The sequence below is a fragment of the Pipistrellus kuhlii genome, unplaced genomic scaffold, assembly GCF_014108245.1.
Source record: "Pipistrellus kuhlii isolate mPipKuh1 unplaced genomic scaffold, mPipKuh1.p scaffold_m20_p_4, whole genome shotgun sequence".
Lineage (NCBI taxonomy): Eukaryota > Metazoa > Chordata > Mammalia > Chiroptera > Vespertilionidae > Pipistrellus > Pipistrellus kuhlii.
Window position 1 is genome coordinate 56,941,694 of NW_023425540.1, and position 288,358 is coordinate 57,230,051.

General features: G+C 37.9%; 1 protein-coding gene, 1 long non-coding RNA gene and 1 pseudogene across 8 annotated transcripts; 2 read left to right on the forward strand and 1 right to left on the reverse strand.

Annotated features, from left to right (window-relative positions):
- Nucleotides 1–1,287: 1,287 nt before the first annotated feature.
- MAN2A1 (mannosidase alpha class 2A member 1) lies at nucleotides 1,288–144,057 on the forward strand. 7 transcript variants are annotated; one of them, XM_036411391.2, is made up of 22 exons: nucleotides 1,288–1,987; nucleotides 20,212–20,466; nucleotides 23,524–23,668; nucleotides 39,579–39,750; nucleotides 52,790–52,917; nucleotides 58,086–58,259; nucleotides 60,881–61,067; nucleotides 64,994–65,171; nucleotides 70,653–70,855; nucleotides 73,571–73,753; nucleotides 77,579–77,693; nucleotides 78,926–78,993; nucleotides 97,192–97,357; nucleotides 98,617–98,832; nucleotides 99,541–99,663; nucleotides 102,818–102,932; nucleotides 116,524–116,657; nucleotides 119,637–119,778; nucleotides 122,189–122,322; nucleotides 130,893–131,087; nucleotides 139,207–139,317; nucleotides 141,372–144,057. In XM_036411391.2, exons 1-22 carry the CDS (start codon nucleotides 1,853–1,855, stop codon nucleotides 141,522–141,524), a joined length of 3,432 nt encoding a protein of 1,143 aa, XP_036267284.1. In that variant the 5' UTR covers nucleotides 1,288–1,852; the 3' UTR covers nucleotides 141,525–144,057. The 7 variants fall into 7 exon arrangements, with proteins under 7 accessions (XP_036267284.1, XP_045427790.1, XP_036267287.1 ...); XM_045571834.1 differs by lacking the exon at nucleotides 141,372–144,057 and adding an exon at nucleotides 139,434–139,605; XM_045571836.1 differs by lacking the exon at nucleotides 1,288–1,987 and adding an exon at nucleotides 5,515–5,520.
- On the reverse strand, nucleotides 11,665–12,004 carry LOC118703964 (annotated as a pseudogene).
- Nucleotides 85,372–87,641, forward strand: LOC123651234. Its single transcript, XR_006739800.1, has 2 exons — nucleotides 85,372–87,467; nucleotides 87,499–87,641. It is a non-coding gene; the product is annotated as an uncharacterized LOC123651234 (long non-coding RNA).
- Nucleotides 144,058–288,358: the final 144,301 nt, after the last annotated feature.

Genomic DNA, 288,358 nt, shown 5'->3' on the forward strand with positions numbered 1-288,358 from the left:
GGGGACATGGGAGAACACTGGTGGCTTGGCTGTAGAGACAGTCTGGTGTGCTGCAAGAGTTTGCCTACCCATACACCAAACACCCGCCTCCCAGCACTTCTTTTCTGTGTTGGCTCTTCAGCACCCTCTACTGACACCGCTTCCGCCCTTGCTGGCAGAGGGAAACTTACTTTAAAAGGCCCAGATGCACTTTCACAGCACAGTCAAGAAAGGGTGAATTGGGAGTTGAAGGCAATAAATCAATAGCTGGCCTAGGCGTCACTTCTCTGGGTCCCCTCATCGGTTCTGAGGCCAGAGACCCACACCCGCCGGGAGGGGGCGTGCTTTGGGGCATGCTGCTTTCCCTCAGGTCTCACCAGGAGGTCACCAAAAGCGAAGGGAAGAAAAGATGAGTCTGAACAAAATCGAAACTCATTTCTCTCCCTTTTCCTACAGTTCCCGTCCCAGGCACGCCAAGGCCCGGTCTTCAAGGACGGGAAACCTGAACAGCGAAGGGGGGCTGGGGAGGAATGTCAGCCCCTTTAGAACGTGGGCGGCGGGGGCCTGGAGGCCTCCGAGGGCTCGAACTCCCCACAGCTGCCTCCCCTGGAAGATAGCTGCCCGAGGTCCCCCTACCAGCCGGGGCGCCGGGGCGGTTGGCGCGGGGCGGGCCCGGCGGGAGGCGCGCTGTGATTGGACGCCTGTGGCCCCGCCCCCTTATCCCGGCGCGTCGCTGAGGGGCGGGGCCGGCCGTCGCTCAGGCTCTCGGGCAGCGGGCGCCTATTGACCCAGCGGCAGCCGCGCCGCCGCCGCCGTCTCGTCCTGCTCCGTGGCGGGCTGTTAGGAACGCCGGGTGGCGCTGGGAAAACCCGCGCTTCCTTTTCGCAGCTGCTGCTGCCGCCGCCGCCGCCGCCATCTCCACGTTTGCGGAGCGGGAAGCAAGGAGGGGACTTGCGGCTGCAGCTGGAGCGGGATCGTGCTTCTCTCCGGGGATAGTCCTCTCCTTGCTCTCCTTTTCCTCCTCCGCCTCCGCCGCCGCCGCCGCCCGCCCCCGACGCCCTCTCCTCGCAGCCCTTCGTTGGGGAGCGGAGAGGAAGGGGCGGCGGGGGGCGGGATAGGCAGGCGGGTGGGCGCCCGTTGGGGATCGGGGGGCAACTCCTGCCCGATTCTTGCGTCCTCTCACCCCGTGGCTTCCCCGACCCGACCCGACCCGACCTCAGCTGCGGCGGCGGCGGCGGCGGCGGCTGCAGCAGGAAGGGGCTCCGTGTAGGGCGGCGGGGGCGGTGCCGCGGAGGCGGGACCGGTTGTCCCGGTGCCTAAGTTGTGGGGCCGGGCTCTCCTCCCGGCCCGAAGCTTTACCCCCTCGGCTCAGGGGATCCAGCTCCGCGCCATCGGCCCCCGGGACAGCCGAACCCACACCTTCGGGGCGAGGAGGACACGCCTGCCCTTTGCAGAGAAAACTTTTTTCCTGCGGACTCGGCGGGCGGGCGGGCGGGCGAGGCAGGAAGTCCGAGCGGCGACCTCTCTCTCTCTCTCTCCAGCGCCTGCTCCGCTCGGCCTGCCAGGCGCCCCGGGCCACGGAGCTCGCGACTTAAGTTTTCCGGGGCCGGAGGCGGGTCCCGCGTGGGGGAGCAACGCCCTAGGGAGGGCGGCGGGGCCAGGGCAAAGGCCGAGGGCGCGTGGCGGCGCCGGAGAGAAAGAAGGTGCGGAGCGCGGTGGGGACCCGCATCGGCGGCGATAGAGAGCGAGGGGAGCGCAGCTTGGCAAGTGGGGGACCTCCCTCCGGCGGCGGCCGCTTCCTAGAGCCCCCAGAGTCCGGCTCTTTGGGGGCGAAGACGGTGTCCCGGCCCCGAGCCCGTCGTCGGGGGAAAAGATGAAGTTGAGCCGCCAGTTCACCGTGTTCGGCAGCGCGATCTTCTGTGTGGTCATCTTCTCGCTCTACCTGATGCTGGACCGGGGTCACTTGGACTACCCCAAGGGCCAGCGCCGCGAGGGCTCCTTCCCGCAGGTAAGCCAGCTCCGTCCGGGGGTGCCCAGCTCCAGATGGCAGGCGGGAGAGGGGGGCGTCGTTCGTTACCCGCTGCTCCCGGCCCCTCTCCCTCTGCCTCTCTCCCGGAGGACCCCGAGCCCCCCATCCCCATCCCCCACGCCCCCGGGGGCTGGGCGAGCCCGGCCGGGAGGAAGACTCCGCCAGCCCGCCCTGGCCGCGTGGGGATGGCGGAGAGCCTGCTCTCCCCGCCGGCTGCGCCGAGTTCACAAAGTGGCGGGCGGCGCGCCCTGGCCAGGATCGCGCGCCGGGGAAGTGGCCGGGTCCCAGCCTGGCACCCTGGCCGGTGAGGCTGGCCGCGGGCACCTGCTGCCCGGGGGACGGGCGCGGCGCTGCGGGGCAGCCCCTCGGCCCACACCGGGTTAAAGCTGCACAGGCCCAGTCGCGGAAATGGATCAGACAGACCCCATCTGCGAGGCGGTTGTGTTTTTTTTTTGTTTTTTTTTTAACCCCACTCTGGAAATAAACAAAAGTTTATTTGGTGTTGCAAGTCCTCCTAGAGGTGAAATCTGCAGGGTGGATGTGAGTGTCGTCATGCTTCAGTTGTTACCCGGGTTGGTGTGGAGCTGACAGTGGGAGCCTTAGTGGGGAAGCGCGTGTCATACTGCAGCCGGAAGCTGTGGGGCGCTCAGCCCTGTGCCCGGTGGTCGGGTTGTCAAAACGAATGGGGCGGGGGGGGGGGGGGGGGGGACGGTGCTTCTTCAGTCTCTTATTTAAAAAGTTGCTAAGAATAAGCAAACGGAGGCAGACAGCTGTATTTGGAAAGGATGCCGCGCCGCCGCGTGTGTTTTCATTTCTGGTTAATTGCCAATGACTGGTACACTAAGGAAGTTTTCGTTGAACTGGGTATTGTGTGGTGTCCCCTGTAATGAATGAACCCGAGAAACTGATATGACAACTACTTAGGGATAGAGAGAAACTGATCTGACAACTACTTAGGGATAGAGAAACGTAGAAGAGCAAGTTGATGTGTTAGTGTGTGCGTGTGTGTGTGAGTGAAACAATTTAAAGGACCAAAGAATCTTGTCATTTGTTCTCTTGATATGTTAGAGCAAAAGGCTTGACATAATTTGAAATTAAACTACTGACTTTACCTGATTTATTATAGAAGTGAAAGGAGACCTCCATGTGGATGCTACCATCGGTTTAGAACACTCAAAATATTTTGCAGGTGGGAGGTAGTGAAAACCTTGTTATAAACAGATGTATCAAATACTGTTAAAGCTTCTGTTTCTTCTAAGTACAGTTGTCTGGTAGGGAAAAACACAGTGAGATATCATGGGGTATCTTTAAATCTTGAGTTTAGAGTTTGTTTAGTGCTTGTTAAGATTGGAAAAAAAGTTTTAAAAAGGATACACCCTGTGAAGCAAGAGCAAAAAAGAGGAATTTTAGGCCTTGTATAATATTCTGTTTAATAATTTTGGGGCTCATTTTACTGTAATTTCTTCCCACCCCTACTCCCAGTAACATTATTTTCAAAATTGTCTTCATTACAGGAAAAACCATAAAAACTGATATATTTAACTTAAAGTGTTATCTTGAATAAGGTATTTGGGGTTGATCACTTGGAAATGATTTATGCAAACATCTGGGGCTGCAGTTGACAACCTTGACATTTTACTGTTGCTGAAGAAGTGAATGACTCATTCAGTTACTGGGACATCTCAGGCAAAGTTAATCCAGCATACAGCCCGAATCCTTGTCAAGGGGCTGCATTTCTGCTCGGAGTGTAAAGCATTTCATGGAAAGTGTCTGGCTGCTAGAAGAGAAGGCCCTGTGTGTTTTCTGTTTTGTGTGCAAGAGGAGAGGATTTGGTAGGTGGAGCTTTTTGTATTTAAGGGTATGCTTCTCAGGTTTTCAGTACTGAATTTCTGTGTAGGAAGAAGGCACTCTTTGCTGATTTAGTTTCGGAGAGCCACTAAATCCCCAAGCAGGTGGACAGTATAAACCTGCTGTAAGCCTAACTCATGTGTCTGATATCAGTCTTCCATGATAAACTCTATTTCGACAATCATCACCCAGTAGGTAAGGAAACTGAGGCACAGGAAAACGAACTTCTCCAAAGTCACACAGCTAAAAGCTGAGATTTGAATAGGTGGCCTTTGGGGGATGGGATGTCTATGCAGTCAGCTGCTAGCTGTACTGCCTCTTAGTAATCCTTTATCTACTCTTAGGCCCCAGGCCTACTTGCGGAAAGACCTGATGGGGAAGCCAGAGGACATGTTTCTCCTTAGCTTATGACTGTTACTTTTTAAAATATAAGTTTTATTATGAAGCCCTAATGAATATGCTCCTTTTACTGAAACACTTAATGTTTAAGATGTATACCTCCCCCAGAATGTCTTTTAGCTCTCTTCAGAGCTAAACATTGAAACATCGAAATGAAAATAATTATGTAGCCGAAACCAGTTTGGCTCAGTGGTAGAGCGTTGTTCTGCAGACTGAAAGGTCCCAGGTTCGATTCTTGTTAAGGGCATGTACATTGGTTGCGGGCACATCCCCGGTAGGGGGTGTGCAAGAGGCAGCTGGTAGATGTTTCTCTCTCATTGATGTTTCTAGCTTTCTATCTCTCTCTCCCTTCCTCTCTGTAAAAAATCAATAAAATATATTTAAAAAAAAAAAGAAAGAAAAAGAAAATCATTATGTAGCCCAGTGTCCAGCATTTGACTTGATTATTTGTTTGTTTGTTTATTTATTTATTTATTTTTACTGCTGTCAGGTAAACCTTAATTTGATGAGAACACCAAACAGTAAAACTTAGGTTGCAGTGTATCATAGCACTTTGTTGTGGTTGGCTACAGAATTCCTTAGTTATATTAGAGCCAAGGTAGGCAGTCACTGTATGTCATTGATGCAGGTGGAATGATTTATCTAGGAAGGGATTGAACTTCTCTGATTTGTCCATTTTAGTTTCTGCCAGTTAATATGGAACCTTCAGGAAGATATATAGTCCATTTTACATTTTACAAGATATGTTTTAAAAACTTCCTAGATTAAGAGCAATCTATTTTGCTGTTATTCTGGCTTTCACTCCTTCCTTCCTCCCATAACTGTGTTTCCCACCACTTGGCCAGACTCTGGGGCAAAAGTGGGCCCAACTCAGGGTACTTTAGTTTCTCCCAACCTAGAGCAGCTGCCTGCCTCTAAGATAGTCTTTGGAAGGCTTTGTGCTCCTGGGAGGAATTTCTTTGAGGCCTGGAGGCAACAGGTGGACTGTCTTTTTAGCATTTGTATATTTCAGGGTTAATAAATCTCAGCTAGAAAAATTAATAAAAATTCAGCTCTGAATGAAAGGCTGGCAAGGGCCTAATGCCCTAAAGATAATGTTTTGAGGTATTGTAAGAATTGCAGCAACTAGAAAGGAAAAACATTGTCAAGGTCTTTCTGAAATGCTTTCTATCACTTCTTACAAGCATATTTCTCAAGTTACTTAGGATCAACTGTATAATATGATGTCTGTTGTTTGGATCTGGAGAATTAAATTAATGAGCCAGGTTTTGTATAATAAATGATCAATCTTTAAATAACGAATATATCATAGGACCATAGGGATTAATACTAACTTTTGGTACTGATGGGGAATATGAAAATGAAGCTTCAGACTTTATTATTGTACCCAGATAACATTTATAAAGTGAGAATGTCTTTATATAAGTATTCAATTGAAAGAAACTGGAAAGTGGGAACTATTATGCCTTTTGGTTTTTTAACTTTTATTGTAAAATACACATATAAAAATAAGCTTAAATGCTTTACTTCTCTAGTACTTTTTAAAGAGTCCAACATAGATGATGTTTAATAAAATTTTACCTCTATTCTCCAGTTGTTTTATCTTGTTTTAAGAAATTTGTGAATCTTTAATGATACATAGAAAAACATGATCTTCCCTGCTTCTTCACACTTCAGTGCACTCTATCTAAACTGCTTGTTGCTCGTATTTGGGCAGGCATATATATGGGAGTTTGTTTCATTTTGGGAGGTATAATGTTTGAGATCTGTGATTTTTGGGAAGGGGTGAAACTTTGACAGTGGTGGCAACTAGACTTTTTAGGAGGAATGCAGTAACTTGAAAGCCTCTGGTGAGGCTGGTGTCCTCTACCCCATCCTGTGTCTAACAATCCTGCAGGACTCCTGCCCAGCACAGCACGTTTCACTAACACTCAACGAACTTCCTCTACACCCCGGGGACAAAAACTCGTGACTGCATCTGGTCTGAAGGTTTCAGTTTATTCTTTCATGTATTGCATGTGTTGTTCCCAGATCAGCACTGTTTTCAGGGCCTAAACAAGCCCGTTTATTTGGGGATGTTGCAATCCTGTTTTTTAGGGGCTTATCTGTTATTCTTTAGCATTATGGGATTTCTGGGTTGTGGAAAAAAAACATTGACTAAAATTACCAATTTTATTTGTTGTTTTCACTTTGAGTCAGCTATTGCTTTTTGTGATGGCTGTTAAAGCTTTGGCCTTTTTTGACAGGTGGCATAAGTATTGAGATTTTCCTAGGAGTAGTTCAGTAGCTGCTCCTGATCCCCTGCTTAATTATTAGCTATTTTTATTCCAACAGTCTTTTTGCTTGTTGTTCCCTCCCTTCCATAGAGATCTTTAAGAAAATGGGAGGATATTCAGCAGCTGTACATGATCTCTGGTTGCTGGATTTTGACCCAGCCTGTCTTGGTGGTCAAGTTCATAGTAGTACCTGCTTTTCCAGTACATGTAGAACTAAGAAGGCGAGGAGGAACTCTAAAAGAGTGAATTTTGTTTTTGTTTTTTTTTTTTCCATAGTTGTCAAGAGGAAGCAAACTACTTTAGCTAAAAGGGGTTTCTCTTTCAGTAACAGATTGCAAGCCATGTTGCTAATTTTAAGGTTGAAATCATGCTTAGGATCATAAGTGTGAGGATTAATTGTATTGAAATGGAGTTCAAACCTAGTGTTTGAGTATTGCTAAATTTGCCTTATGATAGGAGGAAGTAAATCCTTTGCTTTAAATGAATTCAGTTTCTTGAGGTCATAACATAGTTTTTCCTGTGAGATGCTTTAATGTTATTAGTACTTTTATGCCAAAAAGCATATAGTAGCTATCCATTACATAGTTTTTTTATTTTGTTACCCCTCACCTGAGGATATTATTTCTTTTTTCAATTGTTTTGAGAAAGGGGTGGGAGGGAGAGAGAGAAGGAGAGAGAGAAAGAGAGAGAGAGAGAGAGAGAGAGAGAGAGAGAGAGTGTGTGTGTGTGTGTGTGTGTGTGGGTGTTGGAGAGAGGTAGAGAGAAATACCCATGTGAGAGACAGATTGGTTGCTTCCTGCCCCTGCCCCTGCCCCAACTGGTGTAGGGAGCAAACCTGCAACCCAGGTAAGAGCCCTTGACCTGGGCTTACATTCAACCACTGAACCACACCAACCCAGTAAATATTTTACGTTACATTTTTAACTTTCACATGCTGTTTTCTAAAGAAAATTTGAAGCACTTCAGCTTAAAATTATACAAATTCTATCTTTGGCTGCCTTACATCATCATTGCTATTGTAACATTTTGGTGTGGGGGGGCTATCCTATGTGTTGTAGCAGCACCCCTGGTCTCTACTCAACATATGCCAAAAACACCTTTTTCTCCCTTTTCCCTCAGGTGTAGCAACCAAAAATGTCCCCAGACATTGTTGAATGTCCTATGGAGAAAAAATCAACCCTGTTGAAAATGAGTTTGGCTACAGTCTAGCCAAAAGCCTATTCTTTATACACTGCTCTTTGTTAGCATTTTATGTTTTCGGAAGGAGTGATCAAAAGGCTTAATTTTAATACTCAAAAAGATATCTAGCATTTTTGGATGATTGAATGTATCCTTTGTCTGGATGCATAAAATTCACTTACATTTTTGGGATTTTAAATTGTAATATGTCACAGAAAATATAAGGGTAGATTATATTCATATGCAAGTTAAGGAAAAAATGGAAGATTATTATAATGAAATTTAATTTTTTAAAAATTGGATATATTTATTCTGAGAAAAGCATTATGGAGACAAGGTGATGGTAGTTAGGTCATCTTTTACTTTCTGCAAGCTGAATTAGTGGTTGGCAGTAGTCCAGGTTGTATTTCCTCTACCTTTTAGCACAGGAAGATAAGATATATTGATTAATAACAAGGTAGTATGAAAATCATATGTAAAAATAATTGGAGATATCTGAAATTTTCTTAGCAAAGCTATTTCCTTTCTTCAATGAATCATTGTTTTATTTATGTTAATTCTAATGATTCTGGTTATTGCATTTTGTATCCTTTCTTGAGATGAGAAAAAACAGGGAAAGTGGAAAATAAAGTGTATGGAGACTCTATTCATTTTATTTTGTTCTAAATAGCCTTCTTTAAAGAAAGGGGGATGGAGATAGGGTTAGGAAAAGAACAAAGTTCTTGGTAAATATCTTCCTTCCTTCCCTTTTGTCTTAAGGCCTCTCTCTGGTCTTAAACCCTGACTAAGCCAGCTGCCAAATCTAGACTGTCACCTGCTTTTGTAGGGCCACAAAACCATTTAAAAACATAAAAATGCTTTTTATGTTTTTAAATGGTTAAATATTTCATGTCATATCCTCAACTCATTTTTTTATGAATTGTGCTAAAAGGTCAGATGGCCCACAAAGGCAAAAATATTTTTAAAATGGCTCTTTACAGAAAATAATTCTCTAATTATTGATTTACTTGTATTTCTCTATTATTAATATAGGAGGCTTGTAGTATAGTTTGACCTTGAGATAGAGATAGGTTAATTAAAAATAAATAAAATTCTCATAAACTGGTTGTTATATAAGCATTTGTCAAATTTAGTTTTTTTGGGTTTTTTTGAAAGTATGGTTTAAAACTGTTATCATCTACATGTTCATACGTTTTTAGATATACTCACGAGAACTTTCATGCTGGAATACAGATGTGTTTGACATGTTTGTTTTCTTCCTGTCACCTGAAGGTTTCTCACTGCAGGACTGCTCTTGGATACAGAGTTTTAGGGCATGAATAATACAAGCTTAATAGAGTCTCAAGATTGAAAACCATAACTTTATAATATTTGAATTTATAATAATTTACAGATAGGCTGAATTGTGAACCTAATCTGATTACTGGGATGATTAGTAAGCTATAGAATGAGAGCCAGGGTCTAGTTATCTTCCTCATAAACCAAAGATCTGGACCAGAATTTAGCAGTCTTCTCTGGAACCCCGAGGGCTGCTCAGCTTGGAGGCAGAGAACTACAAGGATGTCTGAAAGGGCACTGGACTACTATCCTACTTACCGAAGAGTAATTAATTTCTGCTCATTTTAATCCTTCTTCATGCTTCTTAAAGATAATGTGTGACTTCCTTCATTCCTTGAGGCAGAGGCCAGCATCCCTTTCTGTCCACAGAGATTTTGCTGTCGTCATTAATTTGCTGTAGAGTTGGTATGAACAGAGTAGTTGTGCTACAACTTTTAAGTATATTTTTCCCATTTTTAAATGTATGCATTTGTGCATTTTTCACATGTAAATGAGTTTCTCCACTGGCTTCCTTTTCAAGTAGGTACCTTAAGAAGTCCAGAGAAATTAAATGCTTTTTCCAAGGCAGAGCAGGCCCCAGAATATGTTTCATTTCCACCAGTGAGCTCATTGTTCTGAATCTGGAGTCTGAAGATTCAGGGAATTTGCTGATTTTTTTTTCTTTTTTCTTTTAAACACCTTTCCTCTAGCATAGCTAGTGTTCAGTTTTGTGGTGGGAAGCTCTTTTCCTTCAGAGGGAGGCTGTACTTTGGGGCTAAAGATGTCCTTTGAGCAGTTCCCCTAAGTTGTTTCATATCAAAGATCTGGAGAAATGTGGAATTTTGGGGTTATGCCTTGTGGTAAAGTTTTTTTTTTTTGTGTGTGTGTGTGTGTGTGTTTTTTATCCAGTAGAGCATTAGAGAATGGAAGGCTGAGAGTATGAATCATTCTCAGAATTATTTTCTACACAAAAAATCCTGAATTTGCATTTTTAGAACCCAGTGAGGTAGTTATTCTTTTTAATACTTACTAGAACCCCAGAAAAGTGGTAATATATTGTATATTAAAAAAAAAATCAAACATAGAATTTTAGAGTAGGGAGGGTGCTTCCAGGTCTGGTAATTTAGTCTTTGGCTTTTCAGGTAAGGACACTGAGACATGTATTATAAAATGGACTTTAGAATTTTGCACCAGATTTCAGAACCAGTCATAGCATACCAAAGATATTGTAATATAGCGGCTCTTTTCTTGTACTGTAACCAGTATATATTTGAAAACTTCCCATGAATTCAGCACTATGGAGATTACGATAGACATACTAGTTACATACTAGTTACTTGCTTTGAAAAGGCTCCTTGGTTATTTGAGGAGATCTAACTGCCATTTGTGAAATAATAAGAGACAAGTGTCATTTACTGGTTCACTAAGAGTTAAAGAAGTTAAAACAGTGCCTATAGGCATACAGTAAATGCTCAGTAAATGTCAATTATTACCAATGAACACATATTTATGAACGGAGGTTTACCTATTCTGTATCAGGTACTGTTGTAGGTTCTGGTTTTACAGGAGCAAAAAATAAGACTGATCTTCAAATTCATATCCTTATTTTTGTTTTTGTTAATCCTCACCCAAGGATATTTTTCAGTTGGTTTTTAGAGAGAGAGTGGAAGGAAGTGAAGGAGGGGAAGAAAGAATAGAAGTGAGAGAGACATGTTAATTGATTGCCTCCTTGCACTATCCCTGATCCCAGATTAGTGATTGAACCTTATAACTCAAGTATGTGCCCTTGACTGGGAATTGAGCCCACTGCCCTTTGGTGCATAGGGGATGCTCCAAACACTGAGAAACACTAGCCAGGGATTAATTAATACTCTTGATATAAGGGCAAAGGTTTTAAAGGGAATTTAGAAACAAAGTTATGGTTATGGCCCAGGCCAAGCTGACCAAAGCACATGGGAAAGAAGCTAGGCTTTTCTGATTGGGTAAGACTTTGAAGGGACAAAGACATTCTGAATGTAAATACAATGTTTTCAAAGGCTTGGAGTCATGAAGGAATCCTGATTCACAAGAAGTGAGGAGATTGACTTGGAATCTTTGTTGCCTGTTAAAGAGTATTTGGGAAAACAGGGGAGGTAGTTTGTGATCTGATTGTGAATTATCCTGAGAACCAGTCTGAAGAGTTATGAGTTAGATAGAAGTGAACCATTTGAAGTTACTAAGTATACCAGAAAGCTGCTTGAGAAAAGCAGGGCTAGAAAATTAATTTCATAGAAAATTTTAGACCTGGAAGAGAGCTAAGAGAATATTCAATCTAGATTATTCTGGTAGCAGTGTGTAGGAAGACTCAGAAGCAGAAAGGAGCTGAGAATCCTTTTGAATTTGTATAGACATAAGACAGAAAATCCCTATACTAGTACTGAATTGGCTAGACAGTCAAGAGGAAGAGGAAGAGGAAATAGGTGGCGACATTCTGTAAAAAGAAGCAGAAAGGCTTTCTATCATAATAGGTTTGATAAAGGGTTGGTTTGAGTTAAAAATTTCTTCCACCTTTTTCCTTTGGGGTATTAGGAGATTGCCTATATTGTTTTTAGAAAAGGATAGTTTGAAAGATAAGCTGGTTTAGAAGCCAAGTTCAGGTTTTTGTTTTTGTTTTGTTTTTATTGTGTACCCAACATGTGTTTATTGGAATTGTTTCCTACTCATTGATTTGAGGTGCTTTTAATAGTGCTGCTTCCTTCTGAAGGAGCATCCTTCTGTAAGCCTTGCTTTTCCCCCTGTTGTTGACTGACAGAGTACAGCGGAGCAACCAACACACAAAACTACCTTTTGTGCATGGCTAAAGATGGTGGTGATTTATAGCATCCTGGCCATTTTACATGCATGAAGTAGGAATTGGGGCTCTGCACCAGGCGCTGCTTCTTGTGTTTCATCTTCTTCTTTTCTGGAGAAGGATGGAGGAATCCTTAGCGAGAGGCATATTATTGTGAGGAGGTCATCACTACCAGAAAGGCTTCAGTTTCATTTCTGATGATGTGGATTTTAGTAGAAATAGCCAAGTGGGTTGGAATGCCAGAGTGAGAGATCAGGGAAGAGATGCTGATCTGGTAGTCATCAGTATATGAGAGTGAATGAGCTCACTCGGGACTTGTGAGAAGAGAGCAGAGAGCCAAGTACATTTCTTATAGCATTTGCACAAATGAGAGAGAGAGAGAGAGAGAGAGAGAGAGAGAGAGAGAGAGAGAGAGAGAGAGAGAAAGAGAAAGGAGGAGGATAGGGGAGGGGAGGGGAGGGGAGGGAAATAGTTATTTAATTAAATATTAAAAGGCAGTACTCCAAGAAAGGACCTCAAAGTTCAAGGTTATTCTGAAGACAGATTTCTGAGAATACCAGAAATTCAATTGCTTCTTGTTTATAGTAAAGAGCCCCTACTCTTTGATTGGTTGCTGACCCCTCACAAACTGAAGAAGTAAGAACTGTATTTGTGTCCAGGCTACCTCTTGAAAATTGTAGGGCCAATTGAGGACAACACTGGAGATTCAAGATATTTCTTGTGACTTTTATGGAGAAGATCTAACCAATAATTTCTTAAAAGAAGAAGAATAAAAAGATTTAACTACCCAAGAAATTTATATCCTTAACTCTTCTTTGAATCTGATGGTATGACATTTAGATGTTTGCTATTATTATAATTTTATACATTATATTGTACCTTACTATTGCATTCTTGCTTCTGGGATATTTACGAGGTTCCCACCTCACCCTTGGAGAACAATTGCTTCAGATGAATTTTTATAAAGAAAAGTCAGTAGGGAACGACTTGTAAAACTATAGAATCCTTGGTGCTTGTAAAGAGTTAGTTAGGAATTTCAGAATTTAGAAAGGGGTAGAGGAGCTTACTGAGGAAATGATTGCTAAAATAAGCTAATTATTTACTGAATACAACTCTATTTTCAGAGACTCCCCCAAACTATTTCTGTATGAAAAACCATCTTAGACATGTCAGTTGCATTTATTTAACAGCAGATCCTAAAATACAATATGTGCCATTCATCCATGGGAGTTCAGAGAGTATAAATGGACAGTGCATAATAACACCTCTATAAAAAGACAGGCATATGTCAAAAAATATAAGAAAGATTACCAACATAGACCAACAATCATTGGCCAGATGACATATGACAGTATGACTGTGGTTCCCTGGGAATTGTTGTGGTATAAAAGTACATCTCAAACTTCATGAGTAGTCTTGGGTAAAGTATACTGTTGACATATCTCAGAAGAGAAATACAGTAAAAATACATTTGAGGAAAAATCAGTGGTTTTAAAACTTTTTTTGGCAAAAAGTATAAAGAAAATAATGTTCCATAGAACTGTATAAGTATTGAATTAAAGAAAAATATTTATTAGACAACACTTAATTTGCTTAGAATAATGTTGGATTGTATGAAAATATTTTATAATTCAAACATTTTGCCCTATTTACAGGTTCTTCTAATAATAGTTATTAAAAAGATAACCTGTTTGGCAGAATCTCATTTATATAGCAGCTTAGTGCCTAAAATGTTGCCTCAACAGATGGTCATTTCTGAGATGTTGCATTGGGCTAATTAACCATTAGTGCAGGTGAGTTCATAGGGTTTTAATATAAATATACATCTGGAAGCCCACAGAGTGGAGATGGAGCTGTGTCCTGGAGCAGAAGAAAGTGCCAGCAACTGGAATCATGACTATGGTTTTGGAGGTGGTTAGAGGGTGGGGATGACAAAGGTAGGGAAAACCTGAGTGGCCTATTGATATTTTAGGTGTGAGTTGAGCATCTTCTATAGTGATTCTGGCAGCTGCAGAGTGGTTTGCTCAGGTGCATCCACGAGTCCTTTGAGTACCCCACCGAGGCAAGGTGGTGAGCTGCTAGTCCCAGCTCTTCCCTTCACAACCCCAGTGCAGGGACTCTTGCCATATACCTGTATTCTGCATCTAGCAGCCTCTATTACTATCATATTGAGGCATGTGTGGGGTTATGAATATGATTTACAAGGGCTAAGAATGCATTGCGTTTATGTTTTAGCAAGGTATTATGTAAGTAAGTATTCTTTATGTTCACATAGTGAGGGCATTTATTTCTTTGAATGAACAAGTGGCAATGTAAAGATAATAATGTGGAAGAGATTCAGGCATGATAAGCCCTAGATCTGAAAAATATCATTAAAAAGTCATTTGCAACTGTGATTTGTGCCTTGTTGATGTAGAAGTAGAGTTAGATACCTACTAGCCACAGCCCCAGTTTGTACTCTTTTTGGCATTAACACTACACATCTTAAGGGGTTAGAGTGGTAACTTGAGGGTTTACTTGTCATTCTATCATATCAAACTAAAATACTTTCTTGTTAAGTGCTTGAAATCTAACTGAAAAGCAGGATTTTCTTGTATATAGTTGAATAGCTTCTGACTGACTTAGAAATACTGCACTAATGGTAAAAACCCCTATTGGAAAGCATCTGCTCTTTTACCAAATCACAGTCCCTATATTTAGCTTTAATGCAGTGGTTCTTAACTGCAGATGTGTGAGAATCGCCTGGTGAGCCTTTTACAATTATAAAAAGCAGCTCTGTGCACTCTCTCTTAGGTAATGCCATTCATCCCCACTGCTTTAAATTCATGTTTATATTGGCCACTCAAGTTTATCTATTTTCCTGATTTTCAGACTTGCATATCTATCTCATAACACCTCTGAACTATCTAGTAGCTCCAGAACAGAACCTTTGCCTCTCACTCTGCTCCTTCCCCAGCATTTATTTTCCTGAAATGCTACCTATCATCTTCCCAATTGCCTTAGCAAGAAAAAGGCCATTTTTCTTGCCCTCTCCTTTGCTAGTTCATCAATGCCAAATGCTTTCACATTTCTCCACCTCTACCATCCTGGCCCAAGGCACGAAGGTGTTTACCTAGATAACTTCAGTAGCCTTTTACTCCACTTGTCCTTCCATTGCTCCAGAACAGCTAAATACACTTTTTATTTATTAGCTCCCAAACTGTTCAAAATGAGTTGTTGCTGTTTATTTCTCTGAAAAATATTTTTAACCATAAAGTTTTCTCCTGCCTCCTTTATTCTATTGCCTTGTTGGAACAAAATATGTTCTTGGAGAAACAGCATAAAAAGTGGCATGGTCTCATCCTCCATTGCTCCAACGCCTAGGGTCCTAGCTCCTCAGACTCAAAGCTCTCCACTTTGCATGGGGATTGGGCAGCTTCCTCTGACAGGGACTCTAAGTGTAAGAATACTTCCTAAACTTTATATTGGTTCAACTCTTTGCCAGGTGTATTAATTTTCTATTGCTGTAATAAGTCACAACAAACAACGGCTTAAATGTCCTGAACTAGACTTCAGGAAGCTTTTCATTTGTGGGTGAGGGATGCTGGAGCATGCTGTGACCCTATGTTTTGCCTGCAGGGCACCCAGTGCAGGGATGCATTACGGTACCAATTTCGGGGGTGGTTTTTTTTTTTTTTGTGTGTGTGTGTGTGTGTGTGTGTTTGTTTTTTTTTTTTTCAGTCCGCAGGCCGCAGCATTGACAACTGTGTAGTATTATACTTGGCAAGTGTTGCAGAGTATATGCAGTGATTGCAAGGGTCCTCAGTGGCACCTCCAAGTCCAGGGGCTAGGGATGAAGGCCAGGCAGCTCTGGTGGCTAGAACAGGTAGTGTGCACACATTCAGCTCGGGGGTTATCCTTATTGATTGTGTTGCAAGGTATTTTCAATATATTGATAAATGAACACTGGAATGTAAGAAAAGTATTAAATCTTATTAGGACATGGTTAAAGGATGTGGATATGAGAAATCAGTTAAGAGACTGCTTTACTAGGCCTGAAGAGAATGTCTGTGGCTTGGACCAGTGTGGTGGCATTTGAGAGGGAGGGAGGTTAACTGATTCAGTAAATATCCTATATAATAAAGAGGCGATATGCAAATTGGTCCTCATGCCCTCAAACAAGATGGCTGCCCCCATGTGGTCAAAGATGGCTGGCAGGGGAGCACAGTTGGGTCAGGCCAAGCCTGCATGGGGAGGGAGGGGGACATTTAGGGGCTACCAGGCTGGCAGGGGAAGGTAGTTGGGGGTTACCAGGCCAGCAGGGGAGGGTGCTGTCCCAGATTGGAGAGGGTGCAGGCTGGCCTGAGGGTCACTCCCCCTCCCCCCTCAGTGCATGAATTTCATGCACCGGGCCTCTAATTTTGGAGATAAGATGAAAAGAGCATGTAGGATGTGTGAGCAGGGTTGAATGTGTGAGCAGGATTAGGGAGGGAAAATCATTTATGCCAACAAGATTTTGGGAGTGCGTTAACCGACCAGGTGGAAATTCTTACCGAAGACTTAAAGACTATAGAAGACTTTTTTTTGGTGTGTGTGTGAAGATTTCTTTTGGACTTAAGTGTCAAACCCAAGTTGAGAAGTCAGTCATTTGTTAATCAGCTTAACAATAACCCACAACCTTCAGACCAACTAGAGAAGTCAGTCATTTGGACAGATGGGTCGGTTTTTCCTTCCTTCCTTCCTTCCTTCCTTCCTTCCTTCCTTCCTTCCTTCCTTCCGTCCTTCCTCCCTCCCTCCCTCCCTCCCTCCCTCCCTCCCTCCCTCCCTCCCTCCCTCCTTCCCTCCTTCCTTCCTTTTTTTCAGAGAAGAGGTTTCAGATAAAGATATAAATGTGGGAAACATCAATACAAAAATATGGAATTTAAGTCATAGAATAGATGAGATAATTTAAGATAGCATAGAGCAGACAGAGAGCTCAAGGGCTAACCTTGAGAACTTCACAATTTAGATACTGCGGAGAGAGGGAGATTGATAAACAGTTGGCAGGAGGAAAACCAAGAGTATGTTGTGCTGGGAGCCAGTGAAGAAACGGTTTCTAGGAAGGAGGAGTGCCAAGTGCTTCTTGCGATTATGAATAAGGTGAAGACTGCTCATCAGGCTTGGCAACATGGAAGCCTTTGGATACTTTTTCATGAAACATCCATCTCATATAATGTTTATTTTTAATAATACTCTCCTTCATTGGTTATGGGACCAGGAAGGAGCCCTGTTCTTTCTCGGTGTGTGTTAGTTGAGTTAAAGGCAGTTTTGCTGAGTGCATGGCTCCAGAATTATCTTTTTCTGAAAGTACAGGAAGATTTGGAGAAAGTTGGTGCTCATATTCTTTTATACACTATTAAGTGTCTGATAAAACATGTGGCATCTTTCAAAACTCTAAGGTGGTAGTATTTACTTATTTTTAGCCTTTCCAGCACAACTTTTAATTTTCATTGCAATAAATTTCTTTTTCCCTTTACTATTTTCAAAAATTTATTTTGAATTATAGTTGACATATTATATTAGTTTCAGGCATACAGCATAGTAATTTAACATTTATAAACCTTACAAAGTGATCACCACAAGTCTAGTAAGCTTCTGTCACTGTACATACTTATGACAATATTATTGGGGTGATATTTTAGACTAAGCTAAGGCTTTATTTATGGAGATGTGTAGGTTTACTATAGGCAGAACAAGTCATTATGTTCTAATTCTGCTTGCAATCAGAAAGAAGACCTTGATTTACTGTTGTTACCTGCTGTGGTAGAAATTGCAAGCATCACTGAAGTAGACTTGCATCTTCAGCATTGGAAATATTCAGTTCATCAGGAGTGGTTTCAAAAAGCCACAGTCTGTGGTGGTATGATAAATGCGAGAAGAAAAGTTTTTCTCTTATTTCAGATAGCCTTTGATAGTATGTCTGTTTAGGAAAATAGGCACAGATTAGTCAGCTGTGTACCTGCCTCTCAAATATTTTTACCTTCTTTGGGTAAACTTTGGGTTATGTCAAGAGTCCTCTATGGCCTTTCTTCGGAGAAACGCTCAACCAACATCGTTGTGAGCTTATAAAAAAGGGCTTGTAGTATATATAACACTGCTCAACAGCTTTGCTGACCTGAAGTCTACATGGTTCAACTAGTTTTTCTTTGAACCCTGAACTAGTAATGTACTGATCATCAGGTTTCCTTTGCTTTGCCATTTCTAGTCATGAACTGATATATATTCTCTGTCTTGGTTTTCACTAGGGACTTGTCTTGCAGGATGAGTTCTGTGCTAAAATGTTGCACTTCCTGCTTCTGTATACGTACACTGATGAACAGGCTTCAGATTTCTACCTTGTGGAGACATGCCACCCCACTTAGAGATGACAGATATCTTAAAGGACTGCAGTTTTGATATGTGTGGGGCTATTCCTGTCTCTATTAAGTAGCGAGGTTTATGAGAGCATCTTTGAAGTCTGAGGAGGTACATGTCTGTCTTGTGCTCCTTGTTTCTCTTGGTCAGGGCTTTGAGTATTCATCTCCAATGTTATCTCTCCTACTCACCTCCCAAGGTAATTTGCTTCTAATTTTGGCTACTTTTTTTCCTTCCTTATTCTAAAATGTCTTCCCTTGTCCCTTCAGACGTCTGTCAGTTTTCAGTTTGCTGAAAGGCTTTCTTTTGGTAGACAGCAGTCTGTTGACTTCTCTCCCTTATTGAGCTAGCTAGTAACCTGGGAGTAAAAACCTTGTTTCTCTCAGCCTCCCCATTGCAAAAGCAACAACTGTTCATAACAAGACAAAAAAGGAAGCCTCACTGTTGTGTCTCAGTTGGTTGAGCATCATTCCATGCCCTGAGAGTTCGCCAGTTCTATTCCCTGCTAGGGCACATGCCTGGGTTATGGGCTCAATTGCCAGTAGGAGGTGTGCAGGAGGCAGGCAGTTGATGTTTCTCTCCTTCCCTTCCCTTGCTTTCTTTCTAATATCGACAACATTTTTTTTTTAAAGAATGGAAATGCTCATAACTAGTTTTTACCATCTCAATTATGGCCTTCCATATGTATTATTTTTCAAAAGGGGAATCATCATGTCATATATACTATTTTATTAATACATACTATTTTAAAACTGCTTTTCCCCCCCACTGTATATCCTGAAAGTACATTCTCATATATTTTTATTTAAAAAATATATTTCTAACTTTTCAGTCCCTAAAAACTGTCTTGTGATATTAGATATTGACTAGTCCTTCATTTTTGGACATTTAAGTGTTTTAGCTTCTTTTCTCTTTCCCCTTCCTCCTTTTTGTCTTTCTGTTACTTGTACTGTGATATAATTTTTGTTTTTGGGTATCTAGAGTTGTTTGCTCACTATCCATATAGTTATTTTATTAAACTCTAATGTGAACTTTTGGGGGTAAAGGGTAGGCTATTTCTAGTTACAGTGTCACCTTTTGTGTGTGTTTAGATAGGGACTCATCTTATGCATTCCTGCTTTCCCAGCATGTATCATTATACCTGGCCCAGTGGATGTTCACTAAAGAATTATAGTTGCTTTCCAGAAATATGAGGTAATTTGGCAAATTCATAACTATCTACTCTGTATTTGGGACCCGTGGTATAGGAGTGAGCAAGACAGAGATTGTCCTTGCTCTCATAAATTGAGGTGTTATTCTATATAGCAAGGTTTATGTTATAGAGAGAGCAAGCCTCTATAATTAATGTGAGGATAATTAAAAACCTAAAGTTATACAATGTAGTGTAACCAATTTAAATGACTTAATAATGTGAGGTTACTTGGGGGAAGGGGAATAGTTCATGTCAGTTAGTTGTTGTTCCCCTCCCCCCCCACCCCAAGCTTCTGGCTAAATTTACAATTGACTAAATGATTTTTCTGTAGATCATAGCTCTTATTTAGGATTGTCCACTAGTGTTACTTATTGAGATGGTTTAAAGGTCACTCTTTGACTTTTGGCAATAACTGGAATAATTTTTAGTTAAATTTAAAATTTTATACCTGAATATAGTAAGTTACTATACTTAGTGATTTTAGAGACCAAAATATATTTTAGGGCTGAGTGTGGGATAATAGGAAATATATCCCCAAATATTTTTTGTCCCTCTGTTGTTCTTTTTAAAATATGATTAGACAAAGATTGCAGCCATGAAGAACATTTTATGCTATAAATTGTATTTCAACCATCCAGCTTTTAATGCTTTCTATAATCCCACTTATAAAAGTGAAAAGTGAAGGGTGAGTGGCTGCCCTCTTGAACAGGCACATAACTTAAAAAAAAATATGGGTATCTCAGAGCTATGTTAGAGTTTCATATAGCTGCCTCTTTCTTTTTTATTATAGGGCCAGCTCTCAATGTTACAAGAAAAAATAGACCATTTGGAGCGTTTGCTAGCTGAGAATAATGAGATCATCTCAAATATTAGAGATTCGGTCATCAATTTGAGTGAGTCTGTGGAGGATGGGCCAAAAAGTTCACAAGGCAATTTCAGCCAACGTGCTGGCTCACCTTTTCTGCCATCGAAAAAGTCCCTCACAGTTGACCCTGAAGACTGTCTATTTGCTTCACAAAGCAGAAGTCATAATGCAGATGTGCAGGTAATGTATGCATTTGTTAATGATCAGTAGGTTTGTTTTTGCTTTTTTAGATTTGATCTGGTATCTGTTCTTACTTAGTAAGTTACTTAAATTCTCTGGATTCTAGTTTCTGTGATTTGATTAATTACATGATCATTAATATTCTTTTTTAGTGATAAAATTCAGTAATTCTGTGCTTCTAATTTTTTTATTTTATACTTTGTGAATGTGGCCATTTTGCATACCTCTTCAGTCTTGTTTTTTGTTGTTGTTGTTTTTTTTTTTTTTTTTTTTTTTTTTTTTTTAGCAGGTATAGACCTTTAAAGGTTTAAATTTGGCCAAAGAAATTTTCCTACCTTCCTTCGGAGAGTACAAGAAGAGCCTTCCTCTTACTATATCAATGTTATACATTATAGGTTTCGCATAGGGTAGGTTTAGATTGTTTTTTTTTTGTTGTTGAATATGCCTTTATGAGAAGGAAGATAAATATTCTAGAGTTGTTCTGTCCATTATGGCAGCCATATGTGGCTACTAAATTTGGAATGTGGCTAGTTTGAATTGAAATGTGCTTGAAATATAATTTACACACAAAATGTTGAAGATTTAGTATGAAAAAATAATCTATAAAGTATCTTGTTCATTTTCATATTGATTACATATTGAGATAGTAATATTTTGAATGTATTGGTCTAAAATAAAATATATCATTAAAGTTAATTTTGCCTATTCCATTTTACTACAAAATTTAAAATCACATATTTGGCTTGCATTATTCTTTTTGATTACACTGTTCTAGAGGACAGTCGAGTTGAAGACTAGGTAAGAAAGAACTTTTGCCTTTCTTAGGCTTTGAATATGTACTCATATTTTTTAGTTCTGCAAAATAGCAGAGAGCTATAGATTTAACCTTATGCCTTAGACCAGAAATTGGAACTTTGTGACAGGACCCTATGAAGTGAATATTTTAAAGTTGGATTAAATGAGTTGGCTGTGTCCTGGCTTCTAAGTAGGAATTTTTACTAACTTCTAGGGACAGATAATATGATATAATCTCGAGGACATGGCTCCCAGGCCAAGCTGGAAACTGGGAAGTTTGGCTGGCCAGGCCTTATGCCTGCAGCCTCATCATGTAATGGGTGGCCAGGTTCAGTTAGGATTAGGATCCTATCCTGGGCTTTGAAGGGATATATCTATTTCTGTGAGGCTTGGCTTTGTTCAGGTTTTAATTCACTCCTTTTAAAGAGGAACAAAAAACTTTTTGGTAGGGGTGGGTCTAAATCTGGGATGGACAGAAAGAAGGTAGGAGCAACCATGGAATGCAGGCAGAGGGAGGCAGCACATCTGGGAAATCTGCAGACTAAAGAAAGAACTGGGAGAAATAGCAGAGACTGCTAACACATCCTCCCTGGGCCAGCTGGTTGACTTATCCTTAGTGCATTGTATTTTATTTTATTAAAGTCAGAAATTCTGAAGTGAGAAATATATTATTGCTTTAAAATACTTGTATTCACTTTTATGTAATTTGATATCTTAAAAAAGTTTTCTAATTCATTTACATATTAACTATTGGCCCAGTACACAAATTCATGCACACTGAAAGGAAATGAATTAGAAGAAATATTTTAATATTGCTATTCGCCCTTTCTCTATACCAAATTCACAATTGACAATGACAGATCAAAACACACTTGTATGATTGTCGCCAGCAAAAGTTTTATATGTATTGTGCATGTACAAGTCACCTTAGTCTTTTATAGATATAGAATAAACTTACTTAATTAGACCTGCTTTTTGATTTAGCTAATCTTTTTCAGCCCAGTGAAGGACCCCAACTTCTCTTTCAGGTAATTGTTAGCACCACAGCAGTAAATATCAACACGAAGAAGATTATTATTGTAGATCATGCAGGGAGAACAAAGGGTAAAATATTTAACTGCAGCAGTGTTTGACTATATTCTGTGCAGTGAGAAAACCTGAAGTCATTTTCAAGGTCCACCACTTTTTACTTCTTTTTAGTTGGGTCAAGTTTCTAAGCTTTCTAAATCTCTGTTTTCCGGCTAATGAAAAGAAAAAGGGATTCCACTGAGTCTCCTATCTGCCTACTCCAGGACTTCATTGAGGATCAAATGAGATGAGGCATAGGAAAATGCTTCACAGATATTTGGTTACAGAGTGAAATCTTTCCAACTGGCTATAAAGCAAGTCAAGTTCCTGGGCTGAAGAACTGCAAGGAGGCTAGTTGCTAGGGAGAGGAAGCTGGGCATTGCTATGTGATGTCATTACCCAGCTGGTCGGACACTTAGCATATTAGCCATATATATATGGATTTAACTTTTACATAGTTGAAATTTTACCAAAGGGTTTTTGTGTTGTCATATTAGTAGCATAGAGTATGGAAAATAAAAGTTTTTAAGGTTTTTTTTTGGGGGGGGGGGGCAATAATTTTTCCTTTGTGTTCAAAATATATTTTATGTAGAAGGAATGCTGCATTGGAAACTTAGAAAGCATCTGAACACTTAAAAGCTAAATCTCAATTTAAAAATATTCTTCCATTTTTAACCTAGTCAACCTTGTAGTTTTGTTTTTAGAACAGAAAAAGGTAAACATAACTTATGCTAAATGAAAGAATAGAAATAGATGCATTTTCATTAAGATACAGATTTTAAAATATAAGAGATTGAGTATAAAATAATGACAACTCGTAGTAAAAAGTTATTTTCAGTAAATCATTTTTTTGTTTTGCTGTTTAGTTATTATCTATTCCTATTAAATTGTATTGGAAATAAAGCAGGAGAGGAGGAATTGAATGAAATTTTTTTTTATTAGAAGCAGATGGGGAAGAGGGTTACTAATCAAATCAGAATAGTTATGTAATCCAAGTATCATTTTAAGCCTTTGAATAGTGATTAAATGTTTTCTGCCTTGAACCCTTCATGTCTACAGAAATAGTTTTATCTTATAAAATATATACTTGAAGTACAACAATAAGTACTTTTGAACAAATATTTTTTAGCATTAAGTTTAAATAAATAATGGTTATACATAATTAAACCTTTTATTTGTCTTTTATATTTTTAGATGTTGGATGTTTACAGTTTAATTCCTTTTGACAATCCAGATGGTGGTGTTTGGAAACAAGGATTTGACATTACCTATAAACTTAATGACTGGGACACTAAGCCCCTTCAAGTCTTTGTGGTGCCTCATTCCCATAATGATCCAGGTAAAATTTACACTTCAAAAACACTAGAAGTTATTAAACCCCCTGTAGGCACAGACTAGTTTAATGAGAATCTGGTAGCACCCACTTCTCAAATTTTTGAGAAATGTTCCCTGACTTTAAACAATATCATATTTCTTTTATATGTCATTGTATTTTGAGTTCTTACTTGCTTAATTTATGTACCATTTAAAGATAAAAGTTGTGCAGTATGAAATAGTAGTAACACAAAGAAGGGGGGCAAAAGTTGCACTCATTTAAGGCACTGATCATTCGTTTTAGTTACTTAGTGTCGCATCCTACATGGGAGAATTATTTCGTGCCCATAAATTCTACATTTAAAAAGTCAGAATGCACATGGGAAAGTTTGAGTCTTTAAAATGGAGTAGTACTACAAAATGATTAAGAGACAGACATGGGTGAGACCCAGCCTCATCATGTCCAAAATGTTAGGTCTTTAGGTAAATTACCTAATCTAAGAGTAAGTTTTTTTGCAGGTAGAATCAGGATAAAGTACTTCATAGGGTGAAATCTAAAGGCATGGTACAGGACCAAAAATTAACTGTTATCATTATCATTATTGTAATTGTTCCATATGATGACTTTTGATTTTTATTGGGGCCAGGGATTATTTTCCCCTAAGGTAAGTGGAAATCCTAAAATTACAATGGGAAATATGATTTAATGTTTTTATGATTTGCATGTATCTGTCCAATTTTCCCAACACCATTCATTGAAGGGACTCTCTTGACTTCATTGTATGCTCTTCTCTACTTTGCCAAAGGTACTTGTTAGTGTGAATACACAGACACAGAGTAAATGCCCAATGAATGTATTTGGAAATACATTTTTGGAATGTACTTTCAAAGACACTTTTTTGTTTGAAAGGACTTACTGATACTTCTATTTGTTCTTTTTTACAGTTTTTCAATTTCATTACTATCAAAGGAAACACTTTTCTTTTAGTACTTTGAAAGTTTTATCTTTACTCCCAACATTCATTTCCTACTTGTATTCTTTTCCACTCATTTACTGTCATGTATTCTTTTCTCTTTCTAAGATAACAGAACTAACAGGTTAGTGTCTAGACTAGACTCATGATTTGGAATATGTGTGTGTGTGTGTACACGTATATGCGCATGTATACATCTTTGCTTGGGAGAGGTAGTTAGGGAGATAGAAATTGGATACTGAAATGTTTGAATTGCCAGCATACTTGAGTTTTAGTAAGCACAGTGGTATAAAACATGAAATCTGTATTGTTTTTTGGAAATTTGTGATGAGTGTTACTATCCATTAGTTTCTGGTTTCTCTGTCTTCGGTCATAATGTCTTTATCTTTTTCTTTTCTTTTCTCTTCTCTTCTCTTCTCTTCTCTTCTCTTCTCTTCTCTTCTCTTCTCTTCTCTTCTCTTCTCTTCTCTTCTCTTTCTTTCTTTCCTTCCCCCCCCCCCCCCCCAGATACCTATTAGTTTTATTAACTTTTCCCTTACATGTTTTGCATCATCTTGCTCCTTAATCTTAGCCTGTTCCCTTAAATCCAAACTTAGGGATGGCTGGGCATCATGGAAAGACTATACAGATTTTGAGTCAGGAAGAAAGAGGCAGGCATCATAGACTCCACTATGTATTGCTCAGGTATCCGTGGGGACATGCTTATTTGCATATCTGTAAAATGGAGATCATACAGGTGGAGTAGCATTTTAAGCAGGAGTTGGTTATGAATTAAGTGCAAAAGGTGATGAAAATCACATCTAATCAAAATAGCACTAGGTTAAATAGTAAATTTGCATTGGAAAAATATTGGCTATTTTATTGATGAATAGTGCCATCCTGGAGAAGAGGAAGCTAGTGCTCAAAAGCCTGAACTCATCAATGGCATGTGGGTTAGGAGTTTGGTGTCATGCTGGAAGCCAATTCTGTTAGAGGTGAGGCAAGGGTGATCATTTTTACAAAGCCACTGTTCTCAAAACTGCCTGGTACTGCACAAGAAAAGAAATACAGACCAATGGAACAGAACAAAAACCCCAGAAATCAACCCAATCCATTATGCTCAACTCATATTTGACAAAGGAGGCAAGAGCATACAATGTAGTCAAGACAGTCTCTTCAATAAATGGTGCTGGGAAAATTGAATAGATACATGCAAAAGAAATTAAACTAGACTACCAGCTTACACCATACACAAAAATAAACTCCAAATGGATAAAGGACTTAAATGTAAGACGGGAAATCATAAAAATCTTAGAAGCACCCATAGGCAGCAAAATATCAGATTATGTCGTAGCACTGTCTTGACTGATACAGCTCCTAAGGCAATGGAAACTAAGGAGAAAATAAACAAATGGGACTATATCAAAATAAAAAGCTACTGCACAGAAAAGAAACGATCAACAAAACAACAAGATAGTCCTCTGAAATGGAGAACATATTTGCCAATGCTATATGTGATTAGGGTTTAATCTCCAAAATTACAGGGAACTCATACAACTTAACAAAAGGAAGATAACTAATTTAATCACAAATGGAAAAAGGACCTCAATAGACACTTTTTGAAAGAGGACATACAGAAGGCCAAGAGATGTAGGAAAACATGCTCAAAATTACTAATCATCAGAGAGACGCAAATCAAAATGACAATGGGGTACCATCTCATACCTGTCAAATAGCTGTCTTCAACAAATCAGCAAATGACAAGTGCTGGCGAGAATGTGGAGAACATGAACCCTCTTGCACTGTTGGTAGGAATGGAGACTGGTGCAACCATTGTGGAAAACAATATGGAGTTTCATCAAAAAATTAAAAATGGTGCTCCCATTTGACCCAGTAATCCCTCTTCTAGGAATATATCCCCAAAAATCAGAAACAACAATCAGAAAGGTTATATGTACCCCTATGTTTGTAGCAGTACAGTTTACAATTGCTAAGATTTGGAAAAGCCTAAGTGCCATCAGCAGATGAGTGGATTAAAAAGTTGTGGTACATCTATATAATGGAATACCACACTGCTATAAAAAAAAAGGAACTTTTAACATTTGCAACATCATGGATGGACCTAGAGGGCATTATGATAAGCAAAACAAGGCAGTTGGAGAAAGAAATATCACACGATGTCACTTATTTGTGGAATATAATGAACATCATAAAGTGATGAACAAAAAAGAGCCAAAAGAAAAAAATATTTTAGAATATAATAGAAATAATCCATTATTTGCAGATTTTTAATATTCCCTACAACTTTTGTGATATTATACTGTTAGTATAGTTTTGGTAATACTATATTTATTTATTTATTTATTTTTGGTAATACTATATTTAAAATATTTTTTTTCTTGGAATATTAAGGTTCATTGCATGTACCATATATATATATATATATATATACATATATATATATATATATATATTACATTTTATTGATTTTTTTACAGAGAGTAAGGGAGAGGGATAGAGAGCTAGAAACATCGATGAGAGAGAAACATCAACCAGCTGCCTCCTGCACACCCCCTACCGGGGATGTGCCTACAACCAATATACATGCCCTTGACCAGAATTGAACCTGGGACCTTTCAGTCCACAGACCAACACTCTTATCTACTGAGCCAAACCAGTTTCGGAAATTATTTTATTTAAAATCGTTTTTCCTGAGGGGAAATAAAGAGTGATTATTTCTTCAGGTCTTGGGGAATTTTGGGGTCTTTTCTGGTGTTTTTTTTGTCTGGTCTCATGAGCAAGTTGCCAGATGTTCCAACTCAGGGCTCAGGAACTGAAACAAAACTTAGGTAAAATGTTGTCTTTAGTCTTCCAGAGATCCAGATCGTGTGACTAATAGTCAGGTCCAGGCTTCTGCTGCCTCAGAGGTTGCTGATTGATGGGGAGGAAAGGCTAGGTCTGGGAGGTGGGGGGAGAGAGGGAGAGGGAGAGGGAAAGGGAGAGAATTTCTGTAGCTAAGTTTTAAAACTCAATTAAAAAAAAAATATATATATATATATATATTATTGATTTTTTACAGATAGGAGGGGAAAGAGATAGAGAGCTAGAAACGTCAATGAGAGAGAAACATTGACCAGCTGCCTCTTATACACCCCCCACCGGGGATGTACCCGCAACCAATGTACATGCCCTTGACTGGAATCGAACCCTTCAGTCCACAGACCAACACTCTACCATTGAGCCAAACTGGTTTTGGCTTAAAGCTCAATTTAATCAAAGTCACAAGGACCCTTGGCTGTCTTTTTGTTTGTTTGTTTTGTTTTCTATATCAGACACTCAGTGAGGTGATGTGTTTAAATTTCACGTATGGGATCTGAGACTACCTGTAGACTATAGATATTTTTTCTACAATATAAACCTCATTCACTCTGAAATATTCTCTTGGTGAGTGAAATAGCAGCAGAGCCACTTGTAGTAAATTGATTATTCTTTCATCTTTTCTCTGTCAATCATGTATAGTTAATTCTTGCCACTTAATTGGGTGTGTGTTGTGATTCCATTGTCTATTTTCTGTAGTTTTATAAATACAATTTGCAGTGTACCTTGTAGGTCCTCATGTGAACTCAACTTTCTTCCCTTTTTTATTTTTATTTTTAAAGGCCTTTATTATCATTTCCCCCTTGCTGCTATCTTCAATTTCCATAAATCTCATTCTTGTTATCTACAACATGGGCACTTAATATAATAAAATTAGCAGTTTACTAGGCACTATACCAAATATTTTATTAGTATAAATGTCTAATGCCTCCAATAACCCTGGAAAGTTGGTGCCACTGTTCATGATGAGGGTGTTACCAATCTTCCAGGCTTATATAGGTAGTGGCAATAGAATAGTTTCCTGTTAGTTTATCTGGATCTCCCACATGAGTATACTATAATGGCAGATATGTGTCTTCTATTATATTCTATCCTCATTGCCTAGCTTACAGTTGGCATGTCATAATTGCTACATATATGTGTGGCCTTTTCTGACCTACCTCCATGCCCCTGAACAGCTTTCTCATACTGTACACACACACACACACACACACACACACACACACACACACAGGTTTCCATATAGATATATGTAAATATATTTTTTTAAATACTTCTTTATTTTATTTTTTTTAATTTTTTTTTAAAATATATTTTTATTGATTTTGTACAGAGAGGAAGGGAGAGAGATAGAGAGTTAGAAACATCGATGAGAGAGAGTCATCAATCAGTTGCCTCTTGCACACCCCCTACTGGGGATATGCCCACAACCAAGGTACACGCCCTTGACCGGAATCGAACCCAGGTCCTTCAGTCCCCAAGCCGACGCTCTATCCATTGAGCTAAACCGGTCCCAGCGATATATGTAAATATTTATAGCATTTTTTTCTGGGTCTCCTCAATAGAATGTAAGTTCAATGAGGACTCAGACTTTGTTTTATTAACCACTGCGTGGCTAATGCCTAGAACAGTAACCAGCACACAGGAGAGCTCATTTAGTTACATAAGATAACGAATTAAGGAATCTGACTCTGAAATATTTAACCTTGGTTCACGATTTTAACTCCCTTCTTCACATTGTCTACATTTTTCTGTTTAAAAAATATCTTTAGAACAAATGTTGTAATTTTAAATACTAGAAACAGATGATGTCAACCTCATCAAGGGCAAGGATTGCTTCTGCCTTCTAGATTTGTTTAATTTGCACTGTAGTGAGTATGTTGTTCTGTGAGAAGACATCCTTAATAACTATTCCTAACTGTAATAACAATTGAATCTTTTTGTCTTAGTAAAAGATAGTAAAAGATGTTAATGACCTTTATCCTTTACCTGAGGTGAGAAACAGATCTTGAAATCTAATGTTATTAATCAATGTCATCCCAATAAATCCAATTAAAAATTTTTAGAATAAGTCTGGGGGGGGGGGCATGAGGGCATTTGCTGAGGGTTGGGGGTGGGCAGGAAGAGTTCAAGAGTGGGGGGAAGGAGAATTCTGTAAGACTTTAAACAATAGAGAATTTAAATTAAAAATAAAATTAAAAAATATTTTAGAATAAAACACCTCTTTAAAAACAAAAAGCAAACAGTAAAGTGATTTTTGATACTGAGCAAAATTCTAGAGAAAAAGAACTGCTGACTTTTCTTAATAATTTTCACTTCTTAACAAATGTAGAATTTAGATAAACTAAAGTATGAATCATTCAGATAATGAAAAACCACTTTTTCAGTGAAGGACAGAAGATAAGTGTACTTGCATCACAAGTCAAATGTTACTGTGTAATGGGCAAGTTTTTGTGAAATATTCCTAAATAGAAGTGCAATTAGGCAGCTTACTTCCTAAATGAGATTTATAGAGATTTTTATTTTTTGCAGCAACAATTTAAAACAAACTAGCTCAGTAGTTTGTTTCATCAGTGAAGTTTTATCTGTTGGGGATAGAAATATTTGAAATAGGTATTTTAAAGATTCATGTATTTAGTTCCCCAACTTAAAGAATTACGTTGCTGTGTTTTTATACATGTAGATACTTTTCTGTTTGGTTCACCTTGGCAATACCTCACAAGAAAGATAAATTTCAGTTATATTTGTATTTTAATATAATTTCTAATTATGTCTTCTTTTGGGCCATAAGAACATGTAACAATTGTCATACAATATTTTGTATAGTTTACATTATAGTTAAAAGAAAATTGGAAAGGAATTGTTAAGTAAATGCTGATAACTTCTTACTGTTGCACTTTTGACAGTTTTGAATCATGGACCATGAAATTGAAATGTTAGTTGATTGATACATGTTCATGTTGTATTTAATGAGCTGATTAAAACACAATTATAGCACCTTTGTATCTATAATCTTAATTCTTTGCTTCCCATTAAATTGCTGAAATATTTAGGCAAATTTTCTTCAGAGAAATCATAGTGTGTAGAGAGAAGATAAGGTATACTAAATGGAAAGTTGGACAGCATGTTGTTAGTTAAGCAGTTTGTAAAAATGAACATGGAAAAATAATCCCTCATGTGGTATGACTCCAAAATAGAAGGAAGGTCTAGGTTCAGGAGTCATACCTCAAAATAATTTTCTTCTGTGCATTTGTAGATTTTTTAAAAATATGTGTCTTTATTGATTTCAGAGGGAGGAAGGGGAAGGGATACTCTCTCACTGATGAGAGAGTATCATGGATTGGCTGCCTCCTGCATGGCTCCTACTGGGGATCAAGCCTGCAACTTGGAAATTCAACCATAACCTCCCAGTTCATGTGTTGATGTTCAACCACTGAGCTATACCGGCCAGGCTATTTGCAGAATTTTATTGACTGAAATGATTTAGGATTTTTCAGCTTTTTTTTTTTTTTTTAAGTTAAGAAAACAGATATTTGCATTTAATATAAGATAATTTGAAATGAGTTTATATATCCTTAAACTTTAAAAAGTTCATGAAAAAGAACAAAAACATCTGAGGATTTCACAGGGTAATGCTGTTTTAAGTGTTTTCTGTTCAAATATTGTTAGGCACAGTTGGAAGAAAACAATTCTGGTCAGCCACAGTGGATGGAGATCTAGAATTCTGGCTGCCAAGGCCCTGCTGAGTGAAATATAGTGATCAGGAGAGGGAGAGATTTGTATGTGAGCACAGTTTGGGGCGTACTTTGTTTTGTTTCACTATTGTGGGATAATGTGAGCTCTTTGGTTTTGGCTACTGTTGACGGGGACTTTGAATATCTGGAGCTGAGATATTTTGAGGGAGAACTGAAATCATTGCCTGTTCTGCATCTGGAAAATGTTGGGTATGTAACTTCATGTCATCCATTCTGCAACCCTGAAAAGTGGTAAAGTAAACCTACCCCATTTATCAGGTGAAGGCATTGAGGCTAAAGTAGATAAAGTCATTTCTTCTTTCAGGGTCAGTTAGTTATAAATTGACAGGATGGTGAACTGCAGCTCAGATTTGCCTGATTCTGAGATGCATGTTTTTTCTGTTTACCATGCCACCTCTTTTTTAGCTTAAATAATTTCATTTTTTTTTTTTATGGGCATTCACTAATTCAGTGCATTTATTTGAACTTTGTTATTAATAGGGTTGCCAAATTAAAAAAAAAAGTCTGCTCAGTTAAATTTGAATTTAAACAATGAAATTTTTTTTAGTATACACACATACACACACACACACACCAAATATCATGAGATCTATTTGTACTAAACATTTATTCATTATTTAGCTGAAATTAAAATTTAACTGGCAACCTGTATTTTATCGAGTGATCTTAAATGTTAAGAAAATTTGTCATTTAAGATGAATATTTACATAGCTCTAGGGAATTGTCTTTTTAAGAGATTTCTAGAATTGATATAATGAGGTTCTCTTTTTAGAGGGGGAAAATATATTTGGGCTCTGACTGGGCCACATTCCTTAGGAGCAGATATGTCAAGTAGCCCTTAGGAGATGTAGATGGTCATTAAACACCTCTTATCCCCCCCCCCCCCCCCCCCCCCCATTTCACTTACCCTTGTCTGTCTTTGGAGCCTGGATGCTTCAGAGCTCACCAGCACCCTGGTTATACAAATAATCGCTAGTACTTGTGGGAATTTACTGTTTTGGGCACTGTCGTAAATATTTTTACATGTGTTAAACCCACTACTGCTCTCTGCAACTTTATGACAAAAGTAATACTGTTAAAACTGATAACAACAGATACTACATTTGATCCTAGTCAAAAGGCTGAGAAGTGATAAAAAAAAAAAAAAAGACTGTTACCCTCATTTCATAGATGAGAAAACTTAGGCAGAAGAGAGGATAGGTAATGTGTCTAAGGAAGGGTTGGGTTTGAACCAGGACTTGTAACATTTATTTAACATTGCCTCTTTTTAGGTAATGCTTCTGAAACAACAGGCAGAGCTTCTAGGAGGAAAATCTTTTCAAACCAGATGTCATCTATGTTATGTTATTAATCATATAAGACATTTTATTAACTACTAGAGGCCGAGTGCACAAAATTTGTGCAAGGGGACTTGGCCTTTGCAGCCCAGCTGCCTGGACCCTCGCAGCCCCTGCTTCCGGAAGGTCATCTGGACGGTTGTTCAGAAGGTCATTCTGCTGTTCAGTCTAAGTAGCATATTAGCTCTTTATTATATAGGATCTTGCAAAGGGAGGCATCTCTTGCACTGTTTCTTATTCATTTTTCCCCCTGGTTTATCCCTATTGAAATGAATGTTTCTGCCTTTAAGTATTGCATTAGTACGTGAGATAGTGAGTGGTTTTCCTCATTGCTACATATTTTACAATTAAGTTATTTAGAAGCAGTATTTTCCAGCTTTTAAAATAGCTTCTTCCAGAAACTTTGATAATTTGCCCATGTTTTGCCCAATCACGAGGCTAAGTAGCCTCTTCACATATCTAAGTGTAACTCCTCAAAGGAGATCAGTTTTTCTTGTCTCATAGACACACTGCATGATTTCAAATAACCAAGCTCTATTTGGGGAAGACTTATTAAGACTGAAGTGTCCTCATTAGGTGTGAGTCCTTAAAAAGGAAGGAAAATTACTTTAGCACAGATTTAGAAATTATTTTGTAGATTGATCTCACAATTGTAGATATCAGTATCAGCATATGCAGGTCGTTTAAAGGGCATTTAGAAAAGCAAAATAGTAATGGATTACAGTTGGATATTACACACATCCAGCTGCAGGTTGAACAAAACCCCAGCTGTGCTAACAGCAATGCAATGGGTTCTTGTGGTGTGAGATAGAATTTCCAGTGACAGCATCTTACCAAGGTTCAGAATGTGCTGTATGGAACTTAATGGGAGTGAAACTGATATGCTTTGAAAACTATTAGATGACATTGAATCACCTCTGGAAAAAAAAAAAAAAAAGTTTAGCTTATTTTGGAAACCCGAGTCCAAAAGCATTTAGAGGAATCAGCAGATTTATAGGTTTCCAAACATCTATGGGTCTTTAGAAAACCTGAGGTTAATCCTGTACTTTCCTCCTCCTCAATCTTGGAAACTTTAGTCAGTTACCTCGTTCTCTTCTTTTTGCCTCCTTGGCCTCTGATTTATCTCTGTCTCTTTCCATTGCAATTCACTAACCATTTTTTTAGCAGAATTATTGTAATGACTTCGTATCCTGTTTCTCTTCTACTTCGTTTTTATTCTATTTTTTGCACTTACATAACAGTTATTTTCCAAAGCACAAATCAGAAAACTTTAACTTTATTTCTCAGTTTTCAGTAAGAAAGAAAAATGGTTCAGAAGGTTTGCAGTGATCTGACCCCCACTTCTGTTTTTATTTCTCAACATGCTCCCTCCATGTGAGCCGCAGTGTAGCCATACCTAGTTGCCTTCTGCTCCCTGAAATCGACATGTGCCTTTTTGCCTTAGTGCCTTTCTCATATGCTCTTGCCTCAATTTGGAAATACCACCTTTTTCCTCCATCCAGATGATGACTAATATAAGAATCTCTCTTCTTCTTTCCTTCTAATAGGAATTTACCATTTCTTTATGCTCACAGCATTTATTCATGTTTTCGCTATAGAATCTGTTTTCCTTTAGCTTAGCTTTATTGCTTTGCTCTTATTTAGATGCTTGTTTGAATGAATAAGCCAGATCAGAACATTAATTAAAACTCCTTCACAGTTTATTGATTGGGGGAAAACAAGCTTAATTTATAAGAGAAATGTTGGAATTAAAATTATCAGCAACATATGTGAGTCACGGTAATCACAATTAAGATTGTCTGTGACCCCTTAAGTGTAAGACTGGTTGTTGCAGTCAAATATTGAGGGATTTAACAAGTGATGGAAGAAACCTGTTTATAGAGAATAATTTAATTACTAAAATTAAGAAGCTTTCTTTTTTATGAGGCCTATTGTATTTATGTTTAGATTTGATAATATCACATTAAAATGGAGATAAATTATAGCTTAAGTTGCATTTTTAAAATGTTTACTTACATATAATTATTTTTGACTCAATCTTTTTGTTTCCTTAACAGTTGGTACCTATTTAACGTTTGAGTAGAATTAATGTAATCATTAAAAATTATTATTGTAATAGTTAAAACTATAATAGTGTAACAGTGATTTGAAGGACATGCCTTTTTCGAGATGTGTGTTTTAAATCATTTTAGGGCTGACAGAGCCTTTTCGAATATTACATATAAACCTATAGATAATGGTCAAAGATTATTAGGTTAGGATCATAACAGTCTGTGAATATATTAAAGCTAGTAATGTATGATATCTTTTAATTTTGATTTCCTTTCTAGTTATAGTAATAAATTTGCATTCATATTCCACATACCTTTTTTTCAATCCCTTTGGCTAAATGTCATCATTCATTTTTCAAGTGCTTATTGAACTCTTGCTATTGTAGGCTTCGAACCAGGTGCTAGATTCATGAGAATTAACTAGTTTGAAGTTTAGGGTGGCATGTTTCCAAGACCTGCATTTAATATTTGCAAGTCCAGAGGCAAAATGACATGGAGACCCTCAGACTTTATGTCTAAACATTTAATAAGTCAAACTAATACATTGCTAAATTAAATAGGCCCTTTCCTCCTGCCTTGGGAAGTAGCTCAGTGATCTGGAAGGCCAAGTGCGGGTTTAGATTGCTGGGGTTCCAGTTCCCCACAGGAATGTGGTAGTGTATGGGGGAGTCAAACCTGTGGGGCAGCCCAAACCCTGTCCCCCTCAACTAGTCCTCTTGTAAACTATAATAGAAGGGCCCTTCTTGCAGACATACTAACACTCTTTCCACACCCTACAAATGGCAGCCTCTTGGCCACTGTTCAGGCTGGGGAAGTTATTACCTGTAAGGTTAACTGCCCTGACAGTGGGAACGCTAGAAGCCTGCTTAGGGTTGTTTTGACACAGATTCTTTGGCCTTGGTACTCATCAGGGCAGAGGATGATGGCAGGCTCTGAATCGGCACGTTCTTTGCCCTGTGGATTTATCTTGTGGAAAAAGATGTTTTTAGAGGATGAATTGGGAGATCCCTCTAAAGTCCAGAACTCAGAGTGGGGCACTCTTGCCTAGATCCTAAGGGTGATACTGAGTATGCCCATGAACCAAATAAAACTAAGTGTTCCTTAAGAGGATCAGATCTCTACACAGTCTCTAGACTTTGAAGCTAGATCACGAATCCAATTTTTAAAAATATATTTATTGATTTTTTACAGAGAGGAATTGAGAGGGATAGAGAGTTAGAAACATCGATGAGAGAGAAACATCGATCAGCTGCCTCCTGCAAACCTCCCCCCCCCCCCCCCAACTGGGGATGCGCTCGCAACCAAGGCAAGTGTCCTTGACTGGAACCAAACCTGGTACCCTTCAGTCTGCAGGCCCACGCTCTATCCACTGAGCAATTAGTAGGTGTTTGTTTATTCATATTAAAAGCAAGCAATAGAGTTTTCAACTTAATTAGTTATATATTTTAGAACTTAAATTTTTTGTGATAATGTAATATTAAATTTGGAATTATGCCTGCTTTATAGAACTTATAATTATGTGTTCTTTGTTTTAAATATTTACCCATTAATTTAAAATAGCAATAAGCTGTTTTACAGATGATAGTGTTGTTAGAGTGCAAAAGACTAAATGGGAAGGTATTCATGCTGTGCTAGCCATGGTTAAATTTTAAAGTACATTCAAGGGAAAGAAAAAGGCTATGAATTGACCACTTAAGTAAATCAGTTTGCAACTTCATTGTCCTAAAATGATTAAATCTAGAGGTAAAACTATAATGTTATGTGTCACAAAAATTTACCCCATAGAACTTTTTATAAAATACTATCTTTCTGATTGGGCACATGATAATATACAATTGTAGTTTCACAGTAATTTTGAAAAAGAAAGAGCCAATTTAGTGTAAAAGGGAATACTTGATTACTCTATTGTATAAGAGCACTAAAAACTAATCTACTGTTATATTACTCAATATTGAATGCTGTAAGAGGCTATCTTTCAGTTCTATCTTCATTAATTGTGCTATATTGTTGTGATATTAGTCTCTGTTATAGATGAGTTTTATGGAAGGCTTTTAATTTGACATCTCCGAGCTTTTATTTTGGCTCACTTAAGTGTCTCAGACGCATTTTTGGAATGATTGTTGAAGGGGAAATGAAGTGTTGAAGGCAAAATGGATTAATCAGTCACTGTGATTCTTTTGTGAAAACTCATGATAAACTATTCTTTGAAATGGTCTTAGTTCATAAAGTATAACTGATGAAAATAAGTATTTGTACTTTAAAAACATTTTACTTATTAATCTTTATAAAGACTATTCTAAATTTGCCTTTTATGCTAGAATACTAGAATTTTCTTACTAAATTAATTTTGGAGGCATTCCACTGTTCATCATAGCACTTTTCTTTAATTGAGTTAATAACCAAATAATTAAGAGATTAGTTTTTACCTTTGTTAAAATTTAGGTGAAAGGTATGTGTGATGTTTTAAAAAAATAATTCTAAAAGAACCTGTTAAATAATTTGCATGTTATAATAGTAAGGTACAGAAGTAGATGTTACCTACATAATTTGCTTTTGGCTCAGTCTTACAGTATGGAAATAGATGTATATTAAATATTATTATATAATGGTATTTGCTAAAATAAATTCTCCCCACATTGTAATTTTATTTTTTGGTTGATAATAACTTTTTTTCTAGTGCTGTATTAGTTTGTTAGGACTGCCATTCATAAAATACTACTGACTGGAAGATTTAAACAACTGAAACTTATTTCCTAACATTTCTGGATGCTGGAAGTCCAAAATCAAGGCAGTGTTGGTTTCTTCTGAGGGGCTTTCATCTTGGCTTGTAGATGGCCTTTTCCCCCCAGTGCCTTCATGTGGCTTTCCTTCCCTCTGTGTGTGTCTGTGTTATATCAACTTTCCTTATAAGGACATATTGGATTAGGGTCCACTCACATGAACTCATTTTACCATAATTATATCTTTAAAGGCTCTATCTCCAAATAGTTACATTCTGAAGTACACTGGGTGTTAGGACATCATCATACGAATATTGAGGGGACATAATTCAGCCCCTAACAAGGGCATAGAATGCAAATCATAATTTTGGGCAACCAATATGTTTAAGATATGAAGCAGCTTATTTAAATGTTTCAAATAAAGTGCATATTTAAAAAAACTAGATGTTAGAAATATTATTTAGTATTTTTAATTGCTTTGATTATAGACAGGGAAGGGACAATTAAAGACTTAAGATGATAATTAAGCTAATAATAATAGCAGCTAGTATTTATATTATATCCAGGCTCAGGTTTGAACATATTGAGGGTTTTTTTTGTTGTTGTTTTTTTTAATAGAGAAAGACTTTTAAACATGGAGAAGTTGAATTATCCAGGTAGCATTATTTGTTGATAAACCAGCTTAAAAGTGCCCTAAGTTAAGAAAGTCTTATAAAGAATTGTTTATACTGTATTTCTCATTGGCTCCTAGCTTCAGACCTATCATTTTGTAGGTGTTCAGTAAATAACCATATAATGAATGGATTTCAGTTAAAACAAAAAGAAAAAATATAGTCACCTTGGCTGTGCCTTTTTCAAAAGCTCATATTTGCATTGTCAAAACAGTTGTATTGTCTTCTCTGCCATAGCAGGCTTTTATTTTAGTATAGTATCTATTGAATATTAACTTAAATAGAGATACAAGAAACAGTCCTTATGCCTTAGTTTCCCCACATGTTTGAGACTTGGAAGTATAAAGGAGTAGCTCAACCTGGATATATAGACACCTAAACCCTCCCCATAAGATTTTCTAGATAAGTTGTTATTTTCCAGAGTGTCCATTTTGCCAATGGGTGGAATTTGTGGCTCTGTACATTTTTGCCTCAGTCACTCATCATGTTGCTTTAGTACTTTGCCAGGTGGGGCTATGTTGGGACCTATGAGTCTTATTAAAAATGTTTCTTTATACTCAAACTAGAGGCCCAGTGAATGAAATTTGTGCACTTGGGCCGGTGGTGTCCCTCAGCCCAGCCTGCGCCCTCATGCAATCTGGGACTGCTGGCTCCTAACCTTAGCCTGCCTACCTGCTTGCTTCATTGCCCCTAACCACTCACCTGCCTGCCTGATCGCCCCTAACTGCTTCTGACTGCCTCATTTCTCTTAACCACTCTGCTAACATGCCTGATTACCCCTAACTGCTTGCCTGCTTGCCTGCCTGCCCGATTGCCCCTAACTACTCTGCCCACCTGCCTGCCTGCCTAATTGCCCCTAACTGCTTGCCTGCCTGCCTGCCTGCCTGACTGCAACCCAACCACTTCTGCCTCAGCCCCGCCACTGTGGCTTCATCTAGATCTAGAAGGATGTTCAGAAGATTGTTTGGCTGTCTGGTCTAATTAGCATATTAAGCTTTATTATTATAGTTTGCACATGTTTTTAGGTAAAATTCTCTGGATATATGGGAAATAGTAGGAAAAGGCAGAGAAATAAGTTATCAACATTTATAATTCTCATTTGAGAATACATAGATGTGTACACATTTGTTATTTGATTAATGTCAATTTGTTCTACCACAAATGGAAGAGAGGATAAAAATTTTATCCCATACTATGAGAACAATAATGCCAACTTAACACTGTTCTGATTTTTAAAATAAGAAAAACCCCTTCAATTAAAGGTAAATTATAAATAATTAGATACTATAATTGTTAAGTTTAAACAAATGTTTTTTGGCCTTAGGTCATTTTTCTCATTTGTATCTGAATTTGTGCAGTTTTCAGAGTATTTTTACAATTTAAACTTTAATGATTGTTTGAGTCATGTGTCCATTTAAATGTAATTTCATTAATTCAGAACATTTCTTGAATTATTATATATGTCTTTATTTGACTGAAACATCCAAGGGTATCCAGAGGTAGTGCAATAGAATATTACTGAGTTGTAATCAAACATAAAACATTTATGGTATATTTGTATCTTGATTTAGGTTGGTTGAAGACTTTTGATGACTACTTTAGAGAGAAGACTCAGTATATTTTTAATAACATGGTCATCAAGCTGAAGGAAGACTCACGGAGGAAATTTATATGGGCTGAGATCTCTTACCTTTCAAAGTGGTGGGATACTATAGATAGTCAAAAGAAGGATGCTGTTAAAAGGTTTGTTTTTATTTTTTTTATTTTGGTAATATTAAACAATTGTATAGTGAGTGTGCAATGAGTGTTGAATTTTTAGACAGTGAACATTCTTAGCTTTATATCTGAAACTTAAAATATTTTTTCATATGTTTTTTCCTTGATTCTGGTTCATCTCTTAAAAAGTGACTTGAAACTTTTTCATTGAAATTCTTATGTTCCAACTTTGTCCTAGAAATGGAATTACTAGGTTAAAGGGACTTGGTATTTTAAAGATTTTTTTAAAAAACATATAATCATAGGGGCCCCAGAAAGGTTGTTTCAATGTATTCTTTATTCTTCAATCTTCTATATCATAGTGTACCAATTTCTCTGCTTGTTCACCAACAATACAACTTTCCCCTAATACCTTGACAAATTTGATAGTTGAAAATATAATTTTAATTTGTATTTTTAAAAATATATTTTATTGATTTTTTACAGAGAGGAAGAGAGAGGGATAGAGAGTTAGAAACATCGATGAGAGAGAATCATCGATCAGCTGCCTCTTGCACATCCCCTACTGGGGATGTGCCCGCAACCAAGGTACATGCCCTTGACTAGAATCAAATCTGGGACCTTTCATTCCACAGGCTGACACTCTATCCACTGAGCCAAACCGGTTTCGGCTTAATTTGTATTTTTGATGACTGATAATATTGCATATTTCTTATATATATAGGCAAAGTATTATAAATTGCTTGATTGTGTAATTTTTCTTACTGATTTATAATTATGCTCATATATATATATATGCACATATAGACATACCGATCTTTATTTATCCTCAAGTGTTTCTTAATTCTATTTTTTAAATTATTGAAAGTATTACATAGGTCCACCTTTCCCCCGATTAACCTCTTCTAGCCCGCTCCCGCTTCCGCTCCCATTCCCACCCTCCACCCTCCACAACTAGGCCCTCACCATCCCATTGTCTGTGTTCATAGGTTATGCATACACATGCATGCAAGTAATATATAGACTTTAGCATTTTTAAATAGTCAAATTGATTAACCTGTTTTCTTGATATTTACTTTGCCTGTCATATCTTAAAAGGTATTCTTTAGTCTAGAAGTAAGATAGATCCTCTTTTCTCTAGTTTCATTTTTTACCATTCACTTTTTAAAATCCTGAAATTTATTTATGTGGTATGATGGGAGGTTCTGTTCACCATATTTTCCTCTCCTTTGCTCCCTAGAGTTTAAGGATTATTTTAGTATGTATTGCTTTCTTTTATCTATTTACTATCACATTACAGTACTTACTGTATTAGTCCCTGTTAAAGGTAGTTTACAAATGGTGATTGATAATCCTCACAACAATCCTGTGAATATAGGTACAGTGACCTCCTACATTTTAGAGAGAAAGCACTCACTGGTCTCTCATGGTTACAGGCTGGGATGTGCTGCACTCATATGCTGTTCCATCCAGCCTGTCCAGTCCTACAGGCTGTTCCCTTTCATGCTGTGCTGCTTCTCAAAGATTTAAATAGTTCATTCTTTTTACTGATTTGAAGTGCTATCTTTTATTGTATTTCAATATGCATTGATTTCTGGAAATTTCTGACCTGTTTCCTGGACTTTTCTGTTTGACTGTAATAGTTGCAGTATTATGATGTTTCATTAACTGATAGTCTTTCTACCCTATTAAAAAAAGAATCTTGATGAAAATTGATATAAACATTTAAAGGTAATTTGGGAAGAACTGTTTATCCATCACTAGCCATTGGAGCTCTCTCTCCTCTGAATAGAACAGTTAAAATGCTTATAAGATTGGCCAGAAAGGTGGCATAAATGAAGACTATAGGCTTTGGGGGTGATGGGATGAACCAAGAGTAGCTGCCCCACTCAGAAGGGCTAGCCACTCTTCTACTCCAGCCACATTGTTAGTCCATGGGAGCCAGAGTGATCAGGATACTCCTCCAATTATTCAAGACAACTTAGAATTCCAAAATGCTACGTAAAATATCTTGACTTTTTAAATTGAAATGTTAGCGGAAATTTAGATTCTCTCCTCTCTCTCTCTCTCTCTCTCTCTCTCTCTCTCTCTCTCTCTCTCTCTCTCTCTCTCTCTCTCTCTCCCACACACACACACACATACACACACATACAAACACACACACACAGAGTAAAACAGAATCCTTAGTTTAATTTGAGCCACCTACTAGTTTTTAAACTTTTATATTAAGAACTGCACTATAAAACTCAAACTGGTGTTTGTTTTACAAGTAATTCTATTGAATTTTAAGATTAGAAGTATTTTTTGTTTGTTTAGGTCTAACATTACTCCATGAATACATTTAATACTTCATATTTTCTTAGATTGCAAGATTTTATTTATCACATCTGTAATTTTTAAGTACTTGTGGGAAACTGAATATTTTCTTCATCTTGAGTAGATTTGGCTAAAGCTTTTACTTTTTTGAGTTGGTTTTTGCACTCCCTCTCACTCCCAAAGAACTGTGTATACCTTGCTGGTTTTTACTCTTGACTTTTCTGCTTCTATTTTTTACTGATTCATTCTACCTGCTTTTACTAATGCTAAATGTAATTTCATTTATTTTAATAAGGATTTGCCTTTTAGCACTGCTCTAACTAGCTTTTAATTTTTTATTACACCCTATAAAATAAAAAGCTAATATGCAAATTGGCCAAACAGCAAAATGACCGGTCTCTGTGACACACACTGACCACCAGGAGGCAGACGCTTAATGAAGGAGCTGCCCCCTGGTGGTCAGTGTGCTCCCACAGGGAGAGTGCCAGTCAGCCAGAAGCCAGGCTCACTGCTGGGGAGCACAGTGGTAGTGGTGGGAACCTTTCCTGCCTCGGTGACAGTCATACATCCCCTGAGGGCTCCTGGACTGCGAGAGGGCATAGGCCTGGCTGAGGAGACCTTCCCTTCCTCCTCTCTCCCCTTCACCCTCCCCACCCACACACTGAGTGGACGAATTTTGTGCACCTGGCCTTTAGTATTTTAATAAAATGTTATATAACTGTATTTATTGTTTTTCCTAATCTGAGTATGTTAGGATAATAATTTTTAATTTCCAAGTTCAATTTTCCCCCCATTTATACTTTAAATTTAAAAACTAATTTTCATGTCTTATGGTCAGAAAGTGCAGACTATACAATTTTTATTCTTTTTTGTTTGGATTTGCCTAACCTGTGCTGCTCTTTTTACTTTTAAGGACAATCTAGAGAGGTGGTTTGAATGGTTGGGCCCTGGAGCTAGGCTGCACTTGTTGAAATAGGGCAGGCTTCCATCTACAGTGTGACTTTGGGAAAGTTAATGTCTCTATGCCTCATTTTATGTTTTCTATCTTTAAAAAAGGCTTTCTTATGTAATGTTTCTTTGAAAATCACCTTTACCCCTCTGGCCAGATATTTTTAGGATTTAAAAAACTTTATCCATAAATTTCTAAATTTCCATCAGGTATATAAAAATAAATAACATTAAATTTGCCGTCTACCAGTTCAAACATTTCTCCAGCTTACGTTTTCTGCTCTTGCTAATTAATTAATGTTTTTATTTTATTTGTTTTAGAATTCAGTTATCTAGTATTGAGTCTCTAGTCTCTTTTATGCACATGTATTTTTTTTTTTTTAATTTGTTATATTCACTGCTTTTGGCAGTTTTGGTTTGTTTTTTTTCCTTAAGGGTTTCCCTCCACCTCTCTCAAGCTCACTTCTCTATGGTATAGAGTCTGCTTTGTTCTGGCTTTAAATGCTTGGTTTTAACTATATTTTTATTACCCTTTAGTTCTTTGTTCTTTTTATTGTTGTTTGTAAGTTCAAGTGTATTCCCCCTTTTTATTCATCTTTGAACAATAACTGGTGTATCCATACTTGGAATTTGTTCCAAAACAGAGTGTAACTCTCCTAAAGCCTCTTTCTTTTCTAACAAAATACTTTGTTTCTTTGCAATGGATTTAGTTAATACTGGCCGGCCAACATCCATTTCACCAGATTTCTTTTTTGGGAAACTGTCTCTCACAGAAATCAGGTCCTCTACCTTTCCTGCCTCTGGTCAGATGGGCCAGCTATGACCTGAGCTCAGTTAATCCAATATATTATTTTTTCAGGGTTTTAAATCTTTACAGAGTGGAGTGAAAGGATAGACAGATGGAAAGAAGGGAAACACATGGAGGGAAGGTTGCAGGTCATTCCTCACAACACTGGTGTGATTGCAAGACTTCCTGTCCTGTGGAATGGTCCCTGTGCTCCCCATAGCACAATAGCACATGACCTCTTGTTTTCTTCCAGCCCTTTATTAAGCCTCTGCTTTTAGCCTGTCCTCAGTAGTCTGTGTCCAGGACAGTCTCTCATACATTTCTCCTTCAGCATTGGTTTGTGTTGCTTGCAAACAAGAAACCTAACTTGATAAATTATTCCTCAAATCTTTGTTGGAGAGCTGGGTTATGGAAGATGAGTGTTAGGGACCCAGCAGCCAGGAAAGAAATAAGGGTTATGAATAGGACTGGTGGAAGGAAAGAGAGGAGCTGGGGCAGTGGGAAGACTGGGAGAACCATGAAGTGTTTGTTTGTTAGGTGAGGTACCTATGGCTGGCTTTCTGTATCTAGCTTCCTTTTGGGTGGCCTGTAGGCCAAGTAGGAGCAGTGGCTTAGATCAATGACTGTAGGAAAGAGTCTGCCACCTCAGAAGGAAATTTGGCTAGCTGTTTGCTGCTTTTGGTGAAGTGAGGCCAGGCCTGGCTCTGTCTCAGTGTAGCTGCCTCAGGGAGCCATCCTCTGCAGCAGTCAGGGCCTAGGAGTGGAGAGGCCTCTGCAAGATGGGTCTCACAAAACTCCCTGAGGATGAAGGATAGAGACTGTGATTAGTGTTTGTTCCAAGATCTAGCTTTGTTTCAGCCATTAGCCCTCCAGATTAGGGGCTGTTGCCAGAATATCTTAGATTCTTCTCTCCTTACTACTTGGGACTCCATGCTTATTTTTCATGCCAGAGGGTTGAGGTCAATACTTGTTGAATTCTTTTAGTTTCACCTGCATAGTTTCTGTTTCAAATGCACCAATTTTCTGACATGAGGATGGCCCCCTTCTGATTCTCATGGACACAAGTTTCTCTCTCTCTTTTTCTGTACTGTTGGCCATTTGACTTATGTTGGACCATACAAAATTACTAATGTTTGACTGCTTTTGATGTACAAAAATGGCAGTTTTATGTGATTCAACCCAATATTAGGGTAGAAAACAGTAAGATGTTAGGCGTAGGAATGCAAATTAGATTCTAGTGCTTTAGCAATTTTATTCATACTTCTTTAGAGAACTCTTATTTTGACAATGGGAAATATAGGCCTGGTCCTCAATGATAACATTTTGCTTGAAGAACAAATTGTTTTATCGTCACATTAGAGCCTATGATTTTGTTTTTGGTCAGGCTTAGCTCAAGTTCCCTCCCTTCTAGCTATAACCATCACTTTATTGATTTACTATGGTAATAACATTTTTTATTACTTAAATATTTTTAGTGGTTCTTACCTAAATGTATGTTTTGGGGAAAAGCATAATAGCTATCTAGGTTTGTCCCCATTATTTAAAATTCTGAGCTTGTAGTAAGTGACATTACTGATACAATTTTTATGACTACAATTATAATGCTCATACAATGTCTTGCATTGGCTTGTTTTTCCTCAGATGAGTCTATGGATTAAATGTCTGTACCTAAATTTTCAAGCTTGCTGTTGCCAAGCAGAACCTGTTAATTCCTGCAGAGTTTCATGTGAGCTTTTACATCCCTGAAGAATACCAATTGATTGTGGGAATTTAACAGAAACATAACTCAAATGATCCCATAATCTATCCTAGCAGTGACTTATTTGATTCTTTCCCCTGTGGCAGCAGTAGTCTTCTCTGTAGACTTTCAAAAATGAAAATCTAGCCGAAACCGGTTTGGCTCAGTGGTAGAGCCTCGGTTTGTGGACTGAAGAGGCATGCACGTTGGTTGTGGGCACATCCCCGGTAGGGGGTGTGCCAGAGGCAGCTGGTCGATGTTTCTCTCTCATTGACGTTTCTAGCTCTTTAGCTCTCTCCCTTCCTCTCTGTAAAAAATCAATAAAATATATTTTTAAAAAAAATGTAGTTAACCAAAGGGATCCATGCAAACAGCTAGTCTTTTCATTGTTTTGTGATTCCAACTAATCAATTGTAGTCATGGTGCCTGCCTGTAGCATATCCAGTGGATTTAAAAGAAATTGCTTTAGCTGATTTAGCTTAATGTTTAGAGCATCAACCCTCTGACTGAAGGGTCATGGGTTCAATTCTGGTTGCAGACTCAATCACGGCCCTGGTTGAGGGGTGAGCAGGAGGTATCCAATTGATGTATCTCTCTCATATCGACCTCTCTGTCTCTGTCTCTCCCCCTTCCTTCCAATTGATGTATCTCTCTCATATCGACCTCTCTGTCTCTGTCTCTCCCCCTTCCTTCAGCAAGCTTGAAATATCCTTGGGTGAGGATTAGCAAAAAAGTAATAAATAAATAAATAAATAAATAAACAAACAAACAAACTGCCTCATGGTAAGTAATCAGAACATTTTTCGTTTATGTTTATTTTGAAAATGACGATATTCTTTTTTCTTTCTAGATTTCCTCTTTTAATTTTTTCCCCCTTCTAAATGCAGTTAAATACTGCATGATGTTTTATAAAAAAAAATACATCAACATGTGTATCCTGACTCAGAGTCAGCCAGCTGAAATATTAGCCTTAGTGTTTCCTTTGAATTGTACCCAGTGTATCACATATTCACCTTTCCTCTCTGGACTCTGAGGCATTGAAATAGCTTTTACGTTGCATCTGTTCTTGGTATTGAAACAAGTGTTCAGTAGAAAAGTCCACCAAACTGTTAGAACTTAGAATAGTTTGTGTGTTTGCCAAGTCTTGACAGACTTCTCTGTGTGGACCTTTAGGTGTGAAATAGGTTCTGAATATGTACTGGGGGGAAAGGTACCATTAGTATAGATACTATATCTTCACCACATTGCTGAGTTTTATCACTTTGCAAGAAGGCAAAGTCTTTCTCTAATCTTTATACCATCCTCTTATATATTTCCTGAATTTATATTTAAGTCAGCCTTCTGTTTTCTCAGCTATCTCTGTTTGTGTATTAAAATCAAAGAAATGTTTGAGGTTTACTTTCTTAATAATACAAGTCCAAACTTACTGATGTGAATTTTGAGTTTCACTAAAAAAAGTACCTCTAAAGTACCTATACATTTTATATAGGTACTAGTTAATGGTATTTAACCAAAAGCTGCTATAAAATTTACATAGCAATGAGAAGACACAGTGTATCTTGTGATGTTTAGGGAAAATTACAGATTTGGATGAGTTTAGAGCCTAAATATATAATAAACCCTTTCACAAAGGAATTAAAGCAGTGCATCACTATCTAAAATAACTTCAGTTCTAATCACTGAGGCGGTGATATACATTAATTTTATAATGTATTAGAGGCCGAGTGCATGAAATTCGTGCACGGAGGAAGGGGTGTCCCTCAGCGCAGCCTGCACCCTCTCCAATCTGGAACCCCTCAAGGGATGTCCGACTGCCAGACATCCCTCCCACAATCCAAGACTGCTGGCTCCCAACTGCTCACCTGCCTGCCTTCCTGATTGCCTGCCTGCCTGCCTGCCTGCCTTCCTGATTGCCCCTAACTGCTTCTGCCTGCCAGCCTCATCATCCCCTGCCAGCCTGGTTGATGCCTAACTGCTTTCCTGCCAGCCTGTTTGCCCCTAACTGCCCTCCCCTGCAGGCCTGGTCCCCCAAAACTGCCCTTCCCTGGAGGCTTCTCTCCTCTGCCCTCCTGGTCACCTCTAACTGCCCTCTTCTGCAGGCTTGATCACCCCCAACTGCCCTCCCTTGCAGGCCTGGTCCTTCCCAACTGCCCTCCCATGCTGGTCATCTTGTGTCCACATGGGGGCAGGATCTTTGACCACATGGGACAGCCATCTTGTGTGTGGGAGTGATGGTCAATCTGCATATTACTCTTTTATTAGATAGGATAGAGGCTTGTTGCATGGGTGGGGGCTAGCTGGTTTGCCCTGAAGGGTGTCTCTGATCAGGGTGGGGGTTCCCTTGGGGCGTGCAGCGACCTCGGCAAGGGGCCTGTGGTTGTTTGCAGGCTGGCCACACTCCCCGGCCACCCAAGTGGAGCCCGGGTATCTGGGATTTATTTACCTTCTATAATTGAAACTTTGTAGCCTGGAGTGGAGCCAAGTCTCCTGCTCGCTCAGTGGTGGCAACCATTTCTGTTGGAATTTATGTATCTTCTACAATTGAAACTTTGTAGCCTGGAGCAGAGGCCAAGACAGTCCAGGGCTTTAGAAGTTTGGCTTCCACCATTGCCGGGGGCAACCCTAGCCTCCTGCTCTTTCTAGCTCCATGGTTACCGCCACTACTGTTTGGATTTATTTATCTTCTATCATTGAAATTTGTAGCCTTGAGTGGAGGTGTAGGCCAGCAAAGGCAGGTGGAAAGCTTGGCTTCCTCCATTGCTGGGGAAACCCAAGCCTCCCTCCTGCTCTCTGTGGCTACAGCCATCTTGTTTGGATTTATTTACATATTCGCTCCTGATTGGATGGTGGGTGGCTTGTGGGTGTAGCAATATGGTCAATTTGCATATCACTCTTTTATTAGGATAGAATATGTTCCATCCCATTCTCTTCAATCCTGGTTCATCTCCAGTTAGGCAGTTTTGTTCTCATTCCCATCAACTGCTGGCTTCTATTTGCTTCACGGAATCTGGCAAAAACCATGAGGACCTTCCCCATCACCTCGTCCATGGGTTACTTCCCCAGTCCTCCAGGAGAATTTCTTTGCAGTATTGAAACTGACCACTTGATTCTCCTTGAAATTATTTTGTGGGTTTGTTTTTTTGTCTCTTTTGACCCAGAGCTCTTTGTCTCCTGGTTCTCTTCCTGCATTGCTGAGCATTCCTTTCTCATCACCTCTGATTTCCTCCTCTGCTCACTTTCTAAAAGTCCTCATTCTGGCCTGTGGTATAGCACCCTTTGGTTCTTCACTTTAATGTGTGCTCATCCATTAATTCATGCTGCTTCTAGACCTACATTTCCAACCTTAATTTCTTTCTTCTTCCTTAGTTAATGGTAATAGTAACAGCTAACATTATTGGGTGCTTACTGTGCATAGCCATATTCTAAGCACTTATATGTATTTATTCAGACAGTCCTGTAGCATTCCCTTGAGTTAAGATTCTTTATAATTCTTATCTACTGTTGAAGAAACTGAAGAAGAGGTGTTAAGGAATGTGCTGAAGGTCCCCCCACCTAGTAAGTATGGCATGAGGGTCAGAGCCAGGCAGCCTAACCCCAGAAACCACTGTGTGCTCTGCCATTTGGGCCACATCCACTCAGGTCCTAATCCTTGTCAGTATCTCTGTGTGAAACCCTCAGCTCAATCCCTGTTGCTCATTTCCTTCACCCTGGTCTTCCTGTGTCCAGCTGTGCCACTTCTAGGTATCCACCAACCAAGTTAGGTTTCTAATAGGTGAGTCTGCTCATCCTGCTTCTGTGACACTTCAGTGTCAGAAAGTATAACCCAATCTTTTTTGCCTGGCACATACTGGTGTTTTTTCTCTGATTCCTCCTTACTTGTCAACCCTTACCTTTTATCACTTCCTGCCTTGCTGAGCTATGTGGGTGTCCTCAGGCACATGCTTTTTCCTGCTTCTTAGAAATTTGTCCATGAGTTCAGCTTAGATTTCCCCCCCTTCTAGACATTAGATAATATCAATCCTATTAATTTTTCAGATGAAATACTACCTCATCTCTAAAGCCTTCCCTTATTTACTCCATTATTCATTCAACAAATATCTACTGTGCTAGACTCCAGGGATACAGGAGATAAGCAACTGACCTGGTCCCAAACATCAGGGCAGAGCATAGAAAATGTAACTAAACACAGTATCACAATAAAGTGCTATCTTCTATAAAAGTAAGAAGGAGGTTATGGCAGGTTACCTGAAGCAGGTGGTATTCAGGTTGAAATCTGAAAGGTTATTAGAACTAACCAGTTAAGCAGAAGGTAACAGAGGGTGGTGAAGGAATTCTAGGTTATGAGAGGGACCAACAAAGATGGGGAAGATAGACAGAAAAAAATCTATATGTAAGAAAATTCTGCAAAACATTTTAATGAGTGGGAGGCTTTTTATGCCTCCCAAAAAACAATAGACAGGATAATCCTAAAGTGATTATTATGTGTAGAAAAACATTCAATACATGATTACAGCAGCATTTCAGGCATCATGTTGGGACAAGAACTAGATTATTGACGAAACAGAAGACCAGCACGCAAAATCACATGGCCCCATTCACGCCCTGCCTGAGCTGCTGCCACAGGTCTTGTGAGCTCCTTTGTTTCTGTCTGGTCCCCATTCCTCTCTCTCCAGTGTTGAATGTCTGGGCCATTGGCTGCTCCAAACCTTTTGGCTCTTTCTCTTAGTAACAGCTTTTACCTTCTGCTTTAATTCCTCTCCCAGCTCACACCGTTCCCCTGAGTGCTGCCTCCCCTTCTGCCACAGGCGCGTGCACCCTCATCCTTCCCTCCACTCGCCACCTGGGGACCTGTGCCATGCTTCCCACCTACCTGGCACCCATCCCCTGCACCTTCTTCACCACGTGGCCTCTGGAGAGTTGGCACTGCAGGATTCCCCTGAGTCCTGGAGTCCTGTCCCACGGGGCTGGTGCCTCAGAACTTCCTCTATGCACCTGGTCAAGTCCCTGCTGGCACCTGCAGGGACTTAGCGCCAAGTCCCTGCCCACTTGCACATGCCTCACAGCACACGCAGCCCTGCCCATCTGCCCGCACGCAGCCTCCTGCTGATCAGTCATAATGGTGTGATGGCGTGATGACCACAGCCTTTTTATAATATAGCATGGAGCTTAGGAATTTAGTTGCTGTATATAGTATGTGTTATTCATTGCTTGTTTGGCTGTTCTTTGGAGCATGTTCATGCCTGTTTGACTGGAATTAGGTAGCAAAATTGATATAGATGAAAAATTACACCATTGGAATGATTTTTCATTTTAGTTCTTATTTTTCTATTTAATAGTAGTAAATTATTTCTGAAATTTTCCAAAAGATATGTTTATGGGGATACTGAGGTAAGGAAGTCAAATTTCTATATTTGATGGCTAGAGATTACCGTATTTTTCGGACCATAAGACGCACTTTTTCCCCCCCAGAAGTAGGGGGAAAAAGTCCCTGCGTCTTATGGTCCAAATATAGCCTACACATATACTTTAAAAAAAAAGTTTTTTTACTTGCCCTGCTCTGTGTGGTCTCTGTGTGCTTGCCCGGCTCTAAAATGGTTCTAAATGCTGCTGTTTACTTTACAGGGTTGATTACATGTGTTTATGACTGTGATGTTGGGTTTTAATGCACATAAAATATTTTAGGACACTATTTGTTTCAGAAGCTTTTTTTCTTCATTTCCCTTCTCTAAAAACTGGTGCGTCTTATGGTCCGGAGCGTCTTATGGTCCGAAAAATACGGTAAATCCCAAATCCGTCCAACATCTCAGGCATCCAGATACTGGGTATAAAATGTAATAAGTGGGAGTCTGGTCAGTGGCATCTCAAGTATGGCGAAATCAGGCTTCACCAGGAAGATGACGAAAAGAACTAATTAGAGGCTAAGACCACTGTAAGCGCAGGACAAAATAGTCTTGAATTTAATTTGTATTCTTGAAGAAACACAGTTTTTAGAAATTTCCAGCTTTTTAAATATAAGTTCTTGATTTGGGCCTGTGAAGACCTGAGGTTTGACTGAACATTTGATCTTCTTTAGACAATATAATGACTTATCTTGTTCTCCATGCAAAATTGTATTAATCATTGGTGATTTCTATGGCAATACAGATTTAATTAACATTTTTAAATTTTATACAAGGAATTATTTTTTCATTCATTTTTATAAATTGTGTCCATTATTCACTCTGTTGCTGGTATATGATTATGCATATGTTTGAATGAATCAGATGTCGTGTTAATGCTGTGGCTTCTGTTAAACGCTTTGTAGGAAAATACTTCTCTATATTTTATGGCTCTACTCTGCTTCAGCTAAATTTGACTTGGTACTTGGCTGCTATTGGTGGGTATCCAGTGATGTATATCCTTATTAAAGTTGCTTTTCTTTATGAAACTTTATACCATTTTCCAAACCATCTTGTTGAAAATTGACAAGTCTGTGGCACTTAACATTGTTTGCTTAAGTTCTTGACTTTTATATTTCCTCAGTTACTTCATCAAATTTTAATAGTTTGATTTCTTTTTTTCCTTATCAAAGAAAGGTATCTTCTTATAATAATTGAGTATTTCTAGGACCAGTGACCTAGTTACCTTCTATGGTATTGAGGCAACGAAAGGAGTATCCAATGGACAGATAATGACAATGTTAGAACTCTTCACTCAATAATGAAATATAAACTATGTAGCCTACATTTTAACTGAATCCTGAGCAAAGTGCTTTAGAATGTTTCCTGTATTCTCAGAGGCATGTGCTATTTACTAGCTTCACCTTCTGTGTAGCTTGTATGATTAACTTACCAGTGTCAGTAGGACCAAAATAAATATTGATTTTTCAATATAGGGGTATTGAAACAAATGCCATGCTTAAAGTGACAGTCCTCCAATAAATACTCACCAAGCATATACTCTTGAGTAAAGCATTTTGCTAAGTTCTTGTAAGATTTAGAAATAAATCAGATATGGCTCCTGCTATCAGGAACCTTTGAAGTTGTGAGGGAGATTATACCCTGATGAACAGGAACTTCCAAAGTGCTCTGCAGGCCTGGGGTGGAGGGTGGTCACCTCAGACACTCAAGGGTCCTAAAATTGAAATTCATTCACTAGTTTATAAAAAATGTTTTAACAATTAGTATAATTAATACCAATTTATTCAAAGGCTGTTCCTGATATTTATGTTGACTTTAATTTTTTACTTGAACTTTTCTTATATATTAATGTAAATTCTTACATTATTTTATTTCTAGCTTAATAGATAATGGTCAGTTAGAAATTGTGACAGGTGGCTGGGTTATGCCTGATGAAGCTGCTGCACATTATTTTGCCATAATTGACCAACTAATTGAAGGACATCAGTGGCTGGAAAAGAATTTAGGTATGTATCTATGTCTTTCCCTTCATTTAGACTACTTTGGGCAGTAAATGTGGGGGATTTTGAGATGAGGCTGTATTTTGTTATTTTAAATAATGAATTTTCCCAATACTGATTATTTTTGAATAATTTATTGTTTATTAATTTATGTTTCTTTGTTCATGAGTAATATGATATATATTAGGTCTAGTAATAATTAATGTCGTTTTCTAATACTTTTTTAAATCGAATTTATTTAAACAATACAACAAAATTTAATCAACAATATAGTTGCCATTGTTTTCTACTACTTGTGCCCAACGCTCAGGAAGCATTTTAATCCCTCTGTTGTAAAATTCTTGTGATTTTGATGCAAAAAATTCGGTCAATGCATTTTTGAGGCATTCTTCATTATTAAATTTTTTTCCAAGAAGAAAGTTTTGCAAAGAACGAAACAAATGGTAATCGGAAGGGGCAATATCAGGAGAATATGCAGGTTGAGGGAGAGCTTCCCATTCCAACTGGCGCAGTTTTTCAGCAGTGATTCTTGCAGTATGCAGTTGTGCGCTATCGTGGTGAAGAATTACGCCCTTCCGATTAATCAGCGCAGGTTCTCTTAAAGCTTGGGCTAACCTTTCCAATTGGGCACTATACACTGCACTTGTAATGGTTTGGTTAGATGGTAAAAGTTCATAATGAAGAATTCCTTTAAAATTCCACCAAACACACAACATCACTTTTTTCGCATGCAAGTCAGGTTTTGGCGTGGGCTGCGGAGCCTCATTTTTGTCCAACCATTGAGGCCGCCTTTTCAAATTAACATACAGCACCCATTGTTCATCTCCGGTAACAATTTGCTCTAAAAACGGCAAACGGTTTTGACGAGAGAGGAGCGAACTGCAAATTGTGACTCTTTGATTACGGTTGTTGTCGGTCAACTCATGAGGAACCCATTTTCCAAACTTTTGGACTTTGCCAAGTGCACGCAATTGATTGGAAATTGTTTTTTGTGAACAATTTAAAGTTGTCGCAAGCTCTTGTTGGGTAATTTGAGGATTTTGCACCAAAAGAACTTGAAGAGCTTCTTGATCAAAATTGGACACACGGCCTCGACCGCTCTTGTCATCTAACGAAAAATTTCCCTCGCAAAATTTCTCAAACCAACGCTGGCATTTTCTGGCGCTAACTGCATCTTGACCAAGAGCACTACAGATGTTTTTTGCAGCCTCACTTGCTTTTCTTCCTAATTGGAACTCATAAAGCATGCAGTGCCAAATATGCTCTTCATCCGCCATCTTCTTAGCCCTAGTTTTGCAACAAAAACCAAACCAAACACAAACTTTTTCAAGCAAAACTTGTTAATTGCACTTCACACTTTCTGTAGATACCACGTGTTTGAAGGTTATGTCAATACAAGTCAACGCCAAGCAAGATTTTAAACGAATGTTTAAAAACGACATTAATTATTACTAGACCCGATAGTCTTTTAGGGTCATCTACCTTGTTTAATCTACTACTTTATTTTTTACCTATTATTTTTAATAGTTAGAAAAACTTTTTTGCAAAAGTATCCCATTGGGGTTTTAATTATATTCTACTAACACACTTGATCAAAAACCTTAATTTACTAGCTAAGGATATATATAAAAAAAGGGTATTAATTTTGTCATTGAGAATTCCAGATATACGGTAGCTTAGGAAAGGTTAGATCCAGGGGATTCAAAGTATGTTGTCTGAGCACTGTCTCTGGCTCTGCTCATTTTTGCATGGTTTCTCTCCTCTCCTGGCTCTGACCCCAGGGTAAGATGGCCATAGACAGTTAGGACTCACCTTCACAGTCTAACAACCAGGAGGAGTTTTTCCTAATACCTTATGTAATTGGTCCAATTGAGTCAGGTGCTTATTTCTGAGCCAGTTACTGTGGCCAGAGTATAGCAGCTGAAATCACCAAGGCCTAGTCCGTTTGCTGGAAATGGTCACGGAACAATGGGTTTGTGGGGTCAGCCTCACCCGAAGCATGTGAATAGATGGGTTCTCCATGGGGAAGAAAGGATCCTGTTATTATAAGAACTGGGAAAGGATGCTTCACTAATAAAATCACATGTTCATTACAACTCATAAGGACATGGGACTAACTGGAATTTTTATGATATTTAATATTTGCATTCTGTAACATGATATATAATATTTTAAACATTTAATATCCCTCAATATAACTTTGTAGTTCCTGTAGTGTAAGTATACATGTTTTATTGATATTATTTTCTAGATATTACTTACATTTTTTCTATGAAGAGATAAAATCTCCATTAATTTTTTCTTTGTTTTTTTATTTTGAATAATTTCAAACTTAAAGAAAAGTTGTAAGAATACTATAAAGAACTCCCATAAACCCCCTAACCATGTTCACCAGTTATTAACATTTCAGCATATTTGCATTATTTTTCTTCTTTCCATATTGTAGTTGTTATTGTTAGAGTAAGTTGAAAATACCATACCTGTGCATAAAAGAGATAACTTAGTAGGTCGGAAACTGCTATCCTTAGAAAGGTCTTATCTACAAGGTTGGCCCTTGGTTGACGTCTGGGGCTTGGATTTCCTAAATGCTAAGAGTGGCTTGCTGTGTTTAAGTTGTTTGTAGAAACCAATGTACAATAGTTTATGCTAAATGTTTTTCTTCTGGGAGACTAGAATCTCAATATATACTAGGCAGAGGGTGCCTACCTGACCAACCCCAATGAAAACCTTGGCCACTGAGTCTCTCAAGAGCATCCTTAGTTTACAGCATTTCAGGTGTTTACACAGTTTGGTGCTGGAGGGATTAAATGTGTCCTGTTTGAGTGCACAGGGACAGGATTTGTAGAAGCTTGTGCCCCGTTTCCTGTGGACTGTGCCCTTGCCTTTCCTTTTGCTGATTTAGCTTTGTATTCTTTCACAGTAATAAATCATAGCTGTGTGCCAAGTCCTGTAAATTTTCTTATCAAGTCACTAACTGGGAAGTAGACCTGAATACCCCTTGATTTTCCAAGCCAAGAGTATTGTAAGCTAAGAATATTCATTTTTTTTAAATTCCGTTTTTATGGATTTTTTTATGTTTAGCTTTTATTGACATAATTTATATGCAGCACAACATATAAGTCTTAACTGTAGAGTTTCATTTTTGACAAATGTACATACCCATTTAATCCACATCTTCATCACTCCAGAAAGTTCTTCATTCTGCTCAGCTCTCCCCTTCAGCCAGCTGCTCTCTGATTTCTATCACTATAGTTTACTTTTGCCTATTTTAAGAACTTTATATATATGGACTAACTCTTTTAGATCTGGCTTCTTGTGCTCAGCATACATTTTTTTCTTATATGTGTATTGTTTACCCTATAAAATTCACCCATTTAAAGTGCATAGTTCAGTAGTTTTAGTATACTCACAGAATTGTGCAACCATCTATTTTTAGGATTTTTTCAACATCCTGAAGAGAAAACACTTACTCTTTAATAGTCACACCACTTTCTTACTCTCCTACCTTCCTTGCCTCAGGCCCAGTCAACTAGTGATCTCCTTTTACATGTATGGATTTGACTATTCTGGACATTTCACATAAATGGAATAATACATTATAGCCTTTATGACTGGCTTCTGTCACTGGGCATTATGTTTTCAGGGATCACCCATGCTGTAGCAAATATTGTGATTCATTCTTTTTCATAGCAAAATATTCTGTTGTTTGAATACACCACATTTATTTATCTCTTCAGTTGAACATTTTGATTGTTATGATAATGCTGCTGTTATACAATTGTGTTCAGTTTTTGTGAGGACATATGTTTTCATTTCTTTTGGGTATACACCTAGGAGTGGATTTACTGGGTCATATAACTTTGTTTAGCATTTTGAAGAGCTGCCTAATTGCTTTTCAAAATGGTTGCACCATTTTACATTCTCACCAGTAATAAGGGTTTTAATTTCTCCACATTTTCAACAACATTGGCTCGTCTTTTTTTATTTTTATTTTATTTTAGCCATATTAGTGTGTGTGTGAAATGCTATTTTATTATGACTCTGATTTGCATTTTCCTAAAGACTAAAGGTATTAAGCATCTTGACAAGTATACTAGTACATTAACTATTTGCATACCTTCTTCAGAGAAATGCCAGTTCAAATAATTTGCCTGTTTAAAAACAAATTTTTTTAATAGTCTGAGGAAGATAGATTTTAGTTCTTCTTTCTGAAGCAATTTGGCCTTGCAGTCAGTGTTGATGGTTGACCTGGATCAACCCATGATTTTGTGCATTTGGGATTCTCAAAATAAATCCACTTTTCATCACCAGTCACAATTCCATGCAAAAAAGACTTTCTTTCATGCCGTTGAAGCAACATTTTACTGATGGCTTTTTGGTTTTCCATTTGTCTTTCATTCAGTTGATGTGACACCCATTTCCTTTCTTTAAAATCTGTTCCATTGCTTGTAAATTGTTTGCTGAGCAACATTTAATCTTTCTGCAAGTAGTTTTTGAGTTTTACACACATCTTCATTCAATAATGCCTTTAATTGTTGGTCTTCAAACTTTTTCAGTGACCTGGACATTTTTTGGCTTTCACATCAAAATCATCACTTTTAAAACGTTTAAACCAGTGTTCACAAGTATCTTGAGATGGAGCATATTCACCATAAGCTTCCCAATAACTTTAAGCAGCACTTTATTCAAAATAAAGTAATGAATTAAAACTTATGCAAATGCTCTTTTTTTGGCACAAAATTTGACATTTTTAAATGTAAAAATATTTATGATGTTAACACCTTCAGAAAATTTGACATATGAAGTTTTGAAGCTTGCTGTCAATATAATAGCAGATTGTTGTATTATCCAGCTTCACAAAGACAGGAATGTGAGATCCTAGAGAGAGGACTTAATTCTGTTTGTTTCTCTAGCTTCATTGAATGGCAATAGTTCTCTACCTATTAGACAACAGAGTGCTTATTTCTGCTCCAAGTGATTAATTTCCAGTTTGCTTCCCCAGCCTGAGAGGGCATGGCAGTGGCAGAATCCTCCCTTCAGAGAAACCTGTTGGGAATGTTGGGCAGTTCCTTTGTCTTAGCATCCAGGAGACCACAGAACTCTGGGTCTTAATGTGTTGTGATCTCTTTTTATTTTATTAACTTAAAAATAATGCTTGTTTTCTTTTTCAACAGGAGTGAAACCTCGGTCTGGTTGGTCTATTGATCCTTTCGGAAACTCACCAACAATGGCTTATCTTTTAAAACGTGCTGGATTTTCTCACATGCTTATCCAGAGAGTTCATTATGCAGTTAAGAAGCATTTTGCTCTGCAGAAAACACTGGAGTTTTTTTGGAGACAGAATTGGGGTATGTAGGGTTTGATGGAAGTTAAAGAGCTCACTTGACCTAGATGTTATTTCACAAGGGTTATGAACTCATGCCATAATGGATTTTATTCAGAGTGCCAATCTTGAAAATCAGGTTGCCTAAGATACACATTCTTATTTTTACAGAGTACTTGTGTGGAAATTCTTTTAGGCAATGGTGGAGATATTTATCTATAGAACATTGTAGGTTCTTTTTTATGCATAAAGAAAATAAATAAATAGAAGGAATTTGATTTTCAAATCATGTTTTCACTTCTGTTTTAAAAAGTATCTGTTTTCATCACAATTGAACATACATTACAACCAATACTGAGGCACTTATCTCACATTCAGCTAGCATTTTTCTTTCTCTCTCTCCTGTCTCTGCATCTAGTAAAGACCTACCTTTTAAAACCTTAATCCTATCCTCCTAGATCAGCTGTCATATTACCTATTGCTTGTTTTCTTACTGTGTTTTATGGGAACTCACAATCCAGGGACATACTTTTGCAGCTCTTTGTTGGGTGAAAGGAGATAAGGTTTAGGTCTCTTTGTAGGCTTTTGCCTTTCCCACCCCTATTTAAAATTCAGAACATCTTATTTTTAAGTTTATTTTTATTTATTGAGTCTTTTTTAGTAGTCATGCATTGTGTCGTGTGCATTATATTAACTCTTTCATTAGGTCTTCAAAGTAATTCTTTAAATTAGGGTATATTATTATCCCTTTTGTATAGTGAAGACCTGGTGGCTTAGAGATGTGAAGTCATTTTCCAAAAGTCAACAGGTATTAGAAAGGGAGACAAGATTTGAATCAGTTCTGAGCCTAAACTCCTAACCCTCAGAGTATATTGCCTTCCCACTACAGAGTTCTCAGTCAGATTTCATATGAAAAAGGATTTAGTTGCTAAAGCAATGTTCAGAAATGACTGCATTGCAGCATACTTGCTTCCCTGTGTAATATAGACCCCTCCTCTTAAGTGTTTCAGAAAAATCATTTGTAAATCTAGATAGTAACTTTCATGTATGTACTGCTTTGTTTCAATAAGGAAAGGATTAACTATACATTTTTTTATTTTTATTTTGGAAAATTAAATCTAGGGAAAACAAGAACTTGTAGAGGGTTTGGAGCATATTCATTTTTTTTAAAGGATTGTTAATTTTAGGAGCCCTACTTAAACTATTGCGTACATGCCAATTGCCTGTAAATATTAGTCAATAGGAAATTAGCACTATTATGTAATTAATAATTTGCTTGGAAGAAGTTTAGAAAACATGCTTGTCTATAAGGAAATTAGGGTCTCATTTGATAAAAACAAACAACACCAAATGCAGCAGATAAATGAAAATGTGTAAATAGGCTGCTAATTAGTATGGTGTGAAAAGAAAGAGAGGGGTGAGTATATCCTTGATCCTAGAAGAAAGAAGGAAGTTACATCACATCAGTTCTGAGACTTGGGACAACCTCTGTGTAGATAGCAAGCATTAGTGACCAACATCCATGGTGTCATAAGATGTGATTCAGTGAAAGGACTGACAACACAGAATTAATACAGATAACAGCTTTGAAGTTTGGAAAATAGCAATTATTTAAGCTAAATGGAATGTGAGGTAAAACTGAAATATTTTAGGACTTATCTGGTAGAGTTGAATTTGCTGCTTTAAAATTATATTTTGGAATTGAGCTTATTTGTGTGTGCTGGTTCTTAATGAAGTAGTTGTTTTCTTTTTTTAAATGTAAATGTTGCTTTCTTTTGTCTATATTATGGAAGCAACATATACCCATTTCTGAAAATTGGAAATCCATACCTAACTAAAGGCGAACTAGCTACCCATCAGGATCATGCAAATATAACCACTTTTAACTCCTAGTTAAATCCTCAATCTCACTGGGTGGGCTTCGGAACTCAAGGGCAATTATATCAACACCTTGCTGGCACTAACATTTTAATTATAAACAATTCTGCATCAGGAATCAGTGTGTGTTCTCCATATCTTTTTTGTTTGTTTTGTTTTTGAAAATTACTGCTCCTTTTCCTATGCACCCTTCTGGGTGAAAAGTCCCATTGGCTCTTTATTGGTGAGTGTTGGAAGGACTTCTTGAATTCTCCTGGTTGAGCTTCCTTCTTACTAGGAGAAGTGGATAGGAATTTGTCACACACGCACCCTTCTTTGTTCTTTCTGTTCCCCCTTTTACTTCCTTCCTCTCTCCACATCCAGCCTCTGCATCTAATGATCTCTCTCAGTGTATCCTATTACCTGAGTGGGAAGAGATGTGTCAGGAACTGGCAGCCAGGGATGGACATGGCCATAATGTTGGATGAGCTGGTTATAAATTTTGCTTCTGCTTAGTTTGTATCATCCAGGTCACCAGATGTTGATTTGGGATGGGAATCTTCTATATCTGTTAGTGTAGATATAAGAGGTAGATTAGAGACAGGTGTGAGTCTCTTCCTTCAGGCTGGTGGTCATTCAGTACTGCTGGGGTATATGTACAAGTAGTTAAAGGAGTTGTTGATTTAGGGCAGAGCTTGCATTATATAAGTATAAAGTACTGGCATTTTAAACAGTTTTGGGAAAACGAAATTTATAAATGCAGGTTTGTCTGTTGACTCTTTATTTTAGATCTGGGATCTGTCACAGATATTTTTTGCCACATGATGCCCTTCTACAGCTATGACATCCCTCACACTTGTGGACCTGATCCTAAAATATGCTGCCAGTTTGATTTTAAACGGCTTCCTGGAGGCAGACTTGGTTGTCCCTGGGGAGTGCCCCCAGAAACAATAAATCTTGGAAATGTCCAAAACAGGTATGAAAATAATACATTTCATAAGACAACATCTTGAACAAGCAAGCATTAGTTGCTTGTTGCTGAAGGGTTGAGTAAATGGGCTTCAGAAGCCAACGTTATCCTCGTTCGATATTCATTCAAACCAGATCTAAAGCAACTAAAAAATGCCAGAGCCTTGACGATGCCTGTTATGTATTACAACTTAATGGAAAATGAACAATAGTAGATCAATATACAATAGATAAACTATAATGAACTGTTATTACTCCTTTGCCCTCATTATAAAAGCCTTCTACTGTGTTTGATTGATTTCATATACTTTTGTTGATAATAAAAATTCTGGTCCCTATTGTGTAAATTGGTAAGAAAAGCAACCCAATTGCAAAAGCACATTTATTGAAATGGAACACATAAAAGTGTAATTATTTGTTCACTTAATAACAATTCCAATACTAGTGAATACTGCCCAGCCCTGATGAATATACATCTCTGCACCTTTGTGATGTTTTTGAATCATAGAAAACTTAATTTGAAATATTTATATTTAAATATACTTAAATAAGAATCAAAGGAATGAACATTTTTAAAGAAAAATTGCTAATGACAGAATTATTAAATAACTTCTTTATAGGTCTTATTTTGGTGCTTTTGAAATTTAATTTCTCCACTAAAAATTAGTGGCATATAATAAATTAAAATGAAATGTTGTGTTATAATACAATATAAACCACTCAACTCTGCTAAAAAATAATACAGCTTTTTAAATAAAGTAAGATCTTTGTACTGTGCTCTGGAAAATGTTTAAAAATTACATTTTAAATAATGTGTGTGAGAAGGAAGGTGAGATTGCATCTCTTTGCCTTGAGCAAGTCCTAGTGGTCATAAAGAAATTACTCTAGTGTGAACCTCTCTCTCTGACAAACATAAAAGTATTTAGCATGACAGCCTCTTTCAAGCCATGGATCCTTTCCATCAAAATCTGACTTTCATAATTGTTTTGAAAACCAATCCAAGATTAGAGATTAGCCTTGATTCATTTTCTTGGTTCCAACAGCAGTGAGAACCATTGAACAGTCTACTTTCAGGGGTTAGGCTGATTAGGCATGAAAAAATAGTTCAGTATATTATGTAGGGAAAGGAGGTGGGGCCAGAGGTGGCTTGCATGTCTGTCTACTTGAGAAACAGCTGTGTGCCATTGAAACAGGTAGTTCTCTCAGCTCAGGTGGTCAGGGATGGGGAATTGCTTGAAGGGTAATAAGCAATTGTAGAGTCCAAGTGCACCCATAGCTATTATGAACCCTTCTTTTTCTTTTTTGGGTGGTGCTGAGAACATCGAGAGGCATTTTGTGTAATCCTTTTATTGTGTTATCTAACCCTTCAGGAACATACCTTGTGCTCAATTAGTTCAGTGATTCTGAAAGTGGTATCCAGGTACCCTGGGTCAAATAGATGAATGAATCTATATATTTAGGTAGATTTAAAAATTCTTATAAATTTTGAGATCTTAACCCTGCTGGTTATTTCACATCAAATATTACTTTCCTTTTGATGTTGTGATGGAGATCAAGCACAGACATCCTGGTTTAGTGGCACTTGACTTTCTAATACCCTAAATAAAATGAAGTTTAATTATAATATACAGGTGACACATTTGATGCATTCAGTTGAGCAGGTTCCTTTACTTTGAAAATAAAGAAATGCCATTCTTCATCAAGTTCAGTTTTTGGTTTAGTACCATGTATTTTACATATGATAATGATTTATATGTCAGATGATTTGATGTTTCAGGATTTTTTTTCCCCTCAATTCTATTTTACTTGACATTTCATACCTGGTAGAAAAAGTGAGGAGCAAATTTCAGCTGCACATCTTGAAATGTGATGTTGGTCAATTCATTCGTCATTAGTTTACCATATATTTAGTGAGTATCCACTCTGCCAGGTGGTATAGTCTGGTCCCTGGGCTTTCTTATTGTTGACACTTTCTGAACAGAAGCTTGAAAGTTAGAATAGTTGCTTAATGGAAAAGACAACATCATTAATGTTCCTGATTCTTTTATATACACCTACGGTAGTAAACCTTGAATGCATTAAAAATCACATATTCTTTCTTATGCTGAGCCTGAAGGATCTGGTTAAATGGTCAATCATAGTATATCATATATTTGTAAGTTATGTATTTGTTTTAGTCTCATTTCTTTCAATGTGATTAATCTTGGATGCATTTTTTATTTCTTATTTTATTTTATTGAAATTTAAACAGTAACAACTACTATAATTTATTGGTGCTGGGCATTTAAATACATTCTCATTTAATCTTCATGACAACTCTGCAAATCAAGTATTATTATTTCCGTTTTTTAAAAATAAATCTTTATTGCTCAGATTATTACAATTGTTTCTCCTACTCCCCCCCCCCCCCATGTATTTTTTAATTGTAAGTAATCTAAAATGGTTTTTGGTAAATTTGGAATATTAGTAAATTACTAGTAAAAATTATTCAAGTAATGCTAATCTCAGAAAACTAAGCATTATTTTATTTATGAACATTATTATGGTTATATTTTATCAAGTTATTAAAATTTGATTAATAATTTAATTCTTATAAAGTAATTTCTGAGTATCAATATAAAGAAATCATTTGAGATCCTCAATTTAGTTAAATGTTTTTTCACAATTTCTATAAAATGCTTCTTTCCATCATTGTTGTTTATTTCATAAACTTTTATATTGTGAATTGGAATTCACTTCTCAGTAATTCTTTTTTTTTCTTTTAAAAAGTATTTTATTGACTTTTTACAGAGAGGAAGGAAGAGAGCTAGAGAGTTAGAAACACTGATGAGAGAAAAACATCAATCAGCTGCCTTCTGCACACCCCCTACCGGGGATGTGCCTGCAACCAAGATACATGCCCTTGACCGGAATCGAACCTGGGACCTTTCAGTTTGGCTCTATCTACTGAGCCAAACCAGTTTCGACATACTTCTCAATAATTCTTGAAGTAAAAATTGAAATACTGAGTAAAAAAGCATATTTGTAATTTATCATTAATTTCTTGAGCTTTATTATAAACATGGAGAGCTACCCTAGTTCATCTGCTTGTTCAGTTTCCTTTTCATAAGCTCTTGACTTAATTTGTATTTTTAATCTTCCTCAAATGGTACCAGTTCATCATTTTCCAAAGGGTTTTCTGCAGAATACTAGAATATGAAATATAAAACATAGTGAATTGTGGTTAACTGATCTTTTGGGTCATGGGCTAGAGCCCAGGGAGGTAGAAACCAAAACAGCTCACTCAAGTCTTAAGCTTTATCTGTTGTTGGGAATTGAAGGTGGCATGGAAAATACTCAGGTTATTGATGACAGGGGTTAACTGAATTGATTTTTTTCCTTTAGAAAGAAAATATGGCTCTATAATTGGTTTCATTCAAAATATACTTTTTAATATTTAACCAGGCAATTTTTGGATAAATTAGAGAAAGGGATATTAAGTCAAAGCAAACTTCAATGTTTATATAGATAAGAAATCTTTATTGTCTTCCTAGACTACATAATTTTATTTTTTATTTTTTCCTGATATTTGTTATGTGATTTTATTTATTTTTTAAATCTTTATTGTCCCCTTTGGACTACATTATTTTAAAACACAGCTATCTGGGATCTCTCTAGTTGACCTTTACAGGGTATCGATGCCCCAGTAATTATATGCCAATATAAGTATATAAAAATAAGTATTTATTTTTCTGAGGAGTTTTTGCATCTGATAAGAACATATTAATACTTTAAATGGATAATGAAAATTAGTTTGGTAAACAAATCTGCCCCCTAAATCATACCTAGGAGATAGGTAAAATAGACCATTTCTTTGATATAATACTTTTTAATGTGTTGCCTCTTTGTACCTTTCTTAATACTATTCATATTTTCCCTTTTTTTGTTCTGTAGGGCTGAGATGCTTCTGGATCAGTACCGAAAGAAGTCAAAACTTTTCCGCACCACAGTGCTCCTGGCTCCACTAGGAGATGATTTCCGCTATGTTGAACGCACAGAATGGGATCATCAGTTCAAGAATTACCAGATGCTTTTTGATTATATGAATTCACAACCTCAGTATAATGTTAAGGTAATGAGAAAAAATTTACTTATGATACTGTCTTTGAAGTTGAGCCTTCATTATTAAACGAAGCTAAAACACAATAGCTTCAGTTTTTATCCTGCATCATAGTATTTCTTACAGTATGTATTTTATGTAAATTGTAATTCATGAAGAGGAAAATTACCTGATACTCCAGTGCCATTTCCAGAGTTTTCCATTTTCTATCACTCCATGAAGATTAGAGGGGCATTACTTTTATGTGGTTGAAAACATATACCTACCAAGTTGTGATGTTCATTTTTCAATGATCTTTTTTCTACCAGCATTGACAGGATATTGTTTTTCTCTGACAATGGCATCCTTATGATTTAGTGGTGTGACTGGCAGGTGCAGGTGAACATGTCATGATTTTGCAAATAAATGTCTTGTGTCCAGAGAATACATTAGTGTTTTTCTTAGATGAAAAAATTTCCAAAATTAATCATTTGATTATAGTCCTTGCTCCTTTTTTTGGAGGGGGTGGTGTATCCTAAAGTTTTGAGAATAATACAAATACATTTCCACCATTCTGCAAATCCATTCATTAGCTACAACATTCATCAACTCAACATCACTTTCATTTCAGCTATGACCCACTGTCATCTCCCTGTCCGTAGGATTATTTTGGAGCAAATTTCAGATGTCTTATAGTTTCATCTATAACCATTTCATCTCTAAATGATGTGTGTATCTCTAAATGATAAGGACTCTGTTTAACAATAGAATCATTCTCCTAGTTGGTTTGGCTCAGTAGATAGAGCAAGAGTCCCGGATTTGATTTTGGTCAAAGGTACATGCCCAGGTTGTGGGCTCGATCCTCAGAAGGGGGTGTGCAGCAGGCAGCCAATCAATGATTCTCTCCCATCATTGATGTTTCTGTCTCTCTCTCCCTCTCCCCTCTAAAATCAATAAAAATATTTTTAAAAAATAAAATAAAAATAGAAAAATAAAACTGATCACATTTAAAAATTTGCAATAATTCAATAATAGAGTCAAGTTTTCCTGATTTCATAAAAACATTTAACAGATGCTTTGTGTGAGTCAAGATTAAAACTGGAGTCAAATAACAGACCCTTTATGAGGAAATTATCCAACATGATTATTATATTCACATATTAACTTTTTAGACAATAGAAAATCTGAAAATATTGTACAAGGGAAGTGATGTTACTGTATAGGAAATTTAAAGGCTGATAATGGACCACAATTTATGTAGTGAGAATTCAGGTTTATTAAGAAAATTCATTTCTGTAATATTCTCAAAGATTAAGCTCACATATGTACATTTGATTCAAGGGCCATGTATTTATGTTGGTATCTTATTTCTAAATACATTTTCTTGGGGAATGGTTTTGAACTCCATATAGCAGTAGTTCATTCATTATTAATGCTGTATAATGCTGTATAATCCCTATCCATTTGATAACTATACTATAATATACCAATTCTATTGTTAATGGATATTTGGGTTATTTCTGGTTTTCTTCTATTACATATAAAACTACTTTGAACATTTTGTGGGTGTTTTAGTGTACAAGTATATGAGTTTCTGTGGGTATAAAATGGGATGGAACTTTTTGGTGATTAATTAAGTATATGTTCAGCTTTAATTAGATATTGCCAAACAATATTACAAAATAGATATATGAGTTGTTGCCATGCATGATAATTTCAGTTATTCTACTTCCGTATTCAGACTTTATATTGTCAGGATTTATTTTTCATTTTTATCCTTTATGGCAAATGTAATTATTTTATTTTGTATTTCCCTGTGGTTAATGAGGTTAGCTGAGCCTCTTTCTCATAATTTATTGTCACTTGGGTACCTTCTCTTATAAAATGTCTATTTAACTCTTTTTTCCCCTCTTAAATTGGTTTGCTTGTCTATTTCTAATCACTTATAGTTCCTTTATGTATTTTGGATTGTCTTTTTTCAGATAAGTTATGCCAGTATTACCTCCTCCTATGTTGTCTGCATTTAATTAGTGCTGTCTTTTGATTCACAGAATTTTTTAATTTTAATTAAATCTAATATTACAGTATTTTCTTTTATAGTTAGTGCTTATTCTGTTTAAGAAATTTTTGTTGACTCAATGGTCCTCAATGGTCATGAAAATACATTTCCTTTATTGGTTTTCCTTCCACTTTTAGTTCTGTGTCCATTTGGAATTGATTGTTGTGAGTAGTGTGAGGATAGGGATCAAGAAACAAATTTCCCATATGGATATCCAGCATTATTTATTGAAAAAACTATAATTTGCTGACTGTACTGCAGCATCATTTTTGACATGAATGATGATCCTGACTGCATTCCTATGGGTCTGCATCTAAACTCTATTCATATAGTATGCAATTTTATCTATCTGACTAATCTCATACTAGTTACTACAGCTTTATGGATCTTAATATTTGCTGGGAAAAGTCTTCTAGTTTTGTTCTCCTTCTCAAGATTGCATTGGTTATCCTCAGTTCTTTGTAGTTTTATGTTGGCTAAGGATCAACTGTTAAATTTTTATATAAAAAAGTTCAGACTTTGATTAGGATTGCATTCAATCTATGGATCAATTTGAATGCAGTTAACTTCTTTACAAATATTAGGACATCTAATCTATGAACATGGTATATTTCATATATAAAAAAGTGATTGACTTGACTTTTAACCTTGTATGCAATAACCTTGATGCACTTTCTTTCATTCCAGAATTTTTGTCCTTTAAGTCCTGACTGCTTTGACTGCCCTTCTACTAGCATATCTTTGAACAAATTTTTTTGCTATATAATTTATGAAGCTATGTCTATTTTTGGTGGGATATTTAAAATTACTTTGTCAAAGCTAAAAACTGATGTTTATTATTTTCTTTTAATGAAAGGAAAAACAGGAGTATTGAATAGTTAAAAAATTGACATTATACTAGCCAAGAGAGTTAGTTTGCCATCCATCAACACTTATTTAAGAATTTATGTAATTTTCCCTATATGATGTCCTGATATAGGAGTTAAGGTTATGTTTAAGATTTAAATTTTGCTTTTTTATTTAAAAACTATTTAATTATATTTCCTGTTATATTTTTAGTTGTCCCAGTGTTTATAATACTTTATTTGAGCTGCCAAAAGACTCTATAGAAAAACTTACTTTAAATATTTTCTTTTGAAACTACTCTAGCATAAATAGAGGCTTATATTTCAGCTCTTTAAGGCTGAATTAGGTTTGTGAGAAAGCCTACTAGACCACTTACTTAAAATTTTCTCTGGGAAAATACAAAGTAGCAAGTATTTTCATCCTGGCTAATAAAATTAAATATTTTTAAAAGGTATAGTCAGTTGTTACTAGTACGTAATTCTATAGTATGCCATAGTTTCTTAAAATTTGAAACAGGAAGGGATTTTTGTTATCTAATAGAAATCCCTTATTATTTAGATGAGCAAGGTATGGCTTAGAAATATTTAGATCATTTAATATTTTGCCATTGTATACTTCCCTTATGTCATCTGTACCTTTGGGTCTGAATACAATGCTATATTTCCTTATATTTGTGGCCCTCATTTCTTGTATGGTTTTACACACACACACACACACACACACACACACACACACACACTTATATTCTGCTTCCTAGTAATTAAAGGAAGAAGTAATACAATATTAGTAAAACATATTGAGTACTTATTATTTGCTATTAGCTTTTTAAAGTGCTTCACATTATTTGACTTACATAATTCTCTAAACATTTTCCAGTAGGTACTATAATTATCCCCATTATAGATGAGGAAATCAAGACCTAAAAGATTCACATGCTTAAGACACTAAATTTGGTGAAGCCAAAATAAAAGTGGAAAAAATAGTTGAAAATTGATTTTCTTTAATGTAAACATAAGGATTTAGAAATAATTATCTGATTTGCTATTAAAAAATTTACTGTATCACAATAAAATCACAATAACTTATTCTTGACTTACTCATATCACTGTTGTGTTTTCAGTTGAAATTTTGCATTTGCAGTGGAGAAATAATAGCTAAAACTCACACCATTATTCCCTAATATTTGTAAGCATTTTACTTAGAATTCCATTCGCTGTAACACAGAGAGACACACAGATAAAATATAGTATGGTCAAAGCCACATGTTAACTGTTTGAGGTAGAATTCAAACCCATGCCTTCAGATCCAGGTTCCTTGCTGCTCTTAATCACTCTACTCATGTGCTATACACTGTTTAGAACTACTTTTTAAAAAATATATATTTTATTGATTTTTTATAGAGAGGAAGGGAGAGAGATAGAGAGCTAGAAATGCCGATGAGAGAGAAACATCGACTAGCTGCCTCTTGCACACCCCCCGCCGGGGATGTGCCCGCAACCAATGTACATGCCCTTGACCGGAATCGAACCCGGGACCTCTCAGTCCGCAGACCGATGCTCTACCGCTGAGCCAAATCGGTTTCGGCTAGAACTACTTTTAATTCTTTTTCTGCCACACTGAATCAAAATAGCATTTAATCCACCCATAGGAAACAACAAAATTAGCATCTTTCTATTATAAGGATAGCATTCATTCCCTGTTGAATTCTCTGTTTATTTCTAAAATATACTGTGTTTGTTTACAAGGTCTGGTATAATGTTTGTCTTTTCTTTTGATTTATAGAATAGTTTGTCCTTGTAAAAATGGATTTATGTATTGGAAATTTGAATCATTTGTCAGAAAGACCTATTTGTCTGAGCAGTCAGCTTGACACTCTGTGTTGTACTTCTCTATTCAGTGTTGTGTTACCTGCTGATAAAGTCCACTTTTAAAATATGACCTGCTATTCCTGAAGTCCTCCCTTATAGGAACTCAAACTGAGGGGAAGGGGAGAGCAGGGGAGGGTTTGTGTACATGACATAATAAAGTACTTAATGACTAACAAAAGTTACTATTCTAGACTTTTGGAATATTTTGCTCAAAATATGTCTTTTATTTATAACTAGAGGCCCAGTGCATAAAATTCATGTAAGGGGCTTGGTCTTTGCAGCCCCAGCTCCCTCTGCTGGCCCTTGCAGCCCTGGCTTTGTTGTCTGGGAGATCGTCCAGATGGTTGTTCTACTGTTCGGTCTAGTTAGCATATTAGCTCTATATTATATACTAGAGGCCTTTTGCTTTTGAGTTTTGTAAAATCTGAGCTACATTTTTAAAAATTTATTTTTATTATTGGAAGTATTACAGATATCTTCCTTTTCCCCCCTTTACCTCCTCCAACCTGTACCCTCTCTTCCCAGGCCTTCATCACACTACTGTTGATGAGCTTTGCATATATGAATATAAATTTCCAGGTTAATCTCTCCCACCCATCCACCTCCATCCCCACCTTCCTCTCAGACTATGTATCTTTACTTAGAAGCTTACCTTAAATATTTATTAGAAACTTTTCATTTTAGTGCAATAGCAATTTTAATGTAACTATGAATAATTGAAGTATAATTTATTTTTACTAGATACAGTTTGGAACTTTATCAGATTACTTTGATGCCCTGGATAAAGAAGATGCAACTAGTAGAACAAATAGCCAGTCACTGTTCCCTATTCTAAGTGGAGATTTTTTCACTTATGCTGACCGAGATGATCATTACTGGAGTGGCTACTTTACATCCAGACCTTTTTACAAACGAATGGATAGAATATTGGAATCCCACCTAAGGTACGTATACCTTTAGATAGATGCATTTAGTTATTCTTTTATGTTATCATAGCCTTCTGTAGAATTTTGTGTAATATCAAATGTTTATGGAGTGTCAGGATGTATTTAATGTAATTGTGAAGTTTTAATGAAATCAGAGATAAGTCTCCAAAGCATAATCAAATTATTACATGAGTTTTTGTTCCGGAAGGAAAAGCAGTTTATGTAATTATTTTTTCTGGAGGTTGTATTATGTGTTTTATATTTTTTAATTAATTGCCTGTGTTGGCACATGATGATAATATTCAGTGACATTGTCATATTTGTTTACAGGTCAGTAATCTGGCTAAATTATTGGAAATAGGCCTGAATCAAAAGTAGCAAATAGGGCCTCTCAGTAGCCAAAATGTGGGCCTCAAAATACATACTCTAAAATGAATGTATTTTGTTGGTAGGAGAACTTTAGAGGCTTCATCTCAGTTCTTAATTTATTTGAAACACATTTCAGTAGGTACACTTTTCTGCTTAGAAGAACAAAACTTGTAAGAGATGAGAACTAATGGTGGCAGAGTGAAAAAAATAAACTGACAAGAAGACCAACATCAGTAGAAAACATGCAAATACTCTATACCAGCCTTGTCCAGTAGAACTTTTAGTTACTGTCCAATAGAACATTCGGCAGTGATAGAAATACTGTCTCTGTACTGTTTAGTGTCGTAGCCACACTGTCAAGGGCTTGCAATGTGACCAGTGAGACTGAGGAACTGAAATCTTAATTTTATTTAATTTTAATAAATTCAAATGCAAATGCTACATGTAGCCAGTGGCTATCATATTGGAGAAGGACAGTTTTAACTGAGCCTTGTTTTTGATAAAAAATAAATCATCCCAGGGATTCGTATGTATGTGTAGCCCAGGAGAGTAATTAATTTTCATGATGAGTTCATTTTCAGTTTGGTTCAAATCATGAATTGATGATTAATTTTCATGATGAATTTCAGTATTAAAAATGAAAAAACTATATCATATCTATGTTCTTTTATATACTAGTGGGAACAATACATTTTAGGAAGCTTTTATATAAAAAACATGAATTTCTTAAAGAGTTGTAATTTGGTATAATAATGTGTTTTTATTATTTTACTGTTGTGCTACTCTTATTATTACAAAAGCTTAATGTTTTTTGACTGGATATTCACAAGTTTGCAAGATGAATACATTATTTCTGTATTTGTAATAAAACAATATATTTCATATAGATTTATGCATTTTACTGTATAGACTGTTAGTTCTCTGTTATGGTATTCTGAACTATCTGTGACAAAAACAGAGCCTGATTATGAATGATTTTTAAGTGTCAAGTGTTTGTTAGTGGCAAAGAGTTATGAATGTTGGATCAATCTTGATTTATTGAACATATTTAAGGTGAAGTAGTAACTATGGGTAATATAATTTGAAAATTCTGCTGCTTTAAAATGAACAACAAAATCTAATTGTGAATTTCATAATTTAACTTATTTGAAAATAAGTTTATATATTTCATTCTAATGCTCATTTGTAAACACACAATGTTTACTAATTAAAATTTGAATAAAATAGTAAAGTATAAAGAATAAATATTCTTAAAGTTCACTTTCTTAAATTTTGCATATATTCTTTTCAAAATCAGTAGTTTCTGAGGATATGTTCAAACACATATACACAAATTATTAATACAAGTTCAGTGATTCTTCTATGAATTTCAGAAGGGTTAGAATTTAAAAGTAGAGATTATTTAATATCTTTTATTATTTCAACAATTTAAAGAAATTTATTTTTTCAGAAAGCACTGAAAATCCCCCCTTTTTCCTGATATCTTAATACATTTGCAAGCCACCTTGATTTTCTTCCCATCATCCTTAACATATTTTGTTTAGAGAACCTTCTTATATTTTTTTACTCCATCAAGCCATGGCTCTTTTTAAAGAACTTTTAAACCTATCTTGAATCATATCCTCTGATGATAAAAAAAAAAGGTGAAAATTATAAACTCCCATATTCTTGTTCAAAAGCTATTCTTAAAGCTAAAGTGTTTTATTCTTTAAAATAAACAAGAAAAGCCAGAGTATGTTTATCATCTTTCAGTTTTTATTGTTAAATTATCTATAATTGCATGTTATTATTCAACATTCAGAGTAGCTCTTGTCACTGAACCATCAGACCATCATTTTCTGCTTCTCTGTTACTGTTCGTCTTCCATTCCTGTAATGTGCGTTTTCCCACCACCTCTCCTCTTAATGTACATTTGGGAGAGTAAATGGCTTTTTGGTGATGAAGTTCATGGCATATGTCTTCACTGCTCTTGGAGAGAAGAAAGGAAAAAAACATTTATCATGCTCTTACTGCTGAGCTGAGATACTTTTTCCCGATGTTATTCATAAATAAGCCTATCTTGCTGCCAGTGTGTACTGGCTTCTTTCCAGATCCATCTAGAATGAGAGCCATTTGTATCAACAGGGAAATGATATTTTTTGATTATTGAGGATATAGATTTATTAGATAGATACCTTGATGGTATAATAGAAATGTTTATTATCAATATCTTTCTTATAAATTGTTTGTACTGAAATTGTGGATTTTCAAGTCACATTTGAAAATGTGTCAATTCAACATATTTTAGGTAGCAAACTAAAATTGTTTTGATTGTTTTGAAATAAATGAAATTAAAGAAAATTAATGACTATTTTATGCATTTAGGGCTGCTGAAATTCTTTACTATTTCGCCCTAAAACAAGCTCAGATATACAAGATCAGTGCATTTCTTTCATCATCCTCTTATACGACGCTTACAGAAGCCAGAAGGAACTTGGGACTGTTTCAACATCATGATGCTATCACAGGAACCGCAAAAGATTGGGTGGTTGTGGATTATGGTACCAGGTAATATAATTATTCAAAAGTGAGCATAAAACAAAATTTTTTAAAACTTGGGGTCATGAGCTTATATCTTTTAAAGAGGTTTCTTTGTTGTGTGTGTGTGTGTGTGTGTGTGTGTGTGTGTGTGTGAGTGTGTATGTAATTTCAGAGAGGAAAGGAGAGAGAGAGAGAGAGAGAGAAACATCAATGATGAGAGAGAATCATTGATTGGCTGCCTCCTGTATGTCCCCTATTGGGGATCGAGCCCGCAACCCAGGCATATGCACTTGGCCAGAATCGAACCCAGGACCCTTAAGTCCGCAGGCTGATGCTCTATCCACTGAGCCAAACCAACTAGGGCTTGATGAAGTTTTTAATGTATATCCCTTGTAATATTTCTGTACAAAAGCAACACCAATTTTTAAAGCATTTTTTTCAAGAAATCTGTTTACAGTGTACTCGCTTTCTCAATGTTTTTTGCAGTGCATTTCTACAAATGGAATAGTAAAACATTATAAAGTGGATCCGATTCCTCCGAAGTATGGTATGGTACTTGGAGTACCTTCATAACTAAGGATTTGGTATCTAAATCATGTTTATAACTCAGGGAGATAAAGAACTTCACTTCATTGTATTAAAATTTAATTTCATCCTATTTTATATCCTGTTGTTCTTGGATACCTTATATTTCTAGAAGGATATTGATAAGAGGAAGCCTAGAAGCATAGCCAGCAAGTAGATGAACCTAGAAACCCAGTCAGATATGGATTATATAAGGAATTGGGATGAGAAAAGAAGGCCTGGGTATTAATATCAAAGTCATTCTCAACATTTTGGAGCATTTAACATCAGAAAGTTGTTAGATGAGTCAGTGGAGAGAACCTCGGTTATTTTCATATTGTGCAGGATTAGAAACAATGAGTATAGGCCTTTAGCTTAGAAAAGCAGGTTTTTGTAAACAGTGCTTCCCAATAATGGAAAGGCTTATCTTTTGTAATGGTGAGATTTCCATCAACATGCTGGAGTGTAAGCTACCTACCATTCATTAGAATCAGTGCAGAGGAGATTCTTACTGGAAGGAGTATTGGTGGTTGCTTCACTATAGTTCACATTATTTCTTCCAGATATTTTTTTCTATCAACCGTGGTATGCTGTGATAATATTTTAAAATTATTAAAGATATGTTCTGATTTTCTTACAATATAGATTTAAAAAGTGAATTTCTGATTTATATAAACAATTGACCCACAACTAATGTTACAAATTGAAATGAATGTTAATTAAGTTTTGTTAAGAATATTTTGACTGCCTTTATAAAAATTTTGGGGAAAATATCATTGAGGTTTTATTAGTTGATTTGAGTCCTTAAAAAATATATTCAAGGTAGTATCTTGAATATCTTCTCAATTTTCTTGAGGCATATGTATTTGGAATCCATCTATTGAGGTTTAAGATGAATTTAAAGTGGAATACACGCACTGGATGATAATGATGCTGGTATTTTTCCCACAAGAAGCAACTTTTTTCTTCTTTTTTGAAAGTAAGGTCAGATCTTCAGTTTTTCTTTTCACTTGTCTTTTTGGTTTATTGAAAGTTTAAACATGAGGCTGCTTAGAATCAGACCTGAGTTTCTAAGATGAAAAAGAAAAGTCATTCTTCTGCACTGCCTCCTTGCTCTCTGGCTGCCATGTTGAAAGAGATTTAGGTACAGGTTATTGAGCTTTTGCTACAGGATATTTTCTGTCTCATCAACTTTCCAGATACCTGTCATATCTTCCAAGTGTTTGGTATTACTTTTAGCTTATAAAAACATCCCTGTACAAATTACATCTTACAGAAAAGCACATATTAATTCTCAGATTGTATTGACATTTGTGAATTTGTTTTGTGAGCAGTTCACACTTCTCCGAAACATCATAAACAATTATCAAGTCATTATCACAGACATTTACATTTGGAAATTTCAAAACACAAGTATGAGAATTATAAACAAAGAGGCAGCATTGGGTGTCCTTGTTTTTGGACTATTGACCAATTTTTATTCAAATATCAGCAGATATGTATGAGTTAGGGATGGCATTTGGCTACTAATAATAGCAACTCAAAACAGAATAAACCTGATCCTACTTATTTTTATGCTATGTAAGGAGTCTGCAAGTCCCTGTTCAGGTATGACAGCTTCTTATAGCTTTCTCTTCTGCCATCTCATGGTGACTTTTAAGAGTTATGCTATTAACAACAGATTGAATGTTTATCCTATATAATAAAAGGCTAATATGCAAATCAACCAAACAGTGGAACTATCAGTCGCTGTGATGCACACTGATGACCACCAGGGGGCAGGAGTGCAGTGCACTACCACAGGGGGAGTGCGGTTCAGCCAGAAGTCAGGCTCACCGCTGGTGAGTGCAGCGGGGGTGGCAGGAACTTCTCCCACCTCCATTGCAGGTGGGCAATAAGGAGTATGGGATCTCGGACTGCAAGAGCCCCTGACTCTGAGAGCGATGTCTGACTGCTGGCTTAGGCCCAATTCCCCTGCTAGTTGGACATCTTTTAAGGGGTACCAAACTGAAAGAGGCCACATGCCAGATTGAGATCCCCCCCACCCCCAAGTACACAAATCTCGTGCACCAGGCCTCTAGTATAATTATAAACTGGAGAGAAAGATAACATTATGACATATTTTTGGAGATTAATTCTAAACATGGCATAAAAATGAATTAGACTGGGACAGTGTTTATAATAGATGTTAAGCTTAAAAGTAGATAGAGGGGCTATATGGAAGAGAAGAAGAAATTGTAATAAGGTCAATTACAGAAAGGTTTAGAATTTGCCAAGTTATGATCAAGTTGTGATTACAGGAGGTAGGAGGAAAAAATGAACAAAGGGCTAAGTGTGAAGGTTTTAACATATACATCAAACTTGGTATTACAAACAAGATGACATCTCTTTGAAATAGCAGCAATGATAACAGATTAGAAAATTGTGACTTCTAAGTGATATTGCATGAACTGTTCTATAATAATAGGATAAGGGCATGTAATAGGAAGTTAGAGGCTGTGAGAAATCCCACATTGATTTTAAATGTTGAAATATTTAAAATTTTGTTGTATCCAGTGTTTTCCAAACTTATTTACTGTTTAGTTTTCGTTTGTTTTAAACAAAGCTATTGACATCCTGAGAAAGTATTTTGCAAATTGTGCTAGTCTTCAGTACTCATTTCATTAGAAGATTGCTTTTTTCTATGTCTTGACCACTATAAATAATGCCACATATAGGGGTGCATATACATTACGAATAACGTTTTCGAATTTTTTTAGTAGATGCTCAGAAGAGGGATTGCTAGGTCCTATGATAACTCTATTCTTCATTTTTTGAATAAATTTATGTGTTTTAGGTATGTCTAGAAAGTTTTCTATTTCAAGTGAGTACTTGTCAGTGTTATCTTTTGATTTATCATTTTTCTTCTTAGTATTTAGTTGGGGGCATATCAAAAAGATTCTTTCTAGCCCTAGCAGGTTTGGCTCAGTGGATATAGCATCTGCCTGCAGACTAAAGGGTCCCAGGTTTGATTCCTGTCAAGAGTACATGCCCAGGTTGCAGGCTCGATCCCCAGTGGGGTGCGTGCAGGAGATAGTCAATGAGTCTCTTTCAACATTGTTGCTTCTCTCTCTCCCTCTTCCTTCCTCTGAAATCAATAAAAATATATATATAAAAGGTTCTTTCTAGGTTTCTCTTTGTGCCTAAAGGAATGAGATAATGGTGCTTCAACCAATATGAAAGAAATTGAAAATATTGTATACTGATTTTTAAGTTATTTCTCAAACTTATAAAATTTTTGATTCACAGACTCTTTCATTCATTAATGAATTTGAAGAAGATAATTGGATCTTCCACACTACTACTTCTTTTGAAGGACAAACACTCATATGAATCATACTCTTTTGATTCCCTCCTAGACATGGTTAGTTGATATCTCTTCTATCCATTATAAAAATGTGATTTTTTTGTTCTTTGATTGGAAAAAGGGAGTGAGAAGCTTAGTGAAAAGACATTGAAAAAATAATTATTTTTGTACATTATGTGAAATAATTTGCATTACTTTATATAAATTACTTGTGTGTTCTTTCCTATAAGTGCTTGTGTTTGATTTATGGTATGTATTTTGTTCTGAGTAAATTTAAGTGTGAAAAATAAAATAACTTATTTCAAGGAATGTGAAACATACACTCTTTTAAAACACTATTAAGATGATACTGGAAGGTAACTAGACATTATAAATAGCTATTTTGCTGGGCATTAATTAGAATCCCCTTGATATTTGATCTTCTGTAAATCCTTAATTTGTTCTTGGTAAATTTCAATTTGAATACTCCTAATTTGTCTTCTGGTTTCAAGATGAGTCCTTGAGAGCTATGGTCAGTACTGGGATGTGTAACAGTAGAGCAGTGATTGAGGATTTAAGAGATTAGCTGTTAGCCTCAACCTCTGTACCTGATTGCATGGGCCTTGAAAAAATTATAACATCTTTGAGCCCTCATTTATTTAACATAAAGTGGGATGATAATACCTACCTTGTCTAGTGTTGTTATTAGGATCAGAGGATCTAATAAAACAGCATACATTGAAAGGAAGAACAGTTGAAGAAATGTTTGATCATAGCCCTCTTTATACTTCCACTTGGGCACTCAGATATTTAAAAATTATAATTTATGAGCCATTAGAATCTTGTCAATGATAGACTTTCACATTTTATATGTAATTTAAATTTACACTTGTGGGATCAGTTATTTTCATATAGTGATGCTTATAATCAGATCATGATTATGCATTTTCATACTAACGTTAAAAATTTCAATAAACGGACATACATTTTTTTAATGTGACACATAATGATACAAAAGTAAAGTAGTAAAACTTTGTGCAAAATTATCTTTAGAACTAGATTTATTTTGTTCCTAATTGGAGTTATATGGACTATAGTCCCAAGTAATATACACTGTACTAGATGTCTAAATACATTCACATACACAATACACACAAGACTTATTTATTTTGAACTTTGTTGGGCAGTATGTAGCTGCAAAGAGGATTTCTTCTTATTTTGCCTTTTTAAAGATTTTTGCAAGGTAATAGTGCATAGATAATTTCAAACCCTGTTTTAAAAGTAAAATTTTTTTTTTTTCATTTTTATAGGATTTGAAACAAAAATCACAAGGTTCCCTGCCACAAAAAAATGTAATAAAGCTGAGTGCTGAGCCACGGTAAAATACATTTCTCATATACTTTTACTACTATTCTGGTTTGACTCTTGGTTTTTATGTTTCTGTTTTCTATTTGGCAGGTAGTATTTTGTTTAATCGTTTTATTAATTTTAAAATATTTTCTGAAGAATAGGTTTTCTCTCATGACTGTCATGTTCATTGCTAATAGTTAACACATATTTGGCATGAGATGGTAAATATATAGCTGTGATAAAATATTCAATATATAGCTTATTTTTGTAATGTTATTTTCCCAGTATGTTCTTTCTTAATTAACTTTTTGTTTACTTTATTTTGATGAATCCCTATTTATTTTAAATGAAGAAAGAAAATTAGTTGACCTAATAATTGTTTATTTAATAGGTGGCTACCTCTGATTTACAAAGAAATGCTTTATGTTTTTTTTGGAAATTATTCAAAAAAGTCATATGTTTTTAATTACCACATATTCATCAGTCAGTACCCAGTATACCCAGATACACAGTGTATTTTTGTAATATAACTTTTTTACTATTTAAAATGAGAAATTTAATATCACCTCTTACAAATTATAGGATAAAGGAATAACTATAAAGAGTAATTCATGATTTTAACTAGGTATACTTTATTAAAATTATTAAAAATAAATGGAATCAAAGTATTATAGAAAATTTATAATTGATCTTAGGAAGTGTCCATTCAAGGACATTATTTTTTTAAAAATTTAATTAATTTATTTATTTTAATACATTTTATTGATTTTTTACAGAGAGTAAGGGAGAGAGATAGAGAGCTAGAAACGTTGATGAGAGAGAAACATCAACCAGCTGCCTCTTGCACACCCCCTACCAGGCATGTGCCCGCAACCAATGTACATGCCCTTGCCTGGAATCGAACCTGGGACCTTTCAGTCCACAGACCGACACTCTACCACTGAGCCAAACCGGCTTCGGCCATTTAAGGACATTATTATTGACAGTAGCATGGGCCAGGAGAATACCATACTATTCTTTGTTAAAGAAAAAAGCCCCTCATATGTGTAGGGCACCAGGGCTGAATAGAAGACTGAATATCACAGCACAGCCACCTTAGAGTGTAGCCTTTTGGAAACTTGCAGTCAGGCATTGAATGTATTATTTACTCACACTTTTCTCCATTTCTGCATCTTTTTTACATCGTTCAGGCATTATTAACAATCTGGTTATTTTATTTATTTTTTTGTTGTCCATTACCCTTACTAAAAATGGGCTCTGTGAGGTCAGGGAACTTGTTTGCTTTTGAATCCCTTGGCAAATATCTGCCATAATAAATATTTGTCAAATTAACTAACTCAAGACAAGAGAGACTTGAGCCAATATCAACATGAAGATCAAGGGTAACTTTAACATTCATGGTGTGGATGTTACTTCTATGAGAGTAAATAAATGGAAAAGTTACCATCAGAAACCTATGACAAAGTTCTACAAAATGACAAAAATGGGAATAGTGTGAAGACTCAGAAGAACAACTTACCCCATAAAAATGATTTATTACAGAGACCAGAAAAAATTTTTTTAATGAAACCTCTTTGGAATTCTCAAAATGGTTGAGTTGTGATCTCTAAGCAAAATATGAAACAGGAAGCAAAAGGCTGAAATGAAAGAACAAGATATGAAAATGGGAGGAGTGCTGTAGATCAGTGGGAGGCTAGAACATCATTAGTGATTCTGAAGAGTAAAGCAGACATTGTGAAAGGGTGTATCACTGACATGAATTTAAAAAATTAAAACTCTTGAGATACTTTTTAAGAATGCAGAGAAAAGGAAGATGAATGGTAATGAGAAAGACAATTATAGATACATAGCTATAAACAACAGGATTTCAACAACAACAAAAACCCTACAGATATTTTAAAAATTTTCAATTGCAGTTGACATACAATATTATATTAGTTTGAGGTATACAACATAGTGGTATTTAATGAAGTTTAAACATGGGGTGTGGAGAGTGGATCTCCCCCTTGCCAGTTCTTGCCTCACAATATTTGAAGAATAAAATTTGTGGGCTTTTATAAAAGGACTTGTTAGTAAAAGGGTGGAAATTTATTGGAAGCAAATACAGACTCCCATGTAGGGAGGGATTCCCAAGGGGGTGACCCACTAAGCCCCCTTTTTCTAAGGTTTATGAAGGCTATAGTTCTCTCTCTCTCTCTCTTTTAATTTCTTTATTAAGGTGTTACATATGTGTCCTTATTACCACATTACTCCCCCATTTTCCCCCACTCATGCCCTCACCCCCCTGTTGTCTGTAGCCATTGGTTAGGCTTATATGCATGCATAGAAGTTCTTTGGTTGCTCTCTTCCTCTTACTCCCACCCTCCCCTACCTTCCCTCTGAGGTTTGATGGTCTAATTGATGTTTCTCTGTCTCTGGATCTGTTTTTGCTCATCAGTTTATGTTGTTCATTATATTCCATAAATGAGTGAGAACATGTGATATTTATCTTTCTCTGCCTGGCTTATTTTACTTAGCATAATGCTCTCCAGTTCCATCTATGTTGTTGCAAATGGTAAGAACTCCTTTTTTACTGCAACTTAGTATTCCATTGTGTAGATGTACCACAGTTTTTTAATCCACTCATCTGCTGATGGGCACTTAGGCTGTTTCCAAATCTCAGCTATTGTAAATTGTGCTGCTATGAACATAGGGGTGCATATATCCTTTCTAATTGGTGTTTCTAGTTTCTTTGTATATTTTTCTAAAAGTGGAATCATTGGGTCAAATGGGAGTTCCATTTTTAGTTTTTTGAGGAAACTCCATACTGTTCTCCACTGCATTCCCACCAGCAGTGCATGAGGGTTCCTTTTTCTCTGCATCCCCTCCAACACTTGTCATTTGTTGATTTGTTGATGATAGCCATTCTGACAGGTGTGAGATGGTATTACATTGTCTTTTTGATTTGCAACTTAATGCTCTCTTTTAATTGGACCCTTCCCTATTTTATGACCTTGAGCTTTTCTAATTGGTCACTCTTTTGCAGAGTATCATCTTCAAAGTCCAAAACCTATGTTGCCTCCCTCTTTTTCCCCCCCTTATCTTGCAACATCCCTTTATCTCCTGAGAACATATGTTTTCCTCTTTCCAGCATCTGTTGACATTTCTCTATCCTCTGTGAAAGTATGTTTTCTTTTTCCCCATACTCTGATTTTTCTTTATACTCTGTGAAATTGTTTTCCTCTTCCCTGTGGCATCTTTCTATTCTCTGTGAATGTGTGTCTTCTGGTGGCTCCAAGTTCTCACCTATGCTTTCCTCTCTCATGGGCCCTCTTTATTCCTAAGACTCCCTAAACTTCCCTATTTTATCCCTAAAATTCCTTCCAAAGTGATCAACTCAATGTTTATATAGTACCCATCTGACACCATACAAAGTTATTACAATATTATTGACTGTAATCCCTACTCTGTACTTTACATCCTTGTGATTATTTTTATAACTTTCAACGTGTACTTTTTAATCTCTTTCACCTTTTTCATTCATCCCTGAGACCCCTTCTTATTGTTCTTGGGAACATAAGTTTGTTAAAAGAGTTATAGATTTTTCTTTAGGGAAAAAAATGGAGCAGAGGCAATGATCAAAGATATAATTGATAAAAAGTTTCTGAGCTGAAAAGATCTCTCTTTATAGATGAAAAGAGCTTATTTCTGGGTAGTATAAATGAAAAGAGAGTCATCCATAGCACATCTTGGTAACTCAATTCAATTAAAAAGAAAAAGATATATTGTCAAATATCCAGGCATTAAAACAAATATCATATAATATGGAACAAAAGCTAGACTGCCTTATGTTTCTTCTCTGTGATGAGAACAATATGAAGTATTGAAATCATTTTATACTTAGTTATGTTTCATATGTGAAGGCATCAAAAAGACATTTGAAAATATGTAATTCCTTATAAAACACACAGAATTCACCCTTCTTTTAAAAAATTGTCTTGATAAAGTCTAACCTCAGCTCACAGGTATATGGACCAAAATTGAGAAGACGTTAGAAATAGATATTGCAAAATCCAAATAATTGTTGTAACACCAAACTGAAAGGAGAAATGCCAATCTAGTTAGGGCAGAACTTTTATAATGTAAAGGTAGTTTACTCATAGTAATGTAGATCTATAGCTTTAGGTAATATCATTTGAAAGAGGTAGAGAGGCAGGAGCTTCTAGATCTTAAATAAATAATTGTTTTGCTTAAGTAAGATTTAAAAGATAAATGCTCCTGGTGAGAGTGTTATTTCCTACTTGGTTGCCTTTATTTATTTTCAAGGTACTATTGATTCCCTCAATATGTATTTGTAAGAAAAGTATCCAGAGTTCCAGACCCACATACCCATAGGCCAGTTGCATAGCTCCATTTAGAAGACCTCCTCAGTGTGTTTACAACTGAACTCCTCTCCACGCAAACCTATTCTGTGGTCCCAAGCTCTTTAATAAAACTTTGCCATTGTCAGCAGGCTTATCAGGCCAGAAACCTGGGCCTTGATTTTACAGTGATCATATGTTCCAGTTTGTCACCAGTGTCCCCACTCACTCTCAAAAGTGTATTCATTTAGATAATGAATTATAGAATTTACCCTGATCATTTTCATCACTTTTTTTCAACTTGTATCCAAACAAACTCCAGGTCTTTCATTCTATTTCTTACATTGACTTGTATCTCAGTTTTATTTTTGACCTTCAATGCCACTACTCTACTTCTGTGATGGCCACAACCTTGTCACAGATGTCTCTCCCTCATTCATTTGTTGAGAAAATTAAATAATGTTTATTTATATGAATTTAATACTTTGGAATTTAGCAGTTGGTAGGCACTCAACAAAATAAATAACTCCTTAGCTCAAAACCCATTTATTATCCCTTGACCTGTGAGTAAATTTCTAGATGCTAACTTGGCTTATGTGTCTGCATTTTGGTTTCTCTAGCAGCACCTTTCATACCACCCCAGCCTGTACTGTGTGCTTCACACCTCACCTATCAATTCCATGGCATACCAAGTTCTCTCTTCTAGACTTCTGCTGCTTGGGGAAAAACAAAACAAAAAAACTACCACCATCTCCCCCAAATCCCCCCAATTTGTCTGATTGATTCCTGGTTATTTTTTAGGACTCAGCTTAGATGTTACATTCTGTGGAACCTTCCCCTAATATCTTTGAGTCAGGGCTAGGTGTCACTTTTATAAGCTCCCACAGGACTTAAGTTTTCCCACTTCCTACATGTATAATGTTCCTTTGAATAGATGTCCTATTAACCCAGTGAAGTCATGACCTGCATCTTGTTAAGCATTCTACCATCACACATGGAGCAGTCTTCCAGGAAAGTGGTCTAGTAATATGGGCCAGGAGCATTCAAACTGGGCAGTGCCCTGGAAGATATTTCTCTCAGCCTTATCATGTGAACAGATATTTTAAAATACTTTACAATTTGGACAACAATAACCATCAGTGGATTAGCCAAATATTCTGTGTTCACAAAATTCTAAGTTTATAAAAAATATCAAATTAGCATTTCTTTTTGTAATAACAGCATTGTAGGATTGGTAAATACTGAGGTTTTAGCTTAAGTCTTAATGAAATATGGCTTTCAATTTCTGTGGAGAAAATGCAGAGGACCGGTTTGAATTGAAGAAGTTGTGGATAGTTGAGTAAAATAAGGAAAGAGTGTTTGGCACATATGAGGTGTTTGCTGAATTGATAGCTAATTGAGATGGTTAGATGAACAGTATGAGAAAGAAGTTACATGTAATATTTGATGGGCTGTTAAGAAAAACACATTTAAAAATAAACAGCCCTTTAAGGAAAAGTTTGTTTATAGTGATGAATCTTTATGAGAAAATTTTTGCTTTAGCAGAATTGTCTTGCATTTAATGTTACCTTCTTTTAAGATCAATATTAAGTCTTTGGTACTTGTTGGCTTCCCTATGTTATCCAATATCATTTGTGTGTATTGCATTTGACTACCTATAACAGATCTCATTGGCTTTATAAGAAAGCATAATTTTTCTTATGAACAAGTTTTAAGATAGGTAGTTTAAGACTTATGATTTGTTTCACAGGGTCATTGAAGGACCTGGCCCCTTTACCTTTCAGGTCTGCCATCCTTTGCCTGTGACAAGATTATGCCTGCTTCTCCACACATTACTCCTGTGTTCCAACCAGGAAGGAGAAATAGCATGGATAAAAGTTATGCCAGTAGAGTTTGCTGACTTTTATTAAATTAGGGATACAATTTTCTGAGAAACTCTGCTTATTGAATTCTAATTACATTTCATTGGCCAGAACTGTGTCACATGACTACCCAAAGCATGCAGAGTCTCTTGGTGGTTGTTGTTGTTGTTGTTGTTGTGTTTGTGTGTTTTGTTTTGTTTTTGCGGGGATTGGGGGTTCCTTTTTTCTTTTCTTTTTAGCTAGAATTGTCATCCTGAGTAAAATTGGTTTTATCAGTAAATGAGAATATAAGAATGGCTCTTGGGTAGGCCACTACCAGCATCTACTCTTAGGCTCATTAATGAGTAATACCCTATGTCCCAGGACATCTACCATGTTTTCTGATCATTGCCTTCTCTTCCCTGCCTGCTTCAGCTCAAACTGGAGTTATGTTCTATACACTTTTTGTGTTAAATAAATTAGCACTGGGTGTTACAAATTTTTAAAAACCTTATTCTCAAGCATTCCTATCAGGTAGAAAAATATTAAAGAAACAGATTTTTTTATTTATTTCAAAACCAAAATATAATTGAGTATTGCAGAATTAAGAATTGGAGAGAGATAAAATAAAAGCTCATAAAATAAGAACATATATATGCTATTGGGATTTGGGATGTTCACATATTAAGAAAATACAGTATTCTTAAATGTTTGTTATTTCTTAGTGCCCTATTTAAGACCATGTTAGCATTTACTAATTCCTTGGCTCTGTCAGCCATTCATTCAATGGCAGATCTATTTGTGTTCCTGACTTGTGTAGCACTGTGCTGGGATTTCTTCATAGAGTTGTTCCCCTTTTATTTCTTGGTTCTTTCTTGCTCAAAACCCATACAGGAAGAGTGTCTCCTGTAAGTGGTCTGTGACTTACATTCTGCTATATAATTAGCCTCAAAATACAAGTTCTTAACCCTTTACCTGAAATATTCAGGGTTAGATATATTATTTAATTCAAAATTTTAAGAAAATGCCATATGTACACATTACATAATAATTCAGAATCTGACGCAGGACTCACTCATCAAATACTTTTAAATATCTGTATAGTCAGATCCAGTGGGATAAATAATTAAATGTAGTTTCATGTCAGCTCTTTTTTGCCACCAAATGTTTTTGTAAAATCTTTATTTTCAAACTTCTTGGATTTTGAAGATGGATATTGTAGAATAGACCTGTAGAGTAACAATTTGGAAGAATTATGAATTTATTTAAATGATTATCAAGATCCCTAATGAAGATGCATTATAGCAGATACCAACTTGATTCTTCTGACTGGTGTTAGATTATTAGCATTTATACTTGAGTGCTTTAACTTTTCCTCTATGTCCTGATTTTCATCCTTTTTAACAGACTATTGGAAATGTCTCTAAAGAAATGCTTGCTAGTTGTGCAGTGCTGAATCTTCACCCTTCTGAATCACATTCCCTAAGCATGGATATCTTTAAGTGTTGACTTTTTTCTTTGTAGGAGTCCTTTCCTTAACTCAATCAAGTGTCCTAGCTTTCTGACTCTACTTCAAGAGTCATTATCAGAATTTGCCTTTTCATAAAATTACTTATTCTATTCTTGTGCCTCCTGAAATAATATTTTTTTAATAATTTTTGAATAAGGCAGTTTAATATTTATGATCAGCAACTTTAAGTAATATAATTGTATATTAGTTACTTATACATTTTTAATGTCATTTAGAAGTTTCAGGAGAATGTAAGTAGGCTACTATACTAGTAAATCTAACACACTGACTTTTAAGTGATTAATAATGCGGAGCTTATCTTCTTAGTACTTTCAGGTTGTTCTTTTTTATAAATTTTATGTGAATTTCATAAAAGTCTTTCTTCCTAGGCCCCTTGTTATTAGTCTGCTGTGATTTTGTTCCTAGGTCAAATTTATTTTAGATTTTATTAAAGTTAGATTTTATTTGTGGAAGTTATGAAACAGATTGAATTTTAAATGATAGTTTTAAGGTTTCTTAAAAAGCAGTGACACAATAGTTATATGTTTGGTGAGTGCCTGCTAAATTTCTTGGAAGGCCAAATATTTCAATTGACAGTTTGCTGTTTATACTTCAAATCAAACTTTCTTATCTAGCCATGAGGTTCTAGTTTATTGTTCACATATTATTATATTGAATTGAGTTGTGTGGTTTGTCTAATGAAATTAAACTGATCTTGCTTGTTAATGACAACATCTTGCAATTATCCCATCAACGACTATAATCAGGAAAGTCCTGATTATAGGAAGATGGGAAAGAAAAATATGGTGAGGTATTTTGATGGGAAGGAAAAATATGGTGAGGTATTTTGATGCCTTGTAATATCACGGCTGGGTTAGCATGGGGACTACCACCTTTAGTCTAGGAATGAATAATTTCCAGTTCAGATATCTAGAAATATGTCACTTGTAGAATTTAAGAAAAACTTTGGAAAGAAGATAAGATAGTGTTAGTGAAGAGCTGGAATTAGTTTATGTGTGTCTGCCAGATAATGCAAATTTTGAATGATTCTGTTCTATTATTGCTGTAGTGCCAAAGGTTCTTCCCCATTGTTGGAGTTACATAATACACTATGACTGTGTTAAAGTAAATTAAATATCTGACTTGAGAGTAATTTTTTTAAGTGGTTTGTACAGGGAGGGGGGTGCATAAATTGACGATTATAGATTTCCTTGGTTGTTTATTTTTTCTAGTTTCTTGCAAACTTAATCCTCCTTGCTCTTCATAAATTCTGTGTACAATTGGTTATTTTTTACACTGAGACATGTCTGGGTATAAGATTTTTTTTTTGTATTTAATATATACTCATAGTATTTTAGGTAATTTGACAACTTGTGTGTTTTTTTTCTTCGAAATGTGTTCTTTATCTCTTGTAACATTATGTTTGTATTCTCTAGGGTTTTGTATCTTCTTCAATCATTTTATTAGATTGTAGAGTAGAATGTCTTTCCCAGGACCAATATTATGTCTTCAAGTATTTTCAAAGTAGAAAGTGACTTTGTGTTTTTTTGTTTTTCTGTTTTTGCCTCTTATATGATGCTTCACTAGCATGAAGAGATGTAGCACCAATAAAAAGTTGTTTTCTCTTCTTTTCACCTAAGAATCTTATACAAGATATATTTCAGTCGTTGACAAAGTGAATATTTGGCAGTTCTGTCTTTACCAACAAAACAACCTTATTTTACTACATTAACTTCGAAGGTCTTTTCATTTGTGAAAATCAGCCTGTTTATGTACTGTGTGTTCCTCCAAAGTTACAGTGTTTTATCATTGGAGAAATGAAATTTTCTTTCAGTAGATGAAAATTACATTTTGATTGAACATCATTCCTTATGCAGTCACCCATAAATATAATGTGTTTTGCTGTCTTTTCAGAAAATGGCTACAGATGTGATTTCTGAATTGACAAGAAAATAAAACATCTTTAATGTTTTAGGTAAAACAGATGGTATTTTTGTTTTAGGCAAAGCTATCTGAAATTGAAAGCAACTTAATTGGTGGCAAGACTCTTTGGGTCAGCCAAATTATGTACAATTTGTGTGTCTATTTCTTTTATTGCCTTAGTATCAAAAGTTTTAGAATAGTTGGAAAGCAATATTTATCTTTTATTGACTTGCTATTTTTTGTTATGTACTGGAAATTCTTAAGAGTTTTTAATTCTATTTTGTTTATAAATATTATAAAATTACATGTTGATTCTACTCTGGTTTCTTGTGCCTTGGAAATGCTTTTCCCATTAGGAAAAAGTTTTGAAGTGTATAGTTATACTTTTGAGGATTAGCACTTTATAGTATTGAATTGCATTTGCAGCTATAAATCCTGATAACATTGATTATATTCTTTTGTTTCCACATCATTGAGTGTTGGGCAGATATCACTGTCAGATGCCTGGAGAGGCACATACTGTGAAGTGAGCCCTGGACTGAGAGTCAGGGAGGTCATTCTAGTCCCACCTCATCACTAACCAGCCTCATGTTTTTGAAACTTCGATTTCATTTGCTATATATCTTGGGAGAGAGGAGGTTAAAGTAGCTGGTGCCCAGGGTCATGTCCAAGTGACATTTTATTTTCTTACTAGTTAAAACATAAATCATTTATAATTCATTAATCTGGGTAAAAAAACAGGAAAGGAACTTTTGGGGTAGAAAACTCAACTCTGGCAAACAACCAAATTTGTCCAATAACTGGAACATAGGAAACTATTTTTCAAAATATCAGCGCTATTGCAAGAGGAAGACTTGTTGTATAGCAATTTACCTTCTACCACCTCTTATAAAAAGTTCCTTTTGCCAGCTAAGGTTATACATTTATAGGTTCTGGGAATTAGTATGTAAACATCTTGGATGGATAATTATTCTGCTATCATACCTGGAAACCTAACGTTTATATTTCTAGTGGGTAAGTGGGTAATTAATTGAGAAACATCAGGATAGATCTATATAGATGTTCCTTGAGCACCTCAAATTAAAGAAGTCTCAACATGGATTTATCACCTTCATCTTGAAACCTCCTCTCACTGCCCTCAATCTTGATAAGTGCACCACCGTCACTTTCCCACTCCAACTGGAAACCAGAACTTACAGAAGACTTTTCTTTTCTAGTTTACCCTAGCCAGTCTTTTCTAAGGAATTAAAAATTCTACTGATAAGATACTATTCCTGTTTCTCAAATTCTTTTGTATTTCTTCCACTCTCTAATTTAGATCTTAATTTTACTTACCTGAGCTGTTGTAGCTATCTACTTAGTTTTTCTACTTTGAGTCTTGACTCCTTAAATTCATCCTCTACCTGGCAACTAGATAAATGTATTAAAAATGAAAAAATGGTCATATTAAACCCCACTCCCCATAATCTATATAAGGTCTAAGTTCCTTGCAGTAATTTAAACTATCTTTATTACATGAGATTTATTCTTTTCTCTTTTTATCCTTTCTGGTTCCATATATTGGCATCTTGTTCTTTTCTCTTTTTATCCTTTCTGGTTCCATATATTGGCATTTTAGAGGTGTACTTCACTATGTAGATTCTAGTGGTTTTGGATAGTCTGTATGTTCTATACATAACATAATTTTTCTAAAAATCTGCCATTTGTTCCTGTAAGCACTGTACCTAAAGTATCCTCCTACTTTTCCCCCAGATTATCTCCAACACCCACCATACTTTTAAAAAGTTGCACATTTTTGTTATAGTATTTTTCTTATTTAAAAAATACATATATACTCTTTGTAAATAGTGTTTTACATCCAGAAATATAAAAAGTAGTTGCATTATGTTCAGATTGTTTACTTAGAATCTAGAGGAAGTATACATCTTAATAGTTTAATTTCTCATCTGCTAATTCTACTGTTATTAAACATACCTGCTGAATTGTTAATTTTTAATATTCATCCTTTTGGAATTTTTAATTTTAGTATTTAATTTTTAATTTTAGTATTTAATTTTTGTGGTAAAATTCTTTCTTTTTATTTTCTTTGCTCATGTTTCCCTCTTTTCTCAGAAAGGACTGAACTAAATTGAGGCTAATTCACTCAACTTCTTGTTTACCTAGCCCATCACTTTTTCATCTGTTAGTCTGGTATATCATGAAGGCCCTACTCCCTGAAATCACATAAGCTGTCTCTGAGATTAAGGGATCTCAGAAGCTTTCTGTTTAGATTTAAAATCCCCCTTCTGAATAGCCCCCAGTATATGGCACATGTTCTGATGAGAAAGTCATATGTGTGCTTGGAACCTCCTAAGTCCCCACCAAATGCTCTTTTGGGTCTTTCTGTCCTCACAGTGATCTTCATGTAGTCTTCACACTGGCTTTTCATGGAACTCAGCCTCTCCCATGCTGAGAACTGGCACGCCCCAGGATGAAATGGCCACCGTGACAGCTCACTTCTCTGATGTTCTTTCTTCCCCTCAGTAATGATCTATTATAGTGATTTTTAACTTTTTTTCATCTCATGGTGCATGGAAACTAATTACTAAAACTCAGTGGCACACCAAAAAATATATTTTTGCCAATCTGACAAAATAGGTATAATTTTTATTTAGTCCTATCAGACAGGTATCTTTGTGTTACTATTGTCATTTTTTTATTTGTCAATCTAAGGGAAATGAGGTCAGTGCTCCTGACTAAATAGTCAAGTTTTTCATATTTTAAAATTCTTGTAGCACATTGGTTGAAAATTGCTGCTGTATTGCCTTCAAGCAGATGATTACTTGTATTTTATCTGGCTTTTCTAATTGGCCAGTAGAAGTAAGCATTCTTGTTTGTCATCAGCTGCTCCATCTCTCCTGAAAATGGAAGTATAATATATCTTTCAACTTTAATTTGGTAAAAGAAAAATGCTCACTTTTTTTTTTCTACTCCAGTGTTTATATTTCTATTGATTTGTAAGAGCACTCTACAAATTTCCTTAATTTGATTTCTTTTTTTATTCTTTAATCTTATTGTTTAAGATGGGAAAAGTTTTAAGCTTTTATTACCTTTTACTTTGCTATATTTTTTATATTATAATTAGAAAGACCTTTTGTATTCTAATTACTAATTTTGTATATTTTTTGTTTTTAAACTTTTAAATTCATCTGGAATCAATTTGGGCATATTGTTTTAATGTATCCATTTAATCATTTACTTGGCCTCATCTGTTATAGATATATATAGAACTAGAGACCTGGTGCATGGATTCCTGCACATTGAAAGGAAAATAATCAGAAGGTGGCCTGAGCAGGACTGGGCAAGACGGGCTGGACACACCCTGGAGCCAACCTCCCATTGTCCCTTCTGGCCATGTCTGGGTTAGTGCCTTGCCTCAAAGGGCATATGTGGAGTGAGCGGGGGGGTAGGTCTGCAGGAATCAGGCCAAAACTGGCAATCCAACATCCTCTGAGAGGTCCCGAAGTGCGAAATGGCACTCTGCAAAGTTGCTTCTCAACAGCTCCTGTGTTAAGCATCTGCCTCGTGGTAGTCATTGCATGTCATAGCTACTGGCCAGTTGGCCGATCACTTAGGCTTTTTTATATACAGATTTTTTTATCTCATTAATAATCCCTTTCTTTTCTCATCTTTCTCCCAACAAAAGTATTTCAATGGGAATTTTTTTTTTTTGTAATCCTTACCCAAGGATATGCTTATTTATTTTTAGAGAGAGAAAGAGATGAGAGAGAAACATCAATTGTTGTCCCTGTTGGTGCATGGGACAATGCTCCAACCAACTGAACCACTTGGCCAAGGCTCAATGGGATTTGATTGGCATTGTGTGAGATTCTATGGACCTGTGCTTCTACCCTCTCACCCTCAGTCCTATTGTTTAAAGATATCTGTGTTATCATGTGTGGTTTTGTTAATGCCCTTTATTTAGACTTATATATCTTTTACAAAAACAAACAAAAAACACTTAAGGCAATTCAGTGTTCTAGGTTAATTAAAACATTCACTACACTATCCTGTATGATTCATGTATCATGTTCCCTGGTGAGGGTGCCAGGAGGTTTTTTAAAGAACAGGAGAGAAATTAATTGCTATTGAGATTCTACTTAGTGCCAGGCTGGGCTATGTGATTTTTCCAAACATTTTATTATTTAACCCTAATAACAATTTTGTCTCCTGATAGTGAGAATATTAGGTTTGGAAAAATAAAATAACTTGTCCAAAGCCTCTCAAATTCTAAGTGCCATGCTGGGGTTTTGAGCTTGAATATGTCTGACTTCAGAGTCTAAGAGTCACAGAGCTAAGTGTGATTGTTGAAAATCTAATATATCTCAAAGAGGCCCCTTTGTTCTCATATCTTGATTCCCTAATGGCTAATATGATAAGGATTATGTTTTAAACCTAGAAAAATAGATGGGCTGTATTAAAAGAACATATTTAGAAATTGCAATTTTTGTAAACATATAACTTCAAATATATAGCCATATTCAGAATACTATACAAAGGTTATTAATAGTTTTATTTTTTAAATATGTTTTATTGGTTTTTAGAGAGAGGAAAAGAGAGGGAGAGAGAGAGAAACATCCATCTGCTGCCTCCCGTATGCCCCCACTAGGGCATGTGCCCTGACCAGGAATTGAACCTGCGACCCCTTGGTACATGGGGCTATGCTCAACCAACTGAAAAACACCAGCCAGGGCCACAGTTGTCTTTCTTAATATTATCTGAATTATTTCTACAAATGAGGGATTTCTGAATGTGAGCATCTTGATAGAATCTTCAAGGATAGAACAATGTGAACAGTGGAATTCTTGCTACTTCTTTCAAAAAGTGATTCCCAGCTTGACATGACCATACAGATGGCCTTTTATTTTTCTTCATTCCTTTTTTCCTAATCAAAAGTAGATCATTTTATGCCCTCTAATTCGATGGACAGGTAACACATGAGTGCTTTGTCTTCATGTGGTGAGAGTTGTTCTTTGATATAGGGAATTGAGATAATGACTGGTAACCGCAAGTGATTGGAACTTAGGGTCATAATGAAAACTAGGAGTTTGGATGTGATTGGTGACAGTTGAGAAGTAGGAAGCTAATGCAAATGGAGGATTTGGGGGGAGAGTTCTGAGCTCCTATACAGTTACTTCCAAGGTAAAATAGAAATTATTCTTATTACTTTGAAGCATAGATGCATAGAACAGAATAACATCTCAGTATATGGGAGGAGAACTTAGTCTAAGATTATATATGCATAAACCATGGACACAGACAATTGGGTTGGGAAGGCCTGGGGTGGTGCAGAATTTGGGGGGAAGAAGGGGAAAATGGGGACAACTGTAATACCGACAATAAAAAAAAATAATCATTTTTAGGGTATAGATATGACTCTTGTTAGTGTGGATCAAACATTAATACATTAATTTTCAGCAAATGAGCATGATATACGATATTAAAACCATCCGAAATCGGTTTGGCTCAATGGATAGAGCATTGGCCTGCAGACTGAAAGGTCCCAGGTTCGATTCCGATCAAGGGCATGTACCTTGGTTGCTGGCACATCCCCAGTAAGGGGTGTGCAAGAGGCAGCTAATCGATGATTCTCTCTCATGGATGTTTCTAATTCTCTATCCCTCTCTCTTCCTCTCTGTAAAAAAAAAAAAAAAAAAAAAAAAATCAATAAAATATATTTTAAAAAAGATATTAAAACCATTGGTTTTATTCACAACTAAAGAGCTTTAAAAGGCTCATGTTTGGACATATTGATGGTATAACAAATGTTTGGTTACCAAACATAATAATGACAGTGAAGTTTAATTGTTTTATGATGCTGTACTTATTTCCAAAGGAAATATAATTCATATATAATCATGCTTCTATACTCTACTCAAAATGTACATAGAAGTTTGTGTGTAAAAGATAAACTTGTTCTGTACTGCACTTGAAAACCATGCTGTGAATCTCCAATTATGTTAAAAAATTATTTCCTTAGTGCAGCATTATGCTCATTATATACTCTACACATTTAGCTTTTGAATAGATTCCTGGCATGATAATTACATAATCATTCAGTACAGTAGAAACATCATTATGGTCAAATACTAATTAGCTACTAAAATGAAACAAAACAGAACCCAGTTCTCAGCTTATTATAAAAAATGATTTAATATTATACAAAACCAAATGAATGGTTAAAGTTATTATTTGCTTTAAATATGAGTCATTTCTTTTTTTTCCCATGGGAAGGAATCAGTGTTCTGGATGCTTGTTACCTAATTTATTTCTTGGACACATATTACATTTTATTTTCAGAATCTTTATGACCAATTCTGTGTATTAGAACATCCAAAGAACTTGCCAGGGAATTCTAGGCTTAGTACCAGCGTGTGCCTGAGGGCTTCTGCACAATTAGGAGTCTGGCTGGAGTCTGGGAACATGGGGTTCAGTAGTAAATTACTCCTTTCTAGGATGCTGATTTGAACATCTTTGTTGATGAGGATGAGTGATCCTCAACTATCTTTTCTTCCCCAGTGCACCTTAGGAACAGAGTATCATCCTCTTAGTAACAGTGAATCTTGGCCATTGTGATTCTCCAGTGTATTCATGATAGAATAGCCAGGTGCAATGTTAACTCTGGTACAGAACAATGGGAGGGTGCAAAGAGGTTGATAGATCCCTTAGGTAAGTCAGTTAAACATACCCTTCAAGGGGATATTACCCTCACTCTCTTTGAAAATTGCTTCTGTGGATAAAACAGGATTTATCTAATATTAGGAGGCTGCAGTGGTCTCTGTAAATATGTTTCAACTGCATGGCTTCTACTGCTCTTCTATTTATGCATATATATAATCCTCATATATGTAAGGGTTCTCAATTATTTCAGAATATTATTTTAATCATATGTGCTTCTCTTAACAAACACTTTATAAGTCAAACACTTTACAGATTTTCTTTATCTTCATGTTTTCCTGTTGCCTTCACTTTAGTTTTGGCCTCTATAGGTATTAATTTTATTTCTTAATGAACTGTTTGTAATGCAGTTGAAACATACAGGACACATATGTAAGAAAAAGGAATATTGCTAGACTGATTAAATGATGCTAGCTTTATCCTACCAACTTCATTGTAGCAGCTAAGACTCGGGGAGAAAAGCAGTGCTATCTAATTTTAGTTCTATGTTCTTGCAATTAAAAAATTGTATAGGGATACAATATTTCAGATCATGAAAATAATCACTAATGAATCAGTGAGTTATAGTATTGGTCAGACATGGTCTTCGTAATATCCTTTTTTTTAATTGAAGATAATATGCTACAAATTGGTTAAAGTTAAAATCAGATCTTGCAAATGCTTTAGAATTCATGAAGTCTGTAATAGTATGGTCTAGAACATTTCTACTCAGAGGAAAAGCCATAAAACAGTGAAATATCTGGCCGAGTCATGCTACTGAGAAAACTAAAGATGTTAGATTCTTCAACTGAGAATCACTGGAATATCAAAGAATAGAGAGAGGACTTTAGGGAAAATGATGAAGTCGACGTTTTAAAAAACAAATATAACTATATTTAAGACCATCCTGTAAAAACAAATGTTACAGGAAGGATGTCATAACGTACTAGTATAAAAACTGTTGGAAAATGTCTGACCAAAACCCCACTCAGTTTTGTTTCTCCTCCCCACCCCCAATCTAAAAATAACACTAGTGGCAAATATTGCCTAAAATTATTTAATAGTTTTTTTTAATATTTTATTTATTTTTGCACAGAGAAGAAGGGAGAGGGACAGAGAGTTAGAAACATCAATGAGAGAGAAACATCGACCAGCTGCCTCCTGCACTCCCCCCACTGGGGATGTGCCCACAACCTAGGTACATGCCCATGACCGGAATCGAACCCGGGACCTTTCAGTCTGCAGGCCAATGCTCTATCCACTGAGCCAAACCGGTTTCGGCTATTTAATAGTTTTTATTTTCCTTTCTCTAGATAAGTCCCAATCAAATATTTGCATTATTTATTATAAAATGTTATTCTCTATTTTAAGTGAATTAACTTCAAATGTCTTTTTTTTTCAGAACTGAGTCTCTTGGATTTAAAATATATGTGTGAATTATGTGATTCCACATGTATAGTCATAAATTTTTTCTGTTTTAATGGTCTAAAATGAATGTCAGAATTTTCATTGAAATTAATTATGGTTAAATTGCAAATAATTTATATATTTCTTTAATTCTGCTAGATTAGACAAGGATCAAGATATTAGATGTATAGAGCTAATTCTTTGAGACAGATCATATGTATATCAGTCATTTTCTGGGACATGAAAATAACTTTATTACAATCCTGTTAATGGCTTCTATTTGTATATCATTTTATTCTGAGAAAGTGAACCATTGTTTCATTACCCTTTGTATTGTGCAGTATTTGTTGTGATGAAATTGCATGTTCTCCAAAAGTTTCACCAAAATATTCCATGTAATTTCTCCACATGTTGACTCTATGACTATCTATGAGCTGGGGATCTCACAAATAGCATTAAAGAACTGCAAGTATTTTGAGTCCACAATAGTGAAGCAGCTGTTTTTGCAGGTATCTTGTGGTCTATAATCCTTCAGAGCAAGAACGAACCTCACTGGTTTCAGTTTATGTGAGTTCCCCCACAGTAAAAGTGTCCTCTGCTTCGGGGAAGCCTGTGAAAATTCAAATGAGTGCGGTTTGGAATACAGCCAGTACTATTTCACAAACAGCTTATGAGGTATGTTTCTGCCACAGAACTTAGAAGCATCATTAAAAAGGTATGGCCAGTTTATATATGTATACATGACTCCTAGAGCTGTCCAGTCATTGTGTGTGAAGTGGTTAAAGAAGTACTTACCAGGGGATTTAACTGACCAATTAAATGACACAAGGAAAATAAATTCTGTGTTTCCCAAAATATTAATACATTTGTTAGTATGTATATTCTATGTTACTGTTAGTACATATTAACATGTATATTGTATATCTTTGTAAGTATATATATTGTAACTTTTTCCTGAAGAAATCATTACTTACAGAATATGGATTTTTTGTTGTGGTCTAACTCAGTTTAATGACAATTACGCATATCGATATTGAGATAAATACCACCCTTCTACATAATTTTGGGTACGTTCAATTTTTTATTGCAAAGGAGAGACATATATCATGAAAGAGTTATTTCCTAAAATAAGTAAGATGCTTCTTCTCCAAGATATAATTAGGGAAAATCTGGACCAGGTAACAAGGAGGGGGATTTCTTAAAATAAGCAATATGAAACTGAACCCCAACATCATTAGTAAGATTGAAATTTTAGAATCTGGAGTACAGTTTTAACTGTTACTTCTGAAGACACAGATATAAGTGAGGAACTGTAAAAGAGATTTACTTCCGTTTGTCAAAAGCCGTTGTTGGTTGCTCTAATAAACAGAATCTTTTAAGTAGAAATGAAAAGTTTTATACCAGTTTTGGTAAGATGTTATAGGAAACACCCCATTTAGAAAATAGAACAGTATAGTTCCTAGAAGGTCTTGTCTTACAGTATGTGCATCCTCTAAACATTGTTTTGTGTCTGTTAGATCCCAGGCATTGGGTGGCTGGTGTTGACTGAACTAATATGCTTAATATTTATATTATTACACTGCCAGTTTTTCTGTTTAATTTACTGAAATATAGTATTGCAAAAAGATTACTAGTAATTAGGGGGGAAATCATTGTTTGTAGTAAGGCCTTATTGTTATGGGAAATTTCTCCCTCTGAACATTTATGAGCACTATAAGACAGTTGAGAATAGTCGCATGATTTCATTTATTCAAGGAAAACAATGTCTTTGATAATCCTACTAATTTAAAGTTATTAGGGTACCTGGATAAACTGAGATGTTGACACTCTACCCTTGGGTTATAAAAACATATTTATAGAATTAGTTTGTTCTTTTCACAAGTATAAATGTGTTGTTGTTTTTTTAAATAAATTTTGTCTTCTGTCTTTTAAAGATCTCTTTTCTAGCACAGATGCCACCATTGGGACTGCAAGTGTACACACTTTTGGAATCATCGAATTCATATCCACATGTAGCTGAATATGCCCTGTATAATGGTAACATAGAAAATAAAAGCATTTTCAATGTGAAGAATATGAAAAACGCTGAAGAAATAACTTTGGAGAACTCTTTTATTAAGCTTCAGTTTGGTCAATCTGGGCTTATGGAGGTATGTTCTGAATAGTTCTGAAATACATAGAAGGCTTATTTTATTATAATGTGTAGAAATTACTTATGCAAAGGGGAAACAGTCTTTGCAAATACTCTGAGAGAAAAGGTGAATGAGCTCTGTGAAACTTCTTCTTGTGGTCTTAGTGACCACTTGCTCCTCACAAGTATCGTTTGTGGCTGGTGCTCCTTTGTGAACTACTTGTAACTGGTCCACAAAAGTGTAGAAGCAGTGACTGTTTAGAAACGTTTATGGAAAATTTGAAAACAATTTGACAGTCAGTTTATGCCTACTGAGTCTATAAAAGATTTGAGTATGTGTTTGGTATACTACCTTAAATTTAATTTTCTAGTAATTCACTTTTATTGTACCTTACAAAAATATTGGTTCATGCATATTGGAAATAAAAAATACACCTGCTCCTCCACTACAAAGGATTGGAGAAGCACTGGTCTCAGTGCTTTTAATTTATGTATCTCTTTCGTTACAAAAGCGTGTTCTGACTTTTTGTTCCTATTGTGAAGGTTTTTAATTCTAAGGTTAAGTATAACATTTTGAGTGTTTATCCAAGAATTGTGAGTATTAGAGACTATTAGCATTTTTTAATCTATCCTGAGATAACTTATTAAATTGACATATATGTGGAACCAGATGCAACATTAATATTTTATTGATATATTGAGTTGCCTTTAAATTTTTTCTCTTTAGGAAATGATAAATAAAGAAGATGGTGAAACTCGTAAGGTAAAAGTACAATTTTCATGGTATGGAACCACAAGTAAAAAGGACAAGAGTGGTGCCTACCTCTTCTTGCCTGATGGGGAAGCCAAAGTAAGTGCTGGTGAGCTGAGTTATTCTAGAAAATAGTTTGGCCACTGGGTCATATTTCTTCATAACTTTTAGTACCTTAAAAAAAATAATACCCTTTTTCCCACCCTTCACTGAAAAGGTAGTATATGCAAATTTTGGCACATTTTTAAAATACAGAAAACAATAAAATTTATCAACTATTTCATAAAAGCCCATGGAAACCAGCGCCAATATTTTGTTGTATTATTGTCTTTTATACATACCTCTTTTCCACCATTTGTAAGTTTTGTCTTATTGTATTTCAGGTTTGTTTGTTTTTTTAAATATATTTTATTGATTTTGTACAGAGAGGAAGGGAGAGAGATAGAGAGATAGAGAGTTAGAAACATCGATGAGAGAGTCATCGATCAGCTGCCTCTTGCACACCCCCTACTGGGGATATGCCTGCAACCAAGGTACATGCCCTTGACCGAAATCGAACCCGGGACCTTTCAGTCCCCAAGCCGACGCTCTATCCATTGAGCCAAACCGGTTTCGGCTGTATAACATGTTTTTCATTGCAACAATGCTCACAATCTGATGGTATAGGTCAGCGTTTTTCAACCGCTGTTCCGCGGCACACTAGTGTGCCGCGAGATGTTGCCTGGTGTGCCGTAGGTGCAGACAAGACAAGAATTTTATAATTTTTCACTATTTTGTTTAATTAATATTTCATAATAAAGTAATTATAAAATACTTTCTTTGTGTTTATTTGATTCCTATTCAAGCGAATTACTTTATATATAGTCAATATAGGCACAGAGTTAAATTTTTTAACATTTTCTAATGGTGGTGTGCCTCGTGATTTTTTTCATGAAACAAGTGTGCCTTTGCCCAAAAAAGGTTGAAAAACACTGGTATAGGTTTCAAAAAAAATTTAATGTGCACTGTTGTGTTTGAGAAGTTTTAGTTATAAGATGAATAGGTTTGAAGGTCTGATGTAAACCGTGGTGATAGCTATATTGTATAATTGAAATTTGCTGAAAGTAGAGTTTCATTGTTCTCACCAAAAAAGAAAAAAATATGTCTATGTATATGTAATAAAAAAATTCCTATTGTATATGTACATTTTCCACCAATACTTCTTTACTGTAACATTGTGATAATCTTTCCCTGAAGCATTATTTTTATGCAATGCTGATTATTTCCTGAGAATAACTTTCCAGAAGAGTCCTTTTGTGTTAGTAGATGAGACATTGTAAGGCCTTTGATACATACTACTTTTCTCTCTGGAAAGAGTGCATGTTCACTCCCATCAGTGTTTTTTAAGAATAGCTTTCAAATACTATACCATTTCATGCATTGAGAATTAGCCATTTTAAAAGCTTTACCTATAATAATAGGTGAAAAATATTTTAATGTTAACATTTTTATGAATATTAGATTAAATTTTCTACATATTTATTTACCTTTCATATTTCTTTTGCGAGTTTTTACTTAACTCTTTGATCATTTTTCTATTGATATAACTTGTAGATCTGTAAGTGTTCTTCATATAGGATAAAAATTCTTTTTCATATATATTGCACAATTTTCTCAATGTGCTATTTAATTGGTTAATTTTTATTTTATTTTTTGATTAAGGTACTTTTAAATTTTTGTGTAGTCCTGTATTCTTATTTTTTTAAGATTTCCTTTCTTTGCTTTTATACTTATAAGGCTTTCTCCACTTCAAGATAAGATAAATATTCTCCATATTTTGTTGCCTAGGAACCTATCTCCTGAAAATGTCACTTTTGTTCCACAATTTAGAAAAGCCTGCTAACTGAAATCAAATATAAATTTTAAAGGATTGTGTAGGTCATGCTTAAGAATTCTAGTTTTTTTGTTTGTTTTTAGTTTTTTAAATTAGTGAGGAATTAAGGGAAGGTACAGCTTATAGCAGGCATTCCAGGATGTGCAGTGGGGCCATGTTTCCTCATCAGTTTTTGTCATTGAATAGCATTTTGCTTTGTCTTGTACTTAAAAAATAAATATATAAACATGTATACACATACATTTTTGATAGCTCAATTGATGCTTCTTTCTTTTCAGATGAAACCCACTAAATTAATAATTATTCAAAGTGTGTATTCACTGTATAGTCATATATCTGTGCTATGAAATATTATGCATGGACCATAGTAACTAATTTATTTAAAATCATTTTATTTTTAAATAACTCAAATGTTAGATAGAAAGATAAAGAAAACTATCATGTGGTTAGAAGAAAAAATAAAAGCATATCGGGGAAAGAGGTAGCTGGGTATATCAGACAAAAAGCAGGGGCCCAGAAATCACTGTTCCAGGTTTTAGCCCCTCTATTACTTTCTAGCTGTGTGTTCATTAGGTAAAGCATTATATTACTTTCAGAACATTTTTCCGTAGCCAAAGAGGTAAATTTGGAAGAAAATTACATAGTTCTGAAAATCGTATGCTACTTTAGTAGTTCATATTGCAAGCCTATCTTCTTATACTATTGTTGAACTTTCTAAGGTGTGTAATACTTAAGAAAATATAACTCTTTATGAATGCTTTAAATTTGTTCACATAAGTTATGCGTATTAGTCCCATTTTTCTTGAATGTAAATTCTAAGTAATAAAAACTAAATTAGTGGGGCTTTCTCAGGTTTATAAGTTTGCTTTATAATCAGCTAGCTCTTTCAAGTAAAAGGGCAGTGTATTTTTAGGGTAGTAAACCTAACTGTGATTAAACTGTGTTTCTGAATCTTGCTTCCTGTTTGTTTAGATGACTCCCTGTGGTCATCTTTGCCACCTGCCTGACCCTGGAACATTAGGGGGCCATGGTTATAATAAACATTTGCCTGGGAAAATGTCACTGCTGCAGAACGAGCACTTTATCTAATAAGTAACATATGGACAAGAGAGAAGGACTTTAATCAGAAATGTTTATGGCTGGGAGGAATGTTTGTAAATCTAGACCAATCAAGTAGTAACATTTTTATTTTCTATTTTCAGTAATTATTGTATAATGAAAATTAATTTTATAGCAAATGCATGTTACACTTTGTAAGGTTTTCACTTAAAATTGCAAATATCAGGTGATATGAATTTGCCATTTTGGAAATTATTATAAATATTTCTTAGAAAAGTTAAAAGCCAAAATATTTTTCTAAAAATGTCATTTTCTCTTCAGCCTTATGTTTATACAACCCAACCCCTTGTCAGAGTACAACGTGGAAGGTTTTATTCGGACGTAACTTGCTTTTTTGAACATGTTACCCATAGTGTCCGACTGTACAACATACAGGGTAAGAAAACAGAGAAATGCAGTTGTGATATATGTGTAATGGTTCTTGAATCCTTGCTTTCCTTGTGTTGTATTTAATAAATTAGAAGTTGGGTTTTAGAAATGGTCTAAACATCATCTTGACATCATACTTACTGTATGATTTAAAATATAATATTTACCCTTTGATAATAAAAAATGGTAAAACATTTAACTTACCCTACATATACATGTTCTTTTTTTCTGTATGTCTTCTCTTTCCTACCATCACATTTGTCTTAGTTATGAGCTTAATTTTATTAAGATCTAAAAATAGTGTAGCTTATTTTATTTATTTTATTTTATAGAAGGGAAATTATGTCAGCTAAGGCTTTCAATTAGTGGGTCCCTGATACACACACACACACACACACACACACACACACACACACTGCCTTAAATGTAGAATATATTGTAATAGCATGCATCACTGGAATTTAATTTTAAAATAATGTTCTAAACTAATTCTCTTTGTTCACTACTCTTCAGCTATTAGAGTATAACATTAGGCAATTATTTATTACTTTTAGGACAGTGTTAAGAAGCATATTTATTAACTAAGTGATAGAAATAGCCTTTGATCTTTTTAGGAACTTAACTGTGGGCATTAGCATTAATCCTTCATAGGATCTAGATGGAGTTGTGGTTCCCAAACGCTCTCAGAATTATATTATATGATATCATGTCAATTGATTTTTAATTCAGTTTTTTATTAAGATAGAGTACTTTTCCAACCATAGATTTCATCCTAGTAGCCAGGCCATTTACAATTTATCAACTTGTTTAAAAAAAAGACCTCATGAAAATGCCACTTTAAATTTTTCTTTGCTGTTAGCTAAGCTGAAAAAAAAATAGAAAGGAAAAATACTTTCCCCTGAGTCTTCATATGGGTAGACAATAAAGCATTATACACAATAGTGGTATAGGTAGTTTTTAAGTATTGTGGGGAAGCAGAAAGGCATTCAGTATTCAGGAACTCTCTTAGCTGAAGTTTAATTTTCTAAGTTCAGTGTCTAAATTTATTTTTGCTTTTTAAACAGATTTTTTAATACATATTTTATTTTTTCCATCACCATTTATCCCCTCTATGCCTTCTCCCAACCCCTGCCCCCTGCAATCACCACACTAATGTCCATGTTCCTGAGTTCTCTCTTTTTTTTCTTTTTTGCTCAATCCTCCACCTCCCTAACACCTCCACCCCCATCATCAGAGGGCTTGCCTTTTATTAGAATTTCAGGTATTAACAAAGTTTCCCATGTGATATAATGATATATGTTCTCAGAATAACTCATGCTTCATAGATTACATCAAGAATTAATAAGTCTTCTAGAAGGTGGGAAAATGTTTTATACAGTTATCTGCACTTAACTTTGCTACGTACAAAAAAGTCTGTAGTTCTGAAATAATCTATTCCTAAAACCTCTAGTAAATCAGAAATAATATTCGTAACCATCCCTTTGTACTTTCATATAAGCCATTATTTAACATCTTCTAGAGCTCTAAAACTACATTTTCAGCTACAGTACAAAAGTTTAGCTTCCTGAGTATAAATTATCATACAGGAGATATACTTACTTGATTTTAAATTTGCTTAAATCTTTTTTTTAATGGAAAAGTCTTTTTTTAGCCTGGTGCACACTGATGCAGACTGTGTCATTAAGCTTGGTTTACCACTGTTTTGCAACAGTTCTGTTTAGAGATAGGCTGCATCTCAGAGTGAGTGCTGAAGCCACAAATCAGAAAATTCCAACTTCTTAATCAAGTGAATTTGCTTACTTGCTTTGCTTTTATTTGTTTCTGTGATCTTCACTGCAACATATTAGTTTTTTTGAGTTGTGCAGGGGATCTGGATCTCAAATAGAGGGTTGTTTCTGTATGTTAGAGGGCCTGCTTCTGCTGCTATGGTCACTTGCTATCTTGCGTCAGTGGTCACTTTGGAAGTTAATAGGCTCTGATTTGTCTGTGTACTTATTTCAAGGACAAATCCTTAGAACTGAGTGCTTGTATTTTCTCATCTCCCCATCTCTCCCTGTTCCCCAGCTGGGCAGCTGGAAATGTCCAGCAGCTGAGTAGCAGGGAAGGGATTTTAACTGACTCCTGGCTGTCCATGGTGTCAGTGCTGGCTCTCTGAATAAGGCACTTAAAGTTTTAGCATAACAAAAATAACAATAAATAAATACGCAGACCTCAGTTTACCTCTGGATGTCTCAATGGTTGCAATAAATTTGAACTGAAACATTTCCTCCCCTGATACTTTATTTTTGTGGCTTGAAAGCAAAAAGCTTCCAACGTTTGCAGGAAATGACAAATAAGTACGTTACTATAATTTGAAGTTAATGTAGCTATGCCTCTCTAGATCAGTTTCACTGTATTTGCCTGAATTGAAATCTGAAACTGGCATATCTGTCAAACCCTGAGCATTTTTTCCCAACATGAAGATCATTGGTGGGAGATGGAGCTACCAGATCACTAAAATACTTTCTTGCAAATTGTATAACCCTCCATATTTGTATTTGAACTTGTCTCTTACAAGTCTCCCTTCTGGGAAAAATAACCCCAATCGTGGAAACATAATACCTTTTCTCAGTAGCTCTTGTGACCCACTTCCATCTGTCCTTTTCTTTCATATGTCTTTGCAAGAGAGCTTAAGTGATCTGATCCTGACTCATTGAGGTTTTAATCAGATCACTAATTAAAGACCTAGAACAGAGATGTGAAGTCTTCAGGGTGGGTGACTCTGTAGGTGTTCAAACTACCTAAAAGAGGTTTGATTATGCTGTTCCAAAGCAAATGTATGAACAAATACTTGAAAGCACTTCTATGTTTTAAACTTTGGCCTCATGTAAACCAGGCAGCTGGGTGATTGATCAAAATGCATAGACAGACTAAGGCTTTTCATCGTGGGTACAAAGAAAACTTCAGCCAACTTCCATGCTTTCATAGATTGGTTTTTACTTAATATTTTTTTCAATTAACAAAAGTACATAACCTCACATTTAACTTATTTAACTATTTCTGAATATATGTTAATTGTATATCCTTTAAACTGAACAGATACAGTTATTTGGGTAAATATTAATGAGTATTTTTTTAGTACCAAATTTATGATCCAGAAAGAAATGGGGGTTGGGATAGAGAGTGTCTCTTAATGTAATTGTATTAGTTCACTAAACCAGTTACACACAGAAAATGAGTTACAATTATGGGTTTTCTGTCTTTATTGAGTGTCAAATTCAGCTTAATGAAGTATTCTTTTAAAAGACTAAAGTAATGAAAACCTGACTAAATATCCTTAAGTTTCTTAATCTCTTTTTTAGTTATTCTTTGGCTCTTCTCTTCCCAAAGTAACTTTTGTCCAAAATAAGCTTTAGGAGAAAACAAAATCAAACAATCTTTTCCAAATTATATAAACTACTAGAAGCCCGGTGCATGAAATTCATGCGCAGGGGGAGATGTGTCCCTCAGCCCAGCCTGCATCCTCTCCAATCTGGGACCCCTCAAGCGATGTCTGACTGCCCATTTAGGCCCGATCCCTCTCACAATCCAGGACTGCTGGCTCCCAATGGCTCGCCTGCCTGATTGCCCCTAACAGCTTCTGCTTGCCAGCCTGATCACCCCTTAACCACTCCTCTGCCAGCCTTATTGACGCCTAACTGCTCCCCTTCCCTGCAGCCTGGGGTCCCTCCAACTGTCCTCCCCTGCAGGCCTGGTCCCTCCCAACTGTCCTCCCCTGGTGGCCATCTTGTATCCACATGGGGGCAGCCATCTTTGACCAGATAGGGGCAGCCATTTTGTATGTTAGAGTGATGGTCAGTTTGCATATCACTCTTTTATTAGCTAGGACTAGAGGCCCAGTGCATGAAATTCATGCACTGGTAGGGTCCCTAGGCCTGGCCAACGATCAGGGCCCATCTGTGGGGCAACCGGCGGAGAGATAGGGTAGCCCTGCTGGCACCTGCCATGGCTGGCCTGGGGCCTGCAGCTGGGGGCAACTCTTGCGTTGAGCATCTGCCCCCTGGTGGCCAGCGTGCATCATAGTGACCATTGTTCCACCAGTCATTCCACTGTTCAGTTGATTTGCATATTAGGCTTTTATTATATAGGATATAAAACTTACTTTCTTTAACTGTAGGAAGACGAGGGCGTCAATTAGATATAGCCATCAGAGAACTATTACTAATTTTGAAATAAACTGAGGTGAGAGGGGCCTGAGTTCAACAAGCCTGCTGATTTTATTTTAGTTTGTTATTTAACTTTAGTTTTTCTATTTATGTTCTCTCTGGATGATGGAAATAATAAGAGGCACCATTTAAAGTCCTTTTCTTAACATCACCTAAGTTATAAAAAGCGCTGTGTTTTTCTTTTCATTATCATTTAGACATTACATTCAAATGGTTTCTAGAAATAGTAAATTAGAGGAAATCTACTAGCTTTTAAAGCTCCAAAGGATCAGAGTGGTTTTAGAGGTTTCTAATGAAACATAATGCTTTGCCTATGTCAGGTTAAATAATAAATCTACTTCACAGAGACCACAATTTAATGAATATCCTTTTGGAACTATTTCTTGATTTCTAAAAGTTTATTTAGTTTGTAGCAAATAACGTTTTTCTAGAGGAAAATATGAGAGGTGGAGGTTCATTTTTCTTGTAGTGTAATCATCTTCCAGTGAAGCTTTAAATGTTACCAAATAGGATACTTTAGTTTTTGTTGTTAATCATGGATTGGAAGGTAGAAAATGATACAAGCAGAAGCCCCTGTATCACTTTGTGTTATATTTGATATTTTACCATCGCAAAAAGTACATGCCTTGTGGTGACACAGTGATCAGTAAGTGACATTTGCTAGCTATGGCTTCATTTGTCTTCAGAGCTGTAATTACTAGACTTTGGTGCCCTAGTTTTCTGACATCAGCAGCCACTTTGAAGAATTATGTTGTTATGGGTTACCAATGTGTCATGTACATTTTCAGTGGCACAAAGTTTAGGTTCTAGATTTGTTATAATATGTACCTTCAGGGTTTATTTTCTCCCCCCCCAGGACTGTGTTCTCTTTTGTAGGTGTGTGTTTGTGAGGGAGTAAGTGAGTCTGTATGTTTCACCCCTTATGAGAAATATCTTAAATAACAATACTTTTGCCTACTTTCCTCCAACATATTATAAGGGTACTATATATAATGGATCTTGCTAAAAGAAAGCAAATAGCCTGAAGATAAAATGTAATGAACTGCCATCAAAAAGTATGGAAGAAAAAACTTTCCTTTAGCTGAAATTATATGGGCATATTTAGCAAAAAGAGGTTGCTTAGTTTTTTTTCTATTTTGAATCTATAACCAAAATGAATTCTAATATGACCCTTGAATTTTAGAGAATCAAAATGAACTTTATCTAGTTAATCAAATAAGAGAATCATATGGGAATTAGAGATCTAAATCCTTAGTTTCACCACTAAGCAAACTATAGACCTTGTTCCTTAAACTGTAGAAAGACTAGATGACCAATTAGGTAGAACCATCTAAGACTCTTCACAAAACTTAGTGTCATATAAAGACTCTCTGGTATTTGACCCCTGTTAAATTTGTCTTCTGGGTTCCCATCCCTTGGGTCCTCCAACTTGTACACAAGGCCTCAGAGCTTCACTGAAGTTTTTATTTCCATAAAAAGATTCATGAGGATATTAAAATGGTTTGTAATCAGTCTCTCATTTTCCCCCTGGATTAAATTCCATATTTAGTTTGATTTAAGAATAAAAAGCCTTCAGTAAGTTATGGCTAGGCAGGCTTAGGTAATTAAGACATTTTTGGAATATCATGCAATTGACTGCTAAGGATTTTTTTTTTCCTGTTAATTGGAACTTTTAAAAATTGAAATAAGTTGCTATGTGTTGAATCTGATTATTCCCTACAAGCATGAAAGAGAAGGTTATTTTAAGGAACTAGAAGCACTTTCTAGTTACACAAATTCAGAACTCAGAGGTTATCTTGAGGGCTGTTTGACAGCAACTGCTGCATTGAAGACACATCCTTTTAGCAAGGAAATAGCATCCACCACAAATGTATACTAACTCAGAAGGGCCCAGGGAAGGGAAATCCCGTGGAAGTACGGGTTATTATTTCAGGCTCTGGAGTCAGCCCATCTGCAATTCAATTCCAGTTCTCATCCCATGGGGATGCTTACCAGCTGTATGGTCTAGTACAGATTATTAACTAGCCTTAATTTCATTATTCTGACAATAACCAAGTCTATGTCATAGGAGTGTTGGAGGAATAACTGAATTAACATAAAGTTTGGTACTCACTAAGTGTTGTATCTCTTTAAGAGGATGTGTGATCAGATGAGTTAGACAACAAGTGTTACAAGTGAGTCATTATTGAGGGTTGGGAGAGTTGAAGACTTTTGATAAGGAATTAAATTGTTAAGATGCTAGGTATTAGAGAAATGTCATTTGAATGGGCAAAAAAGAGGAAGACTATCATGAAGCATGGGTTGGTTAGATGAAATTCCCTTGTCCCTATAAGAATTTGAAGAACTCTGTCATTATGTAATTTTTAAGTTGACACCTAGTTTTTCTTTATACTTCAATATTTTTCAAAATGTCTTTTTCAATCTTCACTGAAGTTAATTAAGGTGGATGAGAGGTATGCTATTGCTGCCTTTTTTTTTTTTTTTTTTTTTTTTTTTTTTTTTTTTTCTTCCCTCCCCCCGTAAAAAGTGTGGTAACAAGAAAGGAAGAACCCATGCCTCCCTGACAGGCCCATTTCAAACAGATCATCTGGGAATATATGGAAGCCACACTTTTTGACAAAGTACCTTGGAAAGGACCTTGTTTGGGAGAATAGGAAGTAGGCAAGTTCAGAATTACTCTGTGAGTGTGTGAGGACATACTATACTGATTATTTCAGTATTCTTCTCTCCCTTGTCCTAGGCCAGCCCAAGTCTGGATTGTGGGGAAGGTATAGAAATCTTTGGGATTGTGAGCTGTTTTATTTACCTCCCAAGAAAAGGCTTTAGTTAGACCTGTCTCTTGAATTTAAAGAAATGTAACCAATATTTCCTCTAAATCAGAGCTTCCAAAACCCCTGTTGTTTCTTAAAATCAGTGTTTACTAGAAAAAAACAAAGGTAGCTTTCCAGTTTTGTAGTGTATTTCTTAATTATTAGGCCTTCAAGTATGTCATACCTAATTCTTATAACCTTTCACTAAAATTTGCAAAATATGATGAAAATTCTATACCTTTCCTATTAAGTACTTACTTTTATATGATAGTTGGAATTATTGAAATGAAAAGCTTAAAATGTGTTGACTAGTGTCTAGCTATTGCAAGTAGATCAATAAGTAGTGATGATTATTTATCCAGGGCTTTATGAATAAAACAAACTGATCCATCATAATTTTCTTAAACTTGAGACTAGGAATGAAATTTGCTAAAATTTGTATTCATGAAAGCAGATGTTGAAATTTTCACTTGTGGAGAAATAATCAATGTGAATATTTACAGACTTGGAAATCAGTAGGTACCTCAGAGGATAAATTAGATCTTATAATGGATAATAAGTTGACTAAGTCAACATGGAGAAAAAGGTCATCTAATTGTGGGAATTATTATCATTTTTATTCTTGGTACTTTCAGATATGAGTACAATATTTTAAAATACATTCATGATAATATTTGATTTTTAGAAACATTTTTATGTTGACCTACTTAATTTATCATTTTTGTGGGAATTGTTATTCAAGTATATGTGCTGAACTAAGCATTAATAACATAAGTGTCAACTCCCAGTTAAGTGAGATAAGTTCACAAAACTGTCACAAAAGCAAATACATGGTGGGGAAAATATTTTTATATTTTTGATGATTTAAATAAAAAACAGTATTCTCTTAAAGTTGAAGGGAGGATATTTAAAATTAGAGCACCTATTTTTTTTTGCTACCTATTGTCCTATTTCTGCTTTAAAGTGATGATGGCTCAGTCACCTCTGTTCAGACTCAGGTTTGAAGAAAAGCGATTATGAAAACAATTAGATAGATAACAAGGTTCCATTTTTCCCAAGAGCCCACATTTCTTTTTTATCCTCACCCAAGGGCATGCTTGGAGAGAGGAAAAGAGAAAAAGAGTGAGAGAGAGACACACACATTAGAGAGAGAAAAATGTCGATCAGCTGCCTCCTGCACATGCCCCATCTGGGGATCAAACCCAAATCCAAGCGTGTGCGCTGACCAGGAATTAAACCCGCAACTCTTCAGTGCACAGCATGATGCTCAACCAACTGAGCCACTCTCGCCAGACCCAAGAGGCCACATTTTAAGAACACTTACTAAAGATCTTATTTTCAATCTTAGTTTTTTCTAAGAACTTATTTTATATCTTAATGTCGAATTCCTGTTGAACTTTTGTTTGAAGATTTAAACACCTCTCTTATAGTTGTTTCTCATCATTACTTTTCATTTTATTAGATGGGTGTTGGCCACTTGCTGTTATAATTCCATCTTGATCTAATGACTTGTCCCAGTTACACTTTTAGTGCCACTAAAATCGTATTTGATTCTTGTTTGGGTGTGAGTGAGGCTCTCTTTTGCTCTGTGCTTTCCCCAAACTGCTGCCTTTCACTGTTATAACCCTTTGAGTGTAGTGAAGAGTCTGATTTATCAAGTATATTCCTTGGTAAGTGTACTTTGTATTTCAAATTGCTAGAGTAAGATAATCTGGAGAGGTAGAGAGGGTTGGATCAACTGAGATTCTACAGTTGTGCGTTGAATTAGGCTCTTCAGGTAGATTTTATAATAATATGACAGTGAATAGAGTAGATTGGGCAGAGGAAATGACACCTAGGATTCTCCAAAGGCCATCATTTGCAGCGCAGAGCCCTCACCTCAGACTTTCCATCTGCATTCCTTTCCCAAGTCATTTTCACCCTCACTGATGTTTGCTCCGCCTCTTCTTTCAAGTATAGGGTATATATCTGAGTTGTTCTCCAGTTGTTTTTTTTTTTGCTAGCAGAATACCCTTCTTGGTTTCCTTAACACTGCTGCTAAGCAACCAAGTCAGGAAGGTGATGGTCTTTCTTTTCTGTCTGCCCCTTCCTGAGCCACCCAGTAGGAGATGTCTCTAAAGGGACCAAGATCATTTTGAGAGTAACTCAAAGGTCCTGAGGCCGTTGCCTCCTAAAGGATGTTCCCTATGATAGGGCCTAGCCTGACCCTGACCCAACCCCTTGTCTACTTAGTTTCATTTCTTTCCCCCCCCCTCTCCCCCCCACTTCTTAGAAAATATTCTTTTAAAAATGCTTCAGAATTATTTTTATGTATATAAATAAAAATAATATATATGTACTGGAGGCCTGGTACACGAAATTCATGCACTGGGGGGGGGGGGGGGGGGGAATACCTCAGCCTGGCCTGCACCCTCTCCAATCTGGGATCCCTCTCACAATCCAGGACTGCTCTCCTGCCAGACAGCCTGATCACTCCCTAACCACTCCCCTGCCAGCCTGATCGATGCCTAATTACTCCCCTGCTGGCCCAGTGGCCCCCAAGTGCCCTCCCCTGCCAGCCTGATTGCCCCCAACTGCCCTCCCTGCCTTCCTGGTTACCCCCAACTGCCTTCCCCTGTAGGCCTGGTCCCCCACAACTGCCCTACCCTGTCAGCATCTTGTGGTGGCCATCTTGTGTCTACATGGGGGTGGCCATCTTGTGTGAGGGTCAATTTGTATTACCTCTTTATTATATAGACAAAAATTTCACACATTATTGATCTAAGGTAAAATTTCTCTGGAATCTGTGCCTGGCTTCTGTCCACTGCTCAGGAGAGATAATACCTGTCCTATCCTGTGTTTTTTCTCTCTCTCACACATACACATACCTGTAAAAAATATAGTATAGTAAACTCAATTTTGCAGACCTTGATTTAATGGACAAAATTTCGAGTCTATATATCATATGTGAAAATTAACACCATGTTTATTTTAAAATGCTTTTAATCAAGGTTTGCTTTTAATTAAATTAACAGGTTATTTTGCTGTTGTTATTATTCACTGTTATTTTTAGCAAATTTTAGTGAGTAGGCCATATGTTGAAAAAAACGCTGTGGTAATTTCACTGACGTAAATAAATATTACATAAATATTTATGTAAATAAAAACCTACTTTATTAACACATGATCACACTGCATCTTGAGAGGTAATTGGTTTATGTTGTTATGTGGCATGACTTTCTGCAGCATTTTTAATGTGTGCCCATCATGCTCTAAGCCTAGCCCCAGCCGTGTGCATTTGTTTACTCATGGTAACTGGTGAATGCATGCATTTACTAGACCTATTCAGTATAAACTTAAAATTACAGTAATACAGGATAAGAAACTTTTCTGTGAAGTTAAACTTTCCAAACATACTTAATTTTTATTACACAAACATGTCTACATAAGTAAAAACATGTAAACTAACTAATTTGTCAATTTTTAAACATAGGTATTTGGAAAACCTACTTTATTATATAATGGACTTCAGCCTTAATAGACATGCCCTTGCCTAAAATAGTCTGTTATATGGAGGTTTTACTATATTGTGTTTTTCTGTCTGTTTTCAGCATAAAGTTTATCATACTCTATAAGTACTGCATTAGTCTTTTTCATTAGATCTTTCTTAGAACAGAGCTACCTCATTCTTTTCATTTCCAAGTTAGCTAATTTCTGCATGACAAGTGAGTGAGCACCTACCACATTCCCTAAACCTTCTTAAAAACTGAATGCAAAGGTGGTGTGTAGGACAGTCTGTGTTTGTGAGAAGCCAGCAGGCTCTAGTGGGGAGGGAAAAAGTTGAGAAAAGACTTTTGGCATCTCTGTTATAGCTGTTCACCCGTGGACTGATTCTGTTCTTACTTGGCATTGTTTGTGTTAGTAAGGATAAACAATCTTCATTCTCTCTTGTCTAAGGCATAATGGGAGGCATTAACAGTAAGAGAGAACTTTTTTTTTTTTTTTTGGCCTGGAAATGGCACCTTTCTGTCACCCCCATGGACTACTTTATAAAGTAGTTACCGTTTCCTTTCCCAGGATTGAAGCCCTAGCCATTTATGCTCAGGTAGAACTACTTTGCTTAAAATACCTTTTGCTGCCACATTCTGCAAAGACTCAGAAGGTCACTGGAACCACTAGGTCTGTACCCCAGCTTCCCAGGGAGTTCTCCCCTCAGTCATCTGAGCTGCTTTTGGAATAGCATGGTACATACTTTTTTTTAGGGAATTCTTGATACAATAAGAAAAGTTGGCAACCCTCTCCCTCACACATATTTAAAAAAATAAATAAATAAATAAATTACCTTTGAAAACTCAGGGTACCTCTTTGCTTTCATTTCTATGACAGGTTTTATTTGGTTTATTCATATACATATAATAAGTTTGATCTTATTTTAAAAGTCTGTTCGGGCATAGAATTTAAATTAATGTCTTGCTGTATTTTGAATGGATAGAGATGCTCCTTTTAAAGGAGCTTTAAGGACTTGTTGCTACAACAGGATGAGCATAATACTGAGCTTGAGAAAGATGATTTTCTCAACAGAAATAATTTATTATTGCTAGAGGTGATGTGAAACTATTAATTTTTTTCTGAAGCGTGTTTTCTGTAATTTTTTCCAGAGGTACATGACTTCAAATTAATGACACTCTCCTTTGTTAAGACTTTATCTCATTTTTTTGTATTCTGTTGGTCCCTGAGAGAATGTCCAGTCTAGAGAGGAGAACACATAAAACAGTGCTAAAAGCCCTACAAATGTGCCTAGTATATAGAGTTTACTTGCCACCTTCTGTTTCCCCAGTGCTACATGAGTACTATCCTCCCTGATGTTGCATTTTATGTTTAGATCATTTTTGGTTCATTTATAGAAGCTTGCCTATTAAAATTCAATATACAATTCATTTGGTTTTTGAACAATATTATGGCTAATCTAAGCATACTGAAATGAAATTTGCATTTACAGTAATACATTTCCAAGTTCAAAGAAGATACTGTTATTCTATCATCACTGTATGTGGTTTTATTTAACTTCCTAATAGTAGTGGAGTTATATTTGGGACAACTGTCTTGGCAGTTCTTCTAGTAATCTCAGAAGGAAATACATATGTATATTTAACTGGCAGAGGTTAGTGGGTCAGACTGTGTCCATAAAGCAGGAGAAAAAGGCACTCCTTACCCCCACTCATTTAGACCATACTCCTAATAGCTTTATGATCATGGTAAGGAACTGAAGTTAGCGCTCACTGAGATTATTGACTTGGAAGAGCAGTATCTACCAAAAAAGAACTTTAGTGGGCATTCTGAAAATCCTTAGCCCATTTAGGATTTTCACCACATTATTTATGCTTTATAATTTCCAGTTTATTTTCACATAAATCTATAATTCCTGGACCAGCTGCATTTTATTCTTTCCTACAAATCTCACAGATTTAAAAAAAAAATTTTTTGTTCAATATTCCCTGTCACCTTCTATAAGCTCTGGAGATTCTTCTTGGCTCCTAGAAAAAGTCTTTCTTATCCCTTCTCCTCCTCCCCATTTTTTCTTACACAGCCTTCTTTGTCGAGTGCTGGCTGTCAGCAGAGTGGCAGATTGTGTGAGGAGTAGAGAGAAGCAGATAACAACTACAGGCAGTAAGTGCCTTGGAATCTCAAAAAACTTCAGCTGTATGAAATAAGATAGGGTCAGTCTTCTTTTGATCGCTTTCCTTCTTTGAAGATCCTGTAATATCTTACACACACTAAGTTCTGTATTAAGAGTGTTGTGTTTCTTCGTAACTCCTCCCTGCATCTCTGAAATAGACCCAAGGCTTCACTGAGGACCTAACAAGCAGTTAGGGCAGCGTGATAAAAAATAATAAACACTGTAGGCTTAATAAAAAGAAAGTCTGACACATCTGGGACTTCTTCAAGCTGTCCTCTGCTTTGTATAACGAAGTGCACAATGAATCACTCAAAAACAAGGGGTCCTAAGATACCAAACTCAATTAAAATTGCTTTAACTTCTGGGGAGTTCTCCAGATTATACCCTAAAGTAGTAATATGGAAATATCAGTTTTAGCTATAAATTATGTCTCTCTTCCTTGATATGATCATGGGCACTAATACACTGTCCCTTGAACCAACAGAGTATAAATTTCAGAGTTCATAATTTTCAGTATGTGAAGAGAGAATGGTAAAGAAGTAGGCTCGAATGACTCTATTGGGGAACAGTGGTACAGACAAAAGGTGGACTGCCCTGGAATGGAGCTGACCTTTCTTATTTAATGTCCTCTTTTCCCTCTAGAACTCATTGGAGAACAATTCGTATGTTATATTTCATCTGCATTTATCTCTACTAACCTCGTCATCTTTCTGTTAAGTTGTGTGTGCCTCTGAATGAATGTTATCTACCAGGCGATAATTTAAAAAAAGAAAAGGTGAATTGTGACACTGTCTAGCATATGAGAGCTGGTAGATAGGATATAAAAAACAGGAAAATATATGCAACTTTGGAAGCAGATCTGGAGAGTATATTTAAAAATAGTGGGCAATAAATTTCTTTCTATTGTGTATATTCTTTTAAATTTAGGGATAGAAGGACAGTCTGTGGAAGTTTCCAATATTGTGGACATCCGAAAAGAATATAACCGTGAGATTGCAATGAGAATTTCTTCTAACATAAACAGCCAAAATAGATTTTATACAGACCTAAATGGATACCAGGTAATTTTGCTTTAAAATGTCTATGTAATGGTTATGTGCGTGCGTAACTTATATATGTGGTAACGACCAGTTAATTTTGTATCCTTTCAAAAATAGGCTTAAGGTCACAAATTATTTTTGAAACAAAACATTTTTAACAGATACTTGTAGGTTCTTTATAAACTAGATTTCCAAAATTTCAACAACTAACTGATAGAGTATTTTGTAAATAATCTATTTGTAAGAATTGATTTTTTTCAAAGGAAGATTTGGTAACAATTATGCATGTTCAATAACATGGTGCCAAAGTATATATGAATTTATCTAATATAAAGGAAACATCAGTAGGGATTAATGGATTACATTTTTTTTCTCATAAGAAATTGGCCTATGCATATTTAGGTTATTCTATATATATTTTTTAAATGTATAGCCTACTAAAAAAAGAAAGTTTTCTTTCAGGAAGACTTGTTCCTTTCTCTTTATTGGAGAGGAGGGTATGTACCTTAATACACATACGTATGTGCACACAGACATATGAATACAAACATATCTACTTAGAAATGTGAGTAGATATGTATTTAATAAAAATTTTTTTGAAACAGTAATGTGAAAATTGATTCATAACATTTTTCAGATTGTCAGTTCTCTAACTTAATAAAACTCTTTTGATTATTACCTGAATCTCTGTACTCAGAGTTAATGGGTATGACATATATCTTTGAAATAATACTTTTAAAAACATTAGCATGTTTTTGAGATATTAACATTTTAGAAATTTCTGACTATGAATAGAAATAATTCCACAACAAATGCTTTTATTTTGTCTGATTTTCAATTCAAATGAGTGGACAGAATTGTGATAATTTTCTCTTTTACAATTTCCTACAAAAGTTAAATTTAAACCTTTTCCAAAGCATAAAAATTGCAACATACATTTTGAAATAGCTTGTTAATTTTACTACAGCTGTTTGGTTTTCAAATGAAGCCCCTACTTTATGGTGATTCATTTTCTTTTATGCAAAAGAAAGGCTTTTCTTAAAATCTTCAGAAGCAATTATTTGTATGTGTGGGTATATACATGAATGAAAAAAACTTAGTAAAAATGGATAAAATTTTTCTTTTTAAAGATTGAGCATTTGAATAAATAGGAAAATACCATTTTTAAGTATATAACCTCAATATTTCTGCTTTAAAAATAAGCTCTTTTTTAACCTTTGGAAAGACTGATACTTGGGCAAGACTAGAAATTTATATCTATAGCTGGGGAATGAAGGTAACAGCGACACAGTTGTGAGTTTTAAATGTCCTTTTTATTAAAAGTATATGTTAGAGTGATTGAGCATCTATCTATGAACCAGGAGGTCATGATTTGATTCCCAGTTGGGACACATGTTGCCTGGTTGTGGGCTCAGTCCCCAGTGGAGGGGTGCAGGAGGCAGCAAATCAGTGATTCTCTCTTGTCATTGATGCTTCTATATCACTCTTCCTCTCCTTTACTCTCTGAAATCAATGAAAGTATATATATTTTTAAAAAGTATATGAGTCATTTGAAATGGAAGATCAAGATTGGGAAGGAGAAATGGAGAATTCTTTTGAGGTAGCTTTTTATTTTACCTTTTTATAGTTGTTTCTCTATTAGTGTACGAATTTCTTGAGACTGTGATAAATATTATCCCAAGCTGGATGGCTTAAAACAATAGAAATTATTCCCTCACAGTTTGGGACACTAGTGATAAATCAAGGTGTCAGCAGGGCCACCTCCCTCCAGATGCTCTAGGGAAATAGCCTTCCTTGCTTCTTCTAGCTTCTGGTAAGTTCAGGTCACCTTTGGTACACTATGCCTTGTAAGCACATCACTTCAATCTGTGTCTTCACTGTCACATGCTGTCTCCTTGTGTTTCTATACATGTCCTTCTGTGTCCTGATTTTCCTCTATTTATAAAAATACCAATCAATGGATTAGAACCTACCCTAATCCAGTGCAACTTGATTATATCAACAGGGAACCTATTTCAAAATAAAATCACAATCATAGGTTCTGGGTAAACATGAAATTGTGAAGGCACTGTTCAATACAACCAGTAAACTGAAAGATACATTGCAGAGTTATGGAGATTAAAGGTTTTATTTGTGAAATTCCCAGCAGTGTGCCTGGCATTAATGGGTTCTTAATATATGTTCACTTTTACATTAACTTCTCTGCTTTAGTTTCATGTCAAATTTTTATGAGTTTAAAAAAGAGATGACATTTTATGTGGTGTGAATAAGTTTCCCGATAAGAGTCTCTGTTTGATGTCTCCACCTGATGTTTGAGTCTCCTTGCCCCAGACTGGCTTAGTGCACTGTCAGTCTCTCTCAGAAACTAAAATTGAGGTTGTATTTCACCTATTCAGATACTAGACCAAGAAAAATTAGAATTTGGAACTATCTACATTGAAACTAAACAAGAAGAGTATGCATTGAAGAGTTTATAACCATAAATATGCATTTGACTATTATAATGTAATATGTTAGAGGATTTGATGAGGTGGTCTGGGATACTTATTAAAACTGATTTTAAAAGAATTACAATATATTTCTTGAAAGGAGATAAAGAGCTATTATGCTTAGCATTCATTACAAATGCAGTATGTTAGATTTAGATTAAAAATGAATGCTTAATACCCTTATAATTTGTATGCAAATATTGGAGAGCTAGAAGACTTTTGTTAAGGATATTTATCCTGAATTTAAATAGGAATGCCTATTTTAAAAATCTGGACAAGTTCTAAGTCTCTTAAAAATGTTTTCTGAAATCCTTGTGATTTTTTTTTTATATTGTTTTGAAGAATGTTTCAAGTTTTAAATTAGCTCTAACCTTGAACAAGAAAGGAAGCTGTTCCTTTTTCTCTTTGGAAGAAAAGTCATCTTCCAAAGTCAATGCTAATTTTTAAAAGTTCCTATGTAAATATCACTCAATTAAAAAAAAAAAAAAAAGATAATTGTATGGTCTTATAGATTCAACCTAGAATGACAATGAACAAGTTGCCTCTTCAAGCAAATGTGTATCCAATGACCACAATGGCTTATATCCAGGACACCCAGCACCGCTTGACCCTGCTCTCTGCTCAGTCTTTAGGTGTATCGAGTTTGGAAAATGGTATGTATTGTTTAGATTCTTTTTGCTCTTGTAAGTTTCAGTTCCAAGTGTATGTATGACTTTTTTGCCAATCACATGTATTATCATCTCCACTTACCAGTTTTCTTTGGAGAATTAGACTCTTAGTTCATTTTGGGTTTTGTGAGAATAACATAAAATGATGGATTTCCTCAATCTTAGGTGAAGAACAAGGACCTAAACTTCTGTGAAACTGTTTTTCAAGATAATTTACCTCACTTGATAGCCCATTGTTTGCAGAATGGGTGTTGTGATTAAATGGATGCAGAAACTCCAACTGTAGATAACTTAGTTCCAAAGCTGGAAGGTTATAGTTCAAATTTAGGTCCTCCTCTGAATCACATTCTTCTGCACAACCACCCAAAAAAAAGGAAGGGAGTAGAGATGATACAGATAGGGGGATATAGCGGTAACAACCATGACTTTAATGATTCCAAAGGAGAGAATGAGATGGAGAAAGAAAACAGTAGTAGATACTAATTTTTGAAAAGTTTCTATTGAGACGCTTTTGTTTTTTAAGATACACTTTTTAATTATCATTTATAGATCATCAGTTGCTCTTCCTTCATTACATACAAAGAGTTGCTAAGTGTCTTAAAGAACTAGGCAAATAAATGCGTTCAGATGCCCCGGGGTATTCTTTGACACTTTTTATATTAGGCATATACATACATTCTGTACTTCCACATACACACAAAAAATACTACTTCTCATTTTTCTTGTTGCCTGTACTTGACAAAATCATGTGATCATCCCATAAAGACGACATGAAATTATAAAAATAATAAATGCCTCACGTCAGGGATTCGGTCTGGATGGTGAGACATGAGCAACCTGAAGCAACCCTGTGTACAGTCAGGTGGCCACTGCATAGTGCTAGTACATTGTCTCCATGGGGAAAGGGACCCAGTGTTGCCAAATGCTTCAGTTTTTAAAGAGCCCAGAAATCTGGAATTTTATGTGAAGACTAGAGGCCTGGTACATGGGTAGAGTGCCTAGGCCTGGCCATTGATCAGGGCCTATCAGGTTTCCCTCCTCTTTTCTTCACCACCTACCTCCCCACCTCCTCCTTCCCTTGCTCCCTCAGTGCCCTGCTGCCACTATTGGTTGGCTGTCATGTTTCGCGCCATCCCCTGTTGATCAGCACACATCATAGTGAGCAATCGAACTCCTGGTCTCCCAGTCAAACTCCTGAGGAAAAACTTGGCACATTAGCCTTTTATACATGTAGCTGCCCAATCTATAAATGTTGACTTAATTTTTTCCAGTATCAGAACATAAGACATCTTTGTACCAGATGTGACTCTTGACCCACCCATTTTTAAACCTGCCTCAAATTCTCAAAGGTGGGCTCTAAACAGGATCCAGTCATTAAGACTCAAGCAATCATGAGCCATGAGTCTTCTCTCACTTCCCTCCTCTGCACCTGCCATAGATACCCTACTGCTTGAATAGTAACAGACATGAAAACTATTTAGATTAGTGTCACTTATTATATGGACTAGCATTTCCTGGCAGAGAGAAGAGTTAGTAATTGCCAAGAGATTGATGTACTAATTTGTGTGTGAAATGATCAAACTATAATTGTAAGAGTAATAGTTATTAAAATATTTTATGCATATTCAGCTTTTTTATGCTAAATAATCATTTAATAAGTAACATGTGAATGAATGGATGAATAAATTTTAGGATTTTTCTTTTTTTAATGTAATCTCAGATATATAATATGAGTGGATTTCTTTCTTTGTCTTTAATTTTTATACTCATAACCTAATCATTAGCTTACAATTTAAATTAGAAGAAATGTGAAATTATTTCACAGCAAATGAAGGAACCACTGGGACCCCTCTTGGAGCTAGAGGAGATAGGACAGTGGTGAAGCGGCTAACATAATCTCAGAGGGAAGAGAGTTCATGGTAGGAGTTACCAAATCCCAGGGCTTCTTCAGGGATCAACACATATCAAGTAACCTAAATATTTCAAGTCCTAGTTAGATCCTCCCCATCTGTATTTGTTTTGTCACTCCCTGTGTGCTGTGCATTTCGAAATAAGCCCCATAAACATTTTTAAATTCCAGATGGTGTCACCAAAAATTTTGAAGGCTTAATTTACTCTTTAATTTTTGAATTTTAGATTAATACTTAAAGTTTTAATTTTATCTGCTTTTAAATTTCTTATCAGATTTTACTAGACATCAATGAATAAAAGTAGAAATATAATCATGTTTTTATACTGGCTACCTTAAGCCATTATTGAGAAAAAGTTGTATAAATTTATCTCCTTAACTAAAGAAGAAACTTGAATCAAAACTGTGCCTGAACTTCATTGTTCCTCATTGTATGTTTGTATTAAATAACCCTGATCAATTTTTTTGTTTTGTTTTTTTTCGTAGGTCAGATTGAAGTTATCATGGATCGGAGACTCATGCAAGATGATAATCGTGGGCTTGAGCAAGGTGTCCATGACAACAAGATTACAGCTAATTTATTTCGAATACTACTAGAAAAAAGAACTGTTGTGAATATGGTAGGGGAAAAAAATAACATATTATTCACAATTTGAAATTGTGACTTTCTCCTTTTTTATTTTTTACAATTTTCAATATAGTGACATGTTTAAAATAGATTTAGCCTATATTCACAAGAAAGAGAATTTCAGTTTTATACACATACACACATATAATGTAAGATTTGCATTTACATCATATGAATTTTTTTCTTATTATGAAGATATAAAGTAAGGTTAAGAAATCAATTTGGGTGAAATTTCCTGAAATTATTTTGAAAGTGTGTGTTGAAGAATAGAGCTTAGTAACATATTTAGGAGATTAAATTTGATTAGTAAAATGGATTTGAAACCTAGTGTACTTATTTTAGTCTTAAACTTATCAATTGAAAAATGAATTTACTTGTCTGTCTTCTTGTTCAGTTTTCATTCTTTGAAGTCAAAGTCCAACATTCCATGTCTGGCCATAGATCAGTTGGACATAAACCAAACTGACAGAATGCTTCTTCAAGTGCCAATAAAGTACCTCAGAGTCCTTCATAAATTACTAATGAATAGCTCAAGTGGCCCTTGAGATGGTCTTTTTACTCCTCTTTCTCTCTTTCTGCACTCACAAGTCCAAATCGTTTCTACTGTTTCAGCCATGTATACTTTATAAAGAGCCATTCGACAATGCTTATTCTAGATACCAAGCATCAACTCCCACCCTTTCTTTCTTTCCTCATGTAACAGTAGAGACATTTACCTTCCTTTCTTCTTAAACCAGTGCCTCTGTTTGTCCTTGGAACTTGGTTTAATCTCCCTCCTGGAGATCCTGTTATTAGGTATTCTCCCTCCTTACCTTCCTTCACCCCTCAAAGGAAATCCTTTTTGTTTGCTTTTAAACACTCTTTATTTTTTCCCATTAAAACTTAAAACAGAAAACAGCTCTCACTCAGATTCTCATTTCCAAATCTCATTTTTCTTTCTTTCTTTCTTTTTTTTTAATTGTCTTTTTTTTTTAATTTTAACAGTAATTGTGTGCAGGAATTTTTCCTTTATTTTTTTTTTAAATAAATTTTTATTGTTCATATTATTACAGATGTTCCTTCCCCCCCCATCCCACCATTGCTCTCCACCAGGTTCTCACCCCACCCTCTGCCCTTTCCCCACTTCCCATTGTCCTCATCCATAGGTGCACAGTTTATGTTCAGTCTCTTCCCACATCCCCCTCTCCCCTTTTCCCCAAGAATCGTCAGTCACTCCCCTTCCATACCTCTGATTCTATTATATTCAACAGTTAATATTGTTCATCAGATTTTTTTTTTAATTTCCTTGGTTTTTAGATTCACTTGTTGATAGTTACGTATTTGTTGTTCATAATTTTTATCTTTATTTACTTTCTCTTCTGAAAGAACCCCCTTCAGCAATTCATATAATTCTGGTTTGGTGTTGATGAACTCCTTTAGCTTTTTTTTTATTAGTGAAGCTCTTTATCTGACCTTCGATTCTGAGTGATAGCTTTGCTGGATAGATTATCTTTGGCTGTAGGTTCTTACTATTAATCACCTTGAATATTTCTTGCCATTCCCGTCTGGCCTGCATAGTTTCTGTTGAAAAATCAGCTGACAATCGTATAGGTGCTCCTTTATAGGTAACTACCTTCTTTGCTCTTGCTGCTTTTAATATTCTCTCTTTGTCTTTTGCTCTTGGAATTTTAATTATGATTTGTCTTGGTGTGGTCCTCTTTGGATTCCTTTTGTTTGGAGTTCTGTGCACTTCCTGGACTTGTAAGTCTAATTCTTTCACCAGGTGGGGGAAGTTTTCTGTCACTATTTCTTTCAGTATGTTTTCGATATCTTGCTCTCTCTCATCTTCTGGGACCCCCATAATTCTTATGTTGGTTCGTTTGAAGTTGTCCCAGAGGTTTCTTACATTAACTTCAATTTTCTGGATTCTCTTGCCTTCTAGCTTCTGCGGAGGAGTGTCTTTTGGCTCTTTATGTTCCAAATCTTTGACTTGATTCTTGTGATCTTCCATTCTGTTTTTAGGACTCTGTATAATGTTTTTTATTTCAGAGAATGTATTCTTTATTTCTTGTTGATCCCTTATCATTTCTTGTTGATCCCTTATCAGTTCTTGTTGATTCCTTATTAATTCTAGTTGATCCCTTTTCAAATCCTCATAGGTCTTATCCATCTTTTCTAGGAAATTCTTGAAAAACCTTATAAGCGTAGATTTGAACTCTATATCCAGTCTCTTTTTGTCCTCCATTTCTTTTGTTTGTGATCTATTTTGTCTCGGCATTTTCGCAGCTTTCCTGAGTTGGTAGCCTCAAAAGTCTCTGTGTTCTGCTTGGATGGGGCAGGGTTTCAGGGTGGAGCCTGCAGCTTTGGCTTCCATCAGCCCAGCCCTATGCGGATCCTTCAGTACTTGCTGCCAGCACCTCTGAGAGAAAGGTGCCCTCGATTTTCGCCTGCTGCTAAACAGTCTATACTCTCCCCCAATGAGCCCGGTATTGGGGTTCAGTTCAGTTGGAAGTGGAATTGGAGGTGGCGTTCAGAGCAGTCTGGAGCCCCTGTCTCCTTCCCGCCAGGGCAATTCCGCGGCACAGCCAACCGTCCCTTCTCTGCGCGCATTGTGCGCGCCGCCGGGACCTCCTTTTGCTGCTTCCCTGGGGTTCCGCCTTGCAGCCCAGCTCCCTCTGTGTGAGCCTGGGTCCCTGGGGTCTGGCCTAGAACTGGGGCTCAGAGCAGTCGGACTGGGGCCCAGCACAGTCGGAGCATTTATCTCCTTCCCGCTAGGGGATGCCCGCCAGGCACTCAGCCTCCCTCCTCTCCGGCTCTGTCCTCTCCGCGCGCTGCATGTCTCCGTACCTTAGGCTTTTACAGCTCCTCCGCGCTTCTTTCTGGTTTTCTCCTTGCTTCTCGTACAATTTCCAGTCAGTCGACTTTCCTGTAGTTCTGGGTAATGTCCATTTTATATTTTAGTTGTATTTTATTGAAATTGTTGTGTGCTGCTGCGGCTAGGTGTTTACCTGTCAGCCATCTTGGAACCTCTCCCAAATCTCATTTTCTATCTCCCCTACCATCTTGAGTCAGAGTTAATAAGATAGGATTATTTTATCACTTTCTTCTCACAACTTATTTGAATCTTGCATTAGCCTCCATCATACACTCTTGCCAATGTCACTAGATATAGCAGAGTCTATCTAGATGATGCACTAAATCAATGGTGGGCAAACCGCGGCTCACAGGCCACATGCGGCTCTTTCCATGCACCCTACCCCCACAGCATCTTGTATGTGTTTCATCCTCTTTGCCCAGGGGATTCTTAGTTCTATTTCAGATCTGAGCTCATCTTCTGCTTGATTAGGTCCAATCCCCTTCTGTGCTCCCTCAGATCTGGGCATGACTCCTTCATGTATGTATGTCATTGTTGGATTGTTGTTTTTCTTTACTTTTGGACATTACACTCCCTAAAAGTAGAGGCTATGTCTCTCTTTGCTTCTAGGCTGTTCCTAGCAGAGGAAACACCCAGTATATGTTACATGAATGAGTGAGCTGTGACAGTACATTCTGCCACTGTGTTTATCGCAGTTACTGCTTGCTTCCTGTCACTGTATGCATGTTCTACTCCCCCTACTAGATTGCAGGAGCTTCATGTGTCCCATAGGGCCTCTGCCTTAGGTAAGCATTCTGTCAGTAAAATCCTAGTCCACTGAATGAAATATCAACATCTAATCAAAGCAAAGAATTCTTCCAATATCTAGAATTTTTCAGGAAAAATACTTTAATATCCATTTTAGATGTCAAGATTAATATCAGTTCTTGGGTCTCAAGGTTTAAATCAATTACTGACAATAGCTTAGTTTTAAGACTAAAACTGCATAGGAAATATGTTGGAGTACTGGCAACTATTATCTTTTCCTCCTGAAAATGTTTCTGGCTTTTATGATTTTTCTTTTTATATAGACACTAATTTGTAAAACTGTTAACTAAGGCAATAAGAATTTTCATGCCAGACCTATAAAGCTTTCACTTAGAAGTTAAATAATTTGTTTATTCTCATTCAGAACTCCTTAGAGACTAATTGATTTAAATTTGATCCAATGTTTTTGTAATCCTGTGTTGGTTAAATTTTTCTTTTGCTCAGCTATAAGTTCTCAGGCTTAAATCAATAGATTCTTTTAAATAAAAAAATGAACTAGAGAAAAGAAAATACATTTTAATTTCTAGTGAGATTGATTAAAAAGACGTTTGATTAAAAAAAGGTTACATATACATAAATTTTCTAAAAAGTGTTATTATTTTCTCAGGTCTTAAATTCTAAAAAGTTGATGGTAAAAACGGAGATAGGGAGACAGTCTGGGCAGGAAGGCATTTTAATGGGAAGTCTGACCCTGTCGGAGCCTCACTGGAATAATTCCAAAGAAAGGTGGTGAGAGTAAGGACTGGAGCAGTCCTCTCTGCAGAACCCTGGCGAACAGGACTCACTTCTATTTAGTCATCCAGGGTTACTCCAATGGTATGATGCTTAATGGTTGCAGAAGTGAAATATGGCAATTGTCTCTTTGGCACTGACCATGTCTGATTTGATTATTTGACCCTTACTCCCACCATGGTCCTGCTAGCAACTGATATAGTAAAGGGAGCATTGAGCTGGACTTAGAAGTACTGAAGGTGTTCAAGGATTACAGTTGTATCATTTAGCCTCTGGATGTCAATTCTTTGCATATAAGGAAAGGGAGTTAGGAGAGATCCGATGAAAAACTCAAATACTTACAGGGCTCAGGAGAGTGATGGCATGAGAGAGGTTAGTTAGGTTTAAGGGCAAGGGCATAAGTTAGGTAGCCAGCTGATCTGTGGGGAACATGACACATAACCCACCTGGGAGCCACAACTCGGCTCTAATTGAAGGTTTTCACGTGGGAACCTGAAGCCCAGTATGACTTGAAGTTCCTGTGTTTGGAGTTTAAAAAAAAGTTAATAATTTTAGGGAAGTTTTTGTTACTATCGTTTTTGACTATTTTAATGTGAAATCTCCTGGATTATTGAGAGTTGCCTGAAAAATAAACAATTTTTTAATACCATGCTGACCTCCCAAAACATTTCTATAGGCAAATTAGACCCCACAAACTACTAACCTTCAGCTCTGCTATATGATACTTATCTCTAAATCTTTAGATTCCATATATTTTCATTCTTCTCTTTCCCTCTTCTCTTTTTATTTCCTCCCCCCTAATATTTTTCTCTGATTTATTTATATTGGCATTTGCTTATTAAATTAACAAATGAAGTTCAACAAACATGAAGTTCTCACTGTTAGGTCATACTGAATAATCAAAGGCAACTAAAAAAAATCTCACTATCATATATAATTTAGCAAGTTTGGACGTAAGTGGAATGGAAACCTTTGGTGTTTAGGGATCAGGTAACATGAGTGGGATTAATGAAAGGCACTGAGGAGCCTGACAAGAAGTTTGGCTTAGGAAATAAGAGCTAGAACCCAGTGGAGATTATCTCAATTTGGTGTGGTTTGGATCAGAATGTGCTAAAAACTATTTTAATTTCATGCATGTTGCAAGGAGAAAACTAGACTTGTATAGCCTGAAGCCTTCCAACCAACAAGAAAACAAATCTATATATATAAAACCCTAATATGCAAATAGATTGGCCGAACAACCAGTCGCTATGACATGCGCTGACCACCAGAGGGTGCGCACAGAGCATGGCGTGTCGGCAGTGGTGGGATGGTGGAGCAGGTGAGTGGGGGGGTGGGGGGTGCCAGACGAAGATAGAGTGCTGGTCGCTGTCATTGGGGCAAGGCTCTAGTGATTACTGAAAAAACTTTGCTCTAGCATGCTGCAGTCCCACCTGGTGCTCTCACCTGCTGCCAGCACCTGGTGCTGGGGCTGTCATCAGGTGCGAGTGGAAGCTGCCAGGGCTTTCCCACCTCCCCCTGCTCCTGAGGGGCAATTGGGGCAGCAGCCACTGCTCACACCCTCTGAAGGCACTGGCTTCAATTGCTTCATGTATGGGAGGGGCAGCAGAGAGGGTGGAGCTGCTGGCAGACTGAATCAGGGTCCATGGTGGGAGTAGTGGGGAGGGGGTGCAGAGGATGGGCCAAGACCCACCCCTGTGCCTACAGCAGTCTCATAGCCCACAGGTCCTTTCAAGGTGCACGAATTTGTATACCTACTAATGTTTATAATAGGGTATTAGTTACTACATACAGGGCTGAGGAATTTATTTATAGCACAAACACTTGAACATGTTTTATAAACTTTGGTTTTATTATAAGCATTACTATGAAAAGATTGCCTGTCTAGGAAATGATTCCAAATAGTGGTAGTTCAATAGTTAAATATCTTTGTGAGCCCCCTGAGGTTGTGAGTATGTTACAAGAGTGTGTGGATGGTGGAGCCTTCTGTGAGAAGGCCCCACCCAACTGGCTTCCAGCTGTGTCATTGTCTATGGTGCTCTTCCCTCACTTCTCTAAACTCTCCTGCCTTATCTTGGTACAGTTCTTGAATTTTCAGAGTACTTAAATTCATGACTTCTTTCTTTGACAAGATTTTTCATGAACATGTTTTTGAGTCTGAATCCTGTTTTTTGTTTTGTTTTGTTTTGTTTTGTTTTTAATTCAAAACTAGTTTAAAAGGTGAGGCTTATACTTTTGATTCCAAGTGGCATTCTATTTCTTCTAGAAAGTTGTAAGGGTGTCTGTCTGGGGCAGCAGTTCTCCGCACAGGTCTCCTCACAGGTCCACAGAGCAGTGTGGGACTGACTAGATGAGATTCACCTGGAAAGTTTCATTAAGTTTCATCTTTCCAGGCCCCAACCCTGCCTGGGGATCGATGCTTTTTAAAAGCTCCCCAGGCCATTCCTCTGTATGATCAATTTGAGGGGGAAACACTGAGGGTTAGGTGAACTGATTTGGTGTTAATGTGCACACCAAAGGGAAGGTAAATATGCACATTACTGTGTGTACAGATAATCCATCAAGAAGTCCCGCATCCTCTCACCATGGTGTCCAGGGATTTTTCAAAGTGCATAGAACAAAGTCAGAGAGCTTTTTCGGAATGTTTCTTGACCTAAAATGAACTTAATGCCTCCTGAATCTGATAAGGCAGGTGTTTTTCTTTCTGTCAGAATCTTTTATCTCTATTACTCAAAGGTGATTTTGTCAGCAATTCTGACCTACATTGTGGAATTCTTTGATCTTGGACCACATTTAAAATGTCTTATTGAAAATGTTTCTTCTCTGTTCATATTATTTTACAAGCTGCATTAAACTTCATTATTGTTGGAGAATAATATTTTATATGCTTTATTTAATCTTTCCTTAAAAAGTGTGGAATGGATACATTTTTTATAACTCTTTCGGACCTCATATTTTTTGTCAGTATCTTAATATTGTGTGTCTCTCTGCTGCCTTTAAAAATCTTTTTTTCACTCTCCCTGGTCTAAATTGTAATGACATCTACAGCTTGCTACAGACATGATGCTTGTCACTCTTCACTAACACCCTCTGTTCAATGCTAATCTGACATTCTGAATTTTAAGCTCTGTATCTTCTATAAATCCTATCTTTTCACGCAAATAAGTAGCCAAGCCTTTCATTTGAAAAAGGGTTGTAACATCAGAATATATCAGTGAAACAGCCATTTTAGAAATAAGATACAAATTTAAATTTACCTCCAATGTCACTGGTAAACAAAAGACCTTTCTGCATAAATTTTCTCTTTTTAGTGTGTTTCTGTCTGCTTTTACACCTTATGCATCATTGGTGATGGTTCTGCTTAGTCATTGATTTAATTGTGTGTCATCTACCATATGTATGGCTCCAATCCTGGCAGACTTATGTAATGTTAGAACATGCTGAAATGATTGTCAACAAGTCTATACCATAGCAAAGACCAAAGTATTTTTAAATTATACTGAATAATTATGTATCATATAAATGAGTGATCTGTTACATAACATATGTAACTGTTCCAATTTTGGGAATAGAGTGAAGCAATTGTCAGTGATTTACCCAATTTAAAGAAAACATGATCTAGATGTGCCACCTGTGTTATTTAAAAACCTTATTTATTTTGAGTTTTTTTAAGTCCTATCACTGGGTAACATTTGTGAAACATAGCTTTGGATCAACACATGACTTTTGATCTAGTTAAGTGTACAAATGAAATCATGAGAATATGATGAGTAAACCTCAGGGGAAAGAGATAACATTTGATGACATGTAAGATTTATGAGCATCCCAGTCCATTTACTTTAAGAGTTTTATGGTAGATTGGGAGAGTTTCTGTAAAATGTTATATCTATCCTAAAATGTTTGTGGAAAATGTTTTCAGTGCTTTTAGTATTAAAGCAACAGAAAAAATAGATTTCTACCATATAAGTTAAGTGAACAATTCTTTTATATTGCTTAGAACTGAACTTGGTAATCTGCTATGCATTTTCTATAACTGTTATTAATAAAATTAAAGTATTTATGTATTTTTGTATTTTTTTTCTATTTAAATCCTATCAGGTAATTCAGTTAACAACTTGAAAACTGCAAAATATGTAACTCTTAAGAATATTTTGGTTTTTTCTTGATAGGAAGAAGAAAAGAAGGCAGTCAGTTATCCTTCCCTTCTTAGCCACATAACTTCTTCTTTCCTGAATCACCCTGTCTTTACAATGACAGAGAAGAGCCCCGTGCCCAACCTTCAGCTGCTGGGTGAATTCTCCCCGCTACTGTCATCTCTGCCTTGTGACATTCATCTGGTTAATCTGAGGACAATACAATCAAAGGTATGTCCCAAAATCTGTCAAAATCTTACATTAGGCATCATATTTGTAATATACCTGATATAAGGGGAAGAGAAGAAGAAAAATTATTCTTAAGTTTTACTGTGCTTCAAGAAATGATTCAGAGGGCTTCACCTTTAGGCAAAATTATTATACCTTTCATTTGCGTATTACTCTATAGTGTCAATTTCAACCAGTGTGTACCTCAAGAATTTTTAAAACATGCAATATCTAACTATTTAGTCAGGGACATTGACTTCTTATCTCTTAGGTTGTCAAAAAATTGACACCAACTGATACAATAGTCATGAAAAATCAAAATTACGCCTATTTTTTTTTTTGTCAGATTGGCAAAAATAAATTTTTTGCTATGCTGCAGAATTTTAGTAATTTATGTGTTCCATGAGATGAAAAGGGCTAACAATTCCTGTTCTATTGTTTGAAGCATACTGCAATACTAATTTATTCCATTATCAGAAAAATTCTTTGTGGTGAGTAGGTCAAGGAATAACATCTTTTTCTTCTTTTTTATGGATAGGAAGCTAAAGCTGTCTTGATGTCACATAATTTGTAGGTGGAAGAACCAAGCGTTAAAATCAGCTGTCCTGGCATTTTTCCATTCATTTCTCATTGTTAGCCAGTGTTTCTGGGGAGTTAGAGAAGTAAAGAGCATAGTGTTTAATTAATTCTGTATCAGAGGCTTTGTACCTTTTGTATCTTTTTCCTGAAAATCATTGCAACCCAAACCTTTGCATTGAGAAACCAACTATTAAGGAGAAATAGAGAAATAAAATGAGACATTGCATTTGAAAAGAATAAAGCTTAGACATTTGACATCACTTTTATGTTTTGTGAAGCTAGGCTGATATTGTGAATTGACATATACTTAGCTGAAAATAGTAATGGCCTGAATATGAAAAGAAGAGAATGTTCATGTTTGAAGACAACTTAAGAGGCAGAAAATGTTTAGTTTCAGAACAAACCACTAAAACCAAATATAGTAAGGACAGTTATGGCTTTTAAAAATGTATGCTCCAGATAAAGAACTTATGCCTGACTATGTAGGAAAGTACATATAGTTTGTAATAATGAATACAAGTGGATGCATGCCTCAGCCTGCCACAGGCTGTTTGATCCCTGAGTGAACTTGTAGAACATGCCTGCCAGGTGCCAGTTACTGCTAAAGGAATAAGGGATATTGTCATGATCAAAAAAGACAAAATCCCCTGCCAACTGGAATTTAGATTCTAATGGGAGAAGAAAAAAATTTCCAATATTTGGTTAAGCTCTCTAGTAACCCAAAGGGATTGATTTGTCCATTCTCACTTCTTTAAAGACTTGTTCTCTGTCCCCTAAATTATCATAATAGGAAGATAATCATTGAAGAAAGCTGATGGTAGGAATTGGCTTAAAGAAAGCTTGGTACTTAAAATATGTCAAGGGTAATTCCATGGTTATACTAAAAGTAAAACACAAATGACTTAATAAATTCAGAAACTTGACCTATACCTTTGGGATTGTGTTCCTGTTTCTGTGTGCTATCAGCTCCAAACATATAATAGTGAATTGTTCATTTGGAGATTACAGTGTATTCTTCCTACTGAAATAAAAATACAATTAACCGGTAAACAACACAGGGCTAGGGGCGCTAACCTTGACCCATCCAGTGGAAAATACCCATGTAACTACATCAGCCTTCCAAATACAGATTCCCAACTGTCAGTTGATCCTTTAATAATGTGAGTGTGATCGTGCAAGTAAGTTGGATTGAGTAGCTCAGTTGAACAAAATCTGTGTATAAGTGGACCCATGCAGTTCATAGCCACATTGTTGAAGGATCAGCCTACGGGTTGGGTTCCAAGCAAGACCAGAGGTCTATATAGCTTGTATCTGAGTAAGCATTTTCTTTACCACCACCTCATAGTATTGGATATTTCCATGATAAATCCATCTGAGGACCACCTTAGATCAGTAAGGGCATGTCTCTATTCCTGCCTTCTCTCCTTCATCAGAAAGGTGATAAGGACATACTTGCTTCCCCATTCCCTAGGCCACTGTCTCAAGGTTCTTTAGTTCTACGCTTCAGTTGGTTTCCCTTACTCCTCATGAAAAAAGAAGTTATGGGCTCCAGCAAGAGTCAAAGAGGTGTGGTGGGGGCTGGAGATGTGCTGACCCATCGAGGTGGTTCAGTTCCTATTACCTCAGAGTCGCTGTGTTCAGATCACACTAGGGAAATTTTAGAAACAGAAACTTTTACAAACGTGCCCTATAAAATTAGGCTAGGGTAGAGATCCTAGGACTTAGTAATTCTTTAAAACTCTCAGATTGGGAAACTAAAGACCAGAGAGATTAAATGATTGATGGTTAAATGATTCAAATAAAGCTACCTTCTCAGCCGAAACCGGTTTGGCTCAGTGGATAGAACGTCGACCTACGGACTGAAAGGTCCCAGGTTCGATTTCGGTCAAGGGCATATACCTTGGTTAAGGGCACGAGAGGCAGCTGATCGATGATTCTCTCTCATCGATGTTTCTAACTCTCTATCCCTCTCCCGCTGTGTAAAAAAATCAATAATATATATATATATATATATATATATATATATACACACACACACACACACACACACACACACACATATATATATATATATATATATATATATATATATATATATATTTTTTTTTTTTTTTTAACTACCTCCTCAGTAAGTGTTAGAATCCAGAGACACCCCCTTTCTGAATCCAAATGCTGGATGTTGCCACAGACGTAGTATTTGACTTTTTAGTTTCTTTATCTTTTCCTCCAAGTTATTGGTAATGAGTTTTTGGTTTTATATAAGCCTATCTTGCTTTTCTAAGTTATATATGTGTTCCTAACCTGATCTAGCCACTGTCTAGGAACTTAACTGTTAGTCTTCTCATCTGGTAGGTCTTACCTCGAACTCTCTTCTCTTTGTCACCTCCTTTTCTTGCACTATTAGGAGCTTCAAATACTAAAGTTTCTGTACAAGTTGGAAAACTGGGTAACAGGAGCGCCACTCAAGTACACTGAACAGGAAAGCCCTGTCATCAGGAAAGGGTCATGATGAAGGGAGAAATAAGTCTTGGGCAAGAATATGCTGGAGGAAGGATCATCATAGGAGGAAAGATCATGGGTCAGGGTTCTGTAGGCTAGAATTACAGGCGCTGACATCCCGGGGACAAGAGATGGCTGAGCTGTTGAGCTAGGCTTCACAGGGCCAGTCTGCCATGAACGATATGTGAATCCACTGTTATTTTTCCAGATTATTCCCACTGCTTTCATGTTTAACTATATTTTATATCTCTAACTACATATACACTGTCATATGCATGTGTAACTTGCTCTCTGTGGAATTTCTTTTGATTTGTGCTTAACTGTTTCTTGCAAATAGTTAACCAGTCATTTCAACATCAACATCACCTATTAAATAAGATTTTCTCTCCTAACTTATTTACACCACCCCCTTCTTATAAGAAGCATTTGTACAATAAGTTCTTACTTTATTATTTTGCCTTTCTTATAAGCATTGATTGGTGCTTTATTGATCTCCCTAGCTTCTGGAAAGGTGAAAATTGTAGGGGAAAATTCTCTTTGTTGTACATATCTAAGAACTGCCATTCACCTTCCCCTTTCTGTCATGTTATCTTGTTCATCAAAATAGGATAACTGTTATTGGACATTTTAATAAATACCCTGGAAAATGAATTTCTACTAGTTATTTCCTGTCTCGGGACATATAACACAGTGTACAGGTTTCTAACCTTTCCAGCTGTCAGAATGCACTGAAATTAGAGTGCTGTTAGGCATTTTCAAAGTGTGTGAGTAGGTTGGATAAACTTTTTCACCAGGTGTTTAGGTATCCTTTAATCTATGCACACCTTATACATTCCTCCTGGAGAATAGGTCAAATTTATAGGCCCTCTCATCCTCAGAAAAAAAGTACACACATGTATTTACTATGGTTTCCAGGAATTTACTGATTTGTGAACCTCACACATCTATATATATAAAAGCCTAAGTGACCAAAAGACTGGTTGACCAGTCTCTATTACACACACTGACCACCAGGGGACAGATGCTCAATATACAGGATTGGGCTCCCTCCTGTCTGAATGCAGGGATCAGGCTCCCTCCTGTCTGGATTGAGCCTGTGAGAATCAGGCCACAACCAGCTATCTGACATCCCCCAAGGGGGGGATTGCAAGAGGGCACAGGCCAGGCCAAGGAACCTCACAAGTGTACAAATGTGTGCACTGGCCTCTAGTTACTAATAAGCAAATTAAGTTTCTTTTGGTGTGAGCCAGGAATAGCATAACTCTCACATTTTGAGCTCTTAACCACTTCAGTAGAGGAATATTTGCCTATATTCTTATGCAATACTATAATATGCATGTGTAATTTTCAGAATGGCTTTAAATTCTGCTTAACATAGGATGAATGGATGGATGGGTACACTGAAGATGGGTAGAAATTATAATTTCTAAAGTTTACTTTCTAAATTGATAAGTTTTGATAAATCATGGTTTTATTTCTGCTGGGTCTATTAATTAAATCCTCTCTGCTAGCAGCCTCAAATCAGAGGGCGATCCCCTTTAGTTTAAAGCCTTATGTTATGTTATGTTATGTTATGTTATGTTATGTTATGTTATGTTAAAGGTGGTTCTCCCTTTCTCCTTGCTGGCATCTGTGAGCACCACTTCACAGCAAGAGTAGAGGCAGGAGAATGAAGCTGTTAGAAGCACAGACTTTGGAGTCACCATCTGGGTGACATAGAGCAAGTCATTTCATTCTCTGCATCTCAGTTTTCTCATTCATAGTGTGGCAGTATAGAGCCCACCTTAGAGATGTTCTGAGGATTAAATGAATTGATGTTTGTAGAGCATTTAGAAGAGCAACAGGTACAAGGAAGCACTGAATGTTTGACAAATGAAGGTTCTTAATTGTGATAGTTATGAGCAGTTGTGATTGTTACTAATAATGAAGTGAAAATGCTGGCATATTTTTTATAAATTAGAGAAAAACTGAAATTTATCACCAAAGTAAATTTTGATGCTATTTTACTTGTATTCCTTGTACATTTTATTTAATAATTCCTCAGATTCTTCAAAACAACATACCTAACCTTGTCTCTATGCCAAGCATTATGCTGAGCATTTACTTGAATGTTATTAGCTCTCACAGTGCTGTGAAGGTAGCAGTATTGTACCTCATCTTATAGGGAGGAAACTGGCCTGGAGATGGTGGGTAATTTTTTGAGGTCACACCATCCATCAGTAGTTGGTGGTGCTGTGAGGCATGTCTCTGCATCTCTGATTCCAGTTCCCTACCCAGAACCTTATCCTGCCTCTTGCATGGGGCCAGACAGGGAGTGATAATGCGGAGTATGTTGGGGAGTATGCTGACTTATTTATCTTGTTTACTCAATAAAATGGAACACCCACCAACTATATATGGGGAAAGATCATGAATGTCCAATGTAGAGTCATTAGAGATAATTACTATTAAATATAGAGAGGATGCTTTGTGATTAGGGATATTCCTGTACATTTAAATCTTAATGCAAACTTGTTTACCACCTCAACTACTTCAAAGGTTGTAAGATGAAATAATCCATGAAAAGCTTTCTGCAGAGTCTGACACAGCAGCAGTTCCTGTTGTTGTTACTATGGTTGGCCCTTGATCTTCAAAGGGACTCTTCACAAGTGTAACTAGTTCTTGGAATTTCAGAGGTTAGATGATATATGCACACTCATAACTGATGCATGTTAGAACCAACACTTGCTTCTGGTCCAGCTTTCTCTAAGCCTGATGGCTTCATTCTGCAAGCAGACCTCCTACCCCCAAACTCCATCCTGTTTCTGGAGAAGCTCACAAGCCCCACTTAGTCTAGGAGCCTTGTGTTGGTTTATCCCCTGAATAAGTTCTGTAATGGATTTTCCCCTTTGTAACTCAATCATCCAAGCCTTCCAGGATGGATTCAGCTGCCGTTGTAATCAGAACTGTTTTTATGAAGACATTTAGTTTGTAGCTCACCCAACACAGTGCATGGAGCTGTTTCAAAAATTAGTGAATTTTCTTCCCCTCACTCTTTCCTGAGGTCCAGATATTACTTACATGTTAATGAATTAAATACGGGTCTTTAAAAATCTGTTTTCTCTTCTGGCACACACATTGTGACTACATGGTATTTTTTAATGGGTTAACCCACACTGTGACTTCGTGAAGGAGGAAGACATACGTGAGCTCCATTTTATTGGAGATGAGGAACTGATGTGACTACTCCAAGGTTTCACATTGGCATGTGACAGAGATCTCTTAGTTTTTCTCCTGCAGCTCTTAACGTTTATTATAAATGGTGTGTTTTCATGCTATTTTGAGACTGTGAAATTTATAGAAATTTTATTAGAAATCTTTATCTTGTGATTTAAACTTTCTATATGTATTATGTGGTCTTGCAATGACTCAGAATTCCTTAAGTGTCTTTTTTCTCTCCTTCAAACAAAATCTTAGCAGTACCACTGCAAAATACCAGTGTGAAATGTCATAAAACAGGTTATTCCAGCCAAGAATCTGAGGTGAAGACAGCTTTAAATTGTTCAGGCACATTAAAATCAAATCAGTGGTGGGAATGCTGGCGCTAGTTAGAAAATATGTCTCTATAGCATATTAAAAATCTTATCCCCTAGTGAGGATGATCAAGAACTTGGGCATATGTGTATATGTGGCCACAGAAGGAAAAAAGGGATCGTTTTCATCACAGTGTCAGAGGTAGGCAGCCACAACTCTATTTGAATCACTGCACAGTTCTTCATTTTTCAAAGGAATTTTAATTCATTTTATTTATTATCATGAATACATTTCCACTTAAGAAAAAATAAAATTTATTAAGATAAGTGTAATTTAAAATATTCAAAAACCTGAACCACTTATGGCATTATTATTTAAATGGATGCAAGACATTTTACTTCAGGGATATTGCGGGTTTGGTTGCAGGCCACCACAGTAAAGTGAATATCACAATAAAGAAAATCACATGAAATTTTTGGTTTCCCAGTGAATACAAAAATTATGCTTACACTATACTGTAGTCTATTAAATGTGCAGTAGCTTGTGTCTAAAAAATGTACAAAGCTGAATTAGAAAAATACTTTACACTGAAAACTGCTAACCAATATCTGAGCCTTCAGCGAGTCATAATCTTTCTGTTGGTGGAAGGTCTTGCCCTAGAGACATCAAAGATCATAGATCACCACAAGAAAAAAGTTTGAAATATTGTGAGGATTACCAAAATGTAACAGACACGAAGTGAGCAAAGGCTGTCGGGAAAATTACATCAATAGACTTGCTCAACACAGGGTAGCCACAAACCTTCAATTTGTTAAACACAGTATCTGTGAAGCAGAGTAAAAGCAAAACCCAATAAAAAGAGGTGTGCCTGTGGCTGACTTGTCATGTTTCGTATTTCTCTGTTTGCCTGCATAGAAAGAATAGCTTCTGTAATGTGAATTTAAGTGATACAGCAACCTAATAAATGTGGCTGCTGGCCTAGCAAGTGATAAGCATAACTAATTCAAGTGTCTCTTATATAAAAATAATGAACCAATACATTAGATTTAAAATATTTTAATGCAATTAGTATTCAGTAATGAAGCCTGTTTCAGTTTTAAGACGGAGTTTATATCATCATTCAGTGACCAGAAAAGGACTAAATTCAGGTATACGTTAAAATTTTATCAAGAACTTTATTCAGCTGATGTATACGTTAAAAATAAATAAAAGTGAGTGCTTTAAGAAAAACTGATAAAACAGTGTATAATAAGTGCACAAAAGGAAACCAAAGTCTTCAAAGCCTGTGAGGAAACCAAGGCATGAGATGACTTAATAAGGAACCAAGAACATAATACCACCTGACTCCTTGGAGGAGGTGGACAGGCTCAGTGCACGTGGAACCTGAGGGGAAATGCACTTGCCTGGCTTCACTGCTACACAAAGTGAGCCTTTGTGTTTGGGGATGCTAACAAAAAGGCAGTGAGTGTGCGGTAGTGACAGTGTTTGTTTTAATAACACGGTGGCATGTTGGCCCTCTGCTCCTTTGCAGGTGGACGGCAAGCATTCCGATGAGGCGGCCTTGATCCTCCACAGGAAGGGCTTTGATTGCCGCTTCTCCAGCAGAGACACGGGGCTGCTTTGTTCCACTACCCAGGGAAAGGTGAGCTGAAAGGTTTTTGTTTGTCAAGTTAGTGTGCTTTTAAATCCTTACTTTCTGCAATAATCCTAACAATAAGATAATGTTTCATTGCTTCTTCATTGATTTGTTACCCTCAGCTACAAATTAGCTCAAGTCTCCACATCTTAAGACAGCATTTTCTCAACTTTTCAGTCTCCTCGACAACATCAAAATGCACAGCTGGAACATGTGTATATTTGAATGTTCACATTGATTCTTAGGCTCTCCATTTTTTACCTAAAAAACATCTTTAAATTACCTCACCACCATATTTTCTGCTTTCTTGGATATACCCATGCATGATCTAGTTCAGCGGTCACCAACCAGTGATCCATGGACCACTGGTGGTCCTTGAGTCTGAAAGGTTGGCGACCGCTGATCTAGTTCAGAGATGGCAAACCCAAGTCCTGTGGTGGCCGACACAAGTTTTATAATAACTTAAGTGAATTTGGGGAGCAATAGGAAAGCAATAAGAAGCAAAGAGAGTATAGTCAGTGGGAGAATTCAGCCACTGACCCCAAGGCAACTATCCTGAGCTCTTATCAGTTGTTTCCCCTTGGAAACATGCTGGTCTAGATCTTCTGATGAAGCCAGATTGGCATGCAGGTTCCCACTGTGAAGGCCAAACATCCTCAGGCTGACCACTGCTGGATTTTTTTATTTCTCTTCAAGTTGGTTTTGCTCCCAGTTCCATCAGGCCTCTCCCTGGAAGAAAGCAAAACTTCAGTCTTCTACTTGTTTCTCTGAGCAGGTTGTAACTCTGAGGGATTTACAGTTGGGGTAGTTCTAGAACACAGACAGGTCTGCCCCACCCAGCACCTCAGCCAAACGAGCTCTTCTCTAAAACCTCACACATATACTGTAGACCTGACTCAACAGATTTGGTTTCAAACCTTACAAATTAGCATGTACATAGTGAGAAGAAGAGAGATGCGATAGGGGACCTAAATATTTCTCCATTTCATTTACCTCATCCTTCGTGGAGTTGGCACTAAGAAAGCACTGATAACTCTATTTCCCTTTATTATATTTTTACCTCTACCTACATTATTGTTGATAGGAGTATACTTGGTTGTGAGCATTTGTATTCTAACATTAAGGCTATGAGTCTTTTAAAAAAATATATATTTTTTTTATTTTTTTTATAGAGAGGAAAGGATAGGGATAGAAAGTTAGAAACATTGATGAAAGGAAACATCGATCAGCTGCCTCCTGCACACCCCCCACTGGGGATGTGCCTGCAACCAAGGTACATACCCTTGACTGAATCAAACCTGGGGACCCTTGAGTCTTCAGGCGGACACTCCATCTACTGAGCCAAACCAGTTAGGGCAAGGCTATGAGTCCTATGGGAGCTGTAGGACCCAGACATATTCATGCAACCTCTCCACCTTATAAACGGGACTCTGGTATGAGCCGTCCTTGTGGCAGGTTCGTCTCGGGAAAAGTGGTTGAGAACCATTTGTGTTAAGGTATTTTTAAAGCTTCTTGGTTCATTGATGTCCCTGATTTTTATTGAAAAGGGCCTCTCACATAGTAAGTTCTCAGGCTGTACAATAAAGGAATATAGCCCAGGTTGACCTCTCCTGGTTCCCACTTTCCTGTGTTTCTCCCAGGATGGTCTGTATGTTCAAGCCTGCAGATGTATATTTAATCTCCCTTTTTCCCTCATTATTGTACTTAAAGGGAACTTCAAACATATTGTTTTAGCCTGGCCCGGTGTGGCTCTGGTTGATTGACCCATGAATCAAGAGGTCACTGGTTCAATTTCTGGTCAGGGCACATGGCTGGGTTTCAGTCTCGGTCCCTAGTGAGGGATGTGCAGGAGGCAGCCGATAAATGATTCTCATCATTGATGTTTCTCTCTATCCCTCTTCCCCTTCCTCTCACTCTGAAATAAATAAATAAACTGTTTTACTCAGTCTCATACTATTTTTCACTGATTATAGAGCTGTGTTGCTAATATTTCTTCAAAGTTGATCTTTGCACCTTTTATTATTTATTTAAATATGCACCTTTTATCATTTACTTTTTAGATCTTGATACAGAAACTTTTTAATAAGTTTACTGTTGCAAATCTCGTACCTTCATCATTATCCTTGATGCATTCACCTTCAGACGTCCGAAATATAAGTGAGATCAACTTGAGGCCCATGGAAATCAGCACATTTCGAATCCAGTTGAGGTGAATCTGGCTTTCAAATTTGGACTGTGAAGCATTGGCTTATACATTTCTTAATTTAACGTGCAATAAGAAGCACATTATTTAAGCTTCTGGCTACTGTGAGAACATGAATTCTGTGTTTTGTTTTTAACCATTACATAAGAAAAAAAAAAAGCCATGCTACAACCAGTTTGGTTTTTGTTTTGTTTTTTATGTTTCTTTCATCAACTACTACCATCTGTATGAATTGATGCAACAAACAAAGAAATGTCTAAAGACAACCTCTCACCAGATTGTATCTCAGGTTAAATGCTAACTAATTATATCTGTGTTGGGGGTTGTGAAGAGATTGTTATGAGTCTTCATGTTGCCGGTCCTTTGATAATTTTACAAAAATGCCCACTTTTATTAAAATGGAATAAGAAGCTAGTGGGTAATAGCTAATGGCCAAAATGGTTGTAAACATTCATATGCATTAGAAAATGTTCTTGTGTTGAAATATGTGGAAAAGTGCAATCCATCAACCCTTATGGTATATGTAGTTGATTTTCACACCTTTTTCTAATGTACCACTTAACCCTTCCCTGCCTATCCTTTGTAAAGTATTTCCAAAAATATCCGATTTTAAATCATTCAGTAGTAGAAAAAGAGACATATTTTCATTACTTGACAATGTGGGATAGGTGCAATTTATTACATTGTCATTAAAATAGAAGAAGCAATTCCATAGGTACCATAACCTATTTTAGGTACCACAAGGTGTCTTTTTACACAGCTCATTTGAATACAGATGTTCTGAGAAGGGGTTTTCTATTTTAAAAATACCATATCAAAATAAATGTGCCTTATTTTTGTATAAGTCTTGTTAAATCTTTTAGTGTCCATATTACCGTTTAGGGAAGGGGGGAGGTTGGGGCAGGAGAGAGCGTGGGTACTTTCTATGACACATAAATTGTAAAATTTTTGCCTGACAATGCTGGCCACATTCTGATCTGTTTCATTAAATTTGTGGTGATATTACTCTAAACATTTTGACTATTTGAATGTACTGAAATCTTAGAAAACAAAACATGGGGAAAATATAGTTAATTAAAATATGCTGCTGCCAAGGAGACTGCAACTTGAAGCAAGATTCTGTAATGTGCAAGTCCACACCCTGTTTCCACTTCATAGGAGTTAACCACATTGAAGAGAATGCTTTAAAATAGACCTCGTTTGGAAATCCAATTATATGTAGCTCACCATGACTTCCATATTCAAGAATATGTCTGTTCACTGAATTCCACACTTTGGTATGAGTGCACTAACCTCCAAGTGAAGTTCTGAGCCCATGAGCTACTACAATACTTTTTATAAAATTTATTTGAGATCATTGTTAAGTTGACATTAAAATAAAAGCAACATTTAGACTATTCAGTTTTGAGTATGTTCATTTCTGAAAGTTCTCTTTGTGTTAATGAATAGATAATTGTCTGACCTTACACTTCCATTTACCTCCTATTATTCCATCATCTTTTTAGAGAAATTAAAACCTAATTTCTGTTTCACCAGGTAATCTAATTATAATCTGGATTTTTCATCAAGATAGAGCTCCTAAGATTATTGTTATGTTAAATTCATAGGTTTCTTTCACCTTTAATAATTAAGGAAACATACTGGTGGTGATAAAGATATTAAAAAGTAGTAGTTTTCATGCAATAAACATGTACTGTAAGTTTCCTTCCTGGTTTGGGAGGGATAGACAATTAAAAAAGAAACAAAAACTTCCCTTTTGTGGACGGCTACAGACCTTAAAATTGTCAGAAGCAATTTCCAGGAATAAGATCGATATTTTCATTGCATATTAAATGTAAAATCTTCCTATGGGAGTTCACTGGGTTCTGTGGTTAATCGATCTGGGAATTCTGATCAGTTGAAATAACGTATCTTGATGCAATAACAGTGGTTTTACCACTTCTGGTTGTTTAAGGATGGTATGTCCCATGTCAGTTTGGTCTTATTCAGTGTGTATTGCCACTAACTGTTCACAGGTAAAGCAGAAATTTTATTTAATGAGAAAGTTATCAGGGAAATGAAGAGGGGATGCGTTTGCTTTGGGCTGTGATCAAGAAAATTTCATCAGTGTCTCCAGCACATACTAAAAACTGTACACTTCAGTTGTAATTTTGGTGGCATATTTGTGTGCCTAGATTTTATTACAGTTATAACATGTTCAGTTGACCGAGTAGTTCATTACTTTCTCCTATTTTTTTTGAAATTTTTAATTTGGGACTTCAACTGCAGTGTTTGAGAACTCAGCATCCTTGTTTTCTACAAATACTGGCTAAAATAAAATGCTGTAAAGTGTGTTGTAAAACATTGTAATTACTTTCCCATGTATTTGTTGTACTTGTGCCGAAATGTTTTCACATCCTTTTGTCTGGAAGGAAATCTTTGCTTTCATTTTATGTTGCTTACCTTGGAATCAATAGGTTTTGGTATTTTCTCTTGGAAGATTTTATATCTTTTTGGGAACATGTAATATAAGATCTCTAATAAAAGATAAATCTTATCATGCACATGGCCCTCTAGAGTGTTCTTAAATCTTATTTTGTACCCCAAATATATTAAGACATTTTGAGTGGTAGGGTGGAGTAGTGAGGGCCTTTGTGAATGAATTGCTCCTCCTTTAGCCCAGTTCTAGTTAGAAAAGATAGTTTTCAAGGGCAAGTGGCAGATGGGATGAAGGTGGGTTTCACATCTGGGTGAGGGATCACCTTTGAGATTAGAATCTAGGAACCTTTTGAACAACATGGTGCCCATGGGTCCTAGGTCAATGAAGAGGAGCAGATTGTGATAAGATTCCACACACTCCAGGACGAAGGTGAAGAGGAAAGTAACCCAAGACACGAAGCTGAGAAGGTCCGTGTGAGCTGATCCACAAGGTGAGGTGGGTTGGAAGACTGGGATCCGGAGGCGCTCTGCCAGCCTGCTGGCCCTGACGAGCACACAGCACGCACCTAGTGGCTTTGGGGGAGAGTGCAGGATAAGTATCCAAGAGGTGGTATGTATGGATAAGCCAGGCAAATGATACATGACATGCTAACTAGGAACTTTCAACTTGTTTTGAGTGACATTATAGAGATTAATCAATTTGTATATGCCAAATTGTGAAAACCTTGAAAAATATTAATATAACTTGCATAAACAACGAAAATTACCTTCAGCTCCATAATACTTGATTACCAATATGTCAAAATAATTTGAATATTAAAACCAGTAAAGAAAAAAATTAATATAGGTGGGCATATGTTCACATGCCTAACCTGTGATAAGAAACCAGCTATGGGGTTTGTGAGACTTATTAAAGGGGTGGCTGGGAGTGGCATGGAGGGAGATCATGCAAGGCCCTGCTGCTGCCCTAATCAAAGCACAGAAGCCTGAAGAGGTTGTAACTGATGAGACACCTTCAGCACGCACTGGCTTACACAAGCACAAATAGGAAATTTATGGTCCCCAACAACAAATGTTCCAAGGGTAGCCGGAGAGCACTTCAGATACAGCTGTAGCCAAGTCTGAGATGATGTCATGCAGGCCCTGTCTTGCTCTCTTGGTTTTGCTTTTCCTCTGAGCTATTCTAATTCTCAGACAAAGACTGCATATTTGATGGCAGGATGGCCACCAGCGACCCATATTTGCATCCAGCCAGCTTAACCTCAGTGGGAAAAGCACCTTTATCTAATTTTTCAGAAAATGTCCTGGGATTAATGTCTCTGGCTGTCATCTGGTTTATAGTTAATTGACTGGCTAAGGGTAGAGTTGGATTCGACTAAACCACATGGACAAAATGAGTGATAAATTGCCCTCCCCTCATACCACCTCCCCCAATAGAAAAGGGAATTAAGTACTAATGTACTTTGGATGCTAGGCAGGCAAAATACAGTAGAAATACATTGCAGATAAAAACTAAATGTGCAGATTTAAAGAAAGCAAGCATACCCAGTTTCAGTTTCAGTTTCAGGAAAGGTTTTACAGAAGAGGACTTGAAATAGCTCTTAGAAGATGCATTTGATTTTCGCAGATACCGACAATATGTGTGTTCCCTGTAAAAAGACCAGGACACCTTACATCCCCATAATGGCAAGGTTCTTCACACATGCACTGGCCAAGATGGTAGCCACCAGCCACAAGATAGCTCTTGAACATTTGAAATGTGGTTTGTGAAACTAGGGGATTATCTTATTCTAGTTTAATTAACTTTAAATAGCAACATGTGGCTGCAGTATTAGTACTGGTCTGGAGCACACAATATGTATAAGATACTAACTAGTAGGAAATACAACTAAAAATGTTAAGTTAAAATCACATTGTGTTGGAATCTTGCTAGTTGGGGTGGTCCTCATGCCAGAAGCACGGGAATTACCTGAAAACTTGTTAGGAAGGCAGAACCTCAGGCCCCACTCCAAACAGCTGTTCATAACCTACGTTTTAGCAAGATCCCCAGGATTCACTGATCTGAAACACGTTTCAAGAGTCTTATCTCCTTATTAAACTTTCCTAAGAAACCCTGAATCCTCTGCTACCAGAAAGCATCCCCTAAAATCTGTCTACTTGTCCCACCACCCCCAATTCTAAGCTTCCACCTATACATGGCCTGCTGCCTTTGCCTCCTAACAGTTTCTCTGCCTAATTCCAGTCCTGCCCCTTTTGGTTTCTTTTTATCATATAGAATCCAAAAAGTGAAATTTAATAAGCTTCTTTCCTGTTGAAAATTGTTTCTCATTACACATGAAATAATAAAATAATATACAAACATTCACCATGGCCAAAAGCCCTACATGGCCTGGTCTCTATCCCTTCCACCAACCTCAGCTTTAGGAGATTGTGTGTGTGTGTGTGTGTGTGTGTGTGTGTGTGTGAGAGAGAGAGAGAGAGAGAGAGAGAGTGTGTGTGTGCAGAAATCCTTTCCTGACCCAAATCCATGTCATGCTATACCACTTACTCTCATACTGTTTTCTAGGGTTTTTATGGGTTTCTAACACACTAAGGTTTCCTCTTAAGGGCTTTGCTCTTGTTCCTCTGCTTCCAAGATCCTGCTTTCAGATCTTCTAAGACAGGCTCTTTGTTCCTCAGTTTAGTTCAGGTATCATCTCCAGAATCTCTCTTGATCAGCTAGTTTAGCCAGCCCTGCCTCCCCTCCTTCACTGGGTATTTTATTTCCCTCTTCTTTTCTTCTTGACAGAGCCAAACTTGAAATTATGTAGGTTTGCCTTCCCCACTAGAATATAAGCTCCAGCTATTATATTTGTTCAGCATTGTATCCCCACAGTGGGAAAAGTAGGTTTTCAGTAAACATATGTTTAATAAGTAAATGAAAGTATGTGTATCACCAGTAAATGTTGAGGAAAAATTACATTTTTCAGAATTGAAGGCTAGAAAGTCTTACATCTTCCATTGCATTTTTCTGTTCATGCTATTTTCTTGCTTAAAACCCCCAGGAAGGTCTCATTACCGGAAATTAAAGTATAAATGTTTCAAGCTGCAATCCTAGTCTCCTAAAAGTTGTGACCTCATGGAAGATACTGTAGTTGCTTATCAAGCAGCGTCTGCCGCTATGCCTTCTTTGCTAATAAACCCGCAATTTACTCATGCATCAGACAGTGAGGAGCCTCTGGAGATGAATTGTGATTGGTCTAAATTAGTCATAAGTTCTTTCTGTAGGCTGGGTGACTGATTTAGGGATTGACATGTGTCACAATCTTAGCCAATGAACTACCATAGGAGGTTGGTTGGGGGGCTTCTGGGAGAGGTCTCCTCCCTCTTCAAAAGAGGAGAGCATGTCACATTTGAGAGTGTCAAAGGCAGTGTTGTGTTGTGTTGTGTTGTGTTGTATTGTGTGGAGGCTGGAGCTGAGGCTGGTGCAACTGCAGCCATTTGCAACCCTACAAAGAGACAAGCCTAGGACAAAAGTCAAGTGGATGATCAAGTAGAGCTTGGGTCCTGTTCATGATCTACTGAATGACCAGCTCTAACTTGGTCATCTATAATAATAGAAGCATAATATGCTAATTAGAGCCGATGGCCAAACAGCAAGACAACCTTCCAGACAACCTTCCAGATGAAGCTGGAGCTGCGAGGGCCACGCTCCATGCACAAATTTCATGCACAGGACCTCCAGGATGAAATAATTGGTCATTTTACTGTTCAAACCACTTTGGGTTGAGGGTTATATTACAATCTCCTGAAAGCATTTAAACCCATGCTCTTCACCACTGCCTCAGCCCTGGGCTCTCTTGTTTGGATACTTTGCTGAATGGGAGCCTGTGTACAGCCTGATTAAAGCTTAGCTGTGACATTAGTTTACCGGTATCAGAATGCAAACTCTGTGTCCCTACTGCTCCTACCACCTTCCATATTTTGGTTAATAACACTGCACTGAATTATAAAGAGTGTTTCAAATGTAAGGTGAGAATGGTTTTTAAAAATGCAAAGTGAATCAAGGATATGTATACTAGCCTTAAGGTTAAAAATGCCTTAGTTTGCAGCATTCCTTTAGCATATATGCTAGGAGAGTGTTTCCATTCAAACAGGGAATTGGGCTGGCTCCCATGTATCAAGATGAGACTTCCCAGCATCAAGCAAAATCTGGAGGCTGAGGGGAAGGGAATCCAAGAGTAAAGGTGGGAGCAATGAGTCAGAGTGGCAAACTTCTTTGGAGTATGTCACCACACTCATTAAATATTTTAAGATTTTTCCCAAATAGATTTATATGACTGACTATAAGTGAATTTTTAAATCTCCAAACAGGTAAAGGTGGGAAATTGGAACAGTGCTATTTAAGACCGGTTTGGCTCAGTGGATAGAGCGTCAGCCTTGGGACTGAAGGGTCCCGGGTTTGATTCCGGTCAAGGGCATGTACCTTAGTTGCAGGCACATCCCCAGTAGAGGGTGTGCAGGAGGCAGCTAATCTATGATTCTCTCTCATTGATGCTTCTAACTCTCTATCCCTCTCTCTTCCTCTCTGTAAAAAATCAATAATAAAAGGCCATATTTTAAGGGCCTTTTACATAGAATCTAGTGTTCTTGGCTCCCATGTGCTACATAGCTTTCCAATTTTTTATTCACAAGCTTAGCCTTAGGGCTCATTTTCTGGTCCCAGATCTGAATGGTAATGCCAGCAAGCAAGATATGTTTTCAGGGCCTGTAAGTGTGCAATTTTTTCACTAAACCAAACAAAGCCCTCATTGGTTGGCTTTCAAAACATAATCTGCAGTTGGGGGGAGACCTTTGTTTTGGCCCATTATTTATTTATTTATTTATTTATTTATTTATTTATTTTATTTTGCCAATGCAAAAACTAAACCACATACATATTATTTTCAAAACTTGAATGTCAAGAGCAAAACTCTGGCTATTAAATAATAACAACAATGCCAATGCAAAACAACAAAATGAGAAATCAGAATTACGGACATATTATTATTTTTAGCTACTAAATGAGTCTCTTTTATTGCTGGTGTAGATTTACTGAGAGTCCTTGGATTTGCTGTACAAGACTTTGCAGAAGACTGGAAGCTAACAGAAGCTAGCATGGGCAGGAACATGATTAAAGAAGTAGCTTCCATTTCAGTCTTTAATTTCTTCAGATGACTCCATGTTGGCACCTCAGTCCCTTGTGTAGCCTTCAGTTTTCTTCTCCCACTTTGCTGTCGTCTGGGCAACTCTCAGTCCTTTGGGTGAAGGGACACAGGAGCTTCTCTGAGTCCATTGTGATGATGGACCTAACACTCTGGCACCTGAATTGGCTGCATTGCTTCTTCTTTTCTTTTATTTTGAACCCAGGGTTCGACCCCACAACACTCCGGGCCTGGCTGTTCCGGGCCTGGATGCTGCTCTGGACCTGGCTGCTCCGGGCCTGGATGCTGCTGCTCTTGAGCCTGGCTGCTACTGCTCCGGTTGGCCCATAAATGTTCCCTGAAACCAAAAATCAGAGCACTTGCCTGCCTTGGGATGGATTTCCTTGCCTCGTGCAGGACTGAAATAACTTCCGGCTTGTTGTATAGAAAGTGAGTGTTCAAGAAAAATGATTTGACTCATTTGGTCATTTTGTCTTTCTAAATGGATGTTTTAAGTGCAGTTAACAAGATTGCTTTGAAGATAAAAATCTATTTTCTTAGGTAAAATCTAGAAATTTATCCTAATTGAATCTATGGGGCCCCCTTTAATAGAGCCTGAAGGCAATTGGTTTTAATTCTGCACTGAGCTTTCAATAAACATTAATTGAAGTTGTCATCTGAGCATAGGCTCTGGGAGGAGGATTTTAATTCTCTACCCTGTGTCTAGTAAAGGAGAGAAGTTCTGCATAGAGATCTGCATTCAGATCAGGGGCAATGGGGCCATCTTAGTAGGTGGCACAAATCATAGACACTGGAAGCACAGAGGAAGGAGACTTTACTTCCATCTGGAGTGATGAGGCGGAAGGCAAGCAGATGGGAGGATGTGAGCCAAGTCTGCAAAGATAGGTCACCAACCAGCTGTGGGAGAGGAGGGTGGCAGGACACCAACAGCACAAAAACAAGCAAGCTCATGTCTGGTGGAAGTGTGTGAAGGGAAATCATTGAAAGTTAGTTATACTGTGAATGCTCCACGTAATTGGTGTCTAGACTCTGGATTCTGCAAAATAAAATGGGGTGCATGCACATTAATATTGATTTGCAAAACACATTGTAAGAATGTAAAATGAAAGAAGCATGTGTACAGTTTTCAGGAAACTTTAATATACCTATATATAATTGCCAGTAACTGTGAAGAAAAGGACACATATATCTGAATTTCTGATTTTTTTTTTTCATTATAACCATGTGATGCTTCATTAAGGCAATTAAGAAATATAAGTTTCTTATATATGAGCCCATTGACTTTAGAACTCTGAAGTAATTTTATCAGGGAAAGAGTAGTGTCTAATCTAAGCTTGGACAGAAAAATTTTGTAGGGTATTGAAGTAACAAGCTCCCTTCATTAGTCCAGCCAATCCTCTTCAGGACAGTCTCGAAGGGTTAATTTGTCAACCATAAACTGAGAAATATTTGTCACCAAGATACACAGCTACAAAATTAATGAGAGCCCTAACCAGTTTGGCTCAGTGGATAGAGCATTGAAAGGTCCCAGATTTGATTCAGTCAAGAGCATGTACCTTGGTTGCTGGCACATCCCTAGTAAGGGATGTACAGGAGGCAGCTGATCGATATTTCGCTCTCATTGATTCTTCTAACTCTCTATCCCTCTCCCTTCCTCTCTGTAAAAAAATCAATAAAATATATTTTAAAAAAAGAATTAATGAGATACATTATTTAAATGTACCTTTAAAAGGTCTATTATTTGGAGACAAATCATGTTGCTAGTCATGCAGTTAAAGTGTAGTAGAACTTTGTCATAATGCATCTCTTAGGGCTGTATAATTGAAGTGTAATAATGACAATGTTTTTTATTCAGTAAAAAGTACATATGGTGGAAGACTAGCCCACCTTACCCAGAATCTCACCCTGTTTGCATGATGAGAGATGAGTGAGGTTTCAATAAAGCTGTAGACCCAGTTCCTATAGCTTCAACATGTGCGGGAAAAGTGAAGATCTCTGGAGTACAAAATTTCAAATGAGAAGGGAACGCAAGGCACAGGGTGGCACCAGCAAAAATGACGGGTCTTTGAAACTATACACCTGCCTTCATTGAAATCTCTACAAATAAAAAATGAAATGAAAGCTGTTCAATATTTCATTATTTAAAAAGAAAATTACCTATCAGGGCACCTGATGTCACAGAGCCAGGAGACTGTAGAAGTTAGGAAATTGCCAGGGTCAAATAGAAGGCACACTGTCTTGGGGTTTGGGGAGCCCTGGGAGTTTGCTGTTGGCATCTGTGTGATTGTGACATTCAGCTACCTGATAATGTTTGTAAAGCAGGGGGTAGGAGTTGCTCATGGCAGTGGGCAGATCTTGACTTGTCTGGGAGCAATAGAAAAATAAGGGATCACTAAATGCCTATTTCTTTGTTTCTCTTCCTTATTCAGAGGCATAGCCAGAAGTAAAATAATCCTATATAATAAAGAGGTAATATGCAAATTGATCCTCATGCTATAACAGCATCACAAGATGTCTGGGCCCACAGAGAAAGCGGGGTTCCCATAACACAAGATGGCTGTGCCCACAGTGGAGGCAGAGTTCCCATAACGAGCAATCAGCAGGGACCTGAGGCTGCATGGTGCTGGGCTGCACGCCCCCACACCTGCCCAGCAGGGCTCAATTGGGGACCTCAGGCTACTCCCCCTCCCCTGGCACTGGGCCAAGGGACCTGAGGGTGGACCAGGGGACTTGAGGCTATGCTCCCCCACCCAGCATGCACCAGGGTACCTGAGGCTGCACCCCCCTCCCCACCTGGTTCGAGGCCAGGGGACCTGAGGTTGTGCCTCTCACCTGGCAGGGCTTGACGGAGTGGGGCCAGCTGAGTTTGGATCTCACCCAATGGGGGTGGGTTCAGCTGGGTCTGGGTCTCATGGAATTTCAAGATGTGCATGGGTGGCTGGTGACTTGACTCTAGGTCCCATGGTGAGCCCCAGACTCTGACAGGAGGAAGATTTTCATATACATTTTACTAATTTTCTTTCATCTCTGACACTTCCATTATAGAGAAAGGGTAAATAGCAATATTAAAGTATCTCCTCTAATTAATTCCCTTTTAATGTGCACAAATTTCTTGCACCAGGCCGCTAGCGATGATGATAATAGTAGACAACATTTACTGTGCCAGACACTATACTAGTAAACATCTGGCATTCTTGCCATTTAATTCTCACAGATACCCTATAAAAGCTGAACTGTTAACATATGTTTGTTTTTTTAAAAATATATTTTATTGATTTTTTACAGAGAGGAAAAGAGAGGGATAAGAGTTAGAAACATCGATGAGAGAGAAACATTGATCAGCTGCCTCTTGCATACCCCTTACTGGGGATGTGCCTGCAACCAAGGAATGCCCTTGATGTACATGCCCTTGATCTGAATCGAACCCAGGACTTCTCAGTCCACAGGCCGACGCTCTATCCACTAAGCCAAACTGGTTTCGGCAATATATCTGTTTTATAGAACAGGAAAGTGAGGGTTAATGAAATTGAACTGCAACCTTGTTCTGTTTAGGGTTCTGAGAACTATACAGTCCACAACCAAAGCTAGCCTCCTGCCTGGTTTGTAAACAAAGTGTACAAAGAACACAGTGATACCATTTGTTTAAATACTTTCTGTGGCTGCTGTAGGCTACAATGAGAACTGAGTAGTTGCGACAGCTGAAAATATTTACTAATGGTCCATCAGAAAAAAAACAAACACAACTCTTGTCTATCTGACTGTAGAACCCACTGGACTAGAATTTTCACTTTGGGGGCTATATCTATTATAAAGAGGTAATATGCAAGTAAATAAAATATGTTTTCTTTTAGGCTGGGACTCCATAACAGGACGCAACCAGACATGAGGAGGTTGTGCACGCAGGTGAGGCCTGGAGCCCAGAGCCTCTTTGCATGGCAGGATGCGGGGCACCTCCTAGTTTTAATTATAACAGAGAACGGGAAAGGTGGCATCAGTAATGGGAAGAGCACTCGATTTTGAGCCTGGAACTCAGGATTCTAGTCTCAATTCTGTCAGAAAGTAGCCCTGGAAAAGTCATCCAGGAAACCTTTTTCCAGACCTATTAAATAAAGCCACCCTACCTTCTAATTCCAAATTAGAACGTTTCCTAAGTACCTTTTGTGGTTTACAGAAAGCTGTTTTAGCATATCACACAAAAGGCTTGGTTCTCCATGGCTACCCTCACAGCTCTTGCAAAACAACCTTTGAAGCCCCTTTTCTGGTTATGGGATCTCTGGATAGATAGACGTTTGAAAATGGGAATAGATTATCTGGTTATGGAATCTTTGGATAGATACACGTTTGAAAATGTAAAAACATATTTCTGTTTTGTTTTGTTTGCTTGTTTTTGTGAATGCCAGTGTTTCCTTCTTCTGAAATTGTAGTAGGCATTTAGATAAACCTGGGCAGAGCAAGGCCTACGGGCCAGGTACAGAAGGTCACCAGGGCAGAAAGCCCAGGGAGCTGAGCAACGGGCAAAACTAGGAAAACAAGGACTTTGCCCCCAGGGTAACCTCTCCTTCCGGAGCATATTGCTGGTCATGCGGTTCTGACTCTCCCCGACCTTTCACAGTGCTGGTCATGCAGCTTTGACCCTCCCCTGACCTTTCCTCTGCTGGCATGTTGCTAGTCATGCAGTTAGACTCCCTCAGAGGGGGTATAAATGAGGGAACCAGAGAATAGCCCTTACGGATTAACTCACCAGGAAAATGAGGCTCTGACCTGAATCCAATGTATGTAGGCCTCAGCTGTGTTTCAGCTCCAGGCCCAGAAAAAATAGGAAAATAAGATGCGGAAGCCTAGACCAGCTACATTAACTAAAGACCTGCCCTGGGGCCCACCAATCAGTGGAGACCACAACCATGAAAGGACACACCTGAAAAGCTGATGAATATTCTATTGAATTTCTCCCCTGGGACCTTTCTTCCTAAAACCCCTGCCTTTAACGTTCTTTGAATGGAAGTCCCATAGACCTCTCCCTCCTGGGGGCAGCATCCCAGCTTTCCCCCTTCCTCTCATCAACTCCCTTCCTTTCCCCCTCCCTGTCCCCACCAGGCTTATTACCTTTACTGTCCTCTCTCCTAAGACTCATGGACCCTTCTTTTACCTCAGTAACTTGTTTCCTGAATCCATTTCTTCTACAGCTTACTTCTACCTCTGTGACTTTCTAAGTAAACTTTCTCTTATTGTTTGAGTCTTGGCTCTGAATTCTTTTCTAGCCAGAACTCAAGTACAGAGGTTGCTGAAGCTAGGTCCCATCTGGCCCTACAGGTCTTTCTGGTGCTGTTCTTGCTGCCAACGGTAAACAAAGCCTGGAGTTTTCTCTAGTGAGACTGAAGCCTGAAATTGAAGATTAAGATTAAAAAAACAAACAAACAAACAAACAAACAACCCTGAAAGGATTATGTGGAAACCTGCGAACCAACAGGAACAGTGCCTACACAAAGGCCTGTGGAACAACAGGTTCTTCCATGGAAGGATGGAGACAAATCACGTTAAATCCCAGTCTTTGGCCGTTCATGGTTAAAAACCAGTCTTGGTGTAGCTTTGCCCTGAAAGATTAAAGGAAAAAGACTGCTTAGGAAAAGTCCAGTCACTGAGGTTTGCCTTTCGCAAAGATGACTTACTTGGTAAGAAGGCTGGTGATAGGATCGCTATCCTGTTCCATGGTGCAACATAGGGATTTGAAGCAAGAAACTTGCTAGTTTGATGATCCTATCTTAACTCTTTTCTATTTAGAAAATGAAAATTTGAAGTGGGAGCAGGAACAAGATAATTAGTTGTGCATCTTCTTTGAATTCAACCGCAGGTAAGTTTGAGTCTGAGAGAAGCTGTAGGTATATTTTAGGAACAGGAAAATCTCAGAACTTCATGCTCATCATTCCCTTTGACTAATATCAGCCTGTTGGATATCAAGTTGATAATGCACTCACGAACCGAGCCTGACTTCTTCTTATGAAACAAGGCATTTCTAGAGGGTTGAGTGGTGGGTTCCATGTCATAATCCCTGGAACCTGCTAATGTTACTTTACCTGGGAAAAGGACCCTTTGCAGATGTTATTAGATTAAGAGCCTTAAGATGAGATCATTGTGGCCCATCTGTGCCGGCTCTAAATCGAATGACAGATACCCTTATGAGACAGAATAGAAAACACAGCAGGGAGGAGTCAAGGCGACCAAGGAAGCAGAGACAATGGAGAGGCTGCAGGTCAAAGAGACAAGGGGAGAGGAATGGAAGAATCAGGAAGGATTCTCCTCTGATCTTCCAGAAGGAGTTATTGTAGACATTCTGCCTTCAGAACAGTGAGAGAATAAATTACTGTTGTTTTAAGCCACCCAGTTTGTGGTAATTTGTTACAGCAGCCTCAGGATACTAACAAAAAAACTCAAAACATTTTTATCCAATCAACCCCACTGGAGAGGCACATGGGGCTTTCTCTAGACCCTCCTGGGAAGCTGTCAAAGAGAAAGGGTTGGGGATCATGAGGAACTGAGACTGGGCGCCTCGCCAAAATGAGAGAAGCACCACAGTAGGCAGGAACCCCTTCAGTATTTGATTCATTTTGTGGGAGTAGTTGTACATCTGCAGTTTAGAGTACAACCTGTTTTAAAAACAGGAAGACCTTTTCAGTGACTTGACACCATTTACCACAGAATGTAACTCATCTAGATAAAGATTCCATTTTATGCCCTCAGTGATTAGGGCACTGGCCTGTGGACTGAAGAATCATGGTTTCCATTTTGGTAAAGGGTACATACCTCAGTTGCAGGCTCTGATCCCCGAGGCAACCAATTGATGACTCTCACATTGATGTTTCTCCCCCGCCCCCTCTCTCTCTCTCTCTCTCTCCCCCCCCCTCTCTTTCTCTCTTTCTGTTTCTCCCCTTCCCTTCAACTATCCCCCCCAACAACAACAAAAAAAGAATAAAGAAAAAGAAAAAGAAAAAATCAATGGGAAAAATATCTTGGAGTGAGTATTAACAAAACAAGACAAGATTATATTTCATGTTGACAGTAAATAGCATGCTCTTTATTTTAAAGAAAATAAAATTGTATATCTTCCTCAAACACACACACAAAATAATTTGGAGATTAAAGATTTACTTGAAAACTACTTTGGAGATTAAATATTTAATTGAAAAAAATTATTTTGGAAAAAAAAAACCCGTATGAGATAATTTCATTTTTTTATTCTAAAAATAATAGAAGAAATACAGGAGAATATTTTAACCATTGGGAATAAAGAAGGCCTTCCTATGCATGGCATGAACTTGAGAGTTATAAAAATAATCAGGCAAATTTGCTTATAAAAATTAAAAATGGTGTGGCCAAAGATGCCTTAAAAAGAGTGAAAGGAAAATTAAAACAATATATAGTCATAATACTTGCAATATGTATTGCTCATATATATTCAACAGTCTTGGAGCATCAGCTCTGGGCCCAACACTATAGTCAAAACACTAAATAGACAAGTGTAGGCCTGACCTCATGGAACTTGTGATCTAGTCAGTGAGGAACCCACATTGAACAAGTGCTTTTGAGTATAATTAGAATTACAAAGGTCAAGTCTGGATGCCATAGGAATGTATGAAATGAATAATTATTGACAGAAGAGAGTTAATTAACATCTTTAATGTATAAAGAACTCATGGAAATCAATGGGGAAAATATTAACAAAGAAAAATTGACAAATTCCCAAATGGTGAAATATAGTTCACCAATATGAAGATATTTATCACCAGGAATCATAAAATACATGCATATTAAAATTAGATATAACATTTTACTATCAGATTACCAAACGATAAAATTAGTTACAACAAAGACTGCTAATGATGAGATATAGAGAGTTGGGTATACTCTGGTAGCAGCATATATTGAAGAAAATCTGACAATGTATAGTAACATTTGCAGTTTTAAAGTGTGTGCCTCTGTTTAGCATGTTATGAACTAAATGCTTGCATACCCCCCCAAATTCCTATGTTGAAGCCTTTACCCACAATGTGATGGTATTTGGAGGTAGGGCCTTCGGGAAGTAATTAGTGTTAGATGAGTTCATGAGCCCTGGGTTGGGATTAGTGCCGCTATAAAAAGAGACACCAGAGAGCTGGCTCTCCCTCCACAGGCACACACTGCAGAAAGGCTGTGTGAGGACATAGCACATTACAGAATGTTATACATACAAAACTAACTACTTACCATAGTTTATCTCATCTCATTTATGCCATATAACATTCACATGTCATAGGTAGAATTATTATTCCCATTTTACAGATAAGAAATTGAGGCCCAACAGGTTAATTTTCCCTGTCATACAGCTAATAAATCTCAAAGCTGGAAGGTGAATCCATGCTCTTAACCACGACACTCTGCATAAATGTTCAAAAAGTACAAATACCAGCAGTTATTATTTTACAGTAGGGATGAGAATAGAAATATAATTATAGGGGCCTTTAATTTTCTGATATTGTTTACTGTGTTTTTTGGTAATATATGCTTGCTGTTAAAAATTCAAAGGTATTTCTATTTTGGAAGAAAAAAACCTGTATGAGATAATCCCATGACCTTTGCCTATCTATTAGACAATGTTTACAGTTAGTGAATTGTTGGTTCTGTCACATTAATGAAAAATACATTTAAAGCTGTCACATCATTTCTTAATTAATTGAACTGTTATCAGAAAACCAATTCAGTATATAAATGAAGGAAAAAAGGCTTTAACATCAATTATTTTTCTAGAAAACTGCAACACAGGCAAAACCATAAAATGTCAAAGCTTGAGATCACCACAATGAGTTCCCTAAGTTTGCATTATTCAAAGGGATGTGATTTCCCTGCCATGGGCTTTGACAGGCAGGGCTTGGCGAAATTAAGTACACGTTGAAAATAAATTAGATTGAAATAAATTAAAGATTTGGATTTAAATCTTGGCCCTGTCCTTTTACTAGCTAGGTCATTAAAGAGCCAAGTATTCACCCTCTTGAAACCTAACTTATTTCATATTTAAAATGAGGATGTCAGTCCCTAAGTTTCTGAGTTTTCATACTTTAAGTCCTCTAATATACCCAGTGCATTGCCAGCCACTTAGATGCTTAATAAACATTGGCTATGTCTACAGAGATACCCTTTGAGCTCTCAAGTAGAAAGTTAAATCGGTCATCTCCGATTTTTCTGTCCTCAACTACACTAGTCCAGAAGGAAGGTGGTTTTCTCCCACTCACTAGCACAAGCTGGCAGCAGCACCATCCAGACTGGATGTTTATCACTATGGTAACAACCGTGGTCTCCCTGCTTCCTGTTCAGTGTTTATTCTCCCATTTTTCCCCTCTTCTCAGAACCAGACTTTGCGTTATGACTCCCACTCTGAAGTCCTTTGAAAAGAAAGGAATATATAAATTACAGCAGATGGACATTGGACATAATCTCTTTTTCTCCTCAAAGTAAGATAGAACTACAGTTCTTCCTGTCCTCCCCCTCCCTCCTTCTCTCCCTTCCTCCTCCTCCTCCTCTTCCTCCTCCTCCTCCTCCTCCTCCTCCTCTTCCTCCTCCTCTTCCTCCTCCTCTTCCTCCTCCTCTTCCTCCTCCTCCTCCTCCTCCTCTTCCTCCTCCTCCTCCTCTTCCTTCTCCTCCTTCTTCTCCTTTTCCTCCTCCTCCTCATCCTTCGTCAAAGGAATCTAACTAAATATGTCACTTTCTTTTTTGTAACCTGTCACCTTGCTTTGGAAACATTAAGCAGGAGGCAAGATTTTGAGGCTCATTTAAACCTAATGGATTTGCTGATTACTCTTTAAAGGCTTAACTGCAAGGTCTTCAGACTGAGGAGACTGTGAGAGCAGACAGAAATAGGAATACAATTAGTGGATCTGAAGGTCCATGTGTTGGAAGAGAAGGTTGACACAGGTGAGGAGTGGGAAATGAGGGTGGAGTGCTACACAGGCCAGGTGTAAAAGAATGGATACTATTAATGTTGGTTTTCTAGGAAAAGTCACTTTTCATTTTGCAGGATTTATCTGTAATGATCTATGGAGTCCTGTATTCCCCATGTTTCTATGTTCCAACATCTGCAAGAGACCCAAAAGCAGAGAAACTCAACAATATTTGGTCTTAAGCACTTTACCATCTATGACCTTAGATGTAATGGTTACACTGCATAAATTATTTTCTTAGCTTCCAGTTTCCAAAAGGCAGATCTATCTAGATTATGATTGTGACTGGAATATATTTTTGCAAATATTACACTGATAGTTTTTCCTTCCAAGATATCATGTTGCTGTGTGGTTGTGAACTTATTAAATCAATGGACTTCTTCATTTCACAGAAGGTTGAAACAGAGAAAGCATTTCTTGGTCATCAGTGAAAAACCATATTAAAAAAAATTCTCAACAAAATTCAGGTTTTGTTGGGGGGGGGGGGGGGGGGGCGGGTGAAGGCTGTTTAAATTTGCCAAAATTCTTTTTTTACAAACCAAATGCTAAGCCTAGAGAAACTGGATCACTAGGTTTTATTATAACCAGAGGACTGATATATGTTATAGAGACAATTCCACCCGAGATCCTTTATATTTCTGAGAGGAAGTGGCTGGAGAAGAAACACAAGTCATCAGACAAGAATATCCAAGCTGTCTGACATCCTTGCAGTTGTACTTTTCTGGAGTATGTTGTAGAAACATGTTCCAGAACAATGGGCTAATCCTAATATACATTATAGAGCCATCCCACCACTGGCATGACCTACACCTAACATGATGTCAGAGAGGACTGTAGAAATGATTGAGGGAGGTGTCCAGAGAGCTGAGTTTTAGATATCACCCTATTTCTTCAGATTCTACTGTATGCTGTATCCCTGGCAGGGACGGGAATGAAACAAGAGGTCTATGGTTAGAAGGAAGATGACACAGTGAGCACTTACAGAAGAGCCATGACTTCAGCAGAGGGTGCCAGCATGGCGTTTCAAGAAACCCAGTGGGGAAAAGCACGCACAAGTGGTTGCCACCACTATCATCTGCACCAGACCAAACAGGCTATCACATATCAAAGACCAGCGAGGATCCAGAGAATAATAAATGGCTGTATGTGTCATACACAAATGTACTTTATGTGCAGATGCTAACTTGAGCAAGATGAGGTGAAGAAATGAGGATAGGACAATACTTAGAGGGAGACAAAATTTTGAAATATCCATACCTAGGCATCTCTAGATAGCATTAGCATTAAGCATAGAATAAAGAAAGATTATTTTTGTCAGAGTGTATGACTTTTGAACCATCTACACCAGTATTCTTAATGACATGGAGAACTTCTTGGGTTTGGGAAAGGTGTGAAGCATGGGAAAGAAGGAGAGTTAGCATGGTGATAAATCTTTCTCAAAATTTTCCCTAATTGCTATTTTCCAGATATTTAATTTCAACCATTTTATATCCTACTTTTGAGAAAGGAAAAACTGGATTTGGACCATTATCATTAGGAGTCTTGCAGAGGTAGGTGTCTTGTGAATGATTTTGGAATCTTGGAGCAGTTTCTCCCTATTGTCTTAGAGCCTCAGCCTAAAATTGAGGCCAAGTCCCAGTGCACCTTCCTGATTCATTCAGTGGAGACAGATCTGAACACTTGGGTGATGTAGGTGCAGAGCTAAGAAGATAGTAAAATCAAAATACTGCATTGTTTCAGTGCTTTCTTTGGCTACATGATATATGTTATGAATGTTTTCAACTTTCCTCTAGTTCTGAAAAAGAATCTTTCTTGTTCACATTAGACTAATGTACTTTGGAAAATAATTTGAATTTAAGAAGCTAAATATTTAGAACAATTTTGATTAAACTGCATGTTAAAGAGAGTTTATATATTCACCATTAGTAATTCCCAATCTAATATTGCCAATGAGGAAACTCTGAACAGCTGCCATCTAGAATTCTAAAATATCACTAGTTGATAAATGTGCAACATAAGCACCATAGCTCAACAAAATGAAGTGCAATTTTCTCTTCAGTCAGAGAAAAGAGCAAGTTCAAGATTACTTATGCATTAAACGGTCCATTTGGGGAAGCTAATTAGAGAAAGAGAAGACCTTGAAATAGAAGTCATCAGAAAAAGCTAGCAGATGAGTCTTTTTGGAGACTTAATTTGTCCTTTGTCACAAACAAGAACACCTGTGAAAAGAGCTAAGTTGCCCTCATCCAAAGTCTGGTTGTGAGGTCCAGAAGGTTTTCTGATCCTGGAGAAAAACAGAACAATAATAGTTCATGTCTTCAGGGGCACTGGAGCCTTTTGAGTGTTAGGTTTCCAAATCTGTTTAACAGGTGTTCAAATTTACTGCCCAAAACAACAACAACAAACAAACACTTTGGCACAAGAATTTTGATTTTTCTCTTTTCCCCAAGACTCAATAAGGACTGAACATGAATAGATCATACAGTATTAAGACAGTCATATTTTTTAAATAGGAAATCTAGTACATGAAAAGAAGTAATTGAATTCTAGCCCATTAAATATACTCAGATTAGTATAATTCTCATTTCAATGCCCCTGGAAATTGCCCCATTTTAATATTACATGTTACTTTTGTAGCATATTAATAAAAAACAACAAAAAATAATTCTTATATAAATTGTATTCACATTAGTACCATCAAAGTGCATATTTCTAGAATATTTAGGTGATTTTTTTTTCTTAAATTTGTGGTAGATGATCAGTATCTAGAGGTTTCTTAATATTATTTTATAGAAGGACAAAAGAAAAGTTTTGGAGAAGGGTTAGAGAGGTGATTGTCCTTTATGAGAGGCAGCTACCAGAATTAGAGATAATTCTCAGGAAATATCTCTGAGCAGACTGTCCTAGGCCTGATTTTTATAAGGAATGGACAAAATGCCCTCAAGAAAAGACCTGAATCATAAATTAAGGCTTTTTTGTTCGAGAGCCTCTGCTGTTTGAAAAGTTGGCAGTCCAGCCTAAAGCAAGGTAGGCCAGAAGTTTGATTCTTAAACTTTTAGTGCCAAAAACTCTCAAGTAACCTATTAAAATCTTAGGCCATGTACTTTCTCATCAGAAAAAAACTATTTTTATTGTAAAAAAAAAAAAAAAAGCTAGTTCTGTTCTTCACATGAAAGTAACGAGGCTAAGGAAGGTCACTGCTGGCACTTGCATAATGAGGCGTAATGAGCTTGCCCACTCCTCTGCACTTGGCAGAGGCCATGCTTAAAGGTCAGGAGAGTTGCTTTGGGGCCATACTAGTCACTGCTCTTCCACCCTCTCTCCTCCAGCGTTTCTTCCCTTTGGTACCAAGCAGCAAAAACTTCCTATTGACCTAGGTAGGTTTCTGCAAGCATATGCTTCTTAAAAAAAACCTCCCCATCTTTACAGTCCATAATCTCACCCATGTGATTCCCCTCATTCATATTTAATTCCCACACAACTAGAGATGATGTTCAAAACATTTAACAAGGAATAAGGCACCCTCGTGGATGCTTTAAGTGGCAGCCTGAAACTGCTGAGGCAGGGCCCCTGAGTCCCTGCTGTGTCTTAGTTGAAGAATCAGGGGGAATCATGAATAGGGGGCCACAGGGAACACTTCAGGGTCTTGGGCAATGATTACTTAACCCTGACTAAGGAATTTCCATATTTTAACCGTTCATACAGCTGTTGCAGTGTGTGCGGCCTGGATGGAAGCTCTGCTCACACATGGCACTGTGAGGTAGAGATTATAATCTCCGTGTTACAGCTGAAGAAACTGAGACTCAAGGAGGAGGAGTCATTTGGCTACGGCTACTCCCCTAGGATATAGGGAGGAGAGGGAACCTGAAGGGCACCCAGGCTTGTAAGATGCCAAAGCACAGGCTTTGTCCTCTGTAGATGCTACGCGGGCCCACCTTTAGCCAGCGCCTCAGTATCCAGTCTGACCTTTAGATATAACCTCAGGCCCTTGCTCATTCTATGAGGTTGACCTGGCTGGCAAAGGATGCAAGACCTGGGAACTGAGCCTCTGCAATGAAAAGGTTGTTTCTGCCCTACCCCCTACCTCAAGCTGCTGCAGGAGACCAGGCAGGCTGCATAAGAGCCAGTTCAATGGCTGCATTCCTAAATAAAAGGCAGAAAATAGGAGGCTTAAATATACTCCTCTTAGATGTATTTTTTCTGTTTTTATTTATCTTTGAAGATCGGTGAAGTATAAAAGAAAATCAATTTTCTTTATTTTTATTTAAAATCCTTCTTCATTTAAAAAGTTTTGGTGTTACCTCTAAAGTTAACATATACTCATTGTAGGTGACAGAGAGAAAAAAAAGTCACTTTACAAATTATTTACATTCCTACAATCTAAAATTTTATTATATATCTTTACAGATGTGGCCCTGAAATAATACTTTCCAGCATTTTAAGTTAGTTTCAAAATTACTGTTTTTTAAAGTTATTAAAAAATTACTGTTTTTTAAAGTTATTTATGAGTTTTTCCCATTTTATTATATTATCTCTGAAATTTGTTCCATTTTTCATTTATTATTACATATGTAGGGGATTTCCAGTTTTCACCATTCACATGATGCTCCATCTAAATCCTGATAACATGAATCTCTAACTCACCACAGGCTGTTTCCTAAGGTAAGATCCTAAAAACTGAGATTACAGAGTATTAATATATTATACTCAATGGCTCTTTGTGTCTTCTCTTTTTCTGAATTGTTTGTTACAGCTCTTGGCTGACTTTTAACTCTTTTGTTATTTTTTTTCTTTGCATGTTAAACATGTAACTAGCATATTTCATTCAAATAACTCCCAGTATGTTGTTTGCCATTTAAGATTATGAGGTTATTGTTTTTTCTCATATAGAAATTTATTTTAATTTTGTAACCAATTTTACTGTCCTTTTCTGTTATTTTTTTATTACTGATATTTTTTAAGAGAGAAGTAGGAAGAGAGAGAGAGAGAGAGAGAGAGAGAGAGAGAGAGAGAGAGAGAGAGAGAGAGAGAGAAAGAACAGAGAGAGACATGTATGCTAGAATCAACAAACTTACACTGGCCAGGGCTGCCCTTTCCTGTTTTAGGGTTAATTCTTTAAATTGGTTAATTCTTTAAAAGGTATTACAAATATCAAGATCTGATAAATATTTTCTTCTAATTTGTTTAAGATTAATTTTTTTTAAATATACTTTTATTGATTTTTTACAGAGAGGAAGAGAGAGGGATAGAGTTAGAAACATCGATGAGAGAGAATCATCGATCAGCTGCCTCTTGCACACCCCCTACTGGGATGTGCCCTCAACCAAGGTACATGCCCTTGACCGGAATCGAACCCAGGACTTTTTAGTCCACAGGCCGATGCTCTATCCACTGAGCCAAACCAGTTTCGGCTGTTTAAGGTTAATTTTTAATATTTCACTCTTTAAGCTATCAGAAATTTTATTGGTTTAAGACAAAATTTTTTTTCCCCAAATAGTGATCTAATTATCTCAGCACTATCTATTGAACATTCATTCTCTTCCCCATTAAGTCGTGATACCATATTTATCTTACACTAAATTATTATATATACTAGAATTGGTTTCTTGGTTATTTGTTTTGTCTTATTGATCTACCTATAAATTCTTGAAATAGTATATACTACTTTGATTATTTAAATAAGAATCATAGGGTTACTATAAAAATTACTATCTATGCTTGAATCAACCTTTTTTAAAAATCTATTTTAAGTGAAAAGTTACTAATATTTTTGTACATAATTTACTAACGCATATTTCATTACCAAAGATTTTGGAATATTTTAGACAAAAGTGGCACAACATGATGGAATGAAAATGAGAAATTTTAAAAACAATAAGATAAATTCAGGGCTCGAGTTAGATATGAAATGATTGTCATAATGAACTAGAATAGACCACATATTGGGTTGTAAGCATTCTATTGGTCAAAGCAAAGAAGAAAAACGATCACTTACAAAATTCTAAATTTAAACAATAGAAATTTTTTTAGGAGACGTACTGCTCCTCCAATACTGAGGCCTGAAGTGGTGGAAAACGTTCTTGATTACATCCCTACAAATGGCAAATGAGTCACTCCCTCTCTGTGCTTCAGAGGCACTTTTGTGTCATTATTATAACGATCCCTTGGAACTAGCAAATGGTGCCCCTGCCAACTCTTTGAGGCAGGCAAGATACAAGCCCGTCCCTTGGACAGCACTCAGAAAAGTTGGCACACTAGATGTGTGGCCCAACTCCTGTGCTCCTTAGGGAGTAACTTGGAGCTGGGGACTCCCTCCTGATCATATGGCACTGTACCAGGGGTGAGGTGTGGTTTTTTTTGTTTTTTATTTTTTAATATATTTTCATTGATTTCAGGGAGGAACGGAGAGGCAGAACTTAAGAAGAGAGAGTTTTCATAGATCAGGCACCTAAAAAAAACAACAAAAACCATTAGATTTCTTTAAAAAATAGAACCACAATAAGCACTGGACTCTTGGCCAAAAATGGGCACATTTCCCAGCCATTTCAGAGGTCTTGGAGAAAGGCCTAAACACCGATCTCCATTGATCCAAATCGGCTTCATTTAACACTCCCTGGGCCTGTGAGATGGATGGTGTGTGGGCTGAGTGCTGACAGGCAGGGAGAAAAGATCTCCCGCCTCCAGGTGCTCCTGGCCCAAATTAATGGCCCTGCCACGGAAACTTTCAATGAGGAGGCTCTGCGCTAGTCATGAGGACTGAACAGTGTGTTTTTTCTGGATCTTTCAGAAGTTTCCTCTGATTGAGGAGGAAACCTGAATATATGTTCATGATGGGATTGCAGTGAAGATGGGGAAAAGGAAGGTGTCTGTCCTGGCTAGGACACTCAAATGTGAGAGACTGTTACCACTCTGAGTTCATTTTCTTCTTTTCTGTAAAAGTTATAATACATGTCTCACAGGGTGGTCGTATTAAGATAATATATGTGTGAACTTGATGTACATGTAGTAGATGGTAAATATGTTTTAAGTTCCTGCCATTCTTCAATGCCCATTCCCACCCCATTGCAGGTGAGAACTCTACCTGTGACCTCCAGGGTGGACCACTTCAGAGTACAAAGGTAGAATTTGTGGAAAGGGGGAAAGTAGATTGGCATATATGTGTGTACATGTGTGTGCACATGGCTTATGATTTTACATGTGTTATATAAAGGAAAGCTTATATTTGCTATGCGTTTTGCTATAGTAAGTGAACAACAAAGTGATGGACAAATAACATCTGTTACTTTTGCCCTGAGAAGAGAATGTAATTGGAATCTTGAACTCAATGTGGAGGGAGATGACTTGCTGGGCTAGCATTAACTTGTAGAAAGAAAGTTCTACAGTCTTAAAGTGGCAAACAAAAGGGAAATTTTGTTTTGCTCAAACCAGGGATAAGAATGAATTTAATCTGAGGCAGACTGATGAGTAGCCTAGAAAAACAAGAATTTTTTTTTTTAAAGAGAGTTCAATAACCAGAAGTGAGGGATATTTACTGTGGATATGGGAACCTTTCAGATCAGTCTTCATTATTTATTTAATGAGTATGGGAAATGGATAATTAAATGAGCATAAGTATTAGTTTTCTAGAGCCACCCTAGCCAAGTACCAAAAAAAAAAAAAATGGCTTAAACAAAATAAATGTACTGTCTCACAGTACTGGAAGCTGGAGATCCCACAATCAAGATGTTGATAGGCTAAGTTCCTTCCGAGGGCTGCGAGGGAGGGAGCTGTTACCCACCTCTCTCCTTGGCTTGGAGATGGCTGTCTTTTCCCCCTGGCTTCACATTTCCCTCCCTCTGTGTGTACTTGTTTCCAAGTTTCCCCTTTCTTTAAGGACACCAGCCATATTGGATTAGGACCCACACTCATGACCACATTTAAGTTGATTATATTTGTAAAGATCCTGTCTCCATATTTGGTCACATTCTGAGACACTTGGGGTTAGGACTTTGGGTGGGGGTGGGAGGTACAATTCAACTGAATTTCTTAAGAGTTTTGATACTTGAAAATATTTGCTAGGTGCTATACTCCTGGCTTAACAACAACAACAAAAAAAAGTGGAGGGGGAAAGCAAATTATAAAATGATATAAAATAGTCATTTTTGTGTCTCTGACAATCATTTCTGGACACAGGTATGGAAAAAACATGATTTGGGTCCAGAACACTTCTAGTAGGAGCTCACTGAAGATTCAGGAATTCCCTGAAACATTAAGATTTGTTTCTATATGTAAATGTGATATGACAAGTTCACCTATGTATTATATCAAATGAAGTAAATGCATGGAGGGCCAGCAGGAGAATTATCCTCCCAATAACCCAACTACAGTTTTTAGAGAATATAACCTCAGGTGACATCTACAGATTATGGTGTGACTCAAGTTATCCTCATCTCTACCCACACCATTTCTTTATAAATGGGCAAGAGATCTAAAATAAGTAAATAAATAAACAAATAAATAAAACCAAATGTAAAGTAAACCAATAGACATAAGACTCTCTGAGCTGTTATGTGCACAGAAAAAAATAGATAAACTTTGAGGCAGAGCTGTCACAATATAGCTGCCTCTTAAAATAGCTATATTTAACATTTTGGTTTGCTTTTTACTTTAAAATGGCATGCAAATTAGATAAGCATTGTTTCTTTTGGCCTTTTTATGATTGTAAGATGTGGGAAATAATACATATATTTACTAGTATGTTGTTGTTAATGACAGCTTATATAAAGGACACAATATCGAAGAAGGAGACTCATAGGGAGAAATGGCCATCAGCCCTGACATTTAGACAAAAGCAAACACAACAAAATGATGGGGAATTAATGCAACAAATTCTGGAATGTTAATATTTCAGAGACTCTTCCACAATTATTTTAATTTTTTTAATTTTATATTTTTGCTGTTCCATATCACTAACTGTTGATTAAATGGCACAGTGATGGAGGGCCATTTGTTAGACAAAGGCATTTATTAGATTAAACAATGAAGCTTTATCAGATGATGACCCACTCGGTCTTTGAGGGAAGACAGAATCTGTCAGGGAAAAACACATTTTGCACAGGCAGTATTAAAGATGGTGGGGTGTTGATATGGCAGAATGTGGGGATGTCTTTGGTGAAGGGGTTTAGTTCTCTTTTGCAATGAGCATCTCAGATGGAGATAGGACTAAGCCTGACATTGTTCCTATGGCTTACCAAATGGATTTGAACATGCTTATGAAAATGGCTGCATAAATGTTTTCCTTTGCCCATTTCAGAGCATGCTAATCAGAAAGGCTTTTTGAAAACAATATTTTTTATCTGTACCTCAAATTCATTCATACCTATTAGCTACTCAATTAAGCGAGACAAACTTTTAGTTACATGCCAGAGGCTTAATTTAATTTGCCTGGGATAAGCAGTTGGCCATAACTGTGAAACCCTGTGGGTTGTTTTTTTTTTTTTTTTTTTTTTTTTTTTGTGTGTGTGTGTGTGTGTGTGTGTGTGTGTGTTGTGTGTGTGTGTGTGTTTGTTTTGTTTTTAATAAATTAAACCAGACTAGTGAAGACAAAAAAAAACACTCTTAAAGAACAGTGTGGAAATTAAAGCAGACGTTTTATAGAAATTCAAAGCAATGAAGTAAGCAGAATGCAGGTATGTTAGTCACATCTTCCTGATCTTGTTCACTTTCCAGTTACTGATTTTTCCCCCCTTGCTTGAGTCCTGTGGATTCTAAACAGAATAACTCAAGTGACATTAGTTCATGAAGACAAAAGAAGCTTTTTCTTTGATAATATCTGGGTGGGTGTTAAGGTCAAACAAGAACTGAGCAAACTAAACTTTGTCTTTATAAATCTTTAGCCTAATGGAATTTTCTTGGATTCAAGATGTAAATTTGATTAAATTGCTTTTCAGTCATCATAGAATGTACTTAAAGCATTTCTAGACAGTGAAACACATTTAGCCCAAATGCAAAGGGGGAAAAAATTTAACTTTGCAAGAAAGTGTTCCTTTGATTTTAATCATTTAAAAAAAACATCCAAGATATTCAATTCTTCCAAAACGAATGTGGGAAGAATTATGGCATTTAAGAAAAGTGTATTTAGGTATGAAGCACCTCCCTAGGGAAACGGAGGAGTCAACAGCAAAGCCTGCTCCCAGTGTGCGTCACTTGCACGCATGCAGTGTAGAAACGCAGAAAGAATCACGTCTGGGTGTGAGGCTCAGGGATAAGTCCCGCTCTGATTCCAAGATTAACTGCTGGACTCCAGACAAGCCACTTGACCATGCTGTCTTAGTTCCCCAGCACGTGAAAAGGTGAAAGAAACACTGACTCACTCAGCCCATGGGGATGGCTTTATCAAATTAAAAAAAATGAAAGTGATTAAAACATTTCAGGTGGAGAAATATGCAGCAAGGTTCCAACTGAGAGTTGTGAGATAGAAAGAGGAAGACAAGAAGGTTGAGAGAAAATTTGGAAGTAAAGAGCAAAGGGGGCAAATATAGCCATGAGACTGAGGAGGACGGGCAGGGAGAAAGCCTTCCTGAGACTGCCTAGGGAGGAGCTGGCAGGAGAATGGACAAGGCACTCACTGCCTCACAGGAAACGGGGAGCCACTTGAGGGAGGTGGGTGGAGCCTTCTTCCTTGGCTGTCTTTGCAGTGTCTACCTTCTGCTGACTGCCCCCACTCCAGGTGACAGTGGAATTTGTTCAGAATCCAGGTGTGGTCTGGGCCAAGGAGAGATCGGTGCTAATAAGGATATTGTGTGGATGACTGAGTCCCCGGACTGAGTTTCCTGACAAGCCTGGTGGATGGGAACAGTCCAGGCAGTGGCTGAGAGTAATAAGGTGATAATTGAAGAGACAGAGGAAAAGGCACGGACAACCACTGTGTTTTCAGTGTCCAACACTCCTGAGCATGCTGATCTATCCAGCAGGAAAAAAAGACTAGACGGTCTTTCATTTGTAAATATACTTGCTTAGTTGCCAGTGAGAGAGAGAGGCTGCTCGCAGGTGAGATGCCAAAGTGAGTGCATGTGACTTGTGTTAAGAAATTAACAAAAGATGGATTTCAGGCAACTTTCTGGAACACACAGTTTGGTGATAAGATCCACTGAAAAGTGAAATAGTCTTTCAGCGGAGGAGGGAGTGCCTCGTTTGAGATATTTAAAACAAGACCAGCTAAAGCATCTGCTAGAATTCTATCCAGAAGGGGAAATCCAGACCTGGCAAAAGATGGTGTCTGGGAGCTCTCACACCTCTCATTCTTGACTTCAAAAAGCTGTGGTCAAATCCCTGAACATTTTCACAAGCACATTTAAGACCCGGGGGCTGTGTGACTCATTAGTCATTCTGGTAAACTCTAAGATTCTAGCTGTGGGATTTCAATCAGATGTGACAAAACAGCAAAGAACACCTTTCAGATTCATATCTTCTTTGTCTCTCACTCTGTTTTTATCCATGGAAGAATCTGAGCATATTTTTAAAGGGCAAGTCAGGTGTTGGTAGAAGGGAGGGGTGGGGAGAGAAAGAAAAAAATCTGTTTAAGAGAGGAAGCTTCCAACTTCCTAATTTACACTAAGGGGAAAAGACTTGCAAATGTCCAGATTTAAGTATTGTAGACTACCAGTATGCCCCGATCTGATCATGTGGGAGCTGTGGCCAACCCAGAACAGTTGTCACAGTTAATTATGCATTTGAGCATTAGGACCAACAAATTGGTAATTCCAGACCATCTTTCCTCTGCTGTCTAATATGTTTCTAGTCTGTCCCTTGGCTATTTTCTAGCAGAATGAACTATAACCTTGATGAGACTGCTGTTTGAGAAGAAAAGCATCTGGAAGGACTGGCAGAAAAGAAGGGATGAGAGTGCTCCCTTGATAAGTCTTTGCGACCATCTGTTACTCGGAGTCTCTGGGTGAGGCTGATGGAGGGAAAAGACAGGTGCAGATCAAAGTCGAGAACACTCGTTTTAAATGAATTTGTCAGAAGTTTGCATTACTTAATTTCCACAAGGTACTAAGCCAGAGGCTTTAAATTGGCCCCCTGGGAGTGGCATTTGTATTGCATGTCGATGACACATGCCACTGTGTAGAAAGGCAGGGAGAACCTTAGTGGGGCCCCGGAATCTCAGAGCACATGTCCTGGCTCTGATACTGATATTAGCTGTTTGACTTCAGACATGTTGCTTAACCATATTGTCTCAGTTTCCTGGTATGTAAAGGATAAAAAGATTAATACCTATCTTTCATATATAGCCCACAGGGTTGTCTCTAAAAAGAAAAAAAAAGGGAAGCAATTAGTACATGTATTCTGGAGGAAAAAGCACTTAGTTTTGACAAATTAGTCCTATCAAAGCCAACCCCTCTATACATTTAGCAACTGGAGTTTATCGTCTTTTACATAAACTCTAGCAATTCTTCATTTTCTATCCAGTATTGTTATAGTCAGTTTGGGATGCTATAACAAAAATACCATAGACTGAGTGGTTTAAACAACACATGTCTGTTTCTCATAATCTGGAGGCTGGGATGTCCAAGATCAGAGAAGATTCCATTCCTGCTAAGAGCTTTTCTGGTTTGTAGATGGATGCCTCTCTGCTGTGTCTTCATATGGCTGAGAGAGATCATTTCTCTCCTGTCTCTTCTTATAGGAGAAACACTAATCCTATTCAGAAGGGCTCTACCCTCGTGATTTAATTACCACCCAGAGGGCCACCTCCAAATACTATCACATTGGGAATTAGGGCTTCAACATATACCTTTTGGAGACACACATTCAGCCCCCAGCATCTATCAATTTTCTTCTCGCTACTGGATCACGGCCTGCATGCTCAATATTTCCCATCTTAAGCTACAATAACAACAAAAAAAAAACAAACCCAAAAACTTATTTTACCTTTAGTCAATGACAAAATACTCCAATAGAGTTGTCTGCATTCTGCTTCATGCTCATCTTTGAATTTCTTTCTAACTCATTTCCTTGGTTGTTGTTTTTTTTGTTTTTTTTTTTTTTGTTTTTTTTTTTGTTTTTTTTTTATCACTACTCCTTTGAAACCATTCCAGTAAAATCACCAATTATTTCCCTATTGCCAAATCTAGTGATCAACTTACAGACTTCATCTTCCATGAACTCTCAGTATCATTCACCATAAATTTTCACTTCTTGTTTTTGAAATGCTCTTTGCTTGGCTTCTAGGCCATCACAATGTTCTGATATTCATTCTACATCCTTACCTCCTTCTCAGGCTTCTCTGCTGGTTTCACCTCTTCTTTATGACCACTATTTTAGGGTGTTCTGGGTTTCATGTCTCAGATCTCTGTCCTCTCTGTATCCTCGGTTTACACCATCTAGTTTCATGTCTTTCAATATTATGTGTATCCTATGTCTCCAGGCTCAATACCTCCTCTGGACTCAAAACTCACATCCATGTGTCTTGTTGGCATCTTCAAAGTCTAATAAACTTCTCAAACGTAGTATATTAAATAAATCTACTCAGCTATGTAGGTCAGAATTACAGAAGTCATTTTTGTTTTCTTGTTTCATTCATATCCTAGATCTCATCCATCAGCAAAATCTTATTCATTCTTCAAATTACACCTCAAATTTGATGACTCCTCAATTTTAAGACTGCTATCTATTGTATCACCATCATTTCTCATTAGGGTAGTACAGAAGCCTCCTCATGGCTCTTATTGCTTCTGCTTGAATCTGCCCCCAATCTCCATTCAGCAGCCTTACTCTTTTTAAACCTAAATCAGATTCTGTTCCTTCCCATTCAAAATTTCCAATATGTTGCTATCATGCCTGTAGTAAAATCCAACTCCTTTATTATAAACAACAAGTTCCATATAATTTGGCTTCTACCTATCTCTCTAAACTAATTTCCTACTTTGTCCTCTTTACATACTCAGTGCTGATAAGATGAACTTTCTTAGGTTCTGTGAACAGGCAGGCCTATTTGCTCCTCAGGATTCCTGCGATTACTTTTTTCTGAATCAGAAATGTTTCTTGCAGATCTTTTTTTTAAAATATATTTTTAAAATCTATTTCAGAGAGGAAAGGAAAAGGAGAGAGAGATAGAAACATTAATGATGAGAGAGAATCAATGATGGCTGCCTTCTGCACACCCCACATTGGGGATCGAGCTGGCAATCCAGGCATGTGTCCTGACCTGTGACCACCTGGTTCATAGATCGATGCTCTACTACTGAGCCATGCAGACTGGGCTTTTGCAGCTCTTTGAAAGACTTTGTATGAAGAGTCTTTCCCCAACCATTCTATCTAAAATAGTCCTTGCCCCCACTGTCTCGCCACAATCCTTTAATCTGACTATTTTTTCTTCAGAGAATTTATTAGTATCTAAAGTTACATCTTTTAGTACTATTGTTGTTTTTCCTTGCCTTTCTCTGTCTTCCTAAATAAATGTAAAGTCCTGAAACACAAGGAATTTCTACATTTACTGTTGAATCTAGCATGCAATATATATGCACCACACACACACACACACACACACACACACACACACACTATAATGGTCGGACTGTGTCTCCACCCCCTCCCTAAATTCATATGTTGATATCCTAACCCTAAAAATGATAGGATTAGCAGACAAGGCCTTTGAAAGGTGATTAGGTGAGGAGGGTGAAGAACTCATGAGTAGGATAATAGGAATACCCTCAAAAGTCCTCTTCATAGTTCCCACAGAGCTCCCTCACCCCTTCCACCATATGAGGACACAACAAGAAGGTGCTGGCTATGGACCAGGAAGAGGGCTTTCACCAGAACATGACCATGACAGTGATTTCTAGCCTCCAGATCTGTGAGGAAAAAAATTTCTGTTGTTTATAAGCAAACCAGTCTGTTGTATTTTGTTACGGCAGCTTGAATGTATTAAGGCATGCTCCATAGAGCCTTTATTTATTTATTTATTTATTTATTTATTTATTTTGCATCTTATTAATCCATCACACATTTTAAATTTATTTAGTATTTTTAACCTTTGATGCATAAGGAGACCAGATGTTCTTTATGGAGTGAGGGAATGTCTACTGTATTGGAACTCCAATGTGCTATTTTTCATTCTCATAATGATGTGGAGTAGTTGTGTTTGTTTAGTGGCTGATTCTTTATAATTTGTGTGTGTGCGTGTGTGTGTGTGTGTGTTTCCCTAAGAATGTCCATGATTCATAGATATTAAGGGAACTATGTGGATGGGCTTTGGAATTGGGTTTTGGTAAAACCATAAAAAAAAATCTGGTTTATTTTTTGTTTTCCTTTCTGAAACACAGATGTATCAATTTGGGGACTGTGGGTTGATGCAATTGGGCGTGAGAATGGAGGAGAGTGAGCTGGCAAAAGAGTAAGCCAAATCATGGAGGTGGTCCCAACACATTGAAGAAAGCATAGCTCAGAGCCCAGTGCACAGAGTGATAAGATACCTCAAGGCAGAGCAAAAAGGCCCACTGGTTGGAAGGAGGGAGACTATTGATGGACAATGGCAAGATGAGGGAGATGGCCACAGGGCTGAGCCACAGAAGTGCATAACTATTAGCAGAAGGAAGGGGACAGTGGTAAAGGAGGGACAAACTTTCACTCAGAGAGACTCTCAGATAAATCTTTGTGGAGCACTAACCACATTCTTTATTGGACTTGATTTTTAGAAATTATTAAGTATCCGCATCTGCCAATCTTTCTGTTAAGAAGCTAACAGACCAATCCCATGTCCTTCAAGCTCTCAAAGTCTGATGTATTGTCTGTGCTCAATAAAACTATGTGCAGAAGAAATATTTTTGAAATAAAATAAACTTGGTTTAATTTTAGGAAAGATAAAGATGATGGAAAATAATAGAAGTTAGGGGACAACTGGAATGTAGGTTGAACAAAAAAGACTTAAGGATATAGGCTATCTCTTGAAAATAAAGAATTCTTATTTTTTCATTATCATTTTATCCTCAAAGCTTTCATTAATTGATATAGCTAATGCTTCCTTGTTAATAGGGTTATTGTTTTCCTTTTTCTCTTTGATTTACATCAGTATGGAAACATGGATGACAAAATAGAAATCTAAAGTTAATTGAATAGACACATTATTTTCTCTTTTTTAAAAAAAATATATTTTATTGATTTTTTTACAGAGAGGAAGGGAGAGAGATAGAGAGCTAGAAACATCGATGAGAGAGAAACATCGACCAGCTGCCTCTTGCACACCCCCTACCGGGGATGTGCCCGCAACCAAGGTACATGCCGTTGACCGGAATCGAACCCAGGACCTTTCAGTCCGCAGACTGACACTCTACCGCTGAGCCAAACCGGTTTTGGCTAGACACATTATTTTCAAGAGTGTCTGAAAACTTGAATACAAAGGATTTGAATGTAGGTAAACATTTATAAATGCTCCTCTTATCTTCTATGTTCTTTTTCCCCCTACAACTCCTTGGAGAAGTTTGTGTGACATTCTGTTTGACGTAAAATCAGCATGTGTCCCAAGTAAATCAACAGCAGCTGTTTTAAATAGCAGATTGTGTTCCAAAATATCATCATGAACCAGGGGAAAAATTGCTTGGGAGCTTATGATTTCAGATTACACTGACGAAACCGAGCATCTGGACACTGAGGCCACCAGTAGACGGAGGTCAAGTTGGCTGAGAGATAGCAGAGCAGTGTCCTTTGGGAAAAACTTCAGTGTGGCTTAGGGTTAGAGATGCCAACAAAAAAAAACAATAACCTGGATACATTCAAAGGAGTCATGCATCAATTGGTTGGAGCTTTTACTCAGAATCCTGGGGATTTCTCTAAATGGGCCAGAAAAGCAGTTTAACACTGGTTTTGTCCCCTTCAGAAATACTCACAGCAGTGTTCTAAAAAATGTGCAGTACCTTCCTCCTTTTAAGTTTGTAGTATAATATGATGGGCTTATTGTATTATCCACTATAACTAAGAAAGTTTCGGTTCATGATCTATAGGTTATTTTAGGCTCAAAATAGAACCAGCTCACCTTTAGTCATTGGTAGGGAATTCTTTGGCAATGGCTATGGTACTGCCCTCTGCTTGGATAGCAGACCTCCGAGGAGGGGTTAGGTATTTCCCCTCCACCTCCTAACAACTGCTATTTTGAGCAACACTTTCCCCTTCCACAATGCTGCCAAATGCAGGCTTTACCTGGTGAAACTATCACATATAAAAGTTCTGCCTGTTGTAGGTAAAAATGTGAATACAAATGTTCATTGCTCCAGCTTGTGCTTTCCTACTGTTTTGGTGCCCATTTCTTGGAAGCACTTTGTGTGATACTTGAAACACTTGCTGGTCCCAGACCTCCCTTGTCATAGAAAAAAAAATTATCTGAAAAACAAAATTACTTCTTTATTTTAGAATATTTACTGTTAAAAACTTAGGTGGAAAGCTTGCAAATTTCAGTACCTTCGAAACATTTTCCAGGTAGGTCCAAATCTTACCACCCTTTAAGGCATGGCTCAAATGCCGACTGATCCTAGAGTTAGAAGTGATCAATAACTTCCTCTTTTGAATTCCCACAGCATTTTATCTGAAAATCTCTGAGGACATTTAAAGTTTTTATCCTAGATTATCTATCCTAGATAGATATCAATACAAATCTGTCTTTCATGTACACTCTATACAGTATAAGGTACAGTACCGCTGTGTCTCCAGCTAATGCCTGTCCATGAAGGATGCTTAATATATGTTTGCTGAATACAAAACACAGAACTTGAAAGGGTTAAGCTAACTGAAAAAATCAAATTGAAAATGGCTCAATTTCTGGCTCTGTAGGTTCTGAGTAGTGCAGATAATCTTTGGACAAGAGTTGTGGATCCTTTCTGATTGTTCTAGATTACTCTCTGCTGGCAGCTGTGACTCGCAGGAGGCCTGCCATAAAGTGTGAAGTTGTTAATGAGACAAATGCAAAGTGATTTTGACCACTCACCCAGCCCACCGTGAAATCTAATTAACAAGCTTGGTCTTGACCAACATGTGAGAATAAGAGTTCACATGCAGGCTAACATCGCCAGGGAGACCTTTCAGAGGAAAAAGGAGAGTCATTGAGGGGCACAAATGGTCATCTCACAGACAGGCAGCCTGGCTGTTTTATGGTGCCCAGGCAGGGTGATCTGCTCAGCCTGGGAGATCCAGACTTAACTACTTAACTCTTTTAAGTGAACAACAAAGGACTCTCCAGCTTTCAAAATGTGCTTCTTCTGTCTGCTGCTCTCACCTTCTAACTCATGCCAAAGGTCAGAGAAAGGACAAAATCTAAATGAAGTTACAGGGGAAAAGGTATTGCCAATGCTGCTACTTTCTCCTTGAGGTTAATTTCTGTTCAGAATCCTTTTCACCTAGAGAGCGGCAAAATAAAATCAATGGAAACAGCATTCAAATTGCTCTTTCTCTGGGAAAGAGATCATGACAAACCCTGCCCCCCACTAAGCAAAGTACTCTTGCTCTTCACCCACATAATGAAGAGGGTTATGTCCTCCTGAACCCTTAGAGTCAACACCTTACCCCTCCTGTTCACCTAAATCACATGTGTCAAACACAAGGCCCGCGGGCCAAATCCGTCCCGCCAGGCCTTGCAATGTGGCCCACACCGTGCTGTCATCACTGCACTCCGCTGCGTTTCCATCACAATGACAGTTTATGACTGTTCAGTAAACCATTCGGCCCGCAATTTAGGCTGGATTTTAGATTTTGGCCCCTTCTCTGATTGAGTTCGACACCCCTAACCTAAATCCTAAAGTTACTTCTCAGTGCTTACCAGAAGCAATGAATATATATGGAGAACACATTGTTCAGGCTTTCTGGTTTACTGTGTGATCTTGCACAACCAGGGAGTATGTGGATGAATCTCAAAAACTGGCACCTCATAAGGCCCCTTCTGTGTGGCATTATGTCTCCCCCTTTATTAGTCAACCCCATGGTGCTTACACAGGCAAGGTTTTCATCATTATTCAGTGTTGAGTGCCAACAATAAGCAAAGTGCAGAACATACTTTTAGATAATATTTCTGCCCAGAGGGACATGCATGATGGATGTAGAGTGAAACAATAAAGCAGTGCAGTGCTTAGAGGGTGAGGACAAATACCTGGACCTGTGCTATTTCCCTTTTCCTAAAGGAACCTGCCAGAAGGCTTTTTCTTTTCTCACAATCTCCTCCATCCCCCATTCCACCAGCCCAGCCCTGCTTTTGCTCTCACATCAGATGTGCTTGCAGATGCAGGGACTAGCTCTGGCTCTTCTGAATTTCTGAACCATATGTCTAAACCCTTTGTTTTGAAAAGTGTTTGGGTTTTTCTACCAGAGAAATCGACTCACACCCAAACCAGATGGTACATGCTCCCTGCTTTGGGGGTAGAAAGGATGGTGTTCTGAGAGAGCCAATGCCACCTGAGTATATATACACTGATCAGATGATAGTCACAGAGATGAAGAAGTATGCTCAGGTATGTCCCATGATCTAACATGTGTGAGTTGATTAAAAGGGTCCTGGGGCTTTCTCCACTCATTAATGTCATCCAAGTAACACTCATTAGGCATCTGCTGCCTGCAAGTATGGTTCTCCAGAGAGATTAATAGGGGATATTAAGGTCTCACCCCATATCTACATGCGCTCTGAGAGCAAAACCCACATATTTTTATTTCTCTATCCTCATTATCTTCCCTCAAAGGCTTGGTAGGTGCTCAACAAATATTTGGTGATTGAATAAAGACACAAACAATTAAATGTAGCAAAGAGGTACTATACATGGTAGCTGTCATTTACTGAGGGCTTATTCTGTTCTAGGCTTTTTTATATTCCTGTCTCACTGTGATTTTTTGTGTTACAGATGAGGAAGCTGAGCTTGGATAATCACCTCGTCTGATCTGATGTGGCTCAAAGTGATGGAATAGGATTTGGTAAGATAGGGCACTCCAGATGACGCTGGGGTATTTGTAGCTGGATAAGGCCTCCAACACAGGAGTCACCAGGCTTGTCCGGTTGCCCGTCACTCCACATGGTGCTGTCCTCATGGAGCCTGAGCTGACCTAGGAAAGTGAGCCTGTAATTTAGAACATTACAGCTCTCTTTAAAAGCTGCAATCAAACCCATGTGTGTTGTTGTAAATGTATTGCCAGTTATTTCCGAGTCTGACCCATCACCCGAGATGGTGGTTTTAGGAGGAAACACAACCCTGGAGCTGCACAAGCACAGTGGAGGCCGCTTCCTCTCTGAAGTTAGATTCCTGTGTAGTGCACAGTGTTTAATTGATGCCTGATCAAATTCAAATCTCATTTGAATGTGGAAATTAAAGTTCTCTACAGTGAACTCAGAGGGATTTTGTCAACATGAGATAACTCTCTTCCAAGATAATGACTAAATTTAATCTCACATAAACCTGATAACAGGCAATTCTCCTGACAACCTGGAGCTGCCAGGCTGGTGTGGGAGTAGTGAGGAGCTGAGCATCTACAGAAGCACCGGAGTGTGGTATGTGAGGGAATCGATGAGTAGAGAATAGGACCTACCCACGTCAAAGAGGCCTAGCCAGGCCTCTGAGAGCAAATGCAGCTCAATCAGAGAACCCAAGAGATGTAAGCTGAAGTCTTAGAGGCACTCTTGAATGATTTAATTTCTATTTTTCCTACATCATTTAAAAAAAAAATGATTATGCTCTTCTTCCTCAACAATACTAGCCCTAGAAATTGGCTTCTCCACCTCAGGGCAAAATAAAAGTACAATATTTCCCTCACCTCATATGCTGATCTAGAGACACTTGAGCCAAACATTTATTGCCCATGATGGATTGGGTGCACCGGAGTGAGCCAATGAGTGCGTTCTTAGATCTTCCCAAGAGGACTTTTTAAAAAATGAATATCCTCTTATTTGGACTCTGTTAGAACCCGATCTTGAATGGATTTTTGAGAGTAACCAGGATCTCCAAGGCCCATATGGCCACCTTCCCTTTCCTTCCTGGGCCATATGGAAGTTGGACTATCAGTAGACCCTAGCCAGGGGCCTGTCTTTGTGAGTCCTAGATTGTGGTGGGGAAGGGGATTGCTGTCTGTCTGTTGTTTGGGACTTTTTACCCATGAGTGTCTACAGAACTAGCTTTACTTAGCTTTTCATGGCAAAGCTTCATTTCCAATTTTCCCCAGCTCCTCTCTCAATCAGACCTGGTTCTCTGAGAACACTCAAGGTGAAAAAAGCAGGTAGAGTACTTTGGCCAGTTTGGGTGGTTACTGGTCACCTATGGTTTGTCCCTGTTGCTGTTGGAGGCTCAGGGTCCTGTCACCACTTCTCCCAGTTGGTGAGGGCCAGATAAGGCCATTGGCAAAGACTGGGACCCAGAACTGCTCCACACTTGGGACTAAAGGAAAGATGCTGCAATGATGGACTAGAAGCCACCACCATCTGCATGACTGGCTCTCTCACTGAGGAGTGAGAAACAGACAGCAGGGACGACCAGATGGACCTGGCTCTCCAGATCTTTATTGGCTGACCACAATCACCTTTTTCTGACCTTTAATTACAGTGCTGTGTTCTCTTGACTCCCAACCTGAATGCTAAGGCAGAGCGGCTGGGAAACCGTGCCCTGCATGTGCATTGTCGCTGCTCTGTTGTTTTCCCCTTCTAATCAATCATGCAATCCAAGAATGTGCTAAAATTACTTGGGCTCTAGGAACTTACAATATCAAGGGACACAATATTAGCACAGACATAGTAATTAAGAACAATAGAAAGGAATCTAAATGACTGCAGAATTGTGTGCAACCTTTTGAAAGGGTTGCATGAGGAGCCTTGAGGGCTATGGTAGGTAGCCAAGAAAGGATTTTGAGAGAAAGTAACTAAAGCTGGATGTTAAAGAATGTGCCAGATTTGAGTAGGGGAAAGCACTGGGGAGGGAGGGAGGAAGGAGGATATTCTGGGAGCCAAGAACAAAGGGGAGGCTATGGGAGGCTAAAGAAAAGCAGTACAACTCTACGCCAGGAAAGGCCAGGCTGTCCGGGTTTTTAACCATGAACTAAGTTCCTGAGGGCACTTGTTCAAGGCAAATCACTGTGACTCACTCACAAGTCCAGGATCCACCAGGTGACTTCTCAAGGTTACTGAGCAGCCATGGCGCCAGAATGCAGGCTCAAAGCACTTCTCTCTTAACCACATTGCATTTGCTCCCACTCATAAGCCCTTCGAAACCTGCCAAAACACAGGTGCACTTTTGTTTTGATTACAAATTTAGAGAGCGGCTGGTGGGACTTTCTGAATGGCGAAGTTGTTGTCGCTTCTGCATCTGTTCATATTCTTCAAATTGCTGTGGCCTGAGAGGAAGGAGGAAGAGAAACATGCTTCCCCTCCCCCAATCCACAGACACACACACCCTTTGGAAGCAGAGGGTGTTGGCCTCCTCCTTCTTGTCACTGATGCCCTGCAGTGCCAAGTGCTGACAGGAGGTCCTGGCTGCTTTCAGCTGAGCATTAGCCTTAATGGGTTTGGCAGGCCTTTACAATAATCACAACAAAGCATGTGTGTGTGTGTGTGTGTGTGTGTGTGTGTGTGTGTGTGTGTGTGGTGGGGGAGGGATGTGATGACTGCCTGAGCTCAGATCACAGGAGATGCTACACAGCCCTGCCCGGAACAGCTCCAAGGCCTGATGCCAAGGGTCTGTCTGAGCTGAATAGAAATCTGGAGTGACTTTATCAGAGACATTGGTACATGATTAAAGCTGTAAAGGGTCACGAATCTTAACTTGTATGTAGCACTCCAAGGATAAGATATCCTGTTGTTACTCAGTTATTCTCTCGGGCTCAGCCAATCAACAGATCAAATGGGGAGGCTTAGCAAGGAAGAATGGTGGAGGGAAGATGGGGCAGGTGGGGAATGGAAGGAGCTGTTGGCTGGAGTGGTTGGCTTTGTCTGTGGGATGTGAAATTCTTTGGTCACTGATTTCAGTCCAGTAATGTGTTAGGATACCTAGGACATGTGTTAGACTTAAGAAAAGACAGGACTTTGACCAGGTTGAATATGAAGATTTTAGTTAAATTGGCATAATGTATACAATGTCTCTGAGAGAAAGGGCAGGCTTTCAGAGGGGTGGAGAGGAAGGGTGCTCCCACCTAATCTTTCCGTCAGGAGGATTGTGCTCCTGTCAGAGCCACTCGGAGCCTGTGACTTTCAGGTGTGGCCCATTGTAGTGAGCATGCTCCTTTGTCCCCAATCCCAGGGCAGAACTTAGGGACACTTCAGTGGAGCTCCTATAGGCAGCAGTTTGAGGACAGCCAGGGGGGTGATATAATAGTTATCAAAAGCTATCCTGGGTTTTATTCTCATGTCTGCCAGAGACTCCCCCTGCATCCTGGCACCATTGTCTTCAAGCTCCACATGCCTGTGGTTAGGACGGAGCTGTTGAAAAGCATTTCTTTCAGAGCCATCATGAGGACCTGTTCTGGACTGGGCCAGGCATGGTCAGGTTAGGCTGAGAGCACACTCCAGCCCAGCACGGCTTTGCAGAAGGCTGGCCTCGGGTCTGAGCTGGGCACGTCCTCAGCACCAGGGGTCTTCCTCAGAGTTCTTTTTGATTGCACACAAACTAAGCGGAATGGAGAACCGATGCTAAAGAAACAGAGCTATTGACTGAAACATGAGGGAAGAATGTGTGACTGGGCCCAGGGCTGGCTGGAAACTATTCAGAGGGCAACACAGTTTATCTCTGTGTGTGTCTTGCTCTGACTCTCCACGTGTGACTGCATATCTGCTTTATTTTTCTCTCACTGCACCAACCTTGGCTATTTCTTGAAGCACATGGCAGAAGATGGCCACCTCTTAGCTCCCAGTTTTACAAAGCCCTCAGTTCAGGCAAACAGTCCAGCTGGTCCTCTCAGGGACAATTCCAAAACCAGAGAAAGGAATCTGATTAGTTAAGAGTAAGTGAAAGCAGATTAAAGGGTATTTAGAGGGAGAAATGTTCTGAGTGTGATCATAGGATATGCCTAGGAGCCTCCATCCAAAGCAGCAACACAACTATGGTCCTAGGGTGGTAGGGGAGGGAAGAAGAATGAGCAGTAGAGAGAAGGTCATAGAATATGAATTTAGCTACCTGAACTGGGGTAGGGGGAAGGGCTTGAGGGGGGAGCTTATGGTGGGGTAGAAATCCTCAAAGACATTTACAACTTCAGATAGACAACCAGAGAGAGGAGAGTTGGACTTACCCTTTATCTAGAAAAAAAATTTTTTGAAGGCACCCTCCTATTGTGTACTTCAGCAAAATTGCTCATTAGCATGGCCCTCATAAATCCAGAGATTTGGTCCCAGATTACCTAATCATCCCCTGACTTCCCAGGGTGGAGACGCTGATATATGCTGGGGAGCCGTTTGTGAATTTACATTTTCTTTAATATGCATTGGGCACAGATGGTTACCAGGTTGTCTCTGATCCATAAGTTTCATCACAGGCTGATCAAAATTTAGTGCGATCAGGTTTAAAGGGACAAGCTTTTAGGCTTGAAATGTGCATATAAATAAAAACGTTGCTGTAGCAGCTCCATTGTTAATGAAAGAAAAATGATCCATGTCCTCTTCCGGGATAACGGAGTCCCTGAATATATTTATTTCAAGATGTAGGTGCTGGGGGAGCAGGCCACAAATCACAGAGCAGCCATTAATGAGCCTCTGTCCCTACCTGTTAAGCTTATTAACTGCCTGTTACCTACAGCTCTATATCCCACCTGGGGACACCAAATGGATGCTACAGCAATGCAAAGGCTGAAAAGTACAGAAGTTAATCAAAAGTGTGTGGGGTGGGAGGGATGGGAATGCAATCAGAAGACATGTGCTGGCTGAGATTGTTGGCGGACTGGGAGGATGCTGGAGGAAGGATCTGATGCTGTCTGATCTGAGATTTGGCTAATTAAATCCACCAGTCCTTTAGTCAGTGCCTTCTCCCTCTGCATGCTGAGGACATGAAAGGTTCAGTCCCTGTCTTCAAGGAACCTGCATGCTAACTGAATGGGCAACTCAACAGATCTGGATCAGATGGATTCTGATGGAAAGCAGATTCAGGACAGTTAGGCAGAGTCTGTGTGAATAAGCGCTAACATACTACAATAAATAAAAATAGGAGAGTGTGACAGAGTGGAAAGAGCCCTTAGCTGGGAGAGAGGAGACCTTGGGTTTCGTTCCAGTTCCCCCATATGGCAGTAACTCTATTCATTCTCTCCCAGTCTGAGTTTTTTCATCGATAAAAACCTTTAAACTTGGTCACAAGAGTATTCATGAAATACACTTTTCTGTATTCATGGAACAGAATTAGGGACAGAAAATTGCTTAGAGGAGGGGAGCCTTGATTTAAGTTCTTAGCAAAGTACAGGATTTAATTCATAGAGCAGAAGGAGGCAGCCACTCTCGGCAGGGAAACTTGCAAAGCCTTGGCCTAGAGGTGGGTGTGTGTTCTAGTATGCAGAGGAGATGGCCTGCCTCTTGGGGATAGGAGCCAAGGATGGAGGGGAGTGTATACAGATTATAAGCAATGAGATGGACAGAATCAGGTAGGGGGCAGGCACTGCAGAGTGCAATACTTGGACATAGAGCTACTGTTCTTTAACGCAAATATTTCAGGAATCTTCTCCATTTTAAGGCAAGGTCTTTTCTACTAAAAGCAGCACCAGTCTTTTTAAAGTAATTAGAAGGCAGAGATAAATACTGAAAACTAAAATGCTTTGGCTCTATGATTAATTAAAAGAATCATCTCAAATTTAGAAAATTGCTTAAATAAAAGGAGATACAAAATTACATCAGTGAGCCTCCATATGTTAATTACGGTGATTTTTCCTTGTTTTTCTGCTGCTACTACAGCTATGTCCCATCTATCACTTGGTTTGAGGCGTCATGATCAATTGACTGTACCATAAACAACATGTTGTACATGTGGCAAATGATAACATCATTTAACTCGGCACAGGGCAAAAAAACTCTTTTTTTTTTTTTTTTTTTTTTTTTAATCTTTCCAGTCTCTCAGAAGAGAAAAAGGACAGCCTTGAATTAATTTCTTACTGAGGTAGCAGACAGTCTTTGTGGACCTTGTGGAAGCAGAGAAACAGGTTCCAGCAGAGAACTAAACCTACTCTGACGTGGGCTCCATAGATGCTGTACCCTAGTTCCCAGAACGGGGTACAGCATCTATGTGAATTGGAGCCCCTAATAATAGTACCTATTTGATTTAAGGAGCTCCTATAGGCAGCAGTTTGGGGGTGATAGTTATCAAAAACTATCCTGGGTTTTATTCTCATGTCTGCCAGAGGCTCCCCCTGCATCCTGGCACCATTGTCTTCTAGCTCCACATGCCTGTGGTTAGGACGGAGCTGTTGAAAAGCATTTCTGACACATAGTAGGTACTAAACTGCTGTATGTTAACCAAATCACCAAAGAAAATTAATGTTCATCGCCAGAAGGGATGTTTTCACCCATGGGGGATGGTAATTTTTTCTGCTGGCTGAAAATAGGTAAGTAAGGAGAATCTCATAATGACCTCTACTTAGCAGTCACCTAATTAATTCCACATGGAATTAACTATTGCTCTTCTGTTTCCTCTCTAACATATTGTGACTGAAGGCTCACGGCACACTGGATGCTGGTAGCCAGTTGGCCACTAAACATGATGCCTATGTTTGACTCCCTTGGTTACCTGTAGGCCTGTCCTTAAGATTGTAAATATATAATCAAATGAAATATCACACAAACTGATAATACATGTAAGAAAAGAAATTTTTTTCTATGAATAATAAGAGTATTGCTTTGGTGGAACTGAATAAAATCAGGTACTTAAACCTGTATGTTAAATCAGTGAGTGAGACACCCATAAATGATTGAAAAGAAGTAAACACCTAAAAGCAACGCACTTTCAACTTTAAAGAAACTAAATTTGGAAATAATTGGTGATGTATGGGTTTGTATGAGTGTGCTTAATGCAAGAAAGACTATATGCAACTACAATTGGCAAACGCCCACTCAAAGAAAGTACACTTAAAGTTTCAAGGGGAAAGAAATACTTAAACTATATATGTTATAATCTTTGAAAATGGTTTGCTGCTTTGATAAACTTTTTACAGTCAACTATTTTTACTGATTGGTAGGTAGCAAAAGAGGAGTCCTACTAAAAACAAATTTAAGAAATTAAAAAATAATTAGGCCACACAAAATCAGCGGTATATTTTTGCAGTGAAAGCACATGATTGGTAGTCATGTGATCTTGCATTACAAAGACTAATCTCCTCTCATTACCTTATTAGGCTAAGTGAGTGTCCTTTTACTTCCTAGCCTTGAGATACTTCTTTTGCGTTATTCAATGCCTACAGGCACTAGCACTTTATTTGGTTATCTCATTTCCATCTTGCAATAACTGTATGTCATAGGTACTATTATTAGGGGCTCCAATTCACATTCGAGGAAACTGAGGCTTAATAGAGGTTAGCCTGAGCTTATATAGCTGATAAGCAGGACAGTCTGCTTCCAGAGGCCACTATACTCCTTTGCCACCATACTTCTGGGAAGTGAGAAAAACAGGTGGCATAAAGCTCATGCACATAGAATGGGATTACCTTTTGGCCTTCCCAGTAGAATTGCTGACTAAATTCTGAATCAAATTATGCTTTCCAATATAATAATCCTGGTGATATGGTTTCTCTTGATAAGTGGCAACTCTTTTTCAATGATAGTTGATTCTCATGGGAAATAAAATGGCCACACCAACAGATGGCAGCTGGACAGCCAGAAAGAAATCAACGGAGCATCTCAAATGGCCCACTATCCTGGTACCCCCAGTCCTGAGACAACCATTTGCTCACACACTGATAAAACTGAAAAAAAAAGAAGAAAACCAGGTATTGTGCTCCATTGATCTAATTTTTCAAATATTTTGCTTTTTGGCATCTGCTCTTACTGTAATAAGAATGGGATGCGGTGGATGGAAGAAACAGGAGTCAGTGATCTCTAACAGTACCCCTCTAGGCTCATGAATCGAAATGTGAGTTGTTATTGAAATCATTTCATTCCAGAACACCAATAACATCTTTATTTATGTTACACATAAACACAACCTACACTGAAGTTAATTCTGATGTTGAAACCACTGTAAAATTCTTCAAGACAGTGCTCTCCTAATTGGTTTTTGGAGCAGATACTTTGGTGAATAAATTCTCCCAAGACAAGGAAGAACTAACTCTGGGATCATTATCATATTCAGAAGACAAATGCATCACCTCATGAAAATGTTAATGGGAGGCATTAATTGGAAGCAGAGGTCTGGCTGGGAGTTCCCTGTAGATCCAAAAAGCCCCAAGGACTCGGTCCATAGAGCACATCTTTCTAGAACTGGGCAGGGAGTGTTTTAAGCCCCTTAGGCGTCCAGATGCTCTGCCTTCCCTTTTGCTCTGTGACTGCCTTTGTTCTTAGTTTTCACCTCCGCTCTCTTCCCCCCTCTTCTCTTTACAGTGTGCTCTTCATTTTTGCTACACATTGCTGCCATGAGCCTTAAGCATCAGGATGCAAAGGAAAGAACAAAATCAGGAGAGATACTGACTTCAAGGGAAACAATAATGAGACATCAACCTGAAAATTATTTGAGAATGGGCTGGAACATCTATAAAGCATATCGTACATGAGGATTCACCTTTTTAAAGCTATTGTTTCTTCTTTGGAACGGTCAATTCACAACAACAAAATATATACAAACAACCCTAACCGGTTTGGATCAGTGGATAGAGCGTAGGCCTGTGTACTGAAAGGTCCCAGGTTCAGTTCTGGTCAAGAGCATGTAACTTGGTTGCGGGCACATCCCCAGTAGGGGGTGTGCAGGAGGCAGCTGATTGATGTTGCCCTTTCATCAATGTTTCTAACTCTCTATCCCTCTCCCTTCTTCTCTGTAAAAAAAATAAATTAAAAAAATATATATATATACATACATACATACACACACACACACACAAACAGCCTAGCCCAATTTTAGCTCCACAGCTGCTTTTATTTCTTCTGCTTTCACTTGAAAATTATGCCACCCTACTGTATTTTACTTGTTTTTGTTAGTACTGTATTTTACTTATTTTGTTACTGCCTCACATACTTTCTAGGACAAGAGGGATTCAAGTAACAAGAAACATGAATCATTTGTCCAATTGTCAAAAGCAATCAATGTGTTTCTTTTATTAATAATGATAATCTACACTCATACTATATGTACCATTTGCCAGGCACTATTCTATCATATCACATATATTGAATTACTTAATTCTCTAACACCCCCATGAGTTAAGCCTCATTATACCCCCTTCTTCCCTTTTATAGGAAAGAAAATGGAAGCTTAGAGCGATTAAGTAACCCCTGCAAATTCACAATCTAAGGAGTGGTGGAACTGGGACTTGTAATCATGAACTCTGAGTTCAGGCTCCAGGCCTTTCAGGTGTGATGCTGCCTCCTTCTGATGCACTATTATGGGTGTGATGAGTGAAAGCGTATGAATAAGCCCATCAGTGCTCGGTGAACTGGCACCAGCTATTCCGGAGATGAGATAGTAACTGCACACAGCTACTCTTCAGGAACTAGAATACATATAGGTTTAAATACAACCCAATCAATTTGCTAAGTCCCAGCAGATCCTATGAGAGATTTCCACTTTAACATGGATTATTGGTTTTGATTCTGCAGAAAGACTTTTGCAAAAGGCTGGTAATTTTAAACTCTGATAAGAAATATGCTTCCCTGAAACTCTCACCGTCTCTTGGGCATTTTGGATATCTTGCTTTTTTCTTTATCTTCTATGGCTGTCCCTTGTCACAGCTTCAGTCCTTTTTTCTACATGATAAATAGTGCTTACTTGTCTCTGAGTGCCATCTGGGACTGTTTTTACCTCATATGGCTCTTTTGCTAGAGAGCAAAACCCACCTGGCTCAGAGGCCGTGGTTGGGGGCAGTTGATGGATCCTGCATGCCTTTGAGAACTGGGCATTGGAGGGTTTCCTTGAGATATTCATTTACTTCAAAGCTGACCCGTGCTGCTTCTGTGTTAGCCCAGACTTGCACTGTACCCAGCCTTGGTTAGGGCAATACAGAGAGACATTTTGACTTTTATGTTTGTGGATACTTTCCAGGCTTAATTAAAAGTCTGAGCTGATTCCAGTTCCTTTGATGTGCTGATGAGGATGTCCAGCTAGAAGGATATAGGCAAATTTTCCTTTGAAATCGAACCACTGGCTTGGGCCTCTCCCCAGCGCCTGCCAGTAGAGCAAGAAATGATTGTGAATCGTTTTTCACTTGATTTCACTTTTAGATGGGAATGATGGAGAAGAGAAGGAAGCATATACAAGTATTACATTGGTTACATGCCATTTGTACAAAAGGATTCGTTTGTTAGCACATCTTAACTAAGAAATTGCTTTACAAGACAGGAGCCTCAATGCTTGGTGGAAGCCTGCTCTTCCTTCTGGAAATCATTAAAAGTCAATTTCAAGATTTTCTGTTTTTAATGATATCCCAACAGTATATTGTAATTTCCTTTCAAGCATGATTATTTTGAATGGCCACACTGGTTGAATTGTCTCTGCACATGTTCTCTAGGAATGATTTCTCAGGACACAAAAATGGTTCAGTGACTTCCATTTAGCTGACGACTTTTTATTTATTTATTTATTTTTACACATTCCTCATACACTTGGTTCTATGTGTGATGGGCTGTAGGAGGCCCTTGACTACATCTTGTACCTTTCCCACCTTAGTTAGGATGACTATTCTGTATTTTCCCTGGCTGGTCCAAATGTATGCTCTTGTCCCAGTATAATTATGAATAATGCTTCTTTCCCTCTAAAAATTGTCACCGTTTTGATGGTGAATTATACTATTTCCAGTGAACCCATAACAGATGCCATCCAGTGGGCGTGATACCACGGTGGTGTAGTAGAAAACTGGTGTTTAGAACTAGAAAGTTTCTTCTAAGTCCTTGTGTGCTGGGACAAGTAAATTTAAAATCTCCCAAAGCTGCAGTTTTCTCATCGAGAGAACAGAAATAACAATACCTTATAGAGTTTTTGTGAGAATTAACTGGGTCAATATATTGTGAAAATGCCCAGGAGTATGCATAAAGCCAACAGGGAGTAACAACAATTGCTTAAGTTCAAAGTCTTCACCTGAGGTGAGAGTAGGGATGGATTATAACTAGCTGCAGTTTAAGTACATGTTTTTGTGATGAAAATGGGGCAGAGAATTGAGTGAAAGAAGAGAGTGGGTAAAGGAGGAAATGCTTTAGACTGTGGTATGAGACACAGGAGTACTGATTTCAAACATTGCATGGAAATCATTTCCACTCAGGGCTGTGTAATAACTGCGCATGGATCCCCCAGGGCATAAGAGAGTTTCTCAGTGTATTTCATGTCCAGTCTCTTGACACTTTCCTATGTCCCAGCTCCTCTTTCATGTTCTTTTGAAGCAGGTTCGGCTTCCTGTGAAAACATGGCATTTCTGTGTGAAGGCTTGTGGGTGCCCTGGAACTTAAGTCTCCCATAAAGGAACAAATACAGAAAACAAACAAACAAATAAACAAACAAGCCAGATCACCTGGCTGGCAAGAACAAGAGAAAAACTAATCCAGATGCAAACATTTCCAGGCAGCTGTCTTCAGCTGGTTAGACATGAATTACAATACATGACAGGTGTCATGTATCTGCAGGATGTAAAGGTCCAGAAACAGCCAGATCCTCTTTTTAACTCTATGACTCATTTACTACTTCACCTGAAATAAAAATAATGACATGAGAAGTTTTTAACCTGGTTTTACACAAAGTTCTCATCATCAATGTAGTGCATATTTATTATGGGAAATATTATCCACATGGCTACCATTCAAATGCAACCAGTATTTTGGCTTTTTTTATTTGATCATAGTTTTACCATTTTGTATCCCTCCTCCCCATATTATGTTATTATTTTACCATGTTAAAAGTCCATTAAATGAATTTCCCAAAACTTACCTAATTATTTTCCAAATGTTAGATCTCATTTGCTTCAAATTTATGAAATACAAATCTTTCTGAATAAATCTTTGTCTGCATTTGGGATTACAATTAACCTTTGAACAATAAGGGGGTTAAGGGCTTGAACCTCATGCAGTTGCAAATGTATAACTTTTGACTCTGTGGGTAGTCATTAGTATCAGCTGTTTTAAGCAACCACAGATCTGAAACAGTACAGTAAAACCTCAATATGGTAAACTAATTCAGCTGAGAAGATATCCATTAAAGCCAAAAGTCCATTATATAATAAAGTAGGTTTTTCCAAATTAGCATGCTAAAAATTGATATATTAGTTTACCTGCTTTTCCTTATGTAGACACATTTTTGTAATTAAATTAAATATGTATGAAAAGTTTGATATTACAGAAAAGTTTTCTATATGTATTGCTGTAATTTTAAAAAAAATATATTCTTATTGATTTCAGAGAGGAAGGAAGAGAGAGATAGAAACATCAATGATAAGAGAGAATCATTGATCGGCTGCCTTCTGCACACCCCACACCGGGGATTGACCCCACAAGCTGGGTATGTGTCCTTGACCAGAATTGAACCCGGCACCTTTTAGTTCACAAACCAATGCTCTATCCACTGAGCCAAACCAGCTAGGGCTGTAGTATTGTAATTTTACATTTATATTAACTAATAAATGTGTGCATTCACCAATCATCACAGGTAAACAAATGCACATTGCTGGGGCATGGCTTAGCCCAGCTCGGAGCATTGGCTCCAGGTAAAACTGCGGAAGAAAGACTTGCCACTCAGCACAGAACCAATGACCACGTGAAATTGGGTGTGATCACGTGCTAGTAATTTGCTAAACATTGTTTATGTATGGTGAGTCTTGGATTTAAATATGTAGATTATAGTTGTAGATATATAATATCTATTTATATTGGCAAAAGTACTAGTATTTTTTTCCCCAACATATGGCCTGCTTGCCAAAATTTGTTAAAAGTAACAGTAAATTAATAACAACAATAATGTTAATTTAATTATAAGTGAATCTTGGTTTAAAGCATTTTCAAATTAACAGGGTATTAATTTTCACAGATGACATACGGATCAGAAATTAAAGCTGAAGTTTGTTAAATCGAGGTCTGAAAAATCGAGGGCTTACTGTAGGTCCAACTTGTGGCTAGGAATCTGCAGTTACATATTTGAAAACCCTGTTTTTGGTCGTTGGTTAAATCTGCTGATGCGAAACCGGTGGATACAAACGTGGACTGTGTTTGTGAAAGGAATCCGTCTCTGCCTGGGCCTGTGCAGTTCAAACCTGTGTTGTTCAGGAGTCAACCGCATTTCTTTGGTACAAAAATTGAGGGAGAAGAATCAGCGGCACAGGTAGGAGCCTTTTAAAGTTCTTTATGCATAGTGAAATGCTGAGGAACTATTTTAAAATATTGCTCTACTTAACGTTATTTCTTTTCATAATCATTTTAATGAGATGTAGTAGGTACTGTCTAATAATCATTGCAATTAAGCCTTACGTCGCTCTTAACATATTCTGATCAAGCTATCATATGGGTTAATCTGGAATTTTCAATATGAAAATTCTGGTTTTTCCTATACTCAATACTGATGGCATAAGTTGTCTCCACTACTTTTGTGGTTTCTCATGGTCCAGTGTTTTCCTGGGAGTCTTAATGATCCATTTTCTTATTTATTATTGTACTCTGATTATTTAAAAAGCCAGACCAGTAGCGGGAAGAGAGAAAGGGAAAGATGTTCTTCCTTTAGAAACAGCTTAAGTATTTCCAGAAGGGCATACTTTTGGTATTTGCAGCATATTTTGACACAAATTGTGGAAAAGATGTTGATTTAAAAAGAATGATTTTTATTTTCTATCAGCTTCCTTGGATGAGTATTGGGCAGAAATCTTGAAATGGATTTCCAAATGTAGGGGCTTGGGGTCTGTGGTCGCTTTGTGCCACTTTGAGATGAAATTTCAGGTGAAAAACGACAGCTACCACCTCTCTGCAGCTCTCTCGGAACCTGTCATTGGCAGAGAGAAACCTCCTCAGTGCAGAGGAGAATAGAACCTTTTCTGGTTGGAGAAAAAAATAAAAGAGCACCTGGCCAAAAGAGAAGGTTCCCTGAGAACCAAGATTAGGCCTCCACCTGTGGTCATGATGCCACTCCTGAGAGCAAGGAGCCCCCATAGCCAGGTCCTCTGCTAGAATGAGCAGTGCAATGCTGATGGGGTGACTGCCAACTCATTTTCTTTGGAAAATATAAATTTCTTCTCTGTTGAATAATGACAGAACGGTGCTAATTTTGAGCTCAGATAATTTTTGATCAAGTTGGATATATTTATAATTTTAGTATTTTCTGCAACTTTAATACCATTTTCAATAACATTGTAAACTTATTTATCTTATTTTGGCTTAAACATCCTCAATTTCTTCAACATTAATTTTGATAGAGTGGTTTCTAGAACATTCCCTCTGGCCAGCCCCCTTCCACATCTCCACCAAAATTATTGGTGTCATCTGGAATGTATGTAGTTAGCCAACATTTTTCTTGAAATATTGTGTGTTCATCAACATAATACCTTATGTGTCACCTAGTATGGCTAGCCCAAATTCTAATAGTATAATACTACATGTGATCAGGATAGTTCCACTGAGACAGTCCAAAGTTAATCTGTCTTCCCCTACCTTACACATCATAATATTTGCTTATAATATTATAAATCTGTTGTCTGCTCTGACTGACCTTCAGAATTCCTGCCAAGAAAATCTCAAGTTTCTGGATTCTAACCTTATAAAATTGCTTTTTATTTATTTATTTATTTGGACATAGGACTTTACATCTATTTCATTAAAATGCATCTAGTTTAAGTCCAAGGTTTTAGTATCATATTATGTACCTAGAAAGCACTGAATAAATGCTTGTTAACAAAATGCTTAACATATATATTTTAAATAATTATGTGACCATGAAATTTTTCTGCTGTCATTAGTAGCTTTAATTTCTCTCATCTTTTCCTTTTCCTTTTCACTGTATTTTAAATTCTTCCTGAACTTGTCAGTGTAGAAATCTTTCTCTTTCATCTCCCTACTTGCAGTAATGGGATGCTAGAATTTGACTCTAATGGTCTTAGTACCATATTTTAAAAGAAAGGGAAAAAAAGGAAAAAGAAGGGAGTTAAGCTAGCATTGCCCTGCTTAATAATACATGTTTTCTGTTCTCTGCATAGTTTATTATTTGGAAACTGTGGGCTCCACTATCTTTCCTATAGCAAACAGAAACAGCATAGGGTAAATCGGAATGATTAGTATGCAAGGGGCTGATTCTGGGATTTTCACTATAGCTTGTCCTTTCAATGTGTCTTCTTTTGACATCTTCACCCTGGGTATCCTGGCAACAGAGTACTTCATGAAAACAAAAGTCCCATAGACACTGTTTGCTGAATTCCATCAGAATAATAAAAAGACTATTTTATTCAAGCATTTGCTGAAGACAGTAATTTAGGAAAATAGCAAGAAGGCAGCTAAATGTACTTGATTCAAAAGTGACTGACACTGAAGGAAACCCCACACCAAGGATGATCTCTTTGGGTCAGATAATTTCTCAACCATATATAGGAGGAAAGGAAAGTGAAAAAGAGATGATTTATGAGCTAAAATGGGAAGGAGACCAACATGAACATAGTACAGTCATAAACCCCTAAGAGGGCCTGTTTATACCATAGAGGCACTTGTCTCCATATAAGCTAGAGACCTGTCTCTGCTGTCTGTGTGAACAACCTTGGAAGCGACCTCTTCTGGCTACAACATGGAGCCTCCTCCCCAGTGCTCCATTTGCTCTTGAGGAGAGTAGCCAGCTGGGAGCGTAGAGCAGCACACAGACTCTTTCTAGGCCTTTGGGGATGGAATAACCTCAGACATTTGGGACTTCAGATCCACTTAGTGCAGTTCCAGCGCTGTCAATGGTCCCCTCAAGGCTTTAACAGGTTAATTAAAACACCTCCCTCAGACTCCAGCTATCTCCTTGCTTAGACACTGGGGAGAGGAGGGCACAGAGGATAAGACACTGGTTAGCATGATCTGTTTCCTTTTTTTTTTTTTTTTCAGACTTGTTCTATGGTTCCACATCTCCTATGTGACCAGAGACTACATTGGTGCAGGGACTGTCTACTCTCCCTGAGGCCAAAAGTTCAGATATGTTATCCTACTGCAAGGATTTACTGAATAGAACTAGAGACTCACAGGGAGGACTTTAGGGACTAGAAGTTTAAGCTCCTCAAAGAACTGGAGTTCAGGCAGGCTGTATAGTACAGTAGATGCATTTAGACAGTGTGCTTGGCCCCAAACCACCACCCATTGACTACCTTCTTCCAACCTTCCTTCCCAAGTTCTCAAGTTGCTGCTGAAGCTTTTTGTACTGTATTCTGACTCCGACCCCACTCTCTCCACAGTCATAGCTGTTTGGAGCAGGAGCAGGCCCCTGACCCCATCTGACTAGTCATAGTCTCAAATCTGGAAATTGAGTTCAGCAATATTTGTCAGTTCAGATGCTTTTTTGAACTGAGGACATTTATAATTGGGGGACAATTTCTGCAGGCATGGAAAAGCTGAGGCAGATATGACACAGCCTCACAGCAGAACTAGATGAGAGAACATGGAGAGGGGGAGAGAGATTGTTGGGGCTTTCTATTGTAGATCCAGTTTCTTTTGGGGTTCAACTCTGCTTGTTTCCCTTTGGTTCTATGCAAATCCTACACCAGAGACCCTATTTGGTCTAAGCTAATGCAAGTGGGTTTTGCTTAATTAAATTTAAAACAAAACATAAAAAGGAAACCTTGACCAAGAAAAACTGATCAAAGAAAGCTTCAGGACTGATATCCAGGTCTCTAGGCCTCCAAGCCTCCTGTCCCCCAAACAGTGTTTGTCCATCCTACCAGACCTTCTGCCTGGTAGCTCAACTCCAGACTCAGGGGAAGAATCTCTTTCCTGTGGCAGCTCTACTATGTCCTGATGGGGCCAGAGGAGCACAGGCCAGAATTTATTCCCTGAGTGGCCCTATTCTCCAGCCCTTTGCCCCGAATTGTTCTCAAACTAGATAATTAATTCTGATGCCCAATGCTAATCTTCACTTAGGCTCGAACAGAAACCGGTGTTGTGTCTCTTCCACATGCCCATCTGAACAGCATGTCAGAATGACCCTTGGGCCCTTGCCTTCCTGATTCCCACATGATCTCTAACTGTCACAGAGCCAGTTTCTGTGTGTCTCTGATGCCTCTGCCCCTTTGGAAGGGTCACTTGAAAAATCACTGAGGGAGAAAAACCTCAGACAGGCTCTCACTCCTACTGTCAGACGCCAGCTCTTGTTCTGTGATTGTTTGCCACTAGGTAAGGGCGAACTGACGATCCAAGTGAGGCTGTTTTTTTGGAGGCAGGAGGAAAAAGGGGGCAAAAGTGGGTTCTGCTTCTGTCAACAGTGGCTCTTGAAGGCTCCTCTCTCCAGGACAAGACAGACTGCGAGCTTTAGGCATGAATAAAAGCCATGTAGTGACCCAGGTTTGAACTTCCTATATAATTTATGGCTTTAGAATGGGCTTTCATAGATTTCTGGGCAGAGAAGGAAGCTAACATATTCTTATGAAGCAAAGATAGAGTTAGTAGGATAAATACAGGGGCGGGCAAAAGTAGGTTTACAGAAGCTCCTGACCAGTCCCATACTAATCAGAACAAAAAGTCTACATGTTGACGGTTATACTTTAAACAATTTCTTTGGGGCCTATTTCGGCCTGTCTAACATCAGGGGCTGGTGCAGTCTCTCAGAGGGCATGAAACCTGGTGAAGAGGGACAGCTCTAGCCCTTTTGTGACCATTGTCACAGCAGCACTTCTTTCTGAAAAATGAGGCAAGTCCTTTCTGCAGGAAGCAGTGTGTTGTCAGGGAGAGTCAGGGCACATCAACAACAAAATGGGCTGGAGTCCTTGAAATTACTGTGTTTTGTTCCCTCATCAGTGCATCACCTTCCTGGCCTCTTCTGCAAACCACATGCAGGCACATGCAGACACTTATGTTCACACATATAGGCACATTACATACTCACATCAGTTCCTCTCATAAAATAAATTCTCAAATGAATGAATGTAATATCAGGATGAGAAGGGGCTCTAAAGACTGTGTTAATGACCTGTTGCTGTGTTGCAAATTACCCCAAAACTTAGCACTACAGACAAGCGTTTATTATCTCATAGTCTGAGGGTCAGGGAACTGCCGTGTCCTGTCATGGGAGCTTCTGGCTCAGAATGTCTCACAAGTATTCAATCAAAGTGTTGTCTGTGGCATCATGATCTCCAGGCTTCACAGGGGGAGGATCTGCTCCTGCTCTTACCATTTCTGTAAGCCTCCTCCTCTCTCTGCCCCTGCACCTTTAATGCATTTTCAAGGGCCAGCTATATGATAATTCTTCTGAGGACCACTGGTGGGCTACCGCAGCCAGTTTGCCCCAACCACAGAGAACTGGAGGTACCCAGGCATTTATATTACCCTCCTATGTTGTTGTTTTTTTTTTTTACAATAATTTTGACCAGTTTTTTCTTCCCTAAAGGCTTTTATTAAACTATAATTCACATAACATCATACACTTCATCCATTTAAATGTACAATTCAATGGGTCTTAGTATTGTATATTCACAGATTTGTGCAACTATCATTACAATCAAGTTTAGAACATTTTTATCACCTAAAAAAGAAACTCTTTACCCTTTAGCTATTACCCCTCTGCCCTCCCATTCTTTAATCCATCCCTCAGCAATTGCTAATCCATTTTCTGTCTCTGTATGGAAATGTACCTCTTCTAGACATTTCCTATAAATTGGATCAATATGTGGTACCTTGTGACTAGATTCTTTCAGCTGGCATAATGTTTTCAAGGTTCATTCACGTGTGGCATGTAGCACTGTTCTGTTCCTTTTTGTTGCTAAATGATATCCCATTGTACAGATATACTACATTGCGTTTATTCATCAGTTGATGGGCATTTGGGTTGTTTCTACCTTTTGGCTACTATGAATATTGCTGTTGTAAATATCCATGTGTGTGTTTTGGGGTGGACATATGTTTTCGTTTCTCTTGGGTTTATTCCTAGGGGTAGGATTGGCTGGGTTATAAGGAAACTATTTTTATGGTTTGAGAAACTGCCAGATCATTTTCCAAAATGGCTGAATCATTTACATTCTCACAAGAATTGCATGAGGGAACTGATTTTTCCACATCCTCACCAACACTTGTTTTACTTTTTTTTTTTTATCCTAGCCATCCTAGTGGGTACAGCATGATATGTCATTGGGGTTTTAATCTACATTTTCTCAATGACTAATAATAACGTGAAATAATCCATTTTCTTGTGCTTATTGCATATCTTCCTTGGAAAAAATGTCTATGTTGGCATTTTGCCTATTTTTAAATTGGGTTTACCCACCTTATTGACCAATAACCTTTTGGTGAGAAAACATGAAAGTCCAGCTGTATTCTCTTAGGTTGGGACAATCCTGAGGCATGGCTTTGTCTCCAGAACTCCTCTCGTGAATCAGGTAGAAGCCATCATGGTGAGACTCTTGCCTTCTCCCCTTCCTTATTAGGTTCCTCTGAGAGTATATGGTAGTTTGTCTTGAAAACTGGCTGCCTTCAATTTCTTCCCTGCCTGTTTACACATTTCCTCTCCTGCCCCACTGACAAGCAGAATTTCTGCCTCCATCTATTTGAATCTGGGCTGACTTGTGACTGCTTTGTCCAACATAATCAAGCAGAAATGATGTTGCCATGCCCAGATTTTAGGCAGTTTCCACGTTCTCTCTTGAGTAGACCAGGTAAGAAGAACAGAGAATCTAATCCAATCCGTTGGTTTTCAAAGTTTCTTAGATCAGGTCATCATTATTTTAGTATAAACATTTGTTTCTCATTGAAAATTATAGTTTCATATTGTAGAAAATCTGGAAAATACAAAATAAATGTGGGTGGGATGAATAGGTGGAAAACGGAGGATTTTTAGAGCAGTGAAAATACTCTATATCAATTATGGAAGCATATCACTGTACATTTGTTAAACCCATAGAATTACAACACTAAGAGTAAACCCTATGGCAAACGATGGACTTTGAATGATAATGCTTTAATGTAGGCTCATCAGTTTTAACAAATGTATCACTGAAGGGGGATGTTGATAATGAGGGAAGCTATGCATGTGTGGGGACAGGGGATGCTTGGGGTATCTCTGTACCTTCCTTTCAGTTTTCTGTAAACTTAAAATTGCTGTAAAAATAAAGTCTTTTTAAAAATAAATAAGATAATAAAAATCACTGGTAATATACTTCTCAGTGATACATACTGCTAACATTTTGGTATATATCCCTGCAGTTTTGCCTGTGATAATAAATCCATATCTAGCCATCATTTGTCTACCAACCGATTTATCTTTATGTATTTTATTAAAAAAATGTTTGGCTTGATTTATATGTACTTTTTCAAAGTCTGTCAAATTTCTGACCAAGGTCATTATTCTCCTGGTCTTAGAAGCCTATACGATAATTCAGGTAAGACACTCTGAAAAAGTGTTAGAAGGTATTTGATTTCAAGATTTATAAATTAAGAAAGCATGGGAGAGGGGATAGTGAGAGAGGGGGAGGAGAGAGCCCTGATTTCCCTTGTAAGTAATATACTAAACTCTATGATCCTTAGCATACCAATATCTCTGTCTTTTTATTCTCACACTGTTTGTGTTTCATCTTCAAAGGATCTGTTTTTTGTTAAAGGGAATGGAATGCGTGAGCTGCAGACCTTCTCCACGTGAAAGCACTTACTCAGCAGATGCCCTGTTGCCTAAAACCCTTAGTCTAAATAAACAGAGAGACAACCAACATATATCTGCAAGTTGTAGATGAGGAAACTTGAAGATAATGAGTTCTGCTTCAGGTAGCACAGGGTGAAATAAAATCACAGAAGCCTCTTCTCTAACATTGACTGTGAGGCCTGGGGGTTAATTGCGTGGATGGGAAAGGAGGTGCTGGGGTACAGTAGGTTAGAATGCACTGCCGGTATTGCTGGATGCCTGACTGTGGGCCCCATGCAGGAGAACCGCATCAGCAGCATGTCCTAAGTGAAGTCCACGAATTTGTAGCTCCAGAGTGAAACAAAGCAGAATTATTGATGAAACATCTGTTAGGACGGTGAGGGTGTGAGCCCAGATCAGGGGAAGAGAATATAATGACAGGTGCAAACTGTTATAGCTATGAAGAATCAACCGAAAGTTGATTCAAATTTATCTGTAGTGGGAATCTTGAATGTAAAATTCAAGAAAGTCTGTTTTGCCACCTTCTTGCAACAGCATAAACAGAGCAAATGAGTTAAAGGTAAAGTCTCATTAGGGGAATGCAGTGGCGAAGTTCCTCACTTTGTGGGTATTCAAAATGCCATTTGTGACATCTCAGCCTGGAGAGCGAAGGCATGGGGCTCTCAGTGAAATAAATATCTGCTTTCCTTCCATGCTCTCTTCTGGCACGAGAAGGCTGGTCTCCTTTTCCTTGTTGGAGGATGCTGGCTTTGGGGCTTGCCAACATTTCTTACACCCTCATGTCTGCTCATTGACAGTGTCATATTTTATAGATTCTCACAACTTATGTCCAAGTTCCCTGTCACTAATCACCAAAGCCTACCATCTTCACATTTCTGAAACATAATGCAGTGAATTTACATCCACTGAAACAAACGCCTTCTCCTGGCTGCTGAAACACTGTGAAAGAAATACGTGTTTCTGGCATGTCGTCTGATTATATGAAATTCCACCAAGAAAGAATAACCATCTCAGTTCTAGCATCCACTTTTGTGTTTGAAAGAGTATTTTTGCAAATCTGGGATTGTTGTGATATTGAGTAGAAAGACATTTGACGTTACCAGATAACAGCTATTGACCTTGGCTAGCTTCCCAAGCTTACTGAAAGTGAGTGACTGGCTGAACAGGTTGTGTATTGTGACAAATTCCCTGACCTTGCTGGTTCACCTCAGCTACTGTTAGCATTTGAACAAAACAATGTCCAGATCCTATTATATGAAAGATAACAAATGCAGGTTAGAAACTAGTAAAATGGAGATGCATTTCAAATGTAGGGTTTTTTCTAGAGAATACATTTCAATCATAAATATTTAGGACTTACCGATTCTATGTTCAGGTCATAAAATGCATGCTAAACATGGTTCTTTACCTCATTGTTATTACATATTCATGTAAATGCTCCCTAAATGTCTGACATAGTATCTTAATTAAGATTGTTTTAGCAAGGATTAGCAGACTCCTGAATAGAGCTGTGGTTGTGGAGACAGAGGAGAGGAAAGATCTAAAAGATATTTATAATATAGAATTCCCAGGAAAGTAATTCCATGTGGAGGAGAAAGAAGGATTTGGATAACTATGAGCCTTTCCCTTTGGGAGACATGATTAACTGCGTTCTGGGAAGATTTGATTGGAGGTGTCTGTGACATAAAGAAAATGAATAATTAATTATTTAACACTGTAACCCTTAGTGAATTAAGCTGTCTGTCTGAAGATGTCCCCTCTCCCCAGTAGATGAGCAGGAGTGAGCCCTGCAGCGGGGGCTGGGGGTGGAATCGCAGGGCCGGTTGCTGGCAGTGCTTGGATCTGACATGTGTCTCAGCTGGACCTATAAGACAGCGTCTGGGAGAAAGAACATTGAAAAGCTAGGAGGATGGCCTAAAGTTATGTACGACTTTCATCCCAATAAACTCCACTGTAGAAGAAATATCACTGTTTTCTGAAGATCAACTTGATGTAAGACTTCCAGTATCCACTCTGTTCACTTGGTGTCACATTCCATCTCTGTCATCGGAGCTCCTTCTCCCTCATGGGACTGCACTGAAGCCTGGGGTGGGGTGAGGGCTTGCATAATGCCTGCAAAAGAGAAGATCCTTTGATTTTAAGCCCACCATGTGCTCCCTGCCAGCATCCTCACTCTCCAAACATTCAGGGTCTCTTGACAGCTGGCGGGTCTCTGTTTCCATATCACATGGTGCCTTGGCAGGTGTGAGGAAACCAGGACCCTCTGTGCTAAGGGTCCTGTCCCCTTGGGTGCCCATGGAACTATCTCTTTGTGTCTCAAGGAACCACTGCTGAGCAAAACCAGAAAGTTGTCCCACTGCTCTGGAGGGCCTTGTCTGTGTGTATGTGTGTGTGTGTGTGTGTGTGTGTGTGTGTGTGTGTGTGTGTGTGTGTGTGTGTGTGTGTGTGTCTCCCCACTCCCCACCTCATCCAGGGAAATCCCTGCCTGCATGAGCCACTTCTCCAAGTCCCTCTGTGTCTTCTGACAAACCCTTTCCTCCTCAGTGAGATTAAAGTTAAGGAAACACAAACCAGAAAATCTAGCAGGCTTCCTGTTTTGCATGCTGCTGCTAGGTAGCTGCCCTAAGGTAATGAATCAAAGCGCTGGCTACCTGCTTTGATGAAGGAAGAAAAGGGGAAAGCACAGGAAGGAAATCTACTGAAATTAATACCTCAAAATATTAAGTGGCTGCTTCAGTCATGAACCTGAAGGGGTGGGCAGAGAGAGAAATCCTCGGTTTTGAAACCAAGGCATTGAAACGTGTGGGGAGCCCACGGATTACAGTCTTGGAAAAGTAAGTGGGAGATGGAGCCTGAAATAGTTCCTTCAGCTGGGGTGGAAAGTGTCTAGCTATCACATCTCCTTGCAGGATATTCTGGGTTCCATGGAAATGGGGGAGAGAGGAAGCAGTGTGATTTTTTCCTCTCAGTATTTCCTTTTGAAAGAGGCTTACCCTAGTACTTTCTGCAGATAGAATGATCTGCTCTTGCATTTTGCTTCCTGATATGCCTGGTCCCTCCCAGGCTTTGGAACCCAATGTGCTCATAACCTAGGGCAAGACAGAGGTGTGGGGTTGGGGGAGCAGAAGGGGAATATTGTTTGATCCACTGCTGTGTTGGACTGAGTTATTGATTAACTTATGGAGCAGAAAAGACACCGTTGATAGTGCTTTTTCCAAATAAATCAGTATTCCAGGCACTGAAAGGAAAACCTGGCTTGAGGGAATTGCAAAGACAGGCTGAGAAAAGATCAAACCACAGAAGGTCAGGTACCACCAAGAGGTTTCTGGCAGAATGAAGTAGCCTTTCTTTGATGGATGTAGGCAGCTGGGGAAAGGCATCAAAGGAGAGTGTCTATTCACAAGTCCCTCATGCTGATGTGGCCTGCATGGAGTTCACCCAGAAAAAAAAAATCAAGAGGAAAGAGTGCTAGGGGTGGGGAAGAAGGAGAGGCTCAGCAGGCACTGATGTGACAGAGTAGTAGCCCTCTGATATGGACACCACTCTGGGGTGGAGTGAGAGGTGGCAGAGGTACATGGGGGTGCCAAGTGCTGGGCTGGGCACAGATATAGCTTCATTAGGTTGTCTGCTGGGAGCAGGGATACAGAGCCAAGCACAGAGGGGGCTGTGATTAAGACCCTAGGAGGGGACACAACCAATCTTGGCCAGATGGCTTTCCTCCTTTTCCTTGCTATGCCTTTGGAGAATATACTTATGGAGTTGTGAGTATTAAATGAGACCAAGCATTTTTTATTCATTTACTCATTCAACTATTTTTTTTTCTGAGTAGTGAGGATATCAGTGCAAAAATAAAGTCTCTGCCCCAATGGAGGACACATGGAAACATAGCGTCAGGTCTTGAGCTGTGACAGAAGCCAGATGAACCACAGTGAGTGGATGAGAATCGGAAAGGGCACCTACAGAAAGGGCACTGGGAAGGCCTCTCTGACAAGGGGGTGTTGGGATTTTCTCTGTTGGTTTCCTCTTTCTTCATGCCCTTGCTATACTCTGATGATTTCACTGGTTTATTTGATTGTTATTTTTGTGTTTACATTTCCTGTCCATTTTTTATAGGGAATTTCAAATGCATTTTTATTTCTTTTTCAACAATACGTTCATTTGGTGATTGCATGACTAATGGCATGCTTATAGTTTTTCTTTCCTATATAGTGCAATGCTTTGCATTTTGTACACTTATAGAACAAACAGAATTTTGACTTACCTTTCACAATTGATATCACTAATTTCATGTATTATTGACAGTCTTCTAATGTTGTTACCCAATGTAATTTGTTTTTTCTCATGGGAAGTATTCTAACAGCCAAAAGACATCAAAACAATGATGTTTTTGGTCAAAATTGGTAATATTCACATACAAATACTTTAAAAATATAAAGTTATATGAGTATTCATACTTTATTGATTACTAATTAATTAAGGTATCAACTCATTCAAACACGAGTGCAGCTATGAAATAGGCATTGCACTATATCCTATATCCAAAAGATAAATATGTCAAAGTATTTCTTGATGAATTTATAATTTAATGGAAAAGACAACTAAACATAAATACAATTCAGTTTGACACATTTTATGCTACAAAGAAGCCCAAGATACTGTAGGAGTACAGGAGAAGAGGATCCTAATGCTGGGCAGGGGGAATGTCTCAAGGAAGGCTTCATGTGTGTGCTGCTGAGATGAAAGCAGAAATAGCATTTCTGGCTGAGGGAATACTGTGTTCAAAGTGCAGGGTGTGAGAGAGTCTGGAACATTTCAGGCGCTGCAGACAATGTACTTAGAACCAATCCTACAGGGGTATCCTTAACATGCTCCACACTAGTGACCATTATATGCATAAGCTCTATTGCCTAGCTCTCAAATTTCTCTACATGTTGACCCTATCCTTCCTCTAATAGCTTTTCTCCCTATTACTCAGGGTTATGCACTCTACATTTATCCCAACCTATAAACCTTTGTTCATAATGTTTCTAATCCATAATACCTTCCTAATCTCTTATGGTATTTGAACTTCTCCCAAGTTACCTCTTTCAGGAAGACCTCTTTGACTATAACTGTCCATGGTGATCTCTCCCAGCAGTGAATCATTTTTGTCCTTCAAGACAATACCCTTAAGGATCTACTCCATTACCTTCTAATTATTTTGAATGTTAAATTTGCATTCCCAACCCATTTGTGAATTTATTAATAGTAGATATTCCTTCATGACTTCAATTTGTCTAGCTCCATATAAGGGCATGATGAAAACTCTAGTTATCATTACAATTTGATAAATACTAATTTGATCATATTTTTCAAGGGCACTGCAGTATGCTGATTATGGTTTGGAACCTCTAGCCTCTTGTACAATTGGGTGGTGAAATAGGCAGGTTTTGTTTCTTCTATACTGATTTATTTTGTGACTTTGGGCAATTAAGAAGAATCAACAAGATCTGTATATATCAATATATATACATCACCAAACATAATGTTGAATGGAAATAGCAACTTGCAGAATGATACAACACAGTACTATTTATGCAAGTTTTAAAAAGATACATACTAGTATTATACTACATTTTTAAAAGACATGTATATGCATGTTAAAGTATAAAAATGGACTAGAAGTATACACATGCTAATGGATATCTCTGGATTGGGAAAGGACAGTCAGAGAAAATTCCACCAAAATGTATTTTAATTTCATAAAATAAAAAAATTCAAAGCAAAGAAGGCACATATTTTCAATAGTCAGTACTATTTTTCTAGCAGTTAATATGTGTGGGATTGTTATAGTATTTTTCTCTTTAAAGATTTTTCTCAAATACATAAACATACATAAACAAAAAAGTACATGGATGTTCAAGAGCTGGAACATTTTGGGGAAACAAACAAAGAAGGTAGACAGAGAGCTTGAACAGATCAATTATTATGAGTAGAACATTTTTCTTGTAAAATATTCAAGACCCTGCTATTTCCCTATTATAGTTCCTTGTAGCTCAGGAGACAATTCTAGTAAAAATAAATTCTGTGGCCTTTGCATGGTCTTTGATTTTACTGTAGGCTTCCTTGGATAATGTGGGAGCCGCCCTGGAGACCTCAGCTAACTCTCTCTGAAGGAACTAAACTTCCTCTCTGCTTTTCTAAACTGTATGATTTCAGGTGAGGTTAATGGGCATTAGTTATACCAGTAGCTGGACTATATGAGGCCTGAATTTTAATTCCTGAGCCCCTGCCATTCTGAGATCGATACTGACTCAAGAGAATTGCAAGTAGACAGATAACGTCAAGAGGCTGATTATTAACATTCCCATAAAAGCTGGGAAGGTGGGGTAGGTCGAGGAGTTCAGCAGTGATGTAGGGTTCGGAGGACCTGAGGACATCACCGGCTTACAAGGTCTGAATTGCTCTCACTTAAACTCACATCAGTGGAAAAGATGAGAAGACTTTGAATGAGCAAATTGAGCTGATTCAACAAGATTTTGTGACCTTACAACCAAGTGCAGCCCGAGGAGATAATAAAGAGACAATTGAATCCAAAAAAAAGGGCCCAGTTGTTTTAATATTAACTTACAGAGAGGGAAATTTCCCTGAAATGCAAGCTGATCTAGGTTCCAAAGAATAGATGAGACAGAGATTTACAAATGTTTTTAAATTAAGTGCATTGGGTATATGTATGTGTATATATGTATATGTATACATGCTCACATAAACATGTAAACACAAGCATGTAAATGGTATATACCGTATTCAAATATATACATATGTATATATCAATATATACATATGTATATATCAATAATCATGATATATACATATGTATATAATCATGATATGCATGTGCCCTTGACCGGAACTGAACCTGGGGCCTATCCATGAGCCAAACTAGCTAGGGCCCCCACCCACATTTTATAATGTGGTTACCCATAGAACTAAAAAACAAAACAAAAAACAAAAACAAAAAAAAACACAAAAAACTTTAGCAGGGCAGCTGGCAAGACCCTGCTCTGGCTGTGGGGTATAGTCTACCTTTGGACATTTCTTCATTTTTGCTCCATTTTCTGGTGTGTTCTGAAGGTATCCATCCCTTAAGTATTAGCATTTTTTTTAAGGAAAGAGTTTCTGTTTGAACAAGGATTTTCATTCCTGAGGGGAGCCCCTATGCACATTTATTAACATGGATAGACTTTCACAAAAAAGAGAGCAGAAATGATAAACTCTCATAGCTAATATTTACTTAGCACGTACTCTGTGCAAGGCACTGTTCTAAGTGCATCATATGTATCAGTCGTTTAATCACTTAATCCTGACAATAGCACTGTTAGGTAGATACCATGGTTATTTCATTTTATGGTTGGCAACAAAGCGTTAGGTATGTTGCCCAAAGTCACAGTACTTAAGTGGCAAGCTGGGGTCCCTCTCCAAAGGCCTTGAATAGTTGGAGGCAATAATTGATATCTACAGTTCCATGGGCTTCGCATCGTGGTGCCAGAGCTGCATAGAGAGCAAAATGGCACTAGCACAAAGAGTCCCTCTACCTCAGCAGCCTAAACTCTGCAACCCAGAGTTAAGGGCGTGTTGCTTCTTAGGACTGTGTCGCCGGCATCTAATTTTAGAGCAGTTCGATAGCAGCAGGGATTCTAACCCAGATTTACTGAAATCAAATTAAATGTCTGCTCATTTTGTTACCGTGGAAATATACCTTGCTTTAATGGTATGCTAAGTGGATACAATGTCACTGCAAGATCATACAGTCTCCCTTTGTGGTGACCTATACTTAGGCTGGCATTTGTGATGATATTTTTTATGGGAACTCATAGTTTTGGTTGTCTGACTGATGCATATTCCAACTGCTTTGCTGCCCTACATTTTGCTTGTTTGCCATTCACAAATGTGCCTTGCTCATAATCTGGAGTGTATTTTGGCTTCAAATGAATACAGGAGCTGACGACATTCCAAGCACTAGGAGTTCTGAAATATTCTAAAGCTTTCAGTTAGAGAGGAAGAAACAAATAGCAGGGTCATAAAAAGCACTTGGGAGAACACACAACTACTGAACTTCTTCCTGCTTGATCTCATTTACAGTACAGACATAGATCTCTGTAATGTTGAACTTCTCTCTGTGTCACAGAGAATGACTGGATCCTGGAATTTTAGCCTTGGTTGCAGAGACTATGGACCTAGTCATTTCTACCAAGGAATTACACGAGTTTGGAGAACTCTATCTTTTATCAGAGAAATCTGAATCCATGGAGCTTTGTTCATTGGATTCCACAACTTTGCATTTGAGATCAATTCTGGCTTTGCACTTAAGACCAAGACTGGGGAGAAGGCCTTAATAAATGAAACGAAGAGTCCAGGCCTAGGCAAAATGGTGATGTTGGTGAACTTTTTAGTGTTGAACCTTCCCAACCAGCATCTCCTTTTGCTGCCAGGATGAAGCCACAACTCTCCCTGGTATTCATACTTATGCCTTTATCTTTCTCCTCCTATCACATTTAGGGCTTTTGGAATAGTTTGATAAAATCACTTGCAGTAATGGGTAATTGACTAAGAAGGTTTAATTTCCCGCCCCCCTATATTCTGGACATTTGTATTTTGCTAGACCTTCAGTCTTCATCCAAAGGAATAAATGCATTCTAGAAGTGAGGAACTAGTCAAGCAAGTATATATTTTTGAAATTGACCATTTCTCTCTGGTGCATATGAAATACATAAATTGCCACTTTTACTGCATAGTAGAAGGGTTGACCTTGCATGTTAAATGTTCACATGTTGAGAAAAATAAACTGTGTACCCAGGCTGTTTGTTAACTTTGTTAAAGGCAAATAAAGGGAATAATTACAAATGATTCTTAACCACAGAGCATTAATACGGTTTGATAATACACGTACTTATAAAAATTAGTAAAAGTTATTCTATATGTAAACTTAATATTAAAATAAACATTCCCATAATTTGAATTTTGCACTAATTACTCTTGAGTACAATAACAAAGCTACAAAGAGGTTGTATAGAGCGTGTTTCCAAAGTGTGGTCTCCACACCAGCAGCATCAGCATCACCTGGGAACTAGTTAGATAATCACATTCCTGGGCTTCAGGTGAGAACTGCCACATTAGAAATTCTGGGGTGAGCCCAGCAGTCTGTGTTTTAACAAGCTCTCTGGGTAACTTCAACGCATCCTAAAATTTAAGAGCCAGGTTTGTAGATGATTATGCTCAAACTCATCCTAATTCACGGATGAGTAAATTGAGGCTCAGAAAGATAAAGAGACTGAGCAGAGCTGCAGATTCTCAGTAGTGTTCTTTTTAAGCGTCCTAAACTAAGTCCCTCCGGCTAATCCCTCTGAATGAAGGAGGTGTGCTGCAGCTTCCTTGATTGACAGACTGGTCAAATCAGTCTCTGATTGTGGGCTCTACCCTTATAAGGCCTTGGGGTAAGACTTGAACAACTTCAATCTCTTGGAGCCTCTCAGGGATCAGGCTGCTCCATATTCACTCTCTCAAAAAGATCAGCGTTCATTTTCCTTTAAAGTTGAGGTTAGTCTGCCTGAGTTGCATACAAATAAGATGAATGAATTCATTACCAAAAGCTAGATTAAGTTTTGCAGCTGTTCTGCCCGGGGATCTAGTACGGAGAGGGGCCAGCACAACTGAAAATCCTTTACTGATCAAGGCAGTCTGAAAATGCAATCTTACATGGTAAGTAGCATTCAGAAATACTGAAATGAAGTAAGAAATTAAAATGACTTTTGCCTAGACATGTGGGGATTGCAGAAATCCTGGGGTGCTACCAAACATATATCAGAGCTGTGGAATGCAGATGCTGTCTTTTTAGCTGGCTCACTTCAAGGGGAATGCAACTCTTGGATATAGGATTGAGAATTCACATTCCAGATTTCAAAGAGGCTGGATAAATTGCAAGACAAATACTGATGTTTGCCATTTTAGCAACTTCATTTATCCATTTGTCTCTAAATCACAACTTCTAAACTATGCAGTATTTAGGAACTGATTTCTCTTATCTGGTATCTGCAGTACAGGAATGCCAACAAGTATATTCACTCCCCCCCCCCCCCCCGCCCCCGCCACTGCCCACCCACTTCCATCATGAATGCAGCCATTTATCCTGCGATTATTTTAAAACTATCTTATAAGCCAGGACTATTTGGGATTGTTTTTTCTCTTACTTCTTGCCTATCATTCTCAATTGAATTAGTGGTTTGTATCTTCTATTTTCCCCCTTGCCAGTTAGAAAGTTACTCGTGCTGTTTCTTTCTTTTAGTGGTTATCCTAGACAATTTATCAAATATAGTTAAATTATCAAAATCTAAAATTAACCAAAACCTGATACTCCTAGTAATATAAGTTCTTTTCAGAATTTAATTCCATTTATCCCCTTCTTGACATTGGTTACTGTGTTGTATTTTAAGTCTATTTAAAAACAGTAATTAACATTATTGTTGCCCTTTATATAATCAGTGTTGATTAATATTAGTTCATTTTATTCTGTCTTGTGTCTCAAATCTTACATCTAGAATTATTTTCCTTCTGCCTGAAGTGTCTCCTTTAGATTGTCTTTTAATGGATTGTGCTAGTGATGGACTCTCTTAGGTCTATAAATGTCTTTATTTTTACTCCACTCTTGAAAGATATTCTACATGATAAAGACTTTTAGACAGGCAGTCATTTTCTTTGAATACTTGGAAGGTTTCATTCCACTATTATCAGTACTCCATTGATATATTGAGAAGTCAGCTGTCTAAGGTATTCCTTTTCATATGATCTGGGTTTTTTCTAGCTTCTTTAAGAAATTTTCTCCTTGCTGATTTTTAGCAATTTTACTATAAAGTATTTAATTTGGAATAAAAATATTTTTACTTGATATGCACTAGGTTTCTTGAATCTCTGGATTGCTATCTATAATTAGTCCTCAAAAATTTTTCAAGTATCATCTTTTCAAATATTGCCCTGACCTATTTTTTCTCTTTACTAATTTTAGTTTTTCAGTATTATATTTTGTTGTGTTTTTCCCACCCCTTTTCCTCTCTTTTGTGTTTTCTGCTTTTTTTTTTTTCTTTTTTCTTTTCATATCGCATGCAGGACTATTTATCCTGTCTTATTTTCCTAGAATATAGTAGATATTGTTGAATGAAATGAAATATTGGATTTAAAATATTTTCTTATTATATGAAACTAGTTTTCTATTAGACATATAACTTTTTAAAAAATATGTTATTGAATTTTTTACAGAAAGGAAAGGAGAGGGATAGAGAGTTAGAAACATCAATCAGCTGCCTCCTGCACATCCCCTACTGGGGATGTGTCCATAGCCAAGGTATTCAATACATGCACTTGACTGGAATTGAACCCAGGACACCTCAGTCTGCAGACCGACGCTCTATCCACTGCACCAAATCGGCCAGGACCAGATATATAACTTTAAAAATGTGATATTATCCTTTTAATTTGTTGTTGCAAAAACTGAGGCCTGTAGGTTTAATGACTTGGTTAAGGTTATAGAGCTAGATAGTGGCATATCTGGCCCTACTTGGGTAAGAAGTCTATATAATTTTCACTCAGGAGAGGTAATATTATTATTATTTTTAATAGTAATCTAATTTCTTTATTAATGACCAGTAAGAACTAAGGTAGTTGGAAATGAGGTAGAGGAGGACAATGAGTGGTTTAAGAACTAATTAAGGAAGTCTTTGATAGCTTTTGTTAAGATAATGATTAACTGGAGAGCCCTCAGGTAGAGAAGCCTCTTTTCATTCCTTGGTTGAGCAAAATCCACCCATAAATGTACCGGGTAAAAGTATTTTGTGTACTCAGTCTTGTCTATAGTAAAATGATGAAGAATACTTATACAACAGTGGCTTACACTAATGCCTGAATAATTAGCCCTAAGATATGGCAACCTCCCCCCCTCCCCACAATTCCATGAACATTTTTCTGCTGAAAATAGATTCTTTTACGCAAGTGAGAACAAAACTGAAATTAATTAAATAAGATCTATGAATGCAATCTGTGGGGAAACATAAGTGAGGGGGGAAAGTAGAAATGCAGAGAAAATACAAGATAAACCAAAACACCTGCAACAAAAAATATGCATGTGTTCAGGAGGTGGGAGATAAAAGAAAAACTAATTCTTATCAGTTATTTTAAAAGACTATGAAACAGTATTATTTATATATGGACTAATCAATGCAATAGCCTAAAAACATTTTACAGAAATTTAGGTTAATCAAGTGTCCTAGAGTATAGTTTTGAGAGATGCCATATTTTGTATCCTTTTGCTTTGGGCTATCTGAATACATTTTTGAAAATAATGTTTACTCATATACTTGCTGAATTCTTCCCAATTGTATTAGTTCCCAATACAAAAATTATGCAATGGTAAAAAGAAAAGAAATGTTAACTCCATGCCCTTACTTTCTTGCATTCTTCTCATCCCTGGCTTTGTATCAATAATCACTGCCATATACCCGTTTAGTTCCTCCCTATTGTCCTGTATAATACGTTGCTTCACAGACACAATACACAGCTATATGATTATAAAAAGGGGGGAAATAATTTCAAATTCATCTCTTCTCCTAGCTTTGAAACAGTAATTACTTCCACAACTTTTATCCTTTCTTCCTGTCAAGACAATCCTACTATTCCAAGCGTCAGGGTAACATGACTCTAGGAGCAGCTCTCCAGAGAGGAGGGACAACCCCCACTTATAGAGCAAAGAAGATTGACTAATAACAGGTAGGGAGGGGTTAGCATCCAAGCCTAAATCACAAACCACAGATTTGCTGGCCATGTGCTTTCTGCTTTTATCCTCAAAGGGGGAAAGCAATGGATTCAGACCAATATATTCCTTTCTTCCTTTCACCCCAATAAAAAATGTCATCCTATCTCAAAATGATAAGATCTGACATGTTCTCTGAAGAACAATTTTTTTTTTCCAGGCAGCCATCTGCATTAAAGCCATCTGTTAGCTTCTCTTGCTTATTAGTCATGTCCCTGAGAAACCAATTGTAGTATCTGCTAATCTTCACAGGCCATGAAATATTATTGATCAGGAATGGCAAAGGATGACACTAAGTTGCAGATAGTCACCATCCTTATAGTGCAGCACAAAGCACTGAAAATTTAATTTCTATCAGACTGGGAAGGCAAAAAAGAACACTCATCCTCAATTTGTATGTGTGTGTGTGTGTGTGTTGTTTTGTTTTCTGTCTCCTCACTTTTGTTTTGATTAATAACCGTTAGATGGTTGAAATTTAATCTTTCCTGTGCTTTGAAATGGTTCAGGATATCATTTCTGTCCTGATTTTTTTTCTTTTTGCTTGCTTGTCATAATTGATGGGTATAAAGAGGTGATTGTTAATCCACTCAATTTAATCCTAATCCTTTTACAAAGTTTAATCTAGGGGGCGTCTTGCAATTAGCAGCTTAGAAAGAGCACTGACTCATTTGTCAGATAGCCTAGCATCTAGCCCTGTTCTTCTGGTTACTGACCCTGAAATTCAGGTAGTTTATTTAACATAATTTACTTTTTAAATATATAATGTAAAACTAATAATATCTTCCTAAAGCAACCAATAGCATTGCTTTGAAAAGATAAAATGAGTTAATATGTTTATTGAGTCATTCTATTATTCACCCACCCATTTCTCTATTTAACCAACAATCCATCTTTCAACAGGTACTTATTGCTAACACATGCCAGGGATAAAACAGCAACTAAAACAGACAACAAGTCTGACCTCATGAAGCTTAAATTCTAATAGAGAAAAATAAATATTATAAATAATTAAGCTATATAATATGGCAGATGACCATAAGTATTATGAAGAAAAATTAAGTAGGAAAGGGCCTGGGAAGTTATGATTTTAAATTAATCAGGCAGAGAAGGCTTCACCGGGAAGGTGGTACTTGAGCAGACCCAAAAGAGATGAGGGAGTGGGCCCTGTAAATATCTGGGGGTCAAACTATTTTACCAAGAAACAGTAGGTATAAATTCCTGAGGCAGCAATCTGCCTGCCATACTCAAGGAAAAGCCAAGAAACAGTGTGGCTTCAGTGTCTTGAGAAAGGGCAGAGTAATGGAAGATACGGTCAGAGAGAAAGTGGAGGACAGATGATGAACGTGGGTCTTGCAGACCATGGGGAGGACTGGCTTTTATTCTGAATAAGATTGGGGAAGAGGAGTAACATGATTTGACTTAGGTTTTGCATTCTGTGTCCCAGAAGAAGCTGCATTGGGAGAAGAAGGGCATGGAGGTAAAGGCAGAAGCAGAGAGACTCATTAGGAGCCTATTATCATCATGGATCCGGTGGTTAGAAGTGATAAATTCTTATTAAAAAATGTTTTTATTGATTTCAGAGGGAGAGAGAGAGAAACATCAATGATGAGAGAAAATTCTTTAAAAAAATATATTTTATTGATTTTTTACAGAGAGGAAGAGAGAGGGATAGAGAATTAGAAACATCTATGTGAGAGAAACATTGATCAGCTGCCTCTTGCACACCTGCTACTGGGGATGTGCCCGCAACCAATGTACATACCCTTGACCGGAATCGAACCTGGGACCTTTCAGTCTGCAGGCTGACACTCTATCCACTGAGTCAAACCGGTTTCGGCGAAAATTCTTGATTGCCTGCCCCCTGTATGTCCCCTACTGGGGAATGAGCCCAAAACCCAGGCATGTGCCCTGACTAGGAACTGATTGTGACCTCCTGGTTCATGGGTTGACACTCAACCATTTAGCCACACCAGGCAGGCAAATTCTGACATTTTGAGGGTAGAATTAGGTAGATTTGCTATTTAGAAAGGAAAGGAAAAGAGAGATTAACAATGACTATTACATTTGGCATGAGGAACGGAAACAGTGGAACTGTCATATACTGAGATGGTGGGATGGGGCCAGCTGAGGGAGGAGCTGGTATGATGGGGAAAATGAGAAGGTGGGTGTTGAGCGACTGAATTTGTTTTGCAAAGAAATCTTTCTCATTCATTGAACACATATGTAGGAACCACACCACACTGAGTTCTTGGGGTTGGGAAAGAAGTGATGGCCAGAGTTGACCAAAAGGCTATCCCAGCTTTCAAGGTTCTTACTCCTGTAAGACAGTGAACCACAGCATGGAGCCAGTTAACCACAGCAGGAGACATAGTAGCCTAGACTGTAGGAACACAGTGTCATTTCTAATCAGAACTTTCCCTTGGGATAGAAATATCTCTCTGAATGGTTCAAACTTTTAATTCCTTATTTAGCTTTCAGTCTAGGCACAATCAATATCACACCTCACCTGATTACAATCTCTTTCTTGATACTATTAGAGATAAAACTGAAGAGACCTCTCTGACCCTGCACACACTTGCGAGCCACACTTTGATGGGTATGTAATTATGTACCTATTTGAAAAAAGTCTCAAGTGAAATCAAATCCTCCTGCTAATACCTGACCTTCACCTTCTTGCTCTATGTATTTTTTGTCCAATCTTTTTGCCCGAAGCTGGGAATTGTGCAGATTAAGGTATGTCTTTGCCAGAGTGCTAACATAGATAAGAAGTCATCTTGCACTATGCATAATTATCAGTGATTTGATAAACATCCCAAGGATTTTCAGATCAATGTCCTTCTAAGATCAGTTTTGAATGAAATTAAGGGCTATCAAGAATAATTGTTGGAGTAATTTAAAATCAATGTATAAGAATACATGAATACCTATAAGAATTAAAATAATTGCCCTAACCAGTTTGGCTCAGTGGAAAGAGCATTAGCCTGCATACTGAAAGGTACCAGGTTTGATTCCAGTCAAGGGCATGTACCTTGGTTGTGGGCACATCCCTAGTGGGGAGGGGGGTACAGAAAGCAGCTGATCGATGTGTCTCTCTCAACGATGTTTTTAACTCTCTATCGCTCTCCCTTCCTCTCTGCAAAAAATCAATATAATATATTAAAGAGGAGAAATGACAATTAACTGAGTGCATTATATTTACTGGAATTAATAATAAATATTTAAAATATAATGTCCAGTTTCAGTGGAGATTTCATAAAATAAAAGCAGTTGGGAGAGGAAGAGAGCTAATGTTAAATTGTGCTTATTATATCTTAACACATACTAGATGCTTTATATTCATTATTTAGTATTATGACCTAGCTTGAGGAAAACAAAACAAAAACAAAAAATTACTGGCTCCCATAATTGACTAGGTCCAAGATTATAACTGTTTTTTGGAGGGACTTGATTCAGTGCTTCAGGATCATTTCTGAGCCAAGATCATTGTGTTGCATAACTCCTGTTACATGGAAAAGTAGGCAAGTGGCACTCCTTGGAGTTGTACATCTGCTCCTGTTCATTTTTCTTATATGTCCCTATTTTTAGGCTTACTTGGGGCAACCTGGAGTTTGAGGCTTACATTTTACCAGCACCCATGAAAATGTCTCTTTCCATGAGAATACAAACAAAAGTCTTAAAATTGAGTCTTATCAGTTCTGTGCAATTGTGAAAATATTTAAAGATCATAGTTCCTTGGAGTCAGACCATTTTGACATTAAATCCTGGCTCTGCCATTTACTGGCTGTGTAACTTAGGTATGTCCTTGACTTTTCTGAACCTGAGATGGCCAGTACCTTCCTGTTTAAATTTAGTGTCAGAAATTTGCTTTCAGAAAATAAAAGTTATATAACTGATTTATTTACTATATTTTTTAGGGATTCTAGACACAACATTTTGGTTCAGAAAGTGCAATATACTTAACTCAAAAATCTTAGTGCTTTAACTCTTCTGCTTAACTCAGATGGATTCAACTTTTTTGTCCTGAAATATTTGTACAATTAGAACTCGCATGAATTTTTCTAACATTGATTTCTATTGTACGCAAGTTTTATTTTAAAGGATCACTGCCCTTTTTTTCCTCATTAATTTTTAACTTTCTAAAGCAGTGATTTTCAACAGGTGTTGTGCAAGAGTTTTTGAAACATGCAATACTCTTTAGTCAGGAGCACTGACCTCTTTTCCCTTGGCCTGTCAAATAAAAAATGACAACAGCCAACACAACTATAGCCATCTGGTGTAAATAAATTTAGGTTATCCTATTTTTTTTGGACAGATCAAAAATATATATTCTTTGGTGTGCCACAAAATTTTAGTAATTAGTTTATGTGTGCTATGAGATGAAAAAGGTTGAAAATCACTGTCTTGAAGGTATTTGGATAGTTACTATATATTGAATATTAGACTTATATTTGTTATCTGTGAAATTATACTCATGAAAGCTTAGTATCTCCTTGCTCCTTTAACATCTTCAATCTTCTCCTCCTGCCCATAGACATATTTGCCTGTCCTAACCTGATCTAAGTGTCTGATGCTCACAGTTTGTCTGAGGAGTACCATAAAGTGTGGTAATACTCCTTTTGATACAATCACAAATAGATATTTAGCACAAACACATATGGTCTTGGAATTCACTTTTGGAAAATCAGAGGTAACTGAGACTTTGTCATCTTAGATTACTTTTGAACTGAGCTTGAGTTATGTGAACACATACTTGTCAACAAAGCTGAAAAATCTGAAACACAGTGTGAAACTGAAAACTTGCAGAACATTTATGTAGTTCAGAGGTTAAAACATAGTTTCTGCCCACTAAGGCTTTGTAGCGTGTATCCCCATTTGGGAAACCAGTCCTACGAGCCTGGAAGATTATCTTTCATCGTCAGAAACTCCAGGTTCCTCAGATCCGATAATATAAAAGGAGGAGCTCTTCAGGCATCATCCCTCCCCTTTGGTAGGCTTCTCCATCACTTGCGATGTTTCACAACTTTGAAACCCTGCACATCCCTCTGTGGGAAACACAGCAGTTTTTTGCAAGAAACATCAGGCGCATAAGGCTCTGAAGAGACATGAAAACTGTCTCCAATTATTTGACAAGTTGTCAGATGAAGAGGGCCCCCAAGGACTGAACTGAAAGATGGGCCAGTGGATGGCAGATTTTACAGGGCACCATATTTGGACTTAGTGTAATGGGAAGCTTTCTAAAACATCGTAGCTATTCAACTAAAGAGCAGGTTTCCCTAAGGTGTTTGAAAGAGGACCATAATATATATATATATATATATATATATATATATATATATATATATATATATATATATATATATTTTAGGTAACAGAGTAAGAGCAAGAGGTTTAACCTCATGTCCCAATTCCTAAGGAGATCTCAGAATGTCCTGAAAAAAAAAATAAGGAACCAAAATAATTCTTGGTCCTATTAGACACACTAACATTCTGAATTGTGAAGAAATTTGTTTATCCTGCCCAAGTCTCAGAACCAACTATACAGTATTTTTTCAGAGTGGAGTATAAATACTCTAAAGGGCATGGTTGTCATGCAGGAAGGAGACATAAATGAGTGAAGTGGACCAGGTGGGCACTGTGGTGAAATAGAGCAAACTCTGTTTAAAAATGCATGCACCTACAACTTCCCTTTGCCATGTGGAATCAAGATCTAATATTGCCAAACCTTTTGAATTTTCAAGGAAAGCAGGAAATTGATTTCTTATATTTGAAAGATCTTGATTTTTTAAAAAATGTTGACAACTAAAAATATTTAAGATACTGTAGTGCAGGTTTGAGGTTGGGGGTGGGTTCAAAACCACATGTTTGCAAATAAAATTTGGTCCTTGAGTCACCTGTGACATTTGGGACAAGCAAAGAGATAATAAAGTGGATGAATAAATAACTTCCCTGATCTCTAATGAGAGCACAGACTTATATGACTAACTCTCTTATCATTTGTGCCACGTAAAGTCTTGATCAGGGAGCTTGGGTCTAAGAATCATATTTGTTGTCCTCACAGCAGTACAGGTATCTTGAGAGGCTATATAGCAGGGTAAAAATGTGTTAGATGCCCATAGCTAGTCAGAATTCTCTTGTATACTATCATCAAGATTGAACCAATGGATGTATGATGAAGCAGGGGAGAGTCAGAGGCCTGAGGTAATATTCCTACTCAGCATCAGGTGACCTTGGGAAGATCACATAACCTACCTGAGTTCTAAGTTTGAAAAATGGGAAAACTGATACTTACCTCATAAGATGGGTGTGGCTTTCAATGAGAGGAGGTATATAAAACACCTCGCAGAGGCCCTGCACAAAGCTAAAACCAAAGAAAATTACTTCCCTAGATTTTTCTCCAGAATCTTCCTGTCACTCATTTGAGAAGATTTTTCTATTGAAAAATATAAGTAATTGTCTGGTTTTATTCAGGACAAACAAATAAGTGAATAAAAAATCAAACAGCAACCAACATATCTGATGTGATGGTTACTTTTGTTAAAACTTGGCTGGCCATACTGCCTATATTTGGTCAAACATTGTGATGTTTCTATAAATTTGGTTTGTGTTTGTTTTTTGTTTTTGTTTTGTTTTTTAAGATAAAATTAACATTTAAATTAGTAAACTTTGAGTAACACAGATTACGTCTCTCTTCTACACTATGCACTCACACATATATTTTGCTGCCTCTATTTCTCTGGGGAACCCTATTAATACAACCAATAACATTTGAGCCACAGTGAAAGATGTTAAAAAAAAAAAAAAAAGATGATTTTCATGTGAAAAGTAGCAATAAGTTGTGCAGGGGCTTTTGTTTGTGATCTTTTGGGTCATGAGCTGTGCACCCCTCAGAGTCTATGGTCCCAGAGGCAAGGCCAGGCTTGACTTGTGTCGAGTGCTTTGTTAGCCTGAGACCCCTGAAAATCCCAGGGTGTGCTCACCCAACAGGAAGCACACAGGACAGGGTTGCTGCCCATTGGATGACTCATCTTTCAAATTCTTCCAAGTTCCGGGGAAGAAGCAAAGATCCTGCTACCCTCTGCTCTTGATACTTCATATCTTTCATTTCATGAAATGCTATTAATGCTGTGGGGAAAGGCTGTGAGGAGTTTAGCTGATTTGGATTACACTGGCTCACAGAGATCTCCGTGTGGAACTGTGGGAGGAGAAACTTGATTACTGCAGCAATTTCATTTGGGGCCTTTGGGGCCCAGGCTGTCATGCTTTGTATTTAACAGCCCTGTGCTGTTATTGAACATCTTTGGCTGACCTTCTCTGCTCTCTAGAGATAATGTTCAGACCTGCATGCCTCCTCCTTTGCTCCAGGATGTGTGAAGCAGCTGTCTGCTGAACTTCCATCCCGAGTGCTCAGAGTGCAGGATGCTCGCAGGGTGGACTCGGAGAACAAGCACCTGGCTTCCTGGGCACTTTGGGAACTGGTATGCCATGTAGTCAATTCCCTCTCCACACGGTCTGTGCAAATCCTTGAGAATTATTTAAGATACCCTTTTCTTTTTTCTCTCATTGCACTGCCCACTTTTAAAATAAGATCCTAAAATGCATCTAATGCATTGAGCAAATGATTCAGGAAATGACAGCAATGCTCGTGGAATCTGGCTTATTCTGATTGTAGTAAAAGTGTGCACAAGTACCCTAACTGGTTTGGCTCAGTGGATAGAGCATTGGCCCAAAGACTGAAAAGTCCCAGGTTAAATTCTGGTTAAGGGGAGCATGTACCTTGGTTGCAGGCATACCTCCAGTAAAGGTGTGCAGGAGGCAGCTGATCAGTGTTTCTCTCTCATAAGTGTTTCTAACTCTCTCTCCCTTCCTTTTTGTAAAAAGTCAATAAAATCTATATTTTTTTAAAAGTGGGCACAAGCATAAATTTATTCAGAAGTCACCCCATTTATAAGCTGCTGTGACATTAGTTGAGAAAAAGACAGCAGTTTTATGCTCATCACAAAATACATCGTATTTGTCTGATGTCCACACATAGAAGTCATAGCTGGGTGCCATTTCACAACATATAACTTAAAACAGATATAAGTAGTGCAACAAAGATTTCTCTCACAATAAAGAGGACTGCAGCAATCGATATTTATTCTGTAGTTTATGAAGAATTGAATGTATATTGTTTCGGAGCTGGGCAGAGATGAAGTTAGAATTGAGGAGACAATTTAATTACTTTTCTTTCATAAAACTAGAGCAGCCTTTATAGAGAAAGTAGATATGTACAAGTTCTTCAAAATAAAATAAGAAACAATAATGCTTGACTAAGATGTTTTAAAATTAGGGGGGGGAAAAGAAAAGAAAATGCTGATGTGGTCACCCTGTGCTACATCTTATTGGCTCTATTAGTTGGGAGAGGTTATGAGTCTGTTAATACCTGGCGATAAGCAGAATTTCAGAAATAGCACCCAGGCTTCAATTTTGAAAGTTGCTTAAAATCTTGTGGAATCATGACTCCCTTAATAAGACAGTGCAATGCCTTGGACTCCCAATATGACACCTTCTGGGTTCTCTGAGCAGGGGACACCCTAATTGGGATTCAGACCTCTATTAAGGGAAAAGTGCTCCTGCTGAGCGTTTGACAGCACTCATTAACTTAAAGCAATGCTTAATCGCCATTTTTAGGTAAAGGTGCTATTAACCAGATTCCTTACTCTTCCTTATGATGTTTCTTTCCCACAAACTTCATCTCACATTTATGATTCATTCCCCCTTAATTTCTCCCCATTATGTCAAGATTTTTCAAATGTTTGTCTTGGCTTTTGAAAAGCATTTTTCCACGTATTCCATATTATCCTGATACTTGTTTTAATACTTCCAATATTGCTCACTATTTTAAAATATGTATATCATAACCTTATATCCATGGGGAACAACGATCTATATTCAAATGTCTTCTCATATTTTTTAATATTTTATAATACTGTAAACAAAGTAAGAAAATAATAAAATCTAATATTTTCTTTCTTCTCCCCCATCACAATGCAGAGACCCTTTTTCATATGAACAAGCCTGCTTCCTCCTGGGTTTCTCCCAGGCTCGGTCAATATCAAACACCATTCACCAAATCACCCAGATGGAATCACCTGAGACTGACCCTTCTCTCTAGTCCTCTGTATTTCCAAATAGTTCACTTTATACACTCCTCAGTGTCTTTCATATGCAGTCACCCCTGCTGCCACCGTCCCAGTTTACAGACCCCAATAATCTTCCATTTGGACTATTTCATTTACCTCCTGCTTCTGATCTCACCTCCTTCATTAATTCAGTAAATGTTTTTGAGATCCTACCTTAAACTGTGTCGGGTGTTCATCATGTTGAGCAAGATTGATATGATCAGTACCCTAATACAGTTTAGAAGGGGAGAGGAATGTGAGTCAAATGATCACACAAATATGTAAGCACAGAATCCCAGCTGCCACAATTTTCCCAAATGCAGTTTTTCCCCCCACAGTGCTGAAAACCCTTCAGTAACTTCTGCTTCCTTTCAATTAAAAATCCCAAACCTAGTGAGGTATGCCAGGTCCTCATCTCTCTGGTCCCTAAAGAGTCCATTCCAGTCCTTTCCTTGACACTACAATCTCTCCTCTTGCCCCGAACCCCATGACAATTCCCCAAGTCAGATCATACCACAGCTGCCTGCCTTTGCTTATCCTCTTTCTTCTGCTTGAATATTCGTTTCCTTCCACTCCTCCTCTCTAGGAACCTCATCCTCTCTGCTAGGTTAAAACTGGTTAATTTTCCCAGATTCAACTCAAATATCAACTCTATTCATAAAAAATATTCTGGCCCTTCTTGTATTTCCGTGTTCCTCCACATGCGATATGATCCACTTTCGTGTCACTCTGTAGCTTATAGATTTGAGTCTTAACCTTGCTCACTTCATTACCCTTACACACTATTGTGAGCATCTATCTTATTCACTGGATTAGAAATGCCTGGAGGTCACAGACTCTGTTTCATTCCTTATCTCTGAATCCTCAGGGCCAGCTCTCATTGCTGGCACATGGTAAAATGGTTAATTGCAAATGAATATGTGAATGAGTAAATATAAATTTACTTAGGTATCTTGAGTGCTTATTTAGTGACCGTTCTAAATGTTTTACATGTTTTTAGTCATGTCAGCAATCTGAAAGAAAGGCACTATTATTATTTTTTTTTCATTTAGAGATGGATAATCAAATTAAAACATTTGGCTAATAAGTTTACTTAAGTTATAAGACATGGTTGAGATAATGAAGGATTGAATGGGTGAATTCACAAAATGGAAAATAACTATATGAAATTCAGTTGTCGTTATTTTGTCACCATGGAGAAAATGATTTGTAGTTGTGACTGTTGGACTCTAACTGACTAGAAATATGAGTAAGGACTTTGGTCTTAATTCATATGAGCGGATTGTGGAACACCTCTCAGAGGTTTGTGGTAAGGAATGAATGAGATAACTCCTCTAAAGTGCTTAACACAGTGTCAGACACATAGTAAGTGCTAAATAAATGATAGCAACTGCTCTTTAATCACACTAGGAATTCTTTTTTTTTCCTTTTTCTTAATTTTCAAAATATTATTGAAATTTTTAAGTAGACAGAAGAGTACAGAGAATAACACAAACCTCTATATACTTAGCGCCTAGATTTAATGTAAATTAACAAAGTTGAAATCTCTTTTACAGATAAAATCATAACATCACAACATTTTACAGTTACTGTTAAGCTCTCTTCCAATGACTCCCTTCCTGGAGGTAAGGACTATCTTGTCATTGGAGCTTACGCTTCCTCCTCAATATATTTTATCTTTTTATTCCATTTGTAATTTATTTAAAAACAATGTATACAATTGCTTTGTATGCTATTAAAATTTGCATAAATTATTATATCTAAATAATTTTTTGCAGCTTGCTTTTTCATTTAATATTATATTACTGAAATCTACCTATTTGGATGGATATATATGTTTGGTTCATTCATTCCATTGTGTGGATATACTAATTTATTCATCATATAGTATTTCTGTATATAAAACCCTATGTGACCAGTTGACTGGACAACCTTTTGATCGATCACTATGACACAAAGTGATTACCAGGAGGCAGACACTAAACACTGGAGCTGACTTCCCAGGCCACCTGCAAATTTGCATACTACTATATCCCTGGGGAATGTTGAGTATGGCAGTTCAACATCCCCCAAGGGGTCCCAGATTGTAAGAGGGCATAGGCCAGACTGAGAGACCTGGCATGAATCTGTGCACCCAGATATGTATTCATAAATACATATCTTTCCTAAAAATGTTTTCGGCTGTTAAAAACAAAGCTTGTTGCCCTGGCCAGTGTGGCTCACCTTGGTTGGGTATTGTCCTGTACACTAAAGGGTTATGGGTTCAATTCCTAGTCAGGGCACATGCATAGGTTTGGGTCTTGCTCTCTGGTAGGGGGCATGCAGGAGGCAGTAGGTAAAAAATATGTCCTCTTGATATTGCAATATATTGCAATATCAAGAGGACAACTGCACAGGTACCTGGAGATCATTCTATACATAATTTTTTCTTCTATCCCTGAGATACCACTGCATCATACTCCACCAACTCTTCTCTGTTTCCTCAGTGAGACCACCATGCTTGCTTGGGTTTCCTGTCTCTGCACAACCGTTTGAAAAGTGCCTTTAAGTAGAAAAACCAAGATATTACAAGGCTTGCTTTATTTTTTTTCCTTTCTTTCAAGAATCACAGTCTGAAGCTACCTGTTTTTCATTATCCGAGAATCATTGCTTCCATGTATTTTGTTCAGTTTCTTTCTTAATTGTTTATGAAGAGAGACAAGTCTGATGTCAGTGTCTCCGATATAAATGGAAGCAGAAGCATTTAGCCAGTATAATTAAAAGTTAACTAAAGAGGCAGCTGATTGATGTTTCTCTCGCATCGGTTTCTAACTCTCTGTCCCTCTCTCTTCCTCTCTGTAAAAAAATCAATAAAATATATTTTAAAAAAAAGTTAACTAAAAATTAAATTTTCTTTGAATTGGGGAGGGGGATTTTGCTATATTCCCCAAGGATACTGGAATGCTAAAATGTATTCTAAATGCAATACAAATATGTATCAACTTTAAAACTAGAGGCCGGGTGTACAAAATTCATGCATGGGTACAGTCCTTAGGCCTAGCCTGTGATCAAGGCCATCTTTCCCAGTTGCCAGCAGCTGCCCACCCCTCTTCCCATCTCTTCTACCACCACCACCACAACCCCCAACCCTGCTGCCACCCTCCCGGGTTGCCAGTTTGCCATTGGGTGATCAGAGTCTGATGGCCAGGGGGAGGGACTAAGAGGTCAGCCAGTCCTGCCCACTCATGGCCCTGCCTCTACCATGGGGTCTTGGCCTGATGCCACCTGTATCACCCACCCCCCACCCCCAGGTCCCTGTTTGCCATTGGGAAATCGCAGCCTGTGGGCCGCGGGGAGGGTCCAAGAGATTGAATGTTCTGCCCACTCGCCATTCTTGCCCCCTGCTGCCACCCATTTTGGTTCCCCATTTGCCATTGGGCCATCAGAGCCTGCTGGCTGGGGAGAGGGACTGAGAGGTCGGCAGCCACCCACCCTGGTTCCCCATTCACCATTAGGCGATAGGAGCCTGATGGCTGGGGGCAGGAACTGAGAGGTTGGTCATTCCCAGTCGCTTGCTGGCCCCAACCTCGCTGCAGGTCATCCTCTGTGTGTGGGGTGACCAGTGAGGAAGGGGCCTTGGCCTGGTGCTGCCCTCATTACCCACTACTCACCCCTGGGCCCCCATTCACCCAATTGGAGCCTGCCGGCTAGGAATAGAGTCCAAGAGTTGGTCAGTGCACCTCATAGTTCTGCCACTATGGTCTCTGAGCTTTTATTATATAGGATATGTCAAACTTCTTAATTATTATTCTTTGCCTCAAAATCTGAAAGGATGCATATAAAGGATTCCTTTTCCATGAATAACAGTCAAAACTTTTCAAATAGAAGGCCAGTTGTTGACAATAGAATGGATATTGATTGAACTCACTAAGTATTTCTCTGAGAAAACTCTCAAAGAATTGATAAAAGCGTAACCATGTTAAAAATATACATGTATAGCCCAGAGAACAGATGGAATAAATAGGAATTTATAGATAATTTTTGAAATCCTTCATAAATGTTTTTTCTCATGCTTAAGAATTGCCAATCATGCTTTCTAAATCACAGTAATATTGAACTAAAAATAAAATCTGGTTTGCATATTTTTTTTTCTATTTGATGTGACATACTACACTTAACATGCCATTTATAAAAACAAACATACTATTAAATAAATTGAATTAGTCGCCCATATAGCATTTTTCTATTTCCTGAAACATTCAAGAAGAGATAAAGGAGATAATGGCTTACTGTTGTAGCCTGGTTTTTCTGGATCAATATAGACCTATCACCACCCTACTATACTTATACTCATAACTCCTCAACTGTATCAATTAGAAGAATACTATTGTTAACTCACAGGACTCTGTCAACAGCTGAATTAGAACTACTGAATGTTTTTCATTTTTCAATATTTTCCCTAGCAGCCCTGCCAAGGGTTTCCTATCACATTGAGACTCAGGATTGAAGATTGCTATTAAATTGACAAAATGTTGATAATTATTGAAGCTAGATGATGGGTTCATGGGAGTGGTTTCCGTCTTCCTTGGTATCAGTCTTTTGGTCTTTCTCCAGTTTGCCCTCTGGGATTGGCTTCAAGTGTTTCTCTTTCTTTATTGAGGCCTTTTTATCACTTTGACTTCATAGTCCTTTCACCTACATAACTCCAATTATCTTGATCTCCATTTATCCCTGATAATAATTCCTGTTATTTTGCCTCTTCCTCTTTCACTTAGTCTTTTTGAGTCTTGAATTTGTTTCACCATGAATTCTAAATATTGCTGAGGAAAATCTCCACTGCAGATCTGTACTCTCTCTTTGTAACTGGGCCCTTATAGCTGTTTGGTAACCTATTTATTCATCTATTGACTGGCTATGTCATTCAGATACCGATCTATCTCAAGCAGGATTGGGATGTTTTCCCAGTGGAATTTCTTGATTGTAACCTAGTGCAATCCTATATAATAAATATGTAATATGCAAATGGTCATTATGCCATGAATCATAACTACCAGACTGTATAACAACCAGATCATAGATCAGCAGGAGGGTGGGGCAGCGAGCTACAGGTAGGTGGTGAAGAGCTACAGGAAGGCGACTGAGTGCTACTGGCAAGGTACTGGTGCACAGATTCATGCACAGGGCAACTAGTCTTAAAATAAGACTCTGATTCCCAGATAAGTCCTTTAGTTCCTACCATTTTAATAGCTCCATGCATTGTTGCTATGAGGCATCTAACATTTTTGTCACTGCCTAATCTGGTTCTGTACTCTGGTTGAATGTGGGTCTATCAGTTTTTTAAAAGACAACCAGGGGAGGCTGTGGATTAGGTTAAGGGTAAATTGCAGATAGTTTGTGATAGATATGACTAGTTAAGAAGGTTCTTTTCATTAGCAACTCATTTGAGGACACTGTGTGAATAAGGGAGACCCAGGGAAAGTTATTATTCTTTACTGATCTGGGCAGTGGCAGCAGAACTAAAGGGATTGAATTAGGTGGCTAATGGGCTTAGTTGGAGATTTTGTTCTGCAACATTTCCTTATATTCTTGATTTCTCAAGGCATGTAATGATTTTTCAACTTATTGCATAGAGTTGGTGGCCTGATTCATTCATTCTGTAGATATTTAAAATCTGGCCTCTAGCTCATTGTTAGGAACTAATACACACTAATTTGGCCTATACAATGGTACCTGATTGTTTCACCCTTTACCCATAGATTATCATCTTAAAAAATTTTCTCAATTACAATTTACTTTCAATATTATTTTTTATTGGGTTTAGGTGTACTGCATAGTAGTTAGATAATCATATACTTTACAAAGTATTTCCCCTCGTATTTCCAATACCTACCTGGAAACATACATTATTGCAATATTGTTGACTATATTTCCTATGCTGAACTTTACATACCTGGCTATCATATTTTGTAACTGCCAATTTGTACTTCTTAATCCCTTCATTTCTTTCACCCAACCTCCTCCTCTCTGACATCCACCGATTCGCTCCCTGTGTCTATGAGTCTTTTTCAGTTTTTGTTCATTTACTTTGTTCTTTAGATTTCACATATAAGTGAAATCAGATGGTATTTGTCTTTCTGTGACTGACTTCACTGAGCAGAATACCCTCTATGTCCAACAGTGCATGGGCAGCCTTTAAATGTGAGTGATGTGTGTATGTGGTATGTGCCTCATGATTTTTTCAACTTATTGCATAAATTTTTCTATATAATTATTGTGCTCTTGGATGACAATAACTTTTACTTCATTATTCGGGTGAAGACTTACAGTAATTCTGACAAAAGTGACATTGGTGCTCCAGTAGCTGGTCATTCTGGACATTTGGTTTGTGTGTATGAATGTGCTATGATTTGATCAGAGGCAAAGAAAACAACATTACTCCAAGTCAGGCACACAGACAAACCTCCATTTTTGAGTTTATAGTCTCCGAACTAGTTTCTTAACTTAGGAAATACTATTGTCCCACATTATATTACTCTATTCCACAACCACACTAAATGACTCAATGACTGTTTCATTTCCCAAGGCCGTCCAATAATCCATTGGATTATTTTATGTACTTGTATAAACTGTAGTCATTGCTGGTAATGCTATAGGTTCTCCTGTTCCCTTTCCATTGCCTTGTGTTAATTTGATTACTAAAGCTGGCTTTGTAGAAAGTACTATATACAATAAGTATATTATTAGGAATAGTTATTAAAGTCATTTGCAAGCAAATTGCAATGTCAATGCACTATAATAATGTTTCCTACTTCTATTCTTTGCAAAGTCCTTTTTTCCCCCTCAGAAATAAGTCATACTTTTAAGAACTTTGCTCTAACTAAAATATGAGCCAGTATGCATCATAATGGAACACCCTCTAGGGTAATAACATTATTCCTATAAAAAGGGGACTGTACATTTAATAGTCATAAGAAAAGAATTCATACCTCATCTCAGAATTATGCTACAGTCCTTTTATTTTAAGCCTTTCCTACTGTTTAGAAGAACTGAAGCTTGTTTTTGAACTTGGAAAGATATTTTCAAGGACATTTCTTTCACCCCTAATCCCTGCTTGAGCTGCATATGTCAGCGGTGCTATTCTGACTCTTAGTTTACAGCCTTCATTTGTCTGCTTTTGCTCTCTTAGTCCCTTTAACACTTCTAAATCCTTTAAATCACACAGTCCTGCTCTAAGCCTCCCACTCTCTTGCCCAGATGATAGTGGAAATATTTTCCTTTCTAGGACAGTCTTTGGGTATCTGAAAAGAAAGGGTTTCAGTAATGAAAATTTGTAAAGTTGAGATGAGTTGGATTAATTTACCTTTACCACTGCTATTTGAGCTGGCTCTTCAAAAATCAATCGGTAGGGGGTTGGGTTGGAGGGGGAAAAGTAACTTTCTTTTGTAGATCAGGAGCCCAAATCTATTGAAATATGTTTCTTTAGCTTTTGAGAGTAGAGATCAAGATAATATTAATTTGCCTCAAGAAGACTACCAGAGGGTCATCTTTGCTTAGAGGGAAATTGTATTGTTGACTCTTTTGTAATGATCAGATTTTGCCCTGAGTTGATTTTAATAATAGCTACCATATTTTGAACTACTATGACGAGGTCTATCTAAAAGTGCTTTAAATATGTAGCAGTTGTGAATTTGAGGCTACATCTCAAATATGCAAATCTGTCTCTTTTTTATTGAGATGTAATTTATATACCACAAAATTTACCCTTTCAAAGTGTACACTTTGGTGGCTCCAAGTATATTCACTAAGTTGTGCAATCAATACTACTCTCTAATTCCAGATAATTTTTATAGCCCCCAAAAGAAATCTCAGGTCCATTATGGTTATCCCTACTCTCCCTTCTACTTAGTCCCTGGCATCCACTAGTTTACTTTCTGTTTCTGTGGATTTGCCCATTTTAGGCATTTTGTATAGTTTGATTATATAATAGATGAATGCTTATTTTCTGGGTTCCTTCACTTAGCATAATGTTCATCCATGTTGTAGTATGAATTAGTACTTCATTCCTTTTTATGGCCAAATAATATTCCATTGTGTGGATAAATCACACATTTCACATTCAACAGTTGATGGACATTGTTCCTACATTTTGGCTAGTAGGAACAATGCTGCTATGAACATTTGTGTACAAGTTTCTGAACATTCATGTACATATGCTTTTATTTCTATTGGGTGAAAAGGAATTTCTGGGCCATATGGTAACTCTGTTTAACTATTCAGGGAACTGCCAAACTGTTTCCCAAAGCAGCTGCACCATTCTCATTCCCATCAGCAATATATGAGGGTTCCAATTTCTCCACATCCTTGCCAACACATTATTATCTGTCTTTTTTATTATAACCATCCTAGTGGGTGTGAAATGGTATTTCACTGTGGCTATATTATCTCTCATTGTCTACAAAACAACTGATTTTCTATTATAAGCTTCTATCCCACCAGGATTACACTAAGTGATTTTTTTTTTTGGTATTTGTTTCTGGAGGTCACATTAAGATCCTGAGAGATTTACACATACCTGGATATTAGCAGGTCAGGAACTAAGCTGTCTGATCACTGAATTATCCACTCAGATAACTTCTAAATCATTCATCAGCTTGGTTAACATGTGCACACAGTTATCTCTAACCTTCTTAGCACATAGAACTCTTGTGAGGTGGCTTAGGGTTCCACCTGCAAAGGGGCATCATGTAGCCATGTGTTTCTTTGTTCTGCTGTGACCTTAGTGTGTAATTGGGTGGGCCTGAATTCACATCTCCCACTACCCTAAGATCTCACTATTTCTCCATTAATCACAAGGGAATCTAGCTTGATGGAAATTGTATTCCCTTCATGTTTCACTCACCAAAATGAATCTTTCTCTCACTCTCAACTCTAAAGTTTAAGACTGTAGAAACAAAAGCCATGGAAGCAAATCACAGCTAATAAGGAGGGAATATGCTAATTGACTGTCACACCCTCTAAGATTGCAGCACCCACAGCCACAAGATGGTGGCACCCAGTCCCCTCAGCCTTGCTGGGGCATCAGGCACACTCCACATGCCTGCCTCCAGAGTCCCCCAGTCTCAAATGGAGAACTGAGGCTCTGAGAAATTAATCAGCATAATAGACATTATATGTATTGGTTGGATTAATTGAATTTACCTAGGATTATGCAGTTAAGTGATAAAAGTAGGAATTGCACTATAAAACTCACGTTCTCCAATATGCCCCACTATTTGCAATTTAAACTTACTTGAGAGCTTGGCTCCAAATGGCTGCTTGCAGCCCAATGATGAGTTTTATCACTGAATACCCAAGAGAGTATTATTATTTCTTCCTTTTTGTACTGAAACAAAGGTGATCAATTGTACTGTAAACATGAGCCTCTTATGTACTACTTCAAATCAGGAAAAGTGCAACTATACATGTGCAAAAGCCATGAATTCTGGACTTGTTTACATGTCTAAGAGCAAACATCGCCATGGTGGCTTGATTTTCAGAAGGCTGAATTGGACCCAATTTTCCAATATTAGGAGGAAGAATTGAGTGTGGCAGAGACACCGCTATTTGAGGGGAATGGCTGTTCTGGTTCCTGGATTTTGGGATGTGAGATTTTTCTGAGACATTTACCTGTTTTTGTCCTCCCAATAGCTGTGGCCAGATAGACTGTGTCCCCCACACTTGGCTGAGAAGCCACACCCTCTCCTCAGTGTTTTCCTAACCTATAAGGAGGCCAGGTAATGTTGGCAAGCAGGTAAAGTTACCTTTTGCACCTGATACCTTTTCATCCAATAGTTTTATTTCATGTAATTTTATAGGCCCCACTCTGCCTGTGTTTCCTCCCTCATTAAAATATGCTCCTCATTAATTCTTTACTATCAATTCACCTGAATTTACCAGGATTTTATTTATATTTTAAGATGCTTTACCTTGAATTATGGGGGGGGGGGGGGGGGGGAAAGACTTTTATTCTTTAAGAAAATTTTAACTTTAGTGGAGCCATGAGTTGATTTTATAAAAGTGGGGTTTATGCTAGGGATAGATAACAATAAATGCTAACATTCACAAAAAAACTTAATTTCATGCCAGGAAAAAACTAATGCTTTATATGTATTATCTCATTTAATAATGATAATGAAAGCCCTTAGATATAGGTATTATAAACTATTTTACAGGTGGGGATATTGAGGCTTAGCAATGCTTCAGAACTTTCCTCCAGTTATTTGGTTAATAAGTGGTGAGGCTAGAAATTTGACCTAGGAGTTTCTGGCTTCGAAAAACCTCTGTAGTTGGCTATCGATTCCTTTAATGCTTATCTTTGAAACCTCAAAGACAGGTCAAAGTACTATGTCTGAATGTTAGTGAATTCCTAGTAAAAACAAAGAGTGATTGTGGATCAGGTAGAAGAGGTGTGGAATAATTTAAAGGAGGTTATATAAGTGCCTATTACGGACTAAATGTTTTTGCCTTCCGAAATTTCATAGTTAAAGTCCTAATCCCCATTGTGATACTAGGAGGTGGGGCCTTTGGGAGGTGATTAAGTTTATATGATTTTATGAGGGTAAAGCCCCTATGACGGGATTAGTGTCCATAAAAGAAGAGACACTAGAGCTTTTTGTCTTCTCTTTGTGAGGATATAGGAAAAAGGCATCCATCTGCAAAACAGGAAGTGAGCCATCTCCAAGAATCAAATGTGCCACTCCCTCATCTTTAACTTCCCAGCCTCCAGAATTGTTAGAAATGACTGTCAGTTGTTTAAGTCACCCAGTGTATGGCATTTTGTTATAGATGGATTAAGACAATGTCCATCTTAAAATATCACCAGCCCCCAACTCTTATCTTCCTCCCAAATCATTTAAGATTATATTCTTTGAGTCCAGAAGTTGGATTCTAAGAGTTTGGATTCCCATGTGCCTGTGTGTTTGTGTGTGTTTATATTAGAGACCACCATACCTTTAGTATTTGCCAGCAGCTTTGTTGCCATGTTAGCAGGGATTATGTTAGGAGCCTGTGCTGAATAAATAGAATGCAGGTAGACTCACCTTCTGGGGAAAGAGAAGGTGGAGGGCAAAGGGAGCAGAAGAACCAGGGTGAAGTGCACTTCACAGAGGCTGCCCTCTCCCCTATTAACTTGTCTATTGATAGAGACAGTTGCAAGGGGAGTCTGAGGGCTGACAGAAATAGGAGAGTTCTGTAGATGTGTCAGAGAGGAGTTGCTTCCCTTGCAGTGATGAAAGTGGAATCTGTCATTAGTGCTGTGGTTTATGCCTAAGCAGAGAGATAATTTGGGGAAAGGCAATCTAATTACATATTATTGTATTGTCAACCTTTCCTAGTTTTGACTTATTCTTTTGATCCTGCAGACAGACTCAGTTCATTTCCATTGTGCAGAAAATTCCTTCATAAGCTATAAATTTACCCTCCTCTTCTATAATTGTATACTCTCTAAGAGTTCACATCCTCCTCCTACCGTCTTACTTCTCTTTGAACTTCTCATCCCCTTATAATCATGTTTCTTCTTTCACCAATCCATTAAGTCTGATTTCACTGAAAACATTTAGAAACAAAGCACAAGACGCCCAATGGTCATATTCCAAGGACATTTTTGTGCCTCATACCACCACAACATCTGCAGCATTTGGCTGTGAGAATCACATCCTCCTTATGAAATTCTCTTCCATTTCATAGGCTGTTGTATTACTTTCTTTGTTCTCATTTGTTCAACACATTTATATATTTATTCATTCTATGTATTAGTTTCCTAGGCTGCCATTACAAAGTACTGCAAACTGGGTAGCTTAAAGAACAGAAATGTATTGTCTTACAGTTCTGGAGGCTGGAAGTCTTTTTTTATTTAAAAATTTTAATTTAAATCATTTTCAATTTTCAATTACAGTTGCTGTACAATATTATATTAGTTTCAGGTGTATGCCCAATGATTAGACATTATATAGCTTAGTAAGTAGTTATCCTGATAAACCTAGTTAGTACCATCTGACAGCATATATAGTTATTACAATACTAGAGGCCCGGTGCACGAATTAGTGTACCAGTGGGGTCCTTTAGGCTAGCCTTTGGGATCAGGCCAAAACAGGCTCTTTGACATCTCCAAGGGGTCCCAGATTGCAAGAGGGCACAGGCCAGGCTAAGAGATCCACTGGTGCATGATGGGGGTTGAGGAGAGATGTGGGAGGCTAGCCAGCTGGGAAGGGATCCCAGGAGGGCTCCAAGTTGTGTCTGTCCTATCTCACTCAGTTCTGATTGGCTTGACCAATCAGCAGACCCCAACAGCAAGCTAACTTACTGGTCAGAGTATCTTCCCCCTGGTGGTCAGTGCATGTCATAGCAAGTGTTTGAGTGGCCTTATCATATCTAAAATATTATGCTTTGATTGGTTGAATGGACGACCAGATGAACGGACACTTAGCATATTAGACTTTCATTACATAAGATTACTGACTGTATTACCTATGCTGACTTTTAGACCTCCATGACTAGTCCATAACAACCATTTTGTACTTAATCCCTTCACCTTTTTCACCCATCCCCCCGAACCCCTCCTATCTGGTAACCTTCAAAATGTTCTCTCCATCTGTGAGTCTGTTTCTGTTCTGCTTCTTTGTTTTTGAAGATTCATTTGTTGCTTTGTATTTATTGCCATTTTATTGTTCATATTTTTTTTCTTCTTCTTAAAGAAGACCCTTTACCATTTTATATAATACTGGTTTGGTGGTGATGAATTCTTTTGACTTCACATTGTCCTCCCTCTATAGCACAGAGGTTAGGCTTACAGCATATTTTTGGTGGGGAATAAAACAATTCAACCCATAATATTCAACAAACTTGTTTTGGTTGTCTGTGATTTTTGCCTGATATGGAGCTAGGAGTTGGGAGTTTGGATATAGAATGATCCAGCACCTATCTCTAGGGGGACTCAGAGCCTAATTTGGAGACAGACTCAGTTCTTGAGCTTGGCTACACAATATGGTGACTTAATACAACATACTTGATGGTTTCATGGCCCAAACATGGAGATTCCCCAGAAGTAAAAGAACATGTTGGTGGTCTAAATAATGAAAGCAAATAGTGTAAAAAACACTGAAAGAGGGAGTATGATTATGACACAAAGTATAGGAAATGACTAATAAAAGTAAAGACAGGCCAGGTGCCATAGTCAGAGAGAGCCCAATTGTGCACTTTTCACTCTATTACACTTCCTGAAATGGCTAGTGGATACTTTGTTCATCATAATAGGAAAGGAGAACATTTCAACACCAGCTCAGTTTGCACAGTGAAGGGGATTATGGGATAACACCAGGAAGAAGGGTAGGGGTAGGAGCAGAGAAACATGTAGGCAGGCTGATTGGCCCACTTTCAGGCATTTTCTTATTTTACCTCCCACACCTTCAGTTCTAGGCAGTTAGAGCTGAATGATAAAAGCTTTTAGAGAAGAGCAGTGCTTGGGCCCGAGGAATGGAGTATAATAGTTTCCTCGGGTGCAGGATTACCTGATAAGCAGAATGCAATTGGGGTAATCAAATCCAAACTGTGAATACATCACCAATCAAGATAGTTGAGAATACTGAAGCAATCAAGTGATTAATAGTACAACCAAGAAAAAAGGTAACAATGAGCATCCTATTCAAAACCAGAATGAGTAGAATAGATCAATACTTTAAAATATATGCAATAATTAAGAAGATAATAAATGGTATTGTAATATGAAGCAGGGATAAACATGTCTGCTTGTGGAAGGATCCTGGGAATGAAAAATTTAAACGTGATAAATGTAATTACAGAATTTAATGTAAAACTTCATTTGATTCTTACAAAAAAATAATTAAGTGGCAAAAGTGGAAAATAAAGTGAGATTTCAATACAATAGCTATCTAAACTAAAAGCCTACCTAGTCATAAAATAAGAAATATGTTTTATAATAATATAAACATATATAAAGACATGTATCACACACATTAAGTGACTATTGTGCCATTGGTGGGTATATAAGAGAGGGCTCAGGAAAGAAGGTAAAACATTAAAAAGAGGGGAACTCAACTTTGTACCTGAAACAAAATATATTTCTCTTGCTTCAATGACCAAGCCTTCTTAGATTCCTGCCTTGGTTCCTTTTCTCCTTACCATCCCTGAAATATTAATGTTCTAAATCATTGACTCTTTTCTCTTGTTGTTTGGTGAGCAATTTCACCATACCTATGACATCAATATAATCTATTGCCTAATGAACATCAACTTCCTCCTGTTCCTCAGGTGTCTTTGGTGCTCTGTAGAGTATTGTCGCAGATTGTCTTACAACTGATTCATTGTATGTTTGGTATAATAGGCTTGAACACATACACTGAGTCACCAGATTATTATTATCTCTGAATGCATAATAATCTGGTCAATCAGTGTATATCCTATATAATAAGAGGCTAATATACAAATTTTCCCCCTGACCAGGAGTTTGAATAGCAGGCAGGCCGGCCAATCACCCATGTCCCTTCCCCCTAGCCAGTCTGGCTGGACACCACCCATACACAAATTCATGCACAGGGCCTCTAATACACACACACACACACACACACACACACACACACACTTGGTGTGGCCAGATTATTATGCATTCAGAGATCATAATAATCTGGCCACTCAGTGTATGTGCGTAAACATTTGAAGTTGGAATAAATATTAGCTGTCATAGAATGTTGTGGCTATCAAATTCTTTGCAGCCTAATGCTTTCCTAGTGAAGCCTGCCCATCTCACCTCAACTAAAGGAGCTGTGGTTAAGAGTTGAATGGTGAGACCAAAGACCAAGGAGCTAGATTCTATACCAGACCTACCATGAATACCTATGTGACCCTGGAAAGATTTTTTAAGCTCTCTGTACTTTTTTTTTCTCTGTGAAATATAATTTATAACCAGATTCACCTAATAGGATTTTGTGAGGATTATAATAAAGCATTTAGAACATGAAGAATTTAGAACCAAGCCTCCTACAGAATCCATGCTCAGTGAGCACTCTTATTGTTCCTATTGATTTATTTCAGATAATGAGACTGGGGTAAGATTTTTATTAGAGAAAGGTTTTAAAAAATGTTTAGAATTTCTACTTTTTAGTTCTTTCCATAATTTCATGGATGGGAGGCTGTGACTCACCTATAACCATGCAGTTAGTAGAATGATAATAAGGCCTCTGGACCCCTGAGTCTCAACACAGTGCTCCACTCCCCACCTTCCTCCCAAATCAGGTACTTTGGAAATCTTAGCTTCTTTCCTGTATTAATAATCATTCCTTGGGTTACAAGTGAGGGTAAATAATTCAAACTGGCTTAAACAGAATAAGAATTATCTAGACTTGGTCACCTCTGACCCCCTTTCCAGAGAAAAGTCTCTTTGCCTAACTAGAGCAACAATTCAATGACTCACTCTCATGCTCTTCGTGGTCCAGTGTGGGTGTGTGTGCACATTTCTGAACTAGTTCTTGTGGCCCACGGGACCAAATGCTCTGACCTGCCAGGAATGGGTGAAGTGCTCAGGCTTGGGGCTGGAGATGAATGGGGCAGTCCTGGACACATACCACAGTGATACTGAATGCAAAAGAGGATGCTCCCTAAAGAAAAACTGAGAAAAGAAGAATGATTTTTGGGAAGGCAAAAACAATAAATGTTATTTCTAAAGATTGACTAAATCCCCAAAGAACTGAATACCTCAAAGTAATAAATTCTATAACTTAGAATAACTGGGCCTTTTCAGTTTATATTATCGAACAGTTCACTGCTGGTTAAATCCAAGTTAACCCCTCCTTTGCTCCCCTTAGTGGCTGCCATGTTTTTCTTGCCAACATGGCTGCTGATTTTTTTTTTTAATTTATTTTATTTTAACCCAAAATGGAGATTATCTGGGAGACACTTTTCTAAAAAATCACCTAAGCTGCAAAATGGACTGGGAATGTGTGCTATGTAACATTTTAGGTGATTTTATATTGTCAGCAATTTTTCCTAAGTCTGTCAGTATTTAGTTGTAATTTGAGTCTGATTGTTGTACCTTTGAGATCCTCTGGGAATAATGCATGTCCCCCTGTGACTGCCAAGTAGAGTGGAGTGAGCTATGGGGATTTGAGGCCCCAGCGTGCTCAGGCTGCCCTTTTCATTCCTAGTGCAATTCTAACTGAGACACTAATCTCCACGTCCCTAAATAACTCAACCTCAGTCTTGGAAATTGTACTTCTCCCCAGGAGCCACCATCACAATTAGCATGACTTGAAGCACTCTAGCTACAGTTTGGAAATTCAGCTTACAGGGAAAGAGAAGCAGAACATTCCCCGTGGAAGGTCCTCATTTGTAGAATTTTCTCTGCCTGCCCTGATTGCAAAACCCCAGTGAGAAAAACCTTCGTTTTATTATGGTGAGTTGCTGATGCTAATGTATGGCAGCCAATGTTGTTTGCAATCTATTTAAATTAAACATTATTTTGCCCTGGCTCCCTGCAGAGTCTGTCTCATCCACAAAAAAAGCACAGTTTCATAAATCTAATAAACAACTAAACAAATACATGCCTTTGCACATTGATGCCACTTGGAATCTCTGTATTTTTCTGTTTGTCCTATATGATTTTGAAGTCAGCTATTTGTCCTTATTTGTGCATGAGTAATTCTTCCAGTTTCCCTGGAAGTGAAGCCAACGGCAGACATTGGCTGCTTCTGTGCACATCTCTGTGTGTACACAGGGATCTATAAATATGAATGCTCCTACTTTTAGAGTCTGAAAATAAAACAATCAAGTATTTCTTGAATGAAATTGGTCTTGCTTTTAATCCATACTAGCTTTCTGAGAAGAACATTCTAATAAAACCACTGTAACAATCAGGTGTTTTTTTGAACACCAGTATAATTATCCTTTCAAGAAGAGAACAAAACCATATTGGAAACCTCAGTTTAAAATAGAGTGAAGCCAAATACCTAATTATAGGGATGTCTTTTTTTTCACCCTCTTGCTCTGATTTCCTAGCAAGACGTTATTTTATGCCTTTGTTCTCCCTTCAATGACCACAATAGTTTTGGCATAAATTTTGTCAAAAAACTATTATGGTGAAAGCCTCCTCTCTTGTATTTCTTGTTCTTTTGGAGGTTAGTCTTAGAAATAACCAAACTGGTGGTCTGCAGAAAGGGCTACCCCTAGGGAGGTAGAATTCCTTCCTTAGCCAAGCTTCACACAGACATTTCTGTCTTCTCCCACTGCATCCTCAAGACCCATGAATTTCTCCTTCCTTGTCTTAAATCCTATTCTGCTCAAGGAGAGGATTATATTAGGGTGGACTTAGAGGCACCTGGGAATGCTTATAAAAAAGCCCCATTAGGAGGTGTGAGCTTGGATTTCCTGGAGTTGTCTTTTAGGCTTTGTCTATGAAGTGAAGCATGTTTGTCCCCAGTGAAAGGGATCCCTCTGTGAGCAAGATGGGGAGCTATTTGCATGTTGGGAATCTTTTCCCATGGGAGGGGAACTAGAAGAACAAATAACAAAAGCATAAATACAGCTGGGATTTCCAAGGGACTAATGGGCTCCAGTGCTTTCTTTCTTTTTTTAAAAAAAAATAAATATATATTTTATTGATTTTACACAGAGAGGAATTGAGAGGGACAGAGAGTTAGAAACATCGATGAGAGAGAATCATCGATCAGCTGCCTCTTGCACACCCCACACCGGGGATGTGCCCGCAACCAAGGTACATGCCCTTGACCGGAATCGAACCCGGGACCTTTCAGTCCGCAGGCCAACACTCTATCCACTGAGCCAAACCAGTCCCGGCGGCTCCAGTGCTTTCTAACCATAGCTCTGCGGGTTAGGACTTAAAACACCCCACTTTGCACCTGACTTAATGAGAACCCTGAGGGAGGAATTGTTCTCTCTTCACTTTCTGATTTGCTTCTGAAGCGTGAAGGAAGCTGAGCAATAAAGATCCTTGATACCCCAGTCCTATTTCACCATCACAATAGTGAACTACACCTGATTCTATTAGCATGCCAGTTTTCACTCATCACCATAGTTTCCTAATGAAGGCTAGTATTACAGATCATGGGCTTTAAAGAGGAAAAACAACCAGTGGGAACACTTGCACTGGAATGTGATCTCTAGAAGACCAAGTTCCTTTGCTATTGTTTTTCTCAAATATGTGACTGTGTTGCAAAATTTTAAATCAAATTATATCTAAAACATGTGTTGAAATGCAGAGTAACATCAGTAGTAATTATCTTTCCTCTGGAAATGATAATAGGAGTCAATAAGCCTCATTTCCAAATTGGCAGCTTTTGAGGCATTTACGGTAAATCTGAAATAATTTATCATGGCTTACCAGCTTCAATAGTGGGTACTGCCTAACTCTTAACCTCTGCTTTGTTCTCACCTTCTCGTTACCATGGACTTCTTTCAGCACCTGAGTCCACCCTCCTTATTCTTGCTTTTGAGGTCCATGTGTACTGTTTTCCTTAGCCTAGAACACTCTTCCCCACAGTTCACTGATAATCCTCTGCTCACTTTTCAGTTTAAACATTATATCCTCCCCTGGATCCCAGAAAGGGTTGGTTCCCTTGTTATTTGTGCCTTTAATATTCTGTCCAACTTTTGACCCGCTTTCCATATTTATAATTATTTTTTAATATCTTTCTTTGTCATTAGAATATTAGCTTCTCAAAGTTATGGGCATTAGGGTTCTTGGGTTCCCCAAGATAGAAATTGAGAGGAAACCCCAGAGAAATTTCCAGATAGATTTTATTAAGCATATGCTCAAGCAAAAGGGCGGGAGCACAGAAGAAAGTAAGGTGCTGTGAACTAACTTGGGGGCTGGGTCTGCTTGCCTACTTTTATAAGACAGGAGAAAAGTGGGCTTGTGCAAAAAAGAGGGCTTTTTGAAAAAAACTGGCTTGCCTAATTTTCCATTTCAGGGTCAGAAGACTTTCTTTTCTAGCTGTGTTGTCTGGTGACTATGTTTGTACCTGTGCCTTGGGGGCAAGATAGCAGACTGTTCATTGCTGTCCATCCTAGGAAGGTCTTGTATGGGTCAAACCTTGATCAGCTCTACATTTTGGTTGATAATGTAAGCAGTCAGTTATAAGGGTGATACAATCAACTACCTGTGTTTCTGAGAAGGGAGAGGAGGGATGGTAACTTTATTTTTTCATCAGAAACACTGATTTTACTCTCTTCTTTCCCCAAACCTTTAGGATATTCAGTTAGGTCTGAATAGAATGGCCCAGAACTTTTTGTGTGTGTGTGTGTTTTTAAAAATCTTTTTTATTGATTTCTAAAGAGAAAGGAGGAGAGAGAGAACCATCAATGATGAGAGAGAATCCTGCACATCCTCCACAGGGGATGGAGGCCAAAACCCCGGCAGGTGCTCTGACCAGGAATCAAATCAGAGACCTCTTGGTTCCTGGGTCGACCCTCAACTGCTGAGCCACACTGTCTGGGTAGCCCAGAAGTTTTGACTGACTTAAAGTAAAGCTTAGACTGAGCAAAGAATTCTTAGTCCCCTTGATTTGATTATAATGACATTGCAAATCTCCATGAGGTCCAGAATATAGGCTAAGGCTAGTCCAATTTTAGTAAACCCTGTGCTTCAAACTCTGAGGACTCAGGGAGGTTGGCTTGCACTGAGTATTTAAAGCTTAATATTAGGCCTCACCAGACATGGGTCTTTATTCTGGTCTATTCCATAATAGCGTCTCTCTCTCTCTCTCTCCCTCCCCTCCCATCCCCTTCCCTCCCCTCCCCTCCTTCTCTCTCTCTCTCTCTCTCTCTCTCTCTCTCTCTCTCTCTCTCTCTCTCTCTCTCTCTCTCTCTCTCTCTCTCTCTCTCTCTCTCTCTCTCTCTCTCTCGTCCTATCTCTCCTGTCCTATGGAATCAGGTCAGGGGCTTGGACTTCCCTTTTGCTGGATGATGAGCCATCTCAGTTGCAAAAGGATTCAGTTTGCTCTTTATTCAAACTTTTTCTTAGTTAAGTATTTGCTGCATACTCCTAGCTTCATCAGAACTTTTCAATATTACTGCATTTTATTTGAGATCATTAAGTTGTTTAAATTCTAATCAGCATTTAAAAATTATATTATCAACTTGTTAGTTTCTAAAATGTTTTTGAAGCCTCTTGAGTCCTGAGTAATCTATACATAACCTTAAATCTCTACATGTGGGGATCACACTGAATCAAATAACATTTTTTTTTAAAACAAAAAGTTACATCTTTGAGGATGTACATAGGAAATAATGCTTTGATCAAATAAAAGATAAGAATTTTCATAATTTACATGGATAATACAAAATCTTATTGAAGTGGGAAACCTTTTTTTTCATCCCTACCCATTTCCCCTTCTTACCCATTTGAGCTTATCCTTGTATTAATAACTTCTACAGAAAGGGTGAGGTCTGGAAACAATTTATTATAACTTCATCATCTTTGCAATATTTATTGAAGTTGCTCAGAGAAGTTAGAATCTTTTAATGGAAGTATAAGTAAATATAATGTTGGACAACTATTATTTGGTCAGCAAAGCATTTCCTAGGAATTAAACCCATCTATGAACTGTAAAACATTACACAGAAATTTCTTATACCCTCATATTTTCCTGACTTGGTTGTAGTTATTGAAGGTCAAAACAGCAGTTGCAAAGATACCAAGTATAATAGAGGTTCTCTGATAGAATGAGCTGTCATCTGGAGCCCATGGAGTCTCTTAGTCCTGAGCATTTATTAAGCATAGATTGCATGACAGATGCTATTCTAGGTTTGGAAGGCTAAAAATGTAGAGGGACAGTTCTTGTCCCTGGAGTTGTGAGTAGTCTACCAAAGGCATTTAGGGCAATCCTCATGGGAATGAAAAATGAGGTCATATATGGCAAGGGTCTGCAAGTTCCTGACACAACCTCCTTGGGTTACAATAAAGGACATTTGCCATTTTAGAGATGAAGAAAATAGTGGTTTATGATTGGAAACATAAGATACTGAGGAATATCTCAAAGTGAAAGCATGAAGTTGGCAGCAACTTCTTTGTTTTTTTTCTTTAAGTCTTCTGCTGCTTCAGTTGCAGTGAAGATTCTCCCTGAATTAACTGTAGTTACCACAGTGTCATCCAGGTTATTGTTTCCCCCATCCCCTTATTTTCTCATTTTAATTATGACAGAGAAAGGAATAAGTACAGTCAGAGTACAGAGACCATTCCTTGGCATAAAAAGGCTGATTTAAATAGAAAATTAAGATATTAAAGAAAGGAAGTTCTTTTTTTGACTTATGGAAAATGCAAGTTGTGCAAGGTCTTCTGGAATTAAATATTTTTGCAAGTTTAGTAGTATCTGGATTGATTGATTTATACTCTGCTTTTTTCTAGAAGTGATTTCAAACAGGCTAAAATGATACATGAAATGCCCTTGGGTTAAAGTTGGAGAAAAAAGCAATAAGAACAGGGGAAAACAAAAAGTGATTTTGGAAAAAAGCCTAAAGACACACCCACTATGGAGACCACCACACACCTATGATAGGTAGCCCACACTTCCTGATACCAAGTTAGCACAGACTACATTGCCTTAGGGGGGGGGGAAAACCCACACACTTCTGTGTAATTACCATATCCCCTGGTTTATTGAATTAAATTGTGTGGGTTGATGCTCCTCAGGAGTAACTAAATTGACAGATTATCTTCTGTTTTCTATGCAACTGTTTAAGCGGTTGCAAGTTTCTGAGGGCAGCAACTTGTTTTTTCATTATAACTGTAGCATCAGATAAAATGCCTAGCACATAGTGGGTGCTGAATATACACTGTTTGACTGAGTAAATGAGGGAATTAAGTAGTGTGAATCAAGGGATTAGCCAAATCTAGGAAGGGGTTAAAACTCCCTGAAGTGTTAGAAGTCTTTGAATAACTCCTGTAAGAGAATTAGCAAGAAAAAAAGTTAATGATGGGTTATGTGTGTATATATCCTATATAATCCATATATAATAAAGAGGTAATATCAAATTGACCCTACACCCTTGTGTCACAATGGCCACCCCAATGTTGTCACATAATGACTGCCACAAGATAGCTGCCCTCACATCATCACAAGATGGCCAGCCCCAAGTCATCACAATATGGCCACCACAAGATGGGCATCCCACGTCGTCACAAAATGGGCATCCCCAGGTCATCACAAGATGGGTGCCCCAATGTCATTACAATATGGCCACCCCCATGTTGTCACAAGATGGCAGCTCCCACATCATCACAAGATGGCCAATAGGGGAGGGCAATTGGGCCAGTAGGGTAGCAGTTAGGTGTCAATCAGGCTGGCAGGGGAGCAGTTAGGGGGCAATCAGGCTAGCAGACAGAAGTGGTTAGAGGCAATCAGGCAGGCAGGCAGGCAAGTTGTTAGAAGCCAGCAGTCCCAGATTGTGAGAGGGATGTCCAACAGGGATTGGGCCTAAACTGGTAGTCAGACATCCCCTAAGAGGTCTCAGATTGGAGAGGGTGCAGGCTAGGCTGAGGGACACCCCCCAACCACCACAGTGCACAAATTTCATGCACCAGGCCATATATATATATATATATATATATATATATATATATATATATATATATATATATATATATGACCAGAGGAATGTTGTAGTCCATGCAGTAAAATTAAAATGGACAGGAAGTGTCTTTAGCTACCCTGGGGGCCAAGGAAAGCCTGAGAATTCATTTACTAGTTACACTAGTATTTTCAGATCAGCCCCATTCATCTCCTGGACTGATATGAGAGGTTCAAAGGTTATTATTATTCAGCATTTAGACAAATGACTATGAAGGAGGGAATTGCCTCTGTGCTTCAACTGACTGTTAGGAACCAAGCCAAGCGATACTTTGAGAGTTTAAGAAATTTTATTACATTCTCTCACAGTGGGCTGAGACCAGAATATCAGAGGCAGCACCAAGGGAGTATTTATATTCTCTTATATAGGTACTGAGTCAGGATTGCATCAGCCAACTGGGGTAGCTGCTGGAACAACAGGACATCCTTGGAAGATAGTAGGATATCTGGTGGATGTACAACTTGGTCAGGCAGAGGGGAGTGCCCTAGTCAGTTGGGGAGTGTATTTTATCTTACTTATGCAGGTGCAGTCCGTGTGCTTTAAACTATGGAGGAAAAAACTTAATATTTCAGAAAACATGTCCAAACAGGAGAGGCCAGAGGTCAGCAGTTCAGCCCTTTAGCCAGCAGCCTAAATTGGGCCTAAACCCGAAGTCATACATCCCCTAAGGGGTCCCAGATTAGAAAGAGGGTGCAGACTGGGCTGAGGGACATCCCCCAGTACACAAATTTTATGCACCGGGCGCCTCTAGTCCTAATATATAAAAACCCTGGGTCATAACAACCAGTAATGACCGGAGACTGACCAACCGGAAGTCAGTGCTGGCCCCGCTCCCAAGCAAGCAGTTAGGGGCAATCAGGCAGGCAGGCAGAGTGTTAGAGGGGATCAGGTAGTTAGGCAAGTGGCTAGGGGAGGTCAGGTAGGCAGACAGCCCCTCAATGGGCTGGCTTCACCACCAAGCAAGTGGTTAGGGGCAATCAGGCAAGCAGGTAGAGGGGTTAGGGGAGATCGGGTAGGTAGGCCAGTGGTTAGGGGTGATCAGGTAGGTAGACGGCCCCTCACAGGGCTGGCCTTGACCTTTAGCAAAGAAAGAGGGAGGCCCAGGGCAGCCAAATCATTGCACCCCAGCCTGTCGCCTGCAGAGGGAGGCCATCGGTGGCAGGGGAGGTGGGGCAGCACTGCACAGATGGCAAGCAGTGGCAGCTGCGGGTATGGGACCAGCTGCCTGCAGCCTGGGGAAGGAAAGCCCCAATAGGCCTTGATCTTAGACCAGGCCTAGGGACCCTACCCCAGGGGTCCCAGATTCTGAGGGACCCCACCGAGTGCATTGGGTCTCTAGTTTTATAATAAAAGTTTAATGCATAGAAATATAGCATTTTAATATTTCTTAAGAAGGCCATATAAAGCTAATTTACAATAACTAAATTATTTTAAAAGCCTATTTCACATTTTCTAGAATGCAGAGCCCTAAGGAACCATTCATAATGCCTCATTTACTCTGCTTTCTCACCATTGTTATGCAGATGAGGAGATAAACTAGCAGAATCAAGACAAGGTTCTGAGTATCTGCTGATTGGCAGCCCCAGGGCATTCTCTTTGATCAAACCACATTCCTGGACCACCATTCCTATATACCCCTTTGTTCAAGTCTAAGGTCATCTCAGAAAATGGAACTGAATAAAACATCAGGAATTATATGAGGTGATACTGAAAATGTAAGGGTCTATGTAATTGTGTTTAGCAAATTTTAACAGTGGTAATATATCAAGATTTTAATTTGCTTGGTGATATACCTGTTCACCCATAAGGTATTTTCTGGTTTGAGTTTGGTATGATTTACATTACTGGTGTTCACTATGATTTCATACCTAATGTATTTACAGAAATTCAGGAGCAGGTGTTTGTGATTCAGCAATGTCTCAGCATCTAATTCAGTATGCAAGTTAGTAGGTCATGTATCATATTTATAGGAACTCTGTTACATTCATAATAGGATGAATTTTTTCCCTGGGCAAAATCTTAAAGTTTATCAGAGAAATTATGTATTCATGGCCAAGTACATGAAAGTTTATAATTCTGAATTTAAATGTCTTTATTTCTCTTCCCCCCCCCTTTTTTTTTTAAATCATCTCACTATTTGAAAAGCAAAATGTTAAATAGCTTTTCTTTTTAAATTTCCAGTTTTGTTTTCCAGCACCCGGAGGTGGGAGGTAATGAATAAGTATTTGGAAGGGATCTTAAGTGAAAAATCTTCTTGGCACCTTAGGATACTGAATGAGGTCTAAGAAATGCTGGCGGATGGGGGATAAAGAGCTGGTTGATAAAGTGTCCTGGCTCTATAGACCTTGTTCTTGCTTCAGGGCTGCCAACAAGATGCTAAAATATAGGGATTGTTATCCCTTGCCTCGGGGAGATGCATCAGGGCTTAAACTTGATTTAAGTATATCACACCTGGAAATATTTTTATCCTTTTTACTCCAGGCTGGATTTGAACTGCTAACTTGGAGTTCTACAGCCCACATCCAAATCCTTGGAGTCAATCATGCTCCTTCTGTATACAGTTTCCACTGTGCTGGTGTCTGAGATAGATGTTAAATGTTCCTGAAGAAAAACATGATGTTGTTGCTTCTGTAGGGATTGATGGCCATATTGACCCGCGGTAGATTGATAGAGCTCTTCTATTTTATTAACATAGAGTGAAAATTAGCTTTAAATACCATAAGCCAAAAACAGAAAACCATGAACTGTACAAAGAGGGGAGAGTCTGATGAGACATTTCTGCACAAAAGGAAGATACATTTTTTTAAAGAGGCTTGCCAGCACCACTATTCATAAATGTGTGTTCAACAGATAGTCTAATTGCCTCATTTATAGTAGTAGGACATGCGGTTTCCTTTTACATTATTTACTCACCTGCTGAGTTTTGGAGGAGACAGTAAGACTGCTTTTCAATCCTGAAGGCTGCTTCTCTTAAACATTGCTTCTGTCTCCATGACAAGTGTTTTATTGTCACTTCTGACTGGATTCATATTTTGTCAGTCAGTTGTCTCTCTTCAAAGAGCTCATGAGTTTCAGTAAAGGTTCTGAAAATATTTTTTAAACCCTTCAATTATTATGACTCTTCAAAAATCAAGTTGCTTGTTCTATATTCCTTTATGAGTGAATAAGACAAACTGGAAAACAATTCTGTGGCTTTTCCCATGCATCGAACTACACTCATTTACATCTGTATAGGTTTTACTTTTCATGCATATCAATTCATAAGCTTGTTACAGTACTTGGTTAGATAGTTAAGGCAGACTTCATTTATTCATTCACTCATTCATTCATATATTTATTAAGCAATGATATGTCAGACATTAGGCTAGGTTCCAAATGATTAGGTCATGAGAGTGGAGCCCTTATTAATGAGATTAGTGCCTTCACAAAGCAGATTTCTTGCCCTTTCTGCCTTGTGAGGACACAATAATAAAATGATTGTGTATGAACCAGGAAGAGGGTCCACACCAGACACCAGTTTGCTGGCATCTTGATCTTAGACTTCTTAGTCTCCAGCACAATGAGAAACAAATTTCTGTTGTTTATAAGCTACCAGTATTTGGCTTTCTCTTATAGCAGCCTGAATGGACTAAGACACTTTCCAAAACATATATTTTATTTTTATTTTCTATTGCACTGCTTAGCATCTCCAGTAAATGACAGTGATAATTCACATCCCTGTTTTTTTTATATATGTTTTTATTGATTTTTTATTTTAGAGGGAGAGGAAGCAAGAGGGAGAGATAGAAATATGGATGAGAAACATTAATTGGATGCCTCCTGCATGCCTCCTACTGAGGATCAAGACAGCAACTTGGGCATGTGCTCTGAAGGGGAATCGAACTGGTGACCTCTTGGTGCATGGGAAGATGCTCAACCAACTGGCCACACTGGCTGGGCACTAACATTCTTATTTGTTCCTAATCTTAGGTAGGAAGAACATTTTTAATATGTCACTAATTAAATATGACATTTTCATAGGAGTTTTTCATAACCTATATACTCAGGTTAAAGATGGATCCTTCTAGTACTTTTTATTAAGAGGAGCAGGTGAAAGTTGGCAAGAAGTTTTGGAAATGCTATTCCAGTATGGCTCCCTTCTGGTCTGTGGCACATGGGGGAACAGGGAATTTTCCCATAGTGAAGAAGGAGAAAAGGAGAGAGGGCTAAGGAGGGATAGACAAAATAATTTATTCCCTTTCTTTTCTCTCTGAGTCACATTTCTTCTACCATCAGCTTCTCAAGTGGTCTGACTCCTCTCAACATTCTTCTATTTTTTTTTCTCTCCTTAATTTCTACTGTAGATTGCAGTTGACAAGTGCTCTTAATGAAATGAACAGAGAGGCATTCTTCCAGCCACGTCATGTCTCTGTTGAACAACTGGGACAGTGTGGGTGACCAGCTCAGCCAGTGCTGTCCCAGAGGCCATTTGCATCCAATGCCTGTTGACCTCACATCCAGGTCAGTAAGATAAGCTCTGGTGCTTTACAGCTCCTTCTGGAACTTTCTGTCCCAACCACTCACATTTCCTAGTAACAGCTGTGCTGCTGGGGTGTCAGTGATTAACAAAGTATCAATTATTCCCCTGGAATCCTCTAGAATTGCCTCTCCTGGGGTACCTGATGGATCTCTGCTTCAGAGATGGTTTATCAGTACATCAGGTAATAACTTGCTCTTCTGTCTCCAAGCTCCTGAGTACATTTTAGAGGGGGGGAAATCTCCAGGTCATATGATAGGTGTTTTATCCTTGTTAACACAAGCACCTGGTAATGAATCTTTAAATTATTAGCTGCATGCTGAACCAGCCTTGTTCTTGGTTTTCGCTTTGAGAGCCTATAATTCCACATTTGCTTTAGCTTTCTTATGAAAGCTTGAGATTATTTATTTTCTTCGTGTATATTCTTGGCATATTTCTGCCTAGAGGAAGAGCAAAATCAATAAGTCCTACATTTTTATTAAGTTTCTTAAAGAGCAGGATATCTGATCTGTTGGCTGGGGTTGGTTAATCACCATCCTGTACAAATTAATTTTTGGATGGTGGTTTTTCCGCATTTTTTTTTTAATCCAGTTGTTATTGGTAATAGTGTTGTCTGACTTGATAACCTTACTCAAAGGATATTTTTTTGTGCCTAGTGCCTTTTGATGTAGCCCAAAACAGCAAAAAAGGTAAAGAATATTCTCATACACACATTCTCTTGCTTTTTAGCCTGCCATAGACTACAGTTCAATCTCTCTCCTGTTTCTTCCTATGGGGCCAGTTTTGGCAACTTTAGCTGCCACTGAGCCTGCACCAATTTGCAATAAAAGTCAAGTGAGATCACATGACATGTATCTAATTTCATTTGAATATGGCCAGTCATGTACACGAGGCTTGGGATAAACTGCAGCTGGCTGTCCCAGAGTACTGGGCTCTGCTGGAAAAGAGCATCCAGCAGCTTGAACAAACCCTACAACCTTAGCCAGACTCTCAGTGCTGCCTGGAGTCATTCTCCATGAAGCTAGTCAGCAACTTCTCCCTTTTGTCTCAGCAACTACTCCAAACTTTCAGTATTCTGCAGATTCCGTCCTCTGCCCTGTCTTCGTCTGCTCTCAGCATATGGCCTTGCCTTCTTATTCTTGTGGAAAAACAAGAAATTGCTCCCCGACCTTCACAGCCCCAAATCAAAGATGTATTTCCAATAGAACACATGCTTTCACAATGTTTCCTGTTTTCTGCAAAAGACTGTACCCTGGCTGCCAAAGTCTAATTCATCTACCCAACCAACCACCTGCACTGAAGTTTGTCACTGACTTGACAGAGACCCAGGGCCATTAGCCACCCACTTTATATTCGGTTTACTCCATTCAAGGTAGAAACATGCCTTTATAAATATATCTGTTGACCCTCCATCACCCTTTAGCTACTGTTGTATATCTCTTTTCCTTTGTAGCAAGACTTCTTGAAGAGCTATATGTATTTCTCATCCTCAACTGACAGTGATTTATCTTCTGTCCCCAAAATAGCTTTGAAATTATTTCCACCAATTAACTTCATTATTAAATCCAGTGGATATATATCTTTTCCTTTATTTGACAACATTAACAATTTCCTCTTTCTTAAACCTCTCTTTTTTTAAGTTTCATAAAATTTTCCTCCACTGGTTTTCCTGTTGTGTTTCTCACACCCTTCAGTCTCCCTCATTGACTACTTTTCTTGTGATCCCTCAAAAATGACAGTGTTCTCATAGATTTCTTTCCAGGTGTAAGTACATTTCCCATACTGACTGCAGCAGCCATGTACAGATAGCTGACTCATAACTCTAAATGTACAGCTTATTCCTCTCTGCAGGATTTCACACTCATATTCACTCGAGTATTCCTTAGTCATCAGATCTGAACATCTTCCAAACTAGTCTCATTGTCCTTATTCCTAAGCGAGCTGTTTCTATATTTATCTTAAAGAATATCACCCAGAGGCCCAGAAGGAAACCTGAGTCATTCATTAATTTATCTTCTCAATCACTACATCCTTCTATGCTTTATTTCCTAAATATAGCACATATCTCTTCACTCTCATTATCATTATTTCACCCAATTGCCTCTTTAGCTCTCTAACTGGCCATTTCCCCCCTTCAGTCTGATCCCTAATAATAATAACAAACTTGATAATATACTTACTACTACTAGAACAATGCTTCTATCGATATATTAATTTTGCCAAAACTTTATAGATTTGTTGCAAGTCCAAAAAAAATTATGACTTTAAAGCAGGGGTGTGAAACCTTTTTTCTGCCAAGGGCCATTTGGATATTTATTAGGTCATTTGTGGGCCATACAAAATTATCAACTTGAAAATTAGCCTGCTTTAATTGGTCAAACATTTAATTAACTCACCCCTAATGCCCTGGCAGGGCCAGACCAAATGATTTCTCCGGCCATAAGGGCCAAACATTCCCCACCCTTTCTCTAAAGTATAAACAAAGTATGGCAAAAGTGGGTTTACAGTTGTGAGGATGCAAAACACAGAGTTTTTTTTTCTAGTGTTATTTATTAATTATTGTGTTACTTCCCATATGAACAACTGTACATCTACTTTTGCCCTGCCCTGTATATAATATCAAGACATCTGTGAAGAAGATTAGGGTGAAAAGACTTGCTTTATTGATATCAAGGTTTTTCTATTATTAAAGCAGTGTGTGATTGCCTCATGGACAAAGCAACCAGTGATACATAATGCTAAGCCCAGAAATAAACCCACCCATAAAAGGACCTGTGACCTTTGACTGAGGTCTATCTCTTTGGTTGAAATAGGGAAAACAAAAACTACTCGGTATTTAAAATAGCAGGGATTTGCTAGTAAAAGGGGACAAAAGATATATAAAAACTATTGAAGGGCACATGAAGGGCACAGGTTTGGGACCCAGGCATGCCTTTGGCTTTATAATGAATGCATTGCTAGCACCACCCAGAAGTCAGCAAAGTTGAGGACACTCCTCCTGAGGTCACAGCCTTCTCCAGTCGCAGCCCCCAAACTGGTGATTGATATAGGAATTCTGAGTCCACCTGGCTCCTGAAAAACCTCCCGTCCAAAGCATGTAGCTCCTCTGCTATTGTTGCCGGGAATAAAAGGTCTCTACCTTTCTTTCCTTAATTTGTGTGGGTGCATTTCTCTAACAGCATCTAAACCTTAACCTTCCTGGCAAAGAAGTTTGGAAAATTCAGTTTTTAGGTTGTTAGTCCTTGTAATACAAGGGAAAGCAAGAAGGGAAATCAGTGGGTGCCACGGGAAACAGAAAGCATCTAGCACAGGGAACTGAAGATCTATATAGAGAGGAAGAACTATTCAGTAAAAAGTGCTGGGATAACTGGAGAGAAATTGAAAACAGAAATTGGATTTCTGCCTCAGGCTATTCTCAAGAATAAACTTACATAGATAAGTACTTTTAAAAAATATTTTTATTTATTTTAGAGAGGAAAGGAGAGAGAGAGAGAGAAACATCAATGATGAGAGAGAATCATTAATTGGCTGCCTCCTGCATGCCCCCCACTGGGGATTGAGCCTGCAACCCAGGCATGTGCCCATGAACAGAATCGAACCTGGGACCCTTCAGTCCAAAGGCCGACATTCTATCCACTGAGCCAAACCAACTAAGGTGTGACTTTTGAGAAAATAAAAAGTTTGGGAAGAAAATGCAGGAGAACTTTTTTTTTTTTTTTTTTGGGGGGGGGGAGGAGGGGGGACTTCCTCAGTGCACTTTCTTTTTATTTTTTTAAAATAAATCTTTATTGTTCAGATTATTACAATTGTTTCTCCTTTCTCCCCCAGGAGAACTTTTTAAAAATTTTTTTGAAGTAGGGAAGATTTTGTTTAAAAATATTCTAACCATAAAAAAATGATATATTAATTGAACTGTGTTAAAATTAATAACTACTGTTTACAAAAAAAATCATAAAGAAAGTGAAAGGACAAAAAATAGTAGAATATATTTGTTATACATATACCAAACAAAAGTTTAATAGTTAGAATATATATATATATATATATATATACACACACACACACACACACACACACACACACACATATATATATATATATATATATATATATAAAACAAAAACTACCATTTGACAGGAAACACACATACAAACAAAATATAAAAATGGACAAAGATCTGTAAGTATATTGCTAATAAACATAAAAAAGTGTTTAAATGTTTCAGCAGTTATAGAAATAAAAATCATGATCAAGTTAAAATATACTTATCATATTGGTAAATATTAATAAGTAAATATTAGGAGTCATACTGATGTCTCCTTACCTAGCATATCTTTGTATATTTATCTCCTAAATACAGCCTAAATCTGTTTATTTTCCTTTTCATTTCCATTGTCATTGTTTTCGTTCACAAAATATTGAAGAAAGTAGGGATCAATAGGAATTCTTATACAATGGTCTTGGAAAGGTAAATTAGAAAATCACTTTGGAAAATAATTGGGATTATCTTGGAAAGATGAACATGGAAACACTATATAAGTAAGTATTCATACCTAATATCTACCACAGAGAAATTCTTATACATATACCTAGGCAGTAGAAAAGAGTTTGTAAGAGCCAACAATTAGAATTCTTTATAATACATTATCAAGAAAATGGATGTAAAAATTGATCTACATTTCTAGAACAGAATATTACACAGCTCTGAAAATGAATAATCCATAGCTATACTCAGTAATAAATGAATCTTAGGAATCTAATGTGGAGTAAAAAAATGTTCTAAAAGACCATAAACAATATGACAAAATTAAAATAATGTTCAAACACAAAAATTAATGTGTAGATTTACATATATAGTTATTATGGGTATTTTTAAAAAGCATAGTAAAGATAAAATTCTATATAGTGTTTTACTCTGATTTTATGGGGAAAGGATGAGATGGGATAGAGCTGAAATACAAAGGTAGATAGAACTTATTCATAATGTATTCATTGCATAATATGTTCATGAGAATTGAACATATTATGCTTTATAACATAAATATATGATAAAACATTTTGCATGTATCAGATATAACATTAAAATATTAATAAAAATGATCTATATTCTATTGTAAGATGTTCAGGTTGTTTTAAGATTAAAGCTATCACTTTTTATTATCTATTTCATTTTTGATGTTCAATAAATAATCATGGTATTTAAAAAAACTGTTCCCTATCAGTTATTTGTCTGTATCACATGTATTGCCACAAAATCTCTAAAAATATTAATTTTAGCTTAGTTCTGGAATGGCTTATTGCCCACCAAAACACAAAGCAGTGTAATGACAGGGAATAAACTTTCTGAATAAATAAACATGTGAAAAATTAGAGTCATCACTATAGGGTTTTTGTTGTTGTTTTTTTGTTTGTTTTGTTTTGTTTTGAAATCTTAGTACATTTCACTGTTGGAGATAGTGGGAGGGGGGAAAGCAAAATAAAATAAAATTGTAAATCATTCGCTGTCTCTCTTTTTAATGTTCCATATTCTATTGATGTTAATTGCTTCTCTTCCTCGCCTTTTTGGACCAGGTTCTGATGCTTTAGCTTTATCCACACTTCTCCTCTTAAAGTCTTCAGAGTCTCTGCTCATCTCATTTCATCTCCTGTCACATTTTTGGCCTCCATCTGCTCAAATCCTTCTGGTAAGCCAACTTCACTTCCAGTGGATCTCTGAGCAGGTCCTGCTGTTTCTGCCTTTGTGCCTTTTCCCAGGCTATTTGCTCTTCCTGGAAATCCCATCCTTTCCTCCTTTCCCTCATTGACCTCCCACTAGGAAGTCTTGCTTGACCCTTTTGTCTGGGGCTCCCTTAATCCCTTATGCATAATTTGCTCATGGGTGCAGAGACCAGGTCTGCTTTTGTTCACTATTGCACTTCTCCTGTATGGTATAGAGTAGACTTCCAATAAGTATTTGCTGACTGATGGACTTACTGAATGAATGAATGAACTGTGAGCATTGCTGGTTTTCAGACATAAGGAGCATGTCTGATGGACTGGTTGGAGATGCACAGCCCACTCAGTTACCTGAGAGCATGTTCCAGGAGGACATGGCTTATTCAAGGAAGGTTGCTGTGGGCACCTGCAGGATAGATGAGGATGGGGACTATAGCATCATGCTGTTTCAGGTACTCCTCTCCTTTCTTGGCCTATGACTGACTTCTGAGACGAAAAGAGAGAAGATTTATAGGCAGAGGGTAAAAGAAATCCTTCCCACAAGGGAAACTCAGATGTATGAGATCTACTATACACTGGCCCAGTTGACAAAGCCACTCCAGTTGAGGTTGGGGAGGAAAACTCCCTGCCCCTGCACAATCCAGGGTGGTGCTTTGAGTACAGAGTGACTCGATGGCACAGTGTCAACAGCCAAGCAAGCACACTATCACGTGGCTTTTTGAGGGGGAGTCATTCACAATAAGGAGGAGCTAGAGGGGAGAAAAAACCAAATGTCCTCTTAGGATACAGCCTGAGCAGAAATAACTAAGATCCCGAGCCTTGTGAACACTGTTTTGTGCACATGGAGTATAGAACAGTGGGATTAGAGGGTTTAAAATATGTACATGAGAGTTTCAAATATATCTTTATAGGTTTCTGAGGCCTGAGAAAGTCAGGGTATGTTATTACAGTTCTCTGTGGTTCCAGATAAGAACTTGCTTCTGAATTATTTGAAGTTTTACACTGGATATAGTCTCTAGTCTTGGTCTTTAGTGATGTGTTTTACTGATCAATTTACATAGTTTATAGTTTGACTTGTAAAAAGAGCCTTTTAGTTTGACCATCTGGAATTGTTGATGTAAATTGCTTCTCTTCCATATTCTGTTTTTGTTTTTGGCCTTTGGTGCTACATATGACCTTCATTAATATTTAAGGTTACATGCCATCGCCTCTAGGTCTTTGTTGAATGAGCTTATATTGCCAAACGAATATGTTAAACGTAGGAGAGCAAAGGCATTTATTATCTCAATCTTTTTGCCTAAACTGAGTTATAGTTTCTGTATTTTCTTTACAATGAACCAACTTTTATTCTTAAGCTTTTAATTACTCCGGGAGCAATCTTTATTATCTGTAAGAGACCTGACATCTCCAGACTTTCCTTGGCATGAGAACTCCACTTCAGCTGCCAGTGATGATGCCTCCATTCTTCAAACAAAGGCACTTCATTAGACACCCAGAAGAGGCGAACTGAAAAGGTGGGAGGTCACCACACTGCACACCAGGGGAGCTTGGGTCTGGTTATGGCTCTTCCACTGACTTTTCTGGCCTCAGATAATTCTTCCATACAAATGAAGGTGATGAGCATAAAGTAATCCGGCAAAGAGAACAGAAGGCCTCCCACCCCAAACACACACACAGAAAGGGAGGGTAAGGCCCAAGATGCATCAGGAGGCTATGACCCCAAATTTCTGCAGGGTTGAGCAGTCTAAGCAAGTCTGATCCTGATGTATTCTCTGTCATCTACCTGCAGAAAAATCTCATTCAGCCTCATGCTTCATACCTACCGCTCTCTCCCTCACTGACCTGCTTTCCCTCATCAGCATCCCTTTAATAGGACATTTTCTGCTCCTTAGCTTTCCAGCTATCACTTAGACATCTCTCTTCCCACATATTTAAACTATGCAGCCTCAGGTAGTTTGCAAGGATGAGATGACAAAATACCAACTGATTGCTAATATGAGAGTAAAGTGGAAAAGTACATGCAGTACTTTTCCTTTTAATTTTCCTGTCTTTATATGCTCAGCTTTGGACTGAGTTGCCCTTCCCCTCTATTATAATTTTCCTTACCACTAAAATTAGTACAGAGGTCTCAGTGGGTGATTAATTCTCTAAGAAGGATTTTGAAAAATCAGCCTCAGCCACTCACGGCATTTTGTCTCCTCCGCTCCCCACCTCTCCTCTGATTCTGACACAACCAGCTGACCTGGTGTTGCAGACATGCGTTCTGGCATCCAACACACACTCGGCTTTTCTCTATCTGTTTTCCCTTTGTTGTTGGGCATGCCTGCGAGGGACTTCTAAGGCAGGAAGGAGCCCCGCAATACACTTTTCCCAGGCTGCATGCGGCATACTAATGCATGCTCCCCAGGCTCTTGCAATTGCAGATATGGACTGTGTGTGTCAGGGATGAAAGTGGAGGAACAGCTGCAGCTGCCAGGCGAAAGATAATGCAGGAATGAGATTGTCAAAGTAGCTTTGCGGGCCTTAAATTAACTGCTTGTTTCTCTTCTTCTCCTTTGCCATTTAATCTTTCTATCCCAGGGTTCCCAGCATCTTTCTCAAGACTTCCATCTGTTTTGCTACATCACCCGAGCCAGTTGTTCTGGAAGGAATAGTGGCCCTCACAGGAGAGGAGAGAAGAGGGAATGGGGGTGGGGGATGTGGGGGGTTGGGAGGGATAAGAAGGGAAGGCAGCTGCATCCTGAGGGGAAGAGTGTGATCGTGTATCATAACACCTCACCATAAGCACCAATTAGAGTGTTTCTGAGGTTACAATTCAGTTCAGGGTTCTAATTCTTAACCAGCCTTTTAAAGTATATTGCAAGGCTAAGGATGTTATGCCCACCTCACATTTTAATACTGTATAGTCCTACCTGCCTCTGGGGATTCAAATGAATGATGCATTCCACATGCGGTGAATTTCTCCATCTTCCTTCTTTGCATGGTGGGAGGTGTGAGCACAGCTCATTTGTGCCCCCCTGGCTTGCCTGCCAGTCTTTTATTCCTGCTCTGCCATTCCTCTTCCTCCCTTATCTTCTAGGAGTACAAGTGGCTATTTGTTCCTCTCTATGCCTTGCAGCCCAGCACTGAGATAATTCACCCTTCTCCCCCCTTATTTACAAACACAGACATCATTCTAGAAGTGAGGACAGAAATCAGCAAGCTCCCCTCTGCCCAAGCCTGACCTGACTCTGGGTGGGGGGCCAGGTGGAGGCGGTTTTGATAAGCTCTGTGGGCACTGCATCGGTTTGCTATCTGTAGGTGCTTTCTGTGTGTGCGCTCCCCTGTAGCCTGGCCTTTTGACAATACCATTTGTTGTCATTGATTTCTTGATGTTCAGAAGGCTGGTGGATTCCGCAGGCAGTTTCTTAAATCTTAGAGGAGAAAAGGCTGCATACTAACCCTGCTGGGACCTGTCAGTCCCTTTTCTGGCTGGAAAGAGGCTCATTGAGGGACTGAAAAGTTCTCAATAGTCAACTCCTCTTAGTTCAGTGGATATTTACTGAGACGTTGCTTGGAGTCAGATGTGATGTCAGGCAGGACAAGGCATAAAAGATGAATAGGACTCAGATTCTTGCCTTGTGGGAAGCTCAAAGCCTGGAGAGGGTTGCAGTGAGATGCATTCAGGAATAGCCTGTAGATCTAAAAGAGGCAACGATTCTCTAATACCTTGGGCTTTGGGAAGGCAGAGATACGGCAGATTCATTCTGACTAGGACAGGATCTGACAAGTTTTAGAAGGAAGTGAAATGAAAAATGTGTATGATTTAAATGGGAGTGTGTGTATATGAGCACGGAGTATGGACTATTCCAAGTGGGAAATGAAGAAAAAAAGACTGTTGCAGTTTGTCTAGGATTGAATTCCACATATGTATATGTCTTAGTCACTTTGGCTGTTGTAACAAAATGCCACACACGGGGGGCTTAAACAACAGAAATATATTATCTTTCAATTCTGGGGGCTGGGAGTTCAAGATCAGGGTGCCAAAAACAAAACAACAACAACAAAAAACAACACACAAACTACCTACTTAAAAAACAGGCAAAGGACCTAAATAGACACTTCTCCAAAGAGGACATACAGAAGGCCAAGAGACATATGAAAAAATGCTTAAAGTCACTAATCATCCAAGAGATGCAAATCAAAACAACAATGAGGTATCACCTCACACCTGTCAGAATAGCTACCATCAACAAATCAGCAAATGACAAATGCTAGAGAGGATGTGGAGAAAAGGGATCCCTAATACACTGTTGGTGGGAAAGCAGGCTGTACAACCATTATGGAAAACAGAATGGAGTTTCCTCAAAAAATTAAAAATAGAACTGCCATTTGACCCAGTGATCCCACCTCTGGGAATATATCCTAAGAAACTGGAAGCACCAATCAGAAAGAATGTATGCACCTCTATGTTCATAGCAGCACAACTTACAATAACTAAGATCTGGAAATAGCCCAAGTGCTCATCAGCAGATGAGTGGCTAAAAATTCTGTGGTACATTTATACCATGGAATACTATGCTGCTATAAAAAAGAATCTCTTACCCTTTGATACAATATGGAGGGACTGGAGAGTATCATGCTAAGTGAAATAAGTCAGTCAGAAAAAGACAAGTATCACATGATCACATTCATATGTGTAATCTAAGTAACAAAATAAACTGATGAACGGATTGGATCCATACACATGGAAGCATGGAAAAAGTGAGAAATCTCAGAGGGAAGGCGGGGAGGGTGAGTAAGTGGGAGGAAATCAACCAAAGACCTTGTTTGCATATTTGCATTACCCTTGAACACAGACAATAGGGTCCTGAGGTCCTGGGGTGAGGTGAGAGGAAGTGCGGGTGTGGGGCTAGAGGAGGTCAATGGAGGAAAAAAGTGGACATATGTAATACTTTCAACAAAGTATTATTAAAAATAAATCAGGGCGCCAGTTCAGTGGTGTCTGGTGGAACTTTCTTCCTGGCTTGTAGATGGCCACCTTCTCACTGCTGTGTCCCCACATGGCAGAGGAAGGAGAGAAAGAGAGATATATCAGATGTTTTCTCTTATAAGGGCACTAATCCCATCAGACCAGGACCCCTCTCTCATGACTCTAATTAACTCTTTCCCTCCCTCCCTCCCTCCCTCCCTCCCTCCTCTCCTCCTTCCCTCCTTCCTACCTCCCTCCCTCCCTTCCTTCCCTCAAAAAATATCTGTTGAATGTTCACACAAAAAATGTACTAGATATTATGTGCTAGGTATTGTGATAGCACTATCATGTGAAACTTGCTACCTGTAACCTAATGACACAAAACGGCACAGGTGAGCGTGTACAGTGGGCACAGAAGTTGTGCCACACCTTGTCCACATTTAGTCCTTGTGCCAAAGTCCCCAGGCCCATTTCCTCCACACCTTCTGTCTCAGATTTTCCTTTGCTGGGCCTCTAACTGGACAGAATTCTAGTCTAGCTCATAAAGAAGAGGACAGGAAAGTCTGTGTACAAACTGAGTTTGTAAATTGGAGGCACGGGGTCTCTATGACTGCCTGTATGTTCACTGAGTAAGAATATTCAGTTTCCCTACCTGCAAAATGTGAGAAAGTAACTACCACTTAATTATTATCTGATAACAAGTTTATGCTGAGAAATGGAAACTATTGAGAAAACGGAGCCCTTATGGATCAAATGGTGCAACAGGGCATAAATATTAAGGGTGCACCAGATATGCCTGCTAGTGAGGTCTGCTAGAGTTAAATCCAGCAGTGGCTAGTGTCATAGTTCCTTTTCTCCTCCTACAATACTCACCTCCCAGACACATGTGGGAAATATTTAGTTTCTAGTACATGAACTTTCTAGGAAATCCTGTTCCTAAGGACTTGAGTTTCTGGAATCTTAGAGATTTTTTTTAAACTGCTAAGAAGAGGTGACTATGCTGATTATTACTACTTTTCCTAAAATGGATAGTACTAAATAAATCAGTCCTTTTTTTAAAACTTAATTTAGATAAACAGACCTTAATTACCAGGAAGGTTTTGAAAATTCCAAGGATTCTTCTTAGGAGTTTTGGCAAACAAAATGAAAGAACTAATCCACAGGACAAGTCCAGGGCTGCACATCTGTCAGGCTTTATGTCCCTGGCACTGTCCATCAGCTTTGAGCAACTTCCTCAGCTACAGACAGCCCCCACTGCTTCTCTGTCCAGATCCTACTCCCTGGGAAAGAGTGACCCAAAATACAGTTGAGTTTTATGCCACCAATTGCTGAAAACTGGTGATTAGCTGGAGTCTGTCAATCATCCACCCCCATGTCTATTTCAGAGCCACCACGGTGTTCTTGTTCTGGATCACTTCTTCATGCCCAAGGTTATCATGCCCTGGCTACTCATTACCCAGAGTAAAGCTCTTTCCAGCGTACTTTACTTCATATTCACTCTATTATGGCTATTTAAAACACACAATTACTAGGGAAGAATAGATGGCTTTGAGGTATAAAACATCAACTCCTGGCTCTCACCGTAATGTGACAGTCTCTACCTTGCAGAATTATGGGTTCTGTTTGGTATATAGTTTCATCTGGTTTATTTAGGTCATCATTTGAAAAATTTTACATACACACACACACACACACACACACACACACACACACAGTATTTCCCTCCCTCCACCCAAGACACAACAACAATGACAATTTTTTTTTAACAAAATAGAAGCTGCCTCACACCTCATTTATTGAGCATTCACTATTTGTTAGACATATTTCTAAGAAGTTTAAATGTATTAACTCATTGAAAGACAGACTAAATCAAGCTAATAGGATGTTTAATGTGGGTAGGCACTGTATGTCCACTGAATTCAGACCATCATCTATATACTGTACTTTTGGGGGAGATTTTACCTCTTAGATTGTTTAAAATAAATATTTTTCTCTGCTTTCACAGGACCTACGGGTAGATCAGGCCGCCCTGAGAAGCCTCCACAGCATGTGGTTCCTCTGCCAGGAGCCAGCTGACATTTGTTTCTTTCATTACAGTTGTAAACTGACATGTGTGTCTCCTCTCCGTAGTACCATTCCATGTTCATGAAACTCAGCACCCTGCAAAGTTTGGTGCAGATTTGGAAACTCCCCCTCCTTTCTCCAGTTGGTCTCCTTGCTACTGTTCTTGAGGTATTTAATCTGGGAAGATGATGTCAAAGGGTTCAACTTCTGAGTCAGCCTACACAGGAGTTAATGTGTGGACGGTCCTTCCTGTTAAGTCCCTGATTCTCAACCTGTGCTTTGCTCCCCTTCTTTCATTCCCTGAGTTGCTTGGGGCTCCTCCAGGTGAAATTAGGGAACGGGTGGAAGGTAAGAGGTATGGATAGATGTTCTTTCTGACCAATGTTGTCATGTCATCCCTGGCACAGGGTGGCACATTAGTAGAGATTTTGGAGCCCTCTACCGCCCTTTCACTCCTGAAATCCACCTTAATAAAGGTAAACAGATTCTTCAGGCAACTTACATCCTGTTCCTCCTTTTGCCCCTAGACATGTAGCAAAGCACTTCCAGCTTTTCTCTCCTAGGATCACTTTACCCCCTCCAAGTGGTCTTTGGAACAAGAATTAAGACAGTCTCAAGCCAGCTCTTTTTTTTTCATGGACCACTTTTGGTCCAGAGAAATTACATATATTCTCTGTTCCATGAAACTCTTCAGAGAGACCTCTTTTTTTCTGCCTGGAGAGAGGCTGGCTACCTTTTTCTCAGGAGGGATGGAGACATTGGGCCCCTTTGTCCCCAAACACCAGGAGACACATTTTGTTTTAGAGTAGGGGAGAGCATCTCTAAAGCCATTTCTCTGGTTTTCAGCAAGAAACATTTCTAACTGCTCCACTCTTTCTCAGCCTTTCCAAATTCTTTTATGGATTAGAGGTGGGTATTCAGCTAAATATCCCCAAACTGGTTCTCAGCCACATACTTTGAAAGTCCTGCCTTTGCTTTCTTGCAATTCATTTTATAAGATAGTTGGAGTTGATTCCCTATCATATGGCCCCAGTCAAACTGTGCTGCCCTAGCTCCATTTGAACATTTTGTTTTACCTACAACCAAAAGGAATATTGGCAGAGTTATGACACCAATTCACAGATGCATTCATATACATAGCCAACACACTTAAAATATGTTCAACATAATTATGAAATCTTGTAATTACAATTAGAGCAAGTGGAAATCGTGTTTGTTTATTATATTGGTGAAATGTAAAGGGTTGATAACAGCTAGTATTAGTGGCATGTAGAGAAATGATGCATTGTTGGTGGGGTATGCATTGATATATAGTCTTTCTTTGGAGAGCAACCTGTCAGTCTCCATTAAGATAAGAAATGTGCACATTCTTTGAACCATCATTTATCTACCTCATTTTCTACCCTGGAGATATACCTGTCCATGTACTTACAAAGGCAAGTACAAAGATATTCATTGCAGTGTTATTTGTGAGAATGACAAGAGACAGACCATCCATCAATGGCAGAATAGTTACATTCACAATGTTTAAGTCTCCCTTAAAGTTATTAGGTAATATTAGTGGAGGTAATGTGGGTCTCTTCTGGGTTATTTCTTTTAAAAAGTAAATGAAACTTCTCCACGCTCTTCCACTAATTGGATGTAGATAAGACCCTAGAAGATGGCCAACAATCAGATGAAAGGAACTTTGGTTCCTAAATGGAAGAAAGCTACCTGTTGACTTGCATCACCCTCATTTGACTGATAAGTGAATAAGACATAAACTTCAACTGTCTTAAGCCATTGACATTTTGGGACTTATTCATTACAGTAGCTAGTGTTACCTTAATTCCAATGATATGTAGCAGTTAAAAAGGAGGAAATAGATTCGTATGCTTTGATTTATGTCTCAAACATAAATTAAGTGAAGAAAGTATATGATATCAAGTACATTAACACTCAGATTACCTATATATGTGTTACCTATATATGTGTACAGACACATGAAAAAAGTTCTGGAGGGTAAATATCAAACTCATAAGAGTAGATACATCCAAAGAGGGGAGTAGAATTGTGTATTGGAATAACTGGGGACTTTTGCTTAGTATTATTAAAATTTTTATGAGGAAAATATTTCTTGAAATATTTCTTGTATAATTAAAAATTATAAAAGAAATTGGATTGGTTCTCTAGGCAATTGCTTGCCTTGAACTTCTCTTTTTTGTTTCTGTCCTCATTTATGTGAGAACATAGATAAAAACTTTTCATCCTGCTCTGTTGACCAATATCCCAGTACAGATTATTGGGAATAAATTCCAAAATTATATTTTTGAGGCACAGTTCTCAGGAAATTTTTTTAATTTTTATTTTTTTAATATATTTTATTGATTTTTTACAGAGAGGAAGGGAGAGAGATAGAGAGCTAGAAACGTCGATGAGAGAGAAACATCGACCAGCTGCCTCCTGCACACCCACTACTGGGGATGTGCCCGCAACCAATGTACATGCCCTTGATCAGAATCGAACCCGGGAACTTTCAGTCCAAAGACCGACGCTCTACCACTGAGCCAAACCGGCTTTGGCCTCAGGAAATTTATTAAGTAAGAGTGTTTAAAAAAAAACACTACAGATGACTCACATCAGAAGAAAAATGTTAACAAATCAATTATCATGACATTTAGAAATATTTTGCTGGGACTGTTAATGTAGTACTATTGAATTCATAAATATGTCTTACAAAGAACACTGATTCACTCAACTGTCCTTTTTAGTAATACAAATGTGATCACAAATAATAACACCTTTCGTAAAGCAACGATGACCTAACTTCTTGTTTTGAATTCAATATAACGGCATGGGAATATAGGAGCACATTTCCTTTCTGCCCTGCTGTCAGTATTCGGGGTATCATCTAAAGAGTAAGAATATCTAAAATGTCCAGCCATGAGTGACCCAGAAAACAGCAGTAGCATGATGCCTTTTCTCCCACTCTGCCCCTCTGCTTTTTATGCATTACTTCCTTTAGGTCTCTTCACACAACTGTTATTGGCTACCTCTTTGTTACTAAGACAACTACCTGTCCTTATGCCCTTTGAGAGAAAAAAAACAAAAAAAACAAAATACCATTAGAGATGCTCTTAGAGGCTCTATGGCTTGGACTAACTTGATCATTCTTTCTCCGGCATCTTCATGAGGCTTCATTTTCCAACTGTGCTTTAGGCACCACACGCACCACTTCCCAAGAGGGTGGGAAGCTGTGTAGGTTTTAAGACTCACTCCTCTCTTTTCCCTCTTTTTATTTTAATCTAAAACTGGATCTGATTTCACCTTATAATTTCTACTTCTTTCACTACTCAGTTTTTTTCCCTCAGGGGTTTCATTCTGTAATCCCAGTTACAGCATTTAGTAATATCCAGATAAAATAGAAATAGCAAAGCCTAGCTTGCCTGAGTTTTTTTTTTTTTTTTTTTTTTTTTTTTTTTGTGAGAAGTAGAATGTGAATCAATGTGCTTAGCGGGAACACCATAATGCTACTTTCCTTCCTTTGGTTTCTCATTTCTCATATTCTGCAGGTGTTTGTCAGTGTTGCAAAATACTAGCCAGGTGGGCTGTTAAACTGGCCATTTTAGAATGGCATGCCAAGAGTTGTGCTTCCTGGGAGATGGAAATGGTTCAATCTGAGAATGATGAGGTCGAGGTCGGGGAGGGTGAGCTAGGAGCCAGGGAAGCCAAGAGCAGACAACTGCTGCCTGCAGAATCACACTATGGTGAGGACCTTTTCCCATCAAGAGTTATAACCTGGCAGTAAGCTTAACTCCCATTTCAATCTAATACATTAAAGCTAAAATCAGAGTTAAAAAAAAAAAAAAAGCAGCGGAAAAAGTCTAAATCCTACCCCACTGTGCATATGATTGCTTTTCAGTGTGAAACTTTGCATTACGTGGAATTATAAAGTAAGCAACAAGTCTGATGGGTAATTGAGCTTTAATGAGAAAACGGAGACTTATATTTCTCTAAGCCAAACTCCTCCCATTGGTTAGGTGTCTTTGTTTTCCCTCTTCAGGTCTCTCCTAATGTCTTTCTCAGTCTGCCAACAACTTGCTCACTCCCGTTTATTGCCAGTCTGAGGATCACAAGGATCCTCTATGTGGCCAGCACGCAGGCTCCTCCCCTTACTCTCTCCAGCACCTCCTCTTAATCCATGGCCTGTGGGACCTTCATCATAATGTGGAGAGGCAGTCCTTTATCTGGTATCTTCCTCCCCCTTCCCTCTCTTAGTGAAAATTCTGCCACTCTTCCCCAGGTATGGGTCTGCTTTCTTTTCAGAGCCTCTTCTGAAACATTGGCTCATTCTGATTCTTATCATTTGAATACTTTAAGTGATTACACTATTGTCTCCCACTGCTTCTGCATGCATCCTTTCCTTAAGTAAATTTAATGCCTCTTCTAATTCTTTCTCTTCTGCCATCTTGGGATTCAAGTTAATGACCTTTTCATCTCATCCTCCTTGACTACATTGAATACTAATTTTGTCCCCACCTCCATCTGTCCACATTTTACCCATCACGGGCTCAGCTCAACAGCTATCCCCTCTGCACAGCTTTTCCTGATCCTTCAGCTGCAAGTACAAATTACCTATTTTTTTTTTCTGGGTTACCAGAAATGCCTTTATTTATACCCTTTTAGTCATTTAAAAGTTTTGATCTTGAATAATTCTTATACGTTTCCCCTTGTTAAAAGTATGGCATTTAAGGACAAAACATGTGTTTTAGTCATATTTATATTTTTGCCAACCCTATTTCAGCACCTTATTTTGTGTTTGGCATGCAGAATGCACTCAATAAATGTTAATTTGAACACAGAATGATGAAACCCGCTTCCTTATCATTTCCCATTATAGTGCTACTTGTCATTGTGCCATAAACTACAACTCCAAAATCTCAAGAATCCAGGAACTCCCTGGATCACTTCCACAATAATATTTTCAATAATATTAAATATTATTTTTTTTTAGCATATCTTGTGTAGTGAGCCCTGATATAACTGGTGGACAGGGAGTATTCTACTTGGCCCAGAATGATGCCACTTGTCCACCCATGTGGCAAGGGGGAGACCCAACAGCCCACCCTAATCATATGGCCTGACTAGGATTATAAAATAGAGCAAGAGTAGTCCTTAAAGCAAAAAACATGTTCACTTATTTCTTGCCCCCAAATCTGTCCCTCTTAATCCCTTCTGTAGGTAGCTCTTCTCTAGAGTAGGCTAAGTTGCAATTCTGAAGAAGTTCTATTTTGTTTAAAATCCTTTAATAGCTTTCAACATGAAGTTCAAGTGCCTACTTTAATATACAAGACTTTCCCGAGCTTCCTGTTTCTGAAGTATCATCTTCTCGCACTAAGCCACATGCATGCCCGCTCTTTAATCATGCCAACCTTCTTTTAGTTCTCAAACCTGGCATGCTGTCTTAGGCATCTGTGATTTCTTTGCTTCCTTTTTTTTTTTTTTTTTCCTTTCTAAAATGGTTTCTTTGTTATAAACTAATATCTTAGTTTGGGCTCCTATAACAAAATACCATGGACTGGGAAGCTTAAGCAACAGCTATTTATTTCTCACCATTCTAGAATCCAAGACCAAGCTGACAAGAAATTTAGTTCTTGGTGAGAAGAACTCTCTTCTGAGCTTGCAGATAGTTGCCACCTATTCACTTGATCTATTCTTAGTGTGCTAGAGAGCTAGAGAGAGAGAGATCTGGCCTTTGTTCTTCTCCTTATAGCAACTCTAATCTCCAGTTATAAGGCCTCCACCCTCATCTAAACCTAATTACCTCCTAAAGTCATCACATTGGGGACTAAGGTTTCAACAAATCAATTTAAAGGGGACACAGGCATTCAGTTGATAATAACTAGTAAGTTCCTTTTTACCTTCTAAACTCAGTTTAAGGATCATGAATCCTGAGAATCTCTTTTGACTTCCCTATTTTGTTTAAATATCTCCTCTTTGTTCTAGCATTATCATAGCACTTAAACCTCCATCCATAATGGTTAGTTTACATGTCTGCTTCCATTTACTGGGTGCTCTTTTGTTTTATTCAATTATTGAAGCCACACCACAGCCCAGGGTCTGGTTTACAGTAGGTACTTGGTAGCTTTAAAGGATTATATCCCAATACTTTTCAGGTCCCTCCATGAAATTCAAAATAAATAATTGCTTTACTTATTTACCTTCTTCACTTTCAGAAGAGTTTATATTGGACAAAATTTTATTTGATTCTAGAATTTTGTTAAACTTCTTATTTAGATAAATATTTTATTTCTAGTTGGATGATTATTAATGTTGATGTTGCTATCAAAGCACTTATAAAATTGAGTTACATCAATTATTTATTTGCTTTTCTATCTACTTCATTCTATTGTGAAGCCCCTGAGGTAGGATCCACATCTTATTATTCATTACTAGAGGCCTATGCACAAAATTCAGACATGGATAGGGTGCCTAGGCCTGGTGGACAATTAGGGCCTTCCAGCTGCCAGGCCTTCCTGCATTCCACGCCACCCCCTGGTGGTCAGCGCACATCATAGCGAGCAATCGAACTCTAGATCTCCCTGTCCAACTCCAGAGGAGGCACTTTGCATATTAGCCTTTTATACATATAGATTGTATCTCTAATGTCTGGCATATAAACAGTGCTCAGTGAATGTTAATTGAATGAATACAAATACATACTCTGTTTTTCTAACTAACCCCTCACCTCCTGATGATAAATTGGCTCTCCTTTTTTCCATACTGTTGAATTCTACCTTTGTGTATCTTTTTAAAAAAATTATCCTTATTGTTGAAAGTACTACAATTGTCCCCTCTTTTACCTGATTGACTCCCTCTTTCTCACTCCCATCCCCTCCATAGATGGACCTGGAGAGTATTATGCTAAATGAAATAAGAGAAAGACAAATATTATTTAATCTCACTTATATGTGGAATCTAACTGACAAAATAGATCCAGAGACATGGCAGCATGCAACAGACTGAGAATTCTCACAGGGAAGAGGGGTGGGAAGAGATTAACCACCTTTGTGTATCTTTTAAGAACCCTGCTTTTATAATTATCCCCTCCTCTTTCACTAGGAAAAGTAGACACCAGGATAAGCATATGCTATTTGCTTATAATGCATCCACCACCTATGGATTCTAACTGGAGGGCAGGGGCAGCTGAATGAGAGGAGGCATGAGGAATTTCAGGTGACAATTTCATGTCTTCTTCATGTCAGTCTGATACAAGGGAGGACTAAGCGGGTTTAAGGACAGAACATAAGAACCTCAAAATGCCAGGATAGGGTTGTCAGTTCTTAGCTTGACACTGTGGGCAGAAGGGTCATTTTTGGAAAAGCCTTTGTGACTAGCTAGCACTTCTTCCATTTTTAGAGGTCAACAAATGGAGGGGAGCTGAATAAGAATCAGAAGGTCTTAGGGTAATTTTTTTTCTGTTTTCTTGTCAGATGTTTATCAAGTCATAAGTTCTATGAGCCTTGGTTTCTGTTTTTCTGATATGGGATAATCATATTTATCCTCTTTATCTCACAGAATCATTTCTAGTTTCAAATGGGATAAAATCAACCGCAAATTGTTAATTATGTTTACAAATGTGACAGGTTATTATTTTCTTTATGAAGATGATAATATTCTTACCTAGTTTCTGGATTTATAGATGTAACATGTAGACTGTTTTTAAAAACTTAAACTTTAATTTTTACATAACTGTATTCTATTATGAGAGACTAGTACTATCAGTTAACTTTCCTCTTTGGAAAACAGTATTTTTAAAAAATTATCTTTATTGTTGAAAGTATGACAGATATCTCTTCCATCTCCCTTCCCCCTACTTTGGGGAGTACAAGAGAATCGGTTGGAAAGTTGAAAAGTTTTAAGGACATTCTGTAAAAGGGAAGTGTGTGGAAGGCTGCCTGCCTTGTTTATTGGAATTCCCAAGACAGTGCCCCTAATTATTACTTAAAAATAAGCCTGTGCATGTGCAAACCCCCAGGAATTCTTATGCGTAATCCCTGGATGCCCTTGCCTAGAGGACAATGTGAGCACATGTGTCCTCCTAAGATTACTCACCCTATTGATTGTATCTAAAGATAAAAATTCCAATAAAGGCTAAGGAGGCAGGCAATCCAGGTGGCCTGGCTCCTTTAGTCCTTCCTTTAGGGGCTGCTGGTCAGCCTAGCACTCCCCTCCCCGACCTTCCACCTATTGACCCCTTCTAGCCTGCACCCGCCTTCTGCCCCAGGCTTTCACCACACTATAGTCTGTGTCCATAGATTATGCATGGATACATATAAATTATTAGTTTAATCTCTTCCCACCAACTCAACAACCCCAGAGAATAATTATTTGTGCTGCACCTAGTGTGAGTAACTCCTGTTGTGAGGCTCTGTTCCTTGTTGAGAAGTCAGGGAAGAGAAGGGAAGGGATGTGAGAGGAATGCAGAAGCCAGCAGCCTTCTCATAGCTTGATTTCACTTGGTTTTATTTTGTGGACAAGCCCAATCCTGTTGGAAAGTCACAGTTTTCCTCAGTTACCCATTATCTCAAGCTTATCCTCTCAGAAAAGTTTTGATGGTCTGTACGTTAACAAATACTTATTGAGTACCGTTAATATGCCAAACAGAAGAGAAATAAAATGAATAACACAAAGAAGGTCTTTGAGTTTTCAGAATTTACATTTTAATGGAGAAAATGAACAGCAAACAATTATAGATGTTGGGAAAATATAGTTAAAAACAAAATCTCCCAACCTAGAAAACCTCTCCATAAAGTTAGGAAAGGTAGAAATCAGTTTTATTATCAAATACCAGGTAAACATTAAACCAGAATGGGATACTTATCACAGGCAACCTCCTAAGAAATTACAAAGACAGAAATAAATCTTGCCCTTTTATATAGCAAACTAGATACAACCCATTGTACACATATTTTCAAGAAAAGCAATAACTAGTCTTCCAAGAAGAGAATTTGGCAGTATCACATGTTACTATAATCCACCCTAACTTTACTTAGTAATTGGAGTGACCAAACGTGTTAGCTAATTGGCTTATCCAGAAGAAAAACACATTTCTCATATCTTCATGACAGGAAGCAGTTGTGCAACTTAGAGCAGAGAGCCCACCCAAGTTAGGTTCCTGTTCTCTCACAGAAACTGGGACATAGGAGTTCTATCGCCCTAGGGATTATGTGTCAGTGGTGATGCTTAAGCTCTTGTAAAAAGCTTTCTTGGGTTATCAAGATGACAAAAGTTCTACCTAGTTTTCAAAAGTTTTTCTTATATATTTCAAAAGAAAGAGAAAGTACTTACAAATTTTTTGAAGTGACTGGTCTAAGAAAAATGAGAGTTAATCTCTTATTCTCAACCAGGAGAATTAATTTTGAATTTTTATTTTGAATTTTTATTTGTTCATGTACAGATAAACTAATTTAAGAATTCCAAAGGTAAAAAAAATTTCAACTTAGGAAGACGGTATTGCAGTTGATTTATTTTTTATTGACTTGGGAGTGCTTACTCACATTAAGGATAATGTTTATGTTTCATACCCTGCACATGTATTTTCTTAGTATCTTTTTCTCCTCTAATTTCATGGTACATTTCATTACACAGAAATGCCAGCACTCCCTATTTTCAAGAAGATGGGGGGAAGCTGTAGTGACAGTTCATTTGACTGAAATGATTAAAGTCTAAAGATTAATTATGTAGGCAAACCAGGGATAGAAACTGGAAAATGTTCTTGAACTTTGGCCTTGAGGACTATGAAACTACTGATGGTGATCATAAACACATTTTAACTTGATAATATTACTTTTTACCTCAGCACCTTGTAAATCAGGACATAGTAGGTTCTCAGTAAATCTTGGCTGATTTGATGAATAGCTCCATTGTCTAAATATAGAACAGGCTGTCCATAAAGGAAGGGATGAGTGTCATACTACCATGAGCAATTCCTCTACAGATTCCCCCAGATTATTATGTTCATGAATATTGATGGCTCAGCATTTTTCTCTCCTCTGCCAGACCTTGTGGGAATATCAGAAAAACACTCTTAACACAATGAACATTAAACTTATGCTAGCTAAACTTCCTGTATTCTGCCAAATTCTAGAACTTCTGCTAGCTATTTCTAGTCTGCAATGGCTGAATAAGAAAGGGTACATTGTCTTCTACCTCCCCAACCAAAGGCATGCTTTTCTCATACCTGGGCTAGGTTATTCAAAGTTCTTTAGTCCATACTTTTGCTGACAGTAGACAGTCCATACTTTTTACTACACATGAGGCTATAAGGGGTGGATAGTTTACTAGGTGTACCAGTTAATAATGTGGATTTTTTCAATAGATGGAGTTACACAAATGTTGATATATATGCAATTTGATATGTATGCTATTTTGTTGTATAGACAGCAAGTTTCAAAACTTCATAGGTCAAATTTGCTGAAGGTGTTAGCATCATAGATATTTTTACACTTAAAAATATCCAATTTCATACCAAAAAAAAAAAAAAAAAGCAATTGTGGGAAGTTTTAATTCATTACTTTATTTTGAAGAAAAAGTTATCATATACTTCAGGAAGCTTATGGTAAACATGCTCCATCTCAAGATACTTGTGAATGCTGGTTTAAAAACTTTAAAAGTGATGACTTACATGTGAAAGACAAAGAACATCCAGGTCAACCGAAAAAGTTTGAAGACCAACAATTACAAGCATTATTGGATGAAGATGCGTGTCAAATTCAAAAACAACTTGCAGAAAGATTAACGTTGCTCAGTAATTTCTGATCATTTGCAAGCAATGGGAAAGATTTTAAAGGAAGGAAAATGGGTGCCATATCAACTGAACAAAAGACAAATGGAAAACCAAAAAGTCATCAGTAAAATGTTGCTTCAACGACAGGAAAGAAAGTCATTTTTGCACTGAACTGTGACTCGATGAGAAGTGGATTTATTTTGAAAATTCCAAATGCACAAACTCATGGGTTGATCCAGGTCAAACATCAACATGGACTGCAGGACCAAATTGCTTCAGAAAGAAGACAATGCTCTGGGATCCAGAAGGTGTAGTGTATTATGAGCTGCTAATAATGATCACTACTGACAACAATCAATTTGAACCACGCTTTGATTGTGAAATGTCCAAAATGTGCCAGAAGACATGCAAAGTAGTTTTGATGATGACGCACCATCACACACTTCAAAACCAGTTAAAGACACGTTAAAAGATCTTGCCTGGGAAGTATTAACGCACCCGCTGTATTCATCAGACCTTGCTCCTTCAGATTACCACTTGTTCTGATCGATGGCACATACACTTTCTGAGCAGCACTTCAAAACATAGGAAGAAGTGGAAAATTGGGTCTTTGAATGGTTTGCCTCAAAACAAGAAAAGTTCTATTGGAACAGTATCCACAAATTACCTGAAAGATGGGGGAAATGTGTAGCTATCGATGAGCATTACTTTGAATAAAGCACTTTTGATGTTTCTCTTGAAATTATTGTGTTTTCTTTGATTACAAAATTTGTCATTATTAACCAGTATACCTAGTACTTCTTTTGCTTGTGATCACCGTCATCTTTCTAATTTTCCCAAGATGCTTTTCCTTTGCAGATTAGGGTCCATTCTGACTTGCTTTGTGACCTCAACCCCACCTTCAGGAAACCTCTGAGGGTTTCTTTTCTCACCAGTTCTCTGATCACCAACTTTCTCTTCAAGATACGTCTGTTACAGCATACACACAGACATGTTTTTACTATGTATATGTAGTTAGAATAATAGAGTCACCTAGAGGTAATCACTGATATAGAATATGACACTATAGGTCAGCAGTTTCCCCCTTCCTCAGGAAAACCTCTTATAATTACATTTTTTCTAAATTTAACCAGTAAGATATTTGTAATTAATTTTATCTTATTAGAAGTCATGAAAAAGGAAGTGATTTTTCACTTTTTGAAGATGTAAACTCTTTTCAATTATTGAGAACCAAGAATGCCCAAAAGGATAAGAAGGGCACCATTTAATATAAAGGAAACTACAATTTACTTAAAACTACCCTAGTTCTTTAGAAAGACTTACACAACTGCCGAGCTTTAAACATTTAATCAGCTGATTATTTGGTGTTGTGCCACTTAAACATACAGATGATTGATGTCACTTTTAAATCACTTGACTACATCATCCTGATGTTTTGGCATTTTGCTGGCTCCCTCAGCATGCAGCACTTATTAAGAGAGCTCTTTACTGCCGCCTCATGGTGAATTGGTGAATGGCCATGGGTTAGGAGATGATGATGGCTCTCCCCTTATGCAGGTAATATTTGGGTAAGTTGAGTGATTTTTGAGTAAATTACTTTGTGTGGACCTCAGTTTTCTCTTTTGTAAAATTCAAGTTTAATTGGTTATAAAAGCGTGTAAATGTGAAGCTGTCTGATTGGCAAGGAAAATCCTCAGGAATCTGTGAATAACTTGGCGTAAAGCATGCATTTGGGCTTCTGTGCTGTTTTCATTTTCCCTTCTAATAACTCCCTGACTCACAGATTCAAGTGATTTACCTGGAGTTCCATGTCGTCCCTGCGTGTTAATACACCTTCACAGTATTCTGTTTCTGGGCTTAGGAGCATCTTATGTTTTGGAATCCATTCGGGCTGCTTTATGAGGATAATTAAAAGCCTTTGCCCTCACCCAACATAACAGGCATTGATTTAAAAAAAATAAAAATAAAAAGGTGGAATTTGGACATTCCACATCAGTAGTTGAATAAATCAGGTACAAACCAGGATGCAGATATGGGAGATCAAAGTGGAAATTACCTCTGCTGGCTCCTTGAAGAGCAAATTGTTTTATTGACTTTTCTTCAACATAGTTCTTGTTCTGCCTTGTAGGGGTTTTTTCTTCTTTGCATTTAAATAAAATGAATTTGATGATCTCTAAAGAAGGAACAAAGACCTCTGAGTAACACAGCCTCTGTCTGGCTAGAGGCAAGCTAACTTTGATAGTGTACTTTTTAATTACAATGGAGACTTCCATGGCCTCCTGAGTAAAAACCAGCCAGCAGGCAAGGGTGTAGACAGGAAGCCAGGACAGCTCTACAATAGGAGCCGGGGATGCTTACATGGAGGAATCGGTTGGGCAAAGTCAGTCCCCACCCAGACGTTAGCTTTTGGGGGATGGGCAGAGATTTGAGAATTTCTAAGGGAAACTCAGAGCCTGGACAAGCCTCGATTCACAACTTAATCAATCCCAGGGATATGAGCAACAATGCTTTGCCTGGTACCTATCTAAAATGAAAGGAGTTTCAAATTCGAGTGAAACTGTATTATTCAGCTGCTTTCATTCACTTTAAAGACATCCTACTTTATAGGTTATGCATGAATTTCTCTCATTTGCAGGAGTAGAAAGCAGTAGCCAAAAGCCATCAATGTTTTATAAACTGTGACTAATCACCAGCAGAGACTCTCTCTGCTCTCTCTCTCTCTCTCTCTCTCTCTCTCTCTCTCTCTCTCTCTCACACACACACACACACACACACACACACACACATACTCTCCTCCACTCTTTTTCCTACTGTTCAGAATATTTTGTATTTGTTGATACTTAGCTGCTACTTTCTACAATATATGATTATTATTGTTTAAATCACTTGAGATCATGGAATACTGTGGGGCTTAGAATTGATAGGGTTATTAGGGAAGCCTGCTCTTTCCAGCCTTAGGATTGCTTTGAAATATTTTGCTTGAAAATAGCAACAAATAAATCTGAAGCTCTGTCTTCCAGAAGCAGCAGCACAGTGCATTTCCAGAGTCCTCTTGGCTGTTGCCACCAAAAAATAGTGGTGGTCTCATCAATGTTTAGCAAATGCTGGGAATGAATGTGGCCAGGGCAGACATGGCCAGTGTGTGTGTGTTTTTTAATCATGCATCATTTAAAACAAAGATGATTCTAGGATGCTGTGGCAAATTAATTTGTATTGCACTTCAGAGAAGGGAGACAGCAGCTGGGCTGTAGCCCACTGTATCTGCTAATAAAGTTGCTGCTGCTGCTGCTGCTGCTGCTGCTTCCCATGAAAACATACATGGAACCATAAGGCACAAGGAATTCTTTGCTTTTTTCTCTCTGGGGTTTTGGTGAAAACCATGTCAGTCTTTTTCTAGTGTTTCCAAGAGCTCCTGCTATACTATGTCAGTCACTTCAATGTAACCATTGCCAAAAAAATTATCCTCTGCAATTTAATCACTCATATGTGGAACCTAATGGACTGATGAACAAATTAGATCCAGAGACATAGAACCATAGAACAAACTGATGAATTTTAGAGAGAAGATGAGGGGAGAGATTGGCCTAGGAACTTATATGCATATATGCAGAGCCCATGGACATAGACAGTAGAGTGGTGAAGGCTTGGGAGGGGTGGGTGCGTAGAGGAGGGCACCAATGGAGAAAAAATAACAAACAAAGGGAACATCTGTAATACTTTCAACAATAAAGATAATTTTTAAAAATTAGGCATAATGACTTCTTTGACATTTGATGAAATATGAACTCCTGAACAATTCAAATGTAACTTCTCCTCATCCCTCTTTTATGTTTGCTATTTTGTGTAATTATTGTATATATAAAAGGCCATAGGTGGGCTAGGTTTTGGCTAGATTTTGATTTAAAGACAAATAGTTTGAAAGAAAAATGCACTGAAAGAAGTTCAAAATTTAGTTACCATTCTAAGAAAACATCAGATGTGAAGTGGAAGGAGAGGGAGATGTAAGTTATTGCACCAAGTTAAAGATACCAAAATCTCTTCCAATCTTCGCCATTCTAATAACCTCTACACTAATGGCTGCTGTCCCCCAAACCTCTTCACCATTAAGTCTCATCTCCCATCACAACCAGCAGACATGAGCCACCAAATTTTCTTTTTCCTCCTTTTTGTTCTACCATTATTTAAAATAAAACAAACAAACAAAAATAAATAAAAAACCAGGAATATGTCTCTTTTTTTAATGCAAACCCTCTTTCTCTTGATTTTCTCCAGTTCTGCCTCTTAACTATTGCTAGAGCTCTGCAAAACCAAATCCCAGGAGCCATCCTTGCTCCTCCACTTAGAGGGCAGAGGAGTGGGAGGAGCCATATGGGCAAAGCCAGAATTTTCTTTAGCAGGGGAGACAGAAGGCTGAGAATATTCATATTCTAATAATTTTTTTAAAGGCTACAGTTTTGACCCTGGGTACACATGACCTTGTTCTAAAAATAATAAAAAAAACATTCTGTTTTCTGCCTTTCAGAGGAGCTGAGGGACAGCAGGGGTGGATGAGGCCTGGGGTTAGTTTCATGTATTTTGTAATGATGAAATATATCTACTAAGACCCTTAAGACTTGAATTGGAGTTAGTAAGAGACTTGGGAAGAATAAAGCCTCTTGATATCATCTAATACTGTCAGTTAATACTAAAATATAATTGTTATGTTTTGATTGATGGACAGCTTTATGACCATCTTTATATGTAGGAGTTTGACATTCAAACTAATTTATACTTTAAGCCTGGGTGTTTGGTTATTTGGTAACTAAATGGTTTCAGGGACTTAAGAGTCCTTGAAAAGACTGACAGGCATATGATGTGTGGTTTGACCCCTTCCAACAGCTTTTATGGTGATAATGAAGATGATAATGATGATGAACATCATAAATATCCTTATATTTATGGAGAGCTTAATTTGTGCAAGGTGTGCTCAAGAGCATTACATGTATTAATTCATTTAATCTTCATAACAACCTCATTTGGTAGAAACTTCTATTATTCCCATTTTTCATGTAAGGATACAGAGGCACAGAGAAGTAGTATAACTGGTGAAGTGGGCTTGGTGCCAATTTGCTTGTATTGGCCGAGTACAACCTGTGTCTCACTATGCGGCCTTTAATAAATGCCCAAACAGATCCTGCCCTAGAGCTGCCTGTGGTGGGCTGTCAGCCAGATTGCCACCTCTGCTTGACATTTATCTCTATTAGAGACACAGATTGGAAAGTTGCCACCGGCTTCCAATGTCAGATAATGTGCCATCCAACTAAACATTAATAAATAAGGACAGAAAATAGAATCACAGCTTTTGGCCTACCTGTGGCAGACAGACTATGGCTCTTAGGATACCTGTTTCTGAACAAACTAAAGAAATTTCTATATTATAGAATTATGTTGGCAGTTTTCAAATCTGATAATCTGCTCTTTTGTGCCCAGCATTGTGGTAAGTAGATATAATTAAAAAAAAAAAAACATACAAGAAGCAGAATAATAGTCATTAGGTTTAGAGCCACCTGCAGTTTTGTAGGGAAACGTGACAACACACTGTGAATAAGGAATGAACAGCACATGGGCACATTTGAGTGAGGCTCAAGGAGTACAGCTCAGATCATGAGCGTCAGAGGAGCTTTGTGTTGCATAATGGATACTGTACTTCACACAGGTGGTACTTACGTGGTTGCTTCAACAAGGCCAACATCCTCAAGCCCTGGGAAATATAAAATATAATCCGTTTTTGCCATCTTCTAAGCCCTGAAACACTGCACAGTTATCAGCATTGAGTCAACTATTGGCAATAATATTTTTCCACACTGACTTAGGATTCATAGAAATGTAGGTAAGTGTTAGAATCAGCACTGCATGGTATGACGTGACCTCTAAAAGTGTCTTTGCAACTCGCTGGAAGGCTTCAGTCATGGTTCTTCATTGGTCCTGGAATGTCTGAGAAAACAGCATAGCCCAAAGGGTAAGCCATCCATTCATTCAGTATCTAATCAGAAGTTACTATGTGCCCAGTTCTCTGCTAGCTTTCTGAGATATTTCAAATTCTAGGAAGATGAAGCACAGAATTTGGGTGTCAGGAGACTTTTGAGTTATATTCCTGCTCTCTCCTTAATTTATAGTCAGGCAGGATGATAGCCAATTTATCTAACCTGGCTTTAACTCCACATTTGTGAATGAGAAATTGGTGACATCTATTTATAAATTGCACTCCATGGGTTCTGTGGTTTATTTTTCAGGGTCATCTGGGGATATTCTAGAACAGTGGTTCTCAGCCAGTGCCAGTTTTTACCTTCTCACTATGAGAGGACATTTTGATAACGCCTGGGGAATGTGTTTGATAGTTTTTTTTAAGGATAGAGGCCACAGATGTTGCCTACAGTCGACAAGACTGTCCCTACAGCAAAGAATCATGACTGGCCAACATGACAATGGCATCCAGGTTGAGAAACCCCACTGTGGAAATGTGTGTGAGCCCAAGCTGGTGAAACTTCAGGGCCCTAAGCTACTAACATCAAACTACATCTGCTTTATTTGGTGGGTGTAGCAGGCATGGATTTGACAGGCAATAAACAAATGTGTAAACTTTAAGTTGATTTTCTCTAATTGAGCTTAAACGATACCTTAATTCCTAACTCTGGTTCTTAATTGATTTACAATTTACACTAAGGTATTTCAAGATTCTGCTCTTTTCTTCTCTTCAGCTCTGAATCTACATCTGAGGCTTAAAAAACCATCTTGCTGTTAGGGAAAATGCCAGCCTCGTCTTAGGGCATCATGTTTTTTGTTTTAAGATTTAATTTGTTTAGAATAGTGTTAGGTTCACAGCAATATTGAAGGGGAGGTACAAAGATTTCCCTTTTGCCCTGTGCTCCCACACATGTATTGCCTCCCCATTACCAACATCCCCCTCCAGGGTGGTAATTTGTTACAATTGATGAACCTACATTGACACATCATAGCCTTACATTAAGGCTCACTCTTGGGGTTGTATATTCTATGAGTTTGGACAAATAGATAAGGACATATTTGTCATTATGGTATCATAAGAGTATTTTCATTGTCCTAAAATCCTCTTCCTCTACCTGTTCATTTTTTCAAACAATGCCTCCACTCTTCACCCCCATCTCTGTCAATCATTGCTTCCTTCCCCCCCCCCATCTCCATAGTTTTGCCTTTTTAAGAATGTGATATAGCTGAAATTGATGCTATTGTAATTAGCTAGGTATTAATAACAAAAGAGGAGGAAAGGGGGAAGCCAGACACTATAGGCATGCCCTTTGGGCAGCTTTGCTTCAGTTTCACATTCCCCAGGGATCCCACTAAGGTGAATAAATGCATATCGGGGACTAGGAAAGGTGCTTGCTGTTAGTCATACTTGGGAAAAGGTCATTGGTCAAATGGTTGTGAAACATTGCAAGCACACAAATATTTGGGAATGGATAATCCCCTAACTGCATGTGTCAAACACAAGGCCCGCGGGCCAAATCCGTCCCGCCAGGCCTTGCAATGTGGCCCGCACCGCGCTGTCATCACTGCACTCCGCTGCGTTTCCATCACAATGACAGTTTATGACTGTTCAGTAAACCATTCGGCCCGCGATTTAGGCTGGATTTTAGATTTTGGCCCCTTCTCTGATTGAGTTCGACACCCCTACGGCCTAAACAAAGGAATTCACTGTCAGTTCCTTGTGGACTCTTGTTATTTGTGTGACTCTTGGCTTTTGGCTCTCTTGCATTCGCTAGGATGACCCATGGTAATGTGGACTCCACAGGCAATGGACTAATGGGTTGCAGCTAGCCTAATGCTGAACTGGTCCCAGCTTCAATATGGAAAAAAGAAACTCTGGACATTGGCTCTGATTTTAGCTCTCCTGAAATCGCAGCTACACTTCTTTTATGAGTGGACTAAGGGGAAATGGGACTCTGAAACCCAGGGGTGTAATTCCAAGGAAATAAAACTTTCTACTATATTGCATCCTTCTGTGTGAGTTTCAGAAAATTCCCCTTCTCAAAATATCGCAAGAACTTCACCCCCAGCAGCGCCCGGGGGAGACGAGCGAGGTATGCTCCTCTCCGGTAACAGAACCCTATTTCCCCATTGGCTTTTTCCAAGTAGGCATATGCACTTCAGTTTCTTCCTTGTCTTTTCACAGGTTGATAATTCATTTCTCTTAGTGCTGAACAATATTCGTTTTCTAGATGTACCCAATTTATCCTTCATCTACTTAAGGACAGGATGGTTTCCTCCAAGTTCTAGAATAAAACTTCTATAAACACTTATGTGCAGGTGTCTGGGTGGATACAAGTTTTCAACTCCAGTCATCAGTTTTTGTCTTTGCTGCTCTTGTCCCTGACTTGCCATAACCACCAGCTCCTGTAGCATCTGTAATAGCATGCTCTAATCATACATGTAATGACACTTCTGGTTCACTCCCTCAGCTACTTGTGTGCCCATTTGGGGGTAACTACAATTTTTAGAATTTGCTCTGTAAGCCCTTAAGGTTGAGAACCATCAGAGTAGAGCTCTCTCAGATGCCCCTCTCCCTTCACCTGACTTTCTCCCATTTCTGTTTGCAGCTGTGGTTTTATGCTGGAGATGGGGACTTTTCTGTGAGGTCCCTGGCATTCCGGAGAGGCTCAGAGAAGTGGGGCATATTTCTCCCAGCCCTCAGCCTCCCAGTCTTATCTAGTTTCCTTTACAGAGACTCTCACCAGCAGCTTGTTCTAGTATTATTCCCTTCACAATCCTTTCCTTCTCCAAACTTGCTGAAATTTATCTTTTTAAGAGTGGGAGATGGCTTCTCTATAATCTGGCATTTTTTTTCTAACCTTATTGTATGTAGTATAAAATTAATGCTCTTATTTTTATCAAAACTGCCATTTCAAGAAATGCTTTCTTCTTTCAAAATCCTTGCTCTTAAAATAGAAAAACTTAGTGGTTTTTTTTGTTTTGTTTTGTGTTTTTTTTAAAGCTGGTAACTCAGCCATTAATTTCAAAACCCTAAATGTAAGAATTGACTTCTTTGTAATCCAGCAGTGTCTGGCCTCCCTAATGACAGAATGCCAGTGATGCAGTGAATAATGGGTTTCAGGATTAATAGTTACAGTTTCAACATGCTTTCAAAATGTGATCTGCTGCTTAAGAAATAAAATTAGGAACAAAAGGAGGAAAAAAGACTGAAAAGAAGGAAAGATCAAAAAGCCCCAGGCTAGATGGCCTCTATTCTAATTCTTTCATCACAGAGTGATCTGAACCTGTGGAAAGCTGGGGTGCATTGTCTATGTCTGTTAGTCTCCTTCCTTTTTCTCTAAAGGGACCATGAGAGGCTAGATCTCTGGAGTTTCCACAAGGAAACAAGGAGATCCACACAGCATTTTTCTTTGAAAATCACTGTCAATGGGAAAGCAGGACTGGATGATGGGAAACATTTGACACAGATATTCAGCCAGTTACCACTCAGGGTTGATTTCTATGGAACATTTGCTTCTGAAGACTTAGAAATATTCAGAGATAGGAAAAAAAAATATTCCCTAATGGAGAAAATAACATAATTGCCAAATTTAGGGATTGAAGAATCTCTTTTGCTGTCGCCCCCTCACCTCTCTTCTTATCATTCATCTATCTGTATGTCCAGCTACATCTACATATCTATCTAATCTTTAGCATGGTTGGTAATTTCTTCCTGTTTTTTAGGGGATTAAGATTTAAATCTTTTGGAAGGACAGGGGTTTATTTGAAACACATTTGGGTCATTCATTCATCAGAATACTATTTATTGAATGTACAATGCTTGGATAAACCCCTTGAGCTAGTCTAGTACTTAGAAGGCTAGGTTCTAATGATGCCTGGGTTATTATGTAATAGTGGTATGACTAAAGGACCCAATACATCTTTATATGGCTCAACTTATTCATATTTAACATTGAGGGCTATTTCTAAGGTTAGAAACATATACCTTTTTCTCCCACTAGCTACTTCTGGTACAGCTTTCTTAGAATATAATGTGCAAATGAATTTAATTCTTACATTTAATGATTTGAAGTTTCAATGATTAAATTGCCAATTCTATTTCATCTGCATTATCTTATTTAGCAATCATTACCTGATAAAGTGCACAGCAGAAAATAATTACCAATCTAATGAATGTAAGCCAATGGCAACCCAAGAACTAAAATCAATTTTTACTATAAATAAACTTTCTGTGTTTTAGGTAAACTCTAAACTATAACACATAGGTTTTATTCAAAACAATCTAACAAGTAAGACATTTCAGCTGAGAACAAAGTAAAACCAATCTTTTTTCTCCCTTTTCTTTCCATTTAATCCTCTGAGTTTGGGTAAATTTCATCAATGAAGGGTCACAGTGAAAGCTCACAGTTATCTGAAGAGTTATTTTTCCTATTTAAAGAAGGAACATTGAGTTGAACTTTTAGTTAGGACAGCATTCTGGGGGAAATCAGCTATTCAGTCATACTGCACCTGCTATTGGAATAATTTATTATGAAATTCATTCACTTAAAAGAAGGTGTAGGTAATTAAATTTTCAACTCAAAATTTGCTATGTGGTAGGAGCTAACATTTTAAATTAAGGGGGCTTTTGCAAGGGCACATGTATATGGGGGTTACAGTGTCCCTGGGTAAAACGACCAATGTACCATTGCTAACTCTCATGGCATGCTACCAAAATGCATCCCTGGAAGTTCTTCGTTTTTGTTAGTGCACATATTTCTACCTCTTCTTGAAAATGGACTGTTCTGTTACTAATGTTAAATGCCAATTCTCTGCATTCCCATGTTCACATTTACCTTTGAATTGGAATCACCTGTATCTTTGCTATCAGCTGACTGCATACTCATTTTCCCTGAAGATAAGACTTTACTTACAGTCCAGTCTCCAGATGGAATATGTGCTTAAATCACTGACATGCACCCGTGAATGTGATGGGCAGAAATAATGCAGGAGGAGTGCAATGTGGATCTTGGTAGGGATCCTATCCTCATCCTTCCCATAGTCTGATAGATTGATTGTAATTCTGATCTCAGTGTCAGCACCGCACTGGATAATTACAGAATGCTGGGTAAAGCATTCACTTACCCTTTCTTTCCTTGCCAAAGGATTTGGTGAAGACATGATGGGCTCCATGGCAGTTTCTGTTGTTATTAATCATCATATACAGAAAGCTTAGCCTAGTTTTCTGTAAACATGAATAAGCCAGAATTTTTTCCTTCATAAATTCACATGGTTCAAGATGAAGAAATAAATAAAAATAACTCTGTCTTGTACCACTATACTATATCTGAAATTTCACTCAGAGCTGATAGTGTTATGGTGTTTCTGTTATTACAGATTCAGTATTGGCTAGAGTTGTATATAGATCTCTATCACCTCACTTTTATGTAGGTAAGGAATATAAGACGTGGCTAGGATCATGTAGATGCTGCTGCTTTACATATTTTTCCTTAAGAAGATCTCCAAATGCTCCAGTATGTAAAGTGAATATAACCAAGAATCATCTTTTGAAGTAATAAAATGTAATCTATAGAAAAATCTGACTTTAATTTTCTTCTTCCTAAATATTCATTTACTCAGAAAAAGCCCAGCAGAGAGTTTATGGCTCATTTGAAGCATATCAGGGTCTGTTTAATGAAGAGAGGCAGTTGGAGCTGCATATTTTCAGTTGTGAAAGAGGAAATTAATAAGAGATGGAGATAACCATGGCTTCTATGGAAGTCAGCTTGCAATACAGGTATGACTGCCTCCTACAGAGGTTTACACAGTTAGATACACTCAGCTGCTGATTGTCTTATGCTTTTTTGCAGAGACCTGTCACAATATAATGTGACAAGGATATATTAAAGCACCACCCATCCCCACAGGTCAAAATATTCTGATACCGTGTATTTATGTAGCACCTGGCTCCAGGGACCTCACAGTGCTGACACACAACATTACTCCCTGATTACATTTCACAAGCCCCTGCAGTGACTGGTTGACCGCTGTGCAAATCCAGTCATAAGTGCATACTCTGAGTGAGGAAACAGAATAGGACTTGGGAATACAGCCCCAAGTTTGAACTTTAAGTGCAATGCTGCATGATGAATTAAAGGTGAGGAGGCTTAGATTAGACATCAGAAAGGGTTTCATTCAGAGCAACATTAAATGTAAAATTAGGTTAAGGATAGAGTGGTCAGGACTGGTAATATAGAAAAAAATGGCTGGGAATTATGGGTGATGATTAAGAAATAAAATAAGAGACTAAAGAAATAAAGTTATCAAGAGAAAGATGGTCTGACTCGTTGGTCCAGTTGACTCCCATTTATTTCCTGAGTATTAGTGGCCCATCAGTACACAGCAAAAGAACTATGCTTATTTAAACCTATATAAAGCTACTGCTCTACTTGTGGGTGAGATGTGTGACAGAGGCAGGAGGAATTTTTGGCCAAGGGAGCATCATACACATCCAAGCTATCTGGGAACTGGCAGACCGCCCAGTTCAGCAATTTAACACATTTATCGGGGTAATGGTATATACCTTTATATCAAAGGGACATGTATTCAGTCTTTCTCGCCACATTTACTGAATGAAATCAGTGGGGCCTCAGAGTTCAAAAAAAAAACAACATGTGGCCTTGATTTCCACTTAACAGTAATGTCTCTAGTATACATTCTTATTTATACCAAACAAATGGTGTTGAAGTGAATCCCTCCTTTCTGGATTCTTTTTGGTATATGGGCAAAGGGCAATGATTCTTCTCTCTGCCATTAGCTTGGCCTGATACTTACAGGATGAATGATAATCATATTATTTTCACACGTGAGAAGAACCCAATAAACCCTTCAAGAACCGACTGCAATTAGGACACTGTTTACCATATTGAATAACTTGGACTGCAATTAGGACACTGTTTACCATATTGAATAACTTGCTAATATGTTGTCATCGCTGTCAGAATAAAGGGAAGGAAATAAATTAATGAGTACCAAGCACAAGGACATTTTAGTTCCTTTTCCTTCCAATGCAGAATTTATGAAAGTACAGTAAACACAAGACCTCTGTTGTCATAGACAATTGTATGACTCTTGCTCTAAGCTCAGGACTTCAGTGCAAACCCCTCTAGTCTTCTGAGGATTAAGAAACCCTGCTCACTTAAAACCCACTCTCCCCTTGTAGACCATCCTCTAAGTACCTACAACCTGGAAATTTCCTATCTATTGGTCCCAAATCTACTTCCAGTGATTTTGTGTGCCTTTCCCCCAGATGTCTCTAAGTCTGAGGACAAGGGTCAGTTGTCTCAGGGTGTAGGGAGCTTTCATTTCTAGATTGCATGTACCAGGTCTGCTTGGGAGGTCCCTCCCCATGTGATCATGGGTAGGAGTACGATGGAGGAGTGTATGACTGGTGAACCGGGGGCCTCTATTTGTACTCTTGCCCTGTACCCAGTAAATATTAGGGGTGAGTCTGTATAAACACAAGCCAAACAATCTCAGTCACCACCCCCATATTTACCACTATAACCCCATAGGGAATCTTAGGTCTCTGCCTGCAGAAATAACTCTTTTTTTTCTCTTAAATTCTACAAAGCACTGGCCTTCTTCCTTTCTTTTAAAACCCAACAGCCAATCACCAGCTTACATCCCACTTTTTCAATCTTCTAAAATCTTTGTAGGAACAAAGAATGCCAAAGGCAGCATGCATACACTCAATCAAGAAAGTAATTTTGGAAACTATGGTCTGCACAAATGGATAAGGCAATTAGGTAAGATCAGTAGGCATAGCTTTAAGGCTCAGAATGAAATTATGTTGAGGGAATTTTTTTGGTAACTGCCATCTGGCATGTTTTATTCCCTGCTTCTTGGCAATGATTTTCATATCCCTTATTTTTCATCAATGATGCCTTTTCAATCTATATGGCAAGTGTGAGCCTGGCCAGGTCGAGTATCAGCAGGAATTTGAGATGAGTAGACAGAGTAGCTGTTGTAGGATTGAAATGCTGGGTGTAATTTCAGAGAAGCTAGCCACATCCTGTTCCAAGATTAACATCTTTCCTAGTCTATAGTTTGTCTTTAGGAAGGGGAGAGGGCAGAAAAGGAATAATAAATGAAAAGAAGAGGATGGAAATCAGTGAAATGGTAAAAGGCCCAAAAGGGAGATTACAACCAAATCTGGTCTTTTATAAAATTTTAATTTAGGAGAATCTTGAAAAAATGAACACTTACTTATAAACAAATCATTGGCATATAGAATAATTTCTTAGAATTGACTTTGCAAAGTGAGCTTAGATGGGTCATAGGATATCAGCATTTTAACACTCAATTTCTATGTCAAATTATAATCTTCACTCCAACTAGAAGTGTCTGAATATTCTTGTTTTATTGCATTTTTACCAGTATTAGCAAGTACTTCTGTCTTAATATTTAAAAATTCTTTGTGTAATAGCCAAGGTGTTACTTTACTGTTTTAACTTTATTTTCAATTATGTAAATACAAGACAGTATTTTTTTTGCCTTGTATTTTAAAATTAGTTATTTAGGTATTTGCCCTTACATTTATCTGTTAGAATCTTAGAAATTTAGTTCAATAAGTCTTCCTTTTAGATACTAAATGGCACATCTGGAGTATGTATGTAAAAAGCAACCAGTGAAATGTGTTTTCAACTCAATTGGTTTTTCTTATATATACACCCAGGCATGATCTTTCCATTTTTTAATTTTAATTTTTAAAAGTTTTCTTCCAGATCTTACAGCATTTTAGTGATATTGGATATTTAAGCTGATTTTGTCCCATTAAAAGACTATATTTTAAAGTCTGATAATTTAAAATCCAACAGAAGATACAGTGGGTCATGAATTAAAACATAACTGTAGCTAATTCTAACTTGTTTTCAAGTCGGCTGTTTTTTACATAAGCCCTTATATGTGAGTCACATATAAGATGATTTTCTCAGCAGAGGAGAAAAAAAAAATCAAAATGCTTTTTGCTCCTTTGAGCAAAAAGAGATCTGGTAAAAGAAAGGGAAACTTGTGCCAAGAATTTTTTTCTGGTCCCTAGAGACAATCAGGTAAAATGGCCACTTCAGGCAAAGTCTCCATCTGCTACAGGAGCCAGACTAAAGCCTTTCACACTTGATTTTCTGGACTTTATTATTTCTAAAGCATGTTCTCACATTAAAGGAATAGCATATATACCATGAGTGAAGAATAGGAAGATAGTAAAATGTCCCTGCCTCTCAAATTAAATCAAACTTAATCTTTTTTGGATGGTCCAAGAGGTTGTCTTTTTTGTTCATTTATTCATTTGTTCAATTAGTATTTATTGAGCTCTGAGCTTAAGGCATTAAGCTAGGTGCAAGAGGGATATAAAAACAAATTATTCTGCATCCTGCCTCATAAGAATGTGCAGTTGAATAGGAATGATGTAACACATTTTTAAATTGAAATAATCCAAGGTAGAAGTGATAAAAAACACACAAGAGGTTCAGCTGAAGTCCCTTGGATGTTTTGTGTGAGGAGAACATCCGAGCAATTCTATCTTGACAGGCGTCGGAACTGCTGCTCCAAAGTCCGCTTCCTTGTGTAGTTGGAGCAACTGCACTTCACATAGCAGAACTTCCTGGAAGTGCAGCTCAGGACTGGGGTCCACTAACATGTCCCTCCATGGTTCAAGTAGCTGTGTGGAAAGAAAGACAGCCTGCCTTAAGGTATGACCTACAGTGACTCATGGACAGTAGCTGGCTGATTGGTCAGGGTCTTGAAAATAGCAAAGTT

Bases quoted from the DNA above. Each gene is read 5' to 3' on its own strand.
- MAN2A1 (XM_036411391.2), top strand. From the start codon at position 1,853: ATGAAGTTGAGCCGCCAGTTCACCGTGTTCGGCAGCGCGATCTTCTGT. The intron at 102,933-116,523 runs GTAAGAAAACAG...TTTTAAATTTAG, and splicing joins CCGACTGTACAACATACAGG to GGATAGAAGGACAGTCTGTG. The intron at 122,323-130,892 runs GTAGGGGAAAAA...TTTTCTTGATAG, and splicing joins AAAGAACTGTTGTGAATATG to GAAGAAGAAAAGAAGGCAGT.